Source organism: Aedes aegypti, chromosome 2 (assembly GCF_002204515.2).
Source record: "Aedes aegypti strain LVP_AGWG chromosome 2, AaegL5.0 Primary Assembly, whole genome shotgun sequence".
In the NCBI taxonomy this organism is placed as follows: Eukaryota; Metazoa; Arthropoda; class Insecta; order Diptera; family Culicidae; genus Aedes; species Aedes aegypti.
In genome coordinates, this window is record NC_035108.1 from 382,454,959 (window position 1) to 382,743,316 (window position 288,358).

The 288,358-nt window shown below is 37.4% G+C and overlaps 2 protein-coding genes across 4 annotated transcripts; both read left to right on the top strand.

The window, feature by feature from the left end:
* The first annotated feature begins 15,546 nt into the window (after positions 1 to 15,546).
* Positions 15,547 to 208,599, top strand: LOC5566814 (zwei Ig domain protein zig-8). 3 transcript variants are annotated; one of them, XM_021846889.1, is made up of 9 exons: positions 15,547 to 15,831; positions 25,076 to 25,570; positions 103,877 to 103,957; positions 147,142 to 147,464; positions 149,661 to 149,777; positions 160,664 to 160,757; positions 162,175 to 162,302; positions 182,504 to 182,672; positions 208,033 to 208,599. In XM_021846889.1, exons 3-9 carry the CDS (start codon positions 103,891 to 103,893, stop codon positions 208,134 to 208,136), a joined length of 1,002 nt encoding a protein of 333 aa, XP_021702581.1. In that variant the 5' UTR covers positions 15,547 to 15,831; positions 25,076 to 25,570; positions 103,877 to 103,890; the 3' UTR covers positions 208,137 to 208,599. The 3 variants fall into 3 exon arrangements, with proteins under 3 accessions (XP_021702581.1, XP_021702583.1, XP_021702582.1); XM_021846891.1 differs by having other exon boundaries at positions 15,547 to 15,786; XM_021846890.1 differs by lacking the exon at positions 15,547 to 15,831 and having other exon boundaries at positions 23,201 to 25,570.
* LOC110676941 lies at positions 192,687 to 194,502 on the top strand. Its single transcript, XM_021846888.1, has 2 exons — positions 192,687 to 193,817; positions 194,062 to 194,502. The coding sequence occupies exons 1-2, from the start codon at positions 192,711 to 192,713 to the stop codon at positions 194,062 to 194,064; spliced, it is 1,110 nt and encodes a 369-aa protein (XP_021702580.1). The 5' UTR covers positions 192,687 to 192,710; the 3' UTR covers positions 194,065 to 194,502.
* Positions 208,600 to 288,358: the final 79,759 nt, after the last annotated feature.

Here is a 288,358-nt window from a genome sequence, read left to right on the forward strand (position 1 = left end):
GGATAACATTAAAACGTAATAAAAAGCTATGAATCGTTTAATTAAAAAGATGAAAAGAATCCTTTTTATTTTTTCAATTGAATGGTCTCCAACTTTATTGAAGTGGCCACTTAATTTCTATGAAAATTTGAACCACTCTTATTTTGAATAACACCAAACAAATGGCCTAACTAATATAAACAGCTTTGTAGAAGACAGTATTTATTCCAAAGCTCTTTACATCACTGCATCTTTAGTGTGTATCTGCTTTCTGAACCACTGTGCAGTGTAAGATTGTCTCAAGTAGTATTTTGTTTCAATTCGTGGTTACGTCGTGATTCCGAAATAACAATGTAATACCAAAAAGGAATTGGTTCAGAGTTGAATCTAAGTTTTTTTTATTCTTCTGAAATATGGTTGTTCGAAACAGTATTCGAGAATTTTCATCCAGTGCGAGAAACGTAAGTGAAAGACAAACACAAAAAATACGAAAACACACATCTACGATTTGTATATCGTGCATTTTACGACTATATCATAAAATCACTGAATCGCGAAATTCTGTCAAGTACAAATAATTCGTACAATGAATGAAAATAGCGTTATATGTACGAAATCTTGTTTTACGAGATGGATTTTGGATAAAATACGAAGAGATGTTTTCAGTGTACGAACACGCAACGGAGCAAGATTGGGCTTGCTAATGCTTTTATTGACACTTATTGGAAAACATGTTTAGAGCCCATTTTTGTGAGAGATGTGTCATGTGCTTCTTGGACGTTGGGATATATTAAAAACACGCCAGAATTGCCTTACGTAATAAATGGACAGCCCATAACCATTTAACATCCGCATTACTTGTGGCTGGTTCGATTGTACTTGATGTCTATAGAAATCAGTGATATTTCTATTGCCAAACGATGATGTACCAAACAAATAAATCATCCCAGATACCTTCCACATGGCTTTGATTTAAGGTCGCAAATATTGCCAGAAACACAATTTAGAATATGGGTAATGAATGTTTTAAAACGATTTAATGATTTAAAATCAACATGGAAACATTTGCGCTTATGACCGACAATGCTGCAAACCTTTAGCTGCTGGTTTTTTGTTGAATGTTAATCATGAACCATGCTATGCACATACGTTCAGTCGGAGAGTTTAATTGGCTATCAAACGGTCTAATGTTGTCGATAAATCAATTTCGAATGTCCAGTTTTTCGACGAGAGCAAACAAGCTTGATGAAATGCGGATTTCATTAAACGTGCCCCAACTACAGCTGAAATATTTCTGTTTCTGCCTAGATATAATTCAACGTCGGACATGTTGAACCGAATATTTCTTGTTCATAACAAGCCATCTCCTTTGAAAGCTTTCTGATTTAAACCTCATTTGATGTAAAATTGGATAATAATTGAACATCAATATTATTGATTGTGTTACGATACAAACATTTTTATAAAAACATTAGAAAGACAAATTTATTGATAAAAGGACTTGAATGCGATATTTGAACAGAATGAAAAATTGGAGATAACTTGAAAAAAAAAAAAAATACCCGATGGTCACTGTTACGTAACAATTTCTCGAAGATAAAAAAAACAAGTCATAAGAATCCCCACTACAAAAAATTCTACCACTAAATGTACTCGAAGGAGTGTTTAAATAAATGCGAGTTGTGTTTGATCCTTCGACCTTGACGCTTGCTCCTGCGGGGGCCGGCGATGAGGGCAGGATCAAACATGTTGCGCATCGGTCGAGTAAAGTGAAAAAGTGCCGCGTTCGATTAGTTCTTTTTGATCTTTCGACGGTGACGCTTGCTCCTGGGCAGTGCGTCAAGAAAGACCGAGCAGTCGACAGTTGTTTTCCCTCACGGGTCGCGCGCCTATTTTCTCTGAGTGCTTTTATATAGCCGAGCAAACGAGTGTAGCTGAAAGAGGATTGTTGTTGCTCAAGGATGACGGATCAATTGGTGAGCTCGTTTCATGCTACTATTTCTAATGTATAAAATATGTATGACTGCACCTTTAATCGTTACAACGGTGAGACGTAAATATGATTTTTCAACAAACTTTGAAAAGTTCGTCACTGTGAGTGTCGACATAAACTCTGATTCATAAATTATTTATGTCTATTTGTTTTTCAAAACACCTTTTTCCTTTTACCTTTATTTTTCTAATTAAAAAAAAAAACTTTGAATGGTTCGACACTACGAGTGTAGACTTGCGAAAGGTTCACTTAATTCAGCAAACTTTGAAAGGTTCGTCACGTCAAGTGTCGGCATAATTTTTCTCTACATAGATATTGTTCATATCAAATGAGAATGTTATATTTACATATAAGCATGTTTATATCTCACCAATAATTATTTATCATGGTCTAATCGCTTATCAAAGTGAATCCTGTGACCCAACGATCCTCCCCATTAACAAACATCCCTCCCAGTAACCTTTGTGGAGATGCAGAGGCAAACACGGTCTCCAAATAGCAAAGGTTACACACTAACATTTCTTCCCCCAATCCCACCTGACTGCAAGGACGTGGCCGGCGCCGTTATTGACCATGTATAAATAGAGGCACTGAAATATGCACACTGAAGAAGATTATGGCCAATCCCAACCGATCTTCTAGTTGATTATTTGTGCATTTTCACTGACTTCGGTCAATCACGGAATAGCAACCATTGATATGTGTAGTCAGTCTAAGCTAAGCTAAGCTAAGCTAAGGAGTGTTTAAATAAATGCTCCCCTTGATATAACTTCAAACTACCTTGCTAAACGAACGAAACAGATTATTTTTCGGTGCTCATTTCTACCGTGTTTGTCCAAATTTCGGCTAAAATATTGCAACTTTAACAAACGATCTATTTTGCTACTATATGTAATCGAAAAACAATCCACGAACGAATTAAGTTTTACAAAATGTATCTGCCATTCACGACGTGCAGTTTTCCTCCATCTCAGTTGAGAAAACCCCTGACAGAACTGGGAACAATCGGATTACGTAGCACATCCGGAATTATAACCTGTAAAGTAGCAACATCAAAATTTATACTCCAGTTCAACGCCGGTGTGCCCGGATTGCAACCATAAAGTTCGTTTTTAGCCACTACTGGATATTCTGCACTACACTGTGAACGTGTTTGGAAGTTTGAATATTTTATAACGAATTTATTTACGAAACAGATTATCCAGAAAATATTTGAACTTGAAATTCCATCGTTATATTTTGAAAACTATAAATTAGGATTTTTGGCAGTCATACACAACTATTTGGGTGAAAACGGATAGTCGTGCACATGACATTAAATGTACCAAATCGGTAGTAAAACTTTCACTTCAGCTGCCTGTTACCAGTGCCAAAGGGATATTCCATTTGAGATGTGGTATTTGGCTGGTAAAACAGGATATGAAAAGTTCCCCTATAGTAGCTGCGACGAAGTGATTTTCGTATTTGTCTGTGTCAAGGTCTATGTAGGATGGTTCTCCTATTTAAGTGGGTCAAAGAATGTGAATGAGATGGCTATTTTTCGAAAAACGCGTACAATATAAACTATTGACATATGTTGTCATTTAGTAAAACGAATATCTATTTCGTGATGTTAACGCGTAAGTAAGATTATATAATTATTGAAAATTTTGAATTACAAAAAAGGGGGTAAACAGTTAATCAGCAAGTATTAATTGCAAACAAAAATTATTGAACCTGAAATAAATAAAACAACATAAAATGTGACATGATGCAGTTGATTGTAGAGAACTTTTGATAACAACTATTCCTACGTGACTAAAATTATTGTTTGATATTCCATCATCCGTGTTATAATCCATTATGTAGTGAGTTAGTAAGGTAAACAACAAAGAAAACAGTTGAAACTCAAAGAAAATACTGGGGTACCTGCTGTTGGAAGTCGTTATATTGAATTTGACGGTATTTCATCGATAAGTAAGGAATATTGTAATATTTTGGTACCCAAATAGTCATGATAGTAAACTCACAACTTTCCAGCAAGATCATGTTTAAAGGTTATCCAATCAATAGAAAAGGGATTACAAAAAACCAAGATGGGAGAATCTCCGTTTAAGAACTTACTTACTTACTTTTGCTGGCTCTACGTCCTTTAAGACATGACCTGCGTCACAATGTTACGCCAACTAACTCGGTCCATGGCTGCTAACCTCCAATTCCTCGATCGCCCCACACTTCCAAGATCCTGCTCCACTTGGTCGAACCACCTAGCTCGTTGCGCTCCCCTTCGTCTTGTACCGGCCGGATTTGAGGTGAACACCATTTTTGCGGGATTGTTGTCCGGCATTCTCACAACGTGTCCCGCCCATCGTACCCTTCCAGCTTTGGCGACTTTCGTGATACTGGGTTCACCGTAGAGTTGCGCAAGCTCGTGGTTCATTCTTCTCCTCCATACGCCATTCTCACATACTCCGCCGAAGATCGTCCGAAGCACACGTCGTTCAAAAACTCCTAGCGCTTGCAGGTCCTCTTCGAGCATTGTCCACGTCTCATGCCCGTAGAGGACTACCGGTCTTATTAGCGTCTTGTACATGGTACACTTAGTACGAAAGTGAAGTTTACCAGACCGCAAGGTCTTGTGGAGTCCATAGTAAGCACGACTTCCGGCGATGATACGTCTTCGAATTTCTCTGCTGCAGTTGTTATCCGACGTTATCAATGATCCGAGGTAGACGAATTCGTCCACCACCTCGAACTCATCCCCGTCGATCGTCACGCGTCTGCCTATGCGAGCTCTATCGCGCTCGGTTCCTCCAGCCAGCAGATATTTCGTCTTCGACGTATTTACCTTCAATCCAACCCGATCTGCTTCACGTTTCAGCCTGGTATACTGTTCAGCAACCACCTGGAACGTTCTTCCGACAATCTCCACGTCGTCAGCGAAACAAATGAACTGGCTGGATTTATTGAAGATCGTGCCCCGCATGTTGAAGCCCGCCCGTTTCATAACACCTTCTAGCGCAATATTGAACAGGAGGCAGGAAAGACCATCGCCTTGTCGAAGTCCTTTGCGTGTTTCAAACGGGTCCGATAAAGCATCCGATATCTTCACACAGCACTGTACACTATCCATCGTTGCTTTGATCAGTCTAGTCAGTTTCCCGGGAAAACCGTTCTCGTCCATAATCTTCCATAGCTCTTCGCGGTCGATGGTATCATAGGCCGCTTTGAAATCGATGAATAGGTGATGCGTAGGGACTTGATATTCGCGACACTTTTGGAGGATCTGCCGCAACATAAAGATTTGGTCTGTCGTCGATCGCCCGTCCACAAATCCGGCTTGATAACTTCCAACAAATCTGCTTGCCATTGGCGATAGACGACGGACGATGATATGGGAAAGCACTTTATAGACTGCATTAAGAATGGTGATCGCTCGATAGTTCTCACATTCTAACTTGTCACCCTTTTTGTATATTGGGTATATTATTCCCTCCTTCCACTCCTCCGGTAGCTGCTCTGTATCCCAGATCCTGGCTATCAATCGGTGCAGACAAGTGGCCAACCTGTCCGGGCCCATTTTAATAAGTTCCGCTCCAATACCATCCTTTCCAGCTGCTTTGTTGTTCTTGAGCTGTTTGATAGCATCCTTAACTTCACCTATTGTGGGAGTTGGCACGTCTCCCTCATCCGCCGTACTGATGAAGCCATTCCTCCTGCTGTCTAGATCTTCCTCCTCTGCGCCGTTTAGGTGTTCATCGTAGTGCTGCTTCCACCTTTCAATCACCTCACGTTCGTCCGTCAAGATACCTCCATCCTTATCCCGGCACATTTCGGCTCGCGGCACAAAGCCTTTGCGGGATGCATTTAGTTTCTTGTAGAACTTACGTGTTTCTTGAGAACGATACAACTGCTCCATCTCTTCGCACTCCAATTCTTCCAGGCGGCGCTTTTTATCCCGGAATAGATGGGTTTGCTGTCTTCGCTTCTGTTTGTATCGTTCCACGTTTTGACGGGTGCCTTGCTGCTGCATCATCGCCCGCGCTGCATTCTTCTCGTCCAAAACCGTCTGACACTCCTCGTCGAACCAACCGTTTCGTCGATTTGCTTCCACGAACCCAATGGCACCTTCCGCTGCGTTGTTTATGGCTGCTTTGAGACTACTCCAGCAGTCCTCAAGAGGGGCTTCGGTGAGCTCTCCCTCTTCCGGCAACGCTGCCTCAAGGCTTTGCGCGTATTCAGTTGCGACTTCGGGTTGCTTGAGTCGCTCCAGATTGTACCGGGGCGGGCGTCGGTACCGAATGTTGTTCACAACGGAGAGTCGTTGGCGCACTTTAACCGTCACAAGGTAGTGGTCCGAATCGATGTTTGCGCCGCGATAGGTTCTGACGTCGATAATGTCCGAGAAGTGCCTTCCATCAATCAAAACGTGGTCGATTTGTGATTCAGTCTGTTGGGGTGATCTCCAGGTGTACCGATACGGGAGGCTGTGCTGGAAGTAGGTACTACGTATGGCCATGTTTTTGGAGGCGGCGAAATCAATCAGTCTAAGGCCGTTTTCGTTCGTAAGCTGGTGAGCGCTGAACTTCCCTATAATCGGTCTAAATTCCTCCTCCCGGCCAACCTGAGCGTTGAGATCTCCGATAACGATTTTGACATCATGGCTTGGGCAGCCGTCGTATTCACGTTCCAGCTGCGCGTAGAAAGCGTCCTTATCGTCATCGTCACTTGCTAGGTGAGGGCTGTGCACGTTGATTATGCTGATATTGAAGAAACGGCCTTTGATCCTCAATTTGCACATTCTGTTGTCGATTGGCCACCACCCAATCACGCGCCTCTGCATTTCACCCATCACGATAAAAGCTGTGCCCAGCTCATGTCTATTGCCGCAGCTCTGGTAGATGGTATAACCATCCCTATACGTATGTACCGTCGACCCTTTCCAGCAAACCTCCTGCAGCGCTACGATGTCGAACTTGCGGACCCTCAATAATTCGGAAAGAATGCGGGTACTTCCCAAGAAATTGAGAGACTTACAGTTCCATGATCCGAGTTTCCAATCGTTAGTCCGTTTTCGATGCCTGGGTCTATGCCGATTGTTCCGGTCCGAATATACATTGTATGCTTCCTGTACTGATGGTTTTTACGGCTGGCTTGTAAGGCCTGCACCAACCCCCTGTCTCGCCGGAGGATCATCGTGCACAGCACTGTTTAGAGTCCCACGCTGGCACTAGGACGATGATCAGCCGCTCCTAACATGGAGAACAGACACTGTTTTGAGCCGCCCCTAACATGGAGAACAGACGCTCTGATAAGCTACACCCTCAGAAGAGAGGAGCCCCCCTTCCCTGTCAGCATACGACCAAGGTTCCACCAGGGTTGGTTACCCGATCTTCCCTACGGTTACTCGTATCCCAGGCGGCACCACGGGGAGGTAGGGATAGGAGTTACTGGACAAGAGGCTAAGGACCACAAATGGGGTCTATTTTATACCTGCAGGTACGCGAAGTACCAATGGTACGTATTGTCCAGTCATTTACCACCCCCGTTTAAGAACAAATAGTCTTAATATACCTAGACAAACCAAAATCCGGTTTTCCTCTTGGGTGGAACGATCCAATTCGGTTCAAATTTTGTGAGCTAAATAAGTAATCAAAAATATTAGACCCGTAATTTTAATTTTGTGATAAACGTGTCCTTGGATTGTTTAGGTTGGTCCAAATATTGGATTTTCTATCCACCTAGGAGGAAATTCGAATTTATAATTCCATTTGTAAAACGTTTTGCTTCTTAGCGTATATACTTCTGGTATAATGCAGTCTCTTCTGTTTAGTTTGGAGAGACTTCAATTCAAAAATAAAAGAAATTCTTGGACTACAGAGCTATCTATGATCAAAAATGTAATTGGAACTGTTTTCCCCATATGTTTGGTCGATTTTCTCAGTACATGGTGCGCTTAGTAAAACCCAAGCAAACGAGTTCGTTCTTCGCATCCCTAAAGTGGAAGTCTTGTTTCATTTTCGCGTTTTTCTTGGCAGTCTATTAGTTGTTATGTGTGGCAGGCTTATGTTATGTGTGGTCTCTCAAGCTCATGTGGTGCGAACGACGGAAACATCCTTCCCGTGGTGATTGTGAAGATCTCTAGAAGTAACAATCATCACACATTCATATTTTTTCTCTATCCCAACTGACTGTGAGGAGTTGGCCGGCGGCGCTATGGATCATTATTATGAGTTGTGCTAAAATGCCCACTTTGAAAATAAGCGGAAAGTCACATCCCTCATTCATTTGGTTCGAAGCCCTTTCCCTTAAGCGCAGTGATGGAAAATGGCGAGCAAGTATTTTGAACTAAATCAAACACAAAACAAAACGCACACGAACATCAGAGCGCTGATTTACTCGCATCTGTCGTGCTCGCGAGGAAACGTAGTTAAAGTGATTCGTGAACGTCAATTGCGGTTTTGAAAAAAAAAGATTTTTCATCCAAGTTTTCTGATTTTCAAGGATTTTTGACTACAAACTTGTAGTTTACTGTCACACCTTGTTCGATTACTCACGAGTAAAGGTTCGCGAACCTTTCGCTATTTCTTTTGGTATGTTCACACGAGCAGTGCAGCGACTATCTCAGGGTGAACTTCCATTACCATCGTTTACGAAACAAAATCTTTAAGAAGATCTTAATCTTAATGCCCGATACCTATAAAATGAGTAAAATAAGTGGCTACCGACGTCCAATAAGAGACTTTACTACATCCTAATTTTGTACATATTATAGCTATCCTTCTCATAATAAATTCATCCTTCTTTTCGAAATAGGCTGTTCTTCAGAGCATTGCAATGTGGCTGTGTGAATCTTCCCAAAATTAGAGGACAAAACTTAGTGTTTAAAAATTATTTGCTGAACAACTAGCTGCTTTTTTTATCTTCTAATATTTGAAAAATACATTTTTGAGCCAAACTCGTGAAATACTCAAAAGGAATCGTACAATTACAATCGTACTCTCTTACTAGAAAATGTCTCAAAATGTTATCCATTCGGGGTAATGGCGTTCGGGGTAGTGACCCATTCGGGGTAGTGGCGTTCGGGGTAATGACCCATTCGGGGTAATGGCTTTCGGGGTAGTGGCGTTAGGGGTAGTGGTATTCGGGGTAGTGGCGTTCGAGGTAGTGTCATAGAATCGTCGGTTTTATCCTGAATACCCTTTAACTACCAGAGTGTAATGAAATACAAAAATAACATAGACTGCTATCAGCAAGAATAAAATAAAAGAAACAAATTTTGTTCGACAATATATTGGCAAGAGTTGAATTTTGAGAAATTTGAGAGTATCTCTCACTTATCGCTCTCTGTAGCACTCATGAAACGCACACATCAAGAGAGTCTGTTTATCGTCTACTGCTACAGCTTTATATCGGTGGATAACAGTGCATGATAAAACCCTTCTAATCAAGCTCCGGCGTAAAACACCTACCTCCAATAGTAAATAAACGAGAATAATGGGTTTTACCATCGCTCTCTCTTTGGGACTCTCCTCCTTTACTGATAATTATCAAGCTTGTTACAACCTGCAAAACATTACTGATCATGGACAGATACAGATGCGATATCTTTCTTCGCTTGCATTGATTATGTTTCGAAGTCAATTAAGAACGTATTCTGAAATGCCTGTATATTGGATACTGTGAGTAGAAAATAATAAAATTTAAGCTTTTGCAATGGATTATCAGTTTTGCTCTTGTCCACAGTTGATCAGCAGAAGTTTTCTTATTTCATTTTGTATGGGGAAAATCATCTAACTGCAATTATCTCGTAAATGCAATGGGTTACATATGTACATGGCATGATTCGCTACTCGCCACATAGTAACGCACATGCGCTAGTGTCAATGCAGGAAAAATCGCTTAAAGGTAACGCGAAAAATATTTGTATGGCGAAATGCATCTAATGAATTATTTCTCAAAATTGGAAACTATTTTCGAAAAAATATTTGGTACGGGTTATCACACCTACCAAATATTTTTTTGATTGATGCCTTTATTTGCAAGAAATTTGAAGTTAGATGCCTTTCCCCAATGACCTGCTGAACTGTGGACAAGAGCAAAGCAGGTATTCCATTGCATAAGACAATTTTGGAAATTTTTCGACTCTCTCTCCCCAATGATAAGTATTATTGTTTGAAAAAAAAAAAAAATATTGTGGCATGGTTGAAATCTCATACCACTCTCCCTCCTAAACCCCTTACATAACACTGCGGAACACGTTTTTGTCTCAAGCACCAAAATACCGCTATTTACTCAATTAAAGTTTGCTGAATCCATTGCCGTTTTCATAAATATCATAGCACGTCTGGTTTTTGAGATATTGGCTGTTGAATATGCCAAATTTGACGATTTCACCCAACTTGCATGCAAGTTTGCCAGCTTGTATGGCAAATAAATTGATTAATTTGTCACACAATTCAAACTTTATGTGTATTACAATACATATCAACAAAGTTAAAAATACTTTCTATGTTCAAAAAATAGTTTTTGATGGTTTAGAAAAGTATTGTATTTTGTCATATGAGAGAAAAGAAGAATTTTGTATGGAGACGGTAAGTGTGTTGAAAAAAGTCGAATACATCTAAATTTTATTGTGCAATTTCAACCAAATTATATCTGAAATGAAAGTTAAAGGCCTATTCTGCATGCTTGATAAATTAGATCACGAAAAATTTTGATAAATCATACTTTAAATTTCATATAAACATCATTTAAACCAGTGTTTTGTCGAACTTTGGCGACCTGTAGCTAAAAATCCTGACGTGCTGGAACATTTCTGAGAACGGCATTAGATTCAGCAATCCCAAATCTACTAAAGACACATAATTTGATCCTTGAGACACGCAAAAATGTCATTTTTGTTGCGCTGTGTTATAATTAATGGACGGCATTACTCATAGCATCCAGAGAATCAATGTGTTTTTTTTATTGTTTTGGTGAAAATGTCTTGAACCTTTCGAGCCGTTCTCCAATTTATTTAAAGCGATAGACCACAACTCGAACATGTTTTATTTAAAAATAGGAGAGGGAAGAGATGGGAGTTCGAACAAGCGATCATCATTAATTATTTCTCATTGCATGTTGTGGTGTCTCCCTGGAGTAGGAAATCTGATCGGTCGTATGTTTCTCTCTGATGAAATTGCTTGCTTATGCTGCATGTCGGTTTGGTGCTTGTTTTATTTGGTGGTGTCCGATTCCTTCAATATACTTTTTATTGAGGGGAAAACCATCGGTCGTTATGGAATATTTCATGCCAATTAATTTTCAGAGCTTGACTTGATCTTCTGTGAAGTTTCATGAACATTTATTAGCTGCATTGCTGGCAGGCTCTTAATTTTAAAATTGGATTTTTTTTATTCAGCATCGACTGGAAAACATTTCTATAGCAACAAAGTTGTCTAGTTGTTCTTCTAATAGATTGTTAAACAACTACCGAATAACTAAAGAATTTATATACTTTGCAATTGGATTGAATGGACAAATTGATGTAAAATTTGCGAAAGAGTTATCCGTCTCCCCGGTGAGAATATAACACACGACTCCCTGTTCACTAGATAGGGCGCGTTACCCCTACACCACGAGAGGACTAATGGACGCAAAAGCCAACCTATTTTTTTTCAGCTCAATAATCACGTGGTTCTCTTTTAAAACGCGTCTTTGTGTTGAAAACAAACTTTTGATCTATAAATAAATTTTCAGGCTGGCCATATTATATTCTGTACTTATAGTTATTGTAATATCAGAAATAAGGCTCCGCAGAGCCATGAGGAATAAAACTAATGATAAACATTGAATATATCTAAAGATGAAAAATTAGCATAAGCATAAGCATAGATGGCCGTACAATTCGTAGTTGCTACTCCGTGATTGACCAGAGCAATCGAAGTTTCCTAGAGATTTTATGAATGGGGCTTGGGATTAGCTTACCATTCTCAATGTACACAAATCGAGAGCTCAAATTTCCAATATATCTAAAGATGAAAAATTTGAGAAAATGTCGAACGATATAATCAATAATTTATGACACGAGTCTTAATTTTTTTGATTAGCTTTAATTTTCTTGATTAGAGTAAATGAGAATTTTTTTTGAGTTATGAAGAAATCATTTTCGATCATATAATATATAATAATTATAATCTGTTTGCATTATTTCAAGGCACTCACATAGTCGTAAAGCTTACTGTTTTCCTTTATCTAAAAAATGTACGCAGTTTAAATTCCCGCACATGTGTCTTAATGAATAAGTTACTTCATTTTATTGTGCGAACTTGTGTTCCCAACTGAAGGTGTAGAATCTCTGGGACCGACGACCGCAACGGTTGGTAGCCTTTCAAATTTTCGAGCAAGCAAGCACTCCAATTAGGTATTATCCTCTCATCTGTGTTGTGGTACCGAAATCACGTATTTCCCATAACCTTGCAGGCAGGAGGAGTTTGGGTGTTGTCTGAAAAAGATTTTGTTTCTTACTGGAGATCAGACGATGTTGCCCTAGCAAGAAACAAACTTCCGTTTCGGAAACTGTTTTGCGCTTGATTATAAAACTTCTATGCGGTTTGCAGTCCAGGGTACATTCAATAAGTACGTTAAGCGATATTACGAAAATTTTGATACCACTTTCATAGTGCGGAAATTCAGCATACTGTATCCATTTTTTGTCATTGTCATATCCTAATGATTTCCCTTCTCCAGTAAGCGTGACGTACTTCATGGATGGCCCCAGATGCAATCCGAATCCAATGCAGGTTCTCTATTCCGGACTTTCAATCTCCGTGAAGGGTATGGACGAGCATGATTTAGTGAAAATACTTACTTATACTTCACTTCTCTATTCGATTGTATATTGTAGTTCTGGTGGTTTTGTTTCGTATTTATACATCAACAGACTGCAATTTGGCACAAGCTCTTCTTCTTGGTATTCATCGTCTCCGAATTTGTATTGGAAAAATAGGTTGCAAACTACAGAAACCCACTTTCATAAGCAAGAGTTACTTGGCAGATTAGGCTGAAACCACATAAAACAGTAGAGTTTCTGCAAACACCTTCGCGAAGAAAAGCACAGTTGTCTATCAATCAACTTAACTATTTTGTGGTAGAGAATAATATTTTCTTCTTCTCCTTCTTCTTCGTCTTCTTCTTCATGGCATTAACGTCCTCACTGGGACAGAGCCTGCTTCTCAGCTTAGTGTTCTTATGAGCACTTCCACAGTTATTAACTGAGAGCTTTCTATGCCAAAGTTGCCATTTTTGCATTCGTATATCGTGTAGATTATAAGTAAGATTATACTCTATGCCCAGGGAAGTCAAGGGAATTTTCATTACGAAAAGATCCTGGACCGACCGAGATTCGAACTCAAACATCTTCAGCATGGCTTTGCTTAGTAGCCGCGGACTCTAACCACTCGGATAAGGAAGGCCCAATGAAATTTATGAAATTTATAATGACATTTATTAACATTTGGAGGATAAGGACTGTTCATTTTATAAAGTGGACACTTTGGACACGCAATATCTTTTTAATTTACCAATGAAATCGAAATCGGTTTTCTGTACATCGTTCGACTAATATTGTACAATGCTGTGGTAATAAAAAAGTTACCAAAATAATATGATTTCACACTAATAAGGCACAACGTTTAGAACGGTCGATTTTTGGAGGTTATCAAAATCAAGGATTATTAAAAATCGGCAGGAAAATTCGACAATTTATATTTTTTATTTTCAAAAAATGGTTGTACTTAGAAAGCATCATCAATTAGAAGCTTGCTTAAAAATATCAAGTTATTTTTGGAGAAGCAATTTTGCAGATATCATATAATCATTTTTTATCAATTTTTTTTTAAAGAAAAATATCGTAAATTTAAATGGAACTGATATGAGTAGAATTTTAAGGTTTAAAGTACGTCCAGACGGAAGTAATAATATAGTATTTATAATAAAAATAACTTACGCCTTCATAGAGTTGCTGATTTAATCTCCACGTCATATTTTAAGCACAATAGAAAAACAAATAATTTATTTTCAGAAGACCACTCAAAGCACAATGACAATCATCAAGATTGGGAACACTGCTTGAATGAAATCAAATTTATTTTGCATGTATTATTTTCAGAACGTGTTATTCTGAGACTACCTATCAAAATATTTTGAGAAAAACGCTTACAGTTTGCTCTAGATCGATAAACATGCGTATATAATTTTAAAAGTATGGGATTTTTCAATAAAACGACCATAAAGAGTAAATTTGGTACCCAAGAATGCAGTTAAAACTCAAGATTTTACATTTTTTTATACATATATAGTTTCTTTAGTAATCTAAACCAGTTTTAAACACGCTTATTACTTTACTTTTTTGCTGGTAGTAAAAAGATGGTGTATCAGCAAATTTGACCATAAGGAATAGATTACTAAAGTGACTCAGCGTCAGGAACTGATGGAATATTATTGATGTTTTTAAAAGCTCTACCTTAAGTTGAATAGTAAAGGATACCAAGAGGTAAACTTACTTCGAGTTAGGAATCATCGAGTTAGAGAGATATCGACTTACAGAGGGATCAAAGTATGCTAGATTGAAGGGACCGCGCATTCCATCTAGTTAGGGGAAATATTGAGATACAGAATATCGGGTAAGGGAGAGTTAGCTGTATATTATAAGCTGTTAGAAAATTGAACAGCTCGTCCCATCTGTCATTCTTAAAACGAGCATTTCAATTCAAAATATGTAAAAAATATGTGGATCTCTCTAATAGATCGAATAACAATTGTATTAGAAAAAAATTACACCAGCTTGATCTTCTTCAGCCATAGTGATTTAATCATAAAATCTCAAAATATCCTGGAAATTTCAATATATCTTTTATAAACTGTTTAATTAATAGAAATACATGTTTTTGAAAAAGGTTGTTTAAGTTTTTTTAATACCGTAGTTTGAACGCAGTAAGATGAAGATATCCGTTTGCGATTCTAAAAGGATCTTGTGACTTTCAACTCTAATAACGTTTAACTGGGAGATATCTATTGATTGTTATGCAAAAGCAAGTTAATCCATGAAAATTAATTTATTTTAGGCACAAGCCTTTATCCTTCGAAATCGGGGTAAGGAAATAAACCCGTGTAATGATCTCCCAGTCAGGAATAAATTAAATTAATTTAATGTTGTGACTTATCTTCAAGTAGTGTTTGCAATGTTCCACAGCCTCCGCAATAGACAAGGCCATCAAATGTTAGCTCTGCGTGCAAGTAAACGAACAACCCGCTTTGATGCATTTTCTCGCCATCCAATGTTGTAAGCAGCGTTCAACGCACGAATATTAACGAAAGAGAGAATATTCCGTTTTTCCGTTCCTACTTAGATTGGTGAGCTCCCTTTCAGCCGAGAGAAAATGAGTGCCCAACCGCTTCGACGCTTCCGCTCAGCTGATTGCGAACTCAACAAACGCTTCGTCTTCGGGATCGGGATGCTTGGAGCACCGGACTGGAGCATAAACCGCCCTTCCACACAGTAAATGGGATGATAAAGTGTGGTAGATGAAAAGTCATGCCAGTCAGTCGGTCGGTGACGTTCAATCGGTGTGGAGCAAGCTTCCGATGGTGGTTTTGTGGCATTGGCATTGCTCCTAATACGAGAGGCCTCTATAGAGAGGCTCGCGTGACCGGAAAAAGTAATAATTAAATAATTCCCCCGCGAATCGCAATCGGACACATAGCGGAGCTTATCGAAAGGGCATGGATTCACCATTCGGGGTGGTGTGAAAGTGGCGGAAGTTTGTGGCGAGCTATACGTCGACTGGGAACGAGTAAGGCACAAGCAAACGGCGAAGCATAAATATTTTTATTTCCAAGTGAGTGTGTCTGTTGGAACGAGATGGTTGGGGGATGATGTTTAGGGGTGGCGAGTTATCACGCGAACGTGAATGTGATCAGCAGTGGCAACCGTCTCCCCAATGGATTAACATCTGCGAGGTTGAAGGGGGATTGTAAAACGTTCGTCGTCGTTTGGATGGGTTCCAGTGTCGTCAGGGCTGGTAGCGATTGAGTGTGTTTAAAATAGTGATTTGGGAGACCTAATGTTTGGAAGTAAGAGGCCAAAGAAGAGACTGAACAGGAACAAAAAAGAGGCTATACAGTAGTGTGCGGCTTATTTTTCAAGAAGTTTAAAAACCACTCTACTGAATTCGAAACACATAAAAGAGAAACCTAACCGTACAATTCGTAGTTGCTGCTCCGTGATTGGCCAAAGCAATCGAAGTTAATTCAATGAAATGAGCTTGATATTAGCTTATCATTCACAATGTCCACAAATCGAGAGTTCAAACTTTAAAAGTCAATTACGGTGCCTGCCACGTCCTTATGGTCTTCGTGGAAAGAAAGGAATGCTAGTTGGACAACCATTGTTACTAGAGATCTAGTATAACTCTGCAATTCCACAGTTGCCATGGAAAGGATATTGGGTTAATGGGATAAGGTAAGGATCTGGGAGTCTCCTATTATTAATGATGCGATACATGATATAATCACGACTAACCGGATTCACGATATTACTCGATTTTACGACAAACAAGTGTTCATCGCTTGCCGTGGCACATTTTGATTACACCACGCGAACGACGCCATCGTTCTCTTCAACATTGGATGCATGGAAAGTTTTTATAATATCAAATTTGTATAAAATTATAACTAATATTAGTTTAAAATAGTTTTAACCAATCCATTCCTCATTTAACGAAAATATTTTGTTTGGCCATAGCTTCATAAATACTCAACCGAATCCAAATCTTATTACTTATAATTTGATAACAATTTGCATGCAATTAATATTTTTGTTTCGAAAGTACTCAAACCTATTGCTAAGACCTTCTAAAGGCTTGAGAAAGTAGAATTATCAGTTTTGTTCAATAAATTATCGTTCAAATAACAAAAAATTGGAAAATATTGCATTTTTCCAAATTCCAAATATTTGAGTAGCTTTAGTTAAATATATTAAACGATTTCCCAGCAATACGTTTTATTTACGATATTTGTATCAATCCAATTGTCTCCAAAAGTATCCGTTTTGTCAGGAATTCCGAACTTGACTCATATTCCGAACAGTAACAATATTCTCAATACCTTTTTACATGGACGACTTAAATTGAGCTTGATTGGCAACCCATGGTTGCTACATCAGTATTCCCAAATCAGCAGCACTTACACAAGGAATTAACCAGATGTATGCTCTAGACCAGCAGATTCTCTCAGTATAGCTTCGTGGCCGTGCGGTTAAGTGTCATCAGGCATTAAAGCGCATCGTGTGTTCGATTCCCGCATCGGATGCTCTGCAATGACGCCTGACACGTCAAAATGCTGACCAATGAGGGGAACGGGGAGGAATTGATGTTGCATTCAAAACTAGTCCTCAATAGACCAGATATACGCCTGCATCTACGCCATTTCATGCGTGGAGGTATAGGGGTAAAATAATTGTATGGCAGAGAGCCTTGCTTATGTATCAGGCATTACAAAAGACGTGCTATAATGATGGAAGAATGGAAGCGTAGGGAAACGGTTTCTTGGCAGTCTCTGGTTTTAGCGATTGCTATGAACGAATAGTTTCAATGTGATTGATTAAGAGAGGTAAAGAGAAGCAAGTGTAACAAAAGGACTTCATCATATATGATAGATATGTATGTGCGATCTTAAAATTACATTGCTGCTAGTTTGAAAATGAGCTATAATTAGCTACCAAACTAGATGATTACATAAAACAAAAGTTCTAAACGGGAATTGAACTCGCGACCTCTGGAGCGATAGCTACTCGCCGAGCTCTCTCGGCTATCTCACCACCTTAGTAAGCGGCTGGCGAAAGTTGAACACATTCTGCCTAAAATAGGTGTATCATAGAATTGCTTCGACGGTTGGCGGTTTCATCGAGAAGTGATTGAAAGAGCAGTCAACAATGCGGAGCGTTCTCTCGGTCGCGTGATTGTTGAGCGTGGCTGGGTTTGTTTTGTGGCAGATTCATGTAAATTTCTAGCAGATTTAACTGAAATATAGTTGGAAGGGCCCTGATTGGTTGACAGATGGTATGATTTGCTTCAGCTGTTGACTAACCCTTGTTATTTTCAAATGCCTGCCATAATTTTCCATCGATGTCCTAATTGCGTGCTGCTTAAAATTCACATTTTTTTGCTGTGAAGACACAACTACAAGGTACGAGGAACAGTACGGACCTAGGATTGAATCCATGATCTTCTGTTTATTAAGCAGAAGCGACAGCCTTTAGACTACCAACCGCGTCTTATTTAATATGGGCGACTTAAATTGTATCATTGCTGACTTAAATTGTAAAATAACTGATCATGCTGTGTAGAAAATTAAAAGATTTAATTAAAAACTCACTATTTAGAGTCGAGTGTTCAGAATATGAGTCATATTTAGGATTTGAGACAAAACGGAAAACTAATTTGAAATCAGTTGAGTTTTCAGAAAGTTGGGGCAACATCACCGGTGGTCCAAATCACTGGTTTGGTCCAAAATTTTGGACCATGTTAAAAATTGGCGCTTGCACCGGTGTTGCAAATGATGTTCTAATTTTATTTTATACCAGTTTTCTGGTCTATTGTTTGGAACAGGCTAACTTCCTGTTCCATTTTCTGTCGCATTTGAACACAAATTCTTCGAGGGAATTCCTGCTGGAAATTTGATCTAGGAATTCCTCCGGGGATTTTCTCCAGAAATTTCTCAACGGATTTCCATAAGCAATTCCTGCGGGGATTTCGTCCAGGAATTCTCCCGGGCATTCTCCAGGAATTTATCTGGAATTTGCACCAGGAATTTATCCGCAAATTTCCTCCAGGAATTTCTGAGGAGATTCCACCGAGAAATTGCTCCGAAATTTTCTTCAAGAATTCATCTAAAAAATTTCTCTAGGAATGCCTCCGGGAATTTCAAGGATTCCCCCGGGAAATATCCTCCAAAAACTAAGAATTCCTAAGGGAATTTCTAATTGCTGTTCTTCTGGGGATTTTCTCAGGAATTTCCCTGTAGATTTTCTCCGGGGCTTTCAATGATTCTTCTGGAGATATACCCCAAGAACTCCTCCGGGGGTTTTCTGAAACTATTCCGGGGCTTTCCTCCGGGAATTTCATTTAAAAACTCCTCAGGTGATTTTTTTTTTTCAGAACGTTCATCCAGAGATTTCTTCCAGAAATTTCTCTGGAGATTTGCAACAGGAATTTTTTCGGAGATTTACTCCAGAAATTTCTCTCGAGATTTCGTCCAGAAATTATTCGAGGACTTTCCTCCAGGAATGGCTCCGGGGATTTCCTCCAGAAATAACTCCAGTGATTTCCTCCAGAAATTCTTCCGGAGTTTCCGTCGAGGAGTTTCTCTAGAAACTTCTCTGGCCATTTGCTCCAGAGGTTTTATCCAACTCATCTGGGGTTTTTCTCCAGTAATTTATCAGGAGATTTCTAATAGCAATTCATCCGCGAATTCTCTCCAGGAATTCCTTAGGAGATTTCCTCCAGGAATTGCTCCGAGAATTTCCTCCAGGAATTCATCCGGGAATTTTCTCTAGGAATGCCTCCGGGAGTTTCAAGGAATCCCCTGAGGGATATCCCCCAAGAACTACTTTTTTCCAAGAATTCCTCAGGGAACTTCTAATAGCAACTTTTCAGAAGATATTTTCTTAGGAACTTCTCAGTAGATTTCCCCCGGGGATTTCAATGATTCTTCCGAAGATGTTCTCCAAGAACTGCTTCGGGGATTTTCTCCAGAAATTATTCCGGGGCTCTCCTCCGGGAATTGCATCAAAAATTTCCTACGGGCATTTTTCAGAGAATTCATCTAGAGATTTCTTCCAGAAATTTCTCTGGGGATTTGCAACATGAATTCCTCCGGAGATTTACTCCAGGAACCTCTCCGGGAACTTCCTCCAGGAATTTCTCCGGGAATTTCAAGGATTTCTCCGGAGATATCCCCCAGGAACTCTTTCGGCGGTTTTCTCCAGAAATTCCTTTCGGGATTTCGTCCAAAAATTATTCGGGGGCATTCCTCCAGGAATTGCTCCGGGGATTTCCTCCAGAAATTCTTCTGGGGATTTCGTTGAGGAGTTCCTCCAGAAACTCCTCTAGCGATTTGCTCCAGAAGTTTTTTCCAACTCATCCGGGGATTTTATCCAGAAATTTCTCAAAGGATTTCCAATCGCAATTCGTCCAGGATATTTTTCCAGAAATCTTCCGGGGATTTCCTCATGGAATTCCTCCGGAGCTCCTCCAGGAATCTCTTTCGTCAAGAAATTGTTTTGGAGTTCCTACAGCAATTCCTCTGGATTTAATCCAGCAATTCATCAGATGTTAATCCGGGAGTCCACCAGAAATTGCTCCGAAGTACTTCCATAAATTTTTCCGGAGTTCTTCCAGCAATTCCTTTGGATTTTATCCAGCAATTTTGCGGTAGTTCCTTTGGAGCTCCACCAAGAATTCTTTCATATTTCCTGCATAGTTTCTCTGGATTGGCTAAAACAATTACCTTGGACTTCCTACAGGAACGCCTCTGGAGCTCCTCTAATAATCGCTCCGGACTTCCCTCACCGAGTTATCCGAAGTTCCTCTAGGATTTTTTTTAGGGATTTTTTTTTGGAATTTCTACAGAACTTATTTCGGAGTTCCCCAAGAAATTCCTCCAGGAATTCCTTCGATATTTTTGAATCTTACAGGAATTCTTTCGGAGTTCCTTCAAAAAAAATCACTAGAGTTCCTTCGGTTCCTTCATAGTTCTTATACATTCTTATATATTCCGCAGTTCCTTCAACAAAGCTTTCGGAGTTCTTCCAGGAATTCCTTTGGAGGTCCTCCAAGAATTCCTTCAAAGTTCTTGCGGGAAGTCCTTCGGAGCTTTACCTTCAGATTTTTCCAGCAATTCCTCGGGAGTTCCTCCAAGAATTCTTCCAGGGTTCCACCTGGAGTTTCTCTTAGAATTTCTTCAGATTTCCTGCGGAAAATACTCCAGAGTTCCTCCTGGAAATCCTCCCGAGTTGATCTGGGAGTTCCTCCAGGAAGTTGTTCCATAAATTATTCCGGAGTTCTTCCAACAGTTACTCTGGATTTGATCCAGCAATTCCTCGGTAGTTCCTTTGGAGCTCCACCAATAATTCTTCCATATTTCCTCCATAGTTTCTCCGGGATTGCTCAAGCAATTACCTTGGACTTCCTACAGGAACGGCTCCGGAGCTTCTCTAAGAACCGCTCCGGAGTTCCCTCGCCGATTTATCCGCAACTCCTCTAGGATTTGTTTAAGGAATTTTTTCGGAATTTTTCCGGATCTTATTTCGGAGTTCCTCTAGCAATTCCTCCAGGAATTCTTTCGAAATTTTTGAATCCTACAGGAATTCTTTCGGAGTTCCTCCAAATAAATCACCAGAGTACCTGCGGCATTTACTCCATAGTTCCTATAGGAATTTTTCAGGAATTTCTCTTTTAAAATATTCCGCAGTTCCTTGAATAAATTCTTCGGAGTTCTTCCAGGAATTCCTATGGAGGTCTCCGGGAATTTCTTGAAAGTTCTTTCAGGAAGTCCTCCGGAGCTCCACCTTCAAATTTTCATCTTGATGTTTATAGCAATTCCTCGGAGTTCCCCAAAGAATTCTTCAGGGGTTCTTCCAGGAGTTTCTCTGAGAATTCCATCAGGTTTACTGCAGGAATCCACAGTTCCTCTGGGAAATCCAGAGTTGATCTGGGAGTATCTCCAGGAATTTCTTCGCAGTTCCTCCAGCAATTTCTCCGAAGATCCTCTGGAGGTCCACCGGGACAAACAGCAGTTCTTCCTGAAAAGTCTCTGGAGCTCCATCGGGAATTCCTGCAGAGCTTCGCCGCAATTTCCTTCGGAATTCTCCCGGGAGTTCCTTTTGAAGCTCGATGATTCCTCCGGAGATATCCCCCGAGAACTCCTTAAGGGGTTTTCTCCAGAAATTATTCGAGGCATTTCCTCCACAAATTGCTCCAGTGATTTCCTCCAGAAATTCTTCCAGGGATTTCGTCGAGGAGTTCCTCCAGAAATTTCCCTGGCGATTTGCACCAGAGGGGTTTTCCAACTCATCCGGGGTTCTTGTCCAGTAATTCCTCAGGGGTTTTCCAATAGCAATTCGTCCGAGGATTTTCTCCAAAAACCTTCCGAGGATTTTCTCCTGGAATCCTTCCTTAGTTCCTCCAGGAAACTCTTTCGTCAAGAAATTGTTTTGGAGTTCCTACAGCAATTCCTCGGAAGCAGATCCGGAGGTCCACTGGAAATTGCTCCGGTTCTTCCATTAATTCTTCCGGAGTTCTTCCATCAATCCCTCTGGATTTTATCCAGCAATTTTTCGGTAGTTCCTTTTGAGCTCCACCAAGAATTCTTCCATATTTCCTCCATTGTTTCTTCGGGGTTGCTCAAGCAATTACCATGGCATTCCTACAGAAATGCCTCCGGTGCTCCTCAAGAAATCGTTCCAGAGTTCTGGAGAAATTCCGAAAGAATTCCTAGAAAAATTCTAGAGGAGCTTCGGATAGTTCGATGAGGGAACCCTCACCGAACTATCCGAAGCTTCTCTAAGATTTTTCTAGGAATTCTTTCGGAAATTCTCCAGAACATTTTTCGGAGTTCCTATAGAAATTCCTCCAGCAGTTCTTCCGATTTTTTTTTGAATCCTTCAGCAATTCTTTCGGAGTTCCTCCAAAAAATTTACCAGAGCTCCTTCGGGATTCCCTCCATAGTTCCCATAGGATTTTTTCGGGAAGCATTCTTTGCAAATATTTCGCAGTTACTTCCACAAATCCTTCGGAGTTTTTCCAGGAACTCGTTTTCAAGTCCTCCAGGAATTCCTTCAAAGTTCTTTCAGGACGTCCTACCTTCAGATTTCCATCATGATTTTCCCAGCACTTCCTCGGGAGTTCCGCCAAAAATTCTTCCGGGGTTTCTCCAGGAGTTTTTCTGAGAATTTCTTCAGATTTTCTACGGAAAATACTCCAGAGCTCATCTGGGAAATACTCCAGAGTTGATCTGGGAGTTCTTTCAGGAATTCCTTCGCAGTTCCTCCACCAATTTCTCCAAACATCCTCTTTAGGTCCACCGGGAATTTGTCTCAGCAGTTCTTCCTGAAAAGTCTCTGGAGCTCCACCGAGAATTCCTTCAGAGCTCCGCCGCGAATTTCTTCGGAATTCTTCCGGGAATTCTTTTGAAGTGCCTTTCTTTGGGCTGTGCCTCCAAGGATGTTTTGAGAGTCACACAATTCTAAGGCTAATCTACAGAGATTACTTATATGACTCTCTCATGATCTTATTTTGGGAACTTTTCCAAATATTATTTTGCTAATTTCTCAAAATATCTTGGAGTTTATCCAGTGATTCTTCAATCGATTTCGTTAGGATTTCGTCCAAGATTTGTGTTTAGGACATTTTAGCATCTCTAGTACTAATTTCCTCCAAAATTGTCGTTCAGTTGTTTTTCAAGATTTTAACTAATAGTTCCTTTAATGATACCTTGAAGAATTACTCCACAGATTCCTTCTATGATTTGTGCAGGTAGTCCAGCAGAAATTCTTGAAGAAATTTGCCATAGAAAATCTCAGAAAATGTATCCCGAATTTTTTTTGGCATTAATGTTTCAAGGGAATTGTTATGGTCAACAACAAGCCATCGGGGTGCATCATACTGCACCAAATCGTTGGACGAACATGCCTCATGTTGAGGCCACAAACACATCACAAATTCGCTATACTGGCAATCCTACTCATCTGTAATAGAATACAGACCATGCATACCATCGCATACCTAAAATAGACACAAAAATCAGATGGAACATTAAATGAAAAGCAATTAACTCACCTTTCGATCTTTTCAGATCGAACACTATCTAACGATTGTTTATTCACGTTTTTATTTCCTCTATTGACTGACAGCTCTAGAAGATACAATCGATTAATAATAAACCTATTGTATAACAGTTACCTTTCAACATAATATTGTATACAACAAGACACTTCTAGAATATTCTATGCAAGTACTATAAGGTAGAATGACATATCAATTGGATACCATCAGTTGTATGAAATCAGTCTGAAATAAACCGTGAATTCGGACGTGTCTCCTTTTGTGTAATGATTCCTTAATAAATCGTACTCACGGGAACAAAAATCGTTAAGCACATACCTAAGAGATTGTTGGAGAATCACAATCACAAAAATAATCTAGAAATCTTAACTAAAACAAATTTTACATGAATATCTTAAAAATTCCCGTGGAAATTTCTCTTGCGAACATCTCTCAAAAACTTCCCAACTGCTGAGGATGTCTTAAAGATTTTTCTGTATGAATTGCTATTTTCCAATATTGAACAGAAGAAATATATTGAACAGAATCCCTAATGAAAGTTATGTATGTAGAAATGGTGAGCATAATTACTTAAGTGCGACAATCCAAATGGCATTTTGAAGAGTCCATAACAATTTTACGTGGAAAATTTGTTTTGGAATTTCTCGGAGACTTCAAAACAATTTTCCAGCAATAGTCTCCAAAAGTATTTTGGAACGATTTCTGAGATAAATCGGGTACAAGCTCACCAAGCAATTCACATTAAAATGACTGGAGAAAAAACCTTAAAATACTCTGGAATAAGCCTTTCGAGATTTTCTTAGAAGAACTCCTGTAGAAATGTTTTACAGCTCTGCTATGGTAACTACTGGAAGAATCGGTGAAAAACTGGAAAAATCTCTAAACGAAATCCTGGAAAAGCATATTGGAATTTTTTTAGAGTAATCGTTGTGGAAATTTCTGGTTAGGTATTCTGAATTTAGCCATTTTGGTTAAAAAAGAGATTTTAGAGGCTTTCCATTACAAATAGAGACTTTGTAGTGACTTGTAATAGAATAGAAACAATAAGTTTCTCAAACGAAACCCGCTACCAGCCCTGCAGTGGTGGAAAGCGCGAGATGATGACGATGATGCTGATGGGCTGATTTTAAGCAATGCGTATCTTCTGCAAAACTGCAAGTGACAGCCGGAGGGCTCCCTCCCTCGAGTGATAAGTGGTGGCAGCTGAGCAGTCGACCCAAACACGGTCATTATTTAATAGGTTGGAGCCATGAAACGAAGTCACAAATGGTGATAAAAATAGCAAAAAGAAAATTTATATGCAGTGCGCGAGGTGTCAGAAATATTGAATTGTGAAATCTGTTCGGAAATGTGACATCAAAAAACACCTCGGGGAGTGCCCGGTATTTGGTCTCGTTTCCGTTCATCCGGCGCCCCGCAACGGCACACAGTGATAGATTAGTGGCAGTTTCTACATCGGAGGAATTGTACCGTAGATTGGATTAATACATTGACGGCGAGAATTCAATAGCGAATCCGTGTGTGCGATGCGGAAATGTTTCGAAATATAGTCGATCCTATTAGTATGCAGCAGAAGTGAGGGAGCTTTCGGATGAAAAAGAACGATTCAGACCTGTGCAGGAGTAAAGGTGAATTCAACGAAATTGAGCATCGAGGAAAGCCGCAAATGTGGTGTAAGCTCATCGGAGCATTAAGGATTTATTGCCGCAAAAGGATTCAAACCAACAAGTGAAAGGTAAGGCCGGCATTTAGCGCTAACTCGTTCAACACACTCAATTTGGTTTCCATGCCAAATGATTTCTGTATGTGCTCGTTCTGGATTCGAGGATAACATACTTGAATAAGTTGTCTTTGATGTCGGATTTTGATTGACGGAAGAGGGAATACCTAGGATTTTGAAATGAAACAACAGAAGCACAACTTCGGTGCTCTGCTAAATAATGGACTTGCTTGATGTACTGTTAGAAACACTCATATTGTAATTTAATCACAACTGTTGTAAAGAACAATGTAGACTTTAGGGAATGTTTTCAATTAGTTCAAAGACAGCAAGACAATAGATATTTTTTGTGTATTCCACGGAATGCGATGATTTTTATTTTATGTCAATAAATGAATGCCGCCACTACACACCACTCTTCTAAATGCCGTCAAAGATGAACCTAAGCACAAGGAATTCGAAAACCCTCAGAGCTAGCAGGTCTTCTTCTTTTGACGCCTCACGTCTACAAGTCTTGTACCTTTTCAAATGTTCAGCCGACTATGTCCTCATAATTCGCAAAGCAAACAAATTGAGTGGATCTGTTGAAAATGGTGCCTCAGTTGTTGAATACATAACATCTTTTTGCGTAATACTGAACAACTGTGCCTGTGCACCGATGTACTTTTGAACTTGTCGTAGTCTCTGGCAGAATGCTTGCCTAAATTCTTCTCACACCACCCATAGTCACTCTCTTTGTTTGCTGTGTAACCGAGTGTTATAGTTTTTTTTTAGATTTTTAAAGTGTGCGTCAAATGTTTCGATTCTGTTACGTTTCTTTGGTTTGTAGGGGTTGGGTTAGTAGGGTCAATTAAATGTTGACATTGGTGTTAATACAAGGGGGCTGAAGGGGTCTGAGCCCCCCTAGAAATGGTCAAGCCCCCTCTAGGAAATTATAACTCCCATGATAAGTTCACATCTTGCTTAAGGGATTTTTTACCGAGTGGGTCAAACCCCCTCCAGGTTAGGCTAATGATTAGTAGGGTTAGTAATTCCAAAATTTTGAAAATGTCAGTAAATAACTGGTGGGCATAGAACAACACACAAATGGAGGGTTACACTAACCATCTCAGAATAAGAGGGAATTAAAGATTGAGGTGCAAAGAAATTCCACCATCCCTCATTAAAGATCTGGCTTTCTTGTGCTCCGCATCGTTGTGATTAAATACTAAAAGTGAGTTAAGTTAGTGGTGCAGAGGTTCAGGTGATAGATACTGTTCAATCAATTACAACAGGCTTAAACTTGTACGGCAAATTGTTAAAAGCCTATCCCCGTTGCTATCACTGGACTTTTTGTGGTATCTTAAGGTAGTCTGCCATTTTGTACGCCAACGAATGATGGTGAAGCACACGATTCGGTCTAATGGTTCTCAGTTGGCCATTAAACCCAAACGCAAAAGATTAAAACCGCTCCACAGTGCTTCGTCCCTTGGACAAAAGTCAAAAAATCAACTTTCATGTTCGAAAGAATCAAGTAGGCCATGATGTTGACATATGTTTTGAGCGTGTAATACAGATACCAGAAAGTTCGTGCGCTTATCAAAACAAACCAAAACACACGTGTTGACAAGTTGTTTCATCGTTATATATAATTCATTGTTTTTGTGTCAATTAAATCCCTTTTTAATTCGCTTTATTCCCATACTAATCACATAGTCAAAGTGAAAGCCGTTAAGGATCGTGTTGAAACTAGTAAGTAGGAGTCATTCCGTTTAATTTTCTGTGATATATTTTAAAAATTGTAGAAAAAGATGCTTCTGAACAATAAGCTCTTTAATACAGAAAAAAATTGAAACTTCTATCTTCTTCTAGCGCATACAAAAAAGTACCTCAAAGTACCTTTCTGAAATCCACTTTAAAATAAAATTTGAAGTATTTTTCAAAATCTGAAAGTGATTCCAGCTGCATATGTTTGCCGATTGTATGTCATTTTATGATTTTTAGGTTATGCTGCCACAATCATCAATAAAGATTGTTTCAAGCAATGGTATTCTGCCAATCCACGTATTCGAAAAAATCATGTTGTGGATTTCATGTACGGTGGTTAGTGCACTGATTCTTTCACCGAGATATTTGAAAACAAGCTTAATATGTTGAGCAAATTTTAGTGCGGCAAAATACACCAAAAATGGGCTTAATATAGAAGATCATACGATATTTTTGTGAAGCAAAAATCCGACTGATTAGCAAAGCCAGTTTTGCTTCCGCGCAAACAGAAAATTGACGATGCAGAGTTTTCTAATTCGGATGTAAAGGCGGGTGTAAAGGCTGGCATGTTCATGAAAAACCTATATATACCTTATCAACAATAATGAACCTGAAGAGCTCGCGTTCGTAGCCTATGTATCAAATTGTTTCTAATAATCATCAAACAGAAACCCACGACATTTCAACTTTCTTTGTAGAAAAGAAGATAATGATTCGATTGATATGTTTTTGGATGATTAATAGCTGGTAAATGAATTGTATTGCTAATAAAAATAAATTTTATATAACCTTTTTTATTGGGTTTGATTTTAGTCGTTGGAATAATCCGTGCTTTAATATGTTTATAGAAATTTGGTTATTGAGACACTTTTACATTTATGCATACCACATAGATCGTTTATGCAAACGACTCAAGTACTTTTTCATGCGTTTTTATTTTAAACATTTATTCAAAATCGAGCACTGTTCTATGGTGTCAAATGTAAAACGTGGCGTATAAGCCACTTATGACATTACTGATGTGTCATTCATGCCAATAATGAGATTTTTTGTGTATAACGACTTTCTCCTCAACTTCATAGGCAAAACCGCATAAAACATCCAGTTTTGACTTTTGTCCCCAAGTGCCATACGTTCGAAGCACTGTGCGCTCTGGTCTTGCGAGGTCATTCCTCGGGTCCAAAAGCGTTTTAACGTAAAGGAGGATCCCTCTAGGCAGAGTCATTTCGGCCTTGTCCTGCGCTCTATCGATGCTTGCCAGACACAGAAGGCACCAGGAAAACCAGTAGATTGCACGATTTCGTTGCACAATCGATCAATTTACCGATCCTCAAGAAAATATTTCAACCACCACCACCATCACCCTACTAAGAGGCCTACCCGAGTAAAGCTTGAGATCATATTGAAAACTAATTTTGATGATGTGATGTCGCGAATTTTTATAACTCAGTTTTCTGTCATTTTGGTCGTTTTTACGGTTAAAATATCAAAACTGAGAGCAGAAAAATGTTCCCATGAAATCAAAATGAAAACTATGTTTGCTATTAGTTACAGCAAATTGAAAACTGTTTATGCTATCATGGAGGGCAAAATGAGAACTCATTGAGATGTACACATTTTCGATTGATATTGAAACGAGTCTGCGATAAAACAAATGCTTCATTTTTTTAATCCCATGCGTGTATACACGTGCGTGTAGCACGAATAAATTCATAATTATATAAAATGAAAACACGACAAAAAATTTAAAATGATAGCAGAACGAAAACAAAATATGATATCGAATATTTCAAAGGCAAATTGATATCAAATCATGATATAAACTTGATGCTGGAAATCAGAATATGTTTTAGACTTGGTTTCTTTTTTATGTTGGCCTTTGCTCGGGTAGTCAGCCGGCTCGCAGAAGTATAGTTGACGAGCGCTCGTCTATCGGCTAAGCAGCATCGACAGTACATTCTACACCCACAATTGCAATAGTTTTCAATTCAGCCCACATTCCATTTGCAGTAGAATTTCAATAAACGACATTAATTTCCACCTCAAGTTACACTATTTAAAATCCCATAACCCAAGTAAGGTGACAGTATCTGCACGTTGGTCGTGAATCCCCTTTGATTGCCCGGTAGTAAGCCAACCTTGAGACCCAGCTCGAGAGGTCCTTGCTACTGACAGTTTGATGTTGATGTTGCATATTAGTATTGATTTTCACACGTTAGTTTTACACTTATTTTGGAATGGTTATTCATGATTTGCTATTTAACGAAAAGGTTTATTACTGCGAACACAAGCATACTTGCAAAGTCAAGTGCTCTCGTGTGCATGAAATTTTCAATCTCACTTGTACATTAATCCTGACTAGCCTGAGTAGGGACTATGGAATCACTCAGATCAATTTTTAACATGAAGGAACAGCAACCCGAGTAGATGCGAAGTTTTGACAACGATATCAACTTGATTGACCTTAGAGATAAAAGACTTAGAGGTAAAATCAAAATGTTGCTCTTGGAATTTCTAATCCACAGCTAAATTTGATGTTTGCAGATCATATGAAAAGCTTGCAGGTATTAGTTAGATCTTGTTTTTTCTTATCTATTTTTGATCGGCCTGTCCACCTTAGGCACCCCTTGACCAATATTGCCTATAACTAGGGGAAAAGCACTAATTTTCGGATTTTCATACAAAATAGTGCTGGGTCGAAATTGGTACTCTTCCCCTAGATACATTTGTAATGTTTTCTATCGTAGATCTCTGGATGCTGGTTTCTCATTTGTCATCTCACGCGAACATGCGAAAAGCGTTCTGCACCTACCATAAACGTGTTGGCCATTGTTCATAATCATTTTTTAAGGTGAAGATGAATCGAAGCCAAACTTCGAATTTTCAAGAGCACGGATCTGGATAACTAAACATCCATTTAAGCTGAAAACTTAATCGATTGGTCACTAGCTGGTGGTGACCAATCGATTAGGTTTTCAGCTCAAACGGATGTTTGGTTCTCCAGATCCGTGCTTTTGAAAATTTGAGCTTTGGCTTCGATTTATCTTCACCTTAAATTCATTGTTCATGTGCGTTGGTCTGGTTTGCCGATAGCACTGGTGCCTGCGAAAAGGGCCTGGTTGCTCTCTGATGGAGCCAGATGACAGACGTCCCTATACCGTCCTCCTCGACGCATCTTCGCGGGACTGGGTTATTTTTGTTGTTGGAAAGAGGGGGGGTTAAACAAACCCACATCCTTATCAAGCGAACATGCAGCCAACTACGCTTCGGTGACTCCCTGGTTAGATATAATCAAATCTAAATATAATATGCTAATGATATTCTAGGAGATTTCGTTCCAAATTTTTTATCACCTATATCTTTTATCAAGCTAATATAACTTTTAGTTATCCATATCATATCAGCTTAGTAATAGCAAAACTGAGCTTTTTTTTGTCTGCCCGGGAACAAACAAATTTTGCAGACTTAAGGCTCCGCCAAATCAACGCGATTTTTCATGGTGACAGCGACAAACAATTGCTGCGATTTCGCTGATGCCACAGCGACGCAATTTCGCAGCAATTTTCATCGTGTCAGTGTAGTGGTTCCATATAACTCAACAACGAGATCGCGTTGATTTGGGGAGCCTTTCTGAAAAATGGTACAGCCCAATCATGGACCTAGCCATGATTTCCGTCAGGAGGGCGACTTTAAATGCATCCGAAAGCACAACTTAGCTGATATTTGTGAAAATTTTGATTTCTTAGCAAAACTCAACGGTAAGCTGTTGTATTTACGAAAAAAACTATGCAACAACATTTTGATTCAAAAGACGAACACTGTGTTCATTCTGTCTCATATTCCGAACACCTTGCTTCAAATTCCGAACAGCACGAATAAATCTTATTAAAAATAATAGCTTTGCAAATAAATTTATCTGAGCTAGTTTAACTAACCTCGAACTAGATAATAATCATTACTTCCAAATTATATAAGAAAACATTTAAATTCAATTGCAATTAACTGCCATTTCTTGTCAATTTGATGACATGTTTCAGCGAAGTATTTCAACCAAATTGCCTTGCAAAAACCAAGTGTTCGGAATATGAGTCTGTTCAGGATTTGAAACAAAACGTAATGTCCAGCAATTTCACTCTGGTTAGTAAATAACACGGGATATAAAAAGTTCATACAGTTTCTTCAAGGATTCCTAACACACATCCCAGCAAAAAAAATGCAAAATATTTCCCGAATTTCTACAGGCATTTCTCTTTGAGGCATTCTTCTAAGGAATCCGTAAGAAATTTAACAAAAGAAATTTCTCGGGATTCCTGTAGAAATTTTTTTAGGATTCGATTTAAGTGTTTGTGTGGTTGTGTATTATATCAAACGTAAAATTTGAAAAAAGTTCATAAATTTATAACATTTGTTGCAAAGATTCCTCCGTTAAAAATTTCAAAGATTTCTCAAGTAATTTTCATATATTGCTCTCCTGGACAAAACTATATTCCACGTGTAAGATTAAGTTCACTTAAAACATTGTCAAATCATATTAAAAAATGCATGTAAACATTATTAAACACATACAACTTTAGCGGTCCATGACCTTGTATGTAAGTTCACGGAATCTGCGATTAAATAATACCAAGTCATCAAACTGTAAACTCTATGTTCAATTGATTGCGAGCAAATTTGGATACTCTTCCTTTTTTAATACTTCAAGTGACTTAGACGATACCATTGATACTTCAACGTCCTAGACTATGGCAGCTTTTCCTCAGTGATCTGCAAAAACTACAAGAGAACGAAATTTCGATTTGATTAGACTTAGGAAACAATGTTGAAGCAGTTTTAAAAGACACTATTCAACTGGATCCTTCAAGTCGACTCGCCAATGTGAGCCTTGCTAAAATCAATCGTCTCACACAGTTTTTACACCTGTATTCCACCTGTATTTTCCTTGTATCACTTTCAATAATATAAATATAAGAAATAAGTTCAGTGTCTTAGACGATTGTGCTACTTTTCCCCGAATGTCGTTTCCTCGAAAGTTATTTCCCTGAAAACCAGTTCTCCAAATGACCCGTTTCCCCGAAAAGTGCTGTAGTTCAGAATGGAGCCAGAATCGTCTACAGTGGCAGAAAGGTGAACTAGAAAAAAACGATGAGCAATCAAAAGAAGGGCATTTTTGACTAATCACATGCTGCCAATTATGCTGAGGATAGTGCAATTTGAAAGTATGCCCAATTAAATTAAGAAGGGTGTATATCAGATGACCGGCTAATTCACGACTTTGATATATCTGAAGTTATGGCAATTATAAGCGCCAAAATATTTTCGGGGAAATGGGCTTTTCGAGGAATTTGTGTGTTTTATTTGATGTTACTCAATCCGGTGATGCTTTCATGATCCGTACAATTTTGATATTTAGGAATTATCCGATTGTAAATTTTCAAGAAAACTGCAATAAACGCCCAGATAATTTCTTCTGGAAATCGATTTTCAACGATTCGATCGAATTTCAAGTTTCGTTTGAAAAACAAACGATCGATTTTTAAGTTCGACATATCAACGAAATGAACAAATTAGTTTTAAATTTAAAGGTGAAAACGAGATCGGCGATCAATTTCAAACACTAACTAAAGCTTTCAGGAAACCGAGGATAAAAAGGCGTTTTAGGTTGAACAAGCTATAAAATTAAGTGAAATTTGATTAGTGCTTTTCACTACCATATGGCAAATGGTTCAGGTGAATCAATTATCAAACAAAGAAACACATACTTTTTACTCAACAACTGTACAAACTACTAATCATTTGAGTGGCTGATTTTCTTTTCAACACAATGGAATCAATAGGATGCAAAACTAATTAGGCACTTCCATGATTCACTTTGGCATGGGGGTTTTCCTTGGCAAAATTGCCTAAAACTTTGCAATAAGAAGCATTTCAGTACGACGCATATTGTGGCCAAGTATGGACTCTGTAGATGTCAAAAAACCTTACTCAATGTCAATACTGGAATGAATCAAAAGTGCCAAGAATAGGCTCCGGTTCCGTATGTGCATAAAAACCGTTTATGACCTTGGTCAAAGCGCTCCTTATTAAAGCCAAGAGGCCAAGGAGCGATGAAAAATTTACTATTATTTGCTTTGAGACAACCATACATCAGATAAACTTTCTGTCGCATACCGGTTCCATGTATAAGTTCCTCCAAGTTGAGTTAATTGACTTCTCATAGATTCCCTCATGGTTCTTGCATTGCGGTTTTCACGAGCATGTTTTATTTTATTGATTAAGTTCTGCCACGATGGATTTTTGTTCTAAGTAAAAGCGTGTCGCTACACTCGTTGTTAGTAAACATAGAAAACAAAAAATAATTATAAACAAAAAAAAAACTCATTTCTATCTATAACTTGATCATTCCACACCTTGTTCTACATTACGTGTAATCGATCACCACGGATTTCAACCAAATTTTAATGAAATGGTCATTTACTTAAAACATGCAAAAAGCCCTACTTTTATTCCGATCAGACTATCTCTCAATTCGTGGGACTATCCTTCGTGATTGGAAGTTGCACAAAAACCCCATAATTTCGATTGCATTATGATATATTTGAGACTATAAGGAATTTTAAAAGGAAATCGTTAAAATAGTTTGGATACAGTGCTGCCAAATATATTTATTCTCCATTTTCAAACATTTTATAATTTTTTGACCAAGTGACTATTTTTTTTATTAATAAATCTTCGAGCTGTTTAGTGGATAGATAAATGCAAAACCAGTACTATACCATTTAATTTTAAGTACTATACCATTTAATTCCACTAGAGTTTGTATCCTTTGCCAGATACGCGTGTTTCAACCTCAACTGTAAGGCCGTCTTCAGTGTCGTGCAGTAGATTCAACCAAGTCGAGAATTCATTGATCAAACAAAGCTGAATATTTTAATATAATATGTAAAAAATGGATAAAGCTACTTCTAACTAAGACTATTTTTTTGCTTTTGACAAGTTTGATTACACTTTACTGAAGCTCACGTATTGTAACTGAAGTCGCGTGCTTCATTTCTAATGATTTATATTTTTTGCTCAAACTTTGAGGTTTCTCTTCTTATGTGATTTGTATTCAAAGAAACATTGAATTGTTGGTTCAGAGAACTTTCAAGGAATAAGCCGCACGCAAATCTACAGTAAATGGAAATAAATATGCCAAATATGTTCAGAAAATATAAATTTTATACATTTTTTTAATATGAAATACAATTTTTGATCAAGAGTGTAAAATGTCTTTAAAAAGGCGTCATTGGCATTACGGTCACCTCACATATTCTCAAAAAATATTTTTTATTTAATAGCACAATGGCTGATATTTAAAAAAATAAAAAATAAATGTAAGGAATTCTGAACTTCCGTTTTGATCAAGATTTCAAACACTTAAGGGTTTCAGTGATTTTAAATGTGCATAAACGGAATGAAACACACAAAATTTGTGTTTTTTTCCTTATCTTTTACTTAAATTGAACTGCAGTTTTTTCAGTGTGCTGATAGATACAAGGTTTTATCATGTTATTCTATAATTTTTACCCAAACGTTTGAAACAACATTTTGCTTCAAATGTACACTCTGCAGAATCTGTCTCATGTTTCGAACACCTTGATGTAAATTTCGAACATGAATACTTGACACTTGAAAACCCTTCAAATTTCTTCAAAGCATGATCAATTCAGTTATGATTCAAGTTGTTTGCATTTAATGGAACTTGCATTCTTAGTGAAAATATCAATTTCCACCTTTGAAATCGGAACTGTAAATTATATCAAAAATGAATTCATCTGAGCAAGTTGTTAAGACCTTGAACTAAGCATACGTTGTAACTCTTAGAATTTAAAGCTCTAGTACCCAAATTTTTATTTTCCATCTAAGTCGCTATCTAAAATGGATCTGAACAACATATTTTGAACAATGCTTTATTTTTATTCGTAAAAAAAAGAGCTCATTTTTTTTCTAATTCATTTTTAGGTCCTATCCTTTTTTTCTTTAAGCCTCTTAAGGGAATCAATTTTTGACAATAATAATGATTTGAGTTTTTTGCAGTACTTATTTTATACGCAATTGACGAGATGGAGCATACAGTGTCACATTAAGTAGCAACGATGGACAATCAACATTGCCTACTCTCTGCAATTTAGCTCTTCTAGCCGAGAGTGTTTCCAGAGCGACGAGGTTGTAGCGGCTTGTTTAATCCGGGAGATTACATTTGTCAATGTAAAATGTATGAACTTCATACAATTATTGTGATGTGATAAAATCGAACAGAAAAACGTGCAAAAATCAAGAGTTATATAATGAAGCGTTATCAAAACGAACAATGATTAAATCGAGAAATTGGAAGCACTCAACCGATTTCCTCAATTTCCAACACCCTGTTTATTTTTCTCTCTCTTTCTCTATGATAGTTTTGAATTTGAAAAGATGTGAAAAATCAAGTTTTTTTGTTAAGTTTTCAACCACGGGAATTGATCTCATGGGGGTGAGGCTTTTAGCGTGTTTCAAGCGAATGAAGCTAATTAAAATTTGGTATAATTTGGTTATAGTTATTTACCAATTTTCAAATGTTTATGGCCGCTCAAAATAAAACAACCCATATAAGATTTGAAAAAGAAAAACAAATGATGCATAGTAAAATGTGCGAGAAAAGTCAAATATCTGTTTCATTCTAGATTTTTTTTCGTTTTTTTTTGTGTGAGTACCTACGAGCAACGAAGAAAATGTTATATTTCATCCTCGTTTTCTTCGCTCAAGCGTAAAAAATAATCTAACAATATATCAACCAAATCGAAACGTTTTGTTGACAACCGTATCAAAATCATAAGCCACCATAAGTTGGTTGAAATGATGCAATATCATCGTCCTTGTAAAACTCTGCGGGAAACATAATACCCAATAATAACGAATGTCCATCGTCGTCTGATTGACAATGACTGTAATGGTTATTAGAACGTCATTCGTGTCCAACGGAGGCTATCTCTCCGATAGGAAGTAGAATACCACGCAGCAATGTGCAGGTGTGCAGTAGGCTCACAAATGTGAATAACGTCTTGGAATCACCAGTGTTCAGTTGAGAATTTCAGCGGTTAACTTTGCAAACTTATATGATTTTTCTTTCAATTAACAGTTAACTATGAAAATGACCTACTTTGTAGTATATGATATGGTTGGGATACAAAATATTGAATTCCAAAATTTCGAATGTCGAAACGGCGAATGGACATTACGTTGAAAGGAGAGAATTGGAAGAAGACGAGAATTACTTCGAAAAAATGATTGTTTTTTGAAAGAATAATTAATTTACTATATGCTTGGGATTCAACTTTCTTTTATGTTTAAACATTTTTTTTATTAGTTATGAAATAATTATTGGACGAGCATTGCACAAACCTGGAGATGACTGTAAATTGATGGTTTCCGACGAAATGCTTCCAGAGCTTTCGAGCCGACATCATCCTGTCAAGTGTGACTACCATCGCCATGTTCGGCGAATGTCCTTGCTGGATACCGGAGATGCCCTTTTCAATGTTTGAGTTCTTGTGAAATGTGTGCAATTTTACTGCTACGCACAAACTGTCGTTTCCAAGGAAAATGCTGACGCTCTGGAAGATATGATCAGAACGAAGCGAGAGATAGCGAAAGCGTTAATGATTAGCATGAAATGGTAACCCACGCGACAATATTATTTAATGAAATTTATATTGAGAGAATAAAGTCATCAAATAAATAACAGTTATTTTTTTATGTCTGTCAAACTTTATTGTAACTGTGATGAATCCAGTTTGACCATTTGTGCCATAACCTGAAATCTGCTTTCTTAATTAAGTCAAAGACACTTTAATTATTTTAACCATGAATGAGGCCAGGAAAACCGGGACAGTTTCAGTTTCGGGAGAAAATGAAATCAACTATGATAATAAATCTTGGGGCTGTTTAGTGGGATATTTATAAATAAATGTAACACTGAATTTTGTACTATGGACCGATGCACGAGTTCACATCTGACGTTTGAGTGGTGCCGTGTTATTTATGTGACCATAGCAACGAGTGAATTCGGCACCGCTCAAACTTCAAATTAGTGAACTCGTGCATTAGTCCATGCTTAATGCTAATGTTTATACCTTAGGCTCCAAACAGGAATGATTGATAGTTGATTTCGACATATAATAAACTTGCTTAGGTGGCAAGGGGCTTTCCTTAGCCGCGGCTACAAAGCTTCATGCGAAAAGTTTCTGGGTTTGATTCCCAGTCGGTCTAGGATCTTTTCGTAATGGAAAGTTCCCTGACTTCCTTGGCCATAGAGTATCATCGTTCTTACCACACGATGTACGAATGCGAAAATGGTAATTTTCGACAATGGAAATCTAGACGATATCTTGTGGAAAATTATTTAAGATTCCTTGGAGTGATACTTGCGAGATGCCTGGAGAAATTCTGGAGTTATGCTGTTGGAACCTAACAGAGGGGATTCTTGGAGAAACTTAGATGTTTCCACTTTGTGCACCAAATGTTTCATACGATTTTCATAGTTTTATTCTTCAAAATTGCATGCAAAAAAGGTGCAGAGGTTGTGTATAATGATCGTTACTGGTGAAATTCGTGAACGAACTTTTAAGGTAATCTATCTCCCCTTGATGGCTTCGCCTATGATTTTAACCATTCTACGACAGCAAATGCCGGGCCCCGTCAACCCGTTTGATGACTGATTGCGCATCACGGTTCAGTAATTGAATCTGACTTTGCATTTGATCTCATACCTAGCAGCACAGCTTCAAGATCTCGACAGATTCGTGCCAAAACTTGCGATGCAAAATCTACCAGTAGGTACCTAAAGCGCGAACCAATTTACGACGAGATGTAGAAAACGAACGGCCATTAGCAGCGAGAACGTTCCAAATTGTAACGAGATTTAGTCTGACGCACAAATTGATGGCGCACAAAAGTTTTTCCGTTCATTAATATTCATTTTGCAACGATTTGTCTCGGGGTAGATGGACGAATTGAGAGCTTGCACCCTGGATTGAGGTGGAGGAAACAGCCCAGAGTGCGAGAGGGTTAATTAATTCAGGAGCCCTATTTTCGTTTCTCTTTGCATTAGCTTTGCGTTGCGTTGCTATTCTGGTCAACACAGAACGGATAGGCCAGTTGCCATTAATTTCCGCAGTTTTAGTTGGGTTGAAAAATGTATTTTTGAGCTGCGCAGGCTGACAATTCAATTTGTACAGGGTTCCCTAAATTAGCGATGGAAATTCAATTAAAACTCGGGATTCAGCTAACTGGAAAAAGAAAATATTATTCAAAAATGGCAAAAAGGGCCTGGTGTATATATACAGTGGCCGAAATTCCTATAAGCGCACACGCATTTTTCAACATTTGCGACTAGTTATTACATAAAACATTGACGATCTGTTACTAAAATGATATTTACTATATTTCCACTTGGTTGTATGAAAGACAGTCAAAATTAATAATTTTTCGATTTTGTGAAATAAAAATATCATTTTTTGGCCAGGAAATTCCTATAAGCGCACAGTGTCCAAGCTAACGCCATTTGTGTTTGCTTCACTCACACTACAAAAACTTGTCATTTTCTTTTGCTGCCGATGTAAACGGATGCGTGCGGAAAGTTTTGCGATTCGTGCACAGTGTTGTTTGTTGACAGTTTTCAAGATGCCGAAAGGAAAGTTCTTGGACGAAACGGAGCGAAGATTAATCCTTGAATTGAAGGATGTTGGCCAAAGTAACCGTGCAATCGCCAAGAGGATCGGTAGAGGAGAGACGGTCGTGCGAAATTTCCTGAAGAAAGGTGAGAATTACGGCATCCGGAAGAAAAACAAGGGCAACTCCAAGATCACCAACCGTGAGAGGAACCGAATTATCCAGCTTGGTGAAGCCGGGAAGCTGGATTCATCCGGTATTAAGAAGGAATTGGGTCTTTCCATCACAACAAGGCGAGTATCTCAAATACTACGTGGATCTGGACACATGGTGTACACGAAAAAGGCCAAAAAACCCAACCTTACTCCGAGGCATGTTCAGGCAAGACTGGATTTTGCCAGAAACCATATGTCTTGGAAGCGGGAATGGAACAACGTGATTTTTTCCGACGAGAAGAAGTTTAATCTTGATGGTCCTGACTGCTGCGCGTATTATTGGCACGATCTTCGGAAGGATCCGCAAGTGAAGCTGAGCAGAAATTTCGGTGGAGGAAGTTTGATGGTCTGGGCTGCATTTTCACGTAGAGGTAAAACCCCGATTGCAACAATTACTACCAGAATGAAGTCCGAAAACTATGTTGAGCTTCTGGACAGTGTTTTGATCCCATTTACGGAGGATGTGATGGAAGACGAATTTGTTTTTCAACAAGATAACGCTGCGATCCATGTCAGCAAGGCCTCCAAACAATGGTTTTTGGAGCGGGACATCCCAGTTATGGATTGGCCAGCGCGGAGTCCGGACCTAAACCCAATCGAAAATCTTTGGGGAATCCTCGCAAGACGGGTTTACAGTGGAGGACGGCAGTTCGGATCAGTTCGAGAGCTGGAAGCAGCTGTTAGAGAGGAGTGGCGTAAAATTCCTTTGACAATGCTGCAGAACCTCGTCGATTCAATGCCGAAACGAATTTATGAAACAATTCTGAAAAATGGTAAACAAACCAAGTACTAAAGTTGTTGTGTTCTTGTGATATGATTTTTTATGATCTGAAAATAAAGGTGCGCTTATAAGAATTTCCATACTCAAATCCCGTTTTTTCCTCTTCATTCCAAACTGTTTGAAAGAAAAGTCTTAGTAGTTGGTAGAAATATCATATTATCCGAATACCTAAAAGCAGAGATGATTTATTGAAGTATTGGACTTTCATACTACATGTGCCGGTGAAAAATGGTCATGCGCTTATAGGAATTTCGGGCACTGTATATATATACAAGAGCGTAGAGAGAGATTTCTTAATAGAGGAAAGGATGTGGCAAAAGTAAAATTCAAGAAAGTTACTCATTTGGCGTCGTTTACGTGAGTAACTAGATATTGGAGTTTTAAAACACTAAATCAGCGAAACCGTAGTTTAAGGGACGATCAAGGTAGTCATCAAAATCAATTACAGACTCGATATTCTGTACCTCGATATCAAGTTATAGAATCAAGGTAAAAGTTGATTTGCATGGTTACCTCGATGATGCCATGGATCGCAAATGCACTGGTATTGTGTTCTGTAACTCGATACATCCCTAATTCAAAAATCCCTTTAATATGGTTCAATAACTCGATATCGAGATATGTATTATCGAGTTATGAAGAGTGACAGAATGCATACATTTCTCGAAATCCTCATACATAATTCCGGAAAATTCTGCGAAGCTTTCTCTGAATAATCCTAGTTATTTCTGTAGGAGTTAAAAAAAAAACTCTAAGGAAATTAAGCAATTTAAAAAAGGATTCTTCTCCAATCTCACATCATATGCCTCTTGTCCAATCATTCATGATATGCCTATAGGAAATCGCTCAGTCATTCTGCCTAAATTTACTATGTGGAATCCTGCACTGCAATAGTCGTAAAAGTTCATCAACAGCTTATTTCACTATGTGTAGGTAAAAGTGATAGAAGAGCATGAACATTGTACACCGAACACTTGCATCGCTCGCCTTCGCAACAGCAAACGATACGTTCAAAAGATCTACTACTAACACAATTTTCGATCCGTGATTCAATTCTATCGTGCTACGCGAGTGACGCGCAACACGATTGATTGAGGCATTGGTTTATAGACAAGAGGTCGAATGGACAAAAGGTCGAAAATGATTTGCTTGGTGGGAAATTTTTCCTTATTTGAAAATAAATTTTCGACCTTTTGTCCCTTCTTTTTTGTTATTCGACCTTTTGTCCTTTCGACCTTTTGTCCTTTCGACCTTTTGTCTTTCGACCTTTTGTCATAGATTCGAGGTCTGCCATAATGCATTTGCAGGTGAATGAAGTTAGGATTAGTTGTTTGAGCAAACTAGAAATGGTCAAAACGGCTCATCTTAGTGAACGGATTAGAATCACGAATCACTAATATTAGTGAACTGGATCAGTGAACGGTTCAGTGGCTCTGCGGCTCGCAAACAAAGAGTGAACTGAATCGAGCGAACAGAAAAAAATGAACAGTTCGCTCCTTGTTGCGCGACATGCGTCGTACCTGATTTAGTATCTTTCGCTCTCTCATTCTTCGCACATTCATCCCCAGAAACTCACGATAATCACATCTCTCTGTCTGTCTATGCCGAGAGCACTGAGAGCACGAAGCAGCAGAAAACAGTACTTGCATGTGTGACGTGACGCGCAAATCAAGGCAGGTGTCAAGCGTTATAATAAAGCCTTGAAATGAACAAAGAAGAATAGGAGAAAATAATCGTTTAGTTATTTTTCCGGGACGGTTTTTTGCCTGATTCGTGATGACTGTCGCCAAAAAAGAGCCATCAGTTCACTACGATCGCTCATCGGGTTAAGTTGCACGTACGTGTCGCTCTCTCAAGGTGCTTCGCCTTTAGGATTTTGGTATTTTATCTTGCTAATTGTGAAGCGACTGTTTAAAATAATCGTTCAATATGAAAGAAAAGGAAGCAAAAAAGTGTAACTAAAAGTTGTGTTAATTTATTAAAATATGTTCGGAGAGTCAATGAAAAAAAAAAATGAAAATTTGATATTAGTGGAGAGCAGCTGTGTGAGTGAGGGAGAAAATGTGCCTACAATGTGATACAATGATTAGGAGCGGTAATCGTGTGTGCGTGAGAAAAAAAAAATCGAGATTGTGTATGTTGGTTGGATGATGACCGACGAAGTGTGTGGTGCCCTATCGGTAGATGTGGGGAAGTTTTTTTTTTTTATGTGAGCAGCTGCGTTACACCAGGAATTGTTGTGGTACTGAATGCGTCGAGGAATACGAGAGCATGGCATCATAGTGGCACGAAGCTAAGCTAAGTATACCTGTCTCTAATTCAAAAGTTTTATTTTATTTTTTATTTTTTTGCATTTTGTGTTGATACGATGGCATTGTATACAGTAATCACAAATAAAAAATAATCAACTGTATCATGGTTCTACAATTCTTATGACTTGTATGATGCATTTTACGAAACATCATCAAAAGCGTCATTATTTGTCATTATTTTCAGGGTGCGTAGAGCGTTTTTCAGCATATCACGGTGGTGTGTGCTTCCATTTTCACTCTCTCATCATACCTAACGCTCGATATTCGGCCAGCAATGTTCTGGATTCGCTCGGGTGGTGCGGATCATTGTTGCGCGCCACCAGTTCTCTCTTGTATTCTCCCGCTATGTTTTAGCAGAGCACATAATGACGTCACAATTTACTCTGCCACAGCGCAGTGGATGATGGAGAAGGGAGCCTGTGACCCGCAGCAGTGGTCCGCGTTACCTGAGGGAGTCCAGAACGTTGGTAGTATGCTGCTGGGAGGCGCGATGTGAGATTGCATCGGTGTATTGGTGAACGGCGCTTTCTTGATTTTGGATTGCTTTGATTGCTTTTTCACACTTACAGAGATTACGACGTTTAATGAAGCGAAGGTGCACGTAGAGGGTGAATGGGCGTCTAGCATAGAGCGGAGCATATCATAATTACATCACACCGCAGACTTGTGAGGGCAATAAGATGGCGTATGGACTGAGCATTATGTTTGCTAATTTTGAGCACTTGTATCCTCTTGATTACCATTTATGTACTGAAAAGTCATATGAGGGATCATCCAAAAATGACGTCCATCATTTTTGGTTGGTCTATGAAAGTGTGTATGTATTATTATTGAAAAAAAAATATGTGACGGAATGGGGGGTCTAGAATTCCCAAAAAAAAAGATGGACGTCATATTTGAATCTTCCATAATGTAGTATTTGCCTTACATTATCCAGTATTACTTAATATTATTTCTAAATTGCACTTGTATTAATAAAATAGTGATAACGGAGATTCAGTCGGGCGGGACTTCATAACTTTTTTCTATGTGTGCATGCAGAAATTGAAAATCTAGCATTTCTAGGGAACTGTCGTTATAATTGGCAAACAACTAGGTTTTTGCATTTGTGTATTCAGTAGCTAAAACGTGTGTGCTTTTTTTGTTTTTATTTTTATTTTTTTTTTATGAATCATGAAACAAGTGCATGCTGATTATTGAAAATAATTATTGATTACAGGTAAAGAACGAGGTGCAATGCAATGCGGATACGTGTTGAATAATTTGTTCTTTATTTGGTTGCTGTTCATATGAAATTTGGCTTTAAATTGATTGAATTCCATTTCAGCCCATTTGTTCCAGGTCATATATGTGACAAATGCAATTTTGTAGAGCTTGAGCTTAATGGTTACTTCCCATATCTTGATACTCTATATCGCGTTTAGTTCTCATTGCTAATTCGGTGATTCTTTGACCACTCACCACGATTATATGTTATTTATTAGTTTAGCTTTTTCTATTATTCCTATATTGAATAGGTTTTCATGGGTTTTAGTATGAAAAATAGCTGAAAAGTGTAAAAAATCAAAATTTCACCGATAGAATATTTTGAAACCTTTCCATTGTGGAAGTATGGATCGTTTACTGGTCTCTAGCGAGAGGGAATCCGATGTACATTCGATTTTTGTAGTCGTCGGGTTCAGACGGTTCTTGCCTACCATTCTACATACCTAAAACGATAAACAATTAATAAAGTTTTGTTTTGCAGTTCATTTTATGCCTATATATCATAACAACATTTTATTGTTGTCGTTTCATACAAGGGACTAGTGTGTAATGTTATTTTATGTTATATTGCGTAGCGTTGTACTATATCTACTGTTCATAGGTAATAAATAGGTATACAAATAATTCCTTTGTCTCATAAAATAACAGATAATTTTTATTGCTTATAGCTACTAGTCCAATGGTGGTGCACGAATGACTTATTTATAATTGGTTTGTTATACTAATTCATTGGCATAGTTTCCAGAAGCATCATGGAGTCAACGGAGATACTAACATAATCACTGCTATTAATGTTTCAGCCGTTCTATTCCGAAAATTTTAATTCGTCCTTATTTTGGAAACTACCTAGCGAGGTTCAATTCATCACAATTAAAGAATGGAAATTCTGAAACATCTATATTCATATCATATACAACTATAAATTCCATTTTATATATTTTATTATAATTATTTCATTTATTATATGCTGGGTATTGAGAGGGTGCATTAGGGCATCATAGAAATCACAGATGGACGATGTAGTAGGGTGTCAGCTGGAATCTAGGAGAATGTGCCGTAACATCCTTGCACTACAGGTTGCTACTTATAAATGACTTTAATGTAATTGTCTTTGTTGACTACAGTAGGCTACAGCGAATGAAACGAAGCGGCGGATGTAATATTATTTTGTTTGTCCTCCCTAAACATATGGAAGCTGGAATGTTGTTTTTGATGTATCCGGAAACGTTATTAACAAATCGCTGATTTTTTATTTTTATTTAAATTATTTGTTTATTTTTATCATTCTTCCCTCGACCAGCCTAATATCATCAGTAGCACAAATATTCAAAAGAAAAATATATGTCGGCCGCTATAATGCTGCATGCTGTTTCACTGCGTCATATTTCATTGTTACTTTCATTTTATTTCCATATTATTATATATATTATAATCTTATCTACTATATAACATATCAATATAACTGAATTTCTCATGTTTTGGGGAGGGAGGGAGCATCAGGGCATCATTGAATTTACAACTGGACAATGAAGTGGAGTGCCAATCGGAGTCAGGAGGAAAAGTGTTAGTCGTTCGCGTCTAGTACTATTCTCTCCAACAGTTGTAAAAGATTTGACGCGCCCTTCTTCTCACAAACCTTTCCGTGGAAAGCTCGACAAGTATTGCAAATTCTAATACTCAATCTGTTGGATCATATGGCTGGAAGGAGATTCTCTATTTCCCGCGGGTTTCGCGTAAGTGCTTCTGCTTACGGGTCCGCCACCCCCCTTTTGACCCTTCATACAGCGATATGTTGAATGCAGATTGGTAATAAAATTTGACCTTACTGTTGAGTGGAGCCGCATGCAGAGCAAGACTTAAGCAAGGATTGGTGGCTACCTACATACATACATACATACTGTCGCCAAAAAAGAGCCATGAATCGCTCAGTCTTTTGAGTGAATCAGATCTTTTGAACGGCTTCGATTATTTTGTCCATATCTACAGCAAACACCGTTTTGCTGTTTACTATCTTACTTACAATTTTCGATATCTTCAAATATTTTCACTCTTCAAATATGGGCGGTTCTTTCAAGTTATTCAATTCTCATAATTGTTGCTCTTGCTGCAGTTTTTGCAAGCTGTCTTTTTGATTTTACAGCTTATTTTGAGTTTTTTTCAAAAATGGGCTTTGTTTAAATGTATACTGTTATGATAATTTACATTAACCTTGTACTTTGATGGATTCTATGACACTTTCGCCATTATCGTCATTACCCCGAAACCATAGAGTTTTGAGATTGATAATCGTGGAGTTACATAGTGTGCAATTTCAATCAACTAGGTATTCAATATTGCTGGACCCTTAACATCCATATCGCTAAAGGCGCAAAAAGATCATGCTGACAGATCAGATCAGCGTGACAGCATTTAAATCTCACGGATGAGAATTATTTGGAGTATGAAATTTTTGAGTTTCCAGGATACAATGTATCTTCGTGCGATTTTCACCTGAAATACTTAAGCAAAAATGATCAATTGACAAAGCTAGCTCTCAGTGAATAGCTGTGGAAGTGTTCATGCTAATGTTAGGCAGAGAAGCAGTTTTTGTTCCAGTAGTGTTGTGCAGTCAGAAAGACTTCGAAGAAGATATTGCTGTGTCTTACAATTGGAAGGAAGATAAGGGTAGATTGAATATTCATTAGCCAATTTTATCTATTTAATGATCAGCTAGCACCATGCGCATCTTGGCTCTATGATTTTAATATGTATAACAGCAATGCTTCAAGTTTTAAAAGTACCCCAGTTTTATCGCCCATTTTTTTTTTTGCTCTGATAACAATGACCATGATAGTTACCATGATTCTGCCAACGTAAGTAGTGTTCTAAAAGACCATTAAAAGAACAACTGTATAAAAATTGGTAGGTTGTAGTTTAGAAACGCTGAAAAGTATCAACTCAAGGATGAAATCACGACTCTTAAGCGAAGAAAAAGCAGGCCATATCTACAGTCACTTATTTAAAATATTCTGTTTTTAATTGTAATTAAAAGTATCTTTCGAAAATATCAGTGGCTTGCTCTTCTAGTTATATCTTGAAAGAACAGCCTATTTTAGAGAGAAGGGGATATTTCTGATGAAATGCTTGCAGCTATGATGTTCCAGTGTTTGGATTTTGATCCAGATAGATCGAATCACTTTCAGAGACTGTAACAGTTCGTGAACCATAACAGTTTGTGGCACATCGCATTCAGAGAGCCCTATGAATGTTGATGCTCACTCCCTCGTTTGGTACGTGACAAGAGAGTTTTTCTAGAGCAGCAACTCTCACAGAATACAACGGTATCGTGCCATTCGGGTAATAAATGTTTTGCATAAAATCGGTAAGAACTTTCATATTTTCTGGTAATGCAACCTTAAACAACCTAATTATAGTCTATTGGACCATCGAACACCCCTTTGGTTGCCAACATAGCACATAAAATGAAAATATTTGCCTCTGTTTCTTGATCGGGATGAGAATGGATCAGCGAATGTTACAAGTGGTGACACACAGTGATCGGCGCCGAACAGTGGATGGTGTGTGTTTGTCTTTTTTTTTTCTTTCGTAGCTCGTTACCTTCCACGAATGATTTATTTCATGCGTGTTGCGTGAATGCAGGCGGATAAATGGTAAGAAATTATGACTCGTGTGTCAATGATCCATGAATTTTCCAAAGCCTGATGTTAACAATCGCTCTAACTGTTCCAATAGATCCGCTCATATCCAAAAGATAGTAAAATCTTTGATAAAAATAATAGGGAGGAAATATTCACTAACAGGTAATGGGATTGAGCCACCTTGATCCTACTTACAGTAACCTATATACCTGACCTTCACGATCTTCATTGTACTTCATTAGAATATTTTCGCTTATTGCAAGATGAATTGTTCAAGTAAATGTGTACACTTTGGTGTCCTTTAATTATTTTTACAATTTGTTTAATTACTTTATATAAACTCTCCATTCAAATTCAATTATAAAAATTACTGAAAATTTTTCGACTTTTCAATCATTTAACCTTCTGTTGAATATTTGACGTAGTTGAACTTTGAAAGGATTTCCAAACATCAGTTTAAGATCATGGATAACAATGGATTAAAATGCAAAAACCTCTTTTGTTTGTCTTTATTTTTTTTCTAAGAGTAAGATTTTTTCATTCGTGTCAGCTCTTACAAGAATCAATAAATGAAACCATTCATATAAATATGGTATTCAATTGTTAATCTAGAGTTTCGATAATAATCTTCACATGTAACGTTTTGAAAATATCCTACCAAAAACTTTTGGGAATAAGAGTTGAACAAAACACTCCAAAGCATACTCCTATATTTCAACAGAATGAACGATATTCAGCTACTGAGAGCATCTACGGGAAAGTTACGAATCGTGTTACTAGTTAGAAAAATCATATTATGTAGCTAAATGAAACCGAGTAGCCGTGACTGTAAATGCGCAATCTAGCAAGCGGTGCACAGTATTTTGATCGGCTGAAGTCTTGAACTTAATTCTCGAGCACCTTCAAACGTGTTTTTTTTTTCAGATTGGTGTCTTCGGACGAACATTTTCCAAAAATATAGCGTATATATTGACGGTAAATGTTAGTTCGCAACTTTGCCACGGGGTCGTTCTTAAAATACCCTCGTATTTTGGAAATGCGGCTGAATACACACTGTGTCTTTGGCAAAGTTGTTTGTATTTTAATTATCTACAACTTTGTCAAAGACATCATAGTTAAAGATCGTCATTAAAAAAAATAGTTTCGCAGCGCCGCCCGTGACAAAGTTGCGAACTAACTTTAACCGTCAATATATGCGCTATATTTTTAGAAAATTCTCGTCCGAAGACACCATTCCGAAAAAAAAATCACGTTGAAAGGTGCTAAAGAATTAGGTTTACGATTTCGACCGATCGAAATACTGAGCGGTGAGGGTATATTTCCAAACATGTAAGAGTTTTTTTAAGAAATCTTTTTTTCTCATCTACAGCAGAATTTATAGAAAAATTTTACAATCCCTCAAACAAGCTCTGGGATATTTTGTTTAGAAATTCTATGACGATTTCATGAAAGGCTGACTATTTCAGTTGTATTTTAAGACTTATCGCTGGAAATCCTTGAAAGAGCTATGAAAGTGTTTTTTGAAGGATAATTTCCATGTGATTAGTTTCTCAAGGAATTGTCCAAATCAATAAAAGAATTTCAGTCAATATTATCAAGAACACAAATCTGGAAAACAGAATGCCAATCATGCTTAAAATTTGATCGATTGTTCACCACCAGCGAGTGACCAATTGATCAAGTTTTCTGCTTGAGCGATTGTCTGGTTCTCCATATTTGTGTTCTTGAAGATTTGTGGTTTGGCTTCGATTCATCTTCACTTTCAGGAACACCTGAAGTTAACCTGCGCTAATTCAAAAACAAATTTTTGAAACTCATTTTGGAGATCGTAGGGACAATCTATAGAGATTTTTTTTTAGTTTTTTAGGATAATTTTTGGAATTTGTCTTAAATGCTATTTAAAAATGTATTTGGACTAATTTATTCAAAAATTCAAAGGAATTCTTGTAGGTATCCTCAAAAAAATTCTAGGGGAAAATCTAAGAATTCACATTTTATAGTCGTAAAAAATAATGCCCAGAGAGCCATACTATTAAACGTGCAGCTATTCAGCAAGACCAGAGGCGCATCCACGTTCGAAACCATGGGTGTTAGAAAATATTTTATGTACAGTGAAGTGAAGAAATATTTTAACTCTGAATTGGAAATTGAAAATTACCATATGAGGTGTTCAAACGCAAACGGGGTGTAAGTGAAATTAGGGTCGGTTTTGTGAAAATTCTACTGTTTCCAAGCGATCTAACGATATTTTCTGGTGATTTTTCCGCTCAACAGAAAAAAATAACATAATTTTTGAATACTGGCCTGCTTTTTTGACTCCCATGCAATGTGTGTATAATGAAAAATTGCAGAAGAGACTTCAAAGTAGATTTCCTTAAAACTAGGTTTTTGTCACTGAGTTCTAACTCTCTCATTTTCATGCCAGTCGTTACCCCAAGGTTAAGAAAGCTTTTTGTCCTTACTGGCTGGTGGCGGCTGAGTTCTTTTAAAGTAGGAAATTGAAGACAAATGGCCACAAAAAAAAAAAGATTAAGGTCTCTGAATTAAATAAAACGTTTCAAAAAGATACCAAACAGGGACCAAGAAAACAAAACGAAACCTAATAGGAGCCAGGAGATAAGAGTATGATTCTTCATAGCATCAGAGAAGACATTTCTCTAAGATCTTTGACTTTTTATTTGAGATTTCCTCCTGACATTACGACAAGTACTACTTAATGTGTTTGCTCATAATTTTCTCTAGGAATTTCATCAGCAATTATTCAGGTATTTGCCCGAATGTTCTGACAATTACTACGGAAATTTACAAAGGAACTCATTTAATGATTGTTTTCCAAGAAATTCCACCACGATTTTTATTGAGGAATTTCTCCAAGAATTTTGTTTGCGGTACCTCAACAATTCAATCTGGATTTTCCCAAGGAGAATCACAGAACTGGAATTACTCCAACGATTGATTCAGAAGCCATCTGAATTTCTCCAAAAATTCTTTGAGACATTTTTCAAGAAGTCCTACAATATTCTATATAATCATCGATTTCCCTGGGACATCTTTCAAGATTCCCGGTCGAAACAATTTAGAAATTTGCATCACGATTCAATACAAGTAGAAAAAAAATTAAACTTTGAAGACCATTTAAAATAGATACTTTAGATAGCTTTCATGAAAAAAAAGAGACTAACGTTAAAATAGAGACCAAGTCTTTAAAAACAAATCTACTACCATTGGATCAACATTTTTTATCATACATATTAAAATAATATGAATATCCTTTATATCTATATCTATATCTATACAACTCCCGCCGGCTACATAATCTTTTAGCACAATGTTACCACAATTACACTTAATTTGGCAAACATATCTCTATCTGCCGATATTGAATACCTTTCCCCTAAAAAGTAAAAATAGCTGACTGCAAAAAGTCGAAAATAAAAAAGAGTATATCTATATCTTTATCCTTTTCAAACATATTTTATGAAGAAAAAATGACAATAATACATCAAACTGCATGCCTTCACTGTCAGAGAGCTCGTTTTTTTTCTTTGCATCGAAGTAATCCGGCTAATTGCGAAAGTTTTCAGCAACTTAATGCTGGATAAATGTTCAATCGCGCAGAAACTCCAACAAATATTTAGCTGGAATTCCTTCGCCAATTTCGCAAAAAAAACCTTCATAATTTTCTCTTAATATTATTGTGAATGATGCCACAAAATATTAGTAGGAATTTGATAAAATCATAATTTAAATGGTGATAATGCGCATTTCTTTCACCATTGGACTATCGCAGAATTTTTTACAAGTGCGAAAACGCTAATAAAAGTGCGCGATTGCATCAAATCGAGTCGGTGTCTTCAGCGGGCTCATTCTTCACAATCCAAAAAATTAATGTTCTGAAGACACCAACATGATTTAATGCTATCCCGAATTTTTGTTCACATTATCGCACTTAGGAAGCCCCACTTTGCAGACCAGTAGTGAAAAACAAAACAACAATAAATTTATTTTTCAAGCTCTCTGATGATCTTGTTTTTTTTGAATCGTGGGTAGGTCAATCCTTTGACTGTCCTACCCAGGTATTTTTGTGCGTAGTACATGTCCTATCTGTCCTACCCACTTCCCGCACCACACGATATACACATGCAAAATGTTATAAAATGGAAAGAAAGCACTCAGTTCATAACTGTGGAAGTGCTCATTAGAACGCTGAGCTGAAAGGCGCGCCCAGTTTCAGTTGAGACGTAACGTCATAAAGAAAAAGAAACAGCCGTTTGAGATTTTGGATACATATTCAAAAAAAAAATCAGAGTGGTTTCCGAGCCAAATGATGAGTTCTTTGACATCGGGTCAACATTTTTAAATACTTCGCTTACGGAGATCCAGAAAAGAAAAAAGATATGGATCTACATTTCAAACAAATTTCTACTGCTGAAAACATTTCTTTTATATTCCCGTTATTTGATTATTTGATGAGCTTTTTAGATAAGCAAAACAAATCAAAGGTTGTTAAGGTTGTTAGATAAGCAAAACAAATAGAATAAAAAGAGGGAAAAAGGTTCAGGTTAGAACAATTTTGTTGGCTGATTCATTTTTTTAAAAAGCAAATCAAAGCTAGCTGCCTAAGGTACGACTGGTTAAGTGGATACTGAAAAACATGTTGCATTGAAAAGACCACTTTCTCCAGCATGGTGGGGTAAATGCAAACTTATCCTGTTTTCAGATCTAATGTGATAAAACAATGTACGATCAAGAACTTCTCTAATTCTGTTCTTTGTTGTAAGTTCTATGTACATAATTTGAAAGTTTAAATGTATAAAAATAATATCACTAATAAACCGACTCATGTTGAGACGTGTGCATATATTAGTTAAAGCCAACAGGACATTGAAAACTAAGATCTTTTGAGGAAACTCTGTCCTCTTCATATGAATATTTTATACCTACTGACTTGCTTAGAGATTAGCCCTGCAAGTGTTTTAGAAAGAAACTCGTTGTTTGAAATCAACCATAACACGCACTTTTATTGGGCAGAATTCAATCATTTAGATGAGTTTCTAAATAGTTTTATATCGTGTATCTCAATTAACATATTTTTTAAATTTTATCACATCGGGGAGACATTTTTCTCCTAGGTTCATAATAAGAACTTGCTTTGTCACATTTGACAAATGTCGTGACTATCTATACAAAAATTTAAAGGTTACTGTGTAGCGAGTTCTGTTTGATCTTTCGACCTTGACACTTGCTTTTGCCGGGGCGAGCGACGAGGGCAGGATCAAACATGTCGCGCGTTGGTCTAGTAAGTGAAAAAGTGGCGTGATCGGTGAGTTCGGTTGGAGTAACTGAAAAAGTGCCGCGATCGGTTAGTTCTGTTTGATCCTTCGACCTTGACGCTTGCTCCTGGGCAGTGCGTCAAGAAAGCCCGAACAGTTTTTTTTTTTTTTTATTCTTTTTGGGTCGCGCGCTTATTTTTTTTCCTGAGTGCTTTTTTATAGCCGAGCAAACGAGTGAAGCCGAAAGTGGATTGTGGCTGCTCAGTCAAGGATAACGGATCAATTGGTGAGCTCGTTTCATGCTACTATTTCTAATCTATAAAATATGTATGACTGCACATTCAATCGTTACAATGGTGGGATGTAAATATGATTTTTCAACAAACTATGGATGGTTCGTCACTGTGAGTGTCGACACAAACTCTGATTCATGATTTATTTATGTTTAACATTTTTTTTTCAGAACACCTCTTATATACCTTTATTTTTGTAATTAAAAAAAACTTTGAATGGTTCGACACTACAAGTGTAGACTTGCGAAAGGTTCACTTTATTCAACAAACTTTGGATGGTTCGCCACTGTAAGTGTCGGCATAATAATAAGAGTGTTCTATGATGTCCCAACCAATCGAGTTTTTTGTTTCTTTTCAAATGAGTAAAATATAATAACACATGCTTTCGTCCTGACAGCTGTAGGAATGTTACATTTAGGTATTTGTTCAACAAACTTTGAATGGTTCGTCACCTCAGGTGTCGGCATACTTTTCCTCTACATAGAAATTGTTCATATCAAATGAAAATATTATATTTACGTATAAGCATGTATATATCTCACAAATCATTGTTTATCATGGTCTAATCGCTTATCAAAGTGAATCCTATGACCCAACGATCCTCCCCATTAACAAACATCCCTCCCAGTAACCTTTGTGGAGATGCAGAGGCAAACACGGTCTCCAAAAAGCAAAGGTTACACACTAACATTCCTTCCCCCAATCCCACCTGACTGCAAGGACGTGGCCGGCGCCGTTATTGACCCTGTATAAATAGAGGCACTGAATTATGCACACTGAAGAAGATTATGGCCAATCCCAGCCGAACTTCTAGTTGATTCTGTGTGCATTTTCACTGACTTCGGTCAATCACGGAATAGCAACCATTGATATGTGTAGTCAGTCTAAGCTAAGCTAAGCTAAGCTAAAAATTTAAAGGTTACTGTGTAGCAGTTCATTACATAGATCATTATTGCAAGAACATTGGCCTGTTCTGATTGCTTGAAGTACATTTCGCTGAAACTATTTGAAAGTATACGGTCCAGCCTGACTTAACATCATTGTTCTAGAGAAATTTTACTATTATAACATATTTAAATTTTGTTTGACAGCCTATGATTTGTTTGATACCAATAACAGCAAAGTACTTCTTAAATCTGCAATTGGTTTAGATGATTCAGAAATAAATTTCCGTTGTCATCATCAGATTTTCTATCTCTTAACTCAATCGAGCAGATATCACATTCCGATCGTCTGTACTTCGGTTCGGAACCCGAGTTCCAGCGTAATGAAGATTCGATTCCAATCCAACGGAACTACAACATAAACCCTTTGCATAGAGCTGTCCGTCATCTGAAGAGGACGTCTTCCGCCACATTTGTATGCCATAAATTTTCACCCATGTGCAATATCTTTGCCAGTTCGATGTCACCAAAAGGAACCGAATCGCACACATGGTTCAGCTATCTGTCTTCATTTGCCATCCAAACGAATGGCAATCACCGACGACCAGCCACCATCTGAATCCGACAGGGCTGTCGTCCATCTCGTTTCGTATTGGATTGCGAGGATTGGATGTGCAAAGTTCTAGGGGAGTATTTCGTAGGTTGGACCATCTTAGTGCCGAATTTATAATCGCTTCACCGACACCTTTATTATTCACCATAAAAATATACAAATAGCGATAATATTTTCTGTTTTTCGATATTTTTGCCCATTTTTCATGCTTTCAAAACACTTTTCTATTTTCATAATAAATGTCGATTTTCCAAGATATCGAAAAATAACAGAATAATTAATAAATAAAAACCTAATTTAATACAATACCACACTAGAGTTTTTATCCTTTGACAGATACGCGTAATGCGACCTCAAATGTAAGGTCGAGGTTGAGGTCAAAATACGTGTATCTGTCAAAGGCTTCAAACTCGAAGAAAAAAAAACAGCTCAAATATTTGCTAGCAAGAAAACAAGTATCCCTTTCACAAATAACATGAAAGTTATTTTGTCAACAACGTTCAAATCCTCATGATGCCCCATCATATGGCCATCTCCCCTACGAACGCGCAAGTCGTTCGGATTACTTGCCGGAGTTGTCTGGTATCCTGTCTGCCTGACTAGGAGATCCGATTTCCGGAATGGATATCAAGAAGGTTTCGGACGCTAGCAAACGGGTACACCGAACCGGAAGGACCGGAACAGTTGCTCAGACAAATGACTATTCGGTTGCCGGCGCTGGTTCTGCTGACGGGATATGCTCACAGCTGGTAACATTTGCTTGGCATTAATAATAAGTTCTTTATGCTTATCTCTGCTGTTGGCTGCCAGAGTTGTTGTTTTGTACTCCACTGTCTTCATTTCCTACTTTCGGGAATCCATGCACTGCAATGCAAGGCACGGTGTTGGCCAGAAAGCTATCTAGACGTGCTCAAATGGCATAGTGCCGACTCACTATGGGCAGTTTTCATAAAGTTTGATGGTCAAATATATTTTTGCCCTCATAAAAACATAATATTTATTCTTCAAACAAACAGTAATGAATCAGCCGTATGACGCAACCTAGTCGCGATGCTCTCACAAGAACGCTGGACGGCGCTGACGTCCATCTTTCGGATAATGTTCTGGATCCTCGTGATCAACTGCCTCATATTTTTGGCCCGCCAATTATTTTTGTGCACTAGGGCACTTAAGGAGCTGGAAAAATCTTCTATAGGGCGGCACTGGGCAAGTTGGTCGAGTTCCTTCCCTTTATGTAAAACTGTACAACACGCTCGTCCAGAGAACAGAGTCCAGAGAACAATTCTTTTGGAGAGGAAAAAAATACGCTCTTTACATTAATTACAGAAAAGTATTAAAGTCATTCTCATTTTTTGCTGAACACTCTTTATGTTCCAGAATAACTCAATAAAAGCACTTACAACATATCTTTTTTTGTGATTTTTTGACCACCTGATCACCCATAGTATAACCGACTGGACGACTAAAAAGCGTATGGTTTTGGTGGCGGCGGCAATGCAGGGTGGTTTCGAGCAATTTAACCGGTGCCAATGTGCCGTATGTAAACAGATGCACATGAAATACCGAGTGGAAGAACACATCTACGACGATTCATGGCGAATATGGGTCCAAAAAATTAAGCTAGCTCATTTATTTTCCGGCACATTTCCAGTGCGTTCGGTCCATTTATCATAGCGAGACTGAATTGCAAGTGGGTGCACTTTTCACACAGCACTTGCATGTTGTAAAACCGGATGTAACTGGGAGCGGTTTTTGTAAGGGTGCTTACTTAGCAGACTGAAACCTTCATTTACAACGTATTGTGTTTCATTATCATACTTTGTTCCAGTTTTTCATTGTTATAATACTTCCTAGATTAATATCAGATATACGATGGTACGTGCCTTTGCCATATAAATCATCTTGACATTACGTCCCCACTGGACCAGAGCCAATGATCAATAAGCACTTCCACAATTATTAACTGAGAGCTTTCATTGCCAAAGTAAGGTACCGTCAAACGGGGCTACTTTTTGATTCCGGGGGCTACTTTGGACACTCACGTTTCAGATTCATTTGCAGCATAAATATTAATATGAGCCATTTTGTGTCTTCAGCACTTTCATTAACCAATATATGCTCTACAATCAGGCATAATTTATTTTTGGAACAACATCAACAATAACAGGATAAACAAGAAAATATATCAAAGAATTTCGAACACATATTCACAAGGCACAAAATATTTGGTATGTAAACATTGTTCAAATTTTTCACATAGCGTGGAAAGTAGTTGGGAACGTCACAAAACTATCAAATCGTCATGTTCTATAGAAATTTGTGATTGTTTTGTGTTAAAAATAATTGTTTTACACAAATAACTGATCAAAGGTCTTAATTTCACGACTTTTATTTTCTTTTATTTTATTTTAAAGTGCTGATTTGTATATTTTACAACACAAATAAAAGTAACCCAAGTATTCAGATAAGTTAATAGCCATTAAACACATATATTTTAATACGTTTAAATAGTAAACTCACGACATATTCCTTAAAAAAACAAATCGGTCATATTTTACATAAGTCCGCAACACAAAGCAATTCCACCCTACATCTCCTAAACATAAACTACTCTTACGCTACCTCAAAACTATTGAAAACCAACATACGTTTAACAAAAGTTAAATTTAAATTGTTTACAAAGAATTATCCTTGTACTTCATGCATTTATTGAAACTAGGCTCCAAAAATGGCAAATATTGAAACATTTTGAGTGAAAAGTTTCCCATACAAAGTTGAGTGTCTGGAATTCTGATCAAAACAGAAAACCTATGAATTATGCTCAAAATAAGCCTCGTGAGCGGGAACAGTTATATACACGTACCAATATAACACACTTCAAATAAAAATTACTTTAAGTTACAGGAATTAGAGAGATCCTTCTACATATCATTCATATATCATTAAAAAACGGTAATTATTGTTAATCAGACCTGAAAAATCGTCGTAGTACTTGGTAGTTACAGCATTTCTTTATATTCACTTAAACAATCAAGCACTCGTAGCTGACAGTTTCATTTAACAGTAAGTAAACTTGAAATTTCATACTGGAAATCAATAACTATGAATAGCATGTTCTGCTAAAAAGTGTTATAATGGTACGTGTATTTTTTTGTGCTTTATAATGTTCTTAGTTATGTTTATCAACGAAAAACGCCTAAGAATATATGATAGACATGATAGACGATAACCTATAAACCAGTTGAAATTTTATGCGAAAATAACCATTTTATTGTCAAATCGTATTGCTTTTTAAAAGTTTCCAAAGTAGCCCCTTTTTTGTTTTGAAGGACACATATTTTTTTTGCTTCATATTTTGCACATTTGTTGCATACATATACAACTTAAATATATGCAAAAATTATAGAAATCTATCCATAATTCTTAGAGCTAAAAATCCTCAAAGGTATGTGAAAATAATGTCAAAAGAAGCCCCGTTTGACGGTACAAACAAATTAAAAAAAAAATTGTGAAGGATCAAATTGAACGCCAAACAAAAAAGTATAGTTTTGAGATCTTGGACTTTCCAGTATAGTTTTGGTTCAAATTTTGTACAGCTTCGAATTCCGGACATTCTCTATAACTGTTCCCGCTCACGAGGCTTATTTTGAGCATAATTCATAGGTTTTCTGTTTTGGTCAGAATTCCAGACACTCAACTTTGTATGGGAAACTTTTCACTCAAAATGTTTCAATATTTGCAATTTTTAAGCCTAGTTTCAATAATTTCACTTTTGCGTGTCTCAAAAATCAAATTATTTGTCTCTAGTTAATTTGGGATTGCTGTATCCGATTCCGTTCTCAGAAATGTTCCAACAAGTCACAGTTTCGTGATATAGATCACCAAATTTGTATAAAACACTGGTTTTATTGATGTTTACATGAAATTGTATCTTTTAGTAATCGAATTCACCTAGCATGCAGAATAAAACTTCAACTTTCATTTGAAATATAATTTGGTCGAAATTGTATGTGCATACAGATTAAATTGACTTTTTCAACATGCTTGCAGCCTCGAAAATATTATGAACCTTTTTTTAAAGACACCGACACATAAATGCTTCCAGTAGACGATTTTCCCTTTGTAGGAATCACATCCAGTCTTGGGAACTGTGACCACAATTCACCACAGTTCATCGATTCTGCCATTCAACCAAAACACTAAGCAGCAGCAGCATCAATACCATCAGGCGTTACGCTGCCAACGGTTCACACACTGCTTGACTGTTTTTGTCTCTCCACTATGACCGTTTTTGGGCAGCCATTCCAAGGCGAATGATTAAAAAAGTGTTACATCATTCAATCGCTAATATTTCGCTAGTATTTTCAACTAATTGGAATCTATTAGCTCTAACAGAAAGAGCACAATCATTCCGTTACGATACATATAAACAAGTTCAATTTCATGCTACCTTTATCGAGCAAAAATGCAAAACCCCGAAAACCGCAAAAATCGTGTCACCACTGTGCTCGAATCATTTCGCATTCGGGGTTGAAAAACGTTAGGAAGAAGAAGATTACAGTTTTGAAGAGCCGTGACATTTTTTGGTTTTGAAAGGACATGGTTTGCTTTGGATTTTGATGGTCGTGTAGAAAGATGTAAATGTAGAGGCGGTAAATGTTTGCTCCAGTACTTTTCTCATCACTGATCACATCACTAGACAATATCGTTCAACAAAGTATGAAATAGCCGACTTCTCAGGGCATAAAGTATCTTCGAACCAGCCACACGATATACATTTGCAATGATGGTCAATTGGCAAAGTAAGCTGTCAGTTAATAACTGTAGAAGTGCTCAAAAGAACACTGAGTTGAGAAGCAGGCTCTGTCGCGCTGCCCAGTTGTCCAGGAATCAGTATTATGCGGAAGGATGCATTTTGAGCTTAAGAATGCAAGATTAGACGAAAACGGTCTTCTACAAAGTTGTATGTATTTGTTTAGCCCTTTGTTTGGTGTTATTGAAAATAAGAATGAAGCACATTTCCATAGAAATTGTGTAACTAACTTTCTTATTTGTAGAAATTCCCAGACAACCAGAAATCGCATGAAAGTTCATGTTACAACTCGTTTATACATACTAATTACATCAAACCCGCAAAACACCGTGGATAAACTCGTCAGATTGACGAGCTTTCTCGCATAAAACACTTTTTTTCTGAGTTCATTTGTACATTTTGTTTCGTCCCGTACACTCGTACAAAGTAAGTCGAATCAATCCGTAGCAGCTGTCAAATCAACATTTGTTATCATAAGTTTAGTCGCATAAGATCACAGGTTAGTTCGATGGAATATTTATACACTCGCATTGTATGTCATTAATCATCACATAATATATGCACGCATATTGCCTCCACTTTTGTAGGTAGAAGGCCTTTTCGCGACATCTTATAAGTGAAATGTTGCACATACAAAGCCTCCAGGTGATTTCGTTATACGTACATTTTGGTTGTCTGGGTTATATTATATATGTTTCAGCAAAGTTGTAGACCATTCAATTGCAAGCAACTTTGCTAAAAAAGTTTTGTTGTATCTCTTAAATTGATCGATTTAGAACGTTTTTCCTACGGTGACATAGGGTGGTTCGAATAAAACTGGTTTTCTGTCTCTAGCGTGTTCAATTCAAAAATTTTATTAAAGTAGTCAAACACTTTAAGAGATTTAAAAAATGCGTAATTTAGTGAGTGAAGAAACTCGCTATCCCCTTCCGTTTGGGAGTTATTATTGTTTTTCTCTCATAAAAACATGCCTACTTTCATTGTGAATATCTCTGGTTGGGGCAAAAATGAAAAAATATCTTTTGACGGCATTCAAAAGACATAATAAAAGTGTATATCATATCAAAAAATTACCTACCTTGATGGCTACAGCGTAGCGTCACGCCATTGCCGGGCGTATTGTAGAGCTCCATCTTCGTCGGTATTGCGTACAGCCAGCGTATTCGTGGTCCTTCCCGAAGCCGCCGACCTCTACCTTGTTCCCTGCTGAATATTATCTTCGCAACTCTTTCTTCCGACATTCGCACTAAGTGACAAGCTCTCTGAAGTTTGCCGAATTTTACACGCTTGATAATATTCGCATCTTTGAACACTTGATACAACTCCGGATTCATGCGTCTGCGCCACACACCATTTTCGAGTTTCCCACCAAGTATTGTCCGCACGCAGCACTTTACGCTCGAAAACACCAAGAGCTTTTCGGTCTGACTCTTTCAATTTCCACGCTCCGTGCCCGTAGAGAGCCACCGGAATGTTTCTGTTTGCAAGCTGCGGGACCTAAGCTGGTTACGTAGTCCGTAAAATGTCCTATTCGCAGCCGCAACACGTCTTTTCACTTCACGGGAACCGTCTTTGTCACATATCACGAGTGTTCCAAGATAAACACATTCTTCAACAATTTCAAACACATCCCCATCAAGCACTACTTCAGCACCTACACCACCAAGCCTTACTCTATCTCTACCTGCAACAATGTACTTAAATAATTAATTAAGTACATTGTTGCAGAAGTAATGGTAAGGCCTCTCCTCGCTGTCTCCCTCTTCAAAGGCACGAAGGCCTCGTCCACTGACCTGCGATCAATTCCAATTAGGTCTATATCATCCACGATGCCAAGGAGCCTGTGCGACCTTGTGATAATAGTGCCATTTCTCTACACGCCAGATCTCCTAATAGCACCCTCGAGTGCAATGTTGAACAGTAGATTGGAAAGTGCATCTCCTTGCTTCAATCCGTCTAACGTCACGAACGAGATTGACACCTCTTCTGCGATCCAAACACTTGATTTCAAACCATCCAGCATAGCACGTATCAGCCTAATTAGTTTCGCCGGAAAACCATGTTCAGACATTATCTGCCAAAGCTCATTTCTTTTCACTGAGTCGTACGCCGCCTTGAAATCAATAAACAGATGGTGAGTCTGCAAGTTAAACTCCCGGAATTTATCTAGGATCATTTGCAAACTACACACTTAAATTATTTTACGGATTCCTGTAAAATTTCAATAGCTGAACAAATCGGTGAAATAAATTAACGGAGTACGGTAAATTTTAACAGCATTCGGTGAAAAACCACCGGAATCCGTAAAATTTCGACGGATTTACGGTGTTTTATTTCACCGAACTGTTCAGCTGCTGAGATTACGGTGAAATTCACCATAAGAGCTTAGTGTGTAAACATCTGGTCCGTTGTCGAACGGCCCTCACGAAAATCAGCTGTGTCTCAGCCTCTTAAACAGGATGCGCGACAGAATTTTGTGCGCCGAATTCAGCAGGGTAATCCAGTCTGTGCCCTTTCTTGTAGATAGGGCGGATTACGCTACCCAAACAGCCGGTGGGCAATTCTTCGTCCTCCCATACCTTCAGAAGTACTCGGTGGATCGACTGGTAAAGTTGCTCACTTCCATGCTTGAGACCGGGATCTCGTCCCAGCCAGACATCATGTATACGCGCTTCACATCAAGAGCTTGAGATCAGCTTGCCATGAGCGCACAAAAATAACCGCGCGCTTGAGCACGTGCTATGGTGAGACACATTTTTTTAGATCTCATGTAGCAATGTACTAGCTCAAACGATCACATCTGCACTGGCTCATGTGCCGTCTCATGAGAAAATCTCAATGTGACAGTGCATTTGAGACTCGCTGCCAAAGGTTCCAAAAGCAAGGGAAAGGGATCAAATCATGGATTAAACTGCCTGTAAGCACTGACGCGGTTCAACGCGGTTAAGATTCTAGCATTTGAATTGAAAAACTTGTGCTGGCCACCAAAGAAGCATAGACATAGACCGAAGCCGTATGCTTCCGTGGAGCTGTTTTACTAGGCAAACATAACTGCAAAAAAAAGTACTCCAAGTAAGCGCATGCGACGAGCCTCACGAGATGTCTCATGAGACTCGCTCACTAAGATATATTTTGTACGTATCTGCATCTCGTGTCTCACATAATCTGTGAGCTGCGATATGGGATATCGCATGGCACACTAGCTCATTTAGGTATACATGAGAAATACGACACTCTGGTCCCAGCAGCCTTACAGTTTTTCAACTCACTGATACCCTTTTTAACCTCTCCTATGGTCGGGTGGTCCACAGCTTGATCGTCATCATCTATATTCATCCTGTTTCTCGCTACATTTCCATTTTCACCGTTCAACAAATGCTGAAAGTGCTCCTTCCACCTGGCAGTCACCGCCGTTTTATTGGTCAGCAAATTCCCTTCTCGATCATTGCACATGGCGGGCACTGGTACGGTATTGTGCCGCGCACCATTGACCGTTGCATAGAATCTCCGCATATCATTCCGGTTCATGCTTCAGCTTCCACACTTTCTTCGTGCTGCCTTTTCTTTCTGCGGTAGATTCGCTCTTCTTCGGCTCTCACTGCCCTTTATCGCTCTCTGTTCTGGCGACATTCTTCATGTCTGTCACTCTCTAGCACTCTTCATCGAACCAGTCGTTTCGTCTTCGTCGTTGACCAGTGCCAATCACTTCCCGCGCCGTTGTTGTCACAGCTTCGTGGATAGGGTCCCACAGGGTGTCGAATTCTCCAGCAACGTTGATTCTTCCCAACTGCTCGTCTAGTTGCTGGCGGTACTGTGCAGCTACTCCATCAGTCGACAAGCGTTGTATATTGAAGCGCAGCGTTATGTTTGTTGTGGAACTCGTGACGCTGGATAATCGCGCCCGAAATTTAACTACAACGAGATAATAATCCGAGTCGATATTAGGGCCTCGGAAGGTCCTGACATCCATGACATCTGAGAAATGTTGCCCATCAACCAATACGTGGTCTATTTGGGAGCAGGCATCGCCAGGTGTGTTTGCGGATATTCTTTCGTGCGAAGTAGGTACTGCTGATTGCCATCCCTCTAGCAGCAGCGAAGGTTACTAGGCACAGGCCATTATCATTGGTAATGGAATGAAGGCTTTCCGTTCCAATGAAGGGTCGGAAGAAATCTTCTTTCCCTTACTGCGCATTTTTTTTCCGGTCGTCGATGACCTTGTTTTGGGCACTCTCCGTATGCCTTATTCAGGCTCTCATAGAACTCATCCTTCATGTCATCGGGCTTATCGTTCTTTGACGCATATATGCTGATCAGGCTGTTGTTGAAGAACTTGCCCTTTATTTTCAACACACAGATTCGGTCGTTTACCGGTTTCCACCGAATAATTCGCTTCATCTGCTTCCCAATCACCATGAAGCCAACTCCACGTTCTGCTCTGTCGCCACCGCTGTAGTAGATGTGGTACTTAAATTAAGTGTTGGCGATGGGGTCCACCGCTCGGAATTCACGTTCTCCGGTTCTCGGCCAGCGTATTTCTTGGATAGCTGCCACGTTCACGCCGACATTCCGCAGTGCACGAGCCAGGAGCCCAACACGCGTGGGTTCATTCAAAGTTCTCACGTTCCAAGATCAAACTTTCCAATCGTTATCCTTTATTCGTTGCCGGGTCTGTTGCCGCAAAATCAATCCGTTTGCTTTACTTTTGCCTTTCTTGGTTGGTGAAGAATCTTCGATAGGCCACCTAACCAGGGTTGCGCTACCTACATCGTGCTAGAGGGGCTGCCTCCTCGGTGCTGACACGATACAGCATTGTCCGTTTGTTCTAAACATGATGACCACGGTCATAGCCATTACAAGCATCCACCTTTATCAGGATTTTGGACCTGTACCGCTGGTTCTCAATAGTTTCAAGTTCTTTCGGACATGCTATGTTGTACAATTTTAAATAATGATAATTTAAGTACATTATTCTTTTTAATAATTTAAGTCATTATTCTTTTTAATCACTAAAACAATTACTTTCCTCATAGTAAAGAAAGTTCGCAATACAATATTATGCATAAACACGTATACTTTTACACATAAATAAAGCAAATTTTAAATTTCCTTTTTTTTTTTCAAAGTAAGAAAACTACAAACTTTTGAAATTTATAATATGACGGTTCTGCTAAAAACTCAATTGGTATTCGTAGAATTGTGCCATCAATCTTGTCGAATGAACAAAGTGCGCAAATTTTATTTTTCTGCTCAGATATGCAAATTTTGGAATAAAATTTCAGTCAGCATCTTTTATTTAAGGTAACACGGGAGACCGTGTTCTTTTCCCTATCTTTTGTCTCGCTGTAACAATTTTCATCAAAACTTTGCAGAAGCAAATCTCGAGTTTGAGTTAACCAATGAAACTTAACTGAAAAATTTAATGGGTTGTGCACTACATATATAGTATTACATAATAAATTTTATATATGGAGTAATACTTGAGATTTGCTTCTTGAAATGGATAGGGTAATTATAATAACGTGCCGTGCAGCCTTTTTTTCCTTAAACTTTTTCTTGAGTATTTCTGTTCCTATTTTTCCTAAACTAACCTCCTGTTTCCTTTCTATCCTTATGTTGCTATTTCCTACGCATGGAATTAATGGTAATGAATTTAAAAGCAATTTGAAGTTCAACTTAGAAACAAAAACTACATTTCACGATTCCTCGGGATTTTAAACTTTACCTATTATGAATTTGTTTAAAAAAACACAGTGGTCGATCTTACCACAAAAAACTGATTGCGAAGTCCCTACGTTGTGTTGTCTTTCTCGTTCAATTTCTTCTACCCACAGGCAAACGGCGGTCGAGGCAGTAGCGAGCGAACAGGCACAGGTAAGTTTATAGTTTTCTTCTCTTTCAGGGTTCCAGCAGCGGTGATACACAATTTCCACTCAACATCGACATACAGGTAAGTATTAGCATGCACTTTTATTTAACTTTTAACTTTCAGCAGGACATGAACATAGGCACAATCATCTAACACATTACAAATTATGTTCCGAAAACAACTACTGAACGTATACTAATCTTTATTCTCTGGCACTTCTGCTCTTCAAGCCTAGCAAAACAGATCTGACCGCGAAATTCACTTTCGCTTTCTATCAGACCAGCATCGCACAGCTGATGCTGCTCGGGTCGAGTACGATCGGGTCCGATCGGCTCAGTGTTGCCAGAACACTTCAAAAATGTAGCTCAAACTGAACCGGTTGTCCGGGAGTCGAGGTGAAATTATACGAGATTATGTCTAATCCGATCATACCCGCCGCCTTGAATGATATTCAATTCTACAAACATAAACAAACAACATTGGAGCGAAACACTAAGCAGAAATGATTTGGCAACTAATTCTAACAAATTAATTATTTTAGGTCTTAAATCTACGTATCATTGTTCAATTATTCTACTGGTTGGTCATCTACGGATGTTTGGTCATCATTCTCACGAAAGGCAGGATCACACGGAAGAATACAAATCTTGTTGTATGGGCGCTTGATGATTCCTTTGGATGTACGCAGTGATACCACTCTTGCGATGTTGTCTGAGCCCGGATGAACAGCGATGATTCGTGCCAGAGGCCAACGAGTTGTTGGCAGCTGTTCGTCGACGACGATCACCAATCGATTCGGCAGAATATTGGCATTCTTCAGGAAGCCCTTGGTGTCCAGCTGAAGTTCTTGAAGATACTCCTTCTGCCAATGCTTCCAGAATTTGTCGATGTGAGCCTGCAACTTCCAGTAGTGGTCTAGCTGACTTGTTGGAATGCTTCGCAACTCTGGATCGGGCAGGGCAAGCAGAGATGTGCCGATGAGAAAGTGCGCTGGTGTTAATGCAGCCAAATCATTCGGATCCTCGTTCGATGCAAGCAGCGGCCGTGAATTCATTATTGCTTCAATTTGAGCGAGGACGGTGCTCATGTCTTCATAGGACAGTCGCGATGATCCAAATTGACGGTACAAATGCCTTTTGGCTACCTTTATAGCCGATTCCCACAATCCGCCGAAGTGGGGTGCTTTGGGTGGAGTAAGGTGCCATGTGATGCCTTCAGATGCACAGGATGACGTGATTTGCGCTTGACTTTCATCGTTGGCAAGCATTGAAAACAATTCGGCAATATCGTTTTTGGCTCCTTCGAAGTTCTTGCCATTGTCCGAATGGATGTGGGATGGACGACCACGACGGGAAATGAATCTTCGAAGTGTAGCCAAGAATGCTGAAGTGGACAGTTCGCTAACTAATTCCAAGTGCACCGCTTTTGTCGCAAAACACACAAAAAGGCATAGATACGCTTTCGTTGGTACGGCACGTTTGTGGATTGCTTTCAGGTAGAAGGGTCCAGCATAATCCACTCCTACTATGCTGAACGGACGACTGGGAATCACTCTCGATGCGGGTAGTTGTCCGATTTGCTGCTGGGCAGGTACCGGGTTCAAACGATAGCATCGAAAGCAAGCTCGCACAGTGCTTCGAACTAGTCTGCGACCATCGACTGGCCAAAATTCTTCGCGAATAGCGCTCAATAGGGCACGCCCGCCGCCATGAAGTAGCATTCTATGGTAAAATTCGGCCACTAGGCGCGTGAAAGGATGCTTTTTGGGAAGGAGGGCAGGGTGTTTCGCTTGGTAGGGCAACTGAGCAAGACTTAAACGTCCTCCCACTCTCAAAACTCTCTCTGGGTCAATAAACGGGCTTAACTTTCGAAGGGGGGAACGCTTCTCGACTGTTTGACCTTTTTGAAGAGCTTGAATCTCGCTAGAGAAGGAATCATTTTGGGCTAGACGGGTCAATGTCGCTTTGGCATCCGCTATCTGATTAGGGTGAAGGCTGACGGTTGCAGGCTGATGTGCGTTCGGTAGAGTACGAGTTCTTGCGCGGCAGTTTGCGGCGAAACGCTGACAGTAAGCGACAACGTGGAGAAGGCGAGTGTAGGAGGACCAGCGAAGGAACAATGGATTGATTGAAGAAGTTGTTGTTACTGCTGCTGCTGTGGTCCGCATTTCGAGGTTTTCTTCGGGCACGGTTGGAGTTGTAGATGTTGGCCAATTCTTTTCCCGTTCGGCCAACCATTTGGGTCCGCTACGCCAGAGTTCACTCTCGATGAAATCCGCTACCGCCAGTCCACGAGACACGAGATCGGCAGGATTATTACAGCCAGCGACGTGACTCCAAACACACCCCTGAGTAAAGTTCTGAATTTCTGCTACTCGGTTGGCGACGTAGGTTTTCCAGGTATTTGGGGGCGAACGAATCCACTGCAGCGTGATTGCGGAATCCGACCAAAAATATGAAGTGGAAACTTCGATGTTGATCGCTTGTTTGATTCGGTCGTACAGATGGGCTCCTAGAACAGCTGCACAGAGCTCGAGGCGTGGAAGACTGATTCGTTTGAGGGGAGCTACACGCGACTTTGAAGCTAGCAGGCATATGCGGATTTGTCCTTGAGCGTCTTCGCAGCGGGCGTATATGCAGGCACCGTAAGCAGCTTCCGAAGCGTCAGAGAAAATGTGCAGCTGCACTGTGGCATTTGGCAAAAATGCATAGCGGTCGACACGGTAGGAGGAGATGGTGGGAAGTTCTCTACGGATGTTCTCCCACTTTTGTTGTACGTTGTCTGGAACAGGTTCATCCCACCCACAGGATAGCAGCCACAGTTCTTGCATTAATATTTTTGATTTTACCACAACTGGGGCAATGAGACCTAGTGGGTCAAACAGACGTGAAATGGCGGATAGAATGGACCTTTTCGTAGAAGGTTCAGTGCTCTGAACGATATTGGAATCGAAGCGTAAGGTATCGGTTTCCGGTTCCCAGCATATGCCTAATGCTTTAATGGTTTCGTTGGGACTAAACTGTAGGGATGACTGCGTACCGATTTGTTCGTCTTTCAGACCTTGTAGTACTTCGAGCTCATTCGAGGTCCATTTTCTCAATTCGAAACCACCCTTGGCCAGTAAGTCGCTCAGCTCCGTTCGAAGGCGAATGGCCTCTTCCACTGATTGTGCTCCTCCGATGAAATCGTCGACATAGAAACTTTTTCGCAACGCTGGACCACCGAGAGGGTACGCATGTCCTTCGTCATCAGCCAATTGTTGCAGTGTACGCGTCGCTAGGAACGAAGATGGTGCCAATCCGTACGTAACGGTGAGTAACTCGTAAGTTTGTATCGGAGAATCGGGTGAAAACCGGAAAAAGATGCGAACTAGCGATCTGTCATCTGGATGCAATAGAACCTGCCTGTACATTTTGGCAATATCGCCCACCACGGCCACTTTGAAGGTTCGAAAGCGGATCATAATATCCAGCAGGTCGTCCTGAACCACCGGGCCCACGGAAAGTGCTTCGTTCAGGGAGTAGCCAGTTGAAGTCCTTGCTGAAGCATCAAAGACGACTCGAATCTTGGTGGTCGTGCTTGAATCTTTGAATACGGGATGGTGTGGAAGATAATAAGTCACGGGGGGCTCTGCTTCGTGCGCTCCAACGAGGCGCATATGGCCAAGGTCTAGATACTCCTGCATGAATGCATGGTAGTCTTCTTTGAGCTTCAAGTTCCTATCGAGCCGTTTCTCCAAGAGCTCAAAACGGTGAAGGGCACTAGATTTCGATGCTCCAAGCTTGGAGTCGAAGTCAGGTTGACGAGGCATGCGAACTATATAGCGACCTTCTTCATTGCGCTCGACTGTTGACTGGTACACTGCCTCGCAGTGTCGCTCTTCCACAGAGTAGCCATCGTTGAGAATCAATTCTTCCGATTTCCAGAACCGTTCAATACTCTCTTCTAGGGATACCATCGAAATGGTCACAAAACTGGACGTGGATTGAATGCTTGCAGAGTCTGGATGAATTTGCGTAGAAGAACCAGCGACTATCCAACCAAAAATGCTGTCAACAAGGACTGGGAGATTGGCAGCCAACTGCAAACGTGCAGCACTGGGGAAGAAAGAATAAAAATGCTTCGCGCCAAGTACCAGGTCGATTGGTTGCGATTTGTTGAACGAAGGGTCGGCCAGGACGAGTTCCTTCGGGATGTTCCAGCCTGTCGTAGAAATATTTTGCGATGGTAAATCCGCTGTCACCTTATCCATCACTAAAAAGTTGACTCCGCACGAAAACGGGTGATTCAGGGATCGAATTTCGGTGTAAACTGACTGACGCACTGGTTTGGACAATTTTCCGGCTCCTTGGACTGTTATATTGACGTTACTACGCCGCAGTCGAAGAATGCTAGCGAGTCGCTCGGAAATCAGGTTCGGCTGAGAAGCGCTGTCCAAAAGCGCACGCGCTGGGTGCTCCTGTCCGAAAGCGTCGATGATGTTAACGATGGCAGTGAGCAAAAATACGTTTTCCTTTGACTGTTGAAGAGGAACGCTGGTTTGACAAACTGGGGCTACGTCGGTTGCGGTGACCAACGACTGTTCGGATCTCTCTGCTGGAGAAGACGGAGCGAAATCGATCACTGTCGTCGCGGATGTTGTTGAAGCTGTCGCTGCATTGCCATTTGAAGATCTACGACCATTATCTGAAGCTGCGGCGTGCAGTAGGCCATGGTGACGACGATTACAATGCCTGCAATTTAGTTCCGAAGGACAGTTGCGAACAGAATGATCAGCTTTTAAGCAGTTGAGGCACAGACGCTTCGCATTGACAATCTGCTGACGCTCAGAAAGCGGAAGACGCTGGAACTTGAAACATCTGCCCAACGGATGAGGAAGATTGCAGGCAGGACATCGTTTCGCTGTGCTAGCAGTAGACGAGCACGACGAAAGACGAATAATCGGTAATTGTTTCTTCGACGACGACGTTGCAGGCGAAGCAGAACCCGACGGCGCATGATGGTTGACAGAAATCGACTCCAAAACCCTAATTCTCCGTTGCAAGAATTCGATCAGACAGTTGTAGTGTGGTTCCTTCACCGTTGACGCATGGTCCTCCCACGCCTTTAGGGTATCATCGTGAAGTCTCGTGCACATCAAGTGTTCCAGAATGGTACTCCAAGAATCGGTTGGCTCTCCAAGCTGTCGAAGAATTTTTACATGCCGTACGAACTCATCAACCAACCCATGAAGTGTTGCAGCAGACTCTTTCTTCATTCGTTGAACATCAAAAAGTGCCTGAAGGTGGCGCTTCTTCATCAAGTACTCGTTCGAATACCGTCCCTTGAGTGCATCCCATGCCACGTTGTAATTAGCCGAGCTAATCGCTATTGATTCGATAGACTGAGCAGCTTCCCCCTTGACAGCTGCCCTCAAATAATGAAATTTCTGAATATCCGGAAGGTCAGCGTTTGAATGGATCAATGCGACGAAAGTATCGTGAAAAGTCAGCCATTCTTGATAATCTCCATCGAATTCCGGAAGCGAAATGGTCGGAAGCTTGATCCCAGAGAGAGAAGAGTTTGTTTGAGCGGAATAGGGAGTGCGAGCGTTAACAGGTGAAGGCATTTTAGAGAATAAATTGGCTTTTATTGAGAAAAGCCGAGTTTCATAGTCGGCGCGGACATCAGCATGCATTGCCCTACCTTCTTCTGTCGTTGCAGCATCCTCCAGTTGTCCCTGCACCGTCTCTAGGTTAGCCCAAACGTTGTCGATGTGGCTCAATCGAAGTGGTACCTGCCCTTGGTCCCTTGCAGCATCGTAGTCCTCGATGAACGCCTCTGCCCGACCCAGTGCAGCAAGCAACGTGTCCCTCCTGGCGCTGATAACGTGTTGATCCGTCATCGTAGCTGATGGTCGAAGCGAAAAATGATCGTTGGCACCAGCAAAGGTGGGATCTGCACAAAAATAGACCACGGTAGACCGGACGATTGGACTAATAGGCACTTGGAAAGGTACTCACCTTATCCAAGGCAAAGCGTGCCTTGAATAATCAAAATCCTCTACCAGCAGCAACTCGAGTGTCGTCCCCGATATTCGCAACCGCAGTCAAACCAATTTTGCGTTCACCACGGCGAAATTTCCACGAAAAAGGCACAAAAATCCACGAAAATGCCTCTGCTGTCTTCGTTGATGTACCACGGTGCACAAATTGTCCACTTAATCCGAACGAAGTCCACAAAGGCGCCGGAGAGCAATAGCTTGTACGAACGTTGCCCTCACAACGGAAACAATGACCAGCAGGAACAGCTGAGGTACCCCAACAATGTCCAGAGGTGAAACAATTGCTGGATGAATGGCCACAAAGAATTTCTATAGGAAGGATTCTTCACAATAGTCAGGCTTGGCGTCGTAATCTCGGAGTGATGGCGTCGAATAGCTGGACTATGATGGCGAAATGGCTTGAAGACTCGCCACAAATGGCGCAATTTCCACACACAGCGTAGTCCTCACGAGCAGCAAGCGTGGTTTCCAGAAGGCCAGGAATGTCGAGAAGTGCATGCAAGAGAACAGACGATCTAAAGGGCACCTGTGAGACCCTATTAAACAAATCGGACAGGTAATTACCTATAGCCCGATAAATCGAGCCTTGAATTCAATTAAATTAGCAGCAAGCTCCTTGTTGAACTCGAACGTCTACTATAGCGCCCCAGGGATGGCGACTGTAATGGCGCGACCACAGTGGTGGATTGTTCCAGATTTCGCAATGGCGGAGTCCACTGGAACCTTCCGGAACGTTTTCCGACCAAAATCCTGGTCACGGCACCAATTTTATGGTCGATCTTACCACAAAAAACTGATTGCGAAGTCCCTACGTTGTGTTGTCTTTCTCGTTCAATTTCTTCTACCCACAGGCAAACGGCGGTCGAGGCAGTAGCGAGCGAACAGGCACAGGTAAGTTTATAGTTTTCTTCTCTTTCAGGGTTCCAGCAGCGGTGATACACAATTTCCACTCAACATCGACATACAGGTAAGTATTAGCATGCACTTTTATTTAACTTTTAACTTTCAGCAGGACATGAACATAGGCACAATCATCTAACACATTACAAATTATGTTCCGAAAACAACTACTGAACGTATACTAATCTTTATTCTCTGGCACTTCTGCTCTTCAAGCCTAGCAAAACAGATCTGACCGCGAAATTCACTTTCGCTTTCTATCAGACCAGCATCGCACAGCTGATGCTGCTCGGGTCGAGTACGATCGGGTCCGATCGGCTCAGTGTTGCCAGAACACTTCAAAAATGTAGCTCAAACTGAACCGGTTGTCCGGGAGTCGAGGTGAAATTATACGAGATTATGTCTAATCCGATCACACAGTTTTCCTTCAAAACTTGTTCAAGTGAGCGTTCCCATAAGTTCTGAATACAACATAGCTTTACGAAGCGTAGTAGTTGAGTTGCGCTGGATATTAATGACATACGAAATTGTTATAAAATTCATCGTGATCTGCTCCTTTTTTATGATCAGAGATAGTTTTTGTCTGAGAGGTGATTTCATGTTTCGTATGCTCCGACAATTTCTTATTAAGCTTGTAAGAATGTTAAATTTCTATGTGACATTTTTAGAGCTGATAAGATTTTTTTTAAAGTTTTATTTTGGTCATTATCAATGTTTTCGATGTAAGTTCTTGAATACCATAAGAATTCCGTACAACCATGCTAAAATTATTTCAATACATAACATTTCAGTATCTTATTGATGTCTCCAAAAAAAGTGTAACAACCACCATCACATGATTAATCCTTCACAGATCAATTTTCTATGAATAAAACAAATCGTTGTTTGTTCCGCATCTTTCACACTTTCATCAACGTCAATCCAATTACTGTCTGCTCGTCAGCCATTCTGTTTGTGCTTTCTTTCTCATAGCAAACAAAATCTTTTTTTTGTCAGTTCTCTCAAGAATCAAAGACAAGACGGGGTTGGTGGTCTAATGGCTACCGCTTGTGCTTCATAAGCAGAAGGTCATGGGTTCAATCCCAGGCCCGTCTCTTTCCTCGTAGTTTGTAGCTGTATCTTTAATTTGTTTCTATCTACCACTTTTAATATATCAGAAACAAACCGTTTCCCTACGCTTCCATTCTATCATCATTATAGCACGCCTTTCCTTACGCCTGATACATAGGCAGTCTGCTAACCTATCCAGCAAGCCTCTCTGCCAAAAAAAATTACCCCACCCTTTCACCCCTTCAGTAGTTTAGGTCTACAGTGGGAGCCACCCAGACAACCAGAAGTCGCATAACAGTTTACGAACAAAGTCGTTTATTTATACAAATTACATCACACCCGTACTACATAGTGAATGAAATCGTTTGAGCGATGGGTTTCCTCGCATAAAACGTTATTTTCTGAGTTCCTATGTACATTTTGTTTCGTCCCGTATACTCGTACAAAGTAAGTCGGATCAATCCGTAGCAGCTGTCAAATGAACTTTGTTATCATAAATTAAGTCGCATAAGAGTGCAGATTAGTTCGCAATAAAATCGATACACTCGCATTGCATGCTAGTTTTCATCATATAAAAATGCACGTATATCGCCTCCACTTATGTACGTATAAGGCCTTTTCGCACCATCTTATACGTGTAACTTTCCACATATAAGCATCGCATAACGCAAAAGGTGATTCCATTATGCGTACATTCTGGTTGTCTGGGCAGTTTAATGCATCATCAATTCCTCCCCTTCCCCTTATCGGTCTGCATTCTGGCGTGGCAGGCACCATTGTTGCCTAAAAATAGAAGATCACCAGCACTTATACACTGAGGGTGTCGGTTAATCCCAAGCAGTCATCTGGTTGGTTCCTTGTGTAAGTGCAGCTGATCTGGCGATACTGAAGTAGCAACCACGGGCGGCCAATCAAGCTCAAGCTCAAGTTCTCTCAAAAATCAAAGACAATTTTGTCAACATTGCAGCACTATGAGTTATATGTTGAAGGTTTCATAGGCACAAATGTGTACTGGTCATTATGCTGAAACAAATTTTGGAAATCCTTATAAAACAATAATCTGAAAAGCATAGAACAGTAAATTATCCAAGTTGAAATCGAAAGCCAAAAACATGACGTTTTTATGAGTTATCTAATCTAATCTAATCTAATCTAAGCGCTTGCACAGCCAATACAAAACAGCATCTTGGAAATACTAGAATATCTTCTAATATTTTCTTGTCAACATTAATATTTGCAGCATATGGAAAATATAATACAAATATTAAAATAACCAGGCCCACTGTGCAGACTTGGGATGGAAGGTAATTGCAAAAATTCACGGCGATCAGATTATCCACGAATGAATAACTTGATAGACAAGAATTTTACAATTTTACGAAGGAAGAAACGGGGACAACCGTACCAACCGTTTCATTTAGGGGAAGATAGGTCAAATCGTTGGGAGTAGCGTTGCTAAGAAAGTTAATGCACACTCCATTGTTGTGGTTTTCCTGGGATGGGACAAAGGTATTTCTTCCTTAAGTCCTGGCTTTACAGCCTAAACTTAAGCGCCGTTACTCGCTCTCTGAAACGAAAAGATAATTTGTCCCTCTCCTGTTATGTCACTCATCCTATGAAATCCCAGAATCTCCTCATTTTATTTGGTGTTGAAACGATGTGTTCTATCCGGGGTACCTATACATTTTTCATAGGCAAATTACTCCCGATAGATTTTTTCCTTCTAGTACCAAGGGGAAAAAGTTAGGATTTCATTTGGTCGATTTGAAGATTACTGATTATCGTTACTATTTAGGTGTCTTTTATCACATGTAACTACGGGATGGTAAATGGAAAGATCTCACCAAGTATTCTGTTATGCCTGGACAGCACTGCCCATAACTGCATAACAGTCACATTCGACATTTTTGACAATTTCGAGTTAATACCGGGGAGAGTCATCAAATGACAAATACTTTCGATCCACTTACTAAAATCTGCGAGATTGTTCTAGAAAATTCGAAAAAAATACCAAGTTGTTTTGTCACATTGGCAATTGTAACCGCATAACAGTCACATTGAGATTATACATGAGCCTCATAATGCAGTGGCAACGTAATTTCTATCAGAATTTTTTTCTGACTGTTCACCCAATAAGTGATATGAGTTGTACAAAATTTCAGCCTCAAATAAGCACTTTTGAATTCTGAGTGATTTTTTGAAATATCAGTTCCCCCCCATGCAAACTTGGTATCCCATTTACTCAATGCCTACTTTTGTCGAATGTTAAAAATATGCAGTTATGGGCAGAGCATTGATGTTACGGATTCACTTCACTTAATCCAGGAGTACTAGTAGCTGTCCTGCTTTTTCCTGAATTCCAGTTTCCGGCACAATATCAACCTGTTGGCCCCATTTCAATTTCAACACTTTTTCAATTGCAAATGAACACTATTTCAATAATTACAAGTTACACCAGATCATAATATTCAGAACTAAATACGGAAAAAATCTTCAGCCTAATGTCAGCCAAAACACTAAATTGTTAATTTTACGCTCGCGTGAAAATTCGTGACAGGAGAAAAAATGTGACCTGCCGCAAGCATAGCTTACTGCGATCTCACATGACGTTTTTATGACGTTTTTATGAGTTATAAACCAAAATTAAAAAAGAGAAGGTTGTTTTGAATTGCATAGCTGTGAAAGCACAAAATTTCAACACTGAATGAAACAAAGGAGAGGAAGGCAACTGGTACCCGTTCCTGTGAATTTTAGGTTGAGAATTATTTCGGATTTCATTCAAATCACATTTTTCATCTAAGTCAGTTTATTTAAACAGTTCACCTTACCTGACTCAAGCAGTTTATGGGACATTTGAAGTAATTTTACAAACAACAAAAGTAAAACAAAAATTGAATCACGGTGGCCTTTCTAAGCCGAGTGGTTAGAATCCGAGGCTACAAAGCAAAGCCATGCTGAAGGTGTCTGGGTTCGATTCACGGTCGTATCAGGATCTTTTCGCAATGGAAATTTCCTTGACTTCCCTGGACATAAAGTATCATCGTACCTGCCACACGATATTCTAATGCGAAAATGGCAACTTTGGCAAAGAAAGCTCTCAGTTAATAACTGTGGAAGTGATCATAAAAACACTAAGCTGAGAAGCAGGCTTTGTCCCAGTGAGGACGTTATGTCAAAAAGAAGAAGAAAAAGGCACAAGAATTGATTGTTTTGATTTGATTAGAAAATTGAAAAGTAAGGTCTTGGCTTTCATCGGTACTTACTTAAGACAAGTCGATTTTTGTGTTATTATGTTACACAGAAAAGAGCGGTGAGGTAGGCTCTTCTCTAGTTGTGTGTTTAGTTTATTTCTTTCATAAAAAAATGAGCCATAGTCTGATTGAACACTACCTTTTGCGACAGATTTATCACTTCGGAAAACATGTCCTTCTTGATTATCGGTCAATATCTAAATAGCTTGGCTAATTTCAATCGTCCAAATATTGACCAACAAATCAAAGCTTTGACTCACATGACTAACATGAAAGCTTAGCCAACTGTGAGACACGTTCCATGTTTCCTCTTCTGCAACAACGAGCCGAAAAAAAAACCCAGCCATCAGCTTCTAGTTATGGGGACAAACGGAACCTGAAAAAGGTGCCCGTTCAGCACTTTCCCGAATGACAACAGAACAAACATAAAGAGCCGCGTCTTACCTTGCTTTCGGGCGCCCATTAATGTTCAGCAGCAGCAGCGCAGCAGCGATGACAACGAACCCACGTCACTCGTTAGAAAAACACCCTTTGTATACGGGGTATGGTTTACCTTACCTGGACCGAATATTTCCCAACTGTGTAAAACATTTTGAAAGCAGAAAAAAAAACTGCCGCAACGAACCCTAGAGTAAAGTGGGGCAAAAGTTCGACCTTATTGGAATCATCAATATTTCCAGAAAACTAAAGCAGTTAAAAAGAAATGAGTATCACACAGTGCACCTTCAACATATTGAATAGACTTTTGCTTAACAAGCTAATGTCAAAATATTTACAAAAAATTCAAAATTGACTAATATTTTCTGTAAAGTCAAACAACATATCGAGTAAATGGAAAATGTGCATATGTTATATAATCATGATGGTTTTTATAACAAGCTGGGCTTACATAAAAAAAAATCAAAAAAAAAATTTTTTTGAATTGAGTCAGAAATCTTAAGAAGAATCTTCTGCCCTATCTTACACTATAGATAGATGCAAAAGAAACCGGTGGCAGACTGCGCACAGGACGAACGACATGCGGCTGAATAAATAATTCGTTACATTTATCTTGCTTAGCTGCTCCTCGATGGCTTATTGCTTATACGGTCCGGCTACAGCCGCGGTGTGTGTGTAAAACCGGGGCTGCATGTGCACACAAAATGTCAGAAAAGACATAAAGCATTGCGGCTACAGCTGCCAGGTCATGGCGCGTTGCTTTTGGTTGTTATCGGACTTTGTTACACGTACCAACAGTCATGGCTGAAATCAAGTGTCCACGCCTTCTAATCGAGAAGATTGGTATAAGTCCTATCTTAAAATGGATTTTTGTTCTCATAACTAAGGTGAATATCAGCAAAAAATTCATGATTTTAATATTAAGTACCCAAAAAGCGTTTCCTTTATTTAGCAATAGTTTACTTCTATTTCTTCAATCTTTTTTGTTACAATCATTTTGTTTTAGCTATTCAAGATTTTTGAGAGATATTTCGAAGTGATTCGTGATCGTTTTGAGGGGTTATTGACCAAAATCTCTTCAGAATTGCTTTTTGAGGCCTTGTTTAGTCTAGCGGTAAAGTCTGCAGCTACATAGAAAAAACACACTGCAGCTGATTGGGTTCGATTCTTGGTCAGTCCAGGATCTTTCGTAATGGAAGTTTTTTTTCGAATTCCTTGAACATGGAGTATCATTTGTCTGTGGTATCATCTTGCCTGTTGCCACACAATATCTTCTTCTTCTTATTCTTGGCATTACGTCCCTACTGGGACAGAGCCTGCTTCTCAGCTTAGTGTTCTTATGAGCACTTCCACAGTTATTACCTGGGAGCTTTCTTTGCCAAAGTTGCCATTTTTGCATTCGTATATCGTGTGGCAAGTACGATTATACTCTATGTTCAGGTAAGTTAAGGAAATTTCCATTACGAAAAGATCCTGGACCGACCGGGAATCGAACCCAGATACTTTCAGCATGGCTTTGCTTTGTAGCCACGTACTCTAACCACACGATATACGGATGTGAAAAATGGCAAAGAAAGCTTTCAGTTAGTAACTGTGGAAGCGCTCTTATAACACTAAGCTGAGAAGCAGTCTTCTTTTATAAAGGGATCCATAGCCGTATTTTGGTCTTGTCTAAGTTATTCTGTATAACAAGAGTAATTCAAATACTTTAACATACTGATTTAACCAGTGTATCCCACTATGGGTGAACAGGTGGCCAATAATCAACAAAATGACTTTTTTCTGATAGGTTTTTCTTGTACATCATTCCATAGTAAACACTTCTATTAAAATATTCATGGAATATCAGGGCAAGATCTTTCAAAGTTTAATTAATACAGTATGTTAAAGTTAGAGTTTCTAAGAAAAATAAAGAATTCAGTGCAAACACAACGTACACATTAAATACAATATACTGCATAATCGTAATATTTTATACAGATCTTTATACACTGTCCTAAAGCTTATTCAAAAAGCTATCTAAGAAAAATAAAATGAAATAAAAATTCATACTTTGGGTCGGCAAAATGCGGGATGTGCACTGAGAAAAATATTTTTGATTTTTTATCGTACACTCTTCGAAAATTTCGTGCAAATTTCAGTCTTTTAAGATGCACATAAAAGAAGCGAATATTTTGACTCAAATTTACATCCGTTCTTAAAATTACATTATTATCACAATCCAAAAAAAAATACACGACATGACGTAAAAGTAAGTTATGAACACTTACTTCCACGCCATGCCGTGTATTAACTCTGCATCCATCAGCTCTGATGACGGCTTTGTTGATCACGATGACCGGGGTGATAAATTATACATTGCTAGACAAATTGAAACTCTCAACGAATGGAAAAACTTACCCTCTAGTAGTAAAACTGCTCTTTCTCTCGTTGTGTGTTTTCTGAAGCTGAATGAAACCTTATTTACACTCAAAATTAATTTTCAAAAGCAGGAGATTTCGGAAAATAATAATTTCACTCTCACTGGCGTATTTTGATTTTTGGGGCCCAAATTTTAAATGCAATCAGCTCATTCACTTTCATTTACATACTTTCATCATACTTTGGTTTCAAACACACCGTTGTTTGTTATATGTGTATAAAAAAGAAACTATTCACATGATTCCACTATTGCATAAGTCAGAATAACATCTTGAGCATCTTCTCGCCTTCGTTCATAATCCTCCCGGTTAGGTTGCAACGCCATTGCGCACTTCCTACAATTTACTGGTCGTCAGAATCGAGACCAAACATTGGAAAATACTGGTTCAGTGCAACCTACGACTTGTCCTGTAACGTGTCGATGAAGGGAACAGTCAAATTTACGACAATTCACATATTGTATTTCATTTCTTACAACATTTTGCCAAGTTTTTCGAACAAACTTTACACGCGACGACTTGCCCGGACCGCGTTTGAAAACAAACTTAATTGTTTGCACGGCACTGTCATCAGAATCAACAATCATGTAAATTTATGTCTTAATAACCATGAAATTGAACCAAATATTGAAATTGTATAGCTTTGGACATCTAAATTTGAATTCGATAAGTTTATTTCAAATGTAATTGTAAAAATAGATTAGCGAATAAGTATAATTTATTATAGATCACAAGAGACATAAAACTCAATCATATTTCTGATTGAGTCTACAAAGAATAAGGTATTACAAGGTTTACGTCACACGTAAAAATCATAATTTTTAAGAGTGTAACTTTACACATCCCATACTTTTTTGTCCCAAGTTGTCCCAGGCTAAAATTTAGTTCCAAGGGTATTTTGAGATCTAAACAAAAGGATCGTGAAGAATTTATCTGCACAAATTTGCACTTTTAAATTTAGGGCTCTTTTAATTTTTTCAATATTTTTAACCATTTTCTATTAAAACAGCTAAAAACTAATTCAGAAAATAACTAAATTACGCTAAATCATTGATATCATCATTACTATGTAAGTTCAAATACTTATAATGGTTTGCACAACGTTAATCGCATAAATGGCTTACATGCCTGTTTGGCAACAAAGTTTATTGTTTCACTATAGACCCTATTCAAAAGTTAGTCTCGAAAACTGTTTTTTGCAAATAAAACATCAAATTTGTATCATAAAAATCATAAAAAAAGATGGAAAAACATATTTTTGGCCGCCAGTCTGTATGGAAACCGCCCAAAGTGTATCCGATTGCAATACATTTTCGCCAAACAGAACGGCTGAAGAGGTTTCAAACAATAATACCTAAAATCTATCACAAATCGACATAAAATGTGTTTCTAAAATATTCAACACCCTAAACAAAATCTTTGTTATTAAAAGTATGGTCTGTTAAAAACGAAATATTTCTTAGGAAAGGAAAGGCTAAGAGTCCCCTTAATTTTGACATACTTTATTTGGGCACATATGTTATTTCTGTGTAAAAATCAAACTCTTATGCGCACAATGGAATGTATTGCTGTTTATCTCAAAAAAAAAAAAAACATTTGTTGACTACGATTAAGACACATTTTAAACAAAGGGTTCCATGTTTTGATATACGAGTTTCACTAATTCATATTATTTTGAGCAAAAGGGCACTCTTTTTTGGCGATGACTGTACCAACCCGATGCCGATGGTTTGCTGTCCCTGCTGGTGGTTGGTGACGGTAAACCAGGTCAGTCGAATCCGGAATTAGAGAACGGGGATCACGGAGACAATCACTAACCGGGGGTATCGTAACAGATTACAGGTCCTTCGGAAGAACATCGGTGCAGTATGTTTGGAAGGGTTTGCAGGTGCATCAGCGATAAGTTGGCTGTGTGTGGTGAGCAACTTGTAAATGAAAAAAAATCTAGTTATAGGAAACTCAATCTTTTTTGTTTAATGATTGGACACCTGTGAGTTTCCTTTGGCAATGATATCACTTCTATATTCGACCCGAAAAGATCCTGTACTGTAGTCAAACCGTTTGACAATGGTTATCAAAACAAAAGTGTTTAGTGCAGCAGATTGTATTCATTTTAAGATTTTACTAATTTCTACGGGCAACCACTCCTGACCACATCATTGAAACTCATGAATCATGTATGTGGCTAATGAAGTGTGTTCCTAAAAGCCTAAAATCGAAGATAAAAGGGTAAAGGACTGAGTAAGATTATATTGATTCATAAATGTAAGAATATTTCTTATGTTCAACAATTTTTGCAAACATTATCCTAGCCTGTCATACCTACGAAATTTCGAGCAAAAATTTAAACCATTTTCCTGCTGTCTTTCGAAGTATTTAGATTCAATTATGGAACTTAGAACATCTCATATGTAAATATGCAGTTTTTAAGCAATTGCGATTGCAATTACTTGGTAAGATTTTAGAAGCATGAATCTTCAGGACATTCTCTTATTATTAACCCATTTTGGTAAGGATCCATAGGATCTCTATACGCTGATGCGTTTTTTCAGCACCCTTGTTTTATTCTGTTCAGAACATAAACCATCGCGACCAATATTTGATCTATTGCAGTATATCCCGTTTCCTTTGTTTAGTGCATGTCGTGTTTTTTTACAGTTGTAATTCCTAACTTGATCGCAGGAAAGGATTCTAATTGAAAGGTTCCGCTGTTTATACGCTTCAAAGAATGTGGTGGGTACACTCTCCACAGGCGCGCCCCTTTATCAGTCAAAATCGGATCCCTTGATAAAGCCAAGAAATTACACCGATATTGTCCATGCATTAGAATCCTAGTCATTACTTCTTTAAATAAGAGATAAGAAAACAAATTGTTGCATTCGACTTTTTTTTCCTTGACTCAAGATCATTCTCGGCAACTGGGAAAACCGAGACTTGTCTCTTTCAACAAGATTTAAAAATGTAACAAGGACTAGGGTAAGTGTTCACTTAGTTGTGGGTGCCAATACACGGAATAGTTGAAAAGAGTATTCAAATTACTTTAAAACTGATGAAATATCATTAAATTTCTAAAACTTTTCTTGCCTGTACCAATTTGTCTGTGGTATCATCTTGCCTGTTGCCACACAATATCTTCTTCTTCTTATTCTTGGCATTACGTCCCTACTGGGACAGAGCCTGCTTCTCAGCTTAGTGTTCTTATGAGCACTTCCACAGTTATTACCTGGGAGCTTTCTTTGCCAAAGTTGCCATTTTTGCATTCGTATATCGTGTGGCAAGTACGATTATACTCTATGTTCAGGTAAGTTAAGGAAATTTCCATTACGAAAAGATCCTGGACCGACCGGGAATCGAACCCAGATACTTTCAGCATGGCTTTGCTTTGTAGCCACGTACTCTAACCACACGATATACGGATGTGAAAAATGGCAAAGAAAGCTTTCAGTTAGTAACTGTGGAAGCGCTCTTATAACACTAAGCTGAGAAGCAGTCTTCTTTTATAAAGGGATCCATAGCCGTATTTTGGTCTTGTCTAAGTTATTCTGTATAACAAGAGTAATTCAAATACTTTAACATACTGATTTAACCAGTGTATCCCACTATGGGTGAACAGGTGGCCAATAATCAACAAAATGACTTTTTTCTGATAGGTTTTTCTTGTACATCATTCCATAGTAAACACTTCTATTAAAATATTCATGGAATATCAGGGCAAGATCTTTCAAAGTTTAATTAATACAGTATGTTAAAGTTAGAGTTTCTAAGAAAAATAAAGAATTCAGTGCAAACACAACGTACACATTAAATACAATATACTGCATAATCGTAATATTTTATACAGATCTTTATACACTGTCCTAAAGCTTATTCAAAAAGCTATCTAAGAAAAATAAAATGAAATAAAAATTCATACTTTGGGTCGGCAAAATGCGGGATGTGCACTGAGAAAAATATTTTTGATTTTTTATCGTACACTCTTCGAAAATTTCGTGCAAATTTCAGTCTTTTAAGATGCACATAAAAGAAGCGAATATTTTGACTCAAATTTACATCCGTTCTTAAAATTACATTATTATCACAATCCAAAAAAAAATACACGACATGACGTAAAAGTAAGTTATGAACACTTACTTCCACGCCATGCCGTGTATTAACTCTGCATCCATCAGCTCTGATGACGGCTTTGTTGATCACGATGACCGGGGTGATAAATTATACATTGCTAGACAAATTGAAACTCTCAACGAATGGAAAAACTTACCCTCTAGTAGTAAAACTGCTCTTTCTCTCGTTGTGTGTTTTCTGAAGCTGAATGAAACCTTATTTACACTCAAAATTAATTTTCAAAAGCAGGAGATTTCGGAAAATAATAATTTCACTCTCACTGGCGTATTTTGATTTTTGGGGCCCAAATTTTAAATGCAATCAGCTCATTCACTTTCATTTACATACTTTCATCATACTTTGGTTTCAAACACACCGTTGTTTGTTATATGTGTATAAAAAAGAAACTATTCACATGATTCCACTATTGCATAAGTCAGAATAACATCTTGAGCATCTTCTCGCCTTCGTTCATAATCCTCCCGGTTAGGTTGCAACGCCATTGCGCACTTCCTACAATTTACTGGTCGTCAGAATCGAGACCAAACATTGGAAAATACTGGTTCAGTGCAACCTACGACTTGTCCTGTAACGTGTCGATGAAGGGAACAGTCAAATTTACGACAATTCACATATTGTATTTCATTTCTTACAACATTTTGCCAAGTTTTTCGAACAAACTTTACACGCGACGACTTGCCCGGACCGCGTTTGAAAACAAACTTAATTGTTTGCACGGCACTGTCATCAGAATCAACAATCATGTAAATTTATGTCTTAATAACCATGAAATTGAACCAAATATTGAAATTGTATAGCTTTGGACATCTAAATTTGAATTCGATAAGTTTATTTCAAATGTAATTGTAAAAATAGATTAGCGAATAAGTATAATTTATTATAGATCACAAGAGACATAAAACTCAATCATATTTCTGATTGAGTCTACAAAGAATAAGGTATTACAAGGTTTACGTCACACGTAAAAATCATAATTTTTAAGAGTGTAACTTTACACATCCCATACTTTTTTGTCCCAAGTTGTCCCAGGCTAAAATTTAGTTCCAAGGGTATTTTGAGATCTAAACAAAAGGATCGTGAAGAATTTATCTGCACAAATTTGCACTTTTAAATTTAGGGCTCTTTTAATTTTTTCAATATTTTTAACCATTTTCTATTAAAACAGCTAAAAACTAATTCAGAAAATAACTAAATTACGCTAAATCATTGATATCATCATTACTATGTAAGTTCAAATACTTATAATGGTTTGCACAACGTTAATCGCATAAATGGCTTACATGCCTGTTTGGCAACAAAGTTTATTGTTTCACTATAGACCCTATTCAAAAGTTAGTCTCGAAAACTGTTTTTTGCAAATAAAACATCAAATTTGTATCATAAAAATCATAAAAAAAGATGGAAAAACATATTTTTGGCCGCCAGTCTGTATGGAAACCGCCCAAAGTGTATCCGATTGCAATACATTTTCGCCAAACAGAACGGCTGAAGAGGTTTCAAACAATAATACCTAAAATCTATCACAAATCGACATAAAATGTGTTTCTAAAATATTCAACACCCTAAACAAAATCTTTGTTATTAAAAGTATGGTCTGTTAAAAACGAAATATTTCTTAGGAAAGGAAAGGCTAAGAGTCCCCTTAATTTTGACATACTTTATTTGGGCACATATGTTATTTCTGTGTAAAAATCAAACTCTTATGCGCACAATGGAATGTATTGCTGTTTATCTCAAAAAAAAAAAAAACATTTGTTGACTACGATTAAGACACATTTTAAACAAAGGGTTCCATGTTTTGATATACGAGTTTCACTAATTCATATTATTTTGAGCAAAAGGGCACTCTTTTTTGGCGATGACTGTACCAACCCGATGCCGATGGTTTGCTGTCCCTGCTGGTGGTTGGTGACGGTAAACCAGGTCAGTCGAATCCGGAATTAGAGAACGGGGATCACGGAGACAATCACTAACCGGGGGTATCGTAACAGATTACAGGTCCTTCGGAAGAACATCGGTGCAGTATGTTTGGAAGGGTTTGCAGGTGCATCAGCGATAAGTTGGCTGTGTGTGGTGAGCAACTTGTAAATGAAAAAAAATCTAGTTATAGGAAACTCAATCTTTTTTGTTTAATGATTGGACACCTGTGAGTTTCCTTTGGCAATGATATCACTTCTATATTCGACCCGAAAAGATCCTGTACTGTAGTCAAACCGTTTGACAATGGTTATCAAAACAAAAGTGTTTAGTGCAGCAGATTGTATTCATTTTAAGATTTTACTAATTTCTACGGGCAACCACTCCTGACCACATCATTGAAACTCATGAATCATGTATGTGGCTAATGAAGTGTGTTCCTAAAAGCCTAAAATCGAAGATAAAAGGGTAAAGGACTGAGTAAGATTATATTGATTCATAAATGTAAGAATATTTCTTATGTTCAACAATTTTTGCAAACATTATCCTAGCCTGTCATACCTACGAAATTTCGAGCAAAAATTTAAACCATTTTCCTGCTGTCTTTCGAAGTATTTAGATTCAATTATGGAACTTAGAACATCTCATATGTAAATATGCAGTTTTTAAGCAATTGCGATTGCAATTACTTGGTAAGATTTTAGAAGCATGAATCTTCAGGACATTCTCTTATTATTAACCCATTTTGGTAAGGATCCATAGGATCTCTATACGCTGATGCGTTTTTTCAGCACCCTTGTTTTATTCTGTTCAGAACATAAACCATCGCGACCAATATTTGATCTATTGCAGTATATCCCGTTTCCTTTGTTTAGTGCATGTCGTGTTTTTTTACAGTTGTAATTCCTAACTTGATCGCAGGAAAGGATTCTAATTGAAAGGTTCCGCTGTTTATACGCTTCAAAGAATGTGGTGGGTACACTCTCCACAGGCGCGCCCCTTTATCAGTCAAAATCGGATCCCTTGATAAAGCCAAGAAATTACACCGATATTGTCCATGCATTAGAATCCTAGTCATTACTTCTTTAAATAAGAGATAAGAAAACAAATTGTTGCATTCGACTTTTTTTTCCTTGACTCAAGATCATTCTCGGCAACTGGGAAAACCGAGACTTGTCTCTTTCAACAAGATTTAAAAATGTAACAAGGACTAGGGTAAGTGTTCACTTAGTTGTGGGTGCCAATACACGGAATAGTTGAAAAGAGTATTCAAATTACTTTAAAACTGATGAAATATCATTAAATTTCTAAAACTTTTCTTGCCTGTACCAATAGTTGCGGTAAAGTGTTCCTATAGTGGAGGATCCCATAAGAAAATAACGGATACCGCAACTATAAAAACACAAATTAAAAATATATCGCAACTAAAGGAACAGTGTACTAATAGTGGAGGTATTATTTTTCACTGACATGCCGTGGATTACTGCGATGAAACCATTTTTCTCATTAAGTCAATGGTAGTTACTTCCCGTTACAACATTAACATGTACATTAATTGCGCTACTTGAATTTAGGCGGTTAAATTAAGTTCAATCGTACTTAATACCTCCACTATTGGTACATCTACCCTAAAACATGTTCCTTTGATTACTATAATATCCTGTTATCTTCGTTTGAAGCAGTCAGGATTAGGGTTCACTGGTAGATCTTTATCCCGTGCTTTTGGACCCTGCCTTCTTATACCTGGAAATATTATCGACCAAGAATAACAAAAATATTTCTTAGGGGCCTTCCTCAGCCGAAGGGTCCACGACCATAAAGCAAAGTCATGCTGAAGGTGTCTGGGTTGATTGTACCCCGTTTGGCATAAAGTCGTTTGGCATAAGGTCGTTTGGCATAAAGTCGTTTGGCATAATGGCCATTTGGCATAATGATTGAGTTAGAATGAATATCGGCATTTTCGAAGCTTTTACCGAGATCAACACCACTGAACCCGTAGCAAAAAAATTTCGTAGTTTCTCAAAAAGCGTGGTGGTTGTTCAGAGATAATCCAAGCTATGAATGTCAAAAATTGTAGTGACATTAGAGAGCATAACTAAATAAAACTCGTGTGGGGTCTGGTGGAAGATCTTTTTGGAATAATAATTTTCTCCACATCCCAGAACATAAAGTATCGTTGAGTTGTCAAATGAACAACACATTTTTGAAAGAAAATATATGTGGCAAAACTTTTGAACCATTCAATATAAATTTTAATTTTTAAAGTGTACATCAAAAACACGGTCTATTATCGAAAGGAGGGAAAAATTTGCGATTAAAATAATATTTTTCCAGCATATCTTGAAAGGAGATCTTGTGTTTGCAAAAAATTATGTTGAATATTTACAGTTTCTTAAGTAATTATTACAGCACATCTTGCAAGAATTGCGAAATGAATAAATGGTGAACATTTAGCTTGACTAAATAATACAATTTAAAACAGTATAAATATAAAGAACAGCCTATTTTTAGAAGAAGGCAAAATTTATGATTAAATCAATAAAAGATTGGACGCCAAAAACTATTGCGGCATAATAAAATGAAAAGACATCAAAAATTGCGTTCAGAATTATAGCTCTTGTCCTACTTTTCCCCGAATGTCGTTTCTCTGAATGTCGGTTCCCCGAATGCCGGTTCCTAGAATGACTCGTTTCCCCGAAAAGTGATGCAGTTTAAATAGGTGCTATAATAGTCTTTAGTGGCTGGAAGCAAAGATGGTTAAAAGAAAAAAGATGAACGACTCTTTATTTTGCCATATATTTTACCGGCGACACGCTATTCAATAACACTACTGCCATCTATTGAGTGAAAAGCGCGTAAACATTATTTTCGGCTACATTACAATCATCGTGCAGTTAAAAACGACGATAAAAGAGAAAGAAATCAAAACAAACTCGCTTAAAAAAGGTCACACAGAATTGAGAACGACTTACAAAAAATCAGGCTCTTGTGAATCAACACAAAATTTGTGTTATTTTTAAACATGCTAAAAAATATGCTTCTCTGTTGATTTCTTCTTCTTTTTCTTACATTATATGGCATTCAGAGCTGATTGACAATATCGGATACTCCGAGTTAGCTGTGTAGCTTATTTTGAACGTGAATGTCATAAAAGAACACTTGGTCATCTGGTGGACACTAGGAGAACGTTACGTTTTAGTGTACTTTTGACTCACCAGAGCGGCGCTTTTCATGTCGTTTTACAAAGGGAAGAGTCAGTTATCTTTTTCCTTCTAACCATCTTTGCTGGAAGGTTAACGAGCAAGAACGATAAGCAATCAAAATAAGCAGGTATTTTGTCATTCTTGGCTATACTCATGGTGGAAAAAATATTGAGGACGGTAAAACTTGAAAGAACCGCCAATTAACCCTCTAATACCCAAATTTTTATTTTCGATCTAAATATCATTTTTAGTTATCTAAAATCGTTCTAAACACGTTTTGGGCAATGATTTATTTTTATTCGCAAATCTATGAATTTTGGTTTTTGATTTTTATAATTTTTATTTTTGAACATCCCTATCCTTTTTCATTTTTTCTTGAAGCCTCTTCTAGTAACTGATTTTTAGCCATAATAAAATTTCAAGTTTTTACGGTAATTTTAAAAATATTAAATTTTTTATATTTTTCTGGATATATTTTTATTTTCCGTGTAATTAACGGAAAAACAGATTTGAAATTATTTTAAAATCACCAAGCTGTTCTTCTGTGATAGTTTGATAGTAGAAAAATATGAAAGGTACGATTTTTTATATTACACGTTAAATAAACCTCATACATATGTAGGTTATATAAGAATACAATTTTTCAAACAATTTTCAAAAATACCAAAAAGTTTCAAAAGTCATAAAAAACTTTTCTTATATGCGTGTTATGAGTCAAGGTTAAAGCCAAAAATAAAATCATTTTGTTTTCCGATGTACGAAAAAATACACAAAATTCCAAAGTGTACGCCGTCTAAAGGCGGGGTTGGGTATTAGAGGGTTAAATAAAGAAGGGTGCATATCAGATAGCTCTGAAAAGTTTAAAGTTACGACGAGTATGAGTGCCACAAACTTTTCAGGGAAGTGGACTTTTTGTTGAAGCGGGATATTCGGGGAACTGGTATTCGGGATACTGGCGTCAGAGAATGGCAGAAAACTCGGAGCGGTACAAAATATGCATGTGCTGCACCCGACTTTTGCGTGCGTCTCCAGTTTTTGTTGAGTGACACAAAAGAAGGTGCGAGTATTACCGCAACTGTGTGAGAGACAAAAGATAGCTCCAGCACTACTCTTTAAAACTCATGGAGTAATGCACAATGTGCTTCGTTTGGTGCTTTTCATTGAAAACATAATCGAGAACGAATGTGACTGACGGTGGTGTTGAATCATTTTTTGCTTGCTCTTCACTTCAAAATCATTTTAGGGTTTATTCACAAATTTCATAACGTCTCATTTTTGATAACCACCCACTTTCTCGTAACGCATTTTGTATAAATATTTTTCAAATTTCGTATGAGCTGTAACATCTTAAGGACACCCACCCACCCCCTTCAGCGGTCTGAAATTTGTGAAAGGGCCCTAACATAGAAAGCACGTTAATTTTAAACTAGGACGTAGGAAATTTCTTACAATGTTCGGACATTATTTTGTAATTAGAGGCCATTCGTTAATAAAGTAAGGAGTTATGTGCAGGGTGAGTCATGTGGAGGGGGGAGGAAGTTGTTTGTTACGAGCCAGACAAATTATTTTTAATTTCATACAACACATCTTCCCTCGGGAGAGGAAGGTGTCAAAAACCCAACAAAACTCTTGACACTTCCGTGGAAAAGCAATTCTCGACTTCGTCTTCCTTGTAAAATATCTTACCGCGTTTGGACTTCCGGCATTTGATATTTGCGTTTCAAACGCACAGCAATAACATATCGTTTTTGAACCTAGGTTGAAACCCCAACCCGATTCAGGTTCGACTGAACTACAATTTGTTTGAAATTAGTTTGTTTAGGTGTTGATCACCGACCCAGTTCCTAAAAATAAAAACGACAATAAACACAACGATCACGCGAAAATTTTGTCAGATTTATTGAATCTAATCAAGCAATCGTTTGTTCAGGAAATTATCAAAACACGGTCAACACGAAAAGTATGGACATGTGCACGAGCTCACTATTTGATGTATGAGCGGTGCCGTGTTATTTATGTGACCATGGCAACGAGTGAATTCGGCACCGCTTAAACGTCAAATTAGTGAACTCGTGCATCGGTCCATACCAAAGTCGTCGAAATTATCGAAGTATGTGTGAGGTGAATGAAGTAATCAAACGTTTGTGTAATACGTTTGAGAGTGGCGTCTACCCGTACTTCGTCCTCAAAGCAAAGTGATGTTATTTGAGAGAGCCTTGCCTAATGCTCAGAGAGATTCTCAGCAACGGCACACGGGAGTTTTAGCACACAAAAAAGAATGGGTGCAACACAATTCATATTGCACTAGCACGTCTCTTTCAAATTGAACGTGCTGTCTCCCGGCAGCGCGTGCTGCACCGAAAGAGTTTTGAGACGCACCCTATCCCTGTTCGGGGTAACGACATTCGGGGAACCGACATTACGGGAAAAGTAGCACAACCCATCAGAGTAACCGCAGTAATCGATTTCTCTTTTCGCTGATAACTTGAGCAGATCAATGTTATCAATTGCCGCCATTTTGTCAGTTGGGAACAACAAAATATCTAAAAAATAAAGAAATCTTAAAAGAACAACCTATGTATAAAAGAAGGTGAAATTTGTTTCAATTTCAAATCCACAGTTTTTATGCCTATAATTTGGTTACATGATATATAAAAAAATTCCAATCTTTGAAAGAAGGGTAAATTAGTGCTAAATAAATCAAAATCTTCAGTGCAAAGAATATCCCAATGGCGGAACTCAAAAGAAGAATTAATATTTGAAAGAAGGGTAATTTCTGCATAAATTATAAAATATTATTAACAATAACTTTCCTTATATGCTTTAGTTTATTCAAGAGCATATGATAGTAGAATAAAGTGACATTTTGTATCAATTATTGTCAATTATTGACTCCACAACAAGCCTGATGTCATCAGACAGATTCAGTAGAAACGTAAAAAACGAATCTCATCTTAAGAAATTCTTGCTTTCAGACTCATTATGCCAAACGACTATTATGCCAAACGACCATTATGCCAAACGACTTTATGCCAAACGGCTTTATGCCAAACGACTTTATGCCAAATTACCTACCACCGTCTGGGTTCGATTCCCGGTAGGTCCAGGATCTTTTCCTAATGGAAATTTCCTTAACTTCCCTGGGCCCAGAGTATCATCGTACCTGCCACACTATAAAAAGCGCTTAAGTCAAACATCAAGAAAATAATGGGGTTCTAAGCGAGATTTAAATTATCGTTCAATGCGTGGTCGATGAACATTTCTGCAGAGTTACATCCGTTTGTCTGTGTTCGACGACGGTACGCTCGGTTTGCTCAAAGATGAAACAGTGTTCTTTCTGCGGAAAAAAGGCAAAAGTCCGACAGAACAAAGTTAAACCCATCCTCAACAAGGAACAAAGAGTGAAGGCACTTTCCAATGAAATACAACCAAGTGCGACTCAGCTTTAAATAAACTCCTCCTTGAGAAAGCACAAACGAGGCTATCTTTTTCTTTTGTTTCCCATATTTAACACCATTTAGGAGAAAAAAAAACGATGGCGTCGTTCGTCAACTGAGCACAAGATTTCGACTTCACTTTCGTGAAGAGGGGATTTCAATGTTCAAGGTTGGTCTAGCAAAGATGAATTGGATGTGGGGTGAGAACTTTTATCTGAATCAGCAGTTGATTCCCCAGACAATCAAAGATGGATAGATTTTGAATGATGGAGCATTTTTTTTGTCTGAAATTATCTGAAATAGCAGATCCCAGTCATTAATCGAAAACGATGTTTGTTTTTTTTTGGTAGGGTACACGATGAACAAAATGAAAGCAACATTGATCAAGCATGATCGTATTCAGTCGAATCTCGTATCTGATATAAGATAACCAATTTGAACTTAAAGATTGGTTTAAGTTGCTAGGTGCCATCCTTATGCACCCTGGCAACTTCGGTTGATTCAACGAATTAGGAGCTTTCTCATAACGGTGCAAATTCTTCAATCATAATGCGAATCTGTCGCGGTAACATCGTTATCTTACTAGCTCCAAACAATATGAGTTTCTCTCATAGCTTTTCTACATCGGAGCAAAGAAATCCTGCATCAACTCGTCGAAAACCGTTAGAAGCAGATTAGCAACGGAAGCGAAGCGACACTGTGGCACAACTGTAGTGAATAATCTCGTCAATTTGAAATAGGCTCTGTATAGGCTCTGTCAAAAGCATTTTCCTTGCGGAACACCTGTCCACTAAACAAACGGCAATGAAGCCAACGTTTTTTTTTCTCATAGGATGATTCGTCATCGTTTGATATTGCTGGTCTAGTTATACGGAATCGTATGGAGAGTAGTCATGTTCGATCAAATCAGTCAAACTCTTCATTGCACTTGTATGATTTCTTTCTCAGAAGCATACCGACGCATCATCTAGAATTGAGCTATATATTCTTTGCCATTAAAAGTCTAAATAAATTTTAATTAAAAAGTAAGTTTGAGACCAGCGAGATTCGTTCCCACATCCCTCATCGTGGTCAACATAGTCGGAATAGCTGTGCATTTACGGCAACGGCTATTTGGGCTGCATTTGTAGACTATTTGTATTCATATCGTGTGATACTTTGGGCGCAGATAATGACACTTTCAAAATGAAAAGATCCTAGACCGTACTGGGAGTCTTGAAAATAAGTTGAGTTGTCTAGCCGGAAACGTTTCCACGAATAAAAGTTCAGTCGCTGGAAAGGAGTGAGACAATTTGTGCTGTGCTTCATGACGAAAGCAATTGGTCATCAGTTTACGGGAACTGTTTTCAATTTTGTTGAAACGTCTAACTGCCTCGAGAGTTCACGTTTCGTGTAATGAAAATTGATCCGGTGCGACAAATGCAGAGTTGTGGACAGCTTTCCATGAAAAAAGCCAGTGAATTTCCTCTGACTGAAATGGATCTTTCAATCTATGGGTTCTGCTATGTGACTTGAATCAAACCACAATCCAAATTCAATCCATCGAAAAACCCTACATACTCTTAATTTCCCAGCAAACCAGAGCTAAAAGTGTTGTTTCTTAATAAAATGCTCCATCCACTTACTTTACAAATGAACACAGAGTTCTCCCGATTACCACTAGGAGAAAATGTTTCAATTTGATTCAGGTACTCTTTATTCAGCTCCATTTTATAGAATATTTCAAGATAATTGTTTGTATTGATAAAATAAAAGAACAAAACGTTAAACGTACAGGAAAAACGAAGAGACAAAATACGAAAAATAATAATAAAAATACTCGTATTGCGTTCTACCTTCATCAAATCTGAGATTTTAAATATTGGCCCAATTGTCCCAAATTTCACTTCAATTTGTCCTTTTTATCCAATTGCAAAGTACATAGAGTGCTTTGCGAAGGCTCAAGCTGTCCGATTCATTTTCCGCGCGCTCGGAGTGATCTTTTTTCAGTTAGCACTTCATTCGCGCGCCATCGGAGTTATTTTATATTCCTGCTTATACGTGTTGACGCTGCGATTGTAACTGTTCAGTCGGGAATGGAATACCAACTGGTGAGCTCTTTTCATGCTTGTTTAACACATTTGAATAGAGGTTACAAGAATCGCATCAATTACCAAGGTGAATCCTGATCATGTAGCTTTGAAGCCCTCCCACTAACAAAACTCATTCCTGTGAAAACCATGAAGATGCTGCGGTATAACAGCAGTAACAATGGATGTCACACTAACATTCCTTCCCTTCCCCGATGACCGTAAGGACGTGGCTGGCGCCATTATTGACATTACTAATTTCAGAGTCCTTGAAAATATACATTGAAGATGGTATGCTACTCTCAAGCTACATCTGTTGGTTCCCTGTACAATTTCGATGATTCTTATCAATCACGGAGTAGCAACTACGAATTGTAAGGTCATCAATGCTCATGCTCATGCAATTGCAAAGCATACCCAGTCAACATCTTGGTTGGCATAACTTTTGTTATACATCATTCTATATGAATCAATTCAATCGTAAAGAATGCATGAAAAGCCTATATACCTACCAAAGTAGTGGCCATATGCGTACTTGGCACGACTTTTTCAGATTTTCTGCGACCAGATATACGATGCCACAAAATTTTGATGAAAATAAAAAAAAAAGTTCCCAGTAAGCCTCGAACGTGTGGCTTTTGGACTAGGAATCGGATACCTCACCACTGTACCACCAAGGGCTTCATGTTAAACAGGTCATTATTTGCCAATATTAATTCATGTTTCATGTACAGCGACACTTACTATGTTGTTCTTTGAGGCCCATCATTAGCAGATACCAAGTTTGGGTGGCAATTTTTGCTAAGTAGTTGCGATTTCATATGATGCTTTCTGGATTGATATATGATCTGTCAGTTTATACAACTCAACGCCATTATATGTTGCACTTTTAATCGTACACTTCGGGTTAATTATCAGAACTCCAGATCTGAAAGACTTCCTGTAAATGCTGGCAGCATTTGGGGACCAATATTATACAATATTTTCACATCTGGCTTACCTGAGTTACCTCAGGGATGTCGGAAATCCTTGTTTGCGGATGACACAGGCCTCTCTGCCAAAGGAAGAAATCTGCGTGTCATCTGTAGTCGATTGCAAAAAGTTTGGATATTTTTTCTTCATACTTGCATAAATGAAAGATTTCAGAACTCAACTAATAATATTCCCACATAAACCAAAAGCTCTTTATTTAGAACCTTCAAGCATGTAGACATGCTGTCACTATGGGAGGGTTTCCAATAAATTGGTCAGATGAGATTAAGTATCTAGGGCTCATGCTAGATAAGAATTTAACTTTCAAAAATCACATTGAGGGCATTCAAGCCAAATGTAATAAATATGTAAAATGTCTCTATCCCCTTATTAATAGAAAAACAAAAAATTGTCTTAAAACAAGCTCTTGATCTTCAATCAAATTTTCAGGCCAGCCATGTTGTATGCTGTACCAATATGGACTAGCTGTTGTAATACCAGGAAGAAAGCTCTGCAGAGAATTTAAAATAAAATTTTGAAAATGATTCTGAAGCTTCCTCCCTGACATAGTACCATTGAGCTACATACACACTCCGAAAAAATCATGTGATTTTACGTCTTTTGGATGCACATAAAAGAAGTGAGCTAAATAACGTGAATTTGTGTCATATTTTAAATACGATGGTGTCTGATTCGGGAAATGCCAATCATAGTGACATCGTTTTCATGTTCTTCATAATGTAAAATTACATTTTTCGTTCAAAGCATCTTTCAGAACACATTTTTACGTCATTTCATCGCTTACATCATTTGTCATTCAGTTATGATGTGAATTACGTTCGCAGTAATTTTCATTATTTTTAAGAGTGTAGAATATCCATTGTTGAAACATTGAAACAAATGTCAAATAAAATCATTAATAATTTCAGGCAAAATTCGTTACCGTTCTAATGCCACGATTAATGCGTTATATATTTAGGTTTGGTTAGGTCAAGTACATTGAAAGCGTGTTTTTTTTTCTCTTATAAGCAGGTGAAATCAACTCACCTGTAAAAAATCTGTTGGGGACGGACCTGGTGTAGGGGTTAGAACACATGCCTCTCACGCCGAGGACCTGGGATCGAATCCCATCCCCGAGATAGTCACTAAAAATTTCAGTAGTGACGACTTCCTTCGGAAGGGAAGTAAAGCCGTTGGTCCCGAGATGAACTAGCCCAGGGCTGAAAATCTCGTTAATAAAGATAGAAAAAAAAGAAATAAAAAATCTGAACTGCTACGGCAAATCAAACATAATATGTTGTTAACAAAATGTTAATAAAATCTTAAATTTGTTTTACCAAATTAGGATGATAGTGTTGTCTAATAACACAGAACACCTAGATTTAAGAAATGCATGAAATGTTTGGAATGTTACTTATAAAGAAATAAAAAAAGAGAGAGAGAAAGATGCAGCGCAATCCACAACAGAGTAAAATTCAATCAAAAAAGAATGCAATCACAACTAGCCGAGGACTGTCTTGTTCGGACGGTATACTCAAGAGTTCTTTTGAAGCGTGAACAAAGGTGAGCATCGCAACAAGAAAGAGAGAGTATCAGAAAAAATCCTCGCATTTGTTAGCACTCTCAGTCGAATCGTTTGAGGATCTGCGATGAAAATTTTGAGTACATTTTTTTTCTCCTCAGTAAAACGGCAAAAAGCGTTTGCATCGTAGAGGAATTTCTACCAGGCCTGTTGATCAGTGCATATTTCAAATTTTAATCGATTCGTTCCGAGGCATCCTCCCCTACCGTTATGGACCGGTGGTGGTTTCGTCGTATTTCATACACCTCCGCGCTTTCATTACCTCTCCACACACGTTGAATACTGATCCCACTTACACTGAAGACAAAAATACTCACTTTGATTTAATTTACCGTTGCAATAACTTTTAGCGCTCCGCTGATATGCCGGGAATTTTCTGCACGCGTGGAGCTGAACTGTGGTGTGTGAGAGTATGAGTGCATGTGACACATCAACCTCCGCACAGCTTTTGTAACGACGATGAGACCGCTGCTGTTTTGCTGTGCTGTCACGAGGTTTTAATGGGAATGTCTCTACTAAGTGATTCAAAAATACATCGTGTGTGTGCGTCACAAAAGGACGAACAGCAAACAGCGCAATGACGACGGTGCTTAATGGAAGGTTTGTTTGCATCGAGTCGGTATTCGTACTGTAAATGGTATTGTTCTGCGAATTGCGCCTTCTACAATTTGAATGAGAGAGGTGCTCGACGAGTGCTTGTTGTTGGATACGGATCTCCCCCCGTGCGAATCCCTGGTGGGCTGGTTCTTAAAAATGGAAAGGCATGCATTTTCCGGGTGTTTTATGACGAATGTCGTAAAATTGCATGAAATATGTGTGAACCGCTTTTACTCAATGTCACCAACAATGGAGCGTTCTTAATTTATGTAATTTTGAGAAAGAAAAAAATAATACCAGCAATCGTCAACCTGAGAACTGTATAGAATTATTCTCACACTAGGTTAGTATATTATTCTGAATGGGCTATCACTTCTCCTTCGTTGTCAACTCTTCTCTTCTATTTTCTTTACATTTTTTCGTCTCTATGTTCATCTCTTCTTCCTTTATTGTCTCTCATTGTTCAAGAGAGAAAAGATGCTGAACACGGAGTTTGCTATTTCTTTTTTTTCAACATTTGTGTGTGCAGCTGCTTTTCTCTTCTCTTTTTTTTTCTTTTGTATGTTCTTATATCTTTACTCTCTTCGTTACTTATTCTTTATTATTTTTTTTTCTTTTCAAGTCATCCTTTTATAATTTTCTGTAGTTTTCATTTCCTATCTTTATCTTATTATTCAGCCATTCCATGAACAACCGATCTAGTGGGTCACAGAATTCCGTGGAAATTTGCTATTTTGTTTCTTATCCGAAATAAAGATACACGTGTTTTTGGATTTTTTTTTATTAGGGTGACCATTTCCAAAAAAGGGTGATCAGAAAAATCGTGATTTTGCAAAATTTTTATTTATTTTAAATTATAACTTTTGAACCGTGTGACGTATTTTCAATTTACTTGGACGAAATGAAAGCTAAAGATTTTGAATAAGCAAGAAAAATATAAAATTTCAAAAAAATGTTTTTACATAAAAAATATCAAAATTTTTTGTTGTTTCGTGTTTTTTGTTTGTTATTTATTTTATTTTGCAAAGGCGTATTTGAAGCCATTTTTATTTTTGTTGGTATTTGAAAAAAAAATGGTTTTAAGGCGGCATCCACAAATTACGTAACGCTCTAGGGGGAGGGGGGGAGTAGGCTCAAGCGTTACGGCTCATACAAAAATTTGAAATTTTTCATACAAAAAGCGTTACGAAGGGGGGGGAGGGGGTCAAACATTTCAAATTTAAGCGTTACGTAATAAATGGATGCTGCCTAAGTTCATTAAATACCACATTATCACCATTACTGGTCACACACTATCACTAAATCAGCCACCCTACCACGAAACACATACTTTTATTGAAATAATGATTCACTCCAGATTTTTACCCGTGTATTCCACAAATTTGTTGTGCAAAAATTGCTCTCATTTAATAAAGACAACGTCAAACCATATTATTACATTGGGTGAACTGTGTTCGTGTAACCTGGCTAGGCAGTAGGCAGGCACCATTTAATGCCTAAGGAGCTCTTCGACACCCCAAAACGTGTCATCCACGTAGCCAGCAAGAGTAATTACATGGTGCCTTCGTCTTGTAGTCTGGAGCGAATGGACGACAAACTGAAGTGACGCTACGAGCGAACGGTTAGGTACACTTGAAAATAGCTCCTCGTCGGCTAAAGACTACGCCTTTAAGCTGTCCTATTCATTGGAGTTCACAGATGTGAAGGCCATTGTTTTCTGCCGTAAGAGCTTACACGGAAAGCGTGAAATACACAATTCTTGAATTTCACACAGAAATCCGATAAACGACAAAAGAAACATTTTGTCGTGTTTCAAGTATTAAATCATGTGTCACGTATGGAAATTTGAGGTTGCTGAGTATGATGCTGTTATAAGAAATGTCTCAGCACATCACAATTTTTAACTAAAGGTTTCCTAAGTTTTATTTAACACTTGTTTTAATAATTGTCACATGAAAATTTCAGTGAGATTTATTAAACTTTTTAGTGATCACCCACCAAGCATGCAAAACAGGACTTCAACTTTCAACAATAATGCTACCAATCCAAAATAAGTGAATAGTGGTATTTTTGTGCTTGAGACAAAACAAATGTTCAGCTTTCATAGCTCCACCAGAAGGTTGATTTATTTTAAAGAATCTTTGGTTAATCCGTGCAGAAGCCAGTCGTGTACAGCAATTTAACAGTGTACCGTGAGAGTGAGAGTAATGGCACTCGCACGAGTCAATTAACCTCCTTCGGGTGCTTTCCGCATTAAGAATATTTACTGTATGGGAATGAATCGTCTGGCAACAAAGAACCATACGTAAGCATACACCACGTAAACGTAGGGTTTTGTTATAATCTTGTATGAAAAGCACAGGAAATAAGCCCCAGGGAATGACGTCGAATGGCAAAAGTTTACCGCCACATACGGGGAAACACCGGTCGGAGGGGCCTCCGGTCGGAAGTAAATTTGATGGCTTTGGGGAGATTGGTGAGAATAAACACTTCATAAAACGGGAGAAAGACACACATCGTTTCGCAGGCATACCGGGGTAGAATTGAGCCTCACCTTGGGCACAGGTGCGCGTTATGTGGTTTACCGAAACAGGTGGAGACAGAGTTTCCGAATATGAAATGGGCTGGTAACAATTGTTGCTGGCGTTAATTTATGGCGACCTCTGCAATGGGTGATCAGCATTGGTATATTTAACCACAAAACAAGAGCAACATGTGGCCGCTAATCAAACTCGAGAAAACTGTGTTTGCTTCGTACTTAGTAAACAGTTTGCTTGCATAATTAAAGGTAAACTTGGCCATTGTTTGTATAGGTTAAGATTTACTTTAGTTTAAGGCTCCTTTTTTCAACGCAAGATAGATTGCATTGTATACTAATTTTATCTCTCAATGAAATCTAATAAGGTGCAGGTAAGATTCAAAATCTTATGCATACAAGAGCACTAGATTTTGGGAGTGTGTCTGTGTTTTTAACGAATTTCATTGTTGAAGCTAAAGGCATTGCCATACCAATATGTGAAGTAAAATTCGAATCCGTGATTATAGACGATGATCTTAAACTCTTGATCCGCCTTAAAAACGTGAGAAAAATCAATTTTAATGCACACGCGACCTTGCTATAACATTTATATGACAGGATCTGCATATAAAATAACTTAAGGTGAAGATTAATCGAAGCCAAAGTTCAAATTTTCAAGAGCACGGATCTGGAGAACCAAACACCCGTTTGAGCTACTGAACAATCGATTAAATTTTCAGCTTAAACGGATGTTTGGTTCTCCAGATCCGTGCTCTTGAAAATTTGAACTTTGGCTTCGATTCATATTCACCTTAAAATCAGATAAGAAACACAAATTTTGAAAATATGATTTCTCAATAGAACCCTGCAAGCCCTTTTGGAAATTATCTTAAATTTTGAAAAAAAAGCATTTTAAACAAATAATTACAAACTTATTTCAAAGACAGCTAAAAAACTTGCTATGCAGTTTGAAAGAATTTCAATTCAATTTCAGTTTCAGTCCAAATGAAAATCAAGTTACTAAGGATTCCGAAAGCTTTCTCAATCAAAAGAACGTTTCCGAAAATTCCTGTGAGACTGATTTGGAAGCAGTAAGAACTATTAACAATGATAATTGCTTGGCACGAAGGCTTGACTGTAAAATTAAAAAACTTTTATTTTTCAACATACATTGTTAGAATAATCCAAAGTTGTCTCTCAAGTTGTACTCTTCAGATTAATTATCAGATCTCCAGGTCTGAAAAAAAAATTGTAAGAGCTGGTGTTCTTCAAAGCAGCATTTTGGGGCCAATATTATACAATACTTTCACATCTTACTTACTTGAGTTACCTCAGGGATTTTTGGGTTTGCAAATAAACAAGAATCTCCGCCAAAGAACGATGCCTGCGTGTCATCTGTAATAGGTTGCAAAATAAATTGGACATTTGTCCTTCATACTTGCAAAAATGGAATATTTCTTCTGGTTCACCCAAAACTAAGCTTACAATACAAATAACGTTTTGAATGCTTCTATCACAAAGTTATTAAACTTGTTGAAAACATGATCAATTGAGATAGTATGCTTCGAAATCCTTTCTCGTAATGGGAAATGGACAGACCTCTAGGTACTATTTTTTTTATTCATTTCAGGAATATATTTTTAAGATCGCACAATCTAAGAATGTTACATCACTTAGTATTGCAATGATTCCTTAATATCGGTCTCTGAGTTATTTTATTTGGTTGACTTCTTCGTCAAAATTTGTTTCATTTTGATGGTTTTTATTGATCTGATTGCGGGGTGCAGATAGCCGTAGGGGTGAAGCGCAGCTATTCAGCAAGACCAGCTGAGGGTTGTTGGTTTGAATCCCACTGGCCGGTGATATTTTAATTTTTCGTTCAAAGTTTCTTCGTACTTGCCACATTATATACCTTCTGAAAAAAAGTAAAAATATTTACGATTTTTAAACAAAAAATGGTCCTGTTTGGAGGCCTGCAGTTTTGTATAAATTAATCTCAAAGACATGAAATTTTGACAAGGAGCTGAGAATAACGTGCATTTTTAATTTCTGTTAGATTTTAACATTCTTGTACACATTCCTCAAAGTTTAAGACGGATATGAATTCTAAAAAAAAGCAAACGATTTTTTTTAAACTTTTAAAAGAGGTAATCTTAGTCCTCACACAAACTAATAAAAGATGATGTTGTAAAATATTACTGGTCTGAGTTATCATACATTAGTGTTGTTAACTTATTTAATACCAAATTAAAACCGTTTAAAACTTTAAAAAAATGTATTAAAATGTCATAATCTAAACTAATTGAAGAATCACGTTATTTTTAGATCTCTGATATGGTCATGTATGAATATCGGCATTTATTAACTTTTTAATTTCCAACCAGGGGCCCTTCCTTAGCCGAGGGGTTCGAGTCCGCGGCTACAAAGAAAAGCCATGCTGAAGGTGTCTGGGTTCGATTCCCGGTCGGTCCAGGATCTTTTCGTAATGGAGATTTCCTTGACTTCCCTGGGCATATAGTATAATCGTTCCTGCCACACGATAGAGTAAGGTGGGGCAAAAGTTCGACCTTAGTGGTATAATCAAAGTTTCCAGGGAAACAATAGCAGTTAAAACAAAACAAATACCATACAGTGAACCTTCAACATATTGGCTATAATTTTGCTGAACAAACTTGTGTCAAAATATTTACCCATTTTTAGTTATAATTGTTTCAAAATTGATTGTCTTATTCGAACTTTTGCCCCACCGGTGGGGCAAGAGTTCGAATCTAGTGTGGAGCAAAAGTTCGCTGGCTAAAACACAAAATATCGATCCTTTTATGGCAGGCATACTTTACACCAGCCGGAAACTTATGTTTGACGAAAAATACACACTAAATTTTCATCAAAAAAAATGCCCAAAACCGGGTTAATTGTAATATACTCAAAAATAGCAGTTTTTCGCAAAACTAAGTGGAAATGTAAAATTTTGGTGACTGTTTTCACACGATCAGACAAATTTAACTACATTTGAAGATAATATGTGGATTTTAGGCAATTTGCATTTTTTTTTCCGTGATTTTATACATGGGTCGAACTTTTGCCCCGCTGATTCGAACTTTTGCCCCACTATGGGCCAAAAATTGTTTTCAAGCATTTATGCAAAAACTAATACACCTCAAAGCAACCTTATGATAGGACTAGAAACGCCCTTACATAAAATTTTGAAAAAGATTTTATCTTCAATTGGTTCCATGCAACGAAAGTTTGACCAAAAATTACAATATTCACGTCGAAAATCAACAAATAGCCATAACTTTTCCAAATCTCAATCGATTTTTATGATATTTGGATTGAAAGTCCCTTACTTGAATAGCATTCGAACCACCATGACATTTATAAGATTTGTTTTGAATTGAGCTAGAAATCTTAAAAAGAAACTCTTACCCCACTCGAACTTTTGCCCCACTTTACTCTATACGAATTTGTAACACTGTACAAATGCAAAAAAATCGTCTATCACTAAAGAAAAGCTTAATAATTGTTCATAAGAAAACTGACCTGAGAAGTAGGCTCCGTCCTTGTTGGGACGTTACGCCAATAATTAGATTGATTTTTCATAATAGTATATATGTTCCTTTAGCTATTGAGTAATTTAAATTATTTTATGAAATATTTGCTTTATTTTTCTATTATTTAAACGGCAGTAACACCTGATGACATTAGACGAATTCCATCCAGAATAAGTAGAAAAACAAATATGAAAATCATGCTCGATAATCTTCGATTTGTATTAAATTTTGCATGTGATTTTGGTATGCTAGAATAAGTGTTTTTTATATAGAAAAATCGACCATTTTGACTCAATAATAACTTTTGAAAATGGCCTATAAGTTTTTGCATTCAAATAATTTGAAAAGTTCTTACTCCGAGACTCCCAATATCCTTTCCATTACTACTTTGGAGTTGCAGAGGTATATTCGATCTCTAGTTACAATGGTTGTCTAACTAACATTCCTTCCCTTCCTTGGTGACCGTAAGAACGTGACCGGTGCCGTAACTGACATTTAAATGTTGAGCTCTCGATTTGTGCACATTGAGAATGGTTAGCTTATCCAAAGCCCCTTTCATTAAATCTCTGAGCAACTTCGATTGTTCTGGTCAATAACGGAGTAGCAACTACGATTTGCACGGTCATATCTGCTCATTCTCATGTTTTAAGTTTGGCAAAAAGAGGTTGAAATAAATACGATTTAGTTTTGATCGCAGCTCTTTATTCCAGAATTCCTGAGAAATATTTCTGGGAGTGAAATTAAGAAACGTAAAACCATGTCAGGAAAAAAAATTAGCACTGTAGTTATTGAATGCTCCTAATCTGAATGATCTAATATTTGTTGTTAATTCTTCAATTTTTATTCTTTCTTTGCAGATTTCCTGAAGGCGATGGAGTATAGTAAAAATGTAGTTAATTTGCGAGTGGTGCTTTTTTGTGCCATTTCATTCAATTTAGGTAAGTTTTATCAAGTAATATATTTGATCACGTTATTTCAACAGTCCGATAATTGTATGTGCCTTATTTGTTTTTTTTTTTGTTTTTTACTTTTTGATTCCTATCCCATAGTCTTGAAAATATCCTTAGCTTAGCTTAGACTTAGCACATATCAATGATTGCTATTCCGTGATTGACCGAAGTCAGTGAAAATGCACAAAGAATCAACTAGAAGATCGGCAGGGATTGGCCATAATCTTCTTCAGTGTGCATGATTCAATGCCTCTATTTATACATGGTCAATGACGGCGCCGGCCACGTCCTTGCAGTCTGGATGGATTGGGGGAAGGAATGTTAGTGTGTAACCTTTGCTATTTGGAGACCGTGTTTGCCTCTGCATCTCCACAGAGGTTACTGGGAGGGATGTTTGTTAATGGGGAGGATCGTTGGGTCACAGGATTCACTTTGATAAGCGATTAGACCATGATAAATAATTATTGGTGAGATATAATCATGCTTATATGTAAATATAATATTTTCATTTGATATGAGCAATATCAATGTAGAGAAAAAGTATGCCGATACTTGACGTGCGGAACCTTTCAAAGTTTGTTGGATAAAGTGAACTTTTCGCAAGTCTACACTCGTAGTGTCAAACCATTCAAAGTTTTTTTTAATTAATTGAAAAAAAATTAGACATAAATAATTTATGAATCAGAGTTTATGCCGACACACACAGTGTCTCACACGTCTCACCGTTGTAACGATTAAAGGTGCAGTCATATAAATTTTATAGATTAGAAATAGTAGCATGAAACGAGCTCACCAATTGATCCGTCATCCTTGAGCAGCAACAATCCACTTTCAGCTTCACTCGTTTGCTCGGCTATATAAAAGCACTCAGAGAAAAAAGTCGCGTGACCCGAGTGGGAAAACAACTGACGACTGCTCGGGCTTTCTTGACGCATTGCCCAGGAGCAAGGTCAACGTCGAAAGATCAAAAAGAACTAATCGAACGCGGCACTTTTTCACTTTACTCGACCGATGCGCGACAATTTTGATCTTGCCCTCATCGCCGGCCTCCGCAGGAGCAAGCGTCAAGGTCAAAGGATCAAACACAACTAAGCGACCGCGGCACTTTTTCACTCTCACCCGACCGACGCGCGACATGTTTGATCCTGCCCTCATCGCTGACCTCCGCAGGAGCAAGCGTCAAGGTCGAAGGATCAAACACAACTCCTATAGTCTTGATAAATATCCTTGTTTATAAACTACTGATAAGGGAAACTTAAAAGTAGATGGAGTACCGTGTACCTTTTAATTCCGCTCCTAAATGCTTTGACAGATACGCGTATTTCGACTACCACTTGCAGTCTTCTTCAGTGTCAGTTACTCGTATCCACTGAAGAAATCGTCGCATCTCTCTACCTTAAATACTAACACGCTTAAATAATTAAATATTAAAATGCTTAAAACTTATACTAAAATCATATTCAGTCCACTCACCTTATGAGATGCATATCTTTCTTGTATTCCTTCAGAGTATAAACGATATGTAAGAATGATAATGCATAATGGAGCAAAATTATTTAGCTGTTGATATTTTTGTTTACATTCAAAACCAAAGAAGGATTACATAGGATGCACTCATGCAGCTGCGGGTTCAATACATACTGTCGAAGCAATGCATTGTCTTAATACTCGAAAAGCGGTAGTGTAGTATGTGATTAAACGAAATAAATGTGCTTTTATCAATTTGTTTGAATTACTTGATTTGAAATGTATATTCCTTCTTTGGTTTTGAATGTAAACAAAAATATCAACAGCTAAATAATTTTGCCCCATTATGCATTATCATTCTTAAATATCGTTTATACTCTGAAGGAATAAAAGAAAGATATGCATCTCAAGGGGTGAATGGACTGAATATGATTTGAGCATAAGTTTTAAGCATTTTAATATTTAATTATTTAAGCGTGTTAGTATTTAAGGTAAAGAGATGCGACGATTTCTTCAGTGGATACGAGTAACTGACACTGAAGAAGACTGCAAGTGGTAGTCGAAATACGCGTATCTGTCAAAGCATTTAGGAGCGGAATTAAAAGGTACACGGTACTCCATCTACTTTTAAGTTTCTCTATTTGAGATTCTGCTCAGAGGATTCGAACATTCATTAAAAAGTATTGATAAGGGCTCATTCGTAAATTTCATAACGCTAGATGGGTGGGAGGGTGTCCTGTTGGTGTTACGGCTCATTAAAATACTGTTGAATATTCATACCAAAAGCGTTACAAGAGAGTGGGAGGGTGCCCATAATGGACAATGTTAGCATTATGAAATTTATGAATGAGTCCTAAGTTTGTGGATTTGGTTAGATGCAAATGATAGGAAAACCGAAACTCTTACCAAACAGTTAGGCTGTTAAGGTTTTCATTTTTCAGATATTGTATTTTCTAATATTTACTGAGAACAAAAGATGATTTTATTTTCAAGAAATGATATACGGAGAATTGGCACATCAAAGAACCTCAATACAATATAAAGGTCAATAATTTCAATATGAAGTTATTGCGCATCCTTTTTCAATCTTGTCATAAAATGGAAAAATAGGCTTAGATGAATATTTTACAGAATATATAGATACACTTGAGGCCTTCCTTAGCCAAGTGGTTAAAATCCGCGGCTACAAAGCAAAGGTGTATGGGTTCGAATCCCGCTTGAACCAGGATCTTTTCGTAAAGGAAATTTCCTTGTCTTCCCTGGGCATAGAGTATAACCGTACCTGCCACATGATATACGAATGCGAAAATGGCAACTTGGACAAAGAAAGCTCTCTGTTCATAACTGTGGAAGTGCTCAGAACAGTAAGCTGAGAAGCAGGCTCTGTTTCAGTGGGGACGTCAATGCCAAGAAGAAGAAGAAGAAGAATAGATACACTTCCGTTCTAAAGTTTGGGTTCATGAGCTGTCCGTACTCCAGGCAAGTCAAGGAAATTTCCATTACGAAAATATCCTGGACCAACCGGGAATTGTAACCTGGGAATTAAGTCCGCGGCTTCGCTTTGTAGTCGCGGACTGTAACCACTGGGCAAAGGAAGGCCCATAGAAAGTTTCACATCTTGGCCGCAATGACAATGGCTTACCACAGTTCATCTTATTCATTGTTGGATCTCTGCATTCAGAAACCTTATCGAAAAACAAAATAAAGTGTGCAATTCACTTCCGAAAACACGCTATAAAAGCCATTCAAGAAATGATTTATTTGTGTCGAAAAAAAAAAATCTAAGAAAGCTTTACCATACACATACACACACTCCTAAGCAATCAATAATACCAGGCTCTGAAAATAAACTATCTTCCTCGAGAGTAGGTATTTGCCTACCGCCCTTTTATTCAAATTTCATTCGGAAGGTCAGAGAGCATATTTGCATACAGGCTGTTTACTCTTCCGAAAACAGAATTTTCATTGGCATATGGCAATCAATAGCAGGCTGGCAATCGATCCTTGTTTGTCATTTGGTTTATGTTTTCCATCTCACTGTGTTGATTTTGTGATGTTAACAATCCATCAAGCGTACCCAATTGACATCTATCATATACACTGGGAGGGTGGAGAAAAAAGCCCGGTTTTTGTTCATTTTGTGTGCATCCTAATTTATAGTTGCCAAAACGTATAGGGGCTTATATCGTGAAAAAAAAACGATTTTTGTTTCAAATTATTATTTCATTTATTCAACATTAGTTCCACTGTTTCATAATGGGATATTCGATGTAAGCTTCAGAATTATTTTCAAAATTTTATTTTGTGTCCTCTGCACAGCTTTCTTTCTAGTAAAACAATAGCTAGTTCATATTGGTACAGCATTTTGTTTGAAGATCAAACAATTGTTCTTGAGACAATTTTTTGATTTTCTATTTGATAAGTTTTGACATTTAATATATTTGTTACATTTAGCTTAAATACCCTCAATGTAATTTTTGCAAGTTATTCTTGTATCTAGCTTGAGCCCTAGATACGTAACTTCATCTGACCAATCTATTGGAAGCCATCTCAGCGTGACAACGTGTCTGCTTGAAGGTTTCAAATAAAGAGCTTTTGGTCTATGTGACAAGATTATAAGTTGAGTTTTGGAACCATTGGGAGAAATCTTCCAATTTTGAAAGTTAGTTGAAAAATATCCAAACTCTTTTGCAATCTACTACAGTTAACGCTCAACGCGCCGTTATCGCAATCATCGTCATCATCGAAACTTCAAAAGCAGTTTTTCTTTTCAAAACTGAACATTATTCGATGAAAATGTATTCACTGTGTTTCAATTGGAGAATACAAAACAGTGAACATATTTTCCTGAAAATTTTCTTGATTTTGAACGAAAAAACTGCTTTTGAAAATTCCAAAATCAATGACGGATCCTGCCCCCTTAACGTAACGCCAGAAAAGAAAGGAGTAGGATGACATGCAAAATAATTACAAAAAATAGATAAGAACAACTCACATTTTTTTTTTGAAAAAAAAAGTATTAATCAATACAAAGTTTTCCATTGAACGGTGTTTAATGCAATGATCGAACTTCTTAAAAAGGCTTCGTCGCGCAATCAAATTTTGTTTGCTGAACTGAAAGTTTTAGCTGAGCAGCGAAGAAAGTGATGTTGAACCATGAAGATATTTCATCTCACGTTTTAGACCAGTTTCCCCTATGGAACATGAAAACCCAGTTTCTGAATGTGTGAGGATGAATATTTATGCAAATCATTGATATGTGTGAGAATCCAAACATGAAAGAAGCGTTTTATTTTTTATTCATTGTTTTAGGCAAGTCATATCCGACATAACGGAAGGTATTATTTTTGGTATATGACTCTAAAATTGGTGTTTAATTGTACCTTTTATGTGCATTCTTGCTACGCATGGGTAACAGACGGCACAATCATTCTTCGTTTTCATACAGATTGCAGACATTTTTGTGATTTGCAAGATCAAATTTTGTACAACGAAGCGTGTTAGACTATGGTATGTTCTATAACATGCCCAATACTTATGCAATGTTCAATTTACTAGACTAAATCCAATGAAGACTCAACTTCGTCTGCTGAAAAGCACTTTCAACACCAGAGGACAACCGGAAGCCTGAAGTTTATAAATATGAAATTATGTGACCGACAAAATTCCATACTTACTATAAATGGAAATGGGTACATAGCCCTTGGTACCTTTTTGTCACTTCCTCTGGTCCGTCGTGCTCCGTTGGTCTCTCCGCATTACGAGCGCAAATAGTGCAAAAAGACACAGTCATAGCCGCATAACCCTTAGGTGTGCACCATCCAATGCTGGCACAAGCACAAGGTATGGCCTCGAGCAAGCAGAATTCCCATCACGTCGTAAATTTTAAAGCTATCGAGTGCAAATCAATGAATATAAATTCGTACCATTTCCTCAATCGGGAGTGGCATCTGGGGCCAAACCAATAATGGTGCCAAGCGAAAATACTGAAGGAGCGAGGTGGAAATAGACAGAGAATTCCTGTGAGCATTCTCGCGTTACTTCAGCAGGAAGGAAAATGCCTCTTGATCGGTATCGGTTCCGATGCTCGACGTCTACGTCGCTTCGCGTCTATCAGAGCACTATCACGTTCCGTGCTTTTCCGCAGCGTTATTTCGCTTGCTTGTCTCTCCTCGTACGATAGTTAACCCGAGAAGATGATAGAAACTAAATTATAGCAGAATGCGTTCCCCTGATATGATTTTTTTAAATCGTCGGTTGTTATAAAACATGTTAACATTTGCACAAAATAAAACAAAAATGGAACAAATTCTACATTCTTCCTAAAAACTAATAATGGACCATATAGTTGACTTAAATTTGTTATAATTTGCGCCTAAAATGTACCATTCTTGTAAAGTTGAGTCTAATGTGACTGAAAATGTTTATGGTCTAAATTATCAAGTTAGATGTAACGGATATTACGTCATTTTGTTCGCTCTTATACAGTATCGGACATATAAAATGCACCAAAGCCGTTTTCCCATACAAAATGGTCTACTTCAGAGAGCTATATCTCCGCCGTTTTTCAACCGATTCTTCTCATTTTTTCTTTGACGAACTACAAATTACCTCATTATACATTATACCAACCAATTGAAAATGTTGTGTGAAAACTATTGATTCAAGAGTTACAGATAGGTTGAATTTTGACATAAAAAATGCACCAAGGCACAAATTGATGTAGCAGAAAAACTACGCTTCGTAGCATCTAGGTGTCTTCAGCGCATTTGTTCATTGAGTGATAAGGACCAAATGCGCTGAAGACACCGAAAAGATACGACGCATAGTTTGTCTGATACATCACTTTTCGTCTTGGTGCATTTTTTATGTCAAAATTCAACCTATCTGTAACTTTTGAACCAATAGTTTTTACCTGAGAGAGAGGAGACAGCTCACTGACAACTGGCTTGTTTTTTGGCTTCTTTGATTTCTTTTTCTCATGTTTGGGTTGCGGACAATGGTTCGGAGAGCACAAACTGGGCCAAAACCATTTTCATATCCTATTTGTTATCAAAAAGATCATAAAATTAAACAATTTCAATAGTAATTTGAGTCCAATCGACAATATTTAAATAATCAACGATTCTATATGCGAGAGCACAGAAAAACAACCTGAATATTCAATCACATTCAGTTTAAGTTTGAATAAATTTTGTCGGTTTTTCACGCTCTGCTCTTCGAATGTGCGGTTTTCCAGTGACAGTTGATGACAGGTTCCCTTGACTTTTCGGAGCTCGCAATCTAAGCCAGCTGTCTCCTCTCTCTCAGGTTTTTACACATTTTTTTCAATAGTTATTAAAAATTGAGGTAATTTGTAGTTCGTCAAAGAAAATATGAGAAGAATCGGTTGAAAAACGGCGGAGATATAGTTCTCTGAAGTAGACCATTTTGTATGGGAAAACGGCTTCGGTGCATTTTATATGTCCGATACTGTATGTCGGGAATAAATTCACACGATTGTTTTGTTTTTGATTTGCATTATAATTATAGTATAGTATTACAGAAAGTGTTTCAAGGATGTAACATAATAACAAAATTATTGCACATCAACAAATTAACAACAAACTTACAACTGTAATGCCAAAAGCATAACAAATATCGTTATAAATGTGGTGCAACAAAATTAAACAAGTTAAGAATAATTGAACTAATACATAACAAAATAAAAATAACAAAATTTAATAAACTTATGTTACGTGAATTGCAATATAATTTTGTAATGTGATTCTGGTCGGGACCGATGCTACTTAATCTGATTTATATTGCATCGGAACAGGCAGTGAATGACCTTGAAATATTCCGAACGAAAATCTCAAACCATGAAAGTAGAGTTTCTTTGGCGATACTTTAAAATGTTCAGTGCAATCAAACCTTACTGAAGATTCAAATTGAGATTGCAATTTGGTGAACACAGGGCACATGTTTTGTACAGTTTCTACTATTAGGTGCCTGCTACGAATTGAGGGGGTTCACTACGTGTCAAACAGGAAGTTTTAGTTTTGCTATAAATATAGCTTGCCACAACTATTATCAAATGGATTACGGTAAATGCACACTTTCCGAGTTCTGTATATCGAACTAAGGCTAGTGAAGTCAAAAATATATGCATACAGATGATGGATCAACTGGGTTTTTAAATTCTAGTAGTAATTTTTGTGTTTTAATCAATGACGTCAATACACGGCAATCAAGAAACGGATGAGTTCAGAGTAACAGTAGTAATGATCAATTTTTGTAGAATTTTTTTTTCTCATTTTCTCATTCGCGAATTTGTGACGATGTGTGACGAGGGGGAGGGAGGGGACCCAGCTTGTGGGCGTAGCATTTTGAATAATTTCGGTAAAAAGAGTAGCACTGATAAAAATGACAAATATTTTTTTATCAAACTTCTTTATCTGAACTCTTTAACTTAATTTATGAAATGCTGATTCAACTTCAATACATAAATATGATAAAATTAAAAAATTTCTAAAAAAAAATTGTTTTCCTAACAATTAAACAGATTTTTTTTTCAAATTGTTATGTGAATATTATATTGTATTCGTGTCCAAACTATTTTATTTGCAAATAAAAAAATTAAAGTTTGATAAGTGAAGTAAAAATCAATGCTTTATCGAATTGAAAATTTTTTTTTCATTCGTTAACAAGGCATAGAAACAACTGTTTTAGTTTAATTCATATTTTCTGTTGGAATTTTATTTCTTGTTGTTCGAAAGCGAAAACCACACGGAAAATAAGGGAAACGAAATGGTATTTGCGCGCCCATTGTGTGTATCTTTCATCGAGCGATAGCACCATTCATCTTCGTTCAGCGACGGTGGTCCTGTAGAAAGAGTTGTTGTCGGATCATCTCTGTCTATCCGGTCAACTTCAAGATGGAGGAACCATGGTGATGTATAAAAGGCCGAATTGTCATCACTTGAATTCTCTTTTACGACAACTCCGTCAACATCATCGATCGACAACGAAGCAGTGAATAATAACAGAAGTGAAGAATTGAATTTGAGTGCGATTAAATTAGTTGAAATTAAAGTTAAGAAGATTAATAAAGTTAAGTGAGTTATTTGATGAACCTGTGAAATAAAGTGTAGTTAACAGAAATAAACTTACCTGTGTAGCCGCCATTGAACTGTAGTGCCTGAAAGAAACCTGAAAAAGAGAGAATATACTTACCATATTGGAAACGTCCCCGTCGTGCTTCGCATCTGTGCTTTTTTTGAGCACAGAATTACTGTTACCCACTGAGTGATTCAACACTTGTAAAGAATATTATATTTAATCAATGCGTTAAATGCTGTAGGAGATCTCCACTCAGTCAGTTCAACGATTTGTTTCATCAAGATTTTTAAATCATTCGAAAATTCAGGGAAAGAGCATTTTTATTATTTCAGTGACAACGACGAAGTTAAGTTGAAATATTTATAAAGATGATAGTTTAAAAATCGTTAATTTTCTGTAGATTCCTAATATTACAAATGTTATTTTTTCTCTATCTGGCCACTGTTTGCTGAATGGATTTGAATTTGGAGAATAATATCGGATATCCATTTCAAGTAAAGGTATTTTGTTGATGTTAACAAAGATTGACTGGACTTTGATGATGATAATTGGATTTCGGCTTTCAGTCACGAATGCCAAAAACATAACATTACATTGGCAATGATTTAAAATAATCAACGCTTAATTCGTGACTGAAAGTCGAAATCCAATTATCATTATCAAAGTCCAGTCAATCTTTGTTAACATCAGCAATGGCGACTAACTCACGCACAGGTATTTTGTTGCTCATATTCACTGAAATCTGTTTCTTGACCACGAATAATTAAAAAAAAAATCCTCCAATATAACAAAATTTGTATAACTTAAACAGGAAATAAGTTAATTAAAACTGTTTTCCAAATGACTTTTGAGCACTACGGTATATCACACTATCATTCGTCAAATTTTCCTGAAGTTCCAGTCAGTAATTAATACCAAAATATGTTTTGAATTTCTGTATTTTAATAGTTACAATAAGTTGGTTTTCAAGTAGAATTTGAAAAAAGAGCACTGTGGATCCTATGCGAAATCCTGAGAATTCCTGAAATCCACTGCAACTAACTTAGATTCTCTAAAACCTCCATGCGAACCTCGGGAAACTCCAGGAAAACTTCTTCGTAACCCTTGATAATGTGAAACCCAATGGAAACCTCGAGGAACATCTATAAACCCTGTTAGAAATTATTGGCTGATATATTGAAACCTTTTTGAGTACAGTCAAAATTAGTGAATCTCTGGTAGAGCTTACCCTTGAGAACAATATAAAAAACCTATTATATGAGATAAATGTACTCTTTAGGACAGGGCTGCCCGCAGAGGTTTTGAAAATTCGTCTCATATTAAGGCCGTTCACTATTCCACTTTAATTAAATTTTATTTATTTATGTGTTATTATATATTAATATATATTTATTTTTAAATTGTTTCTGAATCCTCTAAAATACTAAATTTTATGGACTGTTCAATGTATCGATTTGAAATTTCAAAAATTTCTGAAGCTAGATTTCAAAGCATCATCGATAGGGGTTTTAATTGAGAACGGTTCGATTATAAAGCGTGGAAATATGTGTTTCCTTGTCGCTTCTTGTGGGGAAAAGGGAGAATCGAGCAAATTAGTTTTTGTTACGTCATACGTTCTGCAGTTCGTGCTTTTTAAAGTAGAGTAAAGTGGGGCAAGAGTTTCTTCTTAAGATTTCTAGCTCAAATCAAATCAAAACTTAGAAATGTCATGCGGGTTCGAAGAGACTTTCGCTCCAAATATCATAAAAATCGATTGAGATTTGGAAAAGTTATGGCTATTTGTTGTTTTTCGACGTAAATATTGTAATATTTGGTCAAACTTTCGATGCATGGAACCAAATGAAGATAAAATATTTTTCATTATTTTATTCAAGGGCGTTTCTAGGCCTATCATAAGGATGCTTTGACGTGTATTTGTTTTTCCATAAATAGTTGAAATCAATTTTTGCCATATAGCGGGGCAAAAGTTCGAATCTGCGGGGCAAAAGTTCGACCCATGTATAAACCCACGGAAAATTTTTCAAATTTCCTGAAATCTACATATTATCTTCAAATTTAGCAAAATTTGCCTGATCGTGCGAAAAATGTCACAAAAATTTTACATTTTCACTTAGTTTTGCGAAAAACTGCTATTTTTTGGGTGTATTACAATTAACCCTGTTTTGTGCATTTTTTTATGAAAATTTAGTGTGTATTTTTCGGCAAACATAAGTTTACGGCTGGTGTAAAGTATGCCTGGCATAAAAGTATTGATATTTTGTATTTTAGCCAATGAACTTTTGCCCCACACTAGATTCGAACTTTTGCCCCACCGGTGGGGCAAAAGTTCGTTTAAGACAATCAATTTTGAAACTGTTATAACTAAAAATGGGTAAATATTTTGACACAAGTCTGTTCAGCAAAGTTAAAGCCAATATGTTGAGGGTTCGCTGTATGGTATTTGTTTTGTTTCATCTGCTATTATTTTCATGGAAACTTTGATTATACCACTAAGGTTGAACTTTTGCCCCACCTTACTCTACAGATTATTTCGCTTTACACATATGTAGTTGAAAAGTTCTTTCTTATGGTTGCTAATTTAGCCCGTGTGCTTTAAGTGGCGAAACTGAAATTGATTGGTAGCAGACCTGTTAACAATGGATTATGAATTGGTGCTTATTTTTCGATGATTGTGATAACGGTACGAATGCAAAAAAATGATGGCGCGGCACTCCAAGTGTCAGCATACTCTATTTCATCATTAACATAATACATATTGAAAGATATATTTTTTTTCATCTATTTCTGTAATCGCAAAAAAAAAAACTTTAAATTGTTTGGCACAATTACTGTTGACATTTTCTTCCCAGACTATTTTAACTCAAGTTTCATGAATCAAATTATTTTTGCAATCGAAACCATATGTTGCAACTCATAAATCCTCCATACTAACAGAGGCTTTCCGTGTGATAATCATGAAGGTGCAGAGGCACTCTCGGTCGTGAATAATGACATATATTACACTAAAACTTCTTCCCCAAGACCCATATCACATGCCGTAACTTAAAAACACAACAAACATGTACTATGTTATATTTACAAGTTCTTTGTATCGTCGACATATTTCAAATCCAGTCTTCATATAATATATATCATATTATTTATTATGCCAAAACCTGACTTTTTAATTAAAGGTGCATGCAGCACATCACTTACCAAGGTAAATCCAGATTGTGTAGCTTTTGAATACTCCCCACTAGCAAAACCTCATTCCCGTGACAACCATGAAGATGTAGAGGTATACTCGGTCTTAAGTAACAATGGATGTCACACTAACATTCCTTCCCATCCCAGATGACCGTAAGGAAGTGGACGGCGCCGTTATTAACTTTATAATGCTTTGAATTCTCTAAACTGTACACTGAAGACGGTAAGCTTCTTTCAAGCTCCGTATGTTGGTTCTTTGTGCAATTTTGATTGTTCTGTTCAATCACGGAGCAGCAACTACGAATTGTACGCTCATCAATGCTCATGCTCATCTATAAGAGTTTAAATAATAAGAAGATCGCTTTGAAATTTATATCAACCAAAAAAAAAAGTTTATGAGATTATTATTGTTTCTCAAGATTCTCACAGAAACTCTAACAGGTTTCCATAGATCACTGGTCGTTATTTTCATTCAGTTAAAAACGAAGTTTTCTTAAATCCTATATAAAAATGATGACAAAATATAGGGCAGATTTATAAATAATTTTGAACGGGTTTATTTCGAAACACTGGACAACACTCTCAAAAGTTAAAGGTAGGATTTCGAAATTAATATTTGTCGAGATTCTGAAGATATCCTAGACACAATACTCATAAAATCATGCACAGAATTCTATATAAATCCAAGCCAAAATTTTCGAAATATTAGGATTTTCACATATTACAGGACATGATTCTAAGGGCCTTCCTTAGCAGAGTGGTTAGAGTCCGCGGCTACAAAGTAAAGCCATGCTGAAGGTTGCTGGGCTTGATTCCTGATCGCTCCAGGGTCTTTTCATAATGGAAATTTCTCTAACTTCCCTAGGCATAGCGTATCATCATACCTGCCACACAATATACGAATGCGAAAATGGCAACTTTGGCAAAGAAAGCTCTCAGTTAATAACTGTGGAAGTGCTCATTGAACATTAAGCTGAACAGCAGGCTCTGTCCTGGTGAGGACGTTAATGCCAAGAAGAAGAAGAAGGATCATGATCCTCCAAAAATCCTATGTAGGATTACGAGTCCGATGTCAGGGGTTCTGAGAAAATTGAGAGTATCTTTCACTTACCAATCTCTATAACAATCATGAGTCGCCACACATCATGCGAGTCTGTTTATCATCTACTGTTACAGATATGATTATATCGGGGGCATAACAGAGCATGGTTAAATCCATCTAAACAAGCTCCAAACCTGTGCCCCTAGGTTTGATATAGGAGATTCAAGGATTTTTTATCGTGTCAGTAAACTAAAACACCTACCCCCAATCGTGAATAAGCAAGTAAAATGAGCTTTATCATGGCTCTCTGTTTGGGGCTCTTTTTCATTGCAGCTATTTATCAAGCTTGTTAGGGGCTGTCCATTAATTATGTAAGGGTTTATGGGGGGAGGGGGGGTTTGTGATTTCTTACGTGCCATACAATTTATTTTTAATTTTCATATAAAAAATCTTACCATGGGGGGAGGGGGGGTTGAAAAACCCTGAAAATTGTCTTACGTAATTAATGGATCGCCCCTTACCACTTGCGAAACATTGTCGATCATGGACCGATACAGATGCGATGTGTTTCTTCGCTTGTTTTGATCGTGCTTTGAAATCAATTCGCTCCCAATACGACAATTCGTCCGGTGGGGTGTGCTGCTGTCGTCAAATTCATTATGGTTTCAAAACATTCGGAACAAAATATTTATTTTCCTCGCTTACTTCAATTATGTATGAAATTGAATGAGATCCAATGGTAGAGAATTCATTTATCTACCCAATGGTATTTTTAGGGGCAGCGGATAATGTCCCGAAGCGTGTATTATTCAAGCGCAAAAATCGCTCAGGCGAAAGTTCCAATGAAACTAACCTCACATATCCTAGTTTTCCAACCTCAAACTAGTGCTCCTACCAGCCGGATCTCAATTTTTATGAAATTAGTGCAATAATACAAAAAACAAACGTATGTAGAACATAGAGAATGGATATTCCTACCTTTTCCGCCTAACTGTTTCGCTGTGAACCGTCTTATACCAGGAAAATAAAACATTTTTCCCCACAGCGGCATGTGATAGATGCGTGAAAAATCAAATCTCTCATCATCTGACTAGTTGCGCTATCAAAGCATAAATGGCTAACAGTATGTTGCGTTTTGCGATTGGAAGCGTAATGTAAACGAATTCTGCAATGCCTGTCCGAGGTTGGATTTTCAGTAAAGAGATAGATTTATTTTTTCGCTGTGATATATTCAAGCGTGATAAAATGGAACAATTTTTTATACAAATTTAATAACCAGATTGTCACTAACATACTCAAAAAAAAAACAAGCAATTAGAGAAATAAAAAAATCACATCAATTATTGAAAGTTTACAATTTTGAAGCTTATTTTTGCAATCATTTTTCCATGGCAATTTCTAGATACAAAATATGTGTTAAATCTAAAATACAATGTACTGCCCAATCAAGAACGTTATCCAGCGCTTTCACAGCTTTAGTGTCAATATTTGTTTCGACAGACTGCACAGTGGTTCCAGCTTCCTATACGGTCATAAATACGAAAGTCGGTAAATTAGTCATAAATTCATTCAATTTTATATGTATTCGTGTTCTACATCCAAAGCATTTCTAATAATAAGAGGGAGAGGTGCAAATGTTTTCACCCCCTGCCCCTCCACGTATTGACTTAAGTGATATTAACATGATTTCAGCTTTATTCACTTACATGTACCAGAGAGCATGAGCATGAGCATAGATGACCGTACAATTCGTAGTTGCTACTCCGTGATTTATGAATTGAAGGGATTTATGAATGGGGCTTGGGATTAGCTAACCATTTTTCAATGTGGACAAATCGAGAGCTCAAATTTTAAAAGTCAATGACGGCACCGACCACGTCCTTACGGTTATCGGGGAAGGGAAGGAATGTTAGTTAGACAACCGTTGTTACTAGAGACCAAGTATACCTCTGCATCTCCACAGTTGTCATGGAAAGGGTATTGGGTTGGTGGGATAAGGTAAAGATCTGGGAGTCACCAATGTTTGGTGATGCAATCCATGATATAATCACGCCTAATCGGATTTGTGAAATAATTCGATAATCGCATTGTACGCCGAACAAGTGTTCATTACACGCCCACACAAGAGCAAGTGACGGGATCAATAGATCGGCTCTACTAACGAATCGCGGCACTTCTTCACTACGACGCGAACGGCGCGACACGTTCATCGTCCGTCCCCGTAGGAGCAAGCGTCAAGGTCGAAGGATCAAACACTACTCAACATTTCGTGTGCAATTTTTCCCATACAAAGTGGATTACTGGAATTTTAGGCTGCCCGGAAAATCAGAATGATACTTTCAGCATATAAACTTATTTTACAGCGATTTTCAGAAGATTTGATCGACAAAAACTAGACGAAGAGTAAAAAAAACGGACGAATAACGTATCTCCTAGCTATCCTTTGTTTTGTAAATACCCTCCTATCAACTTGAATGTATTTCATTTCAGTGTCTCTGATGTCCACAGAACCCGATTCTTTTTATTAGCATAGGTACAGGAATTTTGGAATTGGACCAATCAAACACCACATAGAGCAGGTTGTTTTTGCAACCTGAATGTATGCCATGTTGTTCTCAAACAGCTTTGCTCTAGATTACTGACCCAATTCAATTGAACTCGTTGGACCTGAATTATTGCACTGGAAAGGTAAATTATGTTCGAGATAATTCTGTACATGTGCAACGTACACACATTCAGGCAACACAGACCGTATTAACAACATCAGATTCTGCAATTTGTTGAGATGACAGGAGAGCATGAAAATGCGATTGAATGATAACAGTGACAAAGTAGATGCGAAACAATGCCCTCCAGATACTGACTTACGGTCTGTTTCACCCAAAAGCGGATTATTTTTGCACATTGACCGGACCCGAGGTAAAGCCACATAAGTGATGTAATGGGTCCTGAAATTGGAAAATTTGTGTTCTGGTGTAATAACGTTTAGCCTATATGTTTTCAGCATAAAATACAATGTTCTCACCAAATAAAATCTGATCAATATTGGTTCTTCTTAGTTCTAATCTAAATATGCTCTCAAAATGTGTTTTAATGTGATTGCTTCAGAGCATGCTTCACATGAAATCAATGATTTTGAAACTTCTATAATATATAACATAACATATAATTCATTTTTTTTGCTTCCACTTTACTGCCGTTCTACGAAGCACTCAACCTACGGAAGCAAATTCCGTGAAATATAAAAAAATAGGCTTTCCTAAATGGTTTAATGGATGCTACCGATTGTAAAATCTCTATAAAAATCAATTTGAACTGTTCTTCGTCAAATGAAAATTCGGATCGCATGGTTATAGTGCCGATGAATCAATTCCATAAAAATGATACTCTTTTGGTAAAAAAAAAAACATTGAAAACCACAAAGCATTTCGCGGAAGGGATAAATATATGGATCGAAAGGAATTTTCGTTTGGCATTCAATTATTATTAACAGTTGTATGGCTTCTTCGAAAATAAAATTATTGTTGGCGTCAATCGGGACTCAGCTTCATACGAACCGGGGAGTTGGAAAAATAAATAACTAAAAAAAATGTAGCCATAGCAGTTTATGGAAATTGGTATAGGAAAAATCGTTTAATTGTATCGATACAAAGAAACAAAATCAGTGTTACATCATGGTTTATTTATAATATTTGCTGTATGACAGCACCAACAATTTGTTGATTGTATTTGTTTAGCCAAAGTCGTGGGTTAGCTACGAAACATTGAGTCAGATGATTGGAAAAGCTCATTGATTATTATTTTTGACACTTTTCACGTTGGAAAAAAAAAACTAATACATAATTGATTGCAAACAAACACAACGAACGGTAATTCCTGTTTTGTGTTCCAATCAAACAGAATTTTAGAATCTATTTTATCCACCTCCAAAAACGACCCTTTGGCAATATCCTCACATAATACACCATTCACTATGGATCAAACATTTCCGGATACCGAAACCGAGTGGAGTGAGAGAGCGAAAACGAAAAAAAGTACCGTAGGTCGTTACTCGGGTGGCTCTTCAGGACTTCCTCTATTGGGTAGTATGGCTTCGTGCCCAGTCGCACTGGAATCGTTCTTAAACGAACGAGAGGTGTGAAAGTGTATGAAATCAATAGTGGGTCGCCGCTGCAGTTAGAGCAGGTCGGTTAGACTACATCAGTGGTTCCCTAACTTTTACGGGCTATCGCCCTCTTGAGACCAAAATTTCTTAAATCTCGCCTAACTTATGATCTCGCCCTAAAAGCCATTGGTAACCATGTGTGTAGCTCGTTGTTTCTGAGCATTTGAATGGAGTTACACGTTATTTAACAACGCTATGATGAAGAAAGGATCGACTATACAGTACCAGATTAACGGCCTAACTGACAAATGTAAACAAACTGAGTTTTATTCACCTGACAGTTTGTTTGATAAATTGCAATCCAGCCCTGTCGTCCTGCTTAGTCGCGCTTAGTCTACGACTAAGAAGCTTTTCTCAGATTTTTTTCTTAAGGGGACACGGGAGACCGTGTTATTTTCCCTATCTTTTGTCTCACTCTAACAATTATCATCAAAACATTGCCGAAGCAAATCTCGAGTTTTAGTGAACCGATGAAGCTGAAAATTTAATCGATTGTGCACCACATATATAGAATATAGTGATAAATTTTTCACATCCCTATATGGAGTGGTACTTGAGATCTGCTTCTTCAAATGGATAGGATGATTATAATGACGTCCCGTGCGGCCTTAACACCCTTTGGGACATCAGTTGAAAATTCAAGCTGTATCATCGACCTGAATTAATTTAACTTTGTTGCATGTAGATCAGGTGCAACTAAACGCCCTGTCTAACATCAATCGAAATTGTCAAGCTGTATCAACGCCTTGGAGTAATTTGACCTTGTCTCAATTAGATCGATTGCATTTAACGCCCTGTAGGATATCATTTAATAACTACAAGCTATATTAACGCCCTGAACGGTCTGAAGACATCAATTCCTAGTATGAACGCCCTGGAGTATTTTGACTTTACTCTATGTAAATCAGGTGCAACTCAACGTCATACAGAGGTCAATTGATCAAGTTGCATCAACGTCCTGGAATAGTTTGCCGTTATTCCACACAGATCTTTGCGAGATCGGGAGCATCTTCATTCCCTGTAGAAAATCAGTCAAAATTTCTTTTCTGTATCAACGCCCTGTTATTATTTGACCTTATCATGTATATCAGGCGCATCTTGACGCTCTGTATGACATCAATCGAAACTTTTAAATTGTTTCAACGCCCTAGACTAATTTGACTACATTTCACACATTTCTTTGTAAAATTATAGCTAGCTTTATCAACGCCCTGGAAAAATTTGGCTTTATTCCACACATATCTTTGCGGGATCTAGAGCATCTGAACGCTCTGTACAAAATCAAAAATAACCTACGTGCTCCTGGGCGTTGATACACCTTGTAGTAATTTGAGCTGTATACATAGAATAATCAAATACAACTTAACGCCCTGTAGAACATTAATTGTAAACTCTAAGCTGGATCAACGCCCTGGATTAATTTGACCTTTTTACATGTAGATCAGGTGCATGTGCAATTTCCATGCTGCTTCAACACACTGAAATTTTTCGACCTTGTGTTATGTGGATCAGCTGCATCTTAACGCCCTGATTAAGATCAATTGCAAATTCTAAGCGGTAACTACGACAAATTTGACCTTATAATATGTAGATAAAGTGCGCCTTAACACCCTAAATCAATAAATAATTCCAAGCTGTATCGACGCCTTGGAGTAATTTGACCTTATTTCAAGAAGATTAGGTGCATCTTAACGCCCTGAAGAATATCAATTGTAAAATACATGCTTCTAAAACGCATTATGTAGATCTTTTGTAACTTAACACTCTGTATAATTTGAAAATTTCATGCTGTATCAATGTGACATTATCCTATATGGATCAGCAGCATATTAACACCCTTTATGGCATCAATCAAAATTGTTAAGCTTCATTAACGTCATGGAGTTCGACCATGTCTCATTTAGGTCAGACCTGTAGGACATAAGCTGAAAATTCCAAGCAGTATCAACGTTCTGGAGTAATTTGAATTTATTATATGTAGATCGGCTGCATAACATCATTTTGTAGGCCATCAATTGGAAATTTCAAACTTTATCAACGCTCTGCAGTATATTGACATCAATCGAAATTAACCCGAGCTGTATTCACGCACTGGAGTAATTTGATATTGTCCCAGATAGCTCTTCTTAATTCTCTGTAGAACTAGAACAATAATTTGAAATTCAAAGCTTTATCAACTTCCTGCAGAATTCTGACCTTAATCACATAGAATCGAAATTGTCAGGCTGTATGTACTGGAGTGATCAGGAGCAAATTAACGCCCTGTAGAAAATCAATTGAAATTTTCGAGCTGTACGACCCCTTGTCACCACTAAATTCTGAAATTCTGATATTCCTTTGGTATATAACTCACTTTTTCGCGTGAAAAGGAAAATTATGTTGAAATTGCGACATAACTTCAGCATGGAACAATATCGATCGAACTTAAGTAACTCTTGAAGTTTGATGAGACACATGAAATTTTGAAGCAGAAAAAAATCAGTTCATATGTTCTAAAGACAATCGGTTCGTATTCTTGTACATTTTGGGCCAATAGTTTTCATGTGATAGTGACGAAAATTCATTATCAAGTACGCATCAAAAACGGTATTTGCTGAAATGAGTTTGAAAACCTGCTGTAAATGAATAATTAACAATTCAAAAATTCACTAATAGATCCAACGCCAAACTAAATACTATTGTGGTAGAGCCGATATCAATATCAGTTCCAACTACACCGCTTCTTGCCTATCCGACTGATATCGTTCGGGATGCGTTGTGCATCACTTGGGCAGTCTCACTTCCACCTTACACAAGCATTATTGTTTGGTTACCACACCGTGCGTGTTATCGATCATAGACCGAACCTTCGAGTCGTTACCACAACTATAATAAACATTAGCGTAATATTTTGAAATCCAGGGCAATTGTCAAATTTTTTTGCACTTTGATATCACTTCAAGGGTGACATTTTATTTTAAAATTAAGCGATAAATTTGGCTAAAGTTCGAACCTCTTGTTTAATCTAAAAATAAGGTTCAAACTTTCTAGGTGTCCTGCTTTAAGAAACCTTGAGCATCTATTCGTGACCTCAATTTTTTTTATATAAAATAATATAAGGGAATTTACGTATTTTCAGCAGTTTAAGACAATGCACAGTGCGTTGCTCTATAGACAAAAATCAAATTTCAAGTTATTTTATTCGACGTTAATAAGTATCCACAAATGCTTATAGATAGCATACGCTATTGAAACAAGTATTTTTAAGCTTTATAAAGCACTAAAACTACTACAACATGCGTCGACATGTGACATTCCTTCCAAATAGTACGGAGAGTGTTGAAACCAATCTATTCAATCAAAATCGAAAAGAGAACATGGCTGAAGGTTGGTAAAGTATATTTTATGTGATAAAAACAAGAATTTGAACTGAGAATATGAGAAATCGGAAGGATGAATTGGCTATGAAATCAAACTTATGAAATACCAACAAGTAACTTTGATTATCGATTCAAAAAAAGTTCCACCGAGTTCCAGCCTTAATCACGCACATACATGTTTCTTAGAGTGTCCTCTAAGAGGTCTGAAAGATACAGCTGCAACTCCCTGCAACTCTTCGGGATTTTTGACTATTTTTAGGTATAATCCTTAACCAGCATAAGTATGAAAATGTGTTGTTTCTGATAAAAAATCTTAAAATCTTGCAACGTTATGTGGTCACGGCTCAACCAAACATTACACCAGAGCAAGTTTATGCCTTAAATAATATATTTTAATTATAGTTTCCAAGATTTTATTCAAATTTTATATTAAAAACTGGAAAATTAAAAAATGCGGTTTTTTTTGTATAAAGGCGTATAAGTCACTTTTGCAGCTACGAGTGAGAAGAGACATCCCAGGTTACAATTTGAAGCTGCTCAAACGCTTTTATAGCTAATTAAATTCAGCCTTTGTTTGAACAAAAGCTGTTCATAGCCTGCATTCACTGTTGTTCAGCTTTTAAACATCTAATTCTGGCGATTTTATTCAGCCTTAAGCTTAATTGAAGCTATATAGAAGGCTGAATAAAGGTCTAGCATGCGCTTATTCAGGCCTCTTTCAATAACCATAATTCTATTGTTAGAACAGATGGCAACCTTCGAAAGCTTAACGATCGCTTATTCATCCATTATTCAACAATTAACCAAAAAAAATTAAAAAGTATTTACAGGTTTTGGGTTTTATCAACGCAACTAACAATTTCAAACACATAGTGTAGAAAAGTGCTGAAATATAAAGATGAAGATTAGTAAATATGTGCCATTGAGATTTGAACTGGGATTCGCTGATTTATAACCACTTACCTTGACATCTGCTCCACATGAGACTGTGTGAACATCATCAACAGCAAGGGACTAACATATTGTTTTGTCTGAATAAGGGCTATTTTAAAGGCTGCATTGAGGCTGAAGAAGTGATAACAGCGCTATGCAAAAACACTTGAGTTAGCTGTCAAAGTGTGTTGTGATTTTTGTTTCAAAATAGAATCCTCGGTAATTTTTAATTTCTGCTATTCTGTCAACGCAAGTTGGTAATGATTTCGATTTCGTTCAGTTAATTAAAAATGTTACAAAGAAATCTGCGTCATCGAGTGTAGTGTTCTATCTTGTTGTTACACAAGGTCATCGGTGCGTTTACAGCATGTCTGCTTCGGGATGTGAAAATTTTGTTGTTCGATGAAACGGTTTTATAATAATTAATTTAGTGTTCGACCCAATGTAGGTATATATATCGGTATGTATATTTTTATCAACATACAGGTGAACAATTTTTCGACAATGGCTGTTGATTTGATTAAAGCTTTAAATAACCTTTAATCAATATCATTCAGGTTGGCTGAACAAAAGTTAAAACTGTAGATGAAAAATAGTTTGTTCAACTCAATATTCAGCTTTGAGTATACTGCTGAATAAGAGTGTTTAATAAGCTTTTCTTCAAATTATTGTTCAGCTGTCACGGTGTGCAGCCTTGTACACCATTGATCAACCAATATTCAGCAAATACTCTTGCTGTTCAGCTTTCATTGTTACTTGGGATGTTTGCAAATAGCTTCTCACATCATTATGAGCAATAGAAGTACCAATCGGAAGGTTTTTCTTGAAAAATAACGAAATTGGCGCTTGGGACAGTTCTGCGATTATGTGTATATTATATGTCATTTATGCAAATTGTAGCTCTTTTGACCAGAAACACCTTTCCCTTTCATACCAAAGTGCTCAAATCGTTTGATCTTTCAGTTTTGATTTTTGTTCTGCATCTACATACATTCGGCGCACTGTGCGATGCCGCGATTCATTTGTAATTTTATCGGACATACGCAGACAAACTAAATGTTTGTTACATTTATGCTCTGCATCCATCATTTGAAGGAGGGGTGGTCTACGAAAGTGAAAAATCTCGAAAAATAATGGACGTTATATTTGAAACTTCCCAAAGAAAAAAACTGAGTTAGAACAGCTGTAAAAACTAGGTGAGCAGTGGTATATTAGTCGTTTGAAATGAACGATTTTCTAAATTTTTGAAAACAACATATTTCGTACAACAAAGTAATAAGTATTCAATCGCTGGTTCTTTCCTCGAGTTAACTGTAAAATGAGATTGAATTTTGGGTAAAAAATTCGATGGCCATCTTGATATTAAGCAAAAGTATGAGTTATTTAGTATAATGCTACTTATTATGTTGAAATGTAATAAAAATTGAGTTGAAGCAAATACTCTTCATTTTGAGAATCAGTGTGAATTTCGATCATTTGTCCCTGATTTTGAAGATATTCCGATGTATCTAGAGGACTCGACATTATCCATATATTTTTTAAATTTATTGGTGTTCCTCCGTTTCACATTTTAATTGGAATGAGCATTGAACACAAACTTAACACGTTAAATGCATTTTAGTTCTCATGTGTTTGGAATATATATTAATTTGATGCAATTTTCTTGTGAGCTTTCCTGATTAACACCTGGGAGTACAACCGCCCTCTGGGCTATAGCAACGCCCTCCTCAGAATGGGATAACTAAGAAGCTCAAATTTTACGACGACAGGGCTGTTGCAATCATATAATGCACATCTGTTCCGTAAAAATAACGTTTTTCGCGAAATAAGTAAGAAAAACATAAAGGCGCATTTGATATTCTCTTTCGATTCGAACTCTGATGTCAAATTCGCCCGTCTTCCCCCTCTGCGGTAACCGGGCGCATTTGAGCTTGAGTGTGGCAGCAGGACGCATTTCAAACGGAGTGTGCAGAAGGGCGTTAGTGATAAAGGTTCGTGCGAGAGAGCGTAGCAGAACGGCGAAGCTGATGATAGTCAAACCTGAAGGACGAGGTCAAAAGGCGCAATCGCTGTTGTCAAACTGAAGAAGACGAAAAACCGAGGGGCGCAACAGCTCTAAATTTTGTTGAATGGCGCATGATGGATTTTTATTTATTTAAACATGTTTTTCATAATATTTAAATAATTTAAATGTTTTGCTACAAAAATAATATTGTAATGGATCCTACAAAAATGCATCATGTAATTAAATCGATCGGAAACATAGTAAAGAATTAAAACTAAACCCGCAAACTTCAAACCGATTTTACTGAGAATGTATTAGTCTTCACATTCGCCCTAATTCTGACTCTGTATTGCATTCTCTACCTGCCAGTGGTGTTGGTTTGGATGTTTATTCCTTTATTGGACTCAGAAACAACGAGCTACACACGTGGTTACCAATGGCTTTTAGGGCGTTATCCCAGATTATGCGAGAAATCAACCTTATCGTATACAAATCATCATTATGTACACGGAAAGCAAAACAATGCTGAAAATTTTGCATACAAGTGAAACAATATCGATTAAATTATTACTAACAACTCTTTTTTATCTAATTTGAATAAAAAAGTGACATTTTCACAATATCGTAATTTGATTGTATGAGTTCTATGTTATGAAGTGATTATTGATCGGGTAATGGCTATTTGGCAATTCTGAGACCACTTGTACACCTTATGTTAAATTCAAATGCAATGAATTGATAAATGTATTGATTCCAGAGTAATCGTCAACTTTAAATTCACTTCTAAAACATTATTACACATTTGAACACAATCAAAGATTTTACATATCTACTCTAAAAATTTTGATAACAATTTTGATAACAATTCATGTAATTTCATTTTTTTTTATTTGTTTTACAAATTTCTTTTCTTTGCTTCCTAGTTAAGACTTTGAATTTCCATAACTTAAAAGAAGAACTGAAAATCCACTTTGAGAAACCACTGGCCTACATCAAGCTGTTGGGCAAACACATATTTTCCACGCCTGTCAGGCGCAGTCCCACCGGATGTGCTGCTTTCAGATTCCTGCTTTCCTAGAGAGCTTTTCATGCTTTTCCATTGGATTGAATTTTCGCAAATGAAAATCGACAACATTGTTATGAAGCTGGGACGTCGCGTCCCCGGGAGGATGGGTTAGAGAAATTTCTAGCCTGGTTGTCCGATAATACTCGGTCATGTTACGTTTGTAACAGTTTTTGAAACCCGCTGGAAACAATGGAAGCAATTACAAAACTCATTTACATGCGGATTTGGGCATCCCTTATCACACAATTGGTGAGAAACTGGCGCACAGTGGGTAAAAACTGATCAAACACAGTAAAGATTTCTGTATATCATGTTGTTCTTCTTCTTTCTGGCGTTACGTCCCAACTGGGACAAAGCCTGCTTCTCAGCTCAGTGTCCTTATGAGAACTTCCACAGTTATTAACTAAGAGCTTTCTATGCCAATTGACCATTTTTGCATGTGTATATCGTGTGGCAGGTACGAAGATACTCTATGCCCTGGGAAGTCGAGAAAATTTCCAACCCGAAAAGATCCTCGACCTTGCTGAATAGCTGCGTGTTTACCACTACGGCTATCTGGGCCCATATATATATCATGTACAGTGCCCATTTTTGAGAGGAAATCCCAGGGAAATTGAATTGGAGTGATTTCAGCCACCGCCAATGACTGCATTACATTGACCTGCGGTGCTCATTTGGCATCAATTCTATTATATTTCAACAGTTTTCGAGTGATTTTGGATTTCTTTCATTTGGAGAACTCTCATTGCCAAAGCTGCAATTTTTACATTCGTATATCGTGTGGCAGGTACGATGACACTCTACGCCCAGGAAAGTCAAGGAAATTTCCTTTTCAAAAAGATCCTGGACCGGAAATGGAATGCAGACACCTTCGGCGTGGTTATGCTTTGTAACCGCGGACTCTGGCTCCTCGGCTAAAGAGGGCCCATATAATCCCATTTATCTTATTTTAAAATAAAATGAATAGTTTTCACTCTTTTTTGATCAAGTTCCTCTTTCTAAATTATCATTTTAAAACTCAGTATACAGTTGCTTACCAAAAGTGAGGAAAATTGTCACTTCATTAGAAAATATGAAATTTGGAATGAAAAAATATTTTAAGGCAGTCAAACTCAAAATATTCAATCTATTCAAGAATATATCCTAGACATTCAACCACCATGGAAAGTTTCCTTCAAATAGAGAGGCATGATAATAAGTCAGACAACCTTAAATTATATCTAACAATAAGGGACTTGTGGCTAAATAAGCCTAATAAATTCATTTACATCTGTCCGTTTGATTTAGGATTCGTTTAAAAATTCTTGTGGTGTGTTGGGGTTGAATAAGCATTACAAGGTAGCCTTGAAAACCAACTTTCACTATGGTTACGAACTCGATATCACGATATAAAACATCCAGTTAAGGTGAGTTGACTGTATAAGTGGCTATCCAGTATAGCATTTCTAATCCATCTTCTGCTAAATATTCGATTAGGGAGATTAGGAGCATAATGAACACACGGGGTGAAATGAACACCATAATGTTCTCTGATAATATGCATATTTCATTGAACTTTTATAAACTGTATGATTATATACAAGAACTGTTTTACGGTATAACATTGTATATTTTGCTTCAATTATCTTCTAAAATTTGACTTTATTTTTTTCTCAGCTTCATGTTGTTTTACATATAAGCAAGGCGGTGGAGGATTTTGAATTTTGAGCAAAATAACGAACCTAGAGAAGTTTTTTCTTGCTCATGTGGTAGAGGGGGAATCCTTTTATATATCAGACTCATTAAGGTGAAGATAAATCGAAGCCAAACCTCAAATTTTCAAGAGCACGGATCTGGAGAACCAAACATCCGTTTTGGCTGAAAACTTAATCGATTGGTCACTCGCTGGTGGTGACCAATCGATTAAGTTTTCAGCTCAAACGGGTGCTAGGTTCTCCAGATCTGTGCTCTTGAAAATTTGAGGTTTGGCTTCGATGCATCTTCACCTTAATTGACACACATCAATAATAAATTTTTCACTAAATTCAACTAAAGTGTTCATTTTGCCCCAATACCTTTTTATCAGCCTTGTTTTCAACCCAATTTTCTTTCTTGTTTTTCGGTGAGGCAAAAGGTAATGAGGAAGAAACGAAGAATAAGGAGAGAGACATGCAAACAATAAGAATAAATAAATAAGTGACGAGACAAACAACAAGAATGGATTAATTGAAAGGCGATGAGACAAACAGAGAAAAGGCTTCTAATAAGTAGATAGACAAAAAGGGTTAATTGATTGTGAGACAAACAATGCAGAAATATAGATTAATGAACTATAGTACACAAAAACATTCGTGAAAGAGTGGCATTCAAAGAGTAGAAAGTCAAGTGAATGAAAAAAATAAAGGAAGAAATAACTAAATGTCGTCACGATAATTAAGTTGTATTTGAAACGTTAGGCCTGGTCCATCCCACTCGGGCTCAGATTGGGTACCACTTCTAGTACTGCATTTGGTCCCTCGGTAGTATAATAGGTACCCAAGTTTGACAGATCGCAGTACACTTTTCACGGTATCCTAGATTACCTTATGAGCCATAAAATGTTAGGCAACTGCAAGGGACATGGAGGTCTTTAATTTGTCTTTGGTTAGGCAGTTATTTAGAAGAATTTTGGTCAAAATTCCAGCGTCATGTAAATTTAGTCGCTTCTAAATTAAGTATAGTTTAAATGTTTGAATTTTGATTTCTTAGTATAACAGTTAGTCGAAACGGAGCTCAAAGTAGTGTTAGTGAACATAGAGAGATAAAACAAGAGGGAATTATACAAAGACAAGTGAACTTATATTTCATTGATGGACATTAAACGCTAAGAATCAAAACAAAACCTGTAGCAAAAGTTAACTAATCTGTAGCAGAAGAGAGCATCTGTTTATTCTATTCTATTCTATTCTATTCTAAGCGGTATTGTCTTGTCAACCTTAATATTTTCATTTGCATTTGTGTGTGTGTTACTAGCGTGGACGTCGTTTGTTTTTGCTCTTCGAAAAATCTGTTGCAATCGTGTGAAAAACTCGGCAGCTGCTCATCGAATGAACTTCAATTGTTGGCCGATCTGATTTGGGATGTTTTGCGTGCATACTACGCGCAAATTGATAGTTTCAACAACTATAAACGTGGATAAAATCTGTTCATGAAGCGATTCTGAAGTTTTCTCACCGAACCATCACAGAACATCTGTCGTCTATATTCATCATTGTTGATTGCTACCACTGACTGTCACTGAAATTCACCCGCGCGACACCTGTATCTGAACGTCTCAACTGCGCACAACACGGAAACAAAAACCTATTCGAATATGGAACTAGGATGTGGAAAATGTAAAAACGAGTGTTTGGAAAGCGATACTACCGTTGTTTGCGAAGGTTTTTGCGTTGGTTTTCATCGTTTCCATGCGAGATGTGTTGGTCTGACTGATGACGAGGGAGCTACTTGTTTACATCGCAACGTATTATGGATGTGCAACGATTGCTGTGCGCTAATAGAAGATATCAGATTTCGTGATACCGTAAATGTAGTTCGATCGAAAGACTGCCCAGTAAAAAACGAGGTTGCAATTTTGAAAGCTGAAGTCCAGAAAATGAGTGAAACCTTAGATTGCTTAGTAGAGAGGGCTGGATTAGTATCGAGCATCGTTTGCACCGCAACTACTTCTAAATGTCCGAAAACAGATGTCCCACAACATTCATCGATTGAAGATTCACCTCCGTTGACCTCAACAAGGACTGTTTTTTCACCGCCTGTTTGCACGGATGACTCAACCGTCAAATTGCATCTATCGAATATAGCGATGTAACTCAGGATGAAGTTGTTCGAATGGTTGCTGATTCGATTGGAGTACAGGAGATCATCAGTATCAAATGCCTGAAACCAGTATGGAAGGATGTCTCTACAATGGATTCCATTTCTTTCAAGGTCGAAATTGCTGATTGTCATCGTTCAAACGCGCTGTATTCTTGGAGGTGGCCAAAGGGTATTAGATGTCGGGAATTCGTTGAATTTTCGAACACAATATGGCGACCTGCTCGTTAATAATTTGAAATGATTTTTGCGCCCGTTTCTGTTTTTGTGTCTTTGTGATTCTCGTTATATTTTGTATTGCAGATACGTTAAATGTTGTGTTTTATGTTGTATATCATATTTTCAATGAGACAATCATTTGTCAGTTGAAATAATAGCAAAATAAATAGTCAAATAGTCAAATAAACATATCGGTAATGTAATACAAACATTAAAATGGCCGGGCCCTGGATCCGGCCAGTGTTGATTTTCTTGAACAAATAGCGTGTCATCGACAAAACATAGGACAAGATAGCGTATTTTTTTTAACGAAAAATAAGACTTTCATGAAAAAACTGAAACGCTGCCATTGATGTACACGGTATATTTCCAATACTGTTGGAAATCCATGTAGAGATTTATTTTGGCGTTATCCATGCAGAAATTCTTGGAAAATTCTTTGCAATAATTCCTGGACAATGAAAGAATAACGGAGTGAATTGTAGAAAAGATCTCTGAAAAATTGCCCGGGTAAATTGCTTAAGGAATTCCTGGAAGCATCTCTGGAGGCATCTCTGGAGGCATCTCTGAAGTCATCTCTTGAGAAATCCCAGAAAAATCTCTGGAGAAATTTGCTGGAATAGTCTTTGAAGTTATCTGTGGAAGAACCACTGTAGACATTTTTCTGGAAAAATTCCATAAAATATTCATCGGAAAAATACATGTATAAATTAATGAGAAATCCATGCAGAGATAATTTAGGAGGAATCTGTGTAGAGATGGTCTTAAAGGAATCCATGAGATCTTCCTAATATAATCCATGGAAAATTTCTCAGTGGTTACTAATGCTCGAATTCGTAGAGAAATTCATGGGGAAAATTCTGGAAAAAATGCTTGAGAGAAATTCCGAAGATCATTTTAGAGGCATATTATGGAGAAATCCCATGAGGTTTTCACGAAGTCGCTTCTTGTAAAATCCACAGAGAAACCCCTGCAGGGATCCCTGACTATTTTTTGCAAAAATTCCTGGAGACATCTCAAGAATCTGGGAATAGCCCTGCATGTATCCTTGAATGAGTTCATAGAGAAATTGCTGGAGAAATATCTGGAGTAATCCCTGCAAAGATTATCCTATTGTAACTCCTGGAGGAATGCCTTGAGAAGGCCTTGAAGATATCTCTGCAAGAATCCCTGTAGAGATTTTCCTACAGATGTCTCTGGAAGAATATTCAGGGGAATCTCTAAAGGGATATGACGAGAATCCGCATGAAAGATCCTTGGAAGAATCTCCTAGCGAATTCCTGGAGAAATCAATGAAAGAATTCTTGTATAATATTCTTTAACAATCCTTGGAGAATTTACTATGGGAATTCTATCAAAGATTTTACTGGAGGAAACTATGAAAAAATCCTTAAGAAGGGGTCTCTTAGAGATTGTTTAGAGATTTTTCTGCGCGAATCCCTGGAAAAGTCCTTGGAGGAATCCATCGATTAACTCTTAGTAGAACTCCTGAAAAAATTGCTGATGGATTCATTGAGTCCCACCGAGACATGGAGTATCCAAAGTTAAAACATTGCATTGGAACAAATGTCAAGTAAAATAATTAATAATTTAGACAAAACCGTTGCAATCTCTATTGTCATGAAAAATGCAAAAAAAATGAAAGCGTTTTTCACTCTTATAAGCCAGTAAAATAAACTCACCTGTAAAAATTCTGAACTTCAATGGCAAATTATATGTAATATGTTGTTAACAAAATGGTCATAAAACTTTTTTTAAGTTTGACCAAGTTAGGACAGAGTTGTGTAACACAGAAAACCTAGACGGTAGAAATGAAACTCATAAAGGAATTAAAAGTTAAAAAACTGCAGGTATCATCTTAGACATTATTTTGGACGAATTTCTGGAGAAATCCCTAGATGAATATTCGAAAACATTTCCTGGAGGAGTCTCTGGAGAAATTGGAGATATTTCGAGATGAACTATCAAAAGAATTAGTGGTCCAATTCATATTCGTACAGGGCACTGTTTTTAAAACAAGTTGATATAAAACTATCAAATGATAAAATTAAAAATACTTTATAATAATGAAGGTCATATTTATAAACATTTATTTGACATTCATTGACTTTTTCCATTTACTTCCTTGTTTGGAGTAATGGAGAAGTATTGAATAAGTGTCTTAAACTGATCTAATTCTACATTTCTGCACCTATCAACATTCAAATGTTTTACATTAAAACTAAATTTTATAGCTTTATAGGATTGCTCAAACTCTTTATCACGTTGTTCAGATGCAGTAGAGTACATGTGGCAAACTAATAAATGGAAAAATCGGAAACTTAAGCAAATATTTGAAATTGTTTTTTTTTGCCATGTTTTTTTGGTATAAAATCTAATAAGTTTTTGTCGTTTATTAGTTCAAAAAATTGTTTGAGTTCTGTTTGATCTTTCGACCTTGGCGCTTGCTCCTGCAGGGGCTGGTGACGAGGGCAGGATCAAACATGTCACGCGTCATTCGAGTAGTGAAATGAAAAAGCGCCGTGGATCGTTATTAGTGTTTGATCTATTGATCGAGTGATGAACACTTGTTCGGGGTACAATGCGTTTGTCGAATTATATCGCGAATCCGATTAGGCGTGATTATATCATGGATCGCATCACCAACTATTGGTGACTCCCAGATCTTTATCTTATCCCACTAACCAAATATCCTTTCCATGACAACTGTGGAGATGCAGAGGTATACACGGTCTCTAGTAACAACGGTAGTTTAACTAACATTCCTTCCCTTCCCCGACCGCAAAGACGTGGCCAGCGCCGTTATTGACTTTTAAAATTTGACCTCTCGATTTGTGCACATTGAAGAATGTTAAGCTAATCCCAAGCCCCATTCATAAATTCCCTGTGCAACTTCGATTGTTCTGGTCAATCACGGAGTAGCAACTACAAATTGTACGGTCATCTATGCTCATGCCCAGGCTCATTTATTAGTTCAAAAAATTGTTTAGGCCTAATTTGAAAACGTTTCTCACTTTTGTTTGTGATCAATATAAAGGAAAGGTTATTTTAAAACTTGTATCTAGCAATAATTTAAGCTACGATCTTTGTTGTTCAACAAACTACCCTATACCATGCTGTCCAAACCTTTAGATCTTTGATGTTCTATAAATATTTAATATTTTTTGAATAACAGTTTAAATACAGTGATTACCCAAGCGTGATATAATGAAAATGTTTTTTCTTCCATATATTATTCATCAAAATTTGTGCTTTATTTTGTGGAAATCGAGCGAATTAAAAAAAAAGCACGTGAGAGATGGGTCAAATAGATATATGTTGATTGGTCAGGGTTGTTTTTCGTTGTAAAATGTATGAAATTCAAACAATTATTATGGCGCGATAAAATTGAACATAAAAACGTGCTTAAATCGAGAGTGATATAATGAAGCGATATTAAAACGAGCAGTGATAAAATCGAGAAGCTACTGTATTCATATCCAAATTTTACGCAAAATATGATCCCATTTTGCATTTTTTTTTTATTTTATAATAAATTACAGAACTACTTGAATGAGTGAAAGCATTTATATATTTTTTATTGGAATATTCACTCCCGTGCAAAAGTTTGGGTTCACCCCCTCAAAAACATACAAAAGTGTTCTGTCCATATCTCTGTGATTACACGTCCAATTGAAACTCTTTAAGCCGCATTCGAAAGGCAAAGAGTTATTCTTACTTCGTATGTAATTTTCTAAAAACATTTTTTGAATTTTGTATACTAAATTTTTACTTAAAGTTGTGACATTTTTCAAAAAACACACTGAAAAATCATATCTAATTTCCTCAGCATTGGGTCGACCAAAATTTTAAATCAAAGTGTCGTTAGAATCGTAATCTTATATTCTTTGAAGAGACCCCACGAAATTTTGGCGGAAAAATCTGGAAAGTATTCAAAATCAATGAAACAGTCAGTCAAGTCATCGTGCAAAAGTTTGGGTTCACCCCTCAGTATGATGCAAATCGTGCAAAAGTTTGGGTTCACCTGAGCCGCACGCACATCATTTTTGTCAATATCTCTGCCGTTTTTCAACCGATTTTAATAGTTTAAAGCTTTTTTGAGCGCAAATAATGGCGCGTACATGATTGGTTCGAGATTTCACAGATTTAAGTATGTTCAGGTGAACCCAAACTTTTGCACGATACACCATACTGAGGGGTGAACCCAAACTTTTGCACGATGACTTGACTGACTGTTTCATTGATTTTGAATACTTTCCAAATTTTTCCGCCAAAATTTCGTGGAGTCTCTTCAAAGAATATAAGATTACGATTCTAATGACACTTTGATTTAAAATTTTGGTCGACCCAATTCTGAGGAAATTAGATATGATTTTTCAGCGTATTTTTTGAAAAATGTCACAACTTTAAGTAAAAATTTAGTATACAAAATTCAAAAAATGTTTTTGGAAAAATACATACGAAGTAAGAATAACTCTTTGCCTTCCGAATGCGACTTAGAGAGTTTCAATTGGACGTGTAATCACAGAGATATGGACAGAACACTTTTGCTTGTTTTTTAGGGGGTGAACCCAAACTTATGCACGGGAGTGTATCTCGCTTTCATCTGCTCAGTAACAACGAGCTACGCCCGTGGTTACCAATGGCTTTAAGGGCGTTATCTCAGAGTATGCGAGATATTCTGTTGTTTTTTTATAATTTTAAATGGAGTATATGCTGCTATTACGGTAATAACATTTCTCTTATCGAACTCTAAAATAAGGTTTGGTACTTAAATGTAAATTCTATTTAATAATTGATTTTCGTTTCAATTGTAACATTAACTATAAATTACACAGCGTAACAAAATTGACACTTTTGCGTGTCTCAAGGATCAAATTATGTGTCTCTAGTAGATTTAGGGTTGCTGAATCTGATGCCATTCTCAGAAATTTTCCATCACGTCACAATTTTTAGCTACAGGTCACCAAAGTTGTATAAAACACTGGTTTTATTGATGTTTACATTAAATTTAAGGTATGATTCATCAAACTTTTTTGTGATATAATCTACCAAACATGCAAAATAGGACTTGAACTTTCAATTTAGATACAAATTAGTTGAAATTTCACGATAAAATTTAGTTTTAATCGATTTTTTTCAACATGCTTGCAATCTTCATATAAAATTCTTTTACTGAACCACCAAAAAATAACATTTTACCATCGAAAATATTATGAACTTTGTTGGTAAGTATTGTTTTATACATGAAGTTTGAATTCTGTGACAAATTGAGCAAATAAATTGCCGTACAAGTTGGCAAACTTGCATGCAAGTTGACTAAAACAGTCAAATTTTGCATTTTCAACAGTCAATATCTCAAAAACTAGACGTGCCATGATATTTCTGAAAACGGCAATGGACTCAGCAACCCTTAATTTAATAAATAGCGGTATTTTGGTGTTTGAGACAAAATCGTGTTCAGCAGTGTTATAAATTTAAGCTAAAATGACATGATATTATAATTTATTGTTTTGCTGTATAAAATTATCTGCCGCTTTTGATCAGCTTTCACCCACTGTGCACCATCGGGGAAAACGGAAAAACCTCCAACAAGCGCAATCCGCATAGCAGTCCAGTGCGTGAGCGAAACAATCTGCCGGGGTCGACTCTTGTTTCGAACAGGAAAATTAGAATGTTAAATTTAATTTTCCGCTGGGTTATGCTTCCTGGCTTGGGTCATATTTTTTTTTTTTTCATCCTCATTTATAATGACGAAGCTATGTTTTATTCATTGTTCTTATTCTCGCAGGCAGCGAGAGTGAGCTATAGCAGCAGCCAGCGCACTAATGCTTGACTTTTCTTGAACGAAGCGTAGGATTTGCAGGCTCGGTGTACAAAAGAGTTTCGCTGCCAGCGTGTTGCATTCTGATGCTGAATCTATTCAAAGGGATGTGGAAAAAAACGTTACTACGGTAATTCTTTTACCTTGAGGCGTCGCACCATTTCGTCATAGGGTGCAACAATTGTTGTGTGTTTTTTCGTCTTCCGTAGGACTTTACGGTCCTAGAGTAATTTGGCCTTCCAAACAAAGACACAGATTTTTTCATTAGCATTCTCACAAATTGACAAATTGAAAATCATTCTTCGCCTGGTATTGCATGTGTTTATGGTGTGATAGGCACAAAAGTTCTTTTTGCGTTACAATTCGATTAAATTTGCTATTAGAAAAGAATACTTACTTAATTCATATCGAACACACCTTGTCCGGATTGTCAATCCAAAGATTCACACACTAGGTCATTTGGAAGCCCGAGTTCCTTCATCTTACTTTCAAATACAATGAAGCTGCAGTTGACACAAAAAACAGGTGTCAAATAGAATAGTAAAATTATAGTAGTTTACGAGAAAACTCTCTTTGTTCAATTTATTGATCGTTGGAAACTTCATCATATAGAGTTGACTCTTGCTAGTTTTACACAATACCTGAAAATAAGTGATGGCACAGCATGACAATATGACTTTGAATAGCGAACCTTAACGGTGTTGAATGCTTGCCATGCAGGATTTGCCGTTTATATCGGTGGTAGGTCATTTGGCATAAAGCCGTTTGGCATAAGGTCGTTTGGCATATAGTCATTTGGCATAAAGTCGTTTGGCATAATGGTTGTTTGGCATAATGAGTCTGAAACCAAGAATTTCTCAATTTTTCGTTTTTAAGTTTCTATTCAACCTTTCTTAAGACATCAGGCTTGTTTTGGAGTCAATTGATTCAAAATGACACTTTATTCAACAATCATTCGCTCTTGAATAAATTTAAGCATATTAGGAAAGTTATTTCCAATAGTATTTGTTCGGTTTCACCTAAATGAGCTTTATAGATTAGGGACCGATACCTCTTATCGAGTGGAGAGTTTCTCAAACTCTCTCTCAGCACACGATAGTAGATCGGGTGGTCAGCACCCCGATGTCCACTCAGTCTTTAGTTTTTCGCTAGCCACCGGTGAAGGCATACGTCGGTCAATAAAGCACGTAATTCCACTATAGTGATCCAATAAAGTGTCGGTTTTAATGGACATAATGAAGGTGTTCCTTAGTGAAGAGTTCTGTTTGATCTTTCGACCTTGACACTTGCTTTTGCCGGGGCGAGCGACGAGGGCAGGATCAAACATGTCGCGCGTTGGTCTAGTAAGTAAAAAAGTGGCGTGATCGGTGAGTTCGGTTGGAGTAACTGAAAAAGTGCCGCGATCGGTTAGTTCTGTTTGATCCTTCGACCTTGACGCTTGCGCCTGGGCAGTGCGTCAAGAAAGCCCGAACAGTTTTTTTTTATTCTTTTTGGGTCGCGCGCTTATTTTTTTTCCTGAGTGCTTTTTTATAGCCGAGCAAACGAGTGAAGCCGAAAGTGGATTGTGGCTGCTCAGTCAAGGATGACGGATCAATTGGTGAGCTCGTTTCATGCTACTATTTCTAATCTATAAAATATGTATGACTGCACATTCAATCGTTACAATGGTGGGATGTAAATATGATTTTTCAACAAACTATGGATGGTTCGTCACTGTGAGTGTCGACACAAACTCTGATTCATGTTTTATTTATGTTTAACATTTTTTTTTTCAGAACACCTCTTATATACCTTAATTTTTGTAATTAAAAAAACTTTGAATGGTTCGACACTGTAAGTGTCGGCATAAGAATAAGAGTATTCTATGATGTCCCAACCAATCGAGTTTTTTGTTTCTTTTCAAATGAGTAAAATATAATAACACATGCTTTCGTCCTGACAGCTGTAGGAATATTACATTTAGGTATTTGTTCAACAAACTTTGAATGGTTCGTCACCTCAAGTGTCGGCATAATTTTCCTCTACATAGAAATTGTTCATATCAAATGAAAATATTATATTTACGTATAAGCATGTATATATCTCACAAATCATTGTTTATCATGGTCTAATCGCTTATCAAAGTGAATCATATGACCCAACGATCCTCCCCATTAACAAACATCCCTCCCAGTAACCTTTGTGGAGATGCAGAGGCAAACACGGTCTCCAAAAAGCAAAGGTTACACACTAACATTCCTTCCCCCAATCCCACCTGACTGCAAGGACGTGGCCGGCGCCGTTATTGACCCTGTATAAATAGAGGCACTGAATTATGCACACTGAAGAATAAAATGGCAATCCCAGCCGAACTTCTAGTTGATTCTTTGTGCATTTTCACTGACTTCGGTCAATCACGGAATAGCAACCATTGATATGTGTAGTCAGTCTAAGCTAAGCTAAGCTAAGCTAATAATGAAGGTGTTTCTTAGTGAAGAATGTATCACGTTACTATAAGTACAAGTGCTGATGTGCTGTGCTCCCGATGAACTAAAGTGAACCACCACCATTCGCTGACCACGTATCGCCGATTTATGCATGTTTCCCGACCTAGGTGAGCCACGACCTGCCCAAACAGTATTTTATTATTTATCCAGAAATTACCCTTCTTTCAAATATTCATTCTTCTTTTGAGTTTCGCTATTGGAACAAATTTTTGCACTGAAGATTTTTATGTATTCAGCACAAATTTAACCTTCTTTTAATTGTTCTATTTTTTTTTTCATCTAAATATGATGTAACCATAATTATAGGGATGAAAACTGTTAATTTCAATTTTAATAAATTTCTCCTTCTTGTATGCATAGGCTGTTCTTTTTTTTTTTTTTTTTTTTTTAAGGCACTCCGTGCTCGTGGCCACTACTGTGCCGGAATCAGTTTATCTGTATCTTCCTTACCGATACAGTTCTATTTTTAACTAATCTATATTTACATCTGCTTTCACTCTCTTCTGCTCTTTTGCTCTCACACCGAGCAGGTAGGAGAGTGCTCTGCTGTTGGTCCAATCGATTTCCATAAGCCATAGTCCATTGCTCTCGCGGTGGTTCGTTTTGCCGTGTTCCTGAGTCGTTTGAGGCTAGCTGCCTGCGAAGTGGGTCAGTTTGTCTCAGTCACCATCTGAAACTGACGGAGGATGGATGTGCTCCCCTCCTAAGCACGGTCCTCCGTGCGGCGTCTTCTGGTGGCTGGACGGGTTATTTTTTTTTTTTGGAGGGGCTGGGAATTGAATCCATGACCTTCCGCTTATGAAGCGAAAGCGTAACCTCAAGGCTACGGACCCCCCTAGGCTGTTCTTTGGAGCTATATTTTTAAGGTATTTTTTTGTTTCCAAATGACAATCGACAACATTGATCTGCTCAAATTATTAGCGAAAAGAGAAATCGTTTACTGCAGTTCCTTCGATGGGTTGTGCTTCTTTTCCCCGAATGTTGATTCCCCGAATGTCGTTTCTCCGAACGCCAGTTCCCCGAATATCCCGTACCCCGACAAGCCCACTTTCCCGAAAAGTTTTAGCTCTCATAATTGTCGTAACTTATTACATTTCAGGGTGGTGAACGAACTGACCATCTAATATGCACCCTTTTTTATTTAATTGGCGGTTCTTTCGAGTTTTACTGTCCTCAGCATTTTTGCCAACATTCATTTCATTTATTTAGTTAACATCTACACAGATAACACTGAATCAACAATTTCACGCCACAATACTCGGTTCGTGGCCGCATCTCTCCATCCTCGGTTCTGCCCCACGCTCGCCAAATCGATACGCACTTGATCCGCCCACCTAGCTCGCTGCGCTCCACGCCTTCTTGTACCAACCGGATCCGAAGCGAACACCATCTTTGCAGGGTTGCTGTCCGGCATTCTTGGTACATGCCCTGCCCATCGTATCCTTCCAGCTTTGGCCACCTTCTGGATACTGGGTTCGCCGTAGAGTTGGGCGAGCTCGTGGTTCATCCTTCGCCGCCACACACCGTTCTCCTGCACACCGCCGAAGATCGTCCTAAGCACCCGACGTTCGAAGACTCCAAGTGCTTGCAAGTCCTCCTCGAGCATCGTCCACGTTTCATGCCCGTAGAGGACTACCGGTCTTATGAGCGTTTTGTACATGGTACATTTGGTGCGGGCGTGAATCTTTTTTGACCGCAGCTTCTTCTGGAGGCCATAGTAGGCCCGACTTCCACTGATGATGCGCCTCCGTATTTCACGGCTAACGTTATTGTCAGCCGTCAGCAAGAATCCAAGGTAGACGAACTCGTCGACCACCTCGAACGTATCCCCGTCTATCGTAACACTGCTACCTAGGCGAGCCCTGTCGCGCTCGGCCCCACCAGCTAGCATGTACTTTGTCTTGGCCGCATTCACCACCAGTCCAACTTTTGCTGCCTCGCGTTTCAGGCGAGTGTACAGGTCTGCCACCTTTTCAAATGTTCGGCCGACGATGTCCATATCATCCGCGAAGCAAACAAATTGACTGGATCTCGTAAAAATCGTACCCCGGCTGTTAAGCCCGGCTCTCCGCATAACACCTTCTAGCGCAATATTGAACAACAGGCACGAAAGTCCATCACCTTGTCGTAGTCCCCGGTGGGATCCAAACGAACTGGAGTGTTCGCCTGAAACCTTCACACAATTTTGCACACCTTCCATCGTCACACTTATCAGTCTCGTGAGCTTCCCGGGAAAGCTGTTCTCGTCCATGATTTTCCATAGCTCTACGCGGTCGATACTGTCGTTTTCCGCCTTGAAATCGATGAAAAGGTGATGCGTTGGGACCTGGTATTCACGACATTTTTGGAGGATTTGCCGTACAGTAAAGATCTGGTCCGTTGTCGATCGGCCGTCAACGAAGCCGGCTTGATAACTTCCCACGAACTCGTTTACTACGGGTGACAAACGACGGAAGATGATCTGGGATAGTACTTTGTAGGCCGCATTTAGAATGGTGATCGCTCGAAAGTTCTCACAGTCTAACTTGTCGCCTTTCTTGTAGATGGGGCAGATTACCCCTTCCTTCCACTCCTCCGGTAGCTGTTCTGTTTCCCAGATTGTGCCTATCAGGCGGTGCAGACAAATGGCCAGCCTTTCCGGACCCATCTTTATGAGTTCAGCTCCGATACCATCCTTACCAGCAGCTTTATTGTTCTTGAGCTGGTGAATGGCATCCTTAACCTCCCTCAAAGTGTGGGCTGGTTGGTTTCCATCTTCCGCAGTACTGACGAAGGCATTTCCTCCGTTGTCCCGTCCTTCATTGCCTGTGCTCTCAGCACCATTCAGGTGCTCGTCGAAGTGCTGCTTCCACCTTTCGATCACCTCACGCTCGTCCGTCAGAATGCTCCCATCCTTATCCCTGCACATCTCGGCTCGCGGCACGAAGCCGTTGCGGGATGCGTTGAGCTTCTGATAGAACCTACGCGTTTCCTGAGACCGGCACAGCTGTTCCATCTCCTCGCACTCCGTCTCCTCCAGGCGGCGTTTTTTCTCCCGAAAGAGGCGGGTCTGCTGTTGCCGTTTCCGTTTATAGCGTTCCACGTTCTGCCGGGTCCCTTGCTGCAGCATGACCGCCCGCGCTGCATTCTTCTCCTTCAAAACCTCCTGGCACTCCTCGTCGAACCAATCGTTCCGTCGACTTCGTCCCACGTACCCGGCGTTGCTCTCAGCTGCATCGTTGATGGCTGCTTTTACTGTTCTCCAGCAGTCCTCAAGAGGGGCTTCGTCCAGCTCACCCTCTTCCGGTAATGCAGCCTTGAGTTGCTGCGCGTATGCCGCTGCGACATCCGGTTGCTTGAGATAGTGGTCAGAGTCGATGTTAGCGCCACGATAGGTCCTGACGTCGATAATGTCGGAGAAGTGCCGACCATCAATCAGAACGTGGTCGATTTGCGATTCTGTATGCTGTGGTGATCTCCAGGTGTATCGGAACGGAAGGCTGTGCTGGAAGTAGGTGCTACGAATGGCCATATTCTTGGAGGCGGCAAAATCAATTAGTCGTAGGCCGTTTTCGTTCGTCAGCCGGTGGGCGCTGAACTTTTCAATCGTCGGTCTGAATTCCTCCTCCTGGCCAACCTGAGCGTTTAGATCTCCTATGATGATTTTGACGTCGTGGCTTGGGCAACTGTCGTACTCGCGTTCAAGCTGCGCGTAAAAAGCGTCTTTATCATCATCAGTGCTTCCGGAGTGAGGGCTGTGGACGTTTATTATGCTGAAGTTGAAGAACCGGCCTTTGATCCTCAACTTGCACATTCTCTCATTGATCGGCCACCACCCGATCACGCGCCTCTGCATATCACCCATCACTATAAAAGCTGTTCCCAGCTCATGTGTATTGCCGCAGCTCTGGTAGATGGTATGGTTACCTCTAAACGTTCGCACCATTGATCCCTTCCAACACACTTCCTGCAACGCTACGATGCCGAATCCACGGTCCTTCAGCACGTCGGCGAGTATGCGTGTGCTCCCGATGAAGTTGAGAGATTTACAGTTCCACGTACCGAGCTTCCAATCGCTAGTCCCTTTACGTCGCTGTGGTCTTCGCCGATTGTCCCGGTTCGTATTCTCTCGTTGATTATTCGTTGCTTGATTTTTTTTACGGTTGGCTTGCAGGGCCTGACACCAACCCCCTAGATTTCCGGAGGACCATTCCCCCTAAATGTTCGGAGGACCATAGTGCGCAGTTTAGCTTAGAGTCCTTCTCTGGCACTCGGACGATGATCAGCCGCCCCTGACATGGGGAACAGACGCTGTTGTGAGCCGTTCCTAACATGGAGTACAGACGCTCAAGGTTTGCAGAAGCAAAAGCAAACCCCCCCTTCCCTGTCAGCATACGACCAAAATTCCCACCGGGGGTTGGTTACCCGATCTTCCCTAAGGTTACTCGTACCCCGGCCAGTACCGCGAGGAGGTAGGGATAGGAGTTGCTGGGCAAGAGGCTGAGGACCGCACAAAGGGGTCTATTTTATTCCTTCAGGTACGCGAGGTACCAATGGTACGCCATGCCCAGCCATTTTCCAACATGTGTTTAACCGAGAATGACAGAACACTTCCTTCTTTTGACTGTTTATCGTTCTTTCTCGTCACCATTTTTCGAGGTAACCAGTCGTTCGGGGAAAAATAGCACAATCACTTCGATGATTCTGAACGCACTTTTTAAATCTTATCGTTTTATTATGCCGCAATAATTTTTGGCGTCCATTCTTCTATTGGTTTAATTATAAATTTTGCCTTCTTTTAAAAATAGGCTGTTCTTTATACATATACTGTCTTGCATTTTATTATTTATAAAAGCTAAATGTTGACCATTTTTATATTTTGCTGTTTTATCAATTCTTGCTAGGTGTGTTGGTAGAATGATAATTATTTTAGAACCTGCCAATATTCAACATATACTTTTTTGGGGCAAACGCGTGATCTTCTTCCGAAATATGCTGGAAAAAATATTATTTCAATCACAAATTTTCTCTTCTCTCGATAATAGACGATGTTTTTGATGTACACTTCCAAAATTAGAATTTACATTTAACCGTTTGAATAGTTTTGCCAAAAATATTTTCTTTTAAAGATGTGTTGTTCTTTTGAGCTATGCTGTGAAAAGATTTTTTGGGTTAGAGCCTTAAACATTTTTAACGAAAAGTAAGCTACTCTCGTATATAGGCTATTTTTGCATTAGGTCGCATTGATAGATCTTTGGATTAGAGCATTTGATATTTTGCAAAATAAATTCCATTCTTTTATCAAGTAATTTTCATCGAGTGATACGTCCAAACTGGGACTGAGCTTGATCTGCAGCGAAATATTCTATGAGCGTTACCTTGATGCATAACTGCGAACTTTCTTTGCCAATTTACTGTTTTCAAATATGTATATCGCAGCAAGCTCAAAGAGATGTAGAGACCCGTCACGAGTTTTGTTTAGTAATGCTCTCTAATGTCAAAACAATTTTTGAAATTCTTAGCTTGGAAAATCTCTGAACGAACAACACGCTTTTTTAGAACCTACCAAAATGTTTTGCAATGGGCTCGGTGGTGTTGATCTCAATAAAAGCTTTAAAAATGTCGATATTTATTTTAAGTCAATCATTATGCCAAACGACCATTATGCCAAACGACCATTATGCCAAACGACTTTATGCCAAACGAACTTATGCCAAACTGTACCCCGTTTATATCGTATATTTTCAGAAAATCGTTTTACATTTTCGCTCCAATCACGTTTTTTCACGTTAAAAAATCTGTCTATTTATATTTTCGCATACATTCAGCACTAAAACTACCATGTTTTTAAATTGGAATGCAGTTTTTCAGTTTTTTTAGAGTAAAAAAGCAACACAATTTCACTGACTTTTTTTTTTAATTTTTGTCAGTACATTGACATTTCAGTCTATTTCATCATCTACCCAAGAGGAGATGAAAGGGGAAAAAATGGGCATCCAAGTTGCGCGTCATCTTATTTAGTAAATACCATGAAGGTTGGGCGATTGCCTATATAAAGTAATCCAAGATCTGTATTACTTTAGTGTTCCATCAGACCAGAGCCTCTCAAGTTGCTATCTAAGCTGCCACAGATGATGTGAAGAGCATTGACATCACTGCCCACAATTAGCGGAAGGCCTTTGCTTTATAGTATACGACCACTCGTTCGAAATCATCCGTTGGCTCTCCTCAACAAAAATTGAAAATTCAGTGTAATGGATTTGGACATATTTGTAGTTCTGTAGAGAAAATTTCAGCTCAATTGCTTGAAGACCATGACAAAGTTGAATATTTTGAATGAAAATTGACATGTGCTGCTATAATTCAGAACAGCTCTGTATGATCAACCTAGTAATTAGCATTATTGTTTTTCTGCCCGCCCGGTCTATTTCTAAAAATAAAAATAAAAATCGAAACAATACATCCGTATGTCTAAATCCTCCCATTTTTTCGTTCTCATTTCCCAGGAATATCAAGTTCACTGCGGTCGTCGGCCGATGAGCGCCACCAGTATCGTGCGGCAGATTCTGCCACTTCCGCAGCCTCTTCTCGAGAATCAGAACAACTACAGCACCCAGAGGCATCGCCACTGCTCGTCGCCGAGTCACAGATCCTCGGTTCGCTGGAAACCGCAGAGAACGAGATTTACGACTCGGATGAGAGCAATCTGCTGCGAACTCCGTTGGACCGGGGCCCGTACTTTGATTTATCAGCGTCCAAAAACATTACGGCCCTGGTCGGCAAAACGGCCTACCTGAACTGTCGGGTGAAAAACCTCGGCAACAAAACGGTGAGCATAACTTTTGTTTTTCGCTGTTTAAAATTGACAACTTACAACCGCAGACAAACAGACGTAACACTTGGATCAAATTTATTCAAAATTCATCGGTTAGTTCACATTGTCCTCAACATGTGGTGAGACAAGAAGACCTGGAGATGGCGGTAGTGTGAAACGTCAAACATAAAGAAGAAAGATGGGTGCGCCTCGTATTTTTCATATTTCGCACATAGCAAATAATCGTTAATGAATGGTTGATGGAAATTTCGTCATTGTTACGTCTTTTTGTCTGTGGTACAACGGTCTCTCCATGAAGAATGCTAATAGGTACCGCGCACATGTAGCCCGATAGCAAATGGGATTCTGGATAATTGGTTCGCAATGTAATGCAGGAACAATCACAGGGCTTTTCAAGGTTCAGCGAAATGAAAATAATGCGGACTCTCTGTACGCAGAAAACGCAAACGTTTTACATGGGAGACTGCTTTAGCCAAATCATTGTTGAATGCATAGATTCATAGCGTGCCAGTGATTGTTTATGGTTGATCGTGGGAATTTGGAAACATACAACTAGGTTGCATTTCTAGAGAATTTTCAATGACAATCTCGTTCAAAAGAAACTGTGAAATATATTTTTTTATCGTTCTTTTCTCTGATTTGTGATTGTGTTGGAAAACAGAATAACAATGTCGCGTATTAGCTTAGCTTTAGCTTAGACTGACTACACATATCAATGGTTGCTATTCCGTGATTGACCGAAGTCAGTGAAAATGCACAAAGAATCAACTAGAAGTTCGGCTGGGATTGGCCATAATCTTCTTCAGTGTGCATAATTCAGTGCCTCTATTTATACAGGGTCAATAACGGCGCCGGCCACGTCCTTGCAGTCAAGTGGGATTGGGGGAAGGAATGTTAGTGTGTAACCTTTGCTTTTTGGAGACCGTGTTTGCCTCTGCATCTCCACAAAGGTTACTGGGAGGGATGTTTGTTAATGGGGAGGATCGTTGGGTCATATGATTCACTTTGATAAGCGATTAGACCATGATAAACAATGATTTGTGAGATATATACATGCTTATAAGTAAATATAATATTTTCATTTGATATGAATAATTTCTATGTAGAGGAAAATTATGTCGACACTTGAGGTGACGAACCATTCAAAGTTTGTTGAACAAATACCTAAATGTAATATTCCTACAGCTGTCAGGACGAAAGCATGTGTTATTATATTTTACTCATTTGAAAAGAAACAAAAAACTCGATTGGTTGGGACATCATAGAACACTCTTATTCTTATGCCGACACTTACAGTGGCGAACCATCCAAAGTTTGTTGAATAAAGTGAACCTTTCGCAAGTCTACACTTGTAGTGTCGAACCATTCAAAGTTTTTTTAATTACAAAAATAAAGGTATATAAGAGGTGTTCTGAAAAAAAAATGTTAAACATACATAAATCACGAATCAGAGTTTGTGTCGACACTCACAGTGACGAACCATCCATAGTTTGTTGAAAAATCATATTTACATCCCACCATTGTAACGATTGAATGTGCAGTCATACATATTTTATAGATTAGAAATAGTAGCATGAAACGAGCTCACCAATTGATCCGTTATCCTTGACTGAGCAGCCACAATCCACTTTCGGCTTCACTCGTTTGCTCGGCTATAAAAAAGCACTCAGGAAAAAAAAATAAGCGCGCGACCCAAAAAGAATAAAAAAAAACTGTTCGGGCTTTCTTGACGCACTGCCCAGGAGCAAGCGTCAAGGTCGAAGGATCAAACAGAACTAACCGATCGCGGCACTTTTTCACTTACTAGACCAACGCGCGACATGTTTGATCCTGCCCTCGTCGCTTGCCCCGGGAAAAGCAAGTGTCAAGGTCGAAAGATCAAACAGAACTCCAGAATAACAATGTCGCGTATTGGCTATAAAATAATGATTGATTTTTTGGAATATTTTGTGCGATATTACCACACATTTTTGTGTTACTTTCAAACAATACAATTCAAACGGATTATAGAGAAAAACTAATTATTCAAACTTCTAGAACAGATGTTCCCAATCTTTTTAACATTGTTTTTGAAGAACATTCTTGCGTTTAATTATAAGATTGGTATTTTAAAAAAAAAACGTGTAATGCCTTTTTGAATCGTCAAAACGCCAAATCCTGTGGTCACTTATATTTTCATTTTTTTTACAGGTTTCCTGGGTTCGGCATCGAGACATCCATCTTCTTACAGTAGGTAGATTTACTTATACGTCGGATCAGAGGTTCCAGAGTGTGCACAATCCACAGACGGACGATTGGTCGTTACAGGTAAGCTGCAATTTTTTTTTGCTGTGTCGTCCGATTTGGACACGGCTCGGACCTATGTAGATCCATCTCGCCAGCTGCAAATTTATGTTTGTGTTCCATTCGATAAAATATTGCATGCTTATCTATTGTAGCATCTATGACACGAGTCATAGAGGGTATCAAAAATAAACTACATAATTTTCAATGAATGCTAACGACTCCTTATTCATGAATTTTGTAGGGTCATAGGTCAGGACTTTTGGCTAAAGACCACGGATCCGATATATAACGTCTTTTCCAGCTTAAATTCAATCTAATCGTTGATTTTTTGACAGGTTTACTCTTGTTTCCAATGAAATGAATGCATAATGAAAAAAATCTTAGAATTTAGCTTCGTGATTGAGGTTATAACTTTCAGTCTTAAATTAAACTCAAAAAACGGATTTTTGCTTACATCCGACATTTCGGACACACATAATGAGCCTTTTTTCAAAGATTTAGCAACGTTCCGTTCTATCGATTTGCACACATATTGGTAACAATTGTCCAACAGCATAAATCGAATTCCCCCTTCGAAAACTGTCTGGGTCGCAGAACTGAAATACAGTTGTCTGTTTTGGTGCCACTTTTACTTTTTGGAAGCCATAACCTCAAACATCAGGGCCCAGATAGCCGTAGCGGTAAACGCGCAGCTTTTCAGCAAGACCAAGCTGAGGGTCGTGGGTTCGAATCCCACCGGTCGAGGGTCTTTTCGGGTTGGAAATTTTCTCGATTTCCCAGGGCATAGAGTATCTTCGTACCTGCCACACGATATACGCATGCAAAAATGGTCATTGGCATAGTAAGCTCTCAGTTAATAACTGTGGAAGTGCTCATAAGAACACTAAGCTGAGAAGCAGGCTCTGTCCCAGTGTGGACGTAACGCCAGAAAGAAGAAGAAGAAGAAGAACCTCAAACATCAACATAACAGTCGCACCTCCAAGAAAATATATAAGCTTGTGCCACCGAACTCTTTGGTCCTGGTATTCTAGCAAAGTCCCAAAACGGGCCAAATCCTCAAACTACTGACCAACGGCAATATTTCAGGTGGCCCTCAAGGTTTCTTTCGGTCTTTCTAAGTGTTTGTTAAGAATTGATTGGTGATTGGTATCGCACACATGAAGGAATGAAAAGAGCCCCTTCTGTGTTTTATTTTATTACCATCACTTTAACCTAATTACCGGAGCAAGGGAAGATCATTCGTAACACTACAATTTGTACCTTTAGACCTCTTGTACCTTTTAAAACTCTTATTATTCTTTTACGTTATGCATCTTGATTTTGATAATCCTGTACTGACAAGCTAGGTTTCCATTATTATTATTATTATCTTTATTTAAGAGATTTTCAGTCCTAGGCTAGGTTTCCACTTTCGAAAGACTTACCAGGAATCCATGGCGGTGGTCTTCACCAGTGAAATAACCTGTCAAGGTTATTAATAACCCAATGATCATTTTCTTTTTTAATTCAACTTCAGATGCCAGGAGTGCCAACCTTCTAGCAAAGCATTTCCATTTACAACTCCTTGTCATGCACAGCTCTCTGTGCGACGACGCATACTTCCCTTGGGCTGGCCTCGCGTCAGAGCCCTGTTGAACTTCTACTGGACGCTCATGTGCATTTCGTTGCTCTACGACGACTGGTTCTCCGCTGCTGCTGTTCGAGCTCTCCTGGTTGATCAGTTGGATGCCGTGGTCGGTCCATCGATTCCGGTTGGAGGATGACTTCCGGTTCAATGGCGCCCCGGTGACCCAACACTGGTTTGTGACGATCGATGCTACTCGGCTTAGTCCTCGACGGTGGAGCTAGCCTATTCCGGCAACGTGCTTCAAACTACTGGTCGGTGGAGTGCCGATGTCGGTCCAGCGATTACGGTTGGATGATGGTTCACCGGCTACGTGCTACGCTACGTACTCTTCAGAGTAGTCCCCAGCGGTGGATCAATCCTACTCCGATGAAAATTTCCCTGACGGCTGAAGATCACCCGAACCGATGCTATGCCGAGTTTCCGGTTCACAGACGCCCGACGATCATTTGCCAGTGCAACAACGCGATCTACTCAACTAGTCCCCGACGGTGGACTTAGTCCACTCCGAAGCTGGTCGGGAAGATGCCAAGGTCAGTTCTGCAATTCCGGTTGGAGGATGACTTCCGGTTTGCAGGCGCCCCGACGACTTATTATCGCTACGCCCGCTCAACTCGGTCTAGTTCTCGACGGAGGATCTAGCCTACTCCGATCGCAACCCAGAGTTCTCCTTTGCAGCAACGACCTAATCTGCGTTATCTTTATGTTCACCGCATTCCAAGTGCTTTCATGCTGGTACATGTTCTGCACGATGTTGTCCGGATTTAGAGCGCATGCGGTTTCTGGTATCATCTCGCTTCGTATATCCCTGAATCGAGGGCAGTCGAATGTAACATGCTTCGGTGTCTCATTGATATTTGGACAAGCCGGACAATGTGGAGACTCTGCGTATTCGAATCTGTGCTGATATTTCCGGAAGCATCCTTGGCTTGACAAAAACTGGGTCAGGAAGAAGTTAACTTCTCCATGTTTTCGGCTCGACTACACCAGCTTTCCTTTCTCCAAGTTATTTCACTCCTGCTGCCACTTGGCCATTGTATTTAATCTGATGGTATTCCTTACATTCCTAGTGTACCTTCGGTGGTAACATGCAATGTCCGCAGCCAGAGGGATGCAAATGGGGATCGTTCCGGCGATAACGCACACTGCCTCCGACGATATAGTGCAGTAGGCCTGTATAGCCTGTATAGCCTTGATCCTGAATGTACCTGCCAGTTTCTCTTGGTAACGTTTGATTCCAAACGCTGCAGTCCAAGCCAGGACTCCGTAGCTCAATATGGACGATCGCCAGAAGACGCCTCGTATTGCTACTTGGTCCTCCAATGTATACTTTGTCGTGTATGGCATCTCATGTGGCATAGCATCGTCTAGCGGGGATTCGAAAGCTTCACCCAGCGGGTAGCTTCACTGTATGGCTCGCTAGGTACCTCCTCCTGTTGAGCACAACGAGCCTGGTTTGCTTGTTTATTAGCAGTCTCATTGCTTGGGATACCCGTGTGAGTGGGCACCAGGTTATGTTTGGATGACAAATCCGCCCATGCTCAATGGCGAAGAGCAAACATGCGAAATCAGAGAAAACGAAAGTCTGAATCCCGTTGTTTAGCTTACAAACCTACAATAAGGCGTAGGTCTCAGCTGAGAAAATACCACATTGGCCAGCCACAGTGTCTTACGGCACGACCAGACACACCACAACCGATCTCGTAAAGAACCAACGAGCTATCATTGAAGAGGAATGATCTTCCGCTATACTAGGCCGCAACTTCACCATATGCAGCCATGGCTACAATAGAATTGGCTTTAGCACCGCACCGCTCGTTCACAATCGAGTTGACCTTCGGAGCCGACACACCCCAATCGAGGCCTTGGGTACAAAGTAGGAAAATCAGTACTGCACTGTTAGCCTGTGCCACAAGGGAGAAGCTCTTTGAAACCAAGGACCCTCCGTCAAGAGGGTTACCCCTCTCGGAGGCCTTGAAAGCCTTGATAATCAAGTCCTCAGTCACCACGTAGAACAATGACAACTTACCGCACTTCAGTAGCAGTGAAACCACCGGCGAAGATTTAAACGCACCTTAGAAAACCTATAGGCCTCATTTTACTAAGGGTTTTGGATTTATAGCAGTGACGATTCCTCTTTGCACCAGAGTTCCAAATCACAAAGCATGCTTAGGACAATCAATGCCCCTAGCAATCTCAGTCAAAGTACAGCAGGAGGCCTCTGATGAACTACCACTTAGGGTCCGAAGAACTTCGCGTTGACCGACTTTTTAACTGCCTTAGCGCGTCTAACAAACGTGAGCTTGTTATCGATAGTCACGTCCTGCAGTTTCATCTCGTGCACTGCGCCCCTGGAAGTTCAATTTCTTAGTGTATTCAAGATTGCAAACTTCCATGTCATATCGTATGCTTTGAACAAATCTAGGGAGACTACATCTACATGCAAATCTTCCGACGAGGCCTTGTCCAGTAAACGATCGTGCTCTAAGAAAACGACTCTGACTCGTAGCCGCACCAAAATGCGTATTGCTATGGACGGATTTCACGCCAACTCGATACGCGATTGGCAGCACCCCTTCAGAATTCAATGAAACTTTCTGGATGTCAAAAGTATGTGAAACTAAGATTCTTTGCATACTTTGTTTTTTCAAAATTGATATAGACTAACATTTGGAAAGGGTCAAAGTTTTTTTTACTTTTTTTTATAAACACGTATAACTCAAAAACGGTAAGACCTACAAAAAAGTGTTGTATGGGGGACTGTCGTGAAATTTCCCGAAGTTTGAGAAAAAAATATTGAAAAAATAAAAACACATTTTCTACATTGAAAAAAAAAAATTCAAAACTTTAAAGTCGATTTAAAAAAGACGGCCACTTCAGATTTTGATCATCCTTAAGCAAAAAGTTTCGTAATTAAATTTACTAAAAGTCGCCCTTTTGATTATCTTTAAGCAAAAAGTTTCGTAAATAAATTTACTAAAAGTCGTCCTAAAATTTGCCCAATTTGCAATGTATAAATTGGGCAAATTTTAGGGAAAAAAGTTTTTCTAACTTCGATTTTTTTAAGTCCAAAACTGAATTTTTTTTTTCAAAGATTTTGTTTTAAACCGTCAAATTTGATCGTGTTTTCAAGTGATAAATGAGTTTGAATCAGAAAATAAATTGTATTTTTTATTGAGAATAGTTAAAAAACGGAATTATACAGTGATTATGTTTTTTAAATGAAGGCAATCAATTGACTTCGCCTCTGCCTATGAGGAAATCAACTCCGTCTAACAATCCGACGGATTTTTATGGTTCTAAAGGTATCACAACAGTATTGCAAACATTGAAAAGTTACAACCTTATCCATATCCCATTAAATTCTCTTCTAGAAAAAGTTTTGTGAAAAATAACTTACTAAACGTACCTGCGTTAAACGCCAGATGAATAAGAAATAATGAATATGTTTGTATTGTTATCTACCTAAAAAAGTTGATAGGCTCATAACTCATGATTTTATTCGCAAATAACAGTCTTCTTTTTCACGAAACAAAAAAGACTCCTTAAAACAAGGTTAAATACTGGTAATTAGCGACTTTTCTGAACATTATAACGCTGCTCAAGGATATCACTGGAATAATTCCCAATTCTAAATTTATCATAAAAAAGATAATAAATTGGAAAATGTTAGTTTTATTATAATATCAGACCCATGACACAGTAGCAGTTCAGATATTTATTTCAAAATTGATAAATTTTGTTAAACAAATCAAAAGTTATTTTTAAGTCAGATGGAGCTGCAGCTCATTATAAAAATAGTAAAAAATTGCCAGCTTATGTAATTTCAAGAAAATACATGGATTGGAAGCAGAGTGACACTTTTTTGCCACATCCCACGGCAAAGGTCCCTGTGACGCTATTGGTGGCACTCTCAAGCGAATGGCAAAAAAAGCAAGTCTTGCAAAATACTATGGAAACACAATCGCAACTCCGCGAGAACTATTCGACTGGGCAGTGAAACAAACTGATACATGTATCACCAAATTAAATTGCTGTTATATATCTAATGAACAATATGTTAAAATGTCAGAGGAATTGGTGGAATTGTTTGATAAGGTTAAAACTGTCCCTGGTATCCAAAAATATCATTGTTTTATGCCTACTAGTGATACACAAATTGCAGCCAAACGGTATACCAATTCAGAGGATGAACCAAAAATATTCAATTTATTCAGTAAAGCTCAAAAATAATGTAAATATTCATGTGCAGATACTACGTTTTAGGATATATAGCAATAATAAAAATAAAAACAAACCACGACTTTTTTCATAAGCATAATATTGACCCTTTCCAGACACCTGTTAAGCTTGGTTTTGACCAAATAAGAAATTAAATATTATTGTGATATCTTTCCAACCATAAAAAAACCCATCGGATTGTTAGAAGGAGTTGATTTTCTCATAAGCGGTATGGTGCGAGATCAATTGAGTTTAATTAAAAAAAAACTGTATAATTTCGTTATATTTCTTTTAACTACTCCCAATAAAACAAATATAATCTATTTTGTGATTAAAACTCATTTATCACTTGAAAATATGATCATACTAGACGATTTGAAGCGAAATAAAAATTAAATAAAAAGTTCATTTTGGACTTAAAAAAATCGATGTTAGAAAAACTTGTTTCTCTAAAATATGCCCAATTTGCAATGTATGGACGACTTTTAGTAAATTTAATTACGAAATTTTTTGCTTAAGGATGATCACAATCAGAAGTGGCCGTTTTTTTAAATCGACTTTAAAGTTTTGAATATTTTTTTTTCAGTGTAGAAAATGTGTTTTTTATTTTTTCAATATTTTTTTCTCAATCTTCAGGACATTTCACGACAGTCCCCCATACAACACTATTTTGTAGGTCTTACCGCTTTCGAGTGATACGGGTTTATAAAAAAAGTAAAAAAAAAAAAAAATTGAGAATTAAAAAATTCGATGTTGGAAAAACTTTTTTCCCTAAAATATGCCCAATTTGCAATGTATGGACGACTTTTAGTAAATTTAATTACGTAACTTTTTGCTTAAGGATGATCAAAATCTGAAATAGACGTTTTTTTTAATCGACTTTAAAGTTTTGAATATTTTTTTTTTCAGTGTAGAAAATGTGTTTTTATTTTTTTTAATATTTTTTTTTCTAAAATGTCAGGAAATTTCACGACAGTCCCCCATACAACACTTTTTTGTAGGTCTTGCCGTTTTCGAGTTATACGGATTTATAAAAAATAGTAAAAAAAAATCTTTGGGACTTGAAAATTTCGATGTTAGAAAAACTTTTTTTTCTAAAATAGGCCCAATTTGCAATGTATGGACGACTTTTAGAAAATTAAATTACGAAACTTTTTGCTTAAGGATGATCAAAATCTGAAGTGGCCGTTTTTTTTAAATCGACTTTGAAGTTTTGAATAATTTTTTTTCAGTGTACAAAATGTGTTCTTATTTTTTTAATATTTTTTACTAAAACGTCAGGAAATTTCCCGACAGTCCCTCATACAACACATTTTTGTAGGTCTTAACGTTTTCGAGTTATACGGGTTTATAAAAAAAGTTAAAAAAAACTTTGACCCTTTCCAAATGTTAGTCTAGATCTATTTTGAAAAAACAAAGTATGCAAAGTATCTTAGTTTCACATAGTCTTCACACCCAGAAAGTTTCATTGAATTCTGAAGGGGTGCTGCCAATCCCTTTGTCGAGTTGGCGTGAAATCCGTCTATGGGTGGATCCGGTCATGCCTCTCTAACTCAGTTCAGGCGAAGTAGACCATCATTGAAATTTGTACGCGTCGTTGATGATTGTTGCTAATTCATCTTACGATTTCGAATCAAAGAAAATCAGTTGGTTTTACACTGACACAGCTGAAAAAGTATCAGCATACTATATGCATGTAAGCGCGTACAGTGATACTTTTTCAAGTCAATATAAACTATCAAAACTGTGTTTTATCACTTTGAAATGCAAGCTGGAAAGTCATCATTGTTGCCAAAACGAATGACGGGCTACTTAGCCTTAACAAGCGTCGATTAGCCATACGTTTCAATATCTGCCTCATGTAACTGAGCAACGTGATTGATCTATAACTCTTTGTCTCTGGTTTGGGGAATGGAAAAACTAAACTTTTTTTCCACTCCGCCGCAAAGAATATCTGCATCTATCATGGCCTACCTTGGTTGGTAAATGCTGGGCATGGCGTACTATTGATACCTTGCCTACCTGCAGGAATGAAATAATCCCCTTTGTGCGGTCCTTAGCTTTCTGTCCAGCAACTCCTATCCCTACCTCCTCGCGATACTGGCCGGGGTACGAGCAACCTTAGGGAAGATCGGGTAACTGACACCGGTGGGAGCTTGGTCGTATACTGACAGTGAACGGGGGGTTTGTATCTGCATGTAAGGACTGGATCTCAATAGCGTCTGTTCCCCATGTTAGGGGCGGCCGATCATTGTCCAAGTGCCAGCAGGACTCTAAGCTAAACTGCGCACTATGGTCCTCCGAACATTTAGGGGGAATGGTCCTCCGAAAATCTGAGGGGTTGGAGTCAAGCTCTGTCAGTCTGCCGTAAAAAATCAAGCAACGAATAATCAACGAAAGAATACGAACCAGGACAATCAGCGAAGACCCCAGCGATGTAAAGGGATTAGCGATTGGAAGCTGTAGCACTTGCATACTCGCCGACGTGCTGAAGGACCGTTGATTCGGCATTGTAGCGTTGCAGGAAGTGTGTTGGAAGGGATCAATGGTGTGAACGTTTAGAGGTTACCATACCATCTACCAGAGCTGCGGCAACACACACAAACAGGGAACAGCTTTTATAGAGATGGGTGATATGAAGAAGCACGTGATCGGGTGGTGGATGACCAATGAGAGAATGTGCAAGTTGAGGATAAAAGGCTGGTTCTTTAACTTCAGCATAATAAACGTGCGCAACCCTCACTCTGGAAGCACTTTTATGACAAGGACGGTTTTTACACGCAGCTTGAACGCGAGTACGACCGCTGCCCAAGCCATGACGTCGAAATCATCATAGGAGATCTAAACACTCAGGATGGCCAGGAGGAGGAGCTCAGACTGACTATTGGAAAACTCAGCGTCCACCGGCTGACGAACGAGTACGGCCTAGGACTAATTAATGTTGGCGCCTCCAAGAATATGACCATTCGTTGCATCTTCTTCCAGCACAGCCTTCCATGCCGATACACCAGGAGATCACCACAGCAGACAGAATCACAAATCGACCACGTTTTGATTGCTGGACGACACTTCTCCGACATTATCGACGTCAGTACCTATTGTGGCGCTTACATAGATTCGGTAACAGCAGACTCGCCTCGGAGTAAAAAAACGCTGCCCTGAGGAGATGGGGTTCGAAAGATGGAACAGCTGTGCCGGTCTCAAGAAACACGTAAGTTTAATTAGAAGCTCAGCGCATCCCGCAATGACTCCGCGCCTCAAGTCGAGATGTGCAGAGATAAGGATGGGAGGTTAGGTGATCGAAAGGTAGAAGCAACACTTCGACGAACACCTGAATGGCGCTGAGAGCACTGGCAATGAAGGTCCAGATAACGGAGGGATACGACAGTACTGCAGACGATGGAAACCAACCAGCCTCCACGTTGAGGGAGGTTTAGGAAGCCATTCATCGTCTCGAGAACAATAAAGCTGCTGGTAAGGATGGTATCGAGCTCATGAAGATGGGGCCCAAAGGCTAGCCATTTGTCTGCACCAGCTGATAGACACAATCTAGAAACAGAACAACTACCGGATGAATGGAAGGAAGGGGTAATATGCCCCATCTATAAGAAAAGCGTTATGTTGATTGTGAGAACTTTCGAGCGATAAATTCTAAATGCGGTCTACAAAGTTCATCTTCCGTCGTCTGTCATATGTAGTAAACGAGTTCGTGGGATGTTATCAAGCCGGCGGTGATGACGGCCGATCGAACCAAATCTACTGTACGGCAAATCCTCCAACATTGTCGTGAATACCAGGTTCCACCATTTTTAATCGATTTCAAGGCGACATACGATAGCCATACGAGAATAGTTCTCCCGGGAAGATCACGATACTGATAAGATCAACGATGGAAGGTATACCAAATTGTGTGAAGGTTTCAGGCGAATATTCCAATTCGTTTGCATCCTGCCATGGACTACGACAAGGTGATGCATTTTCGTGCCTGTTGTTCAATATTGCACTAAAAGGTATTATGCGGAGAGCCGGGTAAATTTGTTTGCTTTGCGTACGATATTGACATTGTCTGCCGAACATTTGAAAAGGTGACAGACCTATGAACCCGCCTGAAACGCGAGACAGCAAAGTTCATGCTAGTTGTTGGGGCCGAGCGCGACAGGGCTCGTCTAGGTAGCAGTGTTACGCTTACGTTAGATGGGGATACGTTCGAGGTGGTCGACGATTTTGGGTGGGGGGGGGGGGGGGGGGGGGGGGTTTGGGATTAACACCCGCACCAAATGCACTGCATACAAGACGCTTATAAGACAGATAGTCCTCGGTATGAAACGTGGACTATGTTTGAGGAGGACTTGCAAGCATTTGGAGTCTCTGAACGTCTAAAACGATTTATTGCAGTGTGCAGGAAAATGGTGTGTGGTGGCGAAGGAAGAACCACGAGCCCGGCCAACTCTACGGTGAACCCAGTATCCAAAAGGTGGCCAACAACTGGTAGAATCCGATAGGCAGGGCATGTTGTAAGTATTCCGGACAACAACCTTGTAAAGATGGTACCCATTCGCTTCGAATCTGCTTGATACACGAAGGCGTGGAGTGAAACGAGCTTGGTGGGCAAATCAAGCGCACAACGATTTGGCAAGCGTGGGGCTGAAACGAAGATTAAGAGATGTGGCCACAAACCGAGTATTGTGGCGTAAGAATGTTGATTAAATGTTATCTGTTTAAATGTTAACTATATAAATCAACGCATGAGGGCAAACGAGCTTTATGGCGTGATTTTTTAAATTCAGAGTGTTATCTTCTTCAATGTTAACCAAATTATTGTTGTGAGTTGTCTACACACAAGCAAAACAGCGACTGAAGAATCATGTAACTACTTCTGAAAATAATTTGTTACGGAACGAAGATTAATCATGATTGATATAATCCATCAGATTAATTAAGGTTTATTCCATGACTGTCGATTACTGCTTCCCATCATGTTGGGCACGTTTCCATTATCCCATATGTTATAAGCTATACGCCATTCACCTCAATAATCTCGTATCCCACCGTACCTTTGCAGATCCGATATCCTCAGAAACGAGACACCGGGGTGTACGAATGCCAAATATCCACTACACCTCCCGTCGGGCATTCGATGCACCTCTCCGTAGTCGGTAAGTAACCGAGAACAATAGCGCAAAATGCTCTGAAACCCTTTCGTCTGTCGGAAGCGAATGTTCAGTTTATTCCGTAATTTATTGAATAATTTGGGTGAGTCGTTATTATTGTTTTCCGAGTAATTTTACATGTTTCGTTTCAATGGAATTTTCTAACAAATCGGCGTAACTTGTAATCAATTGATTCACAGCAGAAAATTATTTTCCCGTAACTAAAATTGTATATGGAAGCATTTGAGGAATCTCGTTGAAATTTTCAGAACTGTAGCATTTTGTACATGATTATCAAAGCGAACCTCTTAAACAGTGACGGAGTAAACTTGAAGATCACATCACTTAAATAGTTTTTATTTGTTAAATTTCTGCATTTTGAGCGTATTGCTATTGTCGTCTCCAGTTAACAATTTCAGGAATAACGCATTTTCAGTACATAACAATAGTAAGGAGAATCAGCTGAAACAGATGAACATGCAAATTGCACGACGCAAACATAAGACCGCCACTTGAAAAATAAGTATTCTAACAAAAACTGTATAGAATCTAATGCCTTCCATGTTTCCTTGTAGAATATCCTTTATATTTAATCAGTACACTTTAGCTTTCCTGATGAACATGTTTGTAATGACGCGGAATGTGTTAATGCGGATAAGTTAGGTTTTTAAATGTTTGTCATCTTAACAGTTCCAAATTTTATAAACTTTCCTCCATAGGATGGCTTTTTTCTATTCAATGACTGTTTGTAACATTCTCAAGATCAAGCTTTACGAATGCAAAATTTGTACAAAGGATCTGAAACCATATATTTATCATAAATAAAAATGAAATGGTGTTTCTACGTCACGAAATGGCTCCAGGAAGGGTCAACAGATTTGATTGATTTTTGTCTCCATTATGTTTGTAAAGGATTCTGACGTGTTGGTGTGAACAAATAGGTCGAGAAATACACCGGGATATCATAAAAAAGCCGAGTACTTCTCTTTTTAATGCAGCATATTGTAGTGAATTTGATTTCAAGTCACCTACGGTGTAATACAGACTAGAAATTCTATTGTTGAGCAAGTAGTATGATTCTATTAGAAGTTCAAACAATTTATTTAATTTTGAAAACGGTGTCGTTTAAGGAATATTTTCTGGCCTCAATATAAGGAAATACAAGTGATTTGTATATATTTTTATGGTTAAAAAGTGTAGAGGTTAAACAAAAAAGTTAATCCCTCTTATTTTGATCAAATATGTGTTTTATATACATCAACGACTCACCCTAATGTTTACGTTCATCCCGAACCCACCTCGACCACTGGAACGTGAATCCTTCAACAAACCTGCAATCCCGATGTTACCTACTCATTACAAATTCCATTTTAATATTTTTTTTTGCTCTCTTTCACTGTTGTTTCTTCCACTCCATGGCCAGAGCCCGTCACTGTCGTAGTGGGTGGCCCAGACATTTACATCAACACTGGATCGACGGTGAATTTGACGTGCGTTGTGCGAAACTCTCCGGAACCGCCATCCACCATCATATGGACGCATAACAACCAGGTTGGTATCCATTTCACGATTCGCAGTGACTGAATGAGTAAGTGTGGGTGTGCCAAACAACAGAAGCAATTTTAAATATTGTTCTACAGTCATATAGCGATGTTAATTGGTTGCACTTTGCGGGAGACTGATTTCCACGGCGATGGGTAAGGCAATATGTTATACCTATTTTTGATTTCCGAGGAAAAAACCATCATCAGCCAAAAATGCGGAGAAATACGCTTGAGTAATTTCGGGAATATTAACCGGCATTTTAATTTCATCAATCGGATACAAAGTGAGTGTTTATTATTATGTTTTTTTTTTTCTGTTCGGAACATAAACCACTGCGACCAATATTTGATCTATTGTAGTATATCCCGTGTCCTTTGTGTAGTGCATGTCGTTTTACTTTGTTACTATCGAGAAGCGATAAAGCATTCGGTTTTCTTACAGTTGTAATTCCTAATTTGATCACAGGAAAGGATTCTAACTGAAAGGTTCCTACCCTTCGAAGAGTGTGGTGCATGCACTCTTCACAGGTGCGCCCCTTTATCAGGCAAAATTGGATCCCTCGATAAAGCCAAGAAATTACACCGATATTGTCCATGCATCAGAATGTTAGTCCTTACTTCTTCAAATTGAAGAACGAAATAAATAAAAGATTAGAAAACAAATTCGACTCATTTTTAGCCTTGTCTCAAGATCATTCTCGGCAACTGGGAAAACGGAGACTTGTCACTTCTAACAAGGTTTAAAATATAACAAGGCCTAATAAGTGTTCGTTTGATTACTATAACATCCTGTTCTCTTCGTTTGAAGCAGTCAGGACTATGGTTCACTGGTAGATCTTTACCCCATAACGCACCATGAAAAAATGATCTACCTGCGTTATGGGTATTTATTATTATGTTAACTCGGTGTTGAATGAAATGTGCACATAATTTACTCTTGGGTTCGAGATAAAAAAAATGATTCCCGCTCAATGTAATAAACCAGCATCTACACAACAGCGGATAAAAGTATAAAAAATAATCACCTCCATGTTCACGAATCTGTCAGCATAATTTTAGAATTGAGAATCAAATTATAAAGAACCTGAACAAACTCAGTAGATTTCAAGGGCTCCACCCACATGATGGGTTATTTGACATAACGGCCATTTGGCATAACAGTCATCTGGCATAGTTTAAAAAATAAATTAACTATGCTATGTATATAGTATATGGTTTATATACGATGTGAATTTTCGCTTTTTTTTTCGTGCTACGCTAGATGGTTTCATGTTACTGCGTTAGCAGTTGACGGATTTCACGCCAACTCGACAAAGGGATTGGCAGCACCCCTTCAGAATTCAATGAAACTTTCTGGGTGTGAAGACTATGTGAAACTAAGATACTTTACATACTTCGTTTTTTTCAAAATCGATATAGACTAACATTTGGAAAGGGTCAAAGTTTTTTTTACTTTTTTTTATATACCCGTATAACTCGAAAACGGTAAGACCTACAAAAAAGTGTTGTATGGGGGACTATCGTAATATTTACAGAAGTTTAAGAAAAAAATATTGATAAAATAAAAACACATTTTCTACACTGAAAAAAAAAAAACAAAATGATTCAATACTTTAAAGTCGATTTAAATAAAACGGCCATTTCAAATTTTGATCATCCTTAAGCAAAAAGTTTCGTAATTAAATTTACTAAAAGTCGTCCATACATTGCAAATTGAGCATATTTTAGGGAAAAAAGTTTTTCAAACATCGAATTTTTTAAGTCCCAAAGTTTTTTTTTATTTTTTTAATAACTCGAAAACGGTAAGACCTACAAAAAAGTGTTGTATGGGGGACTGCCGTGAAATTTCTTGAAGTTTAAGAAAAAATATTGAAAAAATAAAAAAATACATTTTCTACACTAAAAAAAAATATTCAAAACTTTAAAGTCGATTTAAAAAAAACGGCTATTTCAGATTTTGATCATCCTTAAGCAAAAAGTTTCGTAATTAAATTTACTAAAAGTCGTCCATACATTGCAATACATGAAATTTTTTTTCAAAGATTTTGTTTTAAACCGTCATATATGATCGTGTTTTCAAAAGATAAATTTGAGTTTGAATCAGAAAATAGATTGTATTTTTTATTGATAATAGTTAAAAAACGGAATTATACAGTGATTATGTTTTTTAAATGAAGGCAATCAATGGACTTCGCCTCTGCCTATGAGAAAATCAACTCCATCTGACAATCCGACGGATTTTTATAGTTTGAAAGGTATCACAACAGTATTGCAAACATTGAAAAGTAACAACCTTATCCATATCCCATTAAATTCTCTTCTAGAAAAAGTTTTGTGAAAAAAAAAAACTTACTAAACGTACCTGCGTTAAACGCCAGATGAATAAGAAATAATGAATATGTTTGTATTGTTATCTACCTAAAAAAAAGTTGATAAGCTCATAACTCATGATTTTATTTGCAAATAACAGTCTTATTTTCTGCGAAACAAAAAAGACTCCTTAAAACAAGGTTAAATACTGGTAATTGACGACTTTTCTGAAAATTATAACGCTGCTCAAGGATATCACTGGAATAATTCCCAAGCAACGATACACCAATTCTAGATTTGCCATAAAAAAGATAATAAATTGGAAACTGTTAGTTGTATTGTAATATCAAACCCATGACACAGTAGCAGTTCAGCTATTTATTTCAAAATTGATAAATTTTGTTAAACAAATTAAAAGTTATTTTTAGGTCAGATGGAGCTGCAGCTCATTATAAAAAGAAATGCCAGCTTATGTAATTTCAAGAAAATACATGGATTGGAAGCAGAGTGGCACTTTTTGCCACATCCCACGGTGGCACTCTCAAGCGAATGGCAAAAAGAGCATGTCTTGCAAAATACTATGGAAACACAATCGCAACTCCGCGAGAACTATTCGACTGGGCAGTGAAACAAACTGATACATGTATCACCAAATTAAATTTCTGTTATAAATCTAATGAACAATATGTTAAAATGTCAGAAGAATTGGTGGAATTGTTTGATGAGGTTAAAACTGTACCTGGTACCCAAAAATATCATTGTTTTATGCCTATTAGTGATACACAAATTGAAGCCAAACGGTATACCAATTCAGAGGATGAACCAAAAATATTCAATTTATTCAGTAAAGCCCAAAAATAATGTAAATATTCATGTGCAGATACTACGTTTTAGGATATATAGCAATAATAAAAATAAAAACAAACCACGACTTTTTTCATAAGCATAATATTGACCCTTTCCAGACACTTGTTAAGATTGACTTTGACCAAATAAGAAAGTAAATATTATTGTGATATCTTTCCAACCATAAAACCCATCGGATTGTTAGACGGAGTTGATTTTCTCATAAGCGGTATGGTGCGAGATCAATTGAATTTAATTAAAAAAAAAACTATGTATAATTTCGTTTTTTTTTCTTTTAACTACTCCCAATAAACAAATATAATCTATTTTGAGATTAAACTCATTTATATCTTGAAAATATGATCATACTAGACTATTTAAAGCGAAATAAAAATAAATTAAAAATATCATTTTGGACTTAAAAAATTCGATGTTAGAAAAACTTGTTTCTCTAAAATATGCCCAAATTGCAATGTATGGACGACTTTTAGTAAATTTAATTACGAAACTTTTTGCTTAAGGATGATCAAAATCTGAAGTAACCGTTTTTTTTTTAAATCGGCCTTAAAGTTTTGAATCATTTTGTTTTTTTCAGTGTAGAAAATGTGTTTTTTATTTTTTCAATATTTTTTTCTAAAACGTCAGGAATTTTCACGACAGTCCCCCATACAACACTTTTTTGTAGGTCTTACCGTTTTTGAGTTATATAGGTTTATAAAAAAAAGTAAAAAAAGAAATGACCCTTTCCAAATGTTAATCTAGATCGATTTTGAAAGAAAACAAAATATGCAAAGTATCTTTGTTTCACATACTTTTGACATCCAGAAAGTTTCAATGAATTCTGAAGGGATGCTGCCAATCGCGTGTCGAGTTGGCGTGAAATTCGTCAGCTATATGTTGAAAAATAAGTGGCACTCAAGCCACGGACGAAATTCGAACTCGTGCATTGACAAATCAGTCAAGAGAGATGTTTAAAGAGTGAGCTGACTCTCTGGCCCCCACTTGCTACTGACGATTCCACGACCAAAATTCAACATTTCGCAAGAGCGCTCACCGAAAACCAAGTCGGCCAAGCAACACGCTTTCAACTGTGAAATTGCCGCTGATGCCAGAACTCCAAAGGAACTATCATCGTTATCAGACGTGACTAAGTGAACCTGAAGCTTACGTGAGTGCACAGGACCACAGTTGAAGACATTTCTGAAAAGACTGGACATGCGTACGCCGAGTTCAGCGCCGTGCACACCACACTCACTTGTCATAATCTCAAGTGAGGCTATTTCCGATTTGTTCCTCGTTCACATCGTGTCGTCCGCGATGGATCAGTCGGCAGACTGGCGTGGGAAGCTACGCAGAAGAAAGTTGAGCTACTAAGCTATGCACAGACCATCTCGTTCCTGCAAACAAGATGTCAGATGCTGGAAAACCGAACACAAAAGGCCCAGCGTTATCGCAAGCAACCAACGTGAAGGTTTACACCGCTTCGACCGAGCCGAAGAAGGACATTTGCATATTCTGCCAAGGATCACTTTGCAATTTTCAACACAACGCAATAAGTGCTATGCCGTTCGACCAAAGAGTAGAGAAGGTGCGAGCATCTGGCGTTTGTCTCAATTGTCTCTGCAAAGGGCATAGCGCCAGAGACAGCTCTTCGACAAAGAAATGCCAAAAGTGTGAGAGACGACATCACACACAGCTCCTTAAAGAGGAAGTGAAAACCTAAATCAGAATCCAGTGTGTCCCTTCAAGCACAGAAAACTAAACATGTAACTCCCCATAAAAAAGTATCCGCATCGACGTCCACCAGAGACTCTACGATAATGTCGCTCTCTTGTAACTATGCTGACTCTTCGAAGACTGTGTTCTTGCTAACAGCTGTTGTCAACGTGTTGGATGAGACCGGACAGTGGACAGTGGTTCACAAGTGCATTTCGCCACAGCTGATCTTGCAAATCGCCTTGGAAGTACGAATATCCCGATCAGAAGAAATGTAAATAGATAACTTTTTGTTTTTAGTTCATCTTCCATGGTGCTCTCTTTGCTTCAGGATTTCGTTTTTACTACCACTGAAAAAGAGCCATCTGTTGGCTTTTCAGTTTTAAATATCGCCCTATTGTCATTGTCATTAATGTTCTCAGTGGGTTGTGACGAATGCAGCGAAACCATGAGTGCAGAAGTCGTCGCGAATATTCCACGCGCGTCTGGAACACGTGTGCGGCAAGAGAGCGTACGTTCTAGAACGCGTTCGCGCTAATATAATTACGCGACCGTTTCCCCAATGAGATCAGTATTGTTTTAACCCACCGCTAATGTAGTGTAGTAAGGTGAACAGTGAAGTGAAAAGTACTCCAAAGTAATGTAAAGTTGTGTGAATAGTGATCAGTAGTGAAGTAGTGAAATAAAGTGTACTGTGGACTAACAGAATAAGTGGTGTTATTTCAATGTGATGGATTTTACTCAGGTGGCGCAGATCATGGATACGTGCCACTAGTTATCTCTTTCATTCTCCCGCTTTCTTATGCAGCGCAAATAGTGACGTCATTATTTGCGCTGTATAAGAACAGCGGGAAAATAAAAGAGAGAACTAGTGGCACGCATCGATCATCTGCGCCACCTGAGTAAAATCCATAAAATTGGTGTTGATTCCCTTCATACGAAATATACAGTCCGCCTGACCCGGCTGGAGTTGGCCATGGTTAAGGTGAAGATGAATCGAAGCCAAACTTCAAATTTCCAAGAGCATAAATCTGGAAAACCGAACATCTGTTTGAGCTGAAAATCGATTGGTCAGCACCATCTACTGACAAATCGATTAAGTTTTCAGCTTAAACGGATGTTTGGTTCTCCAGATTTGTGCTCTTCAAAATTTGAGGTTTGGCTTTGATTCATCTTATGGTGAAGATGCATCGAAGCCAAACCTCGAATTCTCAAAAGCATAAATCTAGAGAACCAGACAGCTCCTTATGTTGAAAAATCAACTCACTGCTCACTCGCTGGTGGTGACTAATCGATTAAATTTTAGCGCGCACATTTGTCTGGTCCTCTAGATTTGTGTTTTTGAAAACTCGAGGTTTGGCTTCGATGCATCTTCACCTTAACGCATTAACATTCTTTTTCATAATAACTCCTTAGATTCTCTTATAAGCCTTTGAATTAGACTTTTTCAGAAGTTCTTCCACAAAGACAAAGACAAAGACTGATTGTTCCCCCAGAATCTTTCGTATATAGAGCTTTAACTATGTTACCCTATTTTTTTTTTCTCTTGAACATGTTTTGATAAATCTGAGAGAATGCTTATAAATATGTTGTCATCAATTTTTATATAACCTCTACAAATGCTCAAGAGATTTTTCATAATTTGGGATTTTTATAGGAAACATTGATAATTGATTACGCACTCAGCACAAACTAAATAAGATCCTACTGTTTGCAGCCAGTCACAATTTGATACATAAAATCAAAGAGACTCTAGATATCCACCTATTTTTTTTACGAACATTCAAATCCTTTAAACCCAAGTAGCAACAGCATGAATAAAATTCTGAGTGAAAATCACACAAATGTTGTACTATAAGCTCAATAATGTAGTAAGTACTGTTGCCTAATTTCTGTGATCACTTTTCATCATTGAACTTCTATGACATAAATTCTGCATGACAATAGCCTAAACTTGAATTTTCCGAATAGTTGATTCACTTTCAAGTCAAATCAAGGTAATTTTATGCTTACCAGAACAATCTTGCAAGCTAATTTATTAGTTTTAAGTATTGTACCGTGCGTAATCCAAATCCGTACACTTAAGAAATGAATCTTGATCCGTCCATTTCATACAAAAAGCTTACTATTTGCATGAAGTGGACGGATTTTGAGCCTGTAAGGACTTCGGTCCCTTACTGTACATATACGCCACTTCCACAGTTATTAACTGAGAGCTTACTATGCCAATAACCATTTTTGCATGCGTATATCGTGTGGCAGGTACGAAGATACTCTATGCCCTGGGAAGTCGAGAAAATTTCCAACCCGAAAAGATCCTCGACCGGTGGGATTTGAACCCACGACCCTCAGCTTGGTCTTGCTGAATAGCTGCGCGTTTACCGCTACGGCTATCTGGGCCCCTAGCCAATGTTTTATACCTTGTGAATATTTATTCGGGCTTTTTTGAAATGCTTTCTTGTTTATCCTGTTATTGTTGATGTTGTTCCAAGAACAAATTATGCCTAGTGGTAGAACATATATTGTTTAATAAAAGTGCTGAAGACACAAAATTGCTCAGATTAATATTTACGCTGGTAGTAAATACAAAAGGTGAGTGTCTAAAGTAGCCCCTGGAATCAAAAGTAGCCCCGTCCGACGGTATCTTAAAAATTTGGATAAAATGGAGATCTGAGTGCAGTGACTGTTATTAGTGTAACTACTGAATAAGTGTAACGATTATTGACGAAGAAGCGAGAAAGGCATTGTCAGCGCAAAGTGGATCAATAAGAGCCTTCATTAAATGGAATAGCAAAATGTTGCAGCTGTGTTTCTGTCGAATCAAAACCGAAAACATTCTTTGTTCTACAGATCAATATATTTTCGTCGTGAATCATACAGTAAAATGAAATTCTGTTATTCAAGGACATTGCTAGGCAACGCTGGTTGAATAATCAGTGTTGGGGATAGTTCGTCCACTATTATCCTCTCCCAACCCCTCTTATTTTCTTATTCGAATGATACAGAAATCAAATAGGAGCCCAGATAGCCGTAGCGGTAAACGCGCAGCTATTCAGCAAGACCAAACTGAGGGTCGTGGGTTTGAATCCCACCGGTCGAGGATCTTTTCGGGTTGGAAATTTTCTCGACTTCCCAGGGCATAGAGTATCTTCGTACCTGCCACACGATATACGCATGCAAAAATGGTCATTGGCGCAGTAAGCTCTCAGATAATAACTGTGGAAGTGCTCATAAGAACACTAATCTGAGAAGCAGGCTCTGTCCCAGTGGGGACGTAATGCCAGAAAGAAGAAGAAGAAATCAAATACAATCGCCCCAGGTGATTTTATACCAACCAAATACTCTGTTTTCATATTATTGAAATGCATTCCTATTTCTTAAATTTGGGATGCATCTTTTCTCCATAAAAGGAAAATGCACGAAAGGAATGCACTTTTGAAGGTGACACTCTCGGCACCGTGCATTGGGTTGATTTTGAAGCTAGCAAGTGGTGCGCGGGTGCCGACAAAACTGGTTCAGAAATTTAGTAGCTGAATAAATTTCCTATTGCCGATTATAGCAAGTGCATATTTTTTACTAGTCTTCGACGTACCACAAAATACGATAACTAATACCTTTATTTCACCGTTTTGCAACTTCAATTGTGTGCAAAGTTTTCTCACAAGATGTTCCAACTTTAATTGTTTGATTATTGCAGAAAAAATGATCTACTTATGAATTTAACGAAAGAAATCACTTGAATTTGTGTTATAAAGCTCTTATTCTATGTCTTGTCTCTTGTATAGAGAATGAGTTGTTTTTCTTATGCGAAAATTTTTAAAACCTTATAACACTTAATGTCGTGGAGAAATTCTAAAACTACAATCATTTCAAGGGTAATGTTTATTATCTGTTTACTTCTGTTTTTTTGTCAATGGTCTTAGTTTGAATCTTTGCAGTTATGTATTTTAGTCCAGTCTAATACTCACTTGCATTTCGCTGGAGAAAACATGTCCCGGTGCACATAAATTGGAAGGGTAAAGATGGGAGCAGCAAATTGAACTTTTAGCCATGTATAACTTTCTTTTGCTTTTGCTCCAATCATTTTGAGAAGCACAGTGGTGGAAAAAATATAGAGCAGAATGTATTTTCTCAGAAATTCAATGCAGGCGGATGGCATTGGCACGAATTAAGTTTCCTCTTTGCTGCCTATTTACATTTATTTAAATCTCCGTGCTGGAGAATTATTGGATCTGCTCTAGGAAGCGAGAGAGAGCATTTTGAAGCCTTAATCGTTCAAACTTGATTCCTTATCTTGTTTCTAGCATGAGAACGTCTTCCTGCCCATCGGTGGTACCTCCGCCTGATCGAAAACAATTAAAATTAACAATTATACTACGTACGAAGGATACAATTTTATTTGAAAATTCTTCGTTTGCATGCAGCGTTCATATGTACAGAATATTGTAAAATGTCAAGAATCTTCTACGCATTTTGCAAGGCATCTGTCAATGATTTTTTTTAAATACAATTTCTCGAAATTCTGTTTTGAATTCTATGAATTTCCACTAAAATCATTATAATGAATAATATCTTCCGGTAGTTGTGATAAAATGCAACCTGTGACGCATTGAAAAACTTCGACAAAAGATAACTCCGAGTAATTTCGCAAAAAATCACCTGAATTTTATCAATTTTTGTTTCTGAATTCATAAGCAGTTATTTACAAATAGTGTTAGAAGAATTTTTTAACCAATTTAACGAGCCATAAGCCTAGGGTAGAAGAAAATACGAATATAAAAGAGCTGATAATCATATTGTAGTTCTTTTGAAGATAACGTGAATTGAATTTGCAAAGTTGAATATAAATTATGAAGAAATTCCGGAAATACGATGAAACACTCTATCAATAATTCTTCTGATACTTTTAGGAGGATTCATGAAATAATCTCCAAAAGATTTGGCCTGATTGTTACCTTCATTTCTTATCTTTCTTGTTACCAAACATTTCTTCAGTCTGGATTTCTCCTGTGAACATAATTAGGGATTCCATTTTTAATACCTCTGCTAAATCATTACTGCGATTCTTCAAAGATTAATCCTTGAAACATTTTTGTTATTTTGCTAGTCTGGCATTCTTTCAAGGAAGATGAATTCCCAAAGCATTTTCAGTTGAATTTTTTCCGATCGTGGCTTTTCAAAGTGTTTATGGAAACACTAAGGGCATTACATCTTAGAATTACCACAAATTTTCATGAAGGATTTTTATAAGGAATTCGATTACACCAGCAGTTTTCTGAAGGTCCAAAGAATTCATAGAAAATTATATCGTTCACCTAAAGAATCCTCAAGAAAATTCAGAAATTACTACTTAAAATTCAAAAATTGATTTTGTTTTTAATTGTTAAATGGTCTTGTTCCACAGTTCCTCTCATATTTGTTTTCAATATTGTTCCAAGCGTTTTGTCATCATTATTATTATTATTATTATTATTATTATAATTTATAAGAGACACTTTCCACCAAAATGCATTCGTTACTTACTGCGTAAGAGTTTTGGTATTTTTCTTGAAGAATTATTTTCTGAGGAAACTTCACGTGAAATGTTTAGAAAAAAAAAACTAAATGAACTTCTGATGAACTTTTCGTAAGTATGCTACAAGGCTGTTCGATACGAACGGTTGGTATGTGAATTGCTCTCTTTTTATGGCTTTTCTGGTAAAGCGTAGTGAAAGTGGGATGTAACTTCCAACGTTTCGGCCTATGGTTGCATTCTTCCTCAGGGAGGTTCATCGCCTTATGCTAGGCGTTGATTTGATACGATGTTGGTATGATTTGGTCTTACGTTGTATGAATGTGGGTAGGATTTTTTTTTTCACTTAAACTAGAAACATTTATTTATTTCTTCTTTTTTTGAGTGTGAATATCATATTTTTTGCTATTGCCGCCACTAACATGGTACTGTATACTATACATATACCATTTTTTTCTAAGGTACATGTTTTAAAATATCCTAAAAAGGGATCCGATGAGAAATAAATGGAGTGAATCTAATATTAATTTTGAAAGATATTTGATATAATACTTGATTGATTGCTGTAAAAATTATAAATAGGAGTTAATGTATCTGAAATAATTCCCGAGGAATTCCGAGTATGATTCTTGAAGGAATTTGTGAAGCAATAGTTTGAAGTATCTGTAAAGAAGTCAGTATTGGAATTCTTCGACGTGTACTTTTTGCAATGCTTGGAACATTCAAAGAGACATTCTAAAAGAAGTTAATAAAGGAATCATTAATAAAAAAATGGAAATTTTTTGGAATCACTCTATATATTTTGTTTTGTTTTGAGGGACTTTACCCAGAAAGTCGTTCTATAAAACCTACGTTACGGGAGAAAAATTGTTGAATAAATTCTATACATAAATATAAAATGAAAATGATCATTAGAGTGCGGCCTATTTTTCGAAAGTTCTCAGAAGCAAAAATGTGTGTGCTCTTTTAAGGTAAAATCACATAAAAACAGAAACCTCAAAGTTTGAGCAAAGTGACTTGAATGTGAATTTATAAAATGTGACCTTTAGTGAAGTCTTCAAAGCTTTCTGATGTTTCTGCAAATTTTGATTCTTTTAACATCATTCGCTTCAAAATTAAATTTTTGAAAATATTTGGATAATGTTATTTCTCTAAAAATAAAAATAGTTTTAGTTAAAAGTGATTCTATCTTTTTCTCATTTTACTTTTAAAAAAAATCATCTCTGTTTGACCATAACTTCGTGAAAACAAAACTGATTCCAAATATTCTTACATTCTTATGAAGATAATTTAGGTTTTTGAGAAGTGTATTTCACAAATTTAATTGAAAATTATATCGAACTAATATTTTAACAAAGAGTAATCATAACACGATTTTTCAGAGAAATCATCAAATTTCTATGAATTGTTTAGATTTCTTCGCAGCACTTTAAATTTTTACTTCTAACTGAAGTTTATAAAGCATTCAGTCAAAACTACGAGTTAAGCAGTTTATATTTTTTTAAGAAATGTAGCAGTGTTTTTGTTAGAAAAACAAATAAAAATGTTACTGACTATTTTAAAGATTAATGTAATCAAACAACCAAAATTCAGCTTTTGTTATTAGGAAACCAAGAAAAATTAGGCATTCATAATTTTGGCCAGTTTTTGTATAATAACTACTATTTTGCTCAAATTCCGAACAGTGTCGATCTCAGGGGTAAGAATTGATATTGAAACAACATTTATGCGTTGAAGATTTGAATCACAGAATAAATAATTTGAATCACAGTCGATCATTCGAAATTTGAGTCATGTTCGGAATATGAGACAAAACGGTAGGTCAAAACTTTTTAGGATTCCCTGTGTTATTCACACTTTTGAAAGAGGCAATTAAATTATATTTAAGAGCATGTGAAAATAGTTGGAATCGGATGAGTGTTCATGAAGTTATGAAGTTATGGCTGAACAAAGTTACTTTTTGTTAGCAAATAAGAAAAAAAAAATGGAGTAAACTGCGTTAAGATAGGACTAGTTTGATTTTAAAAAATCAATATTTTATTTTTTTGAAATTTAATGTTTTTTTCTTAATTGCTTTGATAAGATTGATGCTTAATGTTTTAAAATTGGTTGGGAAATATAAAAGTTTGGTAAGACTCCACTGAAGGCTTGGAAATTCATCTTCAAATAGCTTACGCTACCTCTAAATCTTAATATTTTTGGCTCAAATATTGAGGTTTCTCATTTTAAGTAATTCGAATTCAGAAGAGCACACAATTTTTCGTTTTTGAGAACTTTTGAAAAATTGGTTACACCCAAGGGGCGGGACAACCTACTGATCTTGAGCGAGTTGCTTTTGAGTAGGGGGACATGGGGCAAGAAGGACACCCGGGGCAAAAGTGCCACCTCTAATTTCACGCAGTTAAACTCAATTTTTTGATGTTTAACGCAGGATAAGAATACATTGAGTACTAATTGAGGGTTGTGTAAATATTACAGTTAAAAATGTTTAGTACAAAAAATTAGAAAAATGTATTTAACTCACCAATGCAAAAAATGCGAAATATTATAAGAATGCAAGACTGGAAAACAAGGTTTGACTCCCAATAAATACAAAACATATTTGTTTTTCCGCACAGTATTGATGATTTTCAATTGTTTAATATAGCTGTGCTGTGGGGAATTTTTTTTCGAAAAAGTTCTTTTGACATTAAGTTTTACATAAAGAAAAACAGTATGTCTTATGGGGCAAGAGGGACACCGCAATTTTCTCATATAATATCACATGAACTTTTATTTTTCTTGTTTAATATTGCATTAAATCAATGTTTCCTACTAAATAAAATTAAAATAAACCATCTTGGACATTCAAAATGGTTTCTGAATTTTTTTTCTAATATTATTACAGTCAAATAAGATGAGAACTAAATTCATTTCGTAAAATTACTTTTTAACTATACGTCAATTTTTATCCCTCAGTTTTAATCTTAATTTACTCTAGAATGTATCGTTTAGGTGAAAAAATAATAATATACAAAATTTGTGGCATTTTGCTCTGGTGGTCTTCGTGCCCCATACGAGTGGCACTCTTGCCCCGTGCCTCGTTGAAAAAACTCATAAGAAAGGACATTTTCAAAAATTTCAAATCATCATGTAATTTTTATATTTTTGAAATCTATCAATAACATCATTTAGAACAAGAGGTGAACTTGCCCCTACACTAGAATAATTTTCAAAAATTATGCTAATCACCATGATTTGAACCTATAAGGTGTCCTTCTTGCCCCCAGCCCCCCTACTCAGTATCTCGATGTACTCGGCTTCACGTGGACATTAGCCTGGGACACGGTTATATGAAAAATTTAGATTCTCGCTCCAGTCCACTTTTTGGATTGCATTTAGGTCCCACAACAACTGCGCGAAATTTAAGCTCGATCGGAGAAACTATATTTTAGCGCCAGCCGTTCAAAGTTTGTATGGGATTTACTATGGGAAAACTTACTTTTGCAAAGAAAAATCGCCAGAAGCCGCCCATTGACCTCTATAAAAATTCTGAACACAAATCTCGATAGGCATTTCTACGATGAACAACATTGCCGAAGACTGCAAAGCAATCCGATGCTTGTGAAAAAAGTTGTTAAGCATAGACTATTCAGAAATTTTGCTCGATTTTGTTATTATTGTTATTCCTTTACGTGTTAATCAACGCCGCGTTGCCAAAAGGTTTTCATTGAATAACTTTTTTCACAAGTGTCGGATTGTTTCGCGGTCTTGGGCAATATTCTTCATCGTAAAAATACCTATCGAGGTATGTGTTCAGAATTTTTATAGAGATCAATGGGCGACCTCTGGCGATTTTTCTTTGCAAAAGTAAGTTCTCCCATAGTAAATCCCATACAAACTTTGAACGGCTGGCGCTAAAATATAGTTTCTCCGATCGAGCTGAAATTTCGCGCAGCTGTTATGGGACCTAAATGCAATCCAAAAAGTGGACTGAAACGAGAATCTAAATTTTGTCCCACACTAGTGGACATAGCAACCATAAGTGTTTGATTGTTTGTTTCCCAGAGAAAAAAAATCCTTTCGTTTCATACTCGGAAGCATTTCTTATCGGAAGTCTTTTTCAGAATTGAATAATGGAATTGAACACTTAAAAATGTATGGTATATTATGACTAACGGGTGTTCAAAAAAAAAAAAAAGATTTTCTTCCGTTTGTTTTATCAACGAACTTAGCATTTTTAATTAAAAATGTATTGTTTATTCCTAAAAAAAGCATCAATATGATTATATATTGAAGAAGGGGCCCTGATCAGCCTCAGTGTGACGGCACTAAAGCAAGTTGGTCGTGTTCCTTTCTCTTGGCACGTACGGTGAAACCTTACAACATGCGGAGTGCTTGCTATTTCGACGCCAACTTCAATTGAACTGACAGCATCCGAGCGAAGAGAAACATGCCACATATCTTAAGGCATTTTAAGAGAACAAGGAGGGAGACAAAAAATACGCCTCTAACATTTATTACAGCAAGTTATTGAAATCATTCTCATTTTTTATTGAAGACCCGTTAACCCACCGTCGGTCGCCCTAGCGTACTGAGTACACGCACTTTGCGAAAAATCGAAAAACACGTTGAAAATCCCTTCAAATTGATCCGGGTGTTGGTCCTATTCCAAGATATACTCTTCTTCTTGCTTGTAGAGAAGAAATTTTCGAAAAAATTAACGAAAAGTATTCGAAAACATCGTGTTTTTTACCTAAGTTTTTAGGCGTGTACTCAGTACACTAGTGCGACCGCTCGTGTGACTTTTTTTTTACCGGGCCCGTCACACGAGCGGTCGCATGATTGTACATCCAAAGCTAGGCAAGATATTTTATTTATTTATTTATTATTTTAGCAAGATGGTGTCTTCGGCAAAGTTTTTCAGTATGTCAAGAGCTAACATGTAATAGGCTGCTTGTTTCGAAATTCTGCCACCAGATGATGCTAGTGAGCATTTAATTTTTCAAACACCGATATCTCAAGATCCTGATTACCTAGAAAGATGATGTCTTCGACAAAGTTGTTTAGTAGGTCAAGGACATATGATAAGCTACCGTAATTTCGGGTGAAATTGATCATTTTTCACGTTTTTTCTAGTCTGTTTTCTATAACGTTAACAAAGCAAAACAACTAAATGCAGGAAAACAAGTACGAAGGTGAGCCTCATCGACTCATGTACCAAAATTTTCTAACAAACGTAATTTTAGTGTTAAAAATATATCTTAAATAAAAAATTAGAGGATCTCATTTCGGGGTGAAATTGATCACTTGTCAATGCCATTATTGTTAGTTTTCAAAACAACTCTACATGATGAATTTGAGCTCCCTGAATCCGAATATGCTTGTCAAATTCTAACCAATGCAATATTTATATAAATAACGAATAGTTAAATTGCAAGAATTAAACGGAAAACGCCTGAATGTATGCAATTTCCTAAGGAATTCAATGATATCTAACAGAAATTCCATTATTTCAACCATTTGAGCTAATGGGTACGAGTTTTGGTAATGAAATCTGGTTTGGGGATATATCTCAAGCATCCTCACAAACTTTCAGGTTTATACCATGTTCAAATCCTTGCTTAAAAATAGAAGTTCATAGGTGTTTGTCAATACTTCACCGTGCATGATTTTGAAATTTTACATTATTTTCATAGTAATAAACATTCTCTAACGCAAAAAACTTCACAACACACAATTCGACAACAGTTACGACAAACAACGTTGACTTACAGCAGCTTACATTGATATTTGTGCTTCATTACGAATAAATAAAATCGTGTGATACGATGATCAATTTCACCCTTCTGATCAATTACACCCGATTTTACGGTACCTAACAAGAAACACTGCCACAAGATGGCGCTAGTGAGCATGCAATATTTTAATCACGAATATCTCAGGATCCCGATTTCTTAGAAAGATAGTGTTTTCAGCAAAGTTGTTCAGTAGTTCAAGGGCTACCATGTGATAATCTTATTGATTCGGAATTCTTTCAATAGATGGCGCTAGTGAGCATGATATTTTGCGAACACAGATATCTCAGGATCCAGGTTACCTATAAAGTTGACGTCTTCGACAAAAGTGTTGAATAGGTCAAGGTCTAGCATGTAGTAAGCCACCCCACTTGAAATTCTACCAACAGATGGCGTATTTTGATCGCGAATATCTCAGGATAATGATATTTTAGCAAGATGGTGTTTTCAGCAAAGATGTTAATAGATTAAGAACTAAACATGTGATGTGCCGTTTGATTCGGATTTCTTCCACAAAACGACGCTGAAGATGCAATTTTTCGAACGCAGATATTTTTGGATCCTGATCGCTTAGAAAAATGATCCTGAGATATTTTCATAACTAAGAAATATTACCCCTTCGGCAAGGTTGTTCTAAGATGAAGGCCTAAATGCAAGGAACCTCAAGTTTCAATATTCTTTCAACTGGTGGCGCTATTTAGCATGCATATTTTGATTGCTAATATCTGAGGATCCCGATTACATCCAAATATAAACTTCTCGGCTCATAGTAAGTCACGCAGAGAATTGACAGCTGTTTAAAATAATAAATACTTGTGTTGTTTTCAATAAACCTTTTCATTCTGTTGCAATTAAAAAAATGCGCTGAAACAACAATGATTTTTATCAGAACAAAACACAGATATTGTCAAAGCCATCCTTACAAGAAATTTGTTGAAATAATAAAAGAAAAACTTTACATCAAATGAAAGTTTTATTTGTTTCAATTCCTTTCATTGTCAATTTAACCAATCATGCGTATAACATATAAACTGGCCCCCCATTTTGGTTTTGATTGGAAATGGCGATATTACTAGTGCGTTGAATTGGACCGAAGTGCAAGACGTGCAGGAAATTGGTGTTTAAGAAGTTCAGGTCATCGATGTTTCATCACAGTTTCGGAGTATCCATAAACTGTAATACAAGCTATTTATGGTAAGTTTTGACCATCCTTTCTAAATTTTTGTTTACACTAAAGAGTTTTCAATTATTGCATTCAACTCCTACACGAGCTGAAGATTTCATCCTTTTACTTTGTCGCGGAGCAGATAAAGCTCATCTTCCAGTTAAACGGATTATGGAGCAAGTTTCACATACTAACGAACAATGAAAATAAAGTAGGCTTTTAAATGTGATTATTGTGAATTAGTTCATAAAAAGAAAAAAAAGAAGTTTCAGGGGACTGGGACCAACAAAAATGAGTTTTTATTTCAAACAAAAACATTATCATATCAAAAATTATAATTATTTGTTATAAAAACGATGGGTTTTAATTTAATGCAAAAAATGTTGTTTCAAAAGAAAAAAATGTTGAATCAAAAATTAATTTTGCTGCACCACAATAAACCCAGCAAATAAATATTTTTAAACCAAATTACGAGTTGTTATTGAAACAATGAAAGGCAATTATAAGCCGGCAAATAATACAGATATATTGTTGTAATGATAAGAAATATATTTGTTTTTAAAATTGTTTACTCTGCGTGGTCAAGTACAAACTTGTGATGGGCCACACTTGTTTGGGAATTCTTCCACTAGATGGTGCCACTGAGTATGCTAAATTTTCAACCCAAATATCTAGGATCGTAATTGCTTAATCATGAAAATGACGTCTTCAACTAAGTTGTTTATTCTGTCCAAGACTGAAGCATGTTTAACATGTCTCTCATGGCGACTCACGGGATGGCACGCACACTACAACATTGTTCGAATCACCTCGAATGTGATAGTCATTGCCTGTGCTGTTTACAAATAAATTCAAAGTGCTCTTTGTGCTAGTATAACCATATTATGATTATACTAGCACAAAGAGCACTTTGAATTTATTTGTAAACAACCAGTAAGTGAAATTATCGGTCACGGCGATAATCATAAGCCTATCTCTCAAGCTGATTTTCCCGAGGAAAAAGACGTGCCATAATATCAAACCCGACCAGTACTGCGAGAGTGTGCTCTCACGAGATGTGCAGCAACGAATTTAGATTATCGCCAGAAACGAGAAGTTTGCGTCCTACTTTTCTACTAAATATAAAAATAATATTGTTCAATTTGAATCAAGAATTGGAAGTAGAATGAACCCTATATGTTTAATTTTATTTTGTGTTTATCTATTAATTTACTGGTAGCGAAAAATTTTAACATTTGACAAAACGTGTATTGATGAGCCCAAATGATCAGTATCATAAGATGTTCAGAAAATTAAATGCTCACTGGCGCAAGATTACATAATTCAAAATATAATTGCCAATAACATGTGAGCACTTTCCTTACCTAATAAATTTGATGAAAACGTGAAGTTTTAAAATAATCGGGAACTTGAGATTCTGTATTTGAAAAAAATTAAACCAGGTGCTCTTTCTCTAGCCTGATGGAAGTATTTGAAATCTAGCAGCCCATTGCATTTTGAATTGAATGTGGAAGAATTTTGAGTAGGTATATTTTACACTTAACACGTTGGTCCATGATATACAGAACAACTTCATCAAAGACACCATCTTTGTAATCTAATTTTATTTTCCTAACCAGGATCCTGAAATAGTTCAATTCGAAAATTTTGTTTTGTGGAAGAATTCAGAATCAAATTGCATATCACATGTTTAGTCCTTGATCTACTAAACATCTTTGCTGAAAACACCATCTTGCTAAAATATCATTATCTTAAGATATTCGCGATCAAAATACAGCATGATCACTAGTGCCATATGGTGTTAGAATTTCAAGTTGGGTGGCATATTACATACTAGACCTTGACCTATTCAACACTTTTGTCGAAGACGTCAACTTTATAGGTAACCTGGATCCTGAGATATCTGTGTTCGCAAAATATCATGCTCACTAGCGCCATCTATTGAAAGAATCCCGAATCAAGAAGATCATCACATAGTAGCCCTTGAACTACTGAACAACTTTGCTGAAAACACTATCTTTCTAAAAAATCGGGATCCTGAGATATTCGTGATTAAAATATTGCATGCTCACTAGCGCCATCTTGTGGCAGTGTTTCTTGTTAGGTAGCTTATCATATGTCCTTGACCTACTAAACAACTTTGTCGAAGACATCATCTTTCTAGGTAATCAGGATCTTGAGATATCGGTGTTTGAAAAATTAAATGCTCACTAGCATCATCTGGTGGCAGAATTTCGAAACAAGCAGCCTATTACATGTTAGCTCTTGACATACTGAAAAACTTTGCCGAAGACACCATCTTACTAAAAAATCTAGATCCTGAGATATTTGTGTTGCATTGCGAAATGTCCACTACATCGATTCCCCCGGGGCACAATCCGATGGTCACAGGAAGATGAGGATGTTTTCAAAGTGTTTTCTGTCCACTGACCAATTGGTACCGTTAGACCGAAGAAATTTGTCGAAGACATCCATATTCTATCTTGCCTAGCTTTGGATCTACAATCAAAATTGCTCCGCGTGTACTCAGTACACGATGCGACCGCTGGTGTAACATTTTTTTGAGCGACTGACGGAAGGTTAATATTATATTATATCATTAATGTTCATTCATTCTGTCTATTTTTATGTGTCACGATCTTAATGAATATTGAAAACTTGATAAATCTATTCATTACATACAAATAAGTAAATTCAACCAGCAAAAACTTCTTAGTGCAGTGTTCACATTCTGTAAGCAACTAATACGTTACATTGACAGTGTAACAATATCCAGCTTACCTCTCGATGACTGAATGAACAACATTTTTCCCCCTCGTATATGTATTCGATCTCATCAACCGCCTCGCTAATCCTTGTCCTCGCTTTCATCTCTCCGACAGGAAATTAATTATGACTCACCTCGTGGCGGTGTGTCGGTGATAACGGAGAAGGGCGAAACGACGACCTCGTACCTGCTAATCCAGCGTGCCAAGGGAACGGACTCCGGCAAATACGTCTGCTCGCCATCAAATGCCAACTCGTACTTCATCAACGTGCACATATTGAACGGTGAGTGAGTAGGGGAAAGCGGGGCGCCTCAAGGAAAAGTTGATCAAAGTGCTGCAAATATTATGGAATCTTCAGATTTTTACATGACTTTCACCAATTCATAGAATAATACAATAGCTAGAACATCATCATAGAAAAAGATGAAATTTTTCAAAGCCTTTCGGGCGATATGGGTAGGCCTTCAAATGAGTTTAGAACATAGGTGGAAAAAATCAAAAGGTGAGTCAGTAGTGCTTTTCTGTTGCATGCTCCTGTGGAGCGAGCAACGAAATCAGAATCGTTTTCTGGCTCACATAGTGCGATTAAGAAACAAGTATTGGTCATCTAAGTTTATGCCCACGAGCGCAGGCGGTGAATCAAACTCATGCTCATGAGTTTAAAACAATGACTTATTACATGTATGTTGCTCCATTACCTTGTTCGCTCTAAGGTTGCATGCTATTTCGGATGAAATTTCACGAATTTATGCAACCTTTAAAAGATGCTTATTGTACCCCACAGACGGAACTGCCCCGACTACCCCTAATTGGAGTGGTACGCCTGTCAGCAGTTGACTCTTTGATCCTCGGCACGACTGTGGTAGCGTATGGTGTTGAATGTTAGTAATCAACTCCAAACGCGAAACGTTGAGCTTTTGCTCTCGAGCTCGCTCTCTATTGCATTATAAAACCGTCCCCAGAACTGCACTGGAATCAAGGCAACCAGCGCAGTATTGGAAGTAATCGTTTCTATGGAAGCAATTTCATTGCTTCCTAGATTATTACTGTCGGCACTATTTTTTTTCTGCCGAAGAAATCGCTAAACTATGATGACAAGTTCTCGAAAGTCTCTTCAGCATCTGCAATCGAATATACGACACTTTCCTCAGGAATGCTTCGAATTAGTAGAAAATAGAAAGCATATTGCATTTTTTTTTGTAGATTGTAGATTTCTTCGAATAAATCTCTGAAAACTGTTCTCCAACCTTTGTTTACGAATTAAGTCGAGGTACTTATACCTAACGAATTGCTTCGTAAATTGAACAAGTTAGTAAAACGAAGGAAATCGATTACTCGTTATAGATTTTCGTTTGGAACTTCTTAATACAGTAATAATATATGTAATCACCAGTTCAGTATTTTCGAGGTGAATGGCTCGATAGTTAGAACTTCTTAAAAATCAGATTCAAGCAGCATTTCTAGAACATGAGCATTTCTTTTTTATGTTAATTACTGGTTTTAAGCCTTGTGAAATAGGCGAAATAGCCAGTTTTTGAATTTATTTGTTTTAAAGCCTTGGAATTGGTTTTCACTATCGTTGATAATGTACCAGTAATGGTAATAGTATTCCTGGCATTCGCACACACACTATTCATCACTCGCCCACGCAAGAGCAAGCGACGTATGAATCGCGTCGCTATCAAACACTACTAACGGATCGCGGTACTTTATCACTACTACGCGACCGACGTCGGACACGCCGACACGCGACATATTTGATCCCGCCCTCATCGCCCGCCCCCACAGGAGCAAGCGACAAAGTCGAATGATCAAAAACTACTATATAATCCAAAACAGCACTAATGAACACAAATTGCCTTCCTTGATTTAGAACTTTAAACGTTAAATTTAATTCTGCACCAGTTATATTTGTTCATTTGTTATCACTATGCACTATAAAATAAAATCGTGTAGGAAAAATCGAGATTTTCGAACACTTAAAACTCAGTGTGCAAAATGTTCGTGCAAAACATGCAGTGAAATCATTGTTACCAGATAGCCTGGACCCCAATGAATGTGCATAACATGTAAAAACTATGAGTTTTACGGAGTTTTACTGAACCAGAAATATTTCTTTGACATTACTCACGAAAATCAGACTTTTTATAAATTCTCAAAGTGATTTGTCGGTATAGTGTTGCGAATCCCTGTTCGATTTTTTTTATCAAATAACAACACATGTGGGTTTTGTTACAAGTAGCTTTAGCTGTAATTTGATTTTTATGTTAGTTGTAGGATAATTAATTAATTTATGTGATCTACTAACAAAAATCAGTTCTCATGGGTATTTTAAGCCCGCGTGGGACGTCATTATAATCACGCTATCCATTTGAAGAAGCAAATCTCAAGTACCACTCCATATATCGATGTGAAAAATTTATCATATAATTTTACATATGTAGTGCACAATCGATTTCATCGGTGCACTAAAACTCGACATTTGCTTCTGCAAAGTTTTGATAAAAATTGTTAGAGTGAGACAAAAGATAGGGAAATAACACCGTCTCCCGTGTTACCATAATAGCGCATGTGTGTGGATGAAACGCATTTCCTGTGACACCTTGATCGCCTCATCTGCGGGTTCGTAGCTCTCTAGGGAGTGGTTCACGAGTAGTTGAAGGCAGCGTGGACAACCATTACACGATGCCTTCGACTGCTCGAGGGTATTGTCCTTGGAACTCCTTGGCGTTACTGTTATTGATATATTGAACTGACGCCGGGGAGCATGTAGATCCAAACGTGGCAACATGCCTGAGATACACATCTGGTGTTTTGGAAGAATCGTTGCGCCAAAGAAACCGCTGGGAATGGAAACTGCTGAAATCGTACTAGCACTCCGGGAAGCTAAGTTAGCTGATCAGGATCTTTCAGTAGAACAAAATTGAGGGAGATTCCGTTCACGGCCGCCCTAGCATCCCAAATCATGCGAACCTTGCCTGGCTTCCGGCATTTGTAACTACTCCCAACGGAAGGTACCAAACGCGCCGCATGTCGGCATTGGCTAACTCGTTCTCTGTGACACGATGAACGTAACCTTTTATCTGGTAATCCTCTAGTTTCTGTTGTATCTGTTTTAGGTTAGGATTGCGACTCATTCGTTTTTCCAGGCACTGGAGTCGTCAAATAGCCATTCCATAGTTATCAGGTAGCTCAACATGGTCAAACTTCCAGAACTATTTCAAAGTGGCTACCGATTCGAACCGTTATATCCGCTAATAGTTGTAGAGCACGTTTATAAACCTCCAACAAAATAGCACTTGCGGGTTGCACGGCAGCCTCCTCGGTCGCAAAGAAGTCCTTGAACAGATTGTGGAGACCTTGATCAGAAGAACAGCCGCAGGCATAGTAATCGACTGATAGCTTTTGACCATCGTTTGCTGCACCGCCATAAATACACCAGCCTAATCTGGTTTTAGCTGCGATATGCTTGCGCCGAAATCCTTCTCGTATTCTCATCGGAGCCATCAAATCCAAGTTGTTGATTGATTCCAATTCGGATACGCCTTGGTGTAAGTTAGCACCACCCTAGAAACCACCTGCACTTGCATCAACCCAACACCATAACATCAACATTCACCGGCCTCGCATCCAAGAAATAGATAAGAGTCAAGCCATAACACAATTGGAATGTGTATAAACATAAACATCAATTATTACTCAATAAAAGGGCACGCAGCCCAACCTTCTCAGTTCTGTTCTGTTAGGTAGTCCAAAGTAATCGGTTGTTAAGTTTATCATCCGAAACCGCTTATAATTAGTTTTTAAAAATTTAGTTCTACGTAATAATTTATTAACTGGCGCCCGAATAGGGACCAGCGCGAGTTCGGTTAATAGTGTCGCGGCGAAACAGCATAGTGAACTTTTTTCCGAAACACAACTTTACCGCATCAGCAGCCGTGAAGCAGAGCACCTTAGTCACCGCCGGCAGATAATCACTCGACGACGGACAAAAAGGAACCTGCCACTTCACTGGGAGAGTTGGAGATCGTGCCTGGTCCTGAATCATCATTGGAGTCCTGCCGACACAGGGATAGGACCCGCATTAAAGACAAGGATACTCCCTGATAGAAGAGGAGTACTTGCACTCTCGACGATACAGTACGAGAGTTATGATAAAGTTATTTTTGTAAGTATTATTAACAAAATTTATTTTTCAGTTCAGAAAGAAAAAAGTGAATATACAAGTGTAGTGTAGTTATAAGCAGTGTATAATAAATAATCATTAATAGTCAGTGATTTAATTTTCATAAATTTCCAATCCCTAATTACCAAATTAAAATTGATCAATTAATCGATAAATTAAAAAGCTTGCATTTAAAAGAGACGAAAATGAATGATCAACAATATAATGATTTAATAAGAAGAATTAATGCAATTGAGAGTGCGATTAAACAACCAGAATCACTTGATTATTCTGATCCCCCTCTTATCCTTACAAACGAAAATAATACACCCATTGATCCTAGTACCATAGAAACGATTCCAGATTTAGTGAAAAATCTATCAGAATTTTCTGGTAATCCAGAAGAGTTAGGATGTTGGCTTGTAGATGCTGAAGGTCTAATATCGTTATATAAACCAAGACAAACTAGTTCAGTTAAAGAAAAAAATAAATTTCATGTAATATGCAAAGCTATCAGAAGGAAAATTAAAGGTGAAGCTAACAACGCATTGGTAGCCCACAATGTCAATATCAATTGGCTCATGATTAAACAAACCCTCCAAACTTACTATGGTGAAAAACGTGATTTAACGACCTTAGATCATCAGTTGATGTCATGTGCTCAACATGGACAAGCAATTGGTTTATATTATGATCAGATAAATAAACTTTTGTCAGCTATAGCCAATCACCTACGCACCGATGATAGATATCAACATCCAGAAGCTTTAACAGCAATGTTACAAGCTTACAATGATAAAGCAATAGATGCATTTATTAGAGGACTCGACGGAGATTTAGGAAAATTTTTAAGAAATTACAAACCGACGTCTTTAGCTCAGGCATATGCATATTGCTTATCGTTTCACAATGTTGAATACAGAAAAACTTTTATTAAATCTAAACTTCCAGAAAATTTGCAAATAACGAAACCAATACAACATAATTTTCCAAAATTACCTCCCAAACCTATACGAACAAATCAACCAGCGAATATATATCACAATCCACAGCCTAAATATTATCAAAATCATCAATTCATACCCAGACAACATTATAATCCTAATCCTTCATGTATTCCCAAACCGCAATATAATCCAAACCCTCCTTTTATTCCACGACATAATCAAAATTTGCCATTTGTTGCGAAACCTCAATATTCATCAAATCCACCACCTGTAGTAAAGCAACCAGTTTTACAACCTCAATTCAATAAACCTGAACCGATGGATATAGATCCGTCGATAAGATCAAACATGGTCAATTATTCAAATAGACCAGCAAAAAGGATGAGAAATTTTAATATCGAAACAGTTCAACCACCATCTAATGTAGATCCAGATGTCCAACAATATTTCGAACAAATTCCCTTTTTAGCAGATGAAGAATATTCTGATGGAACATCATTTAACAGATATTCAGAAAACGTTGAATATCAAAATCAAGAATCTGATGAAATTAATGAAGAATCAGCAGAATTAAATTTTTTAGAATAAATTCATCATTACCATATTTCTTGCATTATCGTAATGGAAAATTGAAAAACCCTCTTAAAATTTTAATTGCTACAGGGTCTAATAAAAATGACATCCACCCAAAATTTACAAATATAGCTCATAAATTGAATAAACCATTTCATGTTTCTTCAGTAGGAGGTGATTTAAAAATCGAATATTGTTCTAGTGGTAAAATCTTTTCACCATATTCGGACAAAAACATCAAATTCTATCATATGTCTAAATTGAAAACGTTTGATGCTATAATAGGACATGATTCTTAAAAAGAATTACATGCAGTAATAGATACAGCAAACGGAAATCATATATATAAAATCCCAGAGTTGTCTGTCTGTCAGTAACGCTTTGAAATGTTTCATCGAAAAGTTTCGTTGAGCTCTACAACAGCAATTTAAGAACACTACAACAGTACATTTTAAGATTAGAACATTACAATTGCAAATTGTGGAGTACTACAATAGCTCTTAGGCAGAAAATTCTGGAGTTTTCTGGAACTTTGTTCATTCCAATTCGTAGAATATTCTCGAACATTACGTCATTGTCGTCAGATTTGAAATTTGGTTGGTGTTCAAAACGTCAATAAATCAACTTCAAGCAAATTGCAGTTCAGTCGAACTTGAATCGGGTGTGAGTTGAAAATGTGAAACGGTTTCTCCAATTCCATCTCAGGTTCAAAAACAAGTTCGACATATGCTAAAGCAGGATAAACATAAATGAGATGATTGTGGCCAAATATTCGAGTTTTATTAATTTACATTGAAACCTCCAAGAGTCGATGCTCAATGACTCAATATCGACTCATGGATGCAAGCTTAATACAAAATTTTATGCTTACTAAGATGATTGCTTAAAACATTCCTGTTCCATGACATGGTAGGGTGCAGAACCACTTCGGCACTTCCAAGATTCACTTTGGCATGGGGGTTTTTTTTCTCAACCGAATTTTCTGAAATTTTGTAATAAGAAGCGCTTCAGTACGACACACATTGTGCCCAAATATGAGCTCTGTAGCTTTTAAAAACCCCACTGCCGAAGTGAATTAAAAGTGCCAAGAATAGGGTCCAGCTCCCTATTTATCTGAGTCGACAGTTTTCGCAACTGTAATTTTGAAAAATTACAATGAATCATACTACACAACAGCAGCTATTTGGGCGGATATGCTAGATTTTTTGGTACGATTCTACTCTTCAATTCATAGATTCTTCTGGAACTTTTGAAATATTTCACAACATAAGAAACACTACAACAGCATATAAGGCTATAATTATTTCAGATTAGAACACTACAGCAGTATTGAGGCCACGTGCTCGATGGAGTATTGCCTGAGCATAAATTTAGGCGATTTTGAGGTATTCAGTATCATGCGATTTAAAAGATTATAGGTAGCTTTTCGCTTTAGGCTGTGAACCGTTTCACCAATTCGTTTAACTATTAGTTAAAATTTGACATTTCGATAGTTATTTTCCCTCAAATGGTTAAATTGAACTTCGCGGTCATCCCATTTGAGCTTTGACAGTCGAGTAGTTATTTCTAAACAAAGTTGACAGAGGTTTAGTTATTCTCAAATTCTCGGGAGCGGAAAATAACTTTCGAACTGTCAAGTTTAATCATGCTTCAGAGCAGGGTTACTTTCAACCGGAGGGGAAATAACTATCGAGCTGTCAAATTTTAAATAAATGTTAAACGAATCGGTGAAACGGTTCACACCATTAAGATATCGTTGCAACGTGGCTAGCCACGTCGGGTAAGCTAGTTTAATAATAGATTCTCAATTCAAAATTCCTATATTACAACATCATTTACAAGAAATTAATAAAATTCAAATACGAGATGATCATATGACACAATCAGAGAAGCAAATAATGTTGAAACTACTTAACGATTATCAAGACTTATTTCAACCTGCGAATGCAAAATTAACTTACACAACCAAAATAACAGCTGATATCAGAACTACAGATAATGATCCCATTTATTCAAAAACATATCCATACCCACAAGCTCTTAAAAGCGAAGTTTGCAAACAAATTGATAAAATGTTGAATGATGGAATAATTCGGCCATCTCGGTCACCATACAATTCTCCTGTATGGGTAGTTCCAAAGAAGCTTGATGCTTCAGGAGATAAAAAATACAGATTAGTAATAGATTATCGAAAATTGAATCAAAAAACCATTAGTGATAGATATCCAATTCCAGATACTTCTACTATTTTAGCCAACCTTGGCAAAATGAAATATTTTACAACATTAGATTTAGCATCTGGTTTTCACCAGATTCCTATGAACAATAAAGATATTGAGAAAACTGCATTTTCAGTGAATAATGGAAAATTCGAATTTGTACGTTTACCCTTCGGTTTGAAAAATGCTCCAGCCATATTTCAACGAGTTATGGATGACGTCCTTCATGAACATATTGGAAAAATATGTTATGTCTATATAGATGACATAATCATATTTGGAGAAACTTTCGAAGAACACATGAAAAATTTAAAAACTATTTTGGAAACATTGCGCAAAGCGAATTTTAAAATTCAACCTGATAAATCTGAATGGTTGAAATCTGAAGTTGAATTTCTTGGATTTATTGTTTCAAAAAATGGATTAAAACCAAACTTAAAAAAAGTTGAAAGTATTCAAAAGTATCCTGAACCAACCAATCTGAAAGAATTACGAGCATTTCTTGGATTATCCGGATATTATAGAAGATTTGTTCAAAATTATGCCAAAATTGCTAAGCCGTTAACAAAATTTTTGAAAGGAGAAAATGGACATAAACAAATTCCGAAATCTGAATCAAAAAATTTTAAAATTGCCTTAGATTTTGAAGGGAAGAAAGCCTTTAAATTATTAAAACAAATATTATCATCAGAAGATGTATTGGCGTTTCCTGATTTTCGAAAACCTTTTTTACTCACAACCGATGCATCAAATAAGGCAATTGGTGCTGTGTTGTCACAAAATTTCAATGATGGAGAAAGACCAATTACTTTTATTTCAAAGACTCTATCTAGTACAGAAGAGAATTATGCAACCAATGAAAAAGAGATGCTTGCTATAGTTTGGGCATTGCATACTCTTAGAAATTTTATATATGGTCATAAAATAATAATTTACACTGACCATCAACCCTTAACATACACGATTTCCCCTAAAAATAATAATGCCAAATTAAAAAGATGGAAGGCTTTTATTGAAGAGCACGACCATGAAATTCATTATAAACCTGGCAAAGCTAATGTTGTAGCTGACGCCTTATCCCGTATTCAAATTAATTCTTTAACTGCGACTCAACACTCAGCTGAATGTGATGACAGTTCTTTTATACCATCCACGGAAGCCCCAATAAATGTTTTTAAAAATCAATTAATTTTTAAAATTGGAAATAGATCTAGTTATGGTTTAGTTGTACCATTTGATAATTACAAAAGACATATTTTCATGGAAACTAGATTTTCAAAAGACTTTTTAAAGCAACAACTCAAGAAATTCTTAAATCCAAATGTTTTGAACGGAATTTATACAGATGAACCTATTATGGGTCAAATTCAAGAAATTTTTAAAGAAATATTTAATCCAAGATTAATGAAAGTCAGATTTTCCCAAATCAAAGTCCAAGATTTGAATAACAAAGAAAGGAAGCTAGAGGAAATAAAAAAGATTCATCAGTTCGCTCATAGAAATGCAAAAGAAAATGCAGAACAACTTTTAAAATATTATTACTTTCCAAAAATGACAAAAATAATTGAACAATTTGTAAACACGTGTGATATATGTAAAACAGAAAAGTATCAAAGAAATCCACAGAAATTTATTCCATTTAAAACACCAATTCCAACTTTTCCATCTCAAATAATTCACATAGATATTTTTACATATGATCAAGATAATTTATTTTTGACCTCAATAGATAAATTTTCAAAATATTTAAAATATAAAGCAATCGAAAGTAAATCACTTCTTGATATAGAAGACGCCTTGTTAGATTTGATACATGAATGGAATATACCACAAATAATTATCATGGACAATGAAAGTTCTTTTAACTCAAATATTATTGAACAACGTTTAAGAGATTTGAATATTGAAATTTATAAAACTCCCATAAACAGATCAGAGACGAATGGTCAAATTGAACGTTGTCACTCGACTATAAGAGAAATAGCAAGATGTTTAAAAAAACAGACACCTGAAATTGACGTACCACAATTAATTCGTTCAGCAGTTTACAAATATAATAACACGATACACAGTTTTGTTAAAAATACGCCACACAACATTTATATTGGTGAAATTAACCAAAATCTTAATGAAGAGGAAATAACTAGAAGAAAAACAAAAAGTCGTGAAAAAGTAGTTGAGTTGTACCAAAAGAAAAATGCGAAAATTCAAGAGCAAAACTATCCAGTATTTGAACCAGGATCATGTGTTTTTGAAAAAACCTATAATATTTCAAAACGAAAAAGTAGATACAAAAAAATAACAGTTAAGGAAAATTTTGATACATTTATTATAGATACAAACAACAGAAAAATACATAAAATGAATTTGAGAAAAAATAACTAATTTTATATTTTTTCAGCATTATACTATGTTCAATGATGATAGCTCAAGGACAAATACAAATACATGATTTGAACAAAAACCCATTAGCAATAATACCTTTAGGCAAAGCCAAAATCAAAACAGGGTATTTAAGAATAATACAACCAATAAGCTTGATACAGTTACATGATATTATTCAAAAATTTGATGATTTGATCAAGAAAAATGTTTATAATAATCAACTCTATAAACTATTGGAAAATAGGAATAATCTATTGCATCAAACATATTTAAAAATTATGCCTTCATCCAACCGAGCCAAACGTTGGGATACTATTGGAACCATTCTTAAATGGATTGCGGGAACCCCTGATGCCGACGATCTCATCATTATCAACAAAACAATGAACGCCTTGATAGACAACAATAATCAACAGACTTTCATCAATGAAGCTATTAACTCGCAGATCAAACACCTAAATCAAGTCACAAATGATTTATTAAATTTGGATTATAAATCAAAACAACAACATGTCATCGAAATTAATCTCCTTACAATTCTACTCAATTTGAATGCCGCTCAACACCAGTTGGAAGTAATCGAAGATGCTATTATACTTGCAAAGAACGGAATTCCTAGTAGTCAAATTATGTCTGTAAAAGACTACTTGAAAATTAAACGATTTTTGGAAAACCAGAACATGCCTATAAAGTCATTTGAAGACTTACTCACCAGATCAACTACACAAATTGCCATGAATAATACACACGTAATGTATATGCTGAAAGTTCCACAATTTTCAAATGAAATCTACAGCTACGAATACATAAGCCCTCTAGTTCACAATGGAAGCAGAATTTATATTTCAACAAATCACATAATCAACAATAATTCACATATATTTGAATTATCAAAACAATGCCAAGAAGACGACGAATACTATTACTGTGAATCCAAAATATTACAACCCACAACTAATTTGATACAACTACGTCATGCAAACTGTCTTTATGAAAAAGTATATTCATCCGGAATCATCACTCGAATCAATGATGCCACAATTCTTCTGAACAATGTTAATATAACATTAAAATCCAATTGCAGCAAGCTTAATCAACGCCTGGAAGGATCATACCTAATTCATTTTGAAAAATGTGAAGTAAGTATTGATAACAATCGATATACAAATATCATCATGCAAACCCCAAGATTATCATTCAGACCAACAACTGGAATAATGGTAAACGAAGAAAACCTCATAGACATTCCTCCACATGAATACTTAGCAAATCTTACGTTAAAGCATAGATCAATGCTCAATCATGTCTACATACAAAATAATTCATTACAATGGAAACTTCACATATTTGGAACAATCAGTCTTTCAACTTTATTTCTAATAGTAACGGCAATTACAACATATTTCATCATCATGAGAAAACGATCCGAGAAACCACAAATTGAAATCAACCTGCAAGAGCAAGTGAAAGCATCAGCACCAGAAGATAATCAACTGAACATTCAACACGCTAATGTCAACAAGGAGAGACTTCAACTAATAAACAATTATTTATGTATGCCAACAGCAGATCGACCCATAAGACTTTGAGGACAAAGTCTTTTAAAGGCGGAGGAGTTAGCACCACCCTAGAAACCACCTGCACTTGCATCAACCCAACACCATAACATCAACATTCACCGGCCTCGCATCCAAGAAATAGATAAGAGTCAAGCCATAACACAATTGGAATGTGTATAAACATAAACATCAATTATTACTCAATAAAAGGGCAAGCAGCCCAACCTTCTCAGTTCTGTTCTGTTAGGTAGTCCAAAGTAATCGGTTGTTAAGTTTATCATCCGAAACCGCTTATAATTAGTTTTTAAAAATTTAGTTCTACGTAATAATTTATTAACTTGTAGCTCTTCACTGGAAGTCTTTTAAGGTGTGTAAACTGCGCAGAAAGATGCTCGTATCGCTTGATTGATGTGCAGCAACAAATTCTTAACTCTCTGTATTTCATCTAACCTGTACTACCTATACCTTAAGTCGATGAAATGACCAGCGACATTTGCTGCGATCCTTTTTCTGTGCGTGTCACATTTGCCATTCACAACAAACACAGAGGCATTGTTACACCTTCAGCACCCAGTTCTTTGACCAGACTATCCTCGATGTGCATTTAAGATGATCCGTAGTCGAGGAACGCAAAAGTGTCCACTGTTCCTCTGGAACCATTCAAGGTCACTGGTACTATTCGGAAGAGCAGCGACTGTTTAGGCAGGCGATGCGTACCGTTCTCTACGTTATTCATTGAAGGCTGTGCCTGCGAATCCGTGTTACTCCGCGTCCAAAGAAGAAGTGGATGGTGGTGGTATTCGTAGCCGTTTGTTCCACAATTGCTGGTTTTCCTGCAGCTTCTTCGGTCATGCGAGCTCAAACAATTTCGACAGAGCATGCTGAACTGGAAACACTTCAAACGGCCATCCACAGAAAGGGATTTAAAATTTCGGCAATCCTGGATACGACGACCGACGTTATGCAAGCGGGACACTTTTTCACTTCTTCTTGAACTGTACACAGTTCGAACGAAACGTGTAAATTTCTGAGACATATAATGCACATAATTGGAGCGTGGTATATAATGGATATTTACATGACAAGTCATGTAAACTTCAATTATATGTCATGTAATCCAGCAGGATTCTGAGTGATTACATGACATATAACATAAATTAACATGATTCCAGACTTAAATTTACATGACTTCATGTTTACATCGCACAAATGAAGTTTACATGACGTGTAATCTTCATTATTTTTAACTGTGTAGATGGCTTGACTTCAGCACTGTCGTTGGCATCATGTGATGCGAGTTCCCACTTCCTCTTGACTTCGTGTGCACACTATTTTTTCCGCTGCTGCTAGCATACACTGTCACTTTACTCACTGCTTTAACTACACTGGACACGCAGAGGACAAACGTTTTGAGATACAACTCGGAGAATCTCTGGATATATGGTTCCCATTCCATTTGAAAATCACCATCCTAAACGCCGCCTACAAAGTGTATCCCAGATTCTCTTCCGTCGTCTATCACCTATAGCAAACGAGTTCGTGGGATGTTATCAAGCAGGTTTCATCAACGGCCGCTCGACAACGGACCAGATCTTTTCCGTGCGGCAAATCCTCCAGAAATGCCGGAGTACCAGGTCCCTATGCACCATTTGTTCATCGATTTCAAGGCGGCATACGACAGTATCAACCGTGTAGAGCTATGGGAGATCATGAACGAGAACAGCTTTCCCGGGAAGCTCACAAGATTGATTAGAGCCACGATGGACGGTGTACAAAACTGCGTGAAGATCTCGGGCGAACACTCCAGTTCGTTCGAGTCTCGGCGGGTACTAGGTACGACAGGGCGATGGACTTTCCTGCCTGTTGTTCAATATTGCGCTTGAAGGTGTCATGTGGAGAGCCGGAATTAACAGGTGAGGCACGATTTTTACGAGATTCGGACAATTTGTTTGCTTCGGATATTTGAACGAATTTGAAACGGTGGCAGATTTGTTCACCCGCCTAAAACGCGAAGCAACAAGAGTCGAGCTCATGGTGAATGCGTCGAAAACAAAGTACATGCTGGTTGGCGGAACTGAGCGCGACAGGGCCCGCCTAGGAAGCAGTGTTACGATAGACGGGGATACCTTCGAGGTGGTGGACGAGTTTGTTTACCTCGGATTCTTGTTGACGGCTGACAACAACGTTAGTCGGGAAATACGGAGGCGCATCATCAGTAGAAGTCGTGCCTACTATGAGCTCCAGAAGAAACTGCGGTCAAGAAAGATTCACCCTGTAAAGATGGTGTTCGCTACGAATCCGGTCGGAACAAGAAGGCGTGGGGTGCAGCGAACTAGGTGGACCAGGTGCAGTAGGACCTGGAGAGCGTGGGTCGCAGTCGAGGATGGAGAGAAGCTGCCATGAACCGAGTAAATTAGCGAAATGTTGTTGGCGAGGTTTTATCAAACTGATTGATGTAAAACCAAATAAATAAGCCATTTGAAGATGCGGTGGGAGTTTGGGGACAAGTTCCGCGAGAAGTGAAGGATTTGTGGTCTATCTAGCGACCTCAAAGTGATACCAAAGTCGATTATGCTTTAAATTTTGTCTACTTCTGGTGTTGGGGTGAGCTTGTCTAAGAGGGCTGCAATCAACAGCTCTGGGCAACCATAAAGCAAATGGAGAGTTTCCGTGATGTAAGGCACAGACTCCGGTAAGAGTAATCGACTTTGAACGGCCTCGTACGCTGCGCTTTTCAGAAAAGATTTTCGGCACTGGAGTACCCACAAGCTAGTGTAGTGTTCATAAAACTGTTTATGAATACCGGACCGTCAGCTAGGCTGCAGGATAAGGGGGACATATTTATTGTCTGGCTTACCTAGTGGCTGAGGGAATGATACTTCTCTTAGAGGGACTGCATTAGGCACCACGGGAGTAGACGGTGGCAGGAGAGATATCGCAGACGAAGATGAAAACGAGCTCACCGGCGGGGGCAGCCGACACAGGCCCATGAGCTGGCGCTGGAATAGATGCAGATTCCGACTGGTATCCCGGTGGAATTACAGAGCGGTTCCATTTGAATTCGAATGTCGGTTTGCTTTTGTATTTTTTGATTTGGCTTCAATTTGGCATATGCTTTCTTTATACCCAAATATGCCTATTTGTATCATCGGTTCGCCATTTTAACCCTAGCCTTACTTTTGAGAAGGGCCTAAGAAAAAAAGCCTTAACAATTTTCAAAAAATTAAAACTCAGATACTATTTGTCTGATCGGTTTGGTGTCTTCCGCAAAGTTTTAGGTTATTGTTGGAACTACAGTGGGATTCCGTTTTTGGCAACAAAGTTTAAATTTTCAGTTGCCAAAAACGGAACCGTGCCAAAATCGGAACCCATATTCCAAATTTTATTTTTCAATTATTGGTTTTGAAAACATCATTACAATGTTAATCCATCATTTTTATGGAATCATAAGGCTTTGAGACTTCGAAAAGGTTCACTTTGAAGTATTTTTCCGAAGGGTTATACTATGCTATGAATCAACAGCCCCGTAATGTTAAATCTGGCAAACGTTTTTCTGGTGACGTTTTACGCCTCAACGTCTTCAATTATATTTAGAAGCTTTATTTAATTTTTGTATAAAAGGGCCTTGTAAAACCAATAATCGCATAAGTGACCTTTATTCAAGAACTAGACATTTTCTTTAAACTATGAAAGAATACGAAAAAAATATTTTTGTTTTCTTATAAAGACGTATTTACGAATCAAAAGCGCTAGGTATTGCAAAACGGCATTAGCTTTTTTTTATTGAATGAACATTTAAAATCAGTTAAACTTTTGGACTTAAGCGTAAAATTTGAGAAATTCGGTAAGTTTAGAATTGCTCTTTCAATTTATGTTTCTGATAATGTAAAGCATTTTATAATGAACGGTTGACTGCAATCAAAAAGGCAAACATAAAGATGAGATGATGCATAAATTCTTCTTTCTGGCGTTACGTCCCCACTGGGACAGAGCCTGCTTCTCAGCTTAGCACTTCCACAGTTATTAACTGAGAGCTTACAATGCCAATGATCTTTTTCGCATGCGTATACCGTGTGGCAGGTACGATGATACTTTATGCCCTGGGAAGTCGAGAACATTTCCAACCCGAAAAGATCCTCAACCGGTGGGATTCGAACCCACGACCCTCAGCTTGGTTTTGCTGAATAGCTGCGCTTTCACCGCTACGGCTATCTGGGCCTCCTGCATAAATGTGACTTGTAATTCTGTAGCCTTTAATTTTTACTTGAAATAATTTTTCATTGAGCTTGATATATGTTTTACACCTACCTTATGAAATCAACTGAAATTTACAGGATCCTGTTATGAAAGCTCAAGAACCTTATAGGAATCTTCAGGTTCTCATAAGAAATATACTGAAAAATGCTTGAGCTCTGAAGCATCTTGCGAAGCATCCGCAGGATCTTGCATAGAGTTCTCAGGATCTTGCTAAGGATTTTGCTAGGAGTTAATATCTTGGAATTCCGCGGCGATGTTGCTGAAAATTCTCAAGTCTCCGATGAAAAAACATTTTAAGTTTATTATTATTAGGCTACCACTAGCACACCTCAAATTCATTTTTTCAAGTTCGGGTGGTGAAAAGTTGATTCGGCTGATGGTGCTATGCCACCCGACAAATTATGTGAAGACAATTGTGTGATGCTAAAATGTGTTTAGTGATTTATTGAAAAATTCAAATCTAATAAACATGTCGAATAGTGACTTTGTAGAAGTGGAAAGCGAGTTTTTGGTGAAGACAGAAGCCATGGAGTTCTAAAAATAATAATACATAGGTATTAGAGTTTGATTCACACAAAAACGGGCTCTGCTGTCCAACACAGGTTCTGTTGTGCTATGAGGGAGAAAAGTGTATATTGAGAAAGTGCATCTGTGTGGGGAGGAAGTGTTGTACCTGGCCAGAGGGGAAAAAACAGCAGAACAATGGTCGATCTAAAACCTTTACTATGGAGAGCACGGAGGAAGATCGCAACGAAGTGAGGCGGTCTGAATTGGTATTAGTAACAGTATTTAGGAGAGGAGATCACCGGTGTATTGTAAAAAAATGTATTTGAGTAGGGTAAGGATGGGCAAGATGGGTCACCGAAGGAAAGGATCTTTATAACATTCCATATACAAATCGACTTAACTTGTTTCCTTCCAAGGGCCGATTTCTTCATCTTCGCTTGGGCCGTAAATCACCTTTTCCCATATATATATGACTAAACTAAGTTTAGGGCCTAAGCGGGGGTGAAGAAATCGGTCGTAAGACTATTTCATACACTAATATGATGTGATAGAAGGCAAATGAAAAGTCATTGAGTTGGATATCCGCTTTTCCATCAGTTTTCAGAATGTATGCTATTAATATAAAAACAACCTTACATAATAATTTCAAAGCCATATGGTGTTTCAACGATATATTTTACAGAATAGTCCTTCAGCAGAAAAAAAAGATTTCACAAATGACTTCAGAAAATAGAGCGAACTTACTTCCTCCTTTTCCAATTATGTTTCGATTGCATCGCTGAAGGAACAAGTAAGAATTGTTTAAAATAATTATCCTAATACGTAGCCCATATGTAGATTCAAATCAATGCCTCTTTACATGCTCTAAAAATATTAATGTCGGAAAAACAATATTTAATGCGCGTCAAAACGACAATGACCTATCCTGCCCTCTGACTCATTTTGTCCCTTATTACCCTACATATCAAGATTCCAAATATATGAAAGGTAAGATACACAATGGAATAACAAACAGGTGAGGTTAAATCTGATGGTAAGTCAATTATTTACAATTGATAATCAATTGTACAAATCGTATCTATCATAATATACCATTAACCATACAGGATACCCAATTGAAGCAATATGGATGGGGAGAGTGGAATTGCCAACTCCTGGTCAGTAACATATTGTTGATAGAGGATGGTCCTTCAACCCCATTCATTGAGACATCCTTTTGTATGATGACATGACCAGTCGATCAGTGGCTAGAATCTGGGTTGTAATTTTGGGATTGCCTTGAGTAAACCTTGAATTTTAACAAAGGTTTGGAACAATCAACTGGATAACATCATACAAAGAGGACAGTCTACTGTCTAACGGCTGTGCCCTGCACCAATGAGTGGTAACCCTTACATACATACATACATACCACTAGCACACCTCAAATTCCTCTGAGAACCTTGTCAAAAACCAAGCTTTCGCCGGAAATATTAAAAATACCACTAGAAATTCACATTATCCCGCTTAAAATTTACAGGACGCCCTAGTGTTTATTAGGAATTACCAGCTTTTGGACATAATTCTCCATAACCATTTATACACTCTAAGGATCCCTCAAGAAGCCCTCAGAGTCCACTTGGAATCTGCAGATATCCTCATGAATTCGTTAAAATTTCTGGAAAGTCCCACAAGAACCAAGAATCCCTTAAGGATTCTCCAGGGTACAGTTAGGAATCTCATAGACTCAGCTCGTAAGGAACATTTTGATGATGTTAAGACACGTATGCTTGATTACAGAATTCTGGATCGTCTCATAACAAATCTAACGCCTTACAGAGTCTATAGAAAGAAGGAAACGTAGCTTTAAATAGTTGACGCAGAGAGATCAATATACGCACCAATACCACATACAAATAGTTAAAACACTCTCAGTCGTATTTATCGCACGCTTCAATGATATTATTGAGACTAAATTGTAGTTTGGACTGTATTCGAATTTGTCATGTTATTTAATGAAATTTATTGAAAGTTATGATGCACGACATTTTGCTGTACATATTTGTATATATTATTGCGGTGTGTTTTTACATGCGCTATGTTTGTAAATCCATAATTATAAAGACAGTGAGTCGAAAAGATGAGACAAGATTTATGATTGTAACTCTGTGTGAGTCATAGATTATGCTCTTATGTCGGTGCTGGTGCTTTGTTCAAACAAGCTGTTCCAAATCTGAAGAAAAGTGATTTTTATTGTATCACCTACAGGCAGACTCAAGTGGGCTAGACACTCAATATGAATGCCTAAGAAAGGAGTCTTTAGTTGAGATACTGGTGGAGATTATTGGCCTCATGAAACGTTGTCAATATATGACCAATGACCATTCTGAAGTAAATAAGCGCGTATGCGAGTCCTTAGTAGTTGGTGAGATTTGGGGAAATATCGACGAAAATGGAGCTCTGGAATGTAATCGGTGTGAAGGTGACACGCTGTTCAAATGACTAAAGCAACAGACACGATAATATTTACAAAAAAAATACAAATTTTAATGGAATTGAAAAATGTTGCCAAAAACGAATCCATTTTGTTGCCAAATTCGGGGGGTGCCAAAATCGGAGCATGCCAAAAACGGAGCATGCCAAAAACGGAATCCCACTGTATCTGGAAAAAATATACACAGTAAAAAAAAATGTAAATGTTTTTATTTGGAAAATAAAGCTTCAAAATCCATTTTCACAAAAATCGTTTTCTTGATTTTTTTGATTTTTTTGGAGAAATCATGGACAAAAATGTTATGATTTTTTGAAAAAAGGTGAATTTTTGAAAATGGTCCTAATAAACTTTTTAAATATTTTAAAACTCGATATTATGAAAGTACGCAAAATTTACAACAAAAAAGGTATAAAGCAAAATCAGGCTAACTTTTACCGTTTTAAAGATACAGCGATTTTAATACAAAATTATGATATTATTTTCAATTTTCGGTCATTATAATACAGAGATACCTCCATGAGTCGATGTTCCATGACTCAATATTGACTCATGGAACCATACTAAAAACAAAATTTCATGGTTACTATGATGGTCCTTAGAAACAGCTTTCCAAAGGATTGCTGTTCCATTGCTCGATATTTCTATGAGTCGATGGTCCCTTCAATATCGACTCATGGAGGTTTCACTGTATAACTTAGAAACGGTTTGTCCGATCAGTTTGGTGTCTTCCGCAAAGTTTTAGGTTATTGTTGGGACTATCTGGAAAAAAATATACACTGTAAAAAAAATGTTGTAATTTTTTATATATCGAAAATAAAGCTTAAAAATCAATTTTCTCAAAAATCATATTTATGATTTTTTTTTATATGTTGAAGTAGACAAAAAATGAAGTCTTTTGCACAGTGGGTCAAGATGGAGAAATCATGGACAAAAAAGTTATGACTTAAAAAAAAGGTGAATTTGTTGAAAATGGTCATAATAAACTTTTCAAATGTTTCGGTAGCAATTAGCAAAATTTTCTCATATACCTTTTTTGTTGAAAATTTTGCGTACTTCCTTAAAATTGGGTCGAAAAGCATTCAAACAATTTATTTAGACCATATTGAAAAATCAACCTTTTTTTAAAAAATCATAACATATAAAAAAAAAAAAATCATAAATACAATTTTTGAGAAAATTGATTTTTAAGCTGTATTTTCGATATATAAAAAATTACAAATTTTTTTTACAGTGTTTATTTTTTTCCAGATAGTCCCAACAATAACCTAAAACTTTGCGGAAACTCCAAACTGATCGGACAAACCGTTTCTAAGTTATATTATAATGACCGAAAATTGAAAATTATATCATAATTTTGTATTTAAATCGCTGTATCTTTAAAACGGTATAAGTTAGCCTGATTTTTCTTTAAACCTCTTTTGTTGTAAATTTTGCGTACTTTCATAATATCGAGTTTTAAAATATTTAAAAAGTTTATTAGGACCATTTTCAAAAATTCACCTTTTTTCAAAAAATCATAACATTTTTGTCCATGATTTCTCCATCTTGACCCACTGTGCAAAAGACTCCATTGACGCAGACAAACTACTTTAACACATAAAAAAATAAAAAAAAATCAAAAATACGATTTTTAAGAATATTGATTTTAAAGCTTTATTTTCGATATATAAAAAATTACAACATTTGTTTTACAGTGTATATTTTTTTCCAGATAGTCTCAACAATAACCTAAAACTTTGCGGAAGGCACCAAACTGATCGGACAAACCGTTTCTAAGTTATAATTTTTTTGAAAATTATTAAGGATTTTTTTTCTTAGGCCCTTCTCAAAAGTAAGGCTAGAGTCAAAATGGCGAGCCGATGATGCAAAAAGGCATTTTTGGGCATAAAGAAAGCATGTGCAAAATTTCATCCAAACCAAATATATAAAAATGAAATTTGGGAAAAAAAGTCGTCATTTTCTGTGGAACCGCTCTACAGGATATGATGGTTGACGGTATGGTGCCGAAACAGGCGGCGGCATTACAATTGCTTGAAGCATCGGCAGTAATACATACGTGCTGAAGTGAGATGACGCTAAACTTTCATGATATTGTTGTAGAATGGGTGGACCTGGAATCCTTGGCACTGTTTGTGCTACCGATGACTGCACTGCCGTGAATCGCAAGTCAGTCCCATCTGCTTTTTCTTCAAAATTGAGTTGAGTTCAGTTTTCAACATCTCTTCCAATGCTCTTTCAGGAGCACTAATGAAGTGATATGATTTGTTAGGAAAAATTAAGAAAAAAACAGCAAGTCAAATTGTCCCATAATGAAGAGTAACCGCATATCAGTCCCACTACAGACTTTCGCATCGTGAAACACGAAAATGTAACAAAAGTGTTTTGATAATCTTTATATTTTTCTCGAAAAGTGAATAGCAAGTTGTGAAAGTTTCATTATGATTGGAACATGTTACAATCATCTGGATTTTTTTTAATACTCGTATGGATGTTTAAGGGGACTTTGTTTGTTTTACTTATATGGCAACTCAACATGGGTCGGAATACCACTTCAAATAGCAGCATTCTGCTTTGTCTGGTTCGAAGGGGCTGCCAGTAGTAAAAAAACCAGCATCGATGTACGCGGGCACGTTGATTTCGTTTTTCTGCTATGCACATTCATTCTCTAACATCGCTACGCGGCATCGTTTGCTCTGAAACTTTTGTAGTCTCGTTCCGGTTCTAGTTGACTTTTGAGCAACTTATATTTGTCCTCGATAAACTTCGATCAGCTGCTCCAGCTGTAGATTTACCCAGATCTTGCCGATTTGTTGGAGGTTCGGGAATGTCGAGAAACAAACACTCTACTGCATTTTGGACATGAACACTATCGGTCTTTGACCTAGTCTATCCACGTATATGGCAAGCCTAACCCCACCTAATGGATTTGACAGTAGCCAAGATCAATTAAGTATCCACATTGAAATGCGTTTGAGTATCCAACGGTTGCTTAGAACATGTTGGATTCGAAAAGATGGCAGACTGATGAGTATAGGGGGGGATCCCCCAGTACCGGACACTTAAGCCACTAAATTCATAATTCGAAAACTATTGATTTTATGGGCTCGTGTTACCCCTTTATGATAAATATTATCATTTTTATAGTGTACAAAAATAAATTTGAAAATATTAATATGAATTTTGATATTGCTTTTTGATGATGAGTTTTAGTACCAAATTGTTCGATCTCGAAAGGTGGCACCCAATACCGGACACAATCTGGAAATGCCTCGAATTCTGTAAATTTGAACATCATCGAATGGGTACACTATAGGAATAGTTTATAATTACCAATTCAATGCATTTGCTACATTTACAAGAATAATTTGAGTTTTTCTTAGTTTGCAAGATGCCTATCAAAAACCTCTTTCATATATGATGAAAAATAGCACATTTTACGATGTTGTTCTGAATGTTCATTATTCTTAATTTTATTGCATATTTGATACCATGATCGACGGAACCCATGAAAAATGAATGTACCCTGAGACACTGATGCAATAATTACAAAGATATCATATAACAAATCAAGCTGTCCGAAACTGAGGGACAGGAGGTGCTTAACCAAAATTGTAATTTGTCCATATTTAGTTCAATTAAGGTACAAAATACATTCATACTATCAAATTAAGATTATGTTCGATCATGCTAGCGGGATCCAAAGTATTTTTTCATATTCAAAATATTTACTAAATAGGCTCAAAATTAAGTGGATACGTCAATTTTTTAAAGATTTTCAAACTTTTCTACTTTTTTAAAAAAGGCATGCATATTTCAAGGATGTGTTATTCTACCCAATCATTAGTCTACATAATAGCTTTCTTTTCTACTAAAACACCATCTTGATTGGACCATGATTTCTCAATGTTTCGGCTTTGTCCGGTATTGGGTGCTGTCCGGCACTGGGGGATCTCCCCCTATCACGCAGGCACACAAGAAATGCCACCACATCTGGCAAGCTTCACAATGCACCATTGCATCCCCACCGTTGCGACGATCGCACTGTACGCAATCTGTACGATTTTCATCGAGCGTGTGTACGGAAAGCCGTGTTAGATCTCCGTGCACAGCCGGACTTCTGTGGAATAGATTCCATATCGACGCGTTGCGAATCCCGTGGGTTTAGTTACAAATGTAGCTTTAGCTGTAAGGTACCGTGGGGTAAGTGGATACAGAAAAATCAGTAGATAACTTCATTGTTATGTACAGCTAACGTGAATAATGTAACTCAAACTTTTTTCTGTGGATAACAAATAAGGGACTATTATACTTCAAATCGTCATTTATTTCGATTTTTCCGATAGTTATGTATTGAGTATGAGAGACTTAAAAATTTGCGCCAAATGATCCACTTGCCCCACCATGGTGGGGTAAGTGAATCATCATTTAAAAAAATCTGTTCTCGAAGCAAATATAGTGTGATTATGTTTAATAAGAATGATATTGCCGTCGTTCTTGTTATTAGTGCTAGTAATGTTACATTTTAATACATTAAAATCAAGAAGTATCTTTATTTAATAAAAATATAATAAAAAGTATGTATATATTAGTTCATACTAATTTGAACAAAAAAAAAACATTGTAACTAGAAAAATTTGGAGAACATTCATCCATTTACACGCATAAGTTATACAGAAGTATTGTAGGATTATTCCTAACGATACTTTCGAAAACACTCTTGGTTTAAAAATATTAGTTACATTTACTTTTGAATAACAAACTGAAATCCTTCTATTTTATTTAATAATATATGTGTATCATCTGTCTAGAACAATTTAGATGGTCAAATAATGTACGATACTATGCTTTTAATTGGAAAATTAGTATATTTTGCTCTTTTCAACTCAGCTTAGGTAAACCACGAAAAGTTTCGTGTGAATTTTGAAATTATTATTCTTTTTATATTTTTTTTATACCAGAAAGGTTTAAAAAAACTTTTAGGTGGATTAATTCAAATTTTCTATGGTCAATTTGACAAATTCAAGCTGGGAATGGAATAAAATAAAGGACAACAACATTTGCGGATATTAAAGCTTATTATAATTCTCGTAAGCAGTCTGCCAATAAATGATAATTATTTTTGATCCACTTACCCCACCCCACCAAAAAGTAGGGGTAAGTGTACCATGTCCAATATATTTGTATTTATTCATAAAAATGACATATTTTTCATTGTGATTCATTCAATTAGAACCGAAATGTTCACCATGTGTTGAAAAAACTTATACTATTCGATTTTAGGCAGAGATACAATGGATTTTTTATCGACAGAAAACAACTTTAAAATGAATTGATTTTTGCAGTCAGCAAGTTTGATTGTGTTAGTTCACGTGTAGTATCAGTTTTGCAGTAGTATCAGTGTGTACGTGAGAAAATAACCTAAAATGAAGCAAAAGTGTAAAAACATTCGGAATATTAAAGTATTTATTCTTATTACGGACGAATGATCCACTTACCCCACTGCTAAACTTCCCCCACGGTACCTTAATTTGTTTTCGATGTTAGTTTTAGGATAAATAGTTCATTTTGTGATGTACTTACAAAAATTATTTTGCATGGACATTTTATTAACGCTCTTTCTAACCGTACTATAAACGCTGACACGCGGAATCTGCATGTACATACACAAATTTAAAGTTAAGGTACATTCAATCGGTTTTAATTGCAACTCACAATTCGTGAACGTTTATAGATTTTATCGGGAAGGATAATTCAAAGTTTACATTTATGTTTTGACAAGCTGTAAGTACAAATTTTACTTAAGTATAAGAAACAATCCAGTTTTTCAGTTCAACCTACACTTTACTACGTGTTGTTGTCTTAGTTCAGTAACAAACAAAAATCATGGCGATACAGGTCGTCACAAAGCCCTGTTCATGTTTACCCATATAGTCATTCTGAGGGATTCTTTGGCAGTTTGCTCAGGCTGTCATTAAATCATGGCAGAAAGGGCTGCCAACAACAACGGGGGTTTTTGAAGCATCATTTCCTAGAGTTCCCCCCATAAAAAAGTTTGATTATCATAAAGGATATGCTACCATTAAGAGATTGTTTGACTATGTAAAATTATGGGACACCCTAGCTTATATAAGCACTGTTCCTTAAATCTCAATAATAAAGAAAAAAGGCGTTGTTCCTAATTTACTTAAATGCTTACCCTTAAACGCTTGTTGATTTGACTGTCTTTTGTAAATATATATCAAGTAAATTTACATTTGAACAAATTTTGTTTTATAAATCCATGATATTTGATAACGCGCGATGTTGACACCTGGAATGGAATGACCCACATTCTCTTCAATTTATTCACATTTTTAAATTGGCGCTGATTTCCAAAAGCATCAACTTTTCCCTCCATCAGCGTGGTTTGAAAGCTTTGCCCAACCCCTCCTGCAGAGTAATCTGCAGTGTAGCAACGTCACAGCACTCAATATAATCCACTCTGTTCATAACAAAAATTGATCGCCTGTTTTCTAACCTTTTCATTTTTTTCTCCTCTGTCGATCTCATTCCCCGTAGGTGAGCACCCGGAGGCAATGCAGCACGGAGGCCAGCTGAGGATAGGTGACCCGCTGCACGTGTTTGTCTTCGTAATCATCACCCTGGTGGCGAGTGGGCGATGAAGTCCAGCCTTTGAGTCGCACGGTAACTGTACTCGTGTGGTTGGCGACGACGAAGAGGACGACTGAAGTGAGGGTGGTGGGAAACCCACATTGGATGGGTGGGAGGAAGTGAGTGAAATTGAGTTGCGACAAAGGCAAAAATGATCCTGGAAGTAGTTGCCCCGGCGGTGTGGCATGTGTTGGACGATTTGCGGAAAGCGTAGGAATGTTGCATTCGGTGGAATGAATTAGAACACTTTTTGCAGGTGCTATGGGGTTGGATACGTCTGTGGTGCTGGAAAATAGAAATATAACGTGGGAATTTTTGGACATTGGTACATGACCGCTATATAGGAGGATATATTTAATATTCCAGATTTACAGTCGGGGTGAGAGATTTCTCAAGCTCTTCTCTTCTTCTTGGCATTACGTCCTCACTGGGACCGAGCCTGCTTCTCAGCTTAGTGTTCTTATAAGCACTTCCACACATATTAACTGAGAGCTTGCCAAAGTTACTATTTGCGCATTCGTATATCGTGTGGTAGGTACGATGATACTCTATGCCCAGGGAAGTCAAGATTTTCAATACGAAAATATCCTGGACCGACTGGAAATTGAACACAGACACCTTCAGCATGGATTTGCTCAGTAGCCGCGGACTCTAACCACTCGGCTAAGGAAAGACCCTTTTGTCAAGCTCATATTGAAATTTAATAAACAAATCCAGTCAATACTGCTATTGAAGTTTGAAGAATATTTTTGAGAGGTCTAATCACAAGCCTCCATTGCTATAATACAAACGGGGATGCATTATATTGGATTGAATTTAAGAGAATTTAACGTAATAATACGGTTTACGTAATAATGTGGTTTGTTTGTTTTCAAAAAATTACCGCCAAAAAGAAGTGCGGTTGACTTGTTAGCAACTTATTCTCTTCGTCATGGGTATTTTTCCGAGAGCATTTGGAAAAATCAATGATTTATACAGGACGAATTTTGTTTTCCGTTTGCAAGTTGCGGGACCCAAGCTGGTTATGTAGTCCGTAAAATGCCCTATTCGCAGCCGCAACATGTCTTCTCACTTCGCGGGAAACGTCGTTGTCACATGTCACAAGTGTTCCAAGGTAAACAAATTTTTCAACAACTTCAAACACATCCCCATCAAATACTACCTCAGCACCTACCACCAAGCCAACATCATTTTCTACCTGCAACCATGTACATCGTTTTGATAGAATCAATGGTCACGCCTATTCTTGCTGTCTCCCTCTTTAGAGACTCGAAGGCAACCTCCACTGACCTGCGATTGATTCCAATAAGGTCGGCATCACCCGCCAAGCCAAAGAGTGTGTGCTATCATGACATCACATTGTGATGATAGTGCCGTTTTTCTACACGCCATATATCCTAATAGCACCCTCGAATGCAATGATGAACAGTAAATTTTAAAAATGCCTCTCCTTGCTTCAATCTGTATAACGCCACAAACGAGATTATTCGTCTGCTAGCGTTTAACGTATCAGCCTTATTAGTTTCACCGGAAAACCTTGTTCCGACATTATTTGCCACAGCTCATTTCTTTTCACTGAATCGTACGCTGCCTTGAAATCATTGAGGCGATGCAAGTTATTCTCCTGACATCTATCTAAGATCTTTCGCAAGCTAAACTTAGTGATGAAAACCAACCTGGTATTCGCCGACGAAGGACTCCTCGCACGGTCTCAGTCTGTTGAAGAGGACGCGGGACAGTATTGTGTACGCCAAATTCATCAGGGTAATCCCTCAGTAGTGCGCGCACTCCAGTCTGTGCCCTTTTTTGTAGATTGGGCGCCATAGATTGGGCATTTATTCGTCACCCATACTTTCAGAAGTACTCGGTGGATCGATTGGTAAAACTGCTCACTTCCGTTCTCGAAAAGCTAGATCAAGATCACGTCCTTCCTAGCAGCCTTACTGTTCTTCAGTTTGCAGACAGCTTCTTTAATCTCTGCTATGGCAGGTGGGTCCACAGTTTGATTGTCTTCATATGTATTCATCCTATTTCTGGCTACCTTTCCATTTTTGCCTTGCAACAACTGCCGAAAGTGCTCCTTCTACCTTAAAGCCACCGCCTTTTTATCGGTCAGCAAATTCTCTTTCCGATCATTGCACATGACGAGAACTGGTACGGTATTGTGCCACGCGCCGTTGACCTTTCTTTATTACCTTTCTTTATTTCCACAAAAATTCAACGGACACCAATGGTCTAATTGAATCATAACTTATCAGCTACAATAAAAATTAATTAACACTATGCGAATGACAACAAATACGAACAAATGAAATTTACATCGAAATACAACATAGAGTTTGATCAAAACAGAACACATCTATCCGTTATTGTGCGAGCTCCAGCGGTTCCCAATAATTGTTACGAAACTCCCTGAAGTGCAACCCCCGAGGCCATGTAGACGGAAGAAGCGCGTTTTGTTTCAGGCGTACGTTGATTCCGACTTTGAAGGAAATAAATGGCATCGAAAAGGAATCCTTCCATGCTGGAACTAACTTCTTCACTAGGACGTCATCAGTTCCCAGAGCATTGGCGACTAATTTGAAGACTTCTCGTTCGTTTACGCTATTTTTTATTCTTGTTAAGAAGAGCCAGAAACGTTCACTTGCGGACCTCTCTTCAACGATAGCGTTCAGACAGTCCGTGTCTTTGGTACCAAGCAGAGTATCAGGTAGTACTTCAAGCGATGATTTCTCGGCCGACCGATTTACGTGTGGTGATTCCGTGTTCGCCCCAATGCGAGAAGAAGTAGCAGTAGGATTGACAATCGTTTGTTGAATGAAAGAAATTTGTTTTTTCAGAGCAGCAATTTCGTCATCAATACGAGTGATCGCACTGTTTTCTGCGGCATTCGTTTTGCGATCAATTTCTTTCAGTAATACATGGCGGCTGTTTCGTTGTTTAGCCATTCTATCACTGCATGAGTTACACATCCACCAGAGGTTACGGGATTGACGATATTTAACCAGCTCATCATAACGCAAATTCACGCAGGATGCGTGATAGATATCGGTGCAAAAACCCTCACAACCAATGCAGTTTGACTCTCGACTGATAACTTGCGAGCACTTTTTACAAGTTGAGAGGTTGTCTGCCATATTGAATGTTGTAGCAACAGTTTGGTAAACGATTAATGTTTTTTGATTGCAGCGCAATCAGGGTGGTATCACAAGAAATGAATACTATATCACGAAAACGAAATAAAAAAATTGTCTTTAGCCGTGCTTGGAACAAATTAATTGGGACCGTTGCATAAAATTTCCGCATATCATTCCGGTTCATGCTGTCTTGAGCTTTGGCTATCACACTTTTTCGTTGATTCTTTTCTTTCTGCGTTGAATTCGCTTTTGTACGGCTATCGGTGCCCTGTTCCGCTCTCTGTTCTGTCGGGTCTTTATCGAACCAGTCGTTTCGCCTTCATCGTTGACCAGTGCCAATCACTTCCCGCGCCGTTATGGTCACAGAAACATAGTTTCTTCCAAATTACTTGTCTAGCTGCTGGCGGTTTCCTTCAGCAGGCTTGATAATACTCCTTAACAACCGCAGAGTTCGGTGACATACTCTAGAGCAACATGCTGCCTTTGTCTCTTTACGAGAAAGCGATGTTAAGCAGAGAGGCAACGAAAAATGAGCGAGGAAGATGCAGCAAAAAACACAACAGAGTAAAACTCCATCATAACAGAGTGCCATTACAACTCCCCGAGGACTGTCTTATTCGGGCGGCACACTCAAGAGTTGTTTTGAAGTGTGAGTAAAGGTGAGCATCGCAACAAGAGAGAAAAACGGCAAAATCACTTCATCTTTGCGTTAGCTATTGAAGCGCAGTGTTCAGTTAGTTCTCAAGAGTCGATATTAGGGCCCCAAAAGGTCCTGATAACTATGACATCTGATAAATGTCGCCCATCGACCAGGACGCGGTCTATTTGGGAGCAGGTTTCGCCAATGAGGATGGCGCCAGGTGTGTTTACGAATATTTGTGCGTGCAAAGTAGGTACTCACGACATACAAATCAACAAGGCAGGCTCTTCACTAGTGTAAACATCAAATTTGATTGTAAACATGTGACGTCATTCCTATCGTATTCCTATCGTATTCCTATGTGTACCATCCGGACAATTAGATTATTTCTTTTACAAATTTGTTCAAGGTGGATCGGAATTATGTCGTCAAGTAGCTGTCGGTTTTCGGAATATATAACTTTCTTAATTTTTTAAACCGTGGTAGGTACTATTGATTGCCATCCCTCTAGCAGCAGCGAAGGTTAAAAACCGCAGGACATTATTATTGGTAATAGAATGGAGGATTTCCACTCCAATGACGAGTCTGAAGAAGTCTTTTCTCCCGATCTGCGCATTTGCATCGTCGATTACTATCTTGACATCTTATTTTGGACACTCTCCGTTGGCCTCATCTAGGCTCGAATATAACCAGTTACGAAAATACTCAATTCACCCTCGCCTTGCCGGGTAGAGTCTTCATTTACCAGGTAGAATTTTCGATCTACACTTGCAGGGTAGAATCTTCGTTGATATTTATATGTTTTTATCCTTACCTTGACAACACAACAAAGATTGGCAAACCGCTTGCCGCAAGATTGTCAGTTCTCTTTTAACCTGATGATACTCAACCGCTTTGTGGTAATCCAAAAATGAGATTCATTCAACTTGGCTTTTTTACATTTCGCTTCTGGAAATTGTAATTTTCGCACGAAAGCAAACTAAAGACGCGTCAATATAATCGATTCCGTGCATTGGAGCGTTCATTTTTCGTATCAAAGAATATATTTTTATTTATATAAACCTCATTGATCCTCAATTTTCTAAAACTGACACTCTTCTGCTTCTGATGATTAAAAACACCGATAAACGGGCATCGTTGTTTTTTTCCTCATCTACCTTTGTGTCATCTTCATTGGTACAATTATGGTGGTGCTGCGGTTACTTTGATGGTGGCACAAATGTCAGTGAATTGAATATGGACCAATGCACGAGTTCACTGATCTGACGTTTGAGCGGTGCCAAATTCACTCGTTGCCATGGTCACATAAATAACACGGCACCGCTCAAACGTCAAATAATGAGCTCGTGCATCGGTCCATAGTGAGCATGGGCTGCCTCCTCGGTGCTGACACGATACAGCATTGTCCGCTTGTTCTTTACATGATAACCATGGGCAACTCCAGTCGGTTCGGGATGAACTGTATGTTTTGGAACGAAGGGAATCAACACCACTGATTCTACTAGTCACTGTACTTTATTTACACCACTATACACTACACTGTTCACTATTCACTCTACTTCACTTTCGCAAGATGTGAACTACGCAGCGGAAAAATCAAGACTGATCCCCTACGCGAAGGTGTCGCGTATTTATAGCACAGCACCAAGTGTTCTACAAGCACGTGGAATGTTCTAGAAGGACGTTTAATAGTCGCGATGCGCGATCACTCACTCGTGGTACTAGAACTACGGTACGGTAACTCACGAAGTCCAGTCGCTCACTGTTGGAACTCTCGATCACAGAGGCGTCGACAGAGGGGTTCATGTTGGGGACTGAACTCGGGTAAGTGCCAAGAGACGGGAATCGTAGCGGCTTGTTTTTTCTCACGAATTGGTAGATGAGGCGAGAACATCTAGGAAGTTTCAATCTAACTCTTGTACAGCTCGTTCCTTACGGAACATACTCTCCCCGGTTGACACAAAATTTCAACAGTCTGTTGGTCGACTTGGAGAGGTATTCCTGATGCTTCATGGTCGTTCTTTCTGGTAGGTGGAACCTGGATCGGATAAGGCGATGTCGTTACTCTGTTGTACCCATCATATTTCGTCGATATATGTTAGGTGAGCCGGATTTTCGTCAGGAGAGGTTGTCAGCTAAGCGGACATCCTGTCAACTTTGTCTGGTTTCCTTGGAGTTGATCGGTATTTTCTTCGTGGTATGCTGCTCAATCCCTGGAAAGCTGGGACATTGTGTTCTGGAGGTGTTGCTCGGTGACTGCAGTGTGATTGCAATCTGTTGGATGTTCGATCTAGCTCCGGTGAGTTGTTCGATTGAGATTTGTGCTTTTCCTAGACTGTTGGACTTGGATTATGGATCGGATAGTATCGTGTTCGGTTGAAATTATCCAATGTTGTTTTGAAGTGCTTCGGATGTGGATCGGATGGCTTACGAATTGTGAACTCAAAGTTCTCCATCAGATGACTCCTGGGTCGGTAATTCGTGTAATTCTCCCAATCCATCATCTTTTGCTTCGGATGTTAGAAAGTAGAGCTTCAACCAGTCTGACTAGTTCATTGACAGTGGGGATCGGGTCGTCAAATTATTGTTGTGGATTGAATTTTATAGGAGAGTTTTCCTTGTGGACCATCAATTCTTCGATAGTCGAATTAAGTATGTCCTGTGCTTTGTACTCGCTCTAGCTTAAGACGTACGTGACTTTGGAGGCGTGAAAGCGACGAAAACTCCTCCAGTGTGTTTGGATCAACGGATATCTTCCAATAATTGGCAATTTTGGTCTGTTGGCTCAGCATCCTAGTCGTTCAGTTGAAAGGATCCAGTTACAATTTGAGCAATGGATTCCTCTGATGGAATTAGGAACTCCATGACGTTGGGATTCGTATCGGGTCGATACAGTCACTCTGCGCTCGATCAAACACGTTGACGGATACACGTCCTGGTCCAAGCACCACGCAGACGTGTCGAATGGTCGGATGATGGTTCCTCCTAGTGATACACGCTTTGGGAAAGTGCCACAATACGTGTCGATGATTCGTGAAGCACTGGTAAATGAATGTCTGCCTCCTGGTGATACACGAAGTTCATTCGCTCGCTGTGGGAACTCTCGATCACATAGACGTCAGCAAGGTGGGTCATGTTGGGGGCTACTCGGGTGAGTGCCACGCGATGGGAATCGTAGTGGCGTGTTTTTTTGTGAATTTCTAGGAAGTTTCAATCTGAATCTTTACGCTAGTTCCGCACGGAACAATGACCACAGTCATAGCCATCACAAGTACCCCATTCCGAGTTCTCTTCTGAATTTAGGACTTTTAATCCAGCATAACCAGTGACCTTTCTGACGTTGATGAATGTGGTTCACACCAAAACAGACTCCTATCCAAATTTGTCGAAATTCTAAAGCAACGGTTGTGAACATTTATTCATAAACCTCATCGAGTGAAGGCCTTCGTATCTTCATGCATAACTAGGAATCTTTTGAAGGCTTATGAATAAGGTTCTTATCCAAACAAACATATTCTATCTAATGGAGATCAATGGTGTTCTATGCATACCCAAGAGCTCCGTTGATCTCAGATCTACAGATAATCAAACGTATCCAGTAATCTCCAGACGAAAACCAATAATACAATTATAATAAACCAAGTTTTACATTTTCCGTTGAAAATTGAACTCCTTTCGGTAAACGCCTTCAGATCTACAAGATTAAATTGTAACGTTTCTTACGTTAATGCATAAGGTTTAAAGCCAAACAGGCTCAATAATATATGTCCTATCAAATTTCGAAATAAAAAAAAACAACCATTGGCATTAGTATTGAGCATTTCACACAAATTCGTAGGTGGTACAGTCCTAGACCATTGTATGAGGATTGCCTCCTTCCCGTCCGTTAGCAAAGCCAGAAATTTGGAACTAAACTCTAACTCCTAAACAAGATTGATGCATCCTCCAATAGTCGAGAGCTGTACTGGCCACGTCCTAGCGAAAGCTGGGGAATGGGAAAGAATGATTGATTGGACACCTACTGAAGAAAGGCGCATGGATGGAAAGAGTAGTGCCATAGGATACGTTCTGGCCGACAAATGGTTAATATTTACGCATTGTGATCATGCGCTGCTGATCAGAACTAACTCACCAAATTCCTTTTTCGAAACTTCTCTGCAATCCGTTGCTCCTCTAACAATGAACAATAGCGTAACAATGAACAATAGCGTGAGCCGTAACTTAACAATGCCAATCAAAATGCAAGCACCGGACGAAAAATCGTCAAAAAACTACAGAACATAATTTATTTAGAACCGAGCATCCACGTATCAAATTAAATTTTTGAATCAACACGTGAATTAAACAGAGGAGATGAAAAAAAAAACGAGTCGCGTGAAACGAATTGCTGAAGCCACTGGGCACTCACGAGCTAAAAGCTAGCAAATCAAATAAAGGTTACAAAACACAACTCCATAAACCATCTACAGATAAAAAACACTAAACACATGTTTCAGCAGAACACTTGCACCTGGCATAGCACCCTCCGTCCATCCTCCATCCTCCGAATCTAATTTTCACCAGCCGAATTGGAACGCGGAACGAGATCAACGTGACACATAATTTATAATCAAAAACATCAACAGTTATCCAAAAATTCCTTTGAGGTAAGACCTTTGGCAGGTGGTATCAGTTAACTTCTCCATGCATACGCCCACGTCGACAGATTTGAGATGGGTCTGTGGGCCCAACATCTGTTCTCAGTATCGATCCGAAACTGATCATCTTTAGCACGTTTATTGTGGCTCTCCGCCCGATGAAGAGGGATCATACAGTTGGCGACAACGCATACTGCTTTCGATGATTGCTCTAAGTGCTCTGGGGATGGCCCAATTTCGCAAGAAGATTTTTCGCATGAGAACGTTTCGCATACGGACTTGTGGCATCGCTTTGCCGATTGTATCAGCTCTAGTAATCCTGGAAACTTCTTCAAGGTCACAGTGTATCTCAGGAAACCGCTTTGGAATTTCTGTAAACTCTTTGGAGTCCACTAAAAATACCATGGGAATCCGTTAAAAACACGAATATTTCAGAGTTTTCTGAGATGTTCTATAGAGGAACCCATTGAGAACGTGGGTGGGGCAAATAATTAAATGTGAATGTTTCGCATGTCCATGCTGTGTCTTGATAGATAAATAGTTATGCAATTGATCTGGGTCACCTGCAACGCAAATATCGTGATGCCTCCTAATAATTGCTAATACAAAAAGTAACCGTGCATGAAGACATTATTTTCGCAATTTTCCCAGTTTTCGCAAACACCAATGATATCTATAGGTGCTCGCTCAAGCATTGTTTGTATTAAACAATTCGAAACAACAGGAAATTCAATAATCCAACAATCCTTCGCTTTCCGCATTCCGAAATACGATACCCACCCCAACCGCAGTAAACCGATGGTCAATGATTGATTGCTGATTATCGACGCATCAGTTGTTAATCATATTATTTAAATGGGATCGGGTGTCATTTATGCCATCATCCATTTTGTATGTGCGGCGGAAAAGTTCGCTAACGAATGGTTGTGTTTTCCAAGTGAAATCTGTGGTAACGAATGCTAACAAGCGAGAAAGCAAACATAATGATCGTTTTTGTATAAATCATGTTGATTGTACCAAATTGTAAATACAGTGTAGCTTCGAACCTAATAGGAAATAATGATTCTAAGAGATTTTAATAAAACTGTGAAAAGTTGTGACGGAAACCATCACGGACGCGGCAGACGACCGTCGCCAAACTATAATATTTAATCATCCGAAACAAAAGCCCAATCAATCACAGCTCGAAGGGACGACCGCTGAGTCACGTAATCAATTTCCCCCGGGGCAGTGATTGTGTCTAATGACTCTTCAAATTTGTACCAATATCCCCGCAAACTCACTGATTCGATGCATCAACAACCATGATTTGTAGCCATGTGAATTTGAGGATGGGACCGGCTACCGGATTGGTCAATTTCGAAAATTGGAAAATTTGCATTTAATAGTTTTTGCCGAGGGTGTTCTGGTGTTGAATTTCCTACAGCGGAACGAATCTAATTATTATGAGTAATGACGGTAATAAACAATCAGTGGTTTGCAAATTTCAATTGTATGTCCTTTCGGAAATTGGCCTAATGAATACATATGAACATTTCTGCGAGAGAAATGAGTCATTTGGAGAACCGGTTTACGGAACATTTAGGTATTGTGTGTTTGCATCGAATGCAATGGAATTGCATAACATCAATGAAAAGTTCTACAGGTAGTGAAAGATATCGATGGCAACCGATTGTGTAACTAATGGAATCAATGGAACGACATCTAAAATAAATGTTTTTATTTAGGAAATACCAATCAGACAATGCCACCAAAAACCTAAAACAGCATTCAAAAAATTATCCAAGTTGATTTCAAGTAGATTTTAAACTTTACGTTTTATATTTCCTTCGATGACTTACAGTAAAGTGGGGCAAACGTTTCCCAAACAACCAAAATGTACGTATAACGAAATCACCTTTACGTTATAAAGATTGGACTTGGAAAAAATGCGACACTTATTTTTGGGTGTAACTTTTTATCACGAAGGTAAGAATCTGTGAGGTAGTTTTCAAGATGCATTCGAAACAAGAAGAGCTATGCCAGCAATTTTGGGCGCGGTGATCGATAATGCTGGTCAGTTGCGCAGAGATGGATCGGCAAAAGGCTTGGAATCCACCATTCCACCGTGTACCGCTTAGTGAAGGTGTTCCAGGAGACAAAGATCATCGAGCGGCGCACTGGAAGCGGCCGAAAACCGAAAACTGAATACCCAGAGAAGGAAGTACTTCAAGAATAACCCGAACCTTTCCACCCGAGATGTGGCCCCAATGGTAAACTCGTCGAAGTGGTTCGTCCGGGAGACTTTGAAGCGGGCTGGGCTACGTGTTTTAAAGGTCAGGAAGGCGCCAAACCGGACTGACAAGCAAAACACGGTGGCCAAATTACGTGCGCGGAGCTGTACCGTGAGTGGCTGGTCAAATCAGGTTGTCTCGTCATGGACGACGAGACATACATCAAGGTGGACACCAATCAAATCTCCGGCCTCGAGGTTTTTGTTGGTATGTCCCGCATGGAGGCTCAAGAAAAGTTCCGGAAGAGAAAGACGGACAAATACTCTAAGAAGTACCTGCTGTGATCTGCAAGTGCGGACGGTACAGCAAGCCGTTCGTTACAGCCGGCATGGCACCGCTTGCTGCCCTTTCATCAAATACACCAGAACTTCGTCCGATCGACAAGTTTGGGGCGATATTGAAGAAGAAGTTGAAAAACAGCGGAAAAACATTGAAAACCAATGAAACTTTGAAAAAGAATTGGGAGAAAATGTGTAAGAAAGATGGGAAAAGCCTCGCCCAAGATCTCATGAGCAGTGTTAAGAGAAATGTACGAGCATTCAGTTAAGGGGTGGAAATTCAATAAATTAACCCTCTAATACCCAAATTTTTGTTTTCGATCTAAATATAATTTTTCGTTATCTAAAATCATTCTAAACACGGTTTGGGCAATGATTTATTTTTCTTCGCAAATTTATGAATTTTGGTTTTTGATTTTTATTTTTTTTTATTTTTGAACATCCCTATCCTTTTCAATTTTTTCTTGAAGCCTCTTCTGGTTACTGATTTTTGACAATAATAAAAATTAGAGTTTTTACTATACTTTTGAAACTATGATTTTTTCCTTTTTTTTTCTGGAACAATTTTTATTTTCCGTGTAACTAACGGAAAAACAGATTTGAAATCATTTCAATACCATCAGGCTTTTCTTCTGTGATAGGTTGATCGTAGAAAAATATAAAAGGTACGATTTTTTATAATACACGTTAAATGAATCCCAGGCATTTGAAGGTTATATAAGAATACAATTTTTCAAACAAATTTTCAATAATACAAAAAAGTTTCAAAAATCATAAAAAACTTTTCTTATATGCATGTCATGAGTCAAGGTTTAAGCCAAAAATAAAATCATTTTAATTTCCGAGCTACGAAAAAATACACAAAATTCCAAAGTGTTCCCCCTCTAAAGGCGGGGTTGGGTATTAGAGGGTTAATTATGTCAAGACATAGCGAATATATTGTTATTATTACCCCGAAAATTTGAGAAGTATCCGATTTAAAATCAAATTTTGGGGATCATTATTGAGTGTCTCATTCTTTAATTGTACTAAGTGCAAGCAGCTTGGTCTTAGTGTTAGCTTTTGCGACAACAGGACCCTTTGTGGCAAATGCAGTCAAGCTCATTTGGAAGATGCCAAGGAAGATGCTTGCACACAGGAAGCTGAAAAATGCAGCTACAGTAGCAAGGATCTGCATGACTTGCAGAAGTGCCCGGCATACTTAAGGCGCATTCGAAATGAAAGTCGCTCCATTGTGAAGCGCTCCAAGAAGACGAATGCGGATATGATGAAAGCTCTAAATCCGCCCGCAAAAGAGTCCTCATCATCCATACCAGTTGATAAATCTTTTCAAGAGTTGTCTTTCGATGAAGCGAACGACGACGAAACCGATGGGTATGATTCTTCAGAGGTACACGCACCCGGGAAAAGAAAGTCTCCATCTTCTCCGGGGCTGCGCCGTAAGGTATTGAAGTCTTCCCTCAGACTAGACTCGACTCTAGTACACGACACTGAAGACGGCCTTACAGTTGAGGTCGAAATACGCGTATCTGTCAAAGGATACAAACTCTAGTGGAATTAAATGGTATAGTACTAAATTCGGTTTTTTCATCTACTTATAGGTATTCTACTAAACAGCTCGAAGATTTATTATGAAAAAAGTTATTTTTTCGAAATTATTATTTTAAATGATAGTTGTTAAACTTTTTTTAATCGTCCTCTGGATCATTATTTAACTTTAAAATTGAAAAAACCCTAAATGATGTCCAAAAATGATGAATTTTTTTTCTCCCCTTAAGAAGGCGGATTCACACGCAATGGTAGATACTGAAGAAGGTTGAATTCATGATGAAAGATGTTTTTTTAGTACGTCAAAGTTCTCTTCACAGCTAGTAAAGCGATGGGCTAAATGGCCAACTGTCCCAGTGCACTGTGTTGGACTTTGTCCATTCCATGCGCTTTATGTTTGTCATGAAAAAACTTGAAGTTACAAAGTTATTGATGCATTCCTCTATTCTCAAGGGGTAGTTTAGGCCCCGATAACTGCCTTCGACGCAAAATGACGCAGACAACTCTTACAAATTATGAACATTATTTTATTTTAATAAAATAAATAGCAACAAAACTTCTTTTCATTTTCTGTCAGCCTCTTAGGAAAAATTGTATTTTGATTGATGTAAATGATCCTTGAAAAGGCTTATGCTAATCAATTTTAGAGATCACACGTTTGAACTTCTACAAATTTCAAATGAATAGAATCGTACAGCAGTCAACAGTGAAAGCTTTGTGTATTTGCCTGTCAATTAAAATCCAAGGAAATTGAAGCAGTATATATGTATGACTAACATTTGTTTGAGCGGAAAAATTTACAACTTACAATGAAGCTGTTTGTCTATATTCGTATAGATATATGTACCAGCTGCGGAATCGATACTTGCATTGTCCTATTCCAAATCCAATTTCATGGTAAATTAACTCAGACGCAAGAATAAGGTATCAAGAATGTGCCCAGCTGCTGGATTGGACTTCTGTAGCTGCCTTAGCGACACTGTTCAAGAAATAGATTGTTACACGGGTCGGCCACCATAAATATCATTTGCATGAGCAGAGAGCTTCGAACATATCGTTCGAAGGCGGGTAGACTCTTCCCCTCCAACAACCGTGAACCGCAAGTGATGCAACAAGGATACCATTTATTTCCAACAGATAATGTAACGTGATGAGCATTCCTGGAGGAAAATTATTTCTCACTAGCTGTCGTACTACTATGGACGTTGAACAAGGCTGTGCAGAGAAACATGAATATGGGTAGGGTTTTGCGCTTTTTAAAGGTGAGGGCTTTTGGCCAACTGAGGAGCTAGGTCCCTAAAACCTTAAATCTGAATTGATTTCTAAAAACACAGAAATTTCATAAAAATTGAAGGAATTTATTGAAGGAATTTCCTGGCGTTGGGGACATTGCAGATGCAGTTTTGAAATTATTTAAGGACAAATTTTCCAGAGGCACCTAGTACAAATATGTGTAACAAACTATCAGATCAGAATACAGCCATCTAAGGAATTTCCTATGATTTTATTTAGAAATTATTTCTAGAAACATATCTGAAGGAATTTTGTCGATCTGAAATAAATCAATTTTGATTATCGCAGAGAAATTGCTTGTGTTAATTAAAAAAAAATCTCAGTTATATAAATATGTGAAGTAATATTCGAATCTGTGATTATAAACGATGATCTTAAATTATTGATACATCTTTAAAACGTGTGAAAAAGGCAATTTCAACGCACTCCCGATTATGCAATGAAAATTATATGGCTAAAATAAATCAAAAACATTTTTCTCAATGAGAAAACATAAATTTTGAAATTAAATTTCTAAGTTGATCCTTGGCTCTGAGCCCTTTTTGAAAATCCCGGCAAAAAATTATTACAATATTATTGTTAAATAGCTCAAAAATTTGCTATACAGCTTGATAGCACGCACAATTTCAATTTAGTACTCATTAGTCCTATTGAAAATCAAATTACTCAGGATTTCGAAAGCATCTCTAATCAAAAAAAAAATCCAAAATGCCCTAGAACACTCAAGCCGAATGTAACAGATATATAATGTCTGCATCCACTTATTAACAAGTTTGTTTTGAGAACAAAAACAAAATAGCGAATACTAAAAATTTCTGTTACGTGATATAAAATTTGTTATGATGCAAATGAGCTGTTCGAAGTCCTTCAAATATGCGTTTGCATATTTTCGGTGGATTTCAGTGGAAAGATGCAATCATTATTGTGGAACATAAACATCTGTCAATTTATGAAATAAAAACTTTTTTTTTCAAAAATTGTATGTTTTACAACAGATTCGATAGAGAAAGCCCAAGTAACAATTCCGATTCTATTTGGATTTGTTCAATTTTTATGGTGGTTTTATAATAGCATGATCATTGTTTGCAGTTTTATAGCATCTTTTCACAAGTTGAAGTAATCTCCTCAAGTTCATTCTCTTCAACCCATCTTAACAAATACTTGAAGCAAGGATGTTTTCTCTCGCCTCAATGTACACTCAATTCGAAATTCAAGACCAACAATTGAAAAGGCCTCAAGTCCAAAATGTAAACAAATCGGGTTTCTGCTGATTTAAGTGTATAAGAGCCTATTCTTACTGTAACATACAAAAGTCATGCAAAAATATGCATGAAAGTTGAAAAAATATCATTTTTCTAAAAGGCCCCATCTCATTTCCCGATAATTAGGATATTAATCGTAAATGCGGCCTTTTCCCAAAAAGGCCCCATTTCTATATTTACTTGAAACCGAGTTGAGGCCTATTAAACAAACATCAAAATTGCAACTAAAATTACGAAAAAATGTTTCAAATTTACTTAGCAGATACAAGTTATACTTCAGCCGCTCCGCTCCCTGTATTATTTTACACAGCGATAGTTTCAACAGCGAACATAATCAAATTTTCTGTCGGGTTCCTGTGAAGTGATGTATTTTGTATCATACTACCTAATAATACCTGTGTCAGCCTGTCTGTACTTCACAAATTATCAACAAAAACACGATTTGGTTTCAATTGCATGAAAAATAACGTTTAATTGCAATATTATATCAATTGAACCAATTTTCCATACATTTTCTCGACGTAGCACATACATAATGTTCATGGATGACGAAGGGTTCAATCAATCACATATTTAATCGACCGCACGAATCTTCTCTTGCTGTAGGGATCTCCATGTACTTTACTTCACCACTTAACACTCTTCTACACTTCAAATTTCTTATTTCATCATCAATTTTGAATGATTTTCAAAAGGCCACATCAGAAGATGATGAAAAAACAAGCCACAACTAGAAGGCCTCAACACATTTTAGAGTAAACAAAGGCGTCAACTCACAGGCCTCATCAGCGTCGGCCGGCGTCTATGGGCACAAATGAAAAGGGCTGCACAGCTTTTGGTGAAATAAAAGCCTCATTTCCTTTGACTCGTTTTTTTAGCAGGATTTTTTGCTAAAATGATAGTAATGAATATTCATAGCTATAAATCAGTTTATCCATCGACTTTCTGGACGATAAAATAACATAAAATGCTTAAATTCATAATATAAATTTGATTTATTGTTTGACAAAACGAGATTGCATTTTTCTCATTGTTTACTTTTTGGAGATGAGGCCTTTTGAATTGTTAGTCTTGAATTATTGCCGAATCGATTGTTGCGCTTGGAGAGGGCAACCGAGTTCACCCTCTCAGGCGAAAGGCGACATGGCATAGAGAACGTTGAAATGAACATTGCGCGAGAGTCAGCCTCGTTCAATTGGCATGTATGTTCATTGCAGTCTACTTGTGTTAATTGGTGACCCATTCTTCATTGCCGGCAGGCTGTTCATTATCGTTTCGTGATCCGATCCTGCGCGTCAATTTGCACCGCTCGATCGGATCACTATTCGATTGTGTGAAGATACTATCGGTACATGCATCAACGCGTCGGTCGCTCGGGCGCTCTTAGGAATATTTGCGACCATATAGATTATAGACGGTGCGTGTCAGCAAACTGGCAATGTTTTGAAAACTCGACCCGTTCGTCACGTGTTTTTAAACTTTGTAACAGAGTGCATAAGAGACTCCTACGATATATCAGAAAATACCTATTGGCGTGGTAGAGAATTAGAAACTGTCTGCCGAATCTTGGATGTGATTCTTATGATTAGAATTCAAATGTGTACTCGTATATGCGCTGGTATTAAGTACGGTATCTCGCATGGATTTCAAGATTTTTTTTCCTTTAATTACTATGCGAAAAAATATTTCAACAATGTCGATATTCAACAATGTTTTCAATTTTTAAACAAAAAATCTTACACTAACAATGGGGAAGAAGGGTTCGAGAAACCGACGAAAATTCTAACGTGAACAGTCCTTTAGTATAATGTTTTCACAAATGATTGTGATATAAGAAGTATCGTCTTCATCTTCTTGTAGATTTGAACTTTCAATTCAATCTTGCGAAATGATTTAGCGAGCTAAACATTTCTTTTTCCATTGGTAATGAGTATTTGAACGAATTTTAATGCATAGGGTAAGTTAGTCATATTGATGACGATAACCAATTTATAGCAATTGAAATGGTTCTTTAGGTAGGAGTATGACATATTCACTGTAATTTTTACATTTTAATATATTTTTGTAGGTATTATTTTAGAGGATTATCAATTACAGTGACCCCACGCAGTTGAATCACCCACAATTTATGAATCAGCTGATTTCAAAAGAAAAAATTATTATCAAACTTGTCACAAAACATCACAGAATTATTTTTACACATAGTTTCTTATCAGTAAATATAATTCTATGATGTTTTGTGACAAGTTTGATAATAATTTTGTCTTTTGAAGTCAGCTGACTCATAAATTGTGGGTGATTCAACTGCGTGGGGTGACTGTATAACGTTATAAGAGTTTTCTGGATGAATAATGTTAATGTTAATATTCGAATGTTTCATTATCCAGTGCCTTAAGGCGAAGTAGGCCGTCATTGAAATTTGTACGCGTCGTTGATGATCGTTGCTTATTCAGCTCACGATTTTGAATCAAAGATAATCAGTTAGTTTTGTACTGACACAACTGAAAAAGTATTAGCATAATTTATGAATGTTAGCGCGTTCAGTAATACCTTTTCAAGTCAATTCAAACTTTTAAGGCTGCATTTTATAACTTTGAAATTGCCAGCCTCAAAGTCATCATGGCTGCCTGAACGAATGACGGGCTACTTATCCTCAAGAAAGCTATGCATTAAGTATATGACAATTTATCCATGTAATTCATAATATTGTTGTATTGTCATAGTTGTCGCTTTTTGCTTGGAATTGAATAGTGTGACTGGAAATGGTAAAAATGATTTTTATTTATTTTCAGTTATTAAACTTTCAAACCTTGTGATATTATGTAATGAAGACAAATCCAATTTCTGTAACATTTAATTCCTTTCAGAATTTTTCATTATGATTTACTAATTCCAAAGTTTAGTCACCGTGCGTTTGTCATGATAATTAATTTTTCAATAAATCTTTGTTTGCGGATGACACAGGCCTCTCCGCCAATGGTCGAAGCCTGCGTGTCATCTGTAGTCGATTGCAAAAAAGTTTGGATATTTTTTCTACATACTTGCAAAAATGGAAGATTTCTCCTAATGCTTCCAAAACTCAACTAATAATATTCCCACATAAACCAAAAGCTCTTTATTTGAAACCTTCAAGTAGACATGTTGTCACGATGAGAGGGATTCCAATAAATTGGTCAGATGAAGTTAAGTATCTAGGGCTCATGCTTGATAAGAATTTAACTTTCAAAAATCACATTGAGGGCATTCAAGCCAAATGTAATAAATATGTAAAATGTCTTTATCCCCTTATTAATAGAAAATCAAAACTTTGTCTTAAGAACAAGCTTTTGCTTGAGCTTGAGCTTGAGCTTGATTGGCCGCCCGTGGATGCACTCCAGTATCGCCAGATCAGCTGCACTTACACAAGGAACCAACCGAATGACTGCTTGGGACTAACAGGCATCCTCAGAGTATAAGTGCTGGTGATCTTTTATTTTTAGGCAACAATGGCACCTGCCACGTCAGAATGCAGACCAATGAGGGGAAGGGGGAGGAATTGATGATGCATTGAACTGACTCCCACGTAGACCGTATATTCCACTGCATCCACGTCAGTTCATGCGGGAGTGTATGGATTGGGGGAAAGGCATGGCAGAGAGGTTTGCTTTTGTGGTTAGCAGACTGCCTATGTATCAGGCGTAAGAAAGGCGTGCGCGTGGAAGTAGGAAGCGTTAGGGAAACGGTTTCTTGTCCGTCTCTTGTTCTAGCGTTTGCTATGAACGAATAGTTTGAGTGTGATATATTTAGAATGGAAGATAGAAGCAAGTGAGATATATACAACTACAAAGTACGAGGAAAGGGACGGGCCTGGGATTGAACCCATGACCTCCTGCATATGAAGCAGAAGCGGTAGCCATCAGACCACCAACCCCGTCTTTGTCTTAAGAACAAGCTTTTGATATTCAAACAAATTTTCAGGTCAGCCATGTTGTATGCTGTACCAATATGGACTAGCCATTGTAATACCAGGAAGAAAGCTCTGCAGAGAATTTAAAATAAAATTTTGAAAATGATTCTGAGGCTTCCTCCCTGGTATAGTACCAATGAGTTACATAGAATATCCAATGTTGAAACATTGGAACAAATTTCAAATAAAATAATTAATAATTTCAGGCAAAAATCGTTACAATCTTCTATTGCCAAGATTAATGCGTTATATGATTAGGTTAAGTTAGGTTAAGTATATTAAAAACGTTTTTTTTTCTCTTATAAGCAGGTGAAATCAACTCACCTGTAAAAAATTTAAACTGCTACGGCAAATGAAATGTTATATGTTGTTAACAAAATGTTAATAAAATCTTAAATTTGCTTTACCAAATTAGGATGATAGTGTTGTCTAATAACACAGAACACCTAGATATAAGAAATGATACTAATAAAGAAAAAAAAATGTTTCAATCAACTTTCCCAAACTCGATATTTAATGGACAATCGCGTTAGGTTGGTATCGAGATACAGAACACACATTTTCCAAATCTTTCTAATATTCTTCAACTTTTAATTATATTGACAAAATACATTCAAAATAGTAATGTTAACGTGAAGAATAGTAAAATTTTAACATTTTTATCTACATATTTGACAGTTTTTAGGCAGCATCCAAAAATTTCAAATTTTGTTGCCCTGAAATAAGTTATAAGCCTTTATATAACTATCAAAATAATCATAACATTCAATTTTAAGATATTTGTTTCATTTGGAGAATATTTGTAAATTTTCTTGAAAATATCGATTAACCTTTATAGGAATCTGAAACAGATCCCATCGAATTGGGTAACATCGACTTAGAGAGGGAAAATTGCACGTTTTTAAGGGTAAGTAGCCCATCATTCGTTCTGGCATCCATGTTGACTTTGCAGCTCGCATATTCAAACTATTAAAACTCAGTGGTTATATTGAATATTTATTCAGAAAACCATCACTATGTGCGCTCACATGCAGAAAGTATGTTGATACTTTTTTCAGTTAGGTCAGTGAAAACCCAACTCAACTACATAGTTCAAATTACTGTGAACGAGATCGTCCAAATAAACTTTACACGAACGCAATTCGTCTTTCCATTATTCTTATCAAAGTATCCAAAAGTATCTACAGTCGAAGTTTATTATAACGACATCGCAGGGGACCGTCGTTATAGAGAAAAGTCGCCATAGAGAATAGTTATTACAATAAAATATTTTTCAAGGTGCCGAAAAATGTCGCTATAGAGAGCTTTTGTCACTATAAAAGTTGTAGTTATAACGAGCTTTGACTGTACAAGACTTTGAGAAAGTCTTCCAACTAATCAATCAAGATTAGTCAACGCTTAATGTTCAATGAGCGACCTCCGGCGGTTTTTATTTGAAAAGATAATTTCCTATAGTAGAATTCATACACATATTGATCGGCTGGCGCTAAATTATAGTATAACCGATCGAGCTGAAATTTTGCACAGTTATTACATAACCCTAATGCAATCCAAAAAGTGGAATGGAGCGAGAATCTGATTTTTGTCCCATACTAATGTACACAGCGCATTAAGGCTAATAGGATCAATTTGTGCAAAAAGCTTTCCTTGGCTTGAACTAAACATAGTGTTTTAATTTGTAGTGTTGTTACTTAGACAGGATGCATCAAGTATACTTGATATGACAACAATACTAGACATGACAACAATACAACATTTTGAATGCAATTGAATTAAAAAAAGTGTTTACACCATGAAATCAAAAACAAATATTAACATGGTATATACCTATCCATTTCATAGTCACCAATTAAACACATTGGAAAAAGAGCCTGATTATTATATAGAATAATAGTTTCGATTGACACCAACATAACTTTAATATAAATTGGTCCATAATGGTGACTTTGGGCCAATATTTTACAGCAAATTAAAACCAGAATAATGAAAACAATGTGGTATTTGAATAATACATTATAAATAGCCACTGGATGGCCATGGATTAGTTTTTTGACAGCCACACGACAATACGCACTTCAGTATTCATATTAGATGTTAAATTATCTGAGTTATGAATATAATCATTGAATCCGTATTATAATTCGCTCAAATGTTCGAATCTTATTTCAAAATGTCCACTCTTCCAAAAGTTTTATGATGTAGGTCAATCTGAATGTGGCTTTTATTGCAAACGAAAATTGTGATACGAAATAAATTGTTGAAAACATTTGAACTCCCGTTTTTACTGAACAATCCGAGCAAAATTGGATTTTTAACAAATAAAATAAAAATAAAACTGTTTTCTTCAACTTTTTAATAAGCAGAACGCTTTGTTGAATGCGAGATAGGGTGATTAAGTATTGCAGTTTGATATTTCAATTTAAACCAATTAAACTGTGTAACAAATAATATCAAGGATATCTCACGTCTTCTTCTGCAGTATATCATTAGGTATAAAATCTTTTTCAACTGTTTCATATTAAAATAATTTAACTGCATTTATGCTCAACGCTGAAGGAAGCGGCAAATGATTGTCCTCATGATATTAAAGTTCATACAAAACTGTCAAATTAACATACAAAAAGCATTATAAAGGTGAGAATTGCAGCGTTGTTGAATTTGTGTTGTAAAAAAGCCAATTATACGCACGCACAAGCTGTCGGACTTGCAAAAGCATTGCAAACGGCCAGATGGGTCTTCGTAGGTGCGAGCCGTGTCCAAAACGAACAACATAGCAAATAAAAAAAAAGTATCGCAATAGGTACGAATAATGCGAAAACCGCCATGGAATGATTGCGATCAAATGAGTGAAATCCCTCTCATTTTTTGAAATTTATCGGGCGGCGATTCTCCTGTATGCGATCTGTATGCAGCCGCTATCATGGCATGAATCAATCGGCTACGCTGTGTATCTTTGTTCATTTGCAAGAAGAGAAGAAAATGAACAAGTCAACCGAATGACACAATCCGTTCATTTATTGACTTGCCCATGCGCTGCTTCTCCTACCACCCAGTGCGAAGAGGAAAGGTGAAAAAGAGAATAATTATCGTTGGCTCTCGCTGATTCTCTCGCCGATCAACAACACTGACTTGAAGTATGCTCTATAAAACCTTTGATTATATAAGAATATTTCATCTAGAAGTAAGTTTTACAAGGCTCTCCATAATTTCTTCAGTATAGCACATTCAATTGTATTGTGGATTATTTATGCTGATCACAATAAAACCCAATATATTTACTAAGCTCATTCTTGAATCACCCTTCAAACTCCTTGTTCTCGAACAAAAATCAGAACTCTTTCTTAAATACTGATTCCAATAACAAGTTGTAGCACTAATTTTTAATCATGTTCTTGAAAATATTTCCATATTCCAACATTGTTTCATTTTTTGATTGAAATTAAATGAAATCTTAACAACTTAAAATAATATAAACGGCCAAACAACTGATGTATAGGGAAGGTGAAAATATGGTACCTTATATTGCCAGTGTAATCCGTCTCCCACACAAAATACAAAACAGCACCGCCGTGTTCATTGACTAGGATTCCTTAATCGGTACTTACTTGAAACATTTGTCACTTTATTACATTTAATAATCTTTTAAGTTCATAAATGATTTTAATCGCTATACCAAACGAAGTCTGATTGTAAAAAAAACACTTTTCGAACGATAAGTGATGTAAATAAACAAATGTCAAACTTTTACTCCTGTATGAATCCTCTGAGTTTTATATAAGATTGGATCAAGATCAACCGTTCTTCACCGAAGTGTTCATGAATCTGAATAGTCTCCTTTGAACTGCATTGGATTTGCAAAAGATATAGTGGATTTGATAGTGTCTTATGCTGCACTTAATCGAAAACATCAATGAAATATGGCGTATTTATGATAATTTTATCATTGAGTTAGAGGCCATGTTGAAAAAATGCAGAAATGTATGCTTCAAAAGGAAAATGCTGTATTAATTTCTTAAAACTTATGGGATATTTCTCAATATAAGCGTGGCGCATTTTAATTTTCGATAGTATCATGCACGATAATAACGATAAACTGAGAATAGCAGCTTAAATTCGTGGTGTAGGGTGATTATCTAGCAATAAATTAATTTGCGTGAAGATAATAATAACGTTTCAGTGGATTCATTTATTTTTTGTTGTTGTCATATTTATCCCCCATCTCAATCAAATACAAATAAAAAGCATAATAATGATTATGATTTATTGCAATCTACAAGTATTTTTGAAACAGATTATCACAAGATCGGTAGGTTTAGAGGTGTTCTCATCATAGTTTTATGATGCTCCCATTATCGATGATAGCCTTTCGGTCACAAGAGCATCAATATTTAAGAGAATCTTAACAAATAGTCTTGAAAACCTACTGAAGCGTGGGCCAGATTAGTTTTATGAGATTTTCATCGTGTTTTTATTCTGGTTTTGCAGGATAAATCGATTTATTCTTGAGTTTTATAATTTGTTCTTGTAGAATTTCTGAAGAAAATCATGAAACTAATTTTGTTACTTGGGAGGTCAACATATAATGCTTAATTGGAAATATTCGAATTGCGTGGAACAGTTTTGATTTTGTCTTTAGTTTTATCAGCATATTTTTCCGTATATGACCTCATTTGTAGGGCTTTTTGCTACCTTATTTAAATAGTAAATATAAGAAATTACTTGGTATGGAATAGCAAGTATTTCAATGTTATTCTCAAATTCTTATAATTTGTTTTAATTGCATGAGAAGGACAGACAAAAGTAAAGGAATGAACGCTTATTCCTTATTTGGATTATAGAGCCTACAGCTCCGGATCATATTATACATATAGTCCTTTTTAAACATGACATTGAAAGAAAAATTGACCGGGTCACCGGGCATCAACATATTCATCATGTTGCCGGTTCTATCGATGGCCCACATATGTGACGTATGGACCCATTCGATACCGACCCAATGTGGTTAGGCTATGATGTCAGTTAAGAAAATAATGGAACTCATATATCTTCTCGGGCGAAACCGTTTGCTACAGCGAACGCTTGCTCTTGTGAGCAGCAGTGGTGAACGCCAGACAGCAACATGAACTAATATCTGACACGGTGTCCTCAACGACCCGTCCCAAGCCCCTCGACACTGTGCTAGGTATGAAGGTGAAACCTTGGGTGACTCCACTTTTGCGACGACATGCTGCAGTTACTACTCTAATGTACACGAACACACGCATGCTGAACATTTCCTCCATCAATCTTCCAAATGTTTCTTGAAATTACTTTAAAAACGGCATGATAGATGGAGACCAGGCTCGCAGTAGAGCGATGTTCACCGCGTATATTGTTGGCAGTTGGTAGTTAGCATGGTAGATTTATGAAGAGTTTTTAAAGATGTGGGTAGCTCTCCATCTCGACGGCAACTGACGGTAACCGTCAGTTTGACTAGTGGTTCCCAATCTTTTGAAGTCAGATGAATTTAATATACCTAGTACAAATTGACAATCAAATTGGATTTACTGACTGACTACACCATTGTAACAAACATTTTTCAAAGTTGTCCCAGAGTTCACGTTTGGAATCTACCACAGATCATAAAAGTAATCTGGTTTGATAGAAATGTAATGATCTTGCAAGGAGTCTACCAAGAATATGTTTATGGGTTTAGGGATAAAAGATCAAAAGGCAAAAGATCTAAAATTATTTCGGGGATTTCGCCTTCTTTGTAAAATAAATAAGATCTTCTATCCCTTATTTGTTTTCCTTTTCGACCTTTTGCCTTTCGGCCTTTGTCATAGATTTTTTGTTTGAGTCCGTTATTTGAAAATAATCCTGTCTCCAATTGAGCATTTTTTTTCTGTATACTGGACTGGGAAAAATTAGACACGCAAATAAAACTACCAAAAATTCATTTTATTTAAATCGGATACTTCTCAAATTTTCAGGGATTAAATAACTATATATGCATCATATAACTAAGTACTAAAGGGTTATAAGGGTCATAGATGAAACTTCCTCTAAGTAAAAGGGATACTCGTGGATACTAATGACACTATCGACATTTACAACTACTAATCTGCCCATAACTGCATATGTGTAACATTCTACAAAAGAAGGCATTGAGTAAATGGGATATTAAGTTTGCATTTTATTGCAGTAGGGGAGCAAACCAAAATTTAAAAAATCATTAAGAATTTAAAAGTGCTTATTTGAGGCTGAAATTTTGCACAACTCATTTGGCATATTGGGTGAAAGATCAGAATATAATTCTGATAGAAATTCCATTGCAACCATATTACGAGGCTGATGTATAATCTCAATGTGACTGTTATGCGGTTACAATTGCCAATGTGACAAAACAACTTGGTTGTTTTTTCGAATTTTCTAGAACAACCTCTCAGATTTCAGTAAGTTGATCTAAAGTATTTGTCATTTGATGACTCTCCCCGGTATAAACTCGAAATTGTCAAAAGTGTAGAATGTGACAAACATGCAGTTATGGGCAGTAATGATGTATTATGAATCCTACTAGGTTTCATCTGCCACCACCTGCCACCCGAATAAATACACGGACCCCAAAAATGACTGATTTTTGCACTTAAATGATTACAACTGCCTTTTCTTGATCTTCAGAAACCTAGTGTCTTCTAGAGAGTGATTCATTTAGACTGTTTACACAATTTTGTAGAACATTGCTGCTACCGGAAACTTCGCGTTTTCAAAATATACGAGAAAAACTTTTTATGTTAAATTTAGGGGAGGGATTATTAGAGTATGTTTAAAACTACAAATTTGTACTTTAACACTTCACTTTTTGCAAAAAAAAATATAAAATACTAAAATCACTACTAAGGAGTTTAAAGGTATTTGCTCGCCTTAGTAGTGATTTTAGTATTTTGTTTTTTTTTTTGCAAAAAGTGAAGTGTTAAAGTTCAAGTTTGTAGTTTTTTGAGAAAAACTAGTTTTAGGGGGTCGTTCATAAAATACTCCCGTATTTTGAAAATGCGGCTGAATACATACTAGGTGTCTTTAGCAAAGTTGTTTGTATTTGAATTATCTACAACTTTGCCAAAGACATCATATTTAAAGATCGTCATTTAAAAACAAATAGTTTCACAGCGCCGTCCGTGGCAAAGATGCGAACTAACATTTACCGTCAATATATGCGCTATATTTTTAGAAAATTTTCTTCCGAAGACACCATTCCGAAAAAATCACGTGTAATGGTGCTACAGAATTAAGTTCACGATTTCGGCCGATCGAAATACTATGTATCGCCTCCACTTTTGTACGCATAAGGCCTTTTGACAACATGATTTCGCTTTAGGTACATTTTGGTTGTCTAGGAAAAAGCACTAGATGAAAAAAGTGCACATATGATCAGCTGAATTTTTCACTACCCTTCAGTTTACATTATAAAGTAACCTTTTGAATAAATTTCAGCCTGGGACAACATGGTATGGGATTTGTAAACTTTCAATAATTAATATTGATATATATTTTTTTCAGTATAGTCCTCACCCGAATTAAAGTACAAATTTCATTTGATTTATCTTGGATAGCTTTTTAATAAGCTTACAAACAGTGTATTAAGGATTATATATAATATTATAATTATGTTTTACATTTCATTTAAAGTATAGCTTGTATTTACATTGAATTCTCTATTTTTCTTAAAAACCTTAGCTTTGACATACTGTATCAGTGAAACATCGAAAGATGTTGCTCTTATATTTAAGGAATACCTTTATAGAAGTGTAAAGCCTATCAGAAAAAGTCAGTTTTTCGATTATTGCCCCATAGAGTAATACTTGATCCTTTGACCTGGTTGTTTGCTCCTGCGGGGCGGGCGACGAGGGTAGGATCAAACACGTCGCGCGTCATTCGCATACCACGGTGGAATAGTATCGCGGATCGTTAGTGGTGTTTGATCCTTTGATCTTATCGCTTGTTCCTGTGAGGCGAGCGACGAACACTTGTTCGGCGTTCAATGCTTTCGTCGAGTAATATTGCGAATCCGGTTAGATGCATTCATTTGAAATTATATATTTATCGTTTACCAAAACGAATCCTTTATCCAAACCTTTCCCATATCCTAACTCCCAGTGTTTACTTGTGGAAATGCAGAGGACTCCTCGACTTCCATAAAGCAAGTAACACGACAAAATTTCCCTCCCATCCCCAAATTGACCTGCATTCGGACGCAGCCGGTGCCGTTATTGTTTGTTATAATAATGAGAGCACCAGTACTTACACATTGAGTATGCTACTGCTTTTTTATCCTTCCAACAATGTTCGGTACTGGGGGATCTTTTTTTATTCAAAAATCTTACCATAAACTCTTAATCTAATTCTCGTTGGATTCCGCTATTGGTTTTAGTAGAGTAGAAGAAACTTTCGGAATTTATCTATCTACTCCCGTCGATTGTTCGTCGATTCCCGATGATTTATTTCAAGGAATTCTTCGACAGAGATCGCTGGTTTGAATCGATCAAGGGTACAAACCGAAAATATGTTTGATATAAATTTCCTATGAATACCTCTAGAAACGATTGTAGTTAAAATTTTCAGTATAAATCATTGAAAATCATATTGCTACAGTTGGATTCCAATGAACTTTTTGTGGTTCTCTTATACATTGTTTGTCATATGATTTGATATTTTTTAAGAATTTTTGCTATTGAGATATTTTAGTAGATTTTAGATTAACAATTCACGTGATATGTGATTTGATAGGAATTTTAAGAATAAAATACATACAATCCAACAAATCTCATCGATTTGAAAAAACTTCGCGGCCTTCCTAAGAAGTTATCATGGCCCCCAAAGGATCCGTATACCACCGGTTGGAAAACCATGATTCAGACAAAGTTGAATACCAGACGCGCCACCCTTACCGCACTGTTCATGAATGTTTAATGATGGTCCATAAATTGCGCGCTGTTAGCAGTCACTCTTACCTGGAGAGGAAAGATTGATAGGCAGCCGCTGGCTTCGCAGAGAACGCTCCTTTGAGGTTGTTCTGATAAGAGACAGATGCAAAATTTACATCATATTAGGTATTATTAAATGTAGCGGAATGTTCAGTTTGAAACAACGCAACACTCTGTGTTGCTGATGAAGGGAAACGATAATGAAGCGAAAATTATCATTGGTTTTGCGGTCACCACAAGCCGAAGGATTAATATTAAGGTCGTACGGGAGGCAATTCACTGGAGCAGCTATTCATTGTGGGGTAAGTAATATGTGGTCTGATATAACCTCAGTTATCGAGGCAAACAAGAGCTTATGAAAACGACTTGATTTATCATAATCATTTGGTTATTTGATGACACACAGTGCTTAACATAATGAAGTGATGAACAACTTCTAGATATGCGACCATATATTATGGCGACTCTCGAAGACCCAACATTACCTTAAACATATCGTTGACGATGGTGATGAGCAGAGTTATTACAATTGTCATTTCGCTCTTGATGTGTGTCTTTCATTATGTGAAAATACGTCCAATCGGTTAACCAATGATGAGCTGGAAACGATTGTACGTAGAGGCTAATAATTCAAGCCAGGTCCAACTATGTGTCAAGGGATTATGATAATCACATGAGCATGAATCGTAGCTCAGTAATGCATCGCTGCAGCAACAGATGAGATATACACATTTCTGTGCATATTAGTCGTTCATCAAACACCAAAATAAGTTTATACACAAACGCCCAACTATTGAGGTGGAAAGTTATTGATGCAACAGATTGGAAATTTCACATGAAGATTAAAAAATGACAAGATGTTTGAAACTCGTCATCAAAACTCCCGTGGGGTTGACCAAAAGCTGCAACTACCCACCTGCATTTTACCCATCTATGTAATATTGGATTCTCGCGGTAATAAAATATTTGTATTTTCCAAATCTGTCAAGACGCGAAGAAACTCTATTGCTGCATTATTAATACTTCTGAACCTTCATTGAATAAACACAGTTGTGCTTATTCTGCGCGGCGTGTGAGGTGAGACGAGTCGAATGAGGTGACAATTGTCGACTCGTTCCCATTTGATTAACATTAGTTGTCTCACGTCACTCTAGGTGAGAGCAACTCGTCTCGACTCGCACGCCGCGCAGAATAAGTACAAGTTTATTAAAAACTAGTGGTCCCGGCAAACTTCGTTTTGCCATCAAGTAGGCTGTTGAAAAACGCTATGCAAGTCCCATGTAGAAAATGTCAGATTAGTTTTCTCCCGTTTTCCCCACTATTCCGAAGACTTTCTTAAATTTTTTTTTCGCACAAACACGTCGGAGCTCTGGACGAATTCAACAGTGAAAGAATCATGTAAGTCCAATAACTCGTTCTCAAGCCATTTCGTGACACACAAACATCATTCCATCGTTATTTGTATAGATTAAAAATTAATATAATGCATATAACATTCAAAAATAAAAGTCAATTTGCGTAACCAGGTGTCTACAAAGTTGACTACATTAGATTACGAGGCTTTACGAGCAAGTGATGCATTTGTGACTTATAAACTGGATCAATAGCTTGAACAAAAGTTTTCGAATATTTGGTGAAGCTGATAGCGTTTTTAGTTTTAATTGTTTGATAGCTGTTTATGGGTTGCTTTGCAATATTTGTGCGGTTTTATGCTTGAATGGATAATTGAACTAAAAATATCAACGGACCGCATATGAATATTAGATCTCATTTTTGTTTTTTCAATATTTTAATGGCTTTTTTTAATTTGGCATATTGATTTCTGATTTAATCTTAGATTTCGAGGCTTCAATATTTCAAACGTGGAATTTTAACAAAATACTACTTCAATACTAAGATATTGAAGTTCGAGATCTCCATATGTGTTATTATTTCGTATCTCATACCAAACAATTAGTGTCTGCCATTCTCCCGAAACTTATTGCAATGAAGACATCATCCCCTTCTTGTGAGCATTCTTTCCTTCGGACGGAGTTCATTTCAACTTCCAACCGGGTCGGTCGTTTGGCGCTTCATTAGAAAACTTAACCACGCTCTCTGCGGACACACACAAACCGTTTCAACACGTCCAGCAACCGTTTAGCACAATTTAAACCGACAAATAAAACAGACAGAGCTCGGAATTCTGCTGAATTCCATCGTGACGAGTTCGGGCGGAACATCCCAAAAGTGTGCAACCCAAATTTGCGGTGTTCCGAGGGAGCTGGCCTGGAAGGAATTTAATATGCAAAGCAAATTTTCGGTTCATTGTGTCTCTTCGGTACATTACACAGTGTGACAAAAATAACATTCTAGAATTTTATACTAATATACATCAATCTTTCTGGTAGTCTAATCTACCCAGCGTGAATTAAGCAAATACATTTCCAAACAAACTGGTAAATTTGCATGCAAGTTTGGGTGCCAGAGACAAAAAAAAATGTTCCACAGTGTTATTGTATACTCACAGAATTAATTTACCGTTCCATTTGTGTTTGAACTTGAATGTTTGCCCACGTCAATCACGCAACTGCAGAAGGACTATCTGATGTCCGCTTCACAAACTGAAACGGAACGCGTCGACAAGCATGAATCGGTTCCGTAACGACTTAGTTTCGCTTTCCACGCTCGGTCGGAACTTGAAGGAAATAAGACACGTGAGAAAGTCATTCGTCGAGGCACTATGGGCCAGATATTGAAATTTCGCTACTTTCATAATGAACAAAAATCAACCTTTTTTTAGAATCCATTTTTATTATCATTCCAAACATTACATTATTTTCTTATATCTAGGTGTTCTGTGTTAGAAAATAATAGGGGAATTCGGTCCAATTCGGAGCTAGTAACAGTTTTTTTGGTCATATCTCTTCAACACGATGAACTACATGAAAAGTTTTATGTTTCCGTGAAAGCCTGATTCAGCGCGCTCACTTTTCGCTCAGAGAGTTTTGTGATATATCCTACCAGGACATGGCTAGACATGTTTGAACAAAATTCTCCAGAAGGTCCGAATTGAACCAACCCTGTTTCAATTCGGACTACCCTATATTTTATTGTTTTTTTTTTCTATGGTAGTAATAAAATATAACACCGACTTGTTTGGTATCAAAGCTAATAACTTCTTCTGTAAGCGCAAACATAAAAATATAAACCCAATGCTTGACAAATTTTATTTTAATTCAAGTCAGCTAAACTTCAAGTAAAATGTGAATTTCAATAAAAAATAAGTACAATCCGCTGGTGAAGCTGTTTTAACATAAGGTACAGTCAACTCTCCCTAAATCGTTTTTAAACGGACTATAGTGTATGGGAAATATCGGAATAAGGAACACATATTTTCAAAATTTTGGAGCATTTTGTTATTTTGACAAAATACATTCGAAAAGGTCATTTTAACTTTGAATATATTTAAATTTCAACACATTGAAACTTTACATGAAATTATCAGGTTTAACAGGTGAACTTGCACGGGGCACTGAAACAGACAACATCGAGTATCAGGACATCAAGATGGAGAATTATGGACTTAGATATAGGGGTCACAGCATACTATATTGCAGGGACTGCGCATTCTATCGAGCTTGTGAACAAAAACACAGAATATCGGGTAAAGGAAAGTTGACTTAGCACTCGAAAACGTTTTTTATATCGTATTTACAAACTATTTTGGATACAGGTTGGCTGTGGTTTTATTGATTCCTTTAATTTTTGGTGATAAACCGCATTTCTTAGATTTTTTTTTCGAAGCCTTTCTCTTGATCCCAACAGAAACAAAGGCATCAGCGATTAATGTTACAACTGCTGTGATTTTCTACCAAGTCGAGCAGATTTTCACATGGTGGAGCTCTTAGAATAGACTGAGTACACGTTGAAAATCAAGAGGTCCATATTGAACCATATCAAAAGGTCCGAATTGGACCAACACTAGGCTGACCATACGTACCGTATTTAACGGGACAGTACCATTTTCATCCCTTCGATGGAATGTCCCGTCGTTTTATGGAAAATGCTCAAATTGTCCCGTATTTTAGGAAATGGAGAATTGGCGCTTAATTTTCAACACCAGTAAAAAAATAAAAATAATCAAATAACAAAAAGTTTTTAGAAATATTTCAGAGTTTATTGTCTTACTCATCTATTTTCCAAGTAATTGTTAGCTTCTCAATCAGAGTTAAACTTTCGGAATACAAAAAATGAGCTTCAAGGTTCTTAAGTGATTTTCATTGAATCATAGAGACATGTAGCTTGGGATTGCATTATCTGGTTCTGCTACTTTCCCTCGAATGGCGGTTTCCTGAATGTCGTTCTCCCAACACCAGTTCTCAGAATGCTAGTTTCCCGAAAACCCCGTTTCCCCGAATAGCTCAGTTCTCCGAAAAGTTCTTACACTCATAATTGCCATAACCTTTTGTATTTCAAGGTGGTGAACAATTTGTATTTTTGGCAATATGTATTTAGTCGAGAATGATCAAATATCTCCTTCTTTAATAGCTTTTAATTCAATTCAACACTATCTCACAACCCGAGCAGAAGCAAAGTTCTGACCATTAAATCGAGATATTGATTTGATTGGCATTAGAGATAAAAGATCTGAAGAAAATATCAAAATTTTATTCCTGGAGCTTCTGAACCATAGCTAAATTTTATGTTGCAAGATCTAAGGAATAGCTCGCTGATTCACTATAAAAGCTAAATATGCTATGCTAATAGTATTCCAGGAGTAAATTTTAGATATTATTTCCGGATCTTTTATCTCTTATATCTTTCAAGTTAATATCACTTTTGTATGTCCATATCAAAATTTGCTATTACTAAGCTCTTTTTCGCCTATTCGGGTAAAGACTATCATTGCACTCTTTTGAACTGCATTGCTTTACAAGGGAACGGGTCATTCGGGGAAATGGCTTCCGAGAAACGGGCCATTCGGGGAACTGGAATTCGGGGAAAAGTAGCACAATCACATAATCTATGTCTTTTGAAATTGTCCAGTTTTTTGTTTTTTATTTGTCCCGTTTTTATCTGATTGGCTTATGGTCAGCCTAACCACCCAAGCAACCAAAAGTACGGATAAAATGGCACACTTTGGCTTAATCAGCTATTTGAAAGCCAATGAAGAACTTTCTAAGCAGCTAACTTTTTAAGTAATTAACCGAACTTTGGTTCACAATTGGTTCGCTTACACCACTGAAAAGACTGTTGTTAAGCTTAAAAGTAATCTTCTATGAAGCAAAAAAAAAAAGATTTTTACTCAATAGCCAGCTTTTGTGGATCATTGCTCATTGGTACGGGATTTTATGAAACGTAGGCATACATGTATTATTTTGTTTTTAAGTTATTTTTTTTGTGTTGATACTTGCGTTGAGACTCGAACTCGAGTTCCTTGCGTTGCAACCAGAGTGCATACCACTGCTGCATGTACGCGTAGCGTAATGACACATTCTTTTACTCGATATGCTGATTTCATAGATCTAGGCTTTATCTTCCCCCCTTTGGAACTTATTCTGAACTTGAAGTACTATTAAGAGTTCACTTATAACCTAAACAGAACTTGAAAGTTTGAAAAAGTTTTCGTGGAACTGTTTGTGAACTTTTCAATTTGACATTATTCAGTTTGTTTTGATTCCCAGTGGTGCTATAAATTTCTTTACTCTTTTGATAAAAAATAAAGCAAGTTGCAGTGAAAAACCATATATGAACACTGAATAGTTTTCAACAGAGGGCCCATAGCTATTCATTTATTGTATATATTGAAAGGTGGATATCAATGAAGGTGTTGCATTTCCTTGGTGTTACTTGTGGTGATGGAGCTTCAAAAAGCTCTCAGGTGGCCGTAAATGCATCGATCGAAATATCTAGACTAAACAACGCAAAACAGGTACGTTGGAATTATTTATTATACAAAAGTGATCCTGAATTCAAAACTGACTTGTGTTATACAATGCGCCACAACTTCAGACAGTGCGCTGCAGATATGGTACGACTGTTATATAGAGTAGATCTAGTGTTTTTTTTAGGACAGCTACGACCAAGAAGTCATAAAATGGTGGAGTTATAGTGATGTGCTGTAATTTAATTACCAACGACAGATTAGAAGACTAGCAAACGCTTGAAGTAAATTTATCAACAAGTTTGAACTTTTTTCTCTCATGTTACAAAAAAGTTCACGTCAAGTTCGGTTTGTACTTTAAACGAACTTTGTGTAGGAAGTTCGATTAAAGTTCAGTTAGCAATTTACTAGAACTTTTTGGTTTCTAAAATTATAATTGGTACCACTTTGAGCATTAAGTACCGTTAACATACATGCGATCATATTAATCAGCAATCAAGTTCCACGGAACTAGATCTACACTAAATGTGAACTTCTGAGTTCGATTTTTAATTCATATCAGAACTTTTGGTTGCTTGGGCAACACACATTTTGTGATGTTCGAACTAGTTAGATCTCAATCTTAATGTTCAATGCATTTTAGTAATTTGACAGTATTCTACGTAGATCTGGTGCATATTGACGCCCATTTCAACGACCAGTATGGCATCAATCGAATTTCACAAGCTGTATAAACGCGCTCCTATTGACCTTTTCTTCATGGATCATTTTGAATAGTGCATATTATCACCATGTACGTTATCGATTGAAAATTAATTGACCTTATTCCACGCAGATCATGATGATCTTCATCAATTAAAAATTCTAAGCTGTATCAACGCCCCTGGAGTAATTTGAATATATTCCTCGTAGATCATGTGCATCTTAACGTCCTGTATGGCATTAACGCATTGTAGTTATTTGCTCGTATATCTGGTGCATATTGATGCACTGTACCGCATCTTCAGAACGGCCTGTAATATACACGTCCTTTACGTTCTGTCTTCGATAACTTTCGAACATATGTATGAATCTTGAACAAATACACAATTCTTCAGAATCAAAAAGTTAAAATAATTTTCTCACTATGACAACTAGGGGCTTTCCAGTAATTGAAAAGAATGAGCCAAACTCTAAATGAAACAGACTTTAGCTATTTAGATTGTATGTTAGACAACAGTATGCATCTGATCCCTTAACCTAATCGAAATTCCTGAAAAATAATCTGGTTCAATTATTTATAGAGATCCTTAGGTAAAATCACTTGGTCATTAAATGGGCCAAAGACCACGGTTTATACAATTTTTGAAAAATGTGTGGACAAAAAACCGAAATCCTAGAATTTAATTGTTTCAATAATGCGGCTTTTGGACAGAAACTTATACTCAGAACTAAAAATAGTCACCGAACTATTTGCCTAAGTTGTAGCTTCGACCCAGGCGAGTTGACAAATAACATGAAAATGCCCTGCAGAATGAAGGTGAGGCAGATAGAAAATAGTCATTTTCTAAAATTTAGTATTTCTGTGACTGCCCGTGTTTCTGAGTGCAGGAGTCCTTGATGATCTACTTGAAATTATCATGAAAATTTATTGGCTTTTTTCGGTGAATACAATACCTATACTCAGAGTGAAAGGGAGTAACGAAAGTAATGAAATGACAAGATGGATAGAATCGCAAGCAAGCGACGAGAGAAATGAATAGAAGTTGAAAATTTGAATATAATTGGCAAAGAAATCTAACTTCAGTTCGAATGATCACTTGGGCGAATTAGGGGTATGCGATATTAGACGCGAAAAAAATCCAATAAGTAACGTCAATTTCGTATCAATCTTCGAAAATATGCCAACGATCGATAGAACTGTTACATACGCCGAACAATACAGTTAACAGGTCGAGGAACAAAATTTTGCCTGTCTTGTGTCAGTAGTGACCAACACTACAACATCTAGCCGTTCAAGACCAGGACGTTAGGCAACGATTTGTCGTTTCGATTGTGATGTTCACACATATGGCCCTTTGTTAAAACAAATTTTCAACTTCTATTCATTTCTCTCGTCGCTCGCTTACGATTCTATCCATCTTTTCATTTCATTACTTTCGTTACTCCCTTTCACTCTTAGTATAGGTATTGTATTCACCAAAAAAAGCCAATAAATTTTCATAATAATAAAGTCATGCGGTGATTAAACCTTATAAATGATCTACTTGAAAGTCAATGAACGAACTGTTGGAAAGAAATGCACATTTCTATAAAAAAAAATCTTAAGGCAAACAAAGAAAGAATTTAAAAGTGCCGTGCTCCCTCGCTAATTTAAACGAAACCTCATGAAAATTATCGTGGTTCATTTCTAATTTGAACTTCTGGTTACCATACACAAAAAAAAACGTATTTCTGGTCACCTTATTGTCTGTTTTGTTTTGTTTCTGCATTATTTTATTGCGTTCTTTGCGCTAAATGACGTTTGAACCATTTTTAATTTGAACGATGTGCAAATTAGCGGGGTCAAATGAAAGTGTTCATATTAAAAGAGCTCAAACCATCGAAATACAATACGAACCCATACAGGTTGCACTGAACTGCACACAATCAATTAAAAATTGCGACCCGAATTTGTACAAGAACGCAGTAGACAATAAACTCCTTAGAAGGAGCCATCCGTTGCTTTTCAATACGCCGTTCTGTTCACGACCGGTATAAAAGCTATGGGTGGGGTGAAATTCAGAATCGCCATCACATTAAATGCGGTAACCTGGACGCTAGACTCAATAGTGGTTATCACGCTCATTGGTGTGGGTGCCCAAGTGTAGATGTAGCTGTAAAACTGAAAGGAAAACAATATGCACTCCATCTCAAAAACACCCAGAATTCAGGTGTTATTTTTCAAAATGAGTAATACTTCCATTTGCATTTTAATGAGTCTGCAAAGCGTCTGCATGTTTCTAAGAGGAAAACATAAACATGTTTTGTATGACGAGCGTATGCCAGTGTTTGTGAGTTCAAATATCACTAAGCTGGATAAGCATTTACTAACGAACTTTCGTATAGCACCAACTCTAAGAAGTGGCAACGATGAGACCTTACAAAATAAAGAGGTTTGTAGAAGGAATCCACAATGAAAATGCAATAAATTACTGAAAAATACCTGTAGATAATCATTTAAAAATAATTTCATGCGCATTTTGATTTTTGAACAAACAGTAATCGAGCTTGAGAATGACTTGACGAATTCATGAAGCATTATCCAATGAGCTCACCAATGGAACGTCTAAAAATTTTCTTGGATTTTTCTCCAGAGATTTGATACCTAATTTTTGAAGAGTTACATCTATTCTAGAGACTATCATCTCCAGAATTAACTTAGTAATAAAGGTAGCTGCGTTTTAAACACATATGTTTTAATCATGATAACTGTTTTGTTTTTTAATTTTTTGAACTATTTTTCACAAGTTTTTAAAATCTGTTTCATTTTTAGAAAATGTCTGAATTTCAATTTGGGTCATCGGGGTTTAAGGATATTCAGGAATTTCTTGGGAGATCTAAAAAAGCGTATTGATCGGTTAAGATGTCATTGAAAAATTCTAAAAAATCAAATACGGGTAAAGTTGAACCAGGAACCAGAATCATAAATGCCTGGGAGTAGTAGCGCCCTATGAGCTTTAGCAACGCCCTTTTGAAGAAGGGCGACTAAGAAGCTTATAATAAACGACGACAGGGCTGCTTTCTGCCCAGTGCGTTGAAAAGGTTGAATTGGCTGATATGAAGCAACACACATGTTATAATTGTGTATTATCGACTGATATATGACCAAAACTAGTCATATTAGAGTTGATAATACACAATTATAACATGTGTGTTACTCGGGTCCATAATCTATGGCATGGTATATAATGACGAAAAATGTTGATTATAGCAACTCCACTTTAAGCTCCATCCAGTCGTTCCAGTCATTAAGATAAACAACAAAGTTTGAATTTCTTTCGAATGAAGAACCCGTTTTCAAATAAGCTTCAGTGCTATATGTACGTTTTTAACTGTAGAAAATTAAACAATTTGTCCTTTTAACCATCCAAAAACGAGCATTCCAAAACAAACAAAAAAAAAGATCTGTTTTAGAAACGTAATCCAATCATAATTCCATTGATAAACATTATACCAATTTGGACTACTTTAGCCACAGTGGTTGTTTTGAACTTTGCATGAATCATTTGAATCGAAACAATTTGAACAGTTACCCGTGGGAAAAAAATGAAGACATGGAACTAGGATTACCTGCCACAACATTGCCATAGGAGTCCTTGGGTATATTGATACGCATTGAAAAGATTCGAACGGTTTCCGCATGGAAAAAAGGATAGCAAGTGAATGAGCATGATAACAATTAACCTGACGAGTGTGATTATTAAGCAAGCGTGCGATAACAGAAAAATAAGAGTTGTTGGAGATTCTGCCTTAGGAATTCCGGGAACAAATTACGTTACCGTTCATCTGCCTGGTCCGAGTCGCAACGATTCTTTTACGCAAAGGGCAATCCCAAAAGTTAAACTTATGTTTGGTCCCACAGTTTGCGCATATAAACTTCTTAATTAACAGGACAGACGTTCTGACTGAGAAACTGACTGAAGACGGCACTGAGTGAGAAATTGGAAATTTCCTCCAGGTTTCTTGAAATGTTCCCATGTCACACGGACATCAAACATAATTTTGGATTTTTCTAAAGCATCCACTTCAACTATTCAGGTGAAATTTCAATTTCTGGCCCATAGTGGGAGACCACACCAGCACTATATTGTATTGATTTTGTTCATGGTTCGGAGCCTCTGCTGAAATGGAACGCAGGTCGAGTATGCTTGACTAAGTACTAGAAACCATCCGGCTCGGAAGAGAATCGTTCCTATCATCAGTAAACGATCGACTACGTTGCACTGGCAGAGGCAAGCAATGTGATGCCATTTCAGAAAAATAACAGCTCAGTGGTGTGAGAATGATTTTATCGCTGTAAAAAAAGCCGGCTTATTTCCCGACGAACAGTGATTGCGAGAAAATTGAAAACTCATTTCTAAGTCGTTTTTAGTCAAATTTAGGAAATACCCACTCGGCAATCTAGCATCAGCGTCGGAATGCTTTGCAAGAAAGAATCCTACAGCCTACCCAGATATCGTACCGTACAGTCTGATTTGGAAAATGGAATTATTTGTGAATTATCGCGATGTTTCCGCAGAGACCGAGACGCTCCCGCTGCAGAAAAGTTGCTTTTAGATTAACACCGAAATTTAGCTAACGAGCCAAAGTCATTACTGGTGCTTTTATCTCTGGCCCGCAATCGGCAACTGCTGTACACGGAACGGGTGTCGATTTTGTTGGCCAACCCCAGGAAGCATAATTCCTTTCACACCACGCAAAAGGATTTCCTCCCAAGATAAGCTTCTTAACGAGTAAATAATTCCGGCAATTCCGTGCAACTTCTTAGCGATTTCAATGGCAGAGGCGGTTGGGGGAAATGGATTGCTTGGTCTGTACAATAGATACTGTATTTAGAACGAAACAATGATTCTTTTGACGAAAAATGTCATAATATGTTGTATGCCACTTGCTTAAATTTGGTGACCGACCTGGTGTCGTCAAAACATACTTTATAATAAGTGTAACGATCTCTTAATGACACATGATTGCAATAACACTAACTTATTTTTAATTTGAACTAATACTTAATTGGTTGGATATCTCAAAACTTTGTAGATCTCCAGACCTTGAAAGATAATACAAGTGTCCTTTATATTTATAGTTGTATTTTCATACAAGGGTCTCTACCACTTAGAAAGAACTGTGTAATTAGCATAGTCTTCGTGACATAATGTTTGAGAAAGTACGATAAAGTGCTCAACACATCTATTGTAAAAAAATATCCAATCATATAGCATGTTTAAATCACGAAACAAATTTCTCAAAATCCGATAATTTCATTTTCTGTGAATTTTACTATTTTTTCGAATCTGCGTCGATTTTAAACATTGCTTACCAGGTTTTGGAGATTCTCGATGTTCCTTATAGAATTTTCTTTATCTTCGTGGTATTTTGTGTCAACTTCGACATAATACGCTTCTCATAAGTATTCTTAGGAGCAGATCCATAGTTATGAATTGAGAGCCTTCATTGCCAATTGACCTTTTCAATAGTTAAGAGTACTATAAGTGATAGTTAAGAATTCTATAGAAATGTTTTTTTTATAAATTTCCTATATTTATTTTAAGTATGTTCTAGAATTTCTGCAAAAAAATCGTAGACAAATACTAATAGATTGCATGATATCAAACTTGAAAAAATACATGAAGATTTTCATATTATTTTTCATATTCATATTTTTGGAATCCCTGAAGTAATTCCTCGATTAATTTTTGAACACATTTGTGTTACAATTCCATGATTTGACTCATCTAGGAATTTTCATAGAGTATTCTTTGGTTATTTTTCCTGTGAATTAAGTCATTTTCAAGTGATTTAAGTAATCCTGAATACAATTTCTACGAAAACCTCTCCAAATGTTTTTTTTAAACAATTTCGAGTGAATTCTAGATTCAATTTTTTTCAACGAATCCTCCAGAATACATCAACTAATCAATTATTTGAAGAGCTTTTGAAATAATCACCACGCAAGTTCATGGTATTATGGTACGTTTCAACTATTACATTCATTTTTCGTTCGTTAACTTATCGGTCGTGCGCTTAAAATTAATTTTAAATAATTATGAGCATCATAATTCAAATTACTAACTGAGCTAGCTGACTAACAAACATAGGATGTAAAACTAACTCCTAGTTAAACTTATACCAGTCCCAGAGTAGTCATGCGTACTTCGACAAGTGCAAAATAATTGCAGTGATTAAAGTATTTACTCGCCTCCGAAAACTGGTCCAATAAATGGTCCTTTTCGAAATCCCATTATGACCAAATGAGTTCTACATTGTGCAACTCACCCATATGACACTATTTTTTTTAAATAATTTTGTTTGATGTGTCGCTTATTAGCATACAGTCACTTTCAAAAATTAATCGCAAAATCTATTAATGTGAAACACGGATACCAGGTTCAAAGCAGTCAAATATGCCAAAAACTGTGCAGTTCTTCCACATAATGCAATATCTTTCAAAATCATGAAGCTGCTGTCTCACATAACAGTTTTTACTCATCTTTAAAATTTTACAAAGATAAAACCGATTCCTCGAAATTCGAGATATAAGTACAGTTCGGCCGTATAATGTAATAATTTGCAAAATTATGAAGTTTGATGTGTCGCATGGCAATATTTACTTACCTTCGAAAACTCATGTTCAGAAAATTACTCCGGAACAAGTTCCACAACCTTCCTACGAAGCTCTGGTCAATATGACCCGAAACGCACTTTCAAGGCGCCACAGCTTTTGTTTGTTACTTCCTATTGTTATGAAATTTGGTGACTTTAAACCTTTTGTGGAAAATAAGAGTTTCACGTTTGAAAATTTTTTGTAGGACAATTCTGAAGGGCTGGACAAAAAAGTTACGTTTAAGGTGTTCGGGTCAATTTGTCCCGGATTTGACATATGAATTTCGCAGTCGTTTTTTCACCAAATTTAAATAATTTTATACTCAAAATTATTGTCAAGGCTTATATTTTGTGAATCTGGCTGAAAATCTTGGTTGGGCCGCTCAAAACCGGTCCCAAAGGGATCAAGATTTGGTTATTTTTGCAAGAGCATTTGTAGGAGCAAAATGCATTTGTTGTGAATTGTGAAACATAGTATTTTGTTTAAAATGCATTGAAAATGGTATCTAATCAACTGATCAGTTGTTCAGAGCTTTACTGGTTACCAAGTGGCCAAGGGGCCATTTCCGGAGGCCATTAAACGGTTTCCAGGGCATCTGGAGCTGAGAGAGACTCGCGAAGAGGAAAAATATCAACGTCATATGCAGCCCAGATTCCCCTCTCACGAAACGTCAAATGCAGCCCACCGTTTTTATGGCTGAAAAAGTGAAAAGTATTGTGTTCAAAGTAAACTGTTATTAAAAACCTCAGTCGGCGGAGCAGTTTTTTCCAAAGTTGCTGATAAATCTAAGCAGAAGATTAATTATTTCTAATGTCTGCTACGTTTGCTGGCATGAAATTTCACTCAAATGGCTATTTATGATTCGATGTGATGCAAACTTAATCATTTTTTGCTGAGAGGTTCATGTGAGGATTTGAACAGCATGCGCATAATTGGTATGCACAAAGTGGAATAAGAAAAAAACTCAGCAATCACAGAAAAAGAAGACCGTCTTCGCGAGTCTCGTCTCAGATCTGGAGTAGTGGCTAATTTATGTTTTCGGTGGAAATCAAAATTTGCAGAATTTTTTAAGAAATTGATTCCATACATTGCTATCTGAGTATGGCAACATTGCCCATTAGAGTGATGCAAATTTTGAAATGTTTGCTCCCCTATGCTTAAACGATTTGATTTATGGTAAATAGCATCCTCCTAAAGTTTGAAGTGATTCGGAAGAAATTTGACTGTGCACACGCCATTTGAAAGATTACTATGAAAAACGCCAATCTTTTGTGTTCAGCCCTCTAACACGTCATCATAATATTTTAGGTAAAAGTGTGTCATCTTATGTGAAAACTTCCCTGCTACAACTTTGCCATAGACCACTTTTTGATTGGACCTTACGATAAATTGTTATTCTTCATCATAATGCTGGTTTGCATGTAACATGCTTCCCAACTGTTCGGCAGGCAACAGCGGTGCTCCTGGCGGGAAGCATAGATCAAAGTAATCCAGGCTACTATGTTCTACAGCAAAAAAACAGTGAGTAATTGAATGATCATCTCAGTACGGTTTGGACTTTGTTATCAATAATAACAAATTACACACTTAGAACAGATTACCAAAGTCGGTAATTTATTTACCGAAATCTCAACAGCTGAACGATCGGTAATCGATTCGGTAAATGAAAAGATTACCGAACGATTCGTAATTTGCGTTTGGGATGGCATCTGTCAAAATTACTGACCAATCGGTAATTTTTTTTACCGAATGACTGTAATTTCAGACTAGCGATGTTTCCGTGAAAAGTTGTTTTCAGATATAATAAGAACAAACACATTGGAATATTCAACTTAACTTTATTTCTCTAGAAATGCAATACATACTTTGCGTTACGCTATTATAACCTGGCTGGTCATTGGAATTGTATTATTAGGGAGTGGGAATGACATGCCGCTGCTGCATATGTCGGTTTCGACTGAACGCAGAAGATGAAGATATTATGATGAGCCTTTGGTGTAGTGCTGCAAAAAAAAAAAACAGTGGAAAGGCAGCAGACGGACGGGTACACGTGCTGTAAATGATTAAAACATTTTTTGTTCAATATTATCCTAACATTTTGCTTTACTTACCTTAACGTAATATCAGCAATAACACTTAATCTTTGAACCTCTAGTTCTGAGATGAAATCACACTCCACTGTTGAACTTCAGAAGTGTTGTTTTGACGTTTCGAATGGGCCAGATTACTGAACTGTCGGTAGTTTTACTCATAGATTACTGATTTGTCAGTGGAATATTTTACAGACTTTGGTGATATCGTAGGTTTACAAACTGTTCGGTGAATTTATTCCACAGCTTACCGAAGTTCAGTAATTTTGCTTACGACGCACTGTCAAAAGCTGGTCACTTACAATAGACATAATAATTAGACCGCTATTGTCGCTGCTAATCTTGTGACCAACATCTAGTATGCGAATTTCCGAGGTGGTACTCAAAGTGTCAAATTTCCTTCAACTTATCCATAGCAACCTGCTTTCGAAACCAAAATATTGATTCTGTCGTATCTCTAGCCTTCATCCGAGCGTGTTAGGTGTAACAATGGGTTTTTCGTGTGGTTTGTGTGTCCTAGAGAGTTTTGATTCTTCATGCATTGTCGTCTAGGTGTGTGATTTATTTTAAATGAACGGCTATAAAAATATATTGATGGGTTGGTGCCTGTTATCACTGGGTAGGCATTGATTGAGTCCTCCCCCGGACGCTTTAATTTGCATCATCATGAGTGTTGGAGCAAAAGTACCAGTAATATGACGGAAGAGACAATGAAAGGCGCAGCATCGGTACCGAATTGAAGTTATACAATTGGTTTGCGTTTACGCGGAAGCTTGCGTCTACGAATCAGCTAAGCTCTAGGCAAGATACAATTTTTTTTTTCAACGCATTCAGAATGGTTTTCTTACTATGAAGGATACCATCGTGTTGTTCTATCGAGATGCGTGCAATTTCCGTTCTTCCATACGTAAATATGCACCATAGAGACCTGTTAAGTTAAAAACGCATTGCTTGCACTTGTGGGTCACATCAAAACTTCTGTATAAGTTAGATCCCGGCCAATAGAGCTTGTGGAATAGCAACTCTCATTATGAAGGTTTTTCTTCCACACTTGTTTCAGGCTTTTTACTCATTTCATTTTTCCTTCAACATCAAAATGTGCGATAAAAACAAAACAAATGATTTGACAGTTTGAATACCGGTTGCTCGCGCCAATGGAGGCTACTGTGGTTGATACATCTGCATCACAGCCATTGTATGGAAGAAACAGCGCCTCTAGCGTTCTAATTCTAATATTTCTATTTCACTTACCGAAACGTCAGCAATTTTAAGAATAACAGATCAGTTTCGGTAATTTCATTTACCGAACTCATAAAGTCTGTTTAAGTGTGTATAAACTTCAAATAGCGTGTGCACAACCAAATTTCTTCCGAATCACTTCAAATTTTGGGATGATCATTTTCATCATAATTGACATCGTTTAAGCATAGGGGAGCAAAAACTTCAAAATTTGCATCAGTCTATTGCCCATATGGATTCCCATCTTTTAAAACTCGGAATTTTTTCGGGTTTTTATTGCAAAAAAAATGGGTTTCGGGTTTGAACAGCGTCATTTCTGTGGGTTCGGATCGGGTCCAGGTTTGCTTTTCAATTTTAATCTCTGGTTCGGGTTGGAAGAATTAAAATAATTCAGCTCCATTGGACTTCGTTATTCAACCGGATCAGTATTTTCGGTACCATTGTTTGTTTGAGTTTTTTGTTCTCCGCCGGTGCGCGTTGCGGTTTGCTTTTTGCTGTGCGAATATAAAACCAAAATTGTTCAGCATGTGCGAGATGTTTATTAACACGGTCGAGTTTCGCTTCTCGATTGATGCTGCTCGGCCGTCGTGGGTTGAGATTGCGGATTTCGTAAAGCAGATACACTCGGATGTGTTGGATGTAGAAACCGTCTATAAATTAACGGAAAATCGGAGCGTGTGCATCAAATACAACACTGAGACCGCTATGTTAAAAGCATTACGAATGAATTCGGAACCTCAAAAATTCCAATATGCATCCGGAAAATCTGTAGAAGTTTGCATGGTGAATGCAGGTCGTAATGTAGAATACGTCCGGGTATTCGATCTCCCGCCGGAGATCTCAGCGGACGACTTGTTGGTATCATTCAAACAATACGGAAAAGTAGATCGAATAGTAAGAGAAAAGTTCCCTGGAAATTAGGCTTGGACCATGTATATAATGGTGTCCTTGAAAGAAATCCTTGAAGAAACTTTGGAACTCGATGAGGCACAAGCAGAGAAGACACAGCAAGCAGGAAAACAGAAACCGGAGATCGATGATGACTACATCCATAGGACATATGGTATTCCGAATGCATCAAAACTCGTGAATAACTTCACCGCTGTAATGGAAGAACAGAAGAAGAAGCTAGTAGCAAGCCATCGTAGGGCCCAATTTGCCTCTTCAGGATCTGTCGAACGCGCCCCTCCGAGGAAAAGTTCTCACAAGGGCGATAGATAGTGTAGTAAGAATCTTTTTATAATAACTCATGTGTTATTTTATTTGGTAATCGGCTCTGTAAAGGTTTGAAAAACCGCATGAGCCTAATAAATAAATGATTGGTTTAAAAAAAAATATCTGCCGTTGTCTCATACAACATTTGGTGTATGTGCTAAGGTCAATATTAAAATGTACATTAGAGTGGTTCAAAAAATCGTTTTTGCTCCACACCGCTCATTCGATCCTAGATCAAATTCTGAGTGTCCTCCCAAAATTTGAGTTCATTCGGATGAAAACTGAGACTGCACAAGCCCTTTGAAGTTTATATGGGAATTACTATGGGAAAAGCAAGCAGTTCATACAATCGGTAATAGTGTTTGCCCATGTGCTCTTGGGGATTATAACTATTTTGATACTGTGAGATACAATAGTCAGCTACAACTTTGCCGAAGACCGTTCTTAAATCGGACGCCCCAGTAATTAGTTATTGATTTTTGAATGAGTTGTAAAACTTTGGCTATAATTATTGGGCTGTTCTGCGGGCATCACTGGATATATGCAGTAAAACAAAGTAGCCATGATTTGTGCGTGGTATCTTTCGCGCCAAGTGCAGCAATGTTGCCTGTTCAGAAGTTAAATGAGCACTGCTGAAGAATTTGTGACTGGATAAAAATCAATAACTAATTACTGAGGCGTCCGATTTGAAAACGGTCTTCAGCAAAGTTGTAGGTGATGAATGTATCTCACAGTATCAATGTAGCTCTAATCCTCAAGAGCACATGGGCAAAAACTATGACGGGTTGAATGAATTGCTTGCTTTTCCTATAGTAATTCCCATATAAACTTCAATGGACTTGTGCAGTCTCAGTTTCCATCCAAATGAGTTCAAATTTTGGGAGGCCACTCAGAATTTGATCTAGAATCGAATGAGCAGTGTGGAGCAAAAACGATTTTTTGAACCACTCTAATGTACATGACTGATTAGAAAATTCACCAGCTAACTTATATGATGGAATATTGGTCACCTGGTTTCATGAACTGTTTGCAGAAATTCTAAAAACTAGCAATACTTGACTGCTCCCATCGAATGCGATCGCCAGTTTTAATGAAAGGTGTTGTTTCCAAAGCAGTTACGCCTTTTTGAAAGGTTGTTTCCGATTTGGAAACACGTGAAACAAACGTAAATAAAAATGCGATCCATTTTTATACTTTTGACAGAACAAAATCATCATAACCATAAAATCTTACATAATTTTATGGAGAACTAAGCAGATAATAAATAAATGAAATCATCTGAAATATTCCCTTATAATCCAAGCCGTAACGACTATCATATTGCGGATATTTTGAGATCCTTCTTTCCTACGGTAGCGGCGGAGTTCTGCCGCAGGCTTGACATTCATTATATCATTGACTAAAACATTCTGATCAAAGTATGTTGGTATCACACGAAACCGTCAAAAATGCCTGTGGCAGTTTTCTTTTGAACCATAAAACGAAGAGTAATCTCTAAAATTGCAATATATCGAAGAATTTCACAGCAAAACAGATATTGTTCTGTGGTTCTATGAGCAGGTTAGTACACTATCAATTTATATTAGGCACTTCGGAATGTCTGTGATAAATTATTCATGAAATTCAATAAATGTCAATGTGTAGAATTTATTAAATTTGACCACTAGTCTGTAACTCCTAGAACCTGTTACGGAACCACTAGGTAGCCAAAGTTACTCATGATTACGGAACACATCTCTCTCATTCTATAAACATTTTAAAAGGTTTAATGAGCCGTACGGTTAGGTTCCATCAAATTTTTAAGGTAGTCATTTATCCAAAACTCTCGAAACCACTAAGTGACTAATGTTACATTGAATAACTGTGGACATCTCTGATTAATTATTTATAAAATTTTGACCTTAAACACCACATTAGATGATTGTGCGATATTTGCCAGAAAACCATTCGCCAGAAAACTATTCGCCAGAATGACATTCGCCAGAAAGTACCATATGCCAGAAAACCATTTGCCAGAAAGTACCATTCGCCAGAAAACCATTCGCCAGAATGTACCATTCCCCAGAATTTACTATCCCCTAGAATTTTTTTATTTTATTTTCAGGTAAATCAAGTTTTCAATTGTAGAGCCTCAAAAAATGTGTGAGATTATTTTGGTTAATATACTTAAAAAAGTACAGCGTTGACTTAGTGAGCCAGCTTCGAATATCCATATTCTAATTGTTGGGCTAGATACATATTATGAAAATATCGATTTCTAGAGTATTCAACGATCAACATCAAAATTTGTAATAATCAATATCAATTATGTTTAAAATTTATATGTCAATTTGAAGATTTATAAATATGAATTGAAAAAGCAACACTTAATACTGGGGGACCGTGGAACTAGAAAGAATATACAATAGAATTACAGTTGTATTCATTAAAAGCTGCTTCACTATGAATGAAAGATACTGCTTATTGATGTAAAGTTCAATACTTAGCAGGACTGATAGCATAGTAAGTTTTTTTTTCAATATACGTTGTCCTTGTAAAATGGCATTATGGTTTGAAAGGCTTCACAAGAGGTTCACCCTTATTTACAGCATAAGCTGTTCTTCAAAGTTTTGTTGCTTCTTATGGACTAATTCATTTAATATTTACGAGATTTCAATATACGTTGCAACTATGGTTATACAGATGTTATAGCATGAGATTATGCTATTTTAAAATTATTAAATTCCATATTTCTGTTTTTTCAGTTTCAATTATTTTTTTTTAAATATCATTAAGTTTTGCAGGGAATTATGGTTTGGAATATTTCACAAGTATTGCTCCCTTCTTTTCATCATAAGCTGTTCTTAAAAGTTTTGTTGCTTCTTAAGGACTAGTTCATTGGATATTTACAAGATTTCGATATACGTTGCAACTGTTTGTGCCGTCAGTTCGATGAAGTAATGAATGCCTCCACTCGCAATTTTTACATTTACTATAACATTTTTCAGGAGGAGGATCAATAAGACAGTTGTACAATTAATAAGAACATCCTATATATGGAGAATGGAGAATTGGCAAATAAAAAAACCATGTCAAGTAGCGTATTATGATTGGTATTATGATAGAACCACCCACTTCTACTTCCTCTTGAACGAACACGTGATTCATGGACGGCCCCAAAATAGATGCAATTCAAAATGGATAAGAAACAATCTTCAGACACAGAGTGGTGAACTAGAAAGAACGATAAAGAAAACAAGAAAAAATGCTGAGTTCGGAGAAACTTTAAAGAACCGCTGATCAAAAAAGAAGGGTGTATTTCATATGAACCGTTCATCACCCTGAAATAATCAATAAGTTCTGATAATTATGAGTGCCAAAACATTTTCGAGGAAATAGGCCACTTGAGAAAACGGGGTATTCAGGGAAACGACATTCGGGGTATCGATATTCGGGAGAAAGTAGCACAGCCCCAATAAACTGTCAATTGACAAGCAAAAAATATATGGTAGTTGCACGAGAAATTCTGTATAATACAATATTCTGAAGAAGAACAGCTCGCGGTGACAGGAAATGAAATTTCTTAAAACTAGGTTAAACAGCTTAGAATATTGTATCAAAACCTCATAGCCAAAAATCTCGTGAGAGATGTAGAATAACAGTGTTATACTGCCTTCGCTTTGTGCACTAGCAGAAAGCTTAAAATGAGAAGAGCGAGATAGTTACCGTACTATTTGTTCTATTTAGTGCTTTTGAACATGTGAAAAGTGGCACAAGTCGAATATTGTGATGGCCATCCTTGGATTCCGAGATGTTTCATGATCAAAATGACAAGAAAAATAATTCTGGGGAATGGTACTTTCTGGCGAATGGTACATTCTGGCAAATGGTTTTCTGGTAAATGGTACATTCTGGCGAATGGTTTTCTGGCAGATATCATTCTGGCGAATAGTTTTCTGGCGAATGGTTTTCTGGCAAATATCGCACAATCCATTAGATAACTGAAGACGTCTTTGATAAATAATCTATGAAATTACAAATATTGATGAGCCGCATTCAGTCCCTTCCAATATTTGAATTGATCACTCATTCGCGACTACTGGATACTGTTACGAGGCCACTTGGTTACCAATTTTATTTGAGATAACTACAGACATTTATAATGGGTGCTCAAGAAAATTGAAGAGATATGTTGTGCCACGAGGCTAAATTCCATCAACTATTGCAATTGGCCATTTTTCGGAACTCACGGAACTCTACATAAATGAAGATTTATTTCGTCAATTCTGTATGAAATTCTAAGAATTTCTGTTGTTCTATCATATGTTTGAATTAGCCATATTTTCGGGAATCCCGGAAACTGTTATGGAACTGTTAAGTGGCCAATGTTACTGAAGATATGTATGATGAATTCTATATGGAATTATGTTATTGCTTATGTGCCACACGGCTCAGTTCTATCAAATGTTTGAATTGTCCTCTTCTCCGGAATCCCGGAACCTGTCGTAAAACCATTAAGTAGCCAATGTTACTTTTGATAACTGAAAACATCTTCGATGAATTCTTTATGGCATTCTGAAAATTGTGTGTTGATTGATGTATCACATGGCTCAGTTCAATCAAATGCTTGAATTGGCCACTTCTCCGGGAATCCCAGAACCTGTTACGGAGCCAAGTTAATATTGATCAACGCAGCCAATATTGACTTACATAACTAAGTGAATATCTCTTGAATTCGGTATGAAATTCTAAAAAGTTTGATGTGTTGCATGCTATGATTGGGAATTCCGGAACCTGTTACGGAACCAAGAGGTGACCAACGTTGCCTTACATAACTGAAGGCGTCTGTAATGAATTCTGATAATTTTGATAGGTCGCATGATATGGTTCTATCGAATGAATGAATTGGCCACTTTCCCAGGACCCCCAGGGAACCCAAGAATCTGCCATGGAAATCCATATGGGTAATGTTGCCATACTCAGATAGCAACATCTTGGATCAATTTGTTGAAAAATCTGCAAATTTTGATGTGCCGCACGGCTTGGTTGCATCGAAAACATAAATTGGCCACTACTCCGGATGCCCTGGGTACCGTTTAATGGCCTCCGGAAATGGCCCCTTGGCCACTTGGTGACCAGTAGGGCCCTGAACAACTAACCAGTTGATTAGATATAATTTTCAATGCATTTTAGACAAAATACTATGTTTCACAATTCACAACAAATGCATGTTGCTTCTACAAATGCTCTTGCAAAAATGGCCAAACCTTGATCCCTTTGGCACCGGTTCTAAGCAGCCAAGTCCAATCAAATCAAGATTTTAAGCCAGATTCACAAAAAATAAGCCTTGACGACAATTTTAAATATAAAATTATTTAAATTTGGTGAAAAAACGGCTGTGAAATTCGTATGTCAAATCCGGGTCAATATGACCCGAACACCATAAACGTAACTTTTTTTTGAACACCTTAGGAAGGTATGCCGCATGATAGTGTACTGATTATCAATAAGAGACACTGGAACTGGTTCCTCGGTAACCTGGATACCAGTTCTAAAGTGGTCAAATGGACCGGTTCCAAAGTGGCCATTGGAAAAAAAAAAACATGAAGTTTGATTTGTTCGCATAGTAGTATCGAGTCACCTTCAAAAATTAAATCGGAAACCCGGATATCGATTTCAAAGTGGTCAAAGAAGTCCCTGGCGAGGCAGCCTACTCATAGAATGTAACAGCTTTCAAAATCACGAAGATTGATTTATTTATTTATTTATTTATTTTAACAAAAATTTAGAAGAGGGAAAACCCCTTTTGAGTGATTTGTTTTTCCAAAATACTTCTAAAAAAGGCGCAAAACCTCTTCATCTTTTCGAAATACGTTATAAAATAAGTAAAACTAATACTAAAGGCTCAACTGGAAACAATCCCTAACCGAGCCAATATCTTGAAGGAAAAACTCGATGTTATTCTTTTCGAACAAATTTTCTGAATGTATTTGATATGTGAATTCCAGTTCAATTTAGAATCAAACCAAATACCAAGATATTTATACTCATCTACTTGTTCAATTTCAAATCCATTAAGGTATAAATTTACACTTATGGTGGAATATTTACGTGAAAATATAATAAATTTAGTTTTTGGAACTGAAAAAGTGAAACCATTATTAAAAGCCCATAATCCAATATTATCCAAACAAATTTGCATGTAATGTCGAATAATTTCTCTGTTTTTTCCACTAACGGAAATGACCTTATCATCGGCAAATTGATAAAAATAACATCCATTTGGAATTACAGCTGATATATCACTACTAAATAAATTATATAAATAAGGGCTTAAACAAGAACCTTGAGGTAGACCAAAATAACTAAAACGGACCATTTTAGAAGAATTGGTCTACGACTATCAGCCAGCGAGGGATCTTTACCAGGCTTTAGTATACTAACTACTTTAATTGAACGCCATTCTAATGGTAAAATATTTTGCAATAGAAAACAATTATATATTGAAAGTAAATGAACTTTTCCTGCATATGGTAAACTTTTAAGAACAATGAATATAACATTATCAATACCCGGAGCAGTATTGTTGGTTAAAGATAATGCTAAATCAAACTCATCTATTGAAAATGGAGAACAAAGTTCAGGGAAAAAATTGATGGTCTGTTTGTTTTTAAAATTAATATTACAAGGAACAAAATCAGGACAAATTTTAGATGCAAATTGATTAATCCAACTATCTGAATATTCTAATGTATTGGGAGTAGAATTGTCATGATTTCTTAAATTTCTTGCAACAGTCCACAATTTTGATAAAGAAGTTTCTCTATCAAGATTTTCAATAAAATGTTTCCAATAATTCCAATAATTCCTTGAATTTAGTAATACGAGTAAACATAGCTTCCTCTCTACAATATAACAAATAGTTTTCTCTAGTACAAGAGTGACGAAATTTTTTAAAAGCATCTGATTTGGTTTTCAAAGCTCTAGAACAATCTGCATCCCACCAAAATGTGGGACGCCTATTGTTTTGAATTTTAGAAACGGACTGTTTTTTCTGTGATTTTTGTAAACATTTTACTAAAATTTTAATGAATTGATTATATTTTTCAATTGGAGAACAAAGGTCTTCTGAATATATCAATGAAGTGGACATCAAATCAGAAAATTTAATCCAGTCTACAGTTTTTGAAAAGTCAGGAATGTGAGAATTATTTGAATTCGCACTACATGTTGAACCAGCAACTTGAATAAAGATTGGAAGATGATCGCTTCCATTTGGATCATTTATTATTTTTCAAGATGATAAGAAAGCTAAATTACTTGAACATAACGATAAATCAATACATGAATTTTGTAATGGTGGCACAGCAACTCTCGTGTATAAACCATCATTTAGAATATTCAAATTGAATTCATCAATAAGATCCATAATTAACAAACCACGACCATCAACTTTATCACTTCCCCAAGAATAATTGCGGGCATTAAAATCACCCAAAATAAAAAAGGGGAAAGGAACATTATCTATAATCATTTTCACTTCAGATATTGAAAAAGACGAATTTGGAGGAGCATATAAACAAATAATACAAAAATTAATATCATTGTGTTTAACAGAAATTATAACATGTTCAAGTTGTATGTTCAATGATAAATTCAAATATTTAAACTCAATGCCACTCCTAATACCAATCAGAACTCCTCCAAATGAAACATCCCTATCTTTCCGAATAATGTTAAAGGACTGAAAACATAAAGCTTTCGAATCAGTTAACCATGTTTCATTCAAACAAAACATATCAATGTTGTTATTTGCAATCAAAACTTTTAATCTATCTACTTTAGGAATAATGCTTCTGCAATTCCGCTGTAAAATATTCAGAGATTTTTTATTATTATAAGCCATTACGAAGAAAATAATGAAGCAATAATTGGTCCGAATGAATTCAATTTATCAAGTATTGAAACTAAAAATGGTAAAATCATTTTTATTATTTTCTTCCAAAAATCACTGAAACCCAATAGTTCTACTAATTCTTCCAAAATACCTAACATTGAATTATCGTCTTTACAATTTTTGTTTTCATCTGAAGAATTAGTATTTGCATTAAAATCATTATTTGGTGGATTAAACTCAACACGTTGAAATCCTGGGATTGTATTAGAAGTGGAAGGAATCAAACAAGGAAAATTTTTGTCAAATGATTTTACTTTAGTATTATGACTTTCAAGAGGTTGACTTGATGATTTGAGAATCCTTTTTCTTTTAGGGGGCGGCTTGTAAACAAAATTATCTGAATTTATTGAATTATCCTGTTCATCATCAAGTAAAGATTCATAAACATTAGGATTTGAAATGCCTTTTGAATTTTTCAAAATCTCTGAATATGAAAATTGATTTCTATTTTTAAGCTTTTGATTATGTTTTGATTGGTTACTAATATATACAGGACAATCCTTCAAGGCAATGTGTTTCTGATTACAATAAATACAACATTCTGAATGTTTTTTACAATCGGATGATAAATGAGATTGTGCACATTTCGAACATTTAGGTTTATTCGAGCAAAATTGAACAGTGTGTCTAAAAAGGAGACAACGTTCGCAGTGCATCAATTTAGGATAATAAAGCCTTACTCGAAAAATAACTCCATCAACTTCTAGAAAGTCCGGAATTACTGATCCAGCAAATGTAATCTTAATGCAATTGGAGTGAACATATTGAGTTCCTTTGTCATTTAAAAAAAGCTTAGATAATCTGTGGCAATCTAAAACATTTACAGTCGAAATAGCTTTATTTTTGAATATTCCAATTTCGTGATTTATAATATCATTGCAATCTAAAGTTTCATCATATATAACACCACTGATTTCGCAAAAATCACATGGTTCGTATACACGATCAGAACCAGCAAAAATTTGGGACTCCAAAAGGGAGTTGGCGTCATCGCGAGAATCAAAAACAACTCGTAACTTGTCAAGAGAAACTTTTTTGATTTCTTTGACAGACGAGTATTTTTCATATATTTTAGCCGAAATCAATAAAACATTGATAGGCTTATCTTTTTTTCTAAAAAATACTATAAAGGGACCAGAAAATGATGTAGGGTAAATTTTAATACGCATTGGCTTTGTAACAGAAGATGGTCCTGGTGGAGGATCATCTTCTTTTGAGCCAGAATCTTTATCATCCACATCCATAGCCGAGGTAGAAAATATCAATTTAAAAAAACAACTAAACTAACAAACGTAACAAACTATAAAAAATGATACTTATCAAAATTTTGAAAAGTCAACTTGATCCGGGAAAGCTTCAACTTTAAAATAGCTTGAAATTTATTCTCCACGCAATAAAACCTCCAACTTTGAAGGGATCCGAAAAAGTAGAATCTTTCTCGAAAATTTTCTCCTTCTGCACCACACAGGATGTCTCCTACTTCTCGCGCCACACAGGAAAACTTCTTCTTCCGCGCCACACAGGGAATCTTCTTCTTCCGCGCCACACAGCAAATCTTCTCCTATCGCACCACACAGGAATTCAAGTAGCAGGGATCTTGAAAATTTTCTCACCTGAAAAGGGAAAAATGTCAGCCGATGCAAAAACAACGTTTACCAGTTCAAGGCCTACTACAGCAATACGAAGATTGATGTATCGCATGACAATGTTCACTGTCTTTCAATAATTGACCCCGGAATCGGTTTCTCGGAAACCTGGATACCGGTCAAGGGGTGGATCACTTGTTCAATGCACATCGAATGTACATTTATTTGCATCAAATGCATTTTTTTAACATTCGCATCAACTTAGCTTTGGAGTTAACGACACCTTATCAACCTATCGTTCTATAGCAACGCATATTTGTTTGTTGTTTTAAATTTAGTTGTTCTTCCTCACAGCGTATTGAATATTGTACAACTGAGAGTAAACCATTAGTATCTCTTATACAACATATTTCTATTTTACTACATGCCTAATCGTTATTTATTTCAGAGTATCGGGCAAGTATTTCCATTGAATCTTCTAGGCATTGCGTAGGAATACTTTTGTCATTAGTCTTGTCCTGCGTGTATACAGAACGGAACTCCTCGGGAGCATGAGGGAGTAGTTCGTGAGATACCCGCCGTCTATAGTGACTTTGCCTTATGGAAACCGGATCGGATCATCTCACTTAGTTTACTACACATTTATACCTATTTATGATTTGTTGGATCGAGTGGTAGAACTCACATTGTGGTTGGAAAAGAACAAGACAGAAAATGAAAAGTTTTGATCGAATAACTCGTTTTATTTGCTTTAATTGATATAAGGAGTACGAAGTATTAAAGTTTCTATTTATATTTTCTTCACTTTTCTCTTCAGATTTTGAAGTGCCAGAATGTGTAATCCAATAGCTTCAGATAGGAGAATGCTAGGTTTTTATGTATTTGTAGCGGGGATCAATTTGCTTATAGATTGACTTCTTCAGGTTCACAATATTATCAATTCTTTTTGAACCCTAGAGTCTTGCTAGAGGTTATTGGATGTACTGTTACCGGAAAAGATCCTTGACTAGAATAAGTGTAATGTCAACTAACACATTTTCCTCAGTATCATCTTCAGGGGGGTTGGGGGTTGAAACTACTGCGTCCAACCTGTGAATAAGTGGATAATATAGCAATTCACTATTCCAGACTGTCCACCATCACGGTGAAAAATTTTCGCATCGTCTTGTTGAAGAAATCCACCTAGTTTAATTTCGAGCGTAGAATACACTCAGAAGCTCGCTCTTTCCCTTCAATATGGTTTCTGTATTAAATATTCACGAAGAGATTTAGAACTTCGAGTATGTATTCCCAAATGGCATCGACCTGTAAATGTTATAAAACCTGTTCTTCGGCAATTTTTGGACGGTGTAGCAGTTCTTTTCGAAGTCTGGGTATGCTAAGTTTGACACTTCGACAAAGACAACAGTCAAACGTTTGAGCAAGCCATGATTAGCAAATTTGCTGGACGTGGACATTAAGGACATATCTCCATCAGTACCAAAATGGCCTCTAATATGGCACCTTACTTCCCCCTTCACTTTCCACTCCCTCCTCCCACGCTTCTCACAGTGTTTAGGAGAGCGATCACAAAAAATGATTATTTGAAGCTACTAACCTTATTGTAGAGCGGTGGTTTCTTAACTGAAAGCATTCCATAATGTGTTTTTCTCAAATTACCTGTTTTTAAATGCAAACAAGTAGTTATGGCTGTGATTTGTGTTGTTAAATATCACGCACTACCGAATCACTTCTTCTTCACGCACCGTGTTGTTGTTTGAAGGCTTTTCGGTGCCTGTTCTAAAATTCACTTTTTATGGTATTTCTACTCACCGTGACAATTCCAAAATCTGATGCGATACTTGTATTGCGCATTTCTTTCACCACTGGACTATCGCAGAAGTTTTTACAAGTGCGGAAATGCTAATAAAAGTGCGCGATTGCAGCAAATCGAGTCGGTGTCCTCAGCGGAGTTATTCCTCACAGTCCAACGAATAAGTGCTCTGAAGACACCAACATGATTCGATGCAATCCCGCACTTTTATTTGCATTTTCGCACTTATGAAGCCGCACTTCGCAGTCCAGTAGTGAAAGAAATACACAATAATACTTTGTTTTTTTTCGCGCCGTACTCCTGGGAGCAATAAAACACTTAAATTCACCGATTTGTGCTCGAAAAATAACACCGGAATACGAATTCACTGGGCCAACATTGTTTATGAATCGGATGCGCAGCTCTCATTGATTGGAAGTGATGTCAGTTTTTATGTTTGGAATTAAAATTGTTTGGATATTCATACACTTGCTACAACCACGTATTTTACAATTTCATAACACTCAGAAGGTGTACAATGTCACAAGTGTTGCAAAACATTTTTAAGCATGAGAAAAACAATGTACGACGCAATTTAACAGCAAAAATGAATATTATATATTATACAGTACAATTGACTGTAGAATTCAAATGCATACTAATGGCAACTTTCTCCGTCCGTGAGAAGTGAGAGAAGAGAGGAGAAAACTGCCAAAAAAAGTAAACAACACACGCATGGTGTGAAAAATGCTTATAATTTTGGTCAAAAATAATGTTTCCACTACCAAATGAAATAAATTGTGATTTTGAGCTTTAAGGAAGTTGTTGAAGAATTCATATCGACAATAATACATTTGTATGAAACGTGTGCAAGTAATACTGCTTACATAATTCTGTAGGTCGAGGTATACATGGAACATGATGATTTATTTTTGGCCGACGCTTATAACATTGTGCTCCGCCGTGTTGGGTGGCTCAAGAGGGTGGTTTAGCGGGTGGCTCGAGTGGGTGGCAACATTATGTTTACGTGCTCAATGGACCTTCACCTTAAAATGCATTTGAATGCATCAAATTTTCTCAAAATATTAGATGCATCAGGAGTGATCCACCCCTTGATACCGGTTCTAAAGTGGCCAAATGGATTCTGTACTGTGCAGTTCAGTCGTAGAATGCAATCATTGGAAAATTCATGAAGTTTAATGTTTCGCATGATGGTATTTAGTCACCTTTGATGATTGATCCAAGAAACGGTTTCTCATAAACCGGGATTTTGGTTCCAGAGTAGCCAAATAAGTCCCAGGCGTGGCAGTTATCTCATAGGATTATAATTAAAGCCAGAACCGATTCCTCAGAAACCCGAATACCGGTTCTTAAGTGGCTCAAATGGTCCCAAAAACTAGTTCTTGGAACATCCGTAACATCCGTAACATGTGGTGATCGTAATGCCCTTCCTTCACATTGCATATTAACTTTTTTTGGAAGTGGCCATTTTAAAACACCCATTTTGATTCCGGAATAACTCCAGAACCAGGCTGCCAATCCTAAAATCCTGTCTAAGCCCCCAAATAAGAAGGATATCGGCTTCTTGTGTTGAAGTTTGGTTTAAAGCTATCAAAAAACAAAAAACTTACAGCCCAAAACGAGTTTTTTTCATCTCTTGATCAAGGGGTTGGTAACGGAGTTAATCTATCTGATAAGAGCCTCTACAATATTTTTGCGTGTCAACCCCAAAAATGTAACCTTATGAAATCTCCTTTTAGAGAACAAACGTCCTTACCTTGAGAGGAACCTTCACAAATCAATCATTAAGCATTCATGCGGCAATTTTTGGTACCAATTATCCATTTTTGGCGTCTTAAGTACTGAGAGAGATGCTGGATATTATCCTAAACATGTTTGAGCATTACCCCATGTTACATTAGGGTGGGGCTTATTTCCAAAAATCTTCCGTAGTCAGGATTTACAAAGTGGAAAATGATCATCGGTCCCAAAATAACATTCTGTGAAAAAATGAGAATTTTTGGTGAAGGTTTAGAGGTGGCGCAAAGGGCGTATGTGCAGTTTTCCCATTTTAGTGAACTCTGAAAAATTTTGGTATGCTTTTTAGCTTGTTTTGGTGATTTTAGGACCCTTAAGGGCAAAAAATCACCTCAAAATTGCGATATCTCCACTCCTTTAGATGATATTTGACGAAATATATTTTATGCATGCGATTTTTGGCCCTTGAATAGGTTACAATGAATGATTACTATGAACCCGGATAAGAATAGCTGGGGAGGATTCCTATGCTTGTTGAATGGAACAAAGAGCAAAGAAGAATGATAGAAAGAATAAAGAACACAGAATAATGTAAGGTGGGGTGGGTTAAACAGGGGGGAGTGTGTAACTGATGATATTATATTAGAATCAACTATGGAGCCGTGAAAATATCTCGGTTAGATGTATGAGATGTGATTATATGCAAGTTTAACACTCATTTAGTATTTTTGATCCGTTTGATATAACTCTAGCAATGGCTTTTATAATTTGAAAGAAATTACAGAGGGGCCCAAATCCATACAGGCTCAAAATCCGTACACTTCATACAAATAGAAGGAGTTTTATATGAAGTGGAAGGGTTTAGATTCATTTCTTAGGTGTTCGGATTTTGATCCCACACGATATATCCTTATTAGGTAAATCCATAAACGATTTTTGCTTTCCAGCAATAACACTTCTTGTTAGAATTTCCACAGGAATTTCTGGATTATGATGCCATTTCAGCAATTAATTGCGTTTGGGGTTCCAATACTTCACTTTCGCCACAACACCTTCAACATAACTTCGGACAAACGAAAATGCAGATGAAGTTCAATACATCGTTCTACATCTGTATTTGAAATCGATGTGTATAAACAACAGCAGAAGGAAAAAAAATCGGTAGTCAAAATTCAAATTAGTGCACGAGCTTCTATAGGGTGCAAGAGTTTAAGCACTTCAGGTTGAAAACCTCTCATATAAAACCAAAATTAAGTCGTCACAGTTCTGAAACATATTTTTTAGGACAGAGCTACATGAAGGAATTTTCACAGGATGTCCTATGTATATATAAATAATTATATAAATTAGTTATGAATTTAATAGATACTGCGTGAGGCTGAATTTCCAGGATGTAAATTTTGCAACGGTCCGTTTCGATATATTGCTATCATCATTCAGAAAAAAAAACAACCAAACGATTATTAAACTAAAACAGTAAAGTGACGTGCATTTATCTATATCTACCAGGAGAATAATGATGAAACTTCGCATGGAATTAAGGACATTTTAACCGTTATTGAAATTTTTACATAAAGTCCAATAAAGTTGCAATAAGTTTCAATAAAACCGTATACATGGGTCGAAAACTAGAGATGGTTAAAAAATTGGTGCTCTTCCCCTACTTGAAGAGAAATTGCTCGGAATATTTCTGAAGTAGGTAATATTAAATAGAAGTCAAGGGGTTGGACCTGGTGTAGTGGTTAGAACACACACCTTTCACGCTGAAGATCTGGGATCGAATCCCATCCCCGAGAAAAAAAAAATGAAAAAAATGAAGTCAATAAATATAATCATCGTTTTCTAGATTCCTCAGTTACGCTCAAGACATCACTAGTTTCACCCTCCCACCTTACATTCTTCTGTGTTCTTTGTTCTTTCTCTCATTCTTATTTGCTCTTTGTTCCATTCTACTAGTATAGGAATTCTCCCCACCTATTCATATGCTTATTCGGGTTCATATTAATCAGCCAGCGTAACCTATTCAAGGGCAAAAAATCGCATGCATAAAATATATTTCGTCAAATATCATCTAAAGGAGTGGAGTTATTGCAATTTTGAGGTGATTTTTTGCCCTTAAGGGTCTTAAAATCACCAAAACAAGCTGAAAAGCATACCAAAATTTTTCAGAGTTCACTAAAATGGTAAAACTGCACTTACGCCCTTTGCGCCACCTCTAAACCTTCACCAAAAATTCTCATTTTTTCACAGGATGTTATTTTGGGACCGATGATCATTTTCCACTTTGTAAATCCTGACTACGGAAGATTTTTGGAAATAAGCCCCACCCTAATGTTACATGAAACATATGTGTTGCCTTGTTCAAAATGTTCGTATCATCTTCGATTCCTTTTAATCAAAAAATTATAAAGTTAAATTAATTAAAGAAAACATAGTTTTTCAAAAAGATCTCTTAAAAGTTTATTGAGTTTCCATTAATGTGATCTGAAAACACATTGTTCAAAGCGTTTTGTTCAACAACATAGAGACGAATACTATTCAGCATAATTATATTGAATTACGGCAATCGTGTCCTAAAATAATGAGCATTTGTGGTAAATGTGCAGAATGATGGATAATGTACACGACAGAGGGCTGCAATATGATGCCACATAACTCAGATGAAAAAAAAAAGTATTCTACGAGTTTTTAACACGGGACCTCTGGATTCAGAATCCGACACCATACCGCTACCCGACTTTTAATAACTTTTTGGTGGTTATTTGCCAATAAGAATACCTACTTGTTTCTTATACAGCGACGCTTGCTTCATCATTCTTTAAGCTCACTGCTAGAAGACTCCTAGCTTGGATGGCAAGTTTTTGGCTTAGTTACTGCGATTTCATTTGATGCTATTCTTCTTATTTTGGCATTACGTCCCCACTGGGACATAGCCTGCTTCTCAGCGTAGTGTTCTAAGAGCACTTCCACAGTTATTATTGGAGAGCTTTCTTTGTCATAGTGGCTATTTTCGCATTCGTATATCGTGTGGCAGGTACAATGATAATCTATGTTTAGAGAAGTCTTTGCTTTGTAGCCACGGACTCTAACCACACGGTTAAGGAAGGCCCCTTGATTTGATGCTATTCTGGATGGATTTAAGATCTGTCAATTTATACAACTTTAGGCGATTCTAGATTATACTATTTACGATATGATATGCTGTCGATACTGAATCATAGTGGGGAATTATATTCAATTTTTTTTAACATTGATTCATTTCAGTTTGACCACTGGGCAGCAAAAAGTTAATTAAAATTGATCGACAAATTCTCAGGATATGTACTTTTTTACCTATTATGAAAACTAATCATATTCTATTGTAACATTTTTCATTTTTTTTTAACGCTTAAACCTTAAGCGAAGTCGTGCGATGAAAAAACTAAAGAACTTTCTTCGACTAACGTCATAAAACATTTTTTTAAGTGTATTGCACTCCCATTGTGCTGAGATTCTAGATCATCTGAGTATCGATCGTGGCCTTCATTTACTAGAACGAATTTTGCAGCTTAATTTTGTCCACGTTTTATTTTGTCCACGTTAACCACCAGCTATCATGTACTTCGTTTTTGTAGTGATAATAATGGTACTTCTACTCTGCACACTGGCTCTCCTGATAGCACCTTCGAGCGCTATGTTAAACAGTAAGTTAGAAAGAGTGTCACCCTGTTGCAATCCACCTAAGGTTACGAACGATGACGAAATCTCGCCTACCATCCTCACACATGGTTGCGAACCAGCACGAATCAGTCTAATTAGCATCGCCGGAAAGCCATGTTCGGACATAATTTGCCACAACTCGTTTCTCTTCACAAAATTGTACGCTGCTTAGAAATCCACAAACATACGATGAATTTGCAAGTTGTACTCCCGGAATTTCTCGAAACCGGCTTGGTTTTTGCCGAAAAAGGACTCCTCATACGGTCTCAATCTGTAGAACACAAGTCCAGATATGATTTGGTACGCCGAGTTAAGCAGTGTTTTCCCTCGATAATTGGCGCACTCCAGTCGATGCCTTTTCTATGCCTCATCTAGCGTTGGAGGTTCCACAGCCTGTCCACTGTCATTGATTTGGATTCTGCTACCAGATCCACTTCCGAAATCTCTGTTCAAAAATGACTTGACTACTCTTTCCACCTGGGGGCTACCATTGTTTTATCCGTTAGCAAGTTTCAATCGCGGTCGTTACACATTGTTTTTTTTTTTTCGAACACCTTTAACAGATTCGTAGAACCGGCGCATGTCGTTCTGTTCCATAGCTTCTTGTGCCTGGGCAACTACCACCTCTTCATGCTCCGTTCTCTTTCTGCGATGGATCCGTTTTTTGGCTACCCTTGCTTCCTTGTACCGCTCTCTGCTCTGACGGGTACCAGACACCAGCATTCGGCTTCTAGCGAAGTTCTTCTCGTTCATCATTCTCTGGCACTCCTCGTCGACCTTTCATTGTTCTTCGTTGAGCAGTACCAACCACTTCTCGCGCTACTGTGCCCACCACTCCGTGGACTGACTCCCACAGATCGCTGATTTTGATGCTTTCATTTAATTCGCTAATCCGCTCGTCGAGCTTTCGATGGTAGTCCGCTGCTACACCATCTGCTGACAGACGTTGGGTATTAAAACGCAACGATTTTCGATTTCTGGAACTCGAAACGGTTGATAACCGCGTTCGAATTTTATAACGAGGTAGTAATCTGAGTCGATATGAGGACACCTGAAAATTCTTGTCGATGACATCGGAAAAATGTCACTAGTCGTGTTTTGGGAATTCTTTAAAGGTCTTGTCGAGGCATTCGTGAAACGCATCATTCACGTCATCGGGGTTGTCGTTTGTAGTTGAAGAACTTGCCTCAATACGCAGATCCGCTCGTTGATCGGCTTCCACCTAATAACGCACTTCATCTGCTTCCCGATCACTATGAAGCCGACTCTGTGTTCAGCTTTATCGCTACTAAATATTGTCCACAATATGCCACACATTAAAGGGATTCTTAAGACAAAGTTTCAGACAAATTGGCCGAGAAAAACCCCCGATGCCAAAGAGAATTATGGAAGTGCCATAGTTGCTCTGCACCCTATGGTGTGTTGGTCCAGAAGAGCCTGATATATAGTAAGCTTATTTAAGAGAGAGTTCAAATTAATCAGCTTTTTTAACATGGCGATGTCGATGTTTTCGAATATTGGTTATATTTGCAGTTATGATTGAGAAAAACACAAATTAAGAGCTGAATCAATGAAGTGTGTGAATGAGATTTGATGGTAAATTTAGTGTTGGAGTAAGTTTTACTTCGAAAAATCTATTTCAACTCAACATCAACAAATTCTGAATCAAAAGAGCTACGGCCTTTTTGAGGCATTACCATTAAAAGCATCAATTTGGAACAAAGGGCATTCTAGTAGAGTTAAATTTTTTCAAATGTTGTCAATCATTACCTGTTATCACATGTCATGAATGTTTTCATTTATTTTTCAAAGGCTCAAGCGCTTTCAGGCATTACGAAGCCAGATCCATCTTGTAACAATATTTTTTGTAGCACAAAATTCTGATTAATTTGATGGACCTATGTACTCACGTTTTAATACGTTTTAAATGCAGCTTAAGTTTACACGATGTATGATAATGCGTAAGTATGCCTCAACGAATATTACCAGCTTTAGATTGTGGGTAGCTATCCGTCCTACCTTGTTAAGTTTTTTTTTCTTTCCGGTTGTGTAGGTCTCGACTAAGTTTTAAAGTAAAATCAAATAATTACACCCAGAGATGACATATAACCGAGCTCAACAACTAGAATTAAGTTAATTGGGAAAGTCGGTGGGGGAAAAATTAGCAACAAATGGTAGAGAATCTGTTTTTCAAAGAATGACAAATTTCCATACACCGATATCGTTTTCGTTCTTTTTTTTTTTTGCATTTGAATCTTATGTCTTTTAACCTTTTATTCTTCGTTTTTTTTTTTGCATTTGTAACTTCTGTCCTTAACCCGTTTTTGGTAATTTACATTTCATTGCCTCAAACCCCCTCATTTCTATGAAATACTCAGCTTATGCAAAATTCATCCTATACCATTTTCACGCACATTTCCGTGGCAGTCGGCGCTCCGTCAGCATGTGCCCGAAATTTGTCAATCATACAGCCTCAATATGTCGAACAAGGATGGTCGTTAAAGTGGAAAATTCTGATCATGTTCGCCGAAGTCAATATAAATTGAGAACCTACCAGCATGGCGCGAGTCGTCCTCGTCCTCGTCGTCATCGCCGTGACAGCAAACTTATCGATGCAGATGTCACGTCACGGCAAAACGGTTTTGGAAGGTTATGGTGCGGCTTGTAATGACGTATGTACCGGCAAGCGAAGAGCAGTGTTCCTATTCCGGCGCAATGTCAATAGAACAGTGCGTGGGGAATGGACTTAAACAGGCGGTGCTCTATTCCGGAGGTCGGGGTTGGCCTGGAAAACGGTTTATGTCAGGGCAATTTCAATGGAAGCGTGTTCCGAACACGTCGGAAGTAGATTGTTGCGAGAACAGTTTTCCACATGACGGCACCGAAGTGTCACGTGTCAATCTTTTCTGGAATTGCGATGAAAGATAAAAGATTATTTTCTGCATCTGCGGGAATGATTTTTTCTTTGACAAAAACAGTCATTGCTTAACAAAATGAGTTATATTGGGCATTAGTTTCAAACATTTTGAGGGATTTTTTATATTTTGTGGTCGTCTTCTTATTTTTTAAATCCTTTGAAATCTTCTGAAATCAACTGCCTAAATATTAGAAAACTGTTAAATATAAGAATCAATAAAGAGTGATGCTTAATTTGTGTATATCAATTGGAATGTTTCCAAATTTTCGCAGCTCTAATAAAATTAGCCATACCGGTGTCTATACAAAATAATTCTCATTTCCATAGCATACCTACCCCAAAACCGGAGCCTAAAGCTTCTTTGCTGTTGTCCCAACTGCTGGTCCAATTATGGCACACCGGTGAAAATTTGTTCCCTTTTTTCCCTCCCTAGACAGGAGGCGCACAAAATCTCCTCCGGAAGTTGCAGCTTTTCGCTTCTGGTGCTATTTAAATTTGGTTAGATTTCTCACTCGTTCCAGTTAGGGTCCCACTAATCCCCAAACCCAACATCGCCCAGCTATGCGGAAAACCCAGCTGAAACAAGTTGTTTGCGAGAAGTGTTCGCTCGTGCTAAGAAGAGTGGCTGTTTGCCAAAAAATTCCCGCCGTCATCTGACTTTCGTTTTGGCACAACCGAGATGGGGTTTTCAGCCTTCTGTCTGTATCAGAAATAGTTACGTTGTTCGTTCTTTGGGATTATATGGACCCCAAATTCGAATCAAGATTCCTTTGCGAAATTTAAATAGATCGTTTTAAGTTTCTGCTGCTTGGAAAGACAATTGATTGCAGTTTCACTTAAAAAATGTAATATTCAAAAGAGGGATGGTTCCCCAGCAACACACATGTTATAATTGTGTATTATCAACTGATATATGACCAAAATTAGTCATATATTAGTTGATAATACACAATTATAACATGTGTGTTGCTCGGGTTGGAATCTTTGGATACTTTTAATTTAGAAACAGTTTTGTATGAGATATATTAATGAAAAAAGATCGAAAGACAAAGGGTCGAAAGAAAAAGGTTGAAAGGGCGAAAGGTCGAAAAACAAAAAAGAAGAGATTAAAGTCGATAATCTCAAGTCAAAGAAGAAAAAATTTCCCTAATCAAATCTCCAAAGATTCCCAAATCATTTTCGCCCTTTTGTCTTTCAACTTTCTGTTACAGCACTTCAAAGTACTCTTGGGTCACAATGACCCAACACTGACAAAGGGTTAAGCAGGGATTTGGTGTTGGTCTGGTCGCAACCACCGTCACTCGGAATCAAAAGAGTACACGGTAGCGCTAGTTAGATTAGACACGGTAAGTTTACTGTTCTCTGGTGGCTGGAGGTGAAAAACAGAGTTCCAATTTCCCAGATAGTATAGTGCATGATGCTTTTAATGTAGGAAAACACCGCGAACAAACGATTCTACGGCTTCAGGAAACAAACAGCACACCGGGTTGGTTGGATCCAATTCAAGGGTGGAATAATGGTTTTTGTGTGGGATACAATGCTTCGATGGCAACAACATCGGTGACGACAATATGATTACAAACCGTGAAAAAATTCTTTGCACCAATATAAAAGAAGCCAAATAATAAATATCACATATTGTGGAAGACTTCCGGAGGCCTTGTAGTAACGTTGTTCGTGGCTTGAACAAAAGCCATGCTGAAGGTCTTTGGGTTTGAATACCGGCCGAAGCAGGATCTTTCGTTAGCAAAGTTTTATTGAATTCCCAGACAACCAGAAATTGCATAACAGTTTACGAACAAGTATTTATACAAATTGCATTATATCCGCACTATATGGTGGATGAAATTTTTGATCGATGAGTTTCCTCGCATAAAACGTTATTTCAAGAGTTCATATATACATTTTGTTCCGTCCCGTATACTCGTATAAAGTTTCTCGGATCAATCCGTAGCAGCTGTCAAATGAACTTTGTTATCATAAATTGAGTTGTATAAGAGTACAGATTTGGGGCCTTCCTTAGCCGAGTGGTTAGAGTTCGCTGCTACAAAGCAAAGTCATGTTGAAGGTGACTGGGTTCGACTCCCGGTCGGTCTAGGATCTTTTCGTGAGGGAAATTTCCTTGACTTCCCTGGGCATAGAGTATCATCGTACCTGCCACACGATAAACGAATGCGAAAATGGCAAGTTTGGCAAAGAAAGATCTCAGTTAACAACTGTGGAAGTGCTCATAAGAACACTAAGCTGAGAAGCAGGCTCTGTCCCAGTGAGGACGTAATGGCAAGAAGAAGAAGAAAAAGAAGAAGAAGAGTACAGATTAGTTCGCAATAAAATCTTCACACTCTCATTGCACGCTATTTTTCATCATACAAAAATGCACGTATATCGCCTCCACTTTTGTACGTATAAGGCCTTTTCGCATCATCTTATACGTGAAACTTTCCACATATAACCATCGCATAACGCAAAAGGTGATTCCGTTATACGTACATTTTGGTTGTCTGGGTTCCTAGGACATGAAGCATCACCATGCTGCATTTTGAAAAGTAAAATGGCAACTTTGACAATAGAAGTTCGTTCAAATCAATTTTATCCAACTCACTATCATGTTTGAAAGTAGGACCTTATATTCATTTGTTATCCTTTGCCACTCAGGGAACTCACGGTTACAAGCAAAGGTTGAATCATGACCCGCAACATATTATGAGAGTCTTTTTATCGTTTACTGCTACAGCTCTGATTATATCGGGGGAATAACAGTGCATGATAAAACTATTTTAAATAAGCTTCAAACCTGACTACTGCTATAGGATGTTAGGGGATTGTTTATCATGCCAGTAAAATAAAATACCCACCCTCAATGGTAAATAAGCGAAAAAAATGAGTATAAAAGCACTCTCTCTTTCGCTGCTGCTTTTTATCAAATTTTATATCAAAATATGACTTATATCATAGTTTCCCAAACTGTGGGTCGCGACCCCTAGGTAAATCGTGAGCTGGTTTCGGGTGGGTTTCGAGAAAATTTTAGTTATCATTAATTTTATTCTAGAATTTGGTATGATTCTGCTCGTATTTATTTATTTGACAAATTTCAGCCATGAGGTCAATTGATACCATTTGAAGAGGTTAGAAGCAAAGGGGCGTAAGTGACAAAAAAACTAGTTTTGAGAAAAATAATTCAGTAATTTTTCATTCCAGGCAAATAGTATAGGAGCCAAAAAAAAAGCCAATCTGCTACGATTTTTTTTTCTGATGGACGAAAAAATAACTAAATCAACTGGTGGAAAGTTTGAAAATAGTAGTTTGTTTGTAGTAAACTTACATTCAAAACCGACTTAAATGTCACTTACATCAATTTGCGTTTGAGCCCCTCATTTATCAAGAATTTAAGTTTATCGTTTTTCTTGGGGTGATTTACAATCTGAGTTTCTGGTCTTCCAAAGCTTAACCAAGAGACACTGACTGTTAAAAATGAATCCATTTACTGCTAATGACATTCATTCTTATAAAACATCTGCAAAGTCATGGTGATTTATCTTAAGATTCAATTTATTTGCTTGAGATTATTGGGAAATTATTGAATTAAGCCATCAAAAAGTTGTAATTTCAGCAGATTTCAATAGACTGTCTGCGTTCTTCATACTAAAATTTTCCATGGCAAAATAAAGCTAAATATTAATGATAACTCATGCAAAGCCAAGTTTGTGAAGAACAAACAAGTATTGTTAAGTAAGGTTCATTTGTTTCAGCTGATCATTTTTCGTTGAAATTCCTTTATTCTTTAAAAACAGAAAAAAGCAATCTTATGAGGGAGTTTTTATTTTAAGATTTCGGCTTGTAAACTAGACTAAAATAAAATTCTCATTGTGGTTTGATGCATTCTACGCGAGGTTTTGCCTTCAAAATAGATACATAATACAAGATACATAATTTGCATATGAATTGAAGCTGTTTCCTTTTAATTACATTTGTTACCGATGGCAACGAGGTTGTGATCAAGGACTGAGACAGACTCGCGAAGAGGAAAAATATCAACGTCATATGCAGCCCAGATTTCCCTCTCACGAAACGTCAAATGCAGCCAACCGTTTTTATGGCTGAAAAAGTGAAAAGTATTGTGTTCAAAGTAAAATGTTATTGAAACCTCAGTCAGCGGAGCAGTTTTTTTTCCAAAGTTGCTGATAAATCTAAGCAAAAGATTAATTATTTCTAATGTTTGCTACGTTTGCTGGCATGAAATTTCACTAAAAAGGGGTATTTGTGATTCGATGTGATGCAAACTCAATCATTTTTTGCTGAGATATTCATGTGAGGTTTTGAACAGCATGCGCATAATTGGTATAAACACTAAGTGGAATAAGAAAAAACTCAGCAATCACAGGAAAAGAAGACCGTCTCCGCGAGTCTCGTCTCAGATCAAGGACAACAATCCAACGTAGGTGGCCCTGGAACAGAGTGAAAAAACAACTTGTCATTGTTAGTCAAACTATTACACAATAAACATCAAACTTATCCAATTCAAACGAAACTGTATACTTCAAACCTTTTTCAAAAGTTCAAGCCTCGAAACCGTCATAGCAAAAATCCTACGATTCCCATTGCAACATCTCTGGTTGCGATACTTGGCCCGTCTCCCGGCAGGTACAACCTCAAGTTCCCCGCGGCAACATCTCTGGTTGACGTTTTGTCTGTCTCCCGGCAGGTACGACCCCAAGTTCTCTGCGGCAACATCCCTGGTTGCTGACAACATTGATTTCAATGAAATTTTATGACCTGTGAATGTAAAAAAAAACACAAAAATCATTTCTTTTCTCCCGGTGGGTCGCAAAATATATGCCTGATCGCTAAGTGGGTCATGCATTCGAAAAGTTTGGAAACCTATGACTTATATAGTTTCAGTTTATCGTTTCATGGGACCACATTTTACTGAAAACAAAAATGTTTGCATTAGCACCCCTGTTGTTACATAGAAGAAAAACAATTCTAATAAAACGAACAGCAGATCAGAACGGTGGTAGGTCATTTGGCATAAAGTCGTTTGGCATAAAGCCGTTTGGCATAAGGTCGTTTGGCATAATGGTCATTTGGCATAAAGTCGTTTGGCATAATGGTCATTTGGCATAATGGTCGTTTGGCATAATAGTCGTTTGGCATAATGGGTCTGAAATCAAACATTTCTTAAGATGACATTCGTTTTTTCGTTTCTATTGAATCTTTCTGATGACATCAGGCAATTTTGAAATCAATTGACACTTTATTCAACAATCATATGCTCTTGAATAAACTAAAGCTGTTATTTATCCAGATATTACCCTTCTTTCAAATATTAATTCTTCTTTTGAGTTTCGCTATTGGAATAAATTTTTGCACTGAAAATTTCGATATATATAGCACAAATTTACCCTTCTTTCAAACGTTCTATGTTTTTCTATCTAAATATGGTGCAACCATAATTAAAGGTATAAAAACTGTTGATTTAAAATTTCAATAAATTTCACCTTCTTTCATACATAGGCTGTTCTATGGAGCTATATATTTTTAAATATTTTATTGTTTCCATTTGACAAATGGGCGGCATTCGATAAGATTGATCTTCTCAAATTTTTAGCACTCATTATTATCGTAACTTTATACATTTCAGGGTGGTGAATGAACTGGCCATCAAACATGCACCCTTCTTTATTTAATTGGCGGTTCTTTCGAGTTTTACCGTCCTCATCCTATTTTCCAACATGTATAGCCGAGAATGACAGAATACCTCCTTTCTTTTGTTTATTGTTCTTTCTCGTTCACTATCCAGCCACTGACGACTATTATAGCACATTTTTAAATTATTCGGGGAAACGGCATTCGAGGAAAAGGGTCATTCGAGGAACTGGAATTCGAGGAACCGATATTCAGAGAAAGATTAGGAGAAAGGTGGTACAATCACTTTGATAATTCTGTACGCAATTGTTGATGTCTTTTCGTTATATTATGCCGCAATAATTTTTGGCGTCCAAACTTCTATTGGTTTAATCATTGATTTTGCCTTCTTTTAAAAAAGGCTGTTCTTTATATTTATAATGTTTTAAATTTTATTATTTATGTTAACCATTTTTACATTTTACTGTTTTATCAATTCTTGCAAGACATGCTTCTTCTTCTTCCTCTTCTTTCTAGTTTACGTCCCAACTGGGACAAAGCCTGCTTCACTAATCTGAGTTCTTATGAGCACTTCCACAGTTAATAACTGAGAGCTTTCTTTGCCCATTGACCATTTTTGCATGTGTATATCGTGTGGCAGGTACGAAGATATTCTATGCCTTGGGAATCGAGAAAATTTCTTTTACGAAAAGATCCTTGACCAGTGGGATTTGAACCCACAACCCTCAGCATGGTCATGCTGAATAGCTGCGCGTTCACCGCTACGGCTATCTGGGCCCCCACATGCTACTATAATGATAATAACTTTAGAACCTGCCAATATTCAACATATTTTTTTGCAAACGCATGATCTCCTCTCAAGATATGCTGGAAAAAATATTTTCTCTATCACAAATTTTCTTCTTTGCTTCAAATATTTTCTTTTAAAAATGTATTGTTCATTTGAGTTATGCTGGGAGAAGATTTTCTTTGCGTTGGAGCCTTTAAACATTTCAAACGCTTAATAATCTGCTCTCGTATAAAGGCTTTTTTTGCATTATGTTGCAGTAATAGATTAGGCTGATACAAATATTTATTTTCTTTTATGTCCGAGACCACTTGAAAGGTACGAGGGGGGGGGATAAAAATAAATAAGGAACAAAAAAATAAAAATGAAAAAAAAGTTATTTTTTTGAATTTTTATTTTTAACGTTAGTTGTTAAACTTTTATCATTTATCATCTGAATCATTATTTTACCTGCTTTTTGCTTTAGAAATTAAAAAAACCTAACTGATGTCAAAAAAAATATGAATCTTTTTTTTCTCCCCTTCAAAATTTTCTGATTTTCGAAGGGGGGGGGTGACATAAAAGAAAATTAATATTTGTATCAGCCTTATTGGATTAGAACTTTTAATATTTTGCAAATAAGTTTTCCCTTCGTTTATCAAGTCTTTCGTCCAAACTGGGACAGAGCTTGATCTGCAGCGAAATATTCAATGAGCGTTCCGTTTATCAATAACTTCGAACTTTCTTTGTCAATTTAATATTTTAAAATGTATATATATATATCTGGTAGGTCTTTTCGGAATAATATTTTTTTCTACATCCCAGAATATAGAGAATCATTGAGCTTGTTGCGATATATATATATATATATATATATATATATATATATATATATATATATATATATATATATATATATATATATATATATATATATATATATATATATATATATATATATCGCAACAAGCTCAATGATTCTCTATATTCTGGGATGTAGAAAAAATTATTATTCCGAAAAGATCTACCACCAGACTCTTCACGAGTTTTATTTAGTAATGCACTCTAATTTCACAACAATTTTTGACATTCATAGCTTGGAAAATCTCTGAACGGTGGTGTTCGTTGAGAACCTACCTAATTTTTTAACTTTGGGCTCGGTGGTGTTGATCTCGGTAAAAGCTTCAAAAATGCCGATATTTATTCTAAGTCAATCATTATGCCAAACGGCCATTATGCCAAATGACCTTTATGCCAAACGACCATTATGCCAAACGACCATTATGCCAAACGACCATTATGCCAAACGACTTTATGCCAAACGGCTTTATGCCAAACGGCCTTATGCCAAACGACTTTATGCCAAACGGGGTACAATCATCACAACATTACTTTTACATGTTAATGGAAGGGACCGCTCTTAACTGTCCGGGTTTAGATGAAAAAGACGCCCATTTATTACGTGACGCCGAAATTGAAAAGTTTTATCTTCTCGTTCCCCCCTCGCTCTATGTAAAAAATCTAGTAAATCTAAAACAACTGCATAAAACGATGATGGAGTTGGTGGTCCAATGGCTACAGCTTCTGTTTCATAAGCAGAAGGTCATGGGTTCAATTTTCAGACCCGTTCTTGACAGCAATCTGACGTGGTAGGCGTCATAGTTGCCTAAATAGATCTACACCAGCACTTATACACTGAGGATGCCTGTTAGTTCCAAGCAGTCGTCTGGTTGGTTCCTTCTGCAAGTGCAGCTGATCTGACGATACTGGTTTTATGTATCACTTTTGTAGTTTTGTTAAATCGAAGTACCGAGACTGATCATTCTCTTAAATTTCATCAGGAGTTCTTTTAGTGATTTTTTCTCTTGGAATCTTTCCTGGAATTTTCCTAAGAAATTCCTCAAAGAATTATAAAAGCGGGATTTTTTTCAACAAATAATCACAGAACTGAAAGATTCCATCAAGAATTCCTTTAAATGATATTTGAGGTATTTTTCAACGAAAAATGAAGCCCTGAATCCTCCATGATTTCATTCGATGATTCTCTCATCGATTTCTCTAGGGTATCTTTCAAGAATCCCGTTTTAAACATCTTCAAAAACTTAACCAAAAACTTCTCCAGTGATCTTCAAAGTGGAGATGTGAAGTGTAGTGTAGAATTTTTTGAACGGATTGTTAGAGTATATGTATATTGAAACAAAACCTAATTGAATTTTAACACTTTGCCAAAGAAAAAGGAAAATACTAGAATTCACTAGTAAGGCAAGCATGCTCATGTTGTCTATTTCGTCTGCGACTTCTTCATTGTCGAGTGCTTGATTTCTCCAGTGATGCCTACAGTGATTTTTTTTAGGATTTCCTAGGGGAAAATTCAATCTACAAGAATTCTATATGAAGTAGGACAAAAACGTATTCATGGGTTGAAAATTAGTGTTAGGTCGGTGCTTTTCACTTGCAAAATTGTCCTTCAGATATTTTTTTTGAGTTTTAATTATGAATATTCTAAGGAAATTTTCAGGAATAATTCCAGGGATTGCTTTTTACAGGAGTTTTTTCAAGCATTTCTCCAGGGAAATGTGAGTGAAATTTTCCAGAAATTCATTCGAAGGATAAGCGAAAAATGTATAGAGGAAATGAGGATAGCCTTTGGGAAAATTTTCCAAGAAATCCTTGAGAAAATTACTGGAGGTAGTAACGTTAAAGTGCCCAAGGGTTTTCTGGAGCAAATTCTGGAGAAATTCCTCTAAACATCCTTTGAATAATTTCTAGAAGATAACCTGGTAGAATCGGTAATCTCTAGAAGAATTTAAGAGAGATCTCTGTAGGGGTTGCTGAAAGTATACCAGATGAAATCTCTGTAGAAACCACTCGGATAATTCCTGCAGCTTTTTCTCGAGAAATCTGAGAAGAAGTTGTTGAAGAACTAGTTAAATATCTTCGTAACAGGTCCCTGGTTTTCCCGAAGCATGTATCAGGTATTAGGTATCAGAAGGCCGGCTCCAGAGGCACGTTCCCCGTCACTTGAGAGATTTGTGCCATCGCCAGATTTTAGCCTATTTAATCATATACCCGATGGGAGAGGAATGGGAAGGGAAAGATGGGAGGAAATAGGTGTGGGATCCCTTGAAGAGGGAAGATTGTAATTCTGCTTTGACAGATTTGTTAAATACTAGGAGATGGCTCAGTAATGTACAATTTTGTTTGACGATACAACTCCTAACTATTCCACTATTGCTTGAGCTAAGTTGCCGCCCAAGATTTTTTCTCAAGATTCACCTAGCACTTCGAAATCGGAATAGCTGGCTCAGGGCCAATGCTCCATTGCGAGCTAACTCATCAGCCAATTCATTTCCAGCGATGGAATAACGGCCAGGTTTACAGAGTTGACTGAATTTAATTCGACATGCGATATTAAGCTTCGAGCTTGAGTTGGCCGAAGCAAGAGCTTTTATAGCAGCCTGACTATCTGACATACTTCTTTGAAAATAGCCAGACGTCCACTTTACCTGCGAAGGGAGTTATGTGGAAAATTTCCTATGAGGAAAGTGACAAGCAATTGTGAGATCACTCAAAGCAAGGACGATTGAGTCCCAATTCATCAAAAGTCGAAACATCCAAGTTACTAGGAGTTCCAAAAGACGGAGAGAGTCCATGACATTTGGTCACAACCAATTCCCAGTTTGTGGAGCATAAAAAATGTCAAGTCTGCGAATTTATATTCCTGTGATGGTCAGATAATGAGTCATTATCTGCTACATGCCAATGTGTCAACTAGTGACTGATTCTGTTCGAGCAGAACGTTACGTCAAACACTTCTTCTCTAGCAGATACCATGAAGGTTGGGCGATAAGTAATCCATGATCTGTACTACTTAAGTATTCGATCAGACTGAATATTTCAGCTCGTTTGAAATCATCCGTTGGGGATGGTTCATCATGTGGTAAATACACCGAACAATAGACTTATTTTCTATTGAGGTCATCAATAGAAATATCAATTGATACAGCACATACACCTTTGGTTGTTAGCTTAAAAAATGAGTGTAGCAACGGTTGCTTTATCAACGAGCTCGCATGTACGAGGCATGACACACAAGTTCGCCATTTCATGTTTACTGAAAGTAGCAAAAACTGGGTCCACACGGTTTCCAAGATAGATTTTCGCCCTACAAAAGTAGGGTTCTTGAATAAACGTCACTTGGGCTATAGCATTTTGCATGGGTTCACAAATTGATTGATGATATTCTTTTATGCAGAAGATTGATCCGAGCTATCTTAACCGTAGCCACTACCCAAACTAGGCAGGATTAAGCTTTTCACAAACTCAGCACGAATCAGACCAGCAGCAGCAGCGCAAAAATCAGATCGGTATCTCTGAAAAGTAGCCAAAAGCGAAAAGCACAGAATACACTGTGTAAAACGTATGATGCGAAACCATAAAGTAAAAATTTAAACTAAATTCCAACGTATTACTAATCCCACCCTTATTAAGCCCCAAGCTTGAGTCTGAAGAAGGGCACCCAATTATCTCGGAGAAAGACAAGGTCACCTGCACCATTGCTCCGGGTAGCACAGGAAGGACATAATGCTGTAGAGGGTGCCCTGGTACTCCACAGGCTCCATTCGCGGTTAGGTATTATTTAGACCTCTTTTACCACTCATTCTTGGGTACGGTAAGCTTGAAACCGCATGAATTAGTGGTCACCTGTGAGGTGGACTTTTACCACCGGAATAGGTAGTCCGTAGTGTCAATTCTTAGCCAATTGAAACAACTGCTACTGACATTACGCGGCTATCTAGGCTGATTGGGAAAAGGAAGTTAACTTTGATGATTAACTCCTGACGTGCCCAAACAGCTCTAAACGGACGATATGGATTATTGAAGAATTTACGATACTGGTGTCGATTTTTCATTGTGATAATAATGATAATTATATTGTTTGAACGTAATATAATGATGTGTACAAATATTGAACCATAATTTTAACGAGTTTCAAAATAACAAAGCAAAAGACTTAAAGCCCATTTTTCTCAAAATATGAAAAATGTCACTTTGTCCACTCTGACTTAACGCCGATTATATTGACGTCTTGTTTAAGATTTAAACCTATTTAAGAATAATTCAAGATATGTAACAATAGATGAATCCCGCAAGCATGATCGAAAACAATTATAATTTAAAAGTACGATAGTATTGTGCCTCATATTTAAACTAAATGGAAATCCTCAATTTTGATCTACTCAGAAAAAATATTTAAATTTCAACTAAGTGTAAATGAGGGCATTCAGCAAAAATAATCTAATTGAATATCTAGTCTACTCTACTAATTCGCAGTCAGTACTTGATATAATCCTGGAAAATGACAGAATCGACCACTTCTGCCATTTTCTTGTAAAAATTTATACTTGAAGCATATCAATGACATGACTTCAATATTAAAACGACCAGGCCTTTGTTTTGTATACTAAACAATGTTGACAGACTAACACTCTTATTCTATCTGAGTTCTCAAGCGAGAGCAAACTCATTCAAATTTTGCTTGGAAAATCTCAGGCCGTATTATTATTCAGTCGTAAAACCCGTCAAAACACGTGAAATTACAGACTAGCAAGAAATCATTGATTTGTGTGACTAAACTCTGGAAATATGAGACAGAGAGTGAAACAGTTGAGCAAAATCATCCATGATTTTTTGACTGCAGAGTTTCGTGATAGGTAACGAATGGTTCCGGGTCATGTGGCCGAATGCCGTTTGGCGGAACGCTATTTGGCCGAAATGGTCATTTGGACGAACGCTATTTGGAAATTGAAAACAAAAGTGAACTACAGTTAGCATGGATTTATAATGAATTTCAAAGAACTTCAACTTTAGTCAGTGCTGAAAGAAGAACATCTTAAGAGCTTTTGGCAGTAACCACGGCATAAAAATTAACAAGGCAGGCTCCTTACTGCATCAAGTTTGATTGTAAACATGTGACGTCACTCCTATCGTGCCATATACCTTCCAGACCACCAGATCATTTTTTTCGCAAATTTGTTCGAGGTGGATAGGAATGACGTCGTCAAGTAGTTGTCAGTTTTCGGAAAATATCACCTTCTTAATATAGTACACCGTGGGCAGTAACTAAAATGGTTTTAGACACATTCGTCTTTCTGCTAGATAAAAAAAAAATCCCCAGTTATGAATCCTAAACATCAGCGTGATAGCAATTTGATTTTTTTGTTCGTGATTCGGTCAAACGGCGTTCGGCCAAATGACCCGTTCATCCTGATGACATTCGGCCAAACGGCATTCGGCTAAATGGCAGGACACCGTAACGCACGCACGAAAATTTTCGGACGTGAGTTATGAGAATTGGAGTTTCTCACAACACTGCTAATAGGAAAAAAAAGAGGAGAAAGCCTTACCACTTTTTTCGGATTCAGAGTATGTGCAATATCGTTGGGAATGACCCGATTAAGCAATTAATGTCACTCAATTGGTTCTTCACCTGGGATGAGACAAAAATATTTCCACCTTCTATCCAGACTGATTAGCCTTGACTTGAATGCCATTTCTTGCTCTCCTAAATGAAACTTAATAAAGAAACTTTGGAAACGTACTAGCATATTCAATACCAAATAATGTTTGAAATACCGAAATAAGATGTTTAATGTGTATTGAACGCTGCATAAATGTGCCAATCGCTCCGTTTGTAGTTAAGGGACACAATTTCGAAAAAAAAACTTCCAATGGGATGAAACGTCGATATGACACAATGTCGAATTTTTACTTTTTTGGAAGAGAATAATTCTTCCAAGATATTTTCGTTCTCTTATAATTTGTTATTTTAAAACCTTTATAAATATAATTTTATAAAAAAAAAACTATCCGAAGCTATTAAATAAAATGACTGATATGAGCCATATTTTGCCCTTCGCTAACTATAATTTTTCAGTTGTAGTTCGTATTTTTAACATTAAGAATCAACTTCCGTATATTGGACGACCACTAAAAAAATTGCAAATCAAATCAATAAATCACAATAATATGCTTCACAAGTTCGATCAATTTCTTCTGGAAATGCATTGGAATAATACTTTCTTGAATTTTCCAGTAAAAATAAACTAATTTCATGTGATTTCAAATGATCATGTATCAGTCTAGTACTCAAAGAGCTTTCTTTGCCAAAATTGCCATTTTTGCAAGCATGTGACAGATGTGACGACATTCTATGCCCAGGGAAATTTCTATTGCTGAAAGATCATGGCGCGACCTGAAATCGAACCCAGACACCTTCAGCAGGCCCCTCAAATATCGAAAACGCCACCTAGTGCTGTCCGATTTGATGATGAGCATATCGTGGCTTAACTTTTACACATAAACATGACCCAGATAAAATGTAAATGAATTAAACCCTGTGTCCAAGTAAATGAAAAAACCGAATTTAGTACTATACCGTTTAATTCCACTAGAGTTTGCATCCTTTGACAGATACGCGTATTTCGACGTCAACTGTAAAACCGTCTTCAGTGTCGTATACTAGACTCGACTTCTAAGGCAACTAAGTCCACGACACTGAAGACGGCCTTACAGTTGAGGTCGAAATACGCGTATCTGGCTAAGCATACAAGCTCCAGTGGAATTAAATGGTACAGTACTAAAAGGAAGGATGTGTAGGGTTGTGAAAGAGAATAGGGGAGGCGCACCAATTTTCGACCCAACACTAATTTTCGACCCATTCATACGTTTTAGGCCTACTTTGTATAAAAATCCGAAAATTGGCACAGATTTCTTGTGGGTCGAAAATTAGTGCTTTTCCCCTATGTGGTCGTGACGTACTTTGATTTCAGGTTGGCCGATTGTGCTGCAGAATCGTTATCCGTTCTGTGGCGTAGTATTTGTGGCGCGCCCATTCTAGCGTATTGGGGGCGATCCATTAATTACGTAAGGGTTTATGGGGGGAGGGGGGGTTTGAGATTTCTTACGCGGCATACAATTTATTTTTAATTTTCATACAAAAAATCTTATCATGGGGGGAGGGGGGGGTCGAAAAATCCCGAAAATTGCCTTACGTAATAAATGGACCGACCCTTGGGAGTCGTGGGATTAAAGCTGTTGCGCTCATTTATTCACAATTATTGGAAATGCCCTATTGTAGGATACCGTGTATATTCGAAGTTAACTAATGTTCAAGTTCAACTGAATCGACCCTGAAGCCCTTTCACCAGCAACATTATACTGATTGCGATATTTGTTGGAGGTTGTCTAACTTCGTTTGGCCACTGCGCACATTCATAATTTTCCCCCAAAAACCATTCTCGTGGGCAAAGCTTCGATGCCAGTCGCAACCAGATATCAATTTCATGCTGCGCGAGTTTGTAGGTGATGTTTTCCGGCTAGGACACCGGCGCGTGGGCTGCAATTG

Bases quoted from the DNA above. Each gene is read 5' to 3' on its own strand.
- LOC5566814 (XM_021846889.1), top strand. From the start codon at position 103,891: ATGGAGTATAGTAAAAATGTAGTTAATTTGCGAGTGGTGCTTTTTTGT. The intron at 149,778-160,663 runs GTAAGCTGCAAT...GTACCTTTGCAG, and splicing joins CGGACGATTGGTCGTTACAG to ATCCGATATCCTCAGAAACG. The intron at 160,758-162,174 runs GTAAGTAACCGA...CTCCATGGCCAG, and splicing joins GATGCACCTCTCCGTAGTCG to AGCCCGTCACTGTCGTAGTG.
- LOC110676941 (XM_021846888.1), top strand. From the start codon at position 192,711: ATGATGATAGCTCAAGGACAAATACAAATACATGATTTGAACAAAAAC.